Genomic DNA, 267,034 nt, shown 5'->3' on the forward strand with positions numbered 1-267,034 from the left:
ACACCACCATGTCCAGCTAATGTTTTTGTATTCGTAGAGAGCATTTTGTCATGTTTCCCATGCTGGACATTCCTAGTAAAAGAAAAAATGGGAAGAATATTTTAGAATGTAATTCTACTGTCTTTTAAAATAGGAAGGGCAGAGAAATTGATTAAAAGCCACCTTTTAGAGGAATAACATGAATGCTATGAAATACAAGTGTGCTGTGTGTGGGGTAGCTTTATTATGTATGGTGCTAATTATGGTGTCAATTCGTGTGGATTTGGGGAGGTTTTGTCTTGATTGCTTTAGTTAAGTGAGTTCATCTTATAGGAAGTGCAATATCTGAACTCTTCCTAGAATGGACAGATAATATTTCAGAAGCTAACCCTAGTCAGTGTTTGTTTTTCTCTTAAAATATTCCTGCAGTAAGCTGCACAAAGACTACCAGCTTTCACTTGAAAATAACTCACAAAGCCCCAGAATTACTGTGCTCCACAGATTTACTGCATACTTTGGTGCCGTCACAGACACAAGATAAATGCTGGGTTAGAAATTCTGTCTGGTAAAGCAGATAAAATGATAACTTCTCAACGCAGATTTATCTTCAGAGTGGGAATGGCATTACAGTACACAGCCAAACTCAGCTGTGAAACATTTTGCCACAAGATGGGGTTCTTGTCATCAAAATACATTCTAGGTGCTTTTATTGCTGGATAAATTAGGTTATAAAAGCCAACACTCTAATTAATTTGGGCATTAAGAAAAATTGGCAGTTGTAACATAGTAGAATAGTGTGTATGCTGGGGAAATTCAGAGTACAAATGCAGGGCTCAACATAAATAGTTTGTTGCCCCTGGATGTGTGGCAGTAGTAGATTCCTGAGTCTGTTTAGACTGACAAACTTTGGACTAAATTGAGGTTTTCTGAAATTGAGCTGCACCTAAGCCCATTCCCGCAGAATGTGAGCGAGCTAGAGGGCACGCTGCCATCCCGTGTATTAAAATCAGCATCTCCGCATGAAATTGATGTTAGGCATACAGCATATATATACATTTTTGGATTATTTATTTGATAACAAGCATGATTCACATTTTCCCCTTGTTTTGTCTTCAGTGTTTGTTTTCACCTCTGTTTAGGTATGGATTTATTTTATTATTTTATTTTATTTTATTTATTTTTTTGAGACAGAGTCTCACTGTTGTTGCCCAGGCTGGAGTGCAATGGTGCAATCTCCGCTCACTGCAACCTCTGTCTCCCAGGTTCAAGCGATTCTCCTGCCTCAGCCTCCTGAGTAGTTGGGATTACAGGCGCACACCACCACGCCTAGATATGGATTTATTTTTATTCCTCTTGTTCAGGTCTTATCTCTGTGTTCTTCATTAAGAAAATTTGGATGTTCTTATTTTGTTGAGTATTATCTCATCTCCACTGTCTGTTCTTTCCTTCTGGGGTTTCTTTTTTACCTATGTTGAACCTGTCCTGTTTCATATATTTTAGGTTTCTCCACACTATATTCTCTGTTAACTCCTTCGTATTTATCTCACTGATTCTGTTCTCAGCCCTGTCTTATCGGTTTATTCCAGCCATTGAACTTTTTAGGCTTCATTTTTTTGTTTCTGAAGTTGTCTTTGATTCTGTCTCAAATGTATCTTTTTCATAATTTTTTATTATAGTTTTTATTCTTTTTATGAATCATTTTAACCATATTTATTTTATAGTCTCAATTCTATTTTTTTGAGTTTTGGAGAATGCCAATTTTTCGTTAGCTGTGTCTGTTGACTCTCCTAATGGTAGTTGGCTTTCTCATGGAGTTTTTAGGATTGTGAACACATCTCCAGCAAGGGCTATTTTGTGAGTGATCCATTTCATGCGTGTCTGTGTGAAGAGACCACCAAACAGGATTTGTGTGAGCAACACGGCTGTTTATTTCACCTGGGTGCAGGCGGGCTGAGTCCGAAAAGAGAGTCAGCGAAGGGAGATAAGGGTGGGGCCGTTTTATAGGATTTGGGTAGGTAAAGGAAAATTACAGTCAAAGGGGGTTTGTTCTCTGGCGGGCAGGAGTGGGGGTCACAAGGTGCTCAGTGGGGGTGCTTTTTGAGCCAGGATGAGCTAGGAAAAGGACTTTGACAAGGTAATGTCATCAGTTAAGGCAAGGACCGGCCATTTACACTTCTTTTGTGGTGGAATGTCATCAGTTAAGGTGGGGCAGGGCATATTCACTTCTTTTGTGATTCTTCAGTTACTTCAGGCCATCTGGGCTTATACGTGCAAGTCACAGGGGATGCGATGGCTTGGCTTGGGCTCAGAGGCCTGACATTCCTGCCTTCTTATATTAATAAGAAAAATAAAAATAGTGTTGAAGTGTTGGGGCGGCGAAAATTTTTGGGGGTGGTATGGAGAGAGAATGGGCGATGTTCCTCAGGGCTGCTTCAAGCGGGATTAGGGGTGGCGTGGGAACCTAGAGTGGGAGAGATTAAGCTGAAGGGAGGTTTTGTGGTAAGGGGTAATATTGTGGGGATGTTAGAAGAAATATTTGTCGTATAGAATGATTGGTGATGGCCTGGATACGGTTTTGGGTGAATTGAGAAACCAAATGGAATAACAGAAGGAGAAAAACAGGTATAAAAGGTCTAAGAATTGGGATGACTCAGGATATCTGATTAGAGAGTGCCTAAGGAGATTCAGCATAGTCCTGCCAGCAAAGATTATTTATTTACTTCAAGAGTTAAGAGTGGCAGTTTGGGGATAGCACCAGGAGATATCAGCTGTGATGGCTTGGAAAAACAGTGTAAACCAGCAGTGTAAACAAGAGCAGGGCATGTATGAGTAGTTGAGAACGGTGAATAGGAGTATGACTAGACAAGAGAGTAGGGATGACAAGTTTTTTGGGGGCACAGTCTAAGTTGGTCTGGTGTCTGGAATGAGACTGGGGCCTAATAAAAAGGAGCGTCTATACAGGAGCTTAAATGGGCTGTACCTTGTAGCAGTCCGAGGACAGGCCCGAATTCTGAGAAGGGAAAGTGGTAAAAGTATTGTCCAGTCCTTTTTAAGTTGGTGGCTGAGCTTTGTGAGGTGTGTTTTTTTAAAAGACCTTTAGTCCTACTTTTCTTGAAGACGGAGGACCGTAAGGGATATAAAGGTTTCACTGAATACTAAGAGCCTGAAAAACTGCTTGGCTGATTTGACTAATAAAGGCTCGTCTGTTATCAGACTGTATTGAGGTGGGAGGCTAAACTGAGGAATTATGTCTGACAGAAGGGAAGAAATGCCTGCAGTGGCCTTCTCAGACCCTGTAGGAAAGGCCTCTACCTATCCAATGAAAGTATCTACCTAGACTAAGAGGTATTTTAGTTATCTGACTCAGGGCATGTTGAGTAAAGCTAATTTGCCACTCCTGGGTGGGGCAAATCCTCGAGCTTGATGTGTAGGGAAGGGAGGGGGCCTGAATAATCCCTGAGGAGTAGTAGAATAGCAGATGGAACACTGAGAAGTTATTTCCTTGAGGATAGATTTCCACAATGGAAAGGAAATGAGAGGTTCTAAGAGGCGGGCTAGTGGCTTATACTATAGCATATCCTGCCTTTGCTGGTGTGTGGCGATTAGGCCTGGTGGACCCACCATCAATAAATCAAGCGTGATCAGGGTGAGGAACAGGAAAGAAGGAAATTTGGGGAAATGGGGTGAATGTCAGGTAGATCAGAGAGATACAGTCATGGGGGTCAGGTGTGGTATCAGGAATAATGTGGGAGGCTGGATTGAAGTCTGGGCCAGGAACAACGGTAATTGTGGGAGACTCAACAAAGAGTGAGTATAGCTGAAGGAGCCGGGAAGCAGAAAGTATATGCATCAGATATGAGGAAGAAAATAGATTTTAGAGGTTATGAGAACTGTAGAGAGTGAGTTGAGCATAGTTTGTGATTTTGAGGGCCTCTAAAAGTATTAGGGCAGCAGCAGCGGCTGCACGGAGACATGATGGCCAGCCTAAAACAGTAAGGTCAAGTTGTTTGGACAAAAAGCCTACAGGATGCGATCCTGGTCCTTATGTAAGAATTCCGACTGCACAGCCCTGCACTTCGGCTGTGTGTAATGAAAAGGGTTGGGATGAGTCAGGGAGAGCTAGAGTGGGGGCAGTTTCTAAAGCTGTCTTCAAGGAATGGAAAGAGGAGTGGGGAAAGGATTTAGGATCTATGGGGTCAGCTAGGTTTCCTTTTGTGAGTTTATATAATGGTTTTGTTAGGATGGCAAAACCAGGTATCCAAAGGCAAAAGTATCCAACCATGCCCAGAAAGGAAAGGAGTTGTTTTGTAGAAGGGGTTGGGGTTTGAGAGATCAGTCGGACACGATTGGCAGGGAGAGCACGTGTGTTTTTATGATAATTATGCCGAGATAGGTAACAGATGAGGAAGAAATTTGGGCTTGATTGAAGTAATGGGGGCTGTCTGTGAAGCTTTGCTGCAGTACAGCCTAGGTAATTTGCTGAGCTTGATGGGTGTCAGGGTCAGTCCAAGTGAAAGCAAAGAGAGGCTGGGATTAAGGGTGCAAAGGAATAGTAAAGAAAGCAGGTTTGAGATCTAGAACAGAATAATGGGTTGTAGAGGCAGGTATTGAGGATAGGAGAGTATATGGGTTTGGCACCACGGGGTGGATAGGCCAAACAATTTGGTTGATAAGGCGCAGATCCTGAACTAACTTGTAAGGCTTGTCTGGTTTTAGGACAGGTAAAATGGGGGAATTGTAAGGAGAGTTTATAGGCTTTAAAAGGCCATGCTGTAGCAGGCAAGTGATAACAGGCTGTAATCTTTTTAAAGCATGCTGCGGGATGGGATATTGGTGTTGAGTGGGGTAAGGGTGATTAGGTTTTAATGAGATGGTAAGGGGTGCATGATCGGTCGCCAAGGAGGGAGTAGAGGTATCTTATACTTGTGGGTTAAGGTGGGGGGGATACAAGACGAGGATGCAAAGGAGGCTTTGGGTTGGGGAGAAGGGTGGCAATGAGATGCAGCTGTAGTCCAGGAATAGTCAGGGAAGCAGATAATTTAGTTAAAGTGTCTCAGCCTAATAAGGGAACTGGGCAGGTGGGGATAACTAAAAAGGAGTGCTTAAAAGAGTATTGTCTAAGTTGGCACCAGAGTTGGGGAGTTTTAAGAGGTTTAGAAGCCTGGCCGTCAATACCCACAACAGTTACGGAGGCAAGGGAAACAGCCCCTTGAAAAGAAGGTAATGTGGAGTGGGTAGCCTCCGTATTGATTAAGAAGGGGACGGGCTTACCTTCCACTGTGAGAGTTACCCGAAGCTCGGCATCCGTGATGGTCTAGGAGGCTTCCGAGGCAATCAGGCAGTGTGAGTCTTCAGCCGCTAAGCCGAGAAGATCTGGGAAGGAGTCGGTCAGAGAGCCTTGGGCCAGAGTTCCAGGGGCTCTGGGAGTGGCTGCCAGGTGAGTTGAACAGTCCGATTTTCAGTGGGGTCCCACACAGACGGGACGCGGCTTAGGAGGAATCCCAGGCTGCGGGCATTCCTTGGCCCAGTGGCCAGATTTCCAGCAAGTGTAGCAAGCTCCTGGGGGAGGAGGTTCTGGAGGAACGCCTGGCCGCTGCAGCTCAGGCATTTGGAAGTTCTTGTGTGCTGGAGATGTGGCTGGGGTTTGTCTCACAGTGGAGGCAAGGAATTGCAACTTTTTTCTATTATTGTACACCTTGAAGGCGAGGTTAATTAAATCCTGTTGTGGGGTTTGAGGGACGGAATTTAATTTTTGCAGTTTTATTTAATGTCGGGAGCAGATTGGGTAATAAAATGTATATTGAGAATAAGACGGCCTTTTGACCTTTTAGGGTCTAGGGCTGTAATGTGTCTCAGGGTTGCTGCCAAACAAGTCATGAACTGGGCTGGATTTTTATATTTGATGAAAAAGAACCTAAACGCTATCTGATTTGGGATAAAGAAAAAGGAGCATTAACCTTGACTATACCTTTAACTCCAGCCACCTTTTTAAGAGTAAATTGCTGGGCAGGAGCGGGAGGGCTAGTCACGGAACAAAACTGTAAGCCGGACCAGGTGTGAGGAGGGGAGGTGATAAAAAGATTATAGGGTGGAGGAGCAGAGGCTGAGGAAGAATTGGGACCTAGCTCGGCCTGGCGAGGAGTAAGCAGCCTGGGGAGGAAGGGAGAGGTCAGATGGGTCTGTAGAAAAGGAAGATTAGAAAGACTCAGTGACACTTGGGGTTGGTACTGAGGGGACAGGCAGGAGGGAAAGAAGGAAGATTTGGGACGAGTTGCACTGGGCACAGAGACTAGGAAGGGACTGATGTGTAAAAGAATGCCTGGACGTCAGGCACTTCAGACCGTTTGCCTATTTTACAACAAGAATTATTTAGATTTTGCAGGATGGAAAAATTCAAAGTGCCATTTTCTGGCTATTTGGAATTACTGTCGAGTTTGTATTGGGGTCAAGCGGCATTGCAGAAGAAAATAAGGCATTTAGGTTTTAGGTCAGGTGTCAGTTGAAGAGGTTTTAAGTTTTTGAGAACACAGGCCAAGGGAGTAGAAGGAGGAATGGAGGGTAGAAGGTTGCCCATAGTGAAGGAAGCAAGCCTAGAGAAAAGAGAGTAGAGAAACGGAGGGAAGGGGTTCGGGGGTTCTTACCTTCCAGAAAAGTGGGAAAAGGGGTTGGGGCGCAGAGATAAGAGGTCGGGGTGCGGAAATAAGGGATTGGGACGCAGAGATAAGAGGTCGGGGTGCGGAAATAAGGGATTGGGGCGCAGAGATAAGAGGTCGGGGTGCGGAAATAAGGGATTGGGGCGCAGAGATAAGAGGTCGGGGTGCGGAAATAAGGGATTGGGGCGCAGAGATAAGAGGTTGGGGCACGGAAATAAGGGATTGGGGCGCAGAGATAAGAGGTTGGGGTGTGGAAATAAGGGATTGAGGCACAGAGATAAGAGGTTGGGGCATGGAAATAAGGGATTGGGGCGCAGAGATAAGAGGTTGGGGTGTGGAAATAAGGGATTAGGGGTTCTTGCCCCGTAGAAAAGCGGGACTTGCCACTAAGGGTGAAGGAGAAGGGGTTGAGTGGTACTTGCCTCTCTCCCAGAAAAGCAGAGAAGGGGTAGAGACAAGGAGAGAAGGGGTTGGGGTACTTGCCCCTTCCCCAGAAAAGCGGGACTTGCCGCTAAGGGTGAAGGACCAAGGCAGGCGTCCCTGCGTGGTCTGACACCCTTGAAACGTGGGTGTATAATCAGAGAGGTGTCCCTGCAATGATTAAACACCAAGGGAAGACTGCCTTCCCAGTCCGTGACTGGCGCCGGAGTTCTGGGTCCACGGATAAAACGTGTCTCCTTTGTCTCTCCCAGAAAATGAAAGGAATTGAAATTAAGAGAAGGGAGAGATTGAAGAGTGGAAAGGAGAAAGTGGTTGAGGGACAGTGACAGAGGTTGGAGAAGAGAGTAAGAAGAGGCCGCTTACCTGATTTAAAATTGGTGAGATGTTCCTTGGGCTGGTTGGTCTGAAGACATGAGGTCATAGGTGGATCTTTCTCACGGAGCAAAGAACAGGAGGACAGGGGATTGATCTCCCAAGGGAGGTCCCCCGATCCGAGTCACGGCACCAAATTTCATGCGCGTCCGTGTGAAGAGACCACCAAACAGGATTTGTGTGAGCAACACGGCTGTTTATTTCACCTGGGTGCAGGCGGGCTGAGTCCAAAAAGAGAGTCAGCGAAGGGAGATAAGGGTGGGGCCGTTTTATAGGATTCGGGTAGGTAAAGGAAAATTAAAGTCAAAGGGGGTTTGTTCTCTGGCGGGCAGGAGTGGGGGTCACAAGGTGCTCAGTGGGGGTGCTTTTTGAGCCAGGATGAGCTAGGAAAAGGACTTTGACAAGGTAATGTCATCAGTTAAGGCAAGGACCGGCCATTTACACTTCTTTTGTGGTGGAATGTCATCAGTTAAGGTGGGGCAGGGCATATTCACTTCTTTTGTGATTCTTCAGTTACTTCAGGCCATCTGGGCTTATACGTGCAAGTCATAGGGGATGCGATGGCTTGGCTTGGGCTCAGAGGCCTGACAATCCGTGTCCCAGGGTTTTGATGGTATTGCTACAGAGGAATTTGGGAGTTTCCTGTGCCAGAGTCCCAGGACCGTTTTTGGGTCACTTTCTCACCTCGTGGTAATACAAATCTACTGTGACACTTTTACATGCATGGTTGTTCTGTTTTTCTCAAGTAGCTTCCTCATCCTGCCGAAAAGCACCGCCTCTCCCGCCGCCCCGCCCCGCCCTGCCGGTAGTTTGTTTTTGCTCTGGGCAGACAGGCAGTATTCTGGTAGTGTGAGGCTGCAGGGCGCAATGGAAGGTTCTGTGCTTTGTTCAACAATCTTCTAGGTTTCTAGGTTCACTCCCTTGCAAAGACCTAAAGCTGTTTCCTGTCCCCAACTACCAGCCCTTAAGGCTTATATCCAGATTTTGAATTCTTTGTGGCACCTGGACATTTCTTGTTCTTTATTTAAAGCTTGGCTCTTTTAAAACAAATTTCGTTCTATTTTCTCAATCTTGTAGTGGAAGGAGGGGTTGTCCATGTCATTTTAATCTGCTATCATACATGAGTGCGTCTGTGTATATTTTTAAGAGATATGATTTTAAGTCATGTTTCTCTTGGGTTTCAATATCTTACCCATCATCCTTTTCATCATATCTTAAATTACAAAGAAATTTATTTGGATGCCCCTTCTTTTCTTGCCAAAACACATGATAAAATGAGAAAAATTGAAAAGAATCTTTAAATAATCCATACCCTCTGGATCATTGGCTTCTAAACAAAATGCAGATTTTTTCTTTTTAATTCCATTGCTTGAAGTAACAACATGGAATTTTAGGAGGTGCCGCCAGAGGGGAATGTTTTTTAGGGTTCAAGCCTTTGAGTCCCTGAAGCAAGGCTCTAGTATCTGTGGTGTTTACACAGGAAAACCCAGAATTCTGAAGTTGGGACTGACTGTCCTTCCTTGTCTACCAAATTAGGGAGGAAAAATTCCATGAAAAAAAAGGTACTGAAGGAAGTAGTTTTTAGAATTTTGTGTTTCTTCTATTTGGCTGCCTTACTGAAGGGGACATTCAGAGCCAGATTGATGAAAATGAGGCAAATACGTGGCAAAATACATGCAAAACTCACAGAAGTCATATTTCAAGTTCTCAGGGAGAGGCGTCACATTAGCAGTATTGAGTGGGAAGAGGAATTAACAGGGAACAGTACTGTAAATGGATGCTGTTTTGCTGTCCTGGAGGGTCAGAGAGGACAGAGAACAATCTTAGAGGCAGATCAGTAACCAGTTTGCCCTGGAGCCATGCATGGGACCCAGAGTGTAAAATCCCTCACTGCCTACGTCCTCCTACCCCTCACTTCCACAATAATGCATTTTCTTTCACTTTTAACAGCATGGTAAATCCTGTCCTCCTGACATTTCTCCAGAGACAAAATACACCTCTCAATTTAGGGAGACAGCCTGCCTCAGTAGCTTAATTACTTTATAACAATAAAACACATATTCACCCAGATTTATGATGTGAGTGCTTCCTCCACCAATCTGAATTGGAATTCTCAGTTTAAATGCCAGCCAAGTTTGCTTTTAGAGAAATGCCGCTTCTGTTCCATTTTGGGTTTTTAAATACTTACTTTGGCTGTGTATTACTCCAAATGAGCTGCAGTCTGTGAAACCGGAAGATTTCTCTGCATTTATATGTCATTTTCTTAAATACTAGTGTTGGTTTTTTTTTGATGAAAAATAAATTCCTACTTGCCTTTTAAGACTTATCTTGTGACCCACTTGGCTTACAGCTGGTGGCCCTAATCCTCCCACTGTAGCATCTGCTGCTTTTCTGCATGGATCTGTCTTTGGGGGCAGACCTCACTGTGTAATTGTGATAGGGTGGAGGTCCCTTTGGTAGTGCGAGGTTTTCTTCAGTGTTTTCTGACTCAGTCTGGATAATGATTCTCAAACTGTCTGGTTTCGTCTGTTGAATACACGCGGATGTTTCCACAGCCCCTTCTAGTCCTGAGTCCCATGACTTAAGTTTAGCCACAAGTACTAGTTAAAAGTGTCCACTGTGACCAGAGGGACACAAATGTCTGACTGTGCTGAATGTGTTTCTCTGGCTTCCTAATGCAGTGGTTGAGAGTGATCTTCAGATGACCTGTTTTTTTATCTAGTTTCACAAACAGTCCCAGATCACTTGTTTTTCTCTTCTGATTTTCTCTGCATTGTCCACATTTAGGCCAAGGAGCCTCCCTCTCACACTGCCCTTTAGCGAGCAGCGTGACTGTGACCCTGGCAGTTAGTTCATTCTCTTCCTAGGACTGGGGTCATGACCCAGCCTTCCTCTTCACTGCCAGCTTTCACTCCCTTGTTACGCTGCCTCTTCCAACCAGCAGATGCCAGGAAGGGACTCAACCCAAGCTCTTTCTGGATCATAGGGTTTTCACAGAATTTTCCTATGAACTGTTTTCCCAGCTACTGAATCAGATCATTTCTCTTTAAAAAATTTTTGTCTTGCTAAGAGGAAAATTGTTATGAAATTTGAACTCGGAAAAAAAAAATCAAGATCTGCAAACATTCATATTATGTCATAAAAGAAATAGTGAGCCTGGGTTCTATCCCGAGACATGTTGCATTTCATTACCAGGAAAAGTAATGCGTATTATTACAATCCTTCTGGGAGGGGTCCTTCCCTGGAGAAAGAAGGGCGTGGGTGCTAGAGGTGAATGCTTTGGGTCACTCAGGCAGACCTTATACCAGAAATCCCAGAGGGGATCTGAAGCTGGGCCCTTACCGGACCTTACAGCTGGGGAACACTGGGGACCCCACTGGGAGAAACCGACAGGGGCAGGGTCTGGAAACGCAGTGCTGCTCTGACATGTGGGGAGTACACACCAGCACGTGTTGGTCTCTGACACACGGGACATTTTCACTCTCACATAGGAGGGCAGAAAAGCAGCATAAGACCCATCAAGAGGAAGCAGGGTGAAAGGAAAGGGGGCAAACATTTACTGAATGTTCACTCTGCTTGAGTTGTCACATCAAACATTACCTTACAGCTCACAATACTGCATTATTAGTATTGTCCTTGTTTTGTAGATGGGATAACAGGCCCACAGGTTGTCATTTATTCACTTGTTCATTCCTTCACCAACCATTCACTGGGAGATTTAGTTTTGCCAGGCGCTGCTGAGCAAGGCATCAAGAATACCAAGATGAGACGGCCAGTTCTTTTCTTGAGGAACTCAGTGTGATCACAGTTCTATTATCCTTGATGACTATGCCTATTCTGCTATCCCAGGCAGCTGTCAAAAAATAATTAACATAGCCAGTTTACTAATGAAAACGGTGCTATTAATTGTTGAAATGAATGGGAACAATTCCAACTGTCGGATAATCCCCAAATCCCTATTTAAAATCTCTGTTGTTTCTAATGTTCTTCAAATTAATGGCAAATGTAATAAATATTGTTTTCATGGTGAGGTTTAGAAAATGCTTTCTTGTATATTAGCTGATTTGCACCTCTCAGCGTATGAAGATGGACTTAGGAGCAGGCACAGCTCCAGCTCTTGCTCAATCTGCCTTCCTCCCACTATTGCATCGTAAGCTCTCAGATAAGGCAGAAAGCCACAGCCCTGGTAGAATGACCTTTCCTAAACTGGCTGTTTCAGGATGCACTTTCCCTGACATCAGGGAGGTAGTTAAGTGTTCTGATTTAAAACTCTCCTTTGGGGGGATAGTCACCATTAGGTAAGCTAACACACCAGCCAGCAAGTAGGTGAAAGCAGTTTGGACCCCAGTGATGCAATGTGTTACTGTATCTAGGAAGTGTTGAAAACGACCCAGAGGGTATGCAAGTACATCCAAGTTATCCTGATGGGGGTAGGGTGGGGATGCTGTGAATAACAGGAATTATTGGAACTGGTGATTCAGCTTTGATTGGAAAGGAAATAAATGATTTTTTAATGATAGAGAATTCAATTATAGTCATGGGTTATATCCCAAATTTATACTTTCCCACATAGATGGGTCTTCTCCATAGATAGACTTCACGTAGAAAGAATAAAGAGCACATTGTTTTTGCCTTTGAACTAGGTCTGTGAATGGAAAACCCTTGATAAGAGAAGTAGTTAATGACACTAAGTTGCTGTCACTTAGTGATGTAAGTCTAAAAAAGCTAACATTCCTGCATCTCAGTTTCCTTATCTGTAAATTGGAACTAAAGATCCTGTTACGAAGAGTTGATAGTGGAATAAATGAGGCCATGTAAGATGGTCATACCAATATAGTAGGTTGTAAAGAAATAGGAATTTAAAACTAATTAACTTAAAATTTTTTGATCACGGGAATTAAGATGGGAAGTAAGGTGAGGCTGTCCTGTTATAAAATGGCAGGGCTGTTAATTATTGCTGGCTTAAGTAAGTCTATCAGCAAAAATAGTGCCAGTCAGAATTAACATTTCTCCTGGGTTTAGTCAACTGAGTGGTTAAACAAGGGAGGCCATTGAGAACACTGGAAACACCACATTTTACTCATTTTATTAATAAATATTAATATTAATTAAACAAACTTTTTTTTTTTTTTGAGAGACAGAGTCTCACTGTTGCCCAGGCTAGAGTGCAATACAGCCTCTGCCTTCCACGTTCAAGCAATTCTCCTGTCTCAGCCTCCCAAGTAGCTGGGATTACAGGTGTGCGCCACCATTCCCAGCTAATTTTTGTATTTCTAGTAGAGATGGGGTTTCACCATATTGGCCAGGCTGGTCTCTAACTCCTGACTTCAAGTGATCTGCCCACCTTGGCCTCCCAAAGTGCTGGGACTACAGGCATGAGCCACTGTGCCTGGCCTACAACAAACATTGATTAATCACTTACTAAGTTGCATGCTGTGCACTGGCAATACAATGGTGAGCGAAAAGAAATCTCTGCCTGACCCTGGTTGGGGTGGGGGTGGGGGGCATCAATCAAATATTCACACCGATGTGTAGAACAACTGTGGTCAAGTGCTGTTATAAAAGGCAGGCACCACACGGCAGGCTTCAGGAGCACTGGTCTCTTATGGGAAATGGTCATTAGGAAAGAATTGTCTGGTAGGAGGCTGAGTTTCAAAGGTGAAGTTCTCGCCTCCGCAGTCATGACAACAGCTCCAAGGTTGGGGACGTTAAGGGGGAGGTTCAAATTCTTTGACTTATCGTTAAGACGATTTGAGCTTATTAAAAACTGGCCATGATCTCTCAGAGCATTAGCTAAGGGATACAGCTGGTGATCTTGATAGGGCATTTTGCTCTAACCTTGGAAGAATCCGTCTAGACTCCAGCCAGAACTTGATTGCAGACAGAACAGTGGAGAAAGAGGGGCCACAGTCCTGCAGCCTCAGTCTGTTTCCCTGGTGTCCCTGAGTGGTCCTGGGTACTCACAGGCACCCGAACTCAAGGGTCCAGGTCAGTCCAGAGTGCTTTCATGGAAACGGCAGGCTATGTGTGCCGAGAATGTCGCTCAGCCAATTGCGTGGAATTCAGAGTTCCCCTGAGGTTCCCTGAGACTTGGTTCTCCCTGCTCTGATGGGATTTGGGATAGAAAGTGGGAGTGCCTGGTTAATTTGGAGTTTGAGGGCCTAGTGCTTTCAAAGAGAGATCCCCACCTGAGAGAATCATAACTCACATCCTCTTCCACCCTATACCTACCTGGTTTGGACAAGTAAAAGCAACACTTAAGTTAAATAAGTGGCAAAATCTGCTTTTTTCCTGTTGCAAATTGAATATTATATGAGGGACAATGACTATTCCCAGCTTGATGCTTTGGAAAGTGCATTTGGATTTTTCCATTTTAGACAAATGTCAGCTTTCCCCCGAAGTGGCCTCCATCGTGCTTGTTTGTTCCAAATCATTTTTCAATGCTGTGATTTCCCTTCTCTTTGCTTTAAACACTCAGTCACGTGGCTTGTCTCCACTGTGTGGAGGTGCCGGGTGCCTGGTTGGGTCTCTCTGCATTTCTGGCAGGAAGGAGGCATTTGTGAATACTGTCAGTACTTGTGACAGGTCGGTCACATTGGAACCTTTGCCCCTGTTGTTTAAAACCGAAGAAGACTGTGACTGTGGAGGTGCCCCGTGTGCTCAGCGCTCAAATGGGAAATGGAGAAGATTCCCGGAACGTGTTTGGCAGTCACTTCTGAGTTTTCCATTGAGACCCGAACGTGAAGAAAATCTTCTGGCTCCTGCCAGTTGGCCAACCTCTGTCTGCCTTCCCCAGCTCACAGGGCTGCACGCTGCATTGGGGCTGTCCTCCGCTGCTGGAAAATCACGCCGGTGCTCTGCACAAACACTGAACACTGGCCCTCTGCTTGATCCATGGAACCAAGATGACAGGATCTCCTGCCTGTTCTTGATAATAGCTGTAGTTTTATTTCAGATTTTCATTTAAACAAATAGTTTAAGGCCTCAGCTGGGAAAGAGGATTGAAGTATCCCCAATGGACAAAGCCTCTGGCACGCCAGAAAGACATGTGACTGAGCCTGAGTGACTTTCCTTCCTTCCCCACCCAGGTTGCTGGGAGAAATAACTATGGGTTTTTGACAACTCTTTCCCAAAATGAATAGTGGAAGGCTGGGAAACACTGAATTATGAAATAAAGCAAGGCAGTTCATTTTGTCATCCTTGGCACCTGAATCCTAAACTACCGTAATGAGATCAGCCCCTTAACGGAGTACTCCAGGGCACCTTGCTCTTAGGCAATTTGTTTTTCTGTGTGTGCTCTTCAACAGACTCTGCAGGAAGTGGCTGACTTGATGCAAATGACTTTTTTGTTTTGTTTTGTTTGAGACAGAGTCTCACTCTTGCCCAGGCTGTAGTGCTGTGGCACGATCTCAGCTCACTGCAATCTTCACCTCCTAGGCTCAAGAGATTCTCCTGCCTCAGCCTCCTGTAATCCCGGGATTACAGGTGTGTGCCCCCACACCTGGCTAGTTTTTGTATTTTCAGTAGAGACGGGGTTTCACCATGTTGGCCAGGCTGGCCTTGAACTTCTGACCTGAAGTGATCCGCCTGCTTCCGCCTCCCAAAGTGCTGGGATGACAGGCGTGAGCCACCGCGCCCAGCCTGATTTTGGAGGGTTATAGTTGGGAAACTAGTTAGTGCGCAGATATTGTCTCTGGGGTAAACGAGGAAACTGACAGGATTCCAAAAGGCTGCTGTTTGAAGGGGCTCATTCAGTTCCAAAAAGAGATGGGAGAGGCAGGAAACGTGAACATATGTGCTGCCTGCCCTCCATTGATTTGTTTCGTAACAAATTCACCCTGTCTGGGCTTGTGACCCCCCTCTCATGTTCGGAAGCGCTACTGGGGGGTTGTAGAGACAAATGAGTCATTTTCTCAGCTCTAATCCTGACCCCAGAGGGGCATGTGGCCACTTCTCCCTGACTTTTCCCGGGGGTGACTTGCTTCCGACACCTGCCGCCTTACTGTTTTTCCTCCTCACTGTTTTTCCTCCTCAAGCAAGCTTGTTGCAGGCACTTCTTCCTTACTTGGTGCTGAACTTAGCCACAAGGAGCTGTCATCACGAGTGTGGGAGAGGGAAGAGAGGGGATCACAGGGGTTTCAGAGGGCTCGCTTTGAGACTTGCTGATACTGACAACAGAGTTGACCCGGCCCAGGATTCTTCTAATGCTGCGTGTGACTGTGTGTCTGTGCCATAGTTTTTCAGTGTGTATTCGTGCATTATGTATGTGTGTGGGGTGTTGGGGGTGGGGGGAGGGCAAGAGCGTTATTTTCTGGGTCAGAATAACCTTTTAAAATGGTAAGTTTTCCGCTAGGAGAGGAAACCCATTTTGCTCATCTGTCTAGATATTTTTCTTCACCTGGGCCATGGAGGGCTTTGTTTCACAAGCTTTTCTCCTGTTTCGTCGTTCAGGTGGCAGAGATCTTTGCTCCGCCCTGTGACACAGAGCCCACCCTGCAAGTCCCATGTTGGGATGGATTACAGAGGATGTGCCCTCCTAGTGGATCCCGCCAGCCACCAGAGTGAAGTTGATGCTTGGGTGCTATTGTGTCGGAAATTGGTGGGTTCTTAGTCTCACTGCCTTCAAGAATGAAGCCACGGACCCTCGCGGTGAGTGTTACAGTTCTTAAAGATGGTGTGTCTGGAGTTTGTTCCTTCTGATGTTCGGATGTGTTCGGAGTTTCTTCTTTCTGGTGGGTTCATGGTCTCGCTGGCTTCCAGACTGAAGCTGCAGACTTTCGCGGCAAATGGTTACAGCTCTTAAGGCTGCGCGTTTGGAGTTGTTCATTCCTGCCGGTGGGTTCGTGGTCTGGCTGGCCTCAGAAGTGAAGCTGCAGATCTTCGTGTTGGGTGTTACAGCTCATAAAGGCAGTACAGACCCAAAGAACGAGCAGCAGCGAGATTTATTACAAAGAGCAAAAGAAAAAGAACTTCCACGGCAGGAAAGAGGACCTCACCTGATTGCCACTACTGGTTCGGGCAGCCTGCTTTTATTCCCTTATATGGCCCCACCCACATCCTGCTGATTGGTCCATTTTACAGAGAGCTGTTTGGTCTGTTTTACAGAGAGCTGATTGGTCCGTTTTGACGGGGTGCTGATTGGTGCGCTTACAATCCCTGAGCCAGACACAAAAGTTCTCCAAGTCCCCACTAGATTGGCTAGACACAGAGCACTGATTGGTGCATTTACAAACGTTTAGTGAGACACAGAGTGCTGATTGGTGCATTTACAATCCTCTAGCTAGACATAAAAGATCTCCAAGTCCCCACCTGACTCAGGAGCCCAGCTGGCTTTGCCTAGTGGTTGCCGTGCCAGGGCCGCTGGGGGAGCTGCCCGCCAGTACCACACCATGTGCCTGCACTCCTCAGGCCTCGGGTGGTTGATGGGACCTGGCGCCTCCTACCAGGGGGCGGCACCCGTCCGGGAGGCTCAGGCTGAGCGGGAGCCCACTGCAGGGGGGCGGGGGGGGCTAAGGCATGGCTGGTTATAGGTCCCCAGCCCTGCCCGGCTGGGTGGCAGTGGAGGCCCGTCAAGAATTTGAGCGTGGCGCGGGCAGGCCGGCTGTGCTGGGGGACCTGGCGCCCCCTCTGCAGCTGCTGGCCCAGGTGCTAAGCCCCTCACTGCCCCCGGGCTGGGGGCGCAGGCCGGCTGCTCGGAGTGCGGGGGCCTGCCGAGCCCACGCCCACCCGGAACTCACGCTGGCCTGCAAGTGTGCGCCCAGCCCTGGTTCCCACCAGCGCCTCTCCCTCCACACCTCCCCACAAGCAGAGGGAGCCAGCTCCAGCCTCGGCCAGCCCAGAGAGGAGCTCCCACAGTGCAGCGGCAGGCTGAAGGGCTCCTCAAGCGCGGCCAGAGTGGGCGCGGAGGTCGAGGAGGCGCCAAGAGCGAGTGAGGGCTGCCAGTACGCTGTCACCTCTCACTATGAACAATTGGCAGGACAGTCATGGTCTGGACCTGATGAAGGTTTGCTCAGGGCTGACCTACCCACGAGCAGCTGCTCCTGGCAGTCTGAGCGCCTTTCATATTTCCTGTATTACCTTGTGGCACACAAACACAGCATCTAGAACAAGCTAATGAGAATCATCCCTCTCATCATGGAACCCGCATCCCCTGCCTGAAACCAAGCCATGTGCACATGCACACTTGATGATAGCAGAATCGAGGCATCAGAGGATATTGTTGACGTTTGTCTTCTTTTTGTTTCTAGAGTGTGGTGGGATGCCTCCATCACTGTAGCACTGTCAGATGGGCAACAGCCTTATCGGCCGCCTCCAATCTCAGCAGGATGTGGGTTTTCTTTTTTAACGGGATGCTCTGAAGCCCTTTTGTCCGTGACCAAAAGCATCATTCTTGGCACTGAGCCTGAGGCCTCTTCTCTGACCTCTGCTTCCCTTCCCCTATCTACAATTACTGCACAGTCAGCCCATTGCCTTACTGTACTACTCTGATCATGTTTGATTTCATATACTTAACATCTCTATGTAAAATGACCAACCTTGAGCCTACAGCCTATGAGCTACAGGCTCCGTTCTGCTCAGCTCCCTGTCCCTGCAGAGCAGTGAATTCTTTTAGAGAGAGCATATATCAGGCAGCAGTGCCCAAGTCTTTTTTTTTTAATACAAGTAATTTCACAAATGGAAAACTTAAACCTATATAAAACTGGAGAGTAGTATAATGAATGCCATATACGCATCACCTGAATTCAACAATTACCTACATATGGCCAATCTTATTTCATCCATACTTCCACCTTCTACTCTGTCATCTATTGGATTATTTTAAAGTGAATCCCAGATATAGCATTAATAGCATGACTTTTTTTTTTTTAGTTTGTAATACAATTTTACTCTTCAGAATATACTAAAGATAATATTTACATATGCGCTGTATGTCACATAATATTCTATTTTCTCCCGTTCACTTTATTGAGGTATAACTGACAAAAATTTTATTTATTTATGATGTAAAATGTGATGTTTTGACATATGTATACATTGTGAAATGATTACATCAAGCTATCTTTCTTGTGGTGAAAACATTTAAGATCTACTTTTTTTTAGCAACTTTCAAGTACACAGTACATATTTTATTTTATTTTTTATTTTTTTATTTTTTATTTTTGAGACAGAGTCTCACTCTTTCGCCCAGGCCGGACTGCAGTAGCGCTATCTCGGCTCACTGCAAGCTCCGCCTCCCGGGTTCACACCATTCTCCTGCCTCAGCCCCCGGAGTAGCTGGGACTACAGGCGCCCGCCACCACGCCTGGCTAATTTTTTGTATTTTTAGTAGAGACCGGGTTTCACTGTGTTAGCCAAGATGGTCTTGATCTCCTGACCTCGTGATCCGCCCACCTCGGCCTCGCAAAGTGCTGGGATTACAGGCGTGAGCCACCACGCCCAGCCTATTTTATTTTATTTTGTATTTTATTTTATGTTTGAGACAGAGTCTTGCTCTATTGCTGGTGTGCAGTGGTGAGATCTCCACTTTGAGACCAACCTGGGCAACATGGCAAAACCCAGTCTCTACACAAATACACACACAAAATTAGTCAGGCTTGGTGTTGCACACCCGTAGTCCTAGCTACTTGGGAGGCTGAGGTAGGCAGATCACCTGAGCCCAGGAGGTTGAGGCTGCAGTGAGCTGTGATCTCACCACTGCACTCCAGCCTGGGCAACAGAGCAAGACCCTGTCTTAAAAAAAAAAAACAACAAAAAAAAAAAACAAAAACCACCCCAAAACAAGAAAACTGAAGTCCCTTGACTTTTGCAGACCATGGCCGAGACTGATTCTTAGTTCTTCTCATCTGGGATGAAGCAGATTTACTAACAAATGTTATCCTCTTCCTCCTAAGAGCTCCCACAATGCAAAGATTCTGTGGAGCTGCAAAGGTTGACCCGGCCAGAGCTGCCCCACGACCCTGGCGTACTGTCCAGAATGGTGCATGCTTCTGGGGAATCTCTCCTCACATAGCAGACCTCCTAACTCAGGACTGCTAATTTTGCTGTAAGATGTTGCCCATGAGGACTGAGTCCTGGGCCCTCACACAGACTCTAGAATAGAGCCACCAATACCCAGATGATAGAGTCTTAGATGGCTTCCCTAGACTCTCCTTATCTCACCTCCATGTCTGGGCCAGCTCAGCCTGGTCTCTCTGGGCTCCTAGTGGCTGAGAGGCCCTTATAGAGGCAAGCCTTGAGTGAGCAGGGCACCTATCATGTGGTGTCTTATGGACATGGCTGAGCCGTGGGCACCCTCAGCTGCCAAACCAGAGGCATCTAACAAAGTTTCAGCCCTGCAGTTACGAGGCAGGGGGAGTGACAAGGAAGGTCAATGATGGAGAAAACCCAGTGACATTTTATACGTTAGCAAAGTTAATTGCCAAGTGCCCAAAAGCCTGTCTGAGTGTACTGTTTAAAGGCCAGGAAAACACGGTTCCAGTTCTTACGTTGTAAAAGTAATGCAGCTGACCCTTTGCTGGTGACATCCCCACCGCAGGCCTTCTTGCCGCCTGCCTGGCCTCCCTGGCATTGGCTGCACTGGGACCGGTGTTCTGCAGATCTGCCCTCATGGTGGCTTCCAGACATTCTCTCTCACATATCTCAAGACTGACTTAAAAAAAATTCCTAACGTCAGCAGTCTTTAAGCCCTGAGAGTAAAACACAGTTCATATGTCTACTGAGCATTACTTATTTGCAGCTGGGTGAAAGTTATGGCTGCCTCCTTTCTGGCACTGGGGAAGGGATGAGAGCCAGGAATGCTGTGTGGGTGTCATTTTTATGTAAGACAGACCCGTGCGGTGCAGGCTTTTTCCTAGCAAGCACTTCATTGCTTTTGGTAAACACAGAGTCCCCATGAACCAGGGAACCAGATGAGGCTACCTAGAATTTTAGAATAAAACAGGACTTAACAAATTTCAACATTATCATTTTTAAGAGCGCAATCCTTTTCTTTCCAGTGAAATCTAGCCCAGATCCCCACTCTATAAAGCAGGAGAAACTGGCTGAATGGGGCCAAGGCACCAGAGCCAAGGTTATTGGTCTCTTTCCCATGGCCTGTCCCCATGGCAACTGCAGGATTCCAAGAAGGACTTTTGGAGAAGTGCTGATGGCATATAGTATGGCAAACTTACCCTGACTTTTGGCCCCCTTCCCCAATCACCCGTGCAAGCGCCAAATAAGTGAGATAATGGTTGGTGAGTCTGAGAAAAAAACCAAACCAAACAAAACAGGGAACACGGGGGCTACAGAAGGTGCGGGGAGAGAACAGGACACTACACCTAGGGGACAGGTATGGGCGGAGAGTAGCATCCTTGTCTCCCTCCTGTGAAATGCTTCTCCGTGGAAGCATCACACCCCAGAAAACAACGAATAGCAATAGGTGGCTCCCGGGCAGCAGGGTAAGATTAGGGCTGCATTTTACGCACACTGGGGCAGGTGCATACAAAATATGTGCAGGCAGATCTGCCAACCGCATGGAATTTCCTCTTCCCCAGCCTTCTCCTCTTCAAAGGCGAGCTGACTGCAATTCAGGGAGATGGAACTTCCGCCAGGATGGAGGTATGTGGCGGTTCCCTGAGGGCACAGTCACATGCTAACTGTGGCAAATGGGGAGTGGCCGAGTCCAAACGGCAACACCAGAGGATCTCCCACCCTCAGTGTGTGCCCCGCCCTCCCTGCTGACCCACCAGGAATTCAGCTCTTCTCACCCTGAATACTCACCACTAGCCAAGGTAGTCAAGATCCCCAGGAGAATATGAGATCACAGGGAAAATATAATGAGACATGAAAAAAGGTGGTAGTGGGCTAGGCACGGTGGCTCATGCTTGTAATCCCAGCACTTTGGGAGGCCGAGGCGGGAGGATCACTTGAAGTCAGGAGTTCAAGACCAGCCTGGCTACCGTGGTGAAACCCTGTCTCTACTAAAAATACAAAAATTAGCAGGGTGTGGTGGTGGCTGCCTGTAATCCCAGCTACTCGGGAGGCTGAGGCAGGAGAATTGCTGGAACCCAGGAGGCGGAGGTTGTGGTGAGCTGATTGTACCATTGCACTCCAGCCTGGGAAACAGAGTGAGACTCCATCTCATAAAAAAGAAAGAAAGAAAGAAAAAAGGTGGTAGAATTAACACCAACATGATAGTAAAATAAAAGTAAGTAGATTAAACTCATCAATCCCAAGACAAATATTTGCCAATTAAATTTTAAAAATAATATTTAACAGTATGTTGTCTATAGATGTAAGAGGTTATAGAAATGTTTATTAATTTTTTTCCATGGCCAGGCATGGTGGCTGATGCCTGTAATCCCAGCACTTTGGGAGGCCGAGGCAGGTGGATCATGAGGTCAGGAGATCAAGACCATCCTGGCTAACATGGTGAAACCCCTTCTCTACTAAAAATACAAAAAATTAGCGGGGCGTGGTGGTGGGTGCCTGTAGTCCCAGCTACTGGGGAGGCTAAGGCAGAAGAATGGCGTGAACCTGGGAGGCGGAGCTTGCAGTGAGCCGAGATCGCGCCACTGTACTCCAGCCTGGGCGACAGAGCGAGAGTCCGTCTCAAAAAAAAAATTTTTTTTTCCTAGTATTCCTTTATCTTTTTTTATTTTTCCATAGGTTCTTAGGGTACAGGTGGTATTTAGTTACATGAGTAAGTTCTTTAGTGGTGATTTGTGCGATTTTGGTGCACCCATCACCCGAGCAGTGTCCACTGCCCCATATTTGTAGTCTTTTATTCCTCATCCCCCACACTTCCACCCAAATCCCCAAGTCTGTTGTATCATTCTTACACCTTTGAGTCTTCATAGCTTAGCTCTCACATATCAGTGAGAACATACGATGTTTGGTTTTCTATTCCTGAGTTAGAAAGGTTGTAGAAATATTTAGTATTAATATCAGACAAAAGAGAAGTTTAAAACATCAAAGTGGACAAGCAGAATATTGGGATATTATATTTTGGTAAGAGGAACAATATGTCAAGAAGATATAATAATAAACATATCAACATAGCTTCAAATACATAAAGTAGCTACTAACAGGACTGAAGGGAGAAATAAATAAATCAGCAGTTGTAATCAGAAAATGCTATATGCTCCTCTCAGAGTTTGATAAAGCATGAAAAAAGTGAAGATGTAAACTACCCAATAAACTGTAGTTTATTTATAGACACATATATATAGCATGTATAGAATATATGCATATATATGTAGCATATATACATATATATTTGCAACAATCCTGTATTAAGCCACAAAAATGCCATACTTTCAAAGAATACATCATAGAGATCATAGTTCTTTGATCATAATGTAATAATTAAAATAATTAAAGCACAAAAGAATAACATCCTCCCTTCTGTTCATTTGCTGGAAGCTAAAAAAAACTCACTACTAAAGCATTCTTGGGTTAAAGAAGGAAGCAAGAGAAACTTAAAAAACATACTTAGAACGAAAATTTAAACAATGAAAACTTTAAAAAATTGTGTGAGATAAAGTAGTAGTTAGAAGAAAATTTATAGCTTTAAATCACTCATCCAAAGGTTAAAAAAAAAAAGACTGAAACAAGAGTGAATTAAAAGAAGAAAGGAGGAAAAAATAAAGATAAAGCTAAAATCAATGAGATAGAGGACAAAAGAGGGTGAGAGAAAGAGAAGATTAAGAAAGTTCTAAATTTACTCTTCAAAAAGTTTAGTGAATACACCATTAATCCACTCCTCCTAGACAAAAAGTAAACGAGAGGACGGAAATAAAACATCAAATGAAGAAGAGGATAACTGCAGGCTGAATGAAGGTGAGGAACACCCATTGGGTGCACCAGAGTTGTACCGGGATGAGGAGGGTGTCCTCATAGTGGGTTGGGGGTAGCCTGGTCTGGGTGTCAGAGCTCGAGAGTGGTGAGGAGGCCTTCTGTGCTGGGGAGGGGATGGCTATGAAGCCGGGAGATGGCTTCCACGCAGAGGAATTGATTAAATAGGCAAGTAAATCAAAGACAATGAAAGTCAAGTTTTCTCACTGTTAGGAAAGGGGGATAGAAATATGGAAATAGAAACAAAATTCACCTCTGTGGTATTGAACTGCAATTGATGGTGTCACTGTGAACTCTTGGTTTTCCATATATGAATATAGATAGATGTAGAAAATTTTATTAAGTAAGATCTATCCAGGAATGAAAGGATGGTGCAACATTAATGTATCATACTACACTGGCAAATGAAAAGTAGAGAGTCACACAACTTTCTCAATGTTTTGTGAATTATACATAATTAATTATAATTATACAGTTTTATTAGCAGCTATCGATTATACATAATTATTATTGAATGTTCTTGAAAAGAATTTTTAAAACACAGAGTATTAGAATAGAAAGGAAATAGAATATAGGAAAAATGTAAAAAAAAATCACACTGGCAGAGAAACAGAACACACCCTTGAAGACTGGAAAACCAGCAAATATAACTGCTAACTAGACAGCAGTGGGAGAGTTGTGGAGCGCCTGGCCACTACATTAACACAGGAGAGAGCAGACCTAGCCAGGTATAAACAAACTGTCATGATCAACAAACTATGAGACTCCTACAGAGTTCAACAAAGATACAGCATAACTAGTGTACATCTACACTGGCACTAACCAACTAGAAAATGTAATGGAAGATAGATATTATTTATTTATTTATTTACAGACGGAGTCTCACTCTGTTGCCAGGCTGGGGTGCAGTGGTGCGATCTCGGCTCACTGCAACCTCCACCTTCCCGGTTCAAGCAATTCTTCTGCCTCAGCCTCCCGAGTAGCTGGGACTACAGGTGTGTGCCAAAACACCCGGCTGATTTTTGTATTTTTAGAGACGAGTTTTCATCATATTGGCCACGCTGGTCTGGAACTTCTGACCTCGTGGTCCGCCCGCCTCGGCCTCACAAAGTGCTGGGATTACAGGCGTGAGCCACGGCGCCCAGCCAATATCATTTATAATAGCAGTACCAACTATAAAATTTGGGAATAAAGTTAACAAAGAACATGGAAGAATTTTATTGGAAAAGATGAAAACGCCATTACAGGACACAGAAAGCAGCTGAATATGTCGTGATATGCTATGATCATTATATGGGGTTACTAAAAATTGTAAAGATGTCAATTTTAATGAAATGAATTATAAATTCACTACAATGCCAGTAAAAATTCCATTAAGAACTTTTCAACTACTTAACAATTCTAAAATTTATACACAAGAATAAAAAGCTTGATCACAAATAACTAAGCCAATTCTGAAAAGAAGAGTAAAGTTGTTAAGGGGTTGGGGAGGAGTTGGTCATTCCACTAGGTACTGAGGCATGCTGTAAAGCCACAGTAAAGACCAGGTGCGGTGGCTCATGCCTGTAATCCCAGCAGCTTGGGAGGCCGAGGCAGGTGGATCACCTGAGGTTGGGAGTTCGAGACCAGTCTGGCCAACATAGGGAAACCCCTCCTCTACTAAAAATACAAAAACTAGCTGGGTGTGGTGGCAGATGCTTGTAGTACCAGCTACTCGGGAGGCTGAGGCAGGAGAATCGCTTGAATGCGGGAGGTGGAGGCTGCAGTGAGCCAAGATCACACCACTGCACTCCAGCCTGGGCAAGACAGAGCGAGACTCTGTCTTAGGAAAAAAAAAAAAGCCACAGTAAGATAAATGGTGAGATAATGTGGGAACAGACAAAAAGACTGAAACCATAAATTCAGTGCTCAGAAACAGACCCATGTTTATATGGAACTGGATATATGATACAGGTGACACTATAAATGAATGAGCAAAGGGTAGATTGTTTAGTGGATGATGATGAAAAAACTGCCTGCTTTAGAAGATAACAATGGATCCCTATCTTATACCATATACAAAGGTGAGCTCCAGACAGATTAGAGGCCTAAGGGTGAAAGATAAGACTAAAGCTAATGAGAGAATAACTTTGTGCTTCAGGAATGAGAAAGAACTTCTTAAATTTAAATAAGACTACCCATAGTACAAACTACATAGCAAAACTCACAATTGACTATGTCAAAATTAAGGATTTCTGTTCAATGAAGAATACCATAAACAAAATTAAGAGAGGGGTAAACAAATGAGAGACGACTTTGTCTGACATCAAACTGACTAAGGAGACTAAAAAGGAAAAGATAGGGACCCCAACAGGAAAAAAACCAGAAATGTAAATTTGAACAAATAAGCAATATAACAATAAAACACAGATTTATACTATCAGATTGGCGACAATGAACAAATAAATAATAGCTTGTGTTGCAAAGAATATGGAGAAATGGGAAAACTCAAGTATTACTACAGGGAGGGGTGTCTAAAGTGAAATACTCCTGGAGAACAAGACCAAAATAATGAAGTTAAATATGTCTTCGTCCAATAACCCAGCACTCCCACTGATGGACACTGATGCACTGAAACTTTCTGACAGGCTCATATGTGGATGAACACGAGGATGTCCATCACAGCACTGTTGGCTGGGTCAGGGAGCTGGAGGTAACATTAAGGGAATGGAAAAGTAAAATGGAATCCCAAGCAGCCATTAGCAATGAGGTAGCACACGCAGCAACATGGAGGCATCTTAGAAACAGTGTTCAGTGAAAAAGGACAGTTGTAATATCGTTGATGTAAATTAAGACATACTTACAAAACAATATGTTTTGCAAAGAAGCATACGTATTCAATTTATAATATCAAACATATTAGAGAGTGGGTGCCTAATGGAGGAAGGAAGGAGATAGGAGTGGAGATTAGAAGTGAAAGGGAAAATATTTAAAACTAGTGGCTGAGTCCATGCTCTGATTGCATGGTTCTGAATCCCAGCTGTGCTTCTAACTAGCTCTGTTACCTTGGGCAATTAACAACCTCTTTAGTTAAGTGTCCCCATCCCTAAAATGGGCTGGGGACGATAGGCGAAGACGGGCTCCAAAAAATTCTGTCCTGCCCGGTCTGCGTGTAGCTCCTCCCACAAGAGGCGGGCCTGTGACTGCTTTGACCAATAGGATACAGAGTAAGCACTGCCCTGGGACTGCCTAGCCCCGTGTTTAAGCAGGAGCCTTGGGCCGCTGCCACTGCCATTTCAAGGGGTCCTACAAACAGCTGCCACGTGGAGAGGCGGGCCACGTGGAGCAGCACTGTGCCATCGGACTGTGTAAGACACCTGGCAGAGGCACTGCCCAGCTGTGGCCAGATCAACCCGTGGAATAATGAGATACAATAACGTAGTTGTTTTGGACCACTAAGTTCTGTTACGTGGCACTAGATAAGGTTATGAGGATTAAATAAGGTAATTTTATTTTTTTCTCTTTTGACACAGGGTGTCACTCTGTCGACCAGGCAGGAAGTGCAGTGGCGCCATCTCGGCTTACTACAGCCTCGACCTCCGGGGCTGAAGTGATCCTCCCACATCAGCCTGTTGAGTAGCTGGGTCCACAGGTGCATACCGACACACCTGTCTAATATTTTGTATTTTGTGGAGAGCTGGGGGGTCTCACCGTGTTGCCCAGGCTGGTCTCGAACTCCTGGGCTCAAGCCATCTGCCTGCCTCAGGCTTCCAAAGTGCTGGGATTGCAGGCGTGAGCCACCGCGCCTGGCCAGGAGGTAAGTTTTAAAGTGTTGGATAGGGCCGGGCTCATTGGCTCACGCCTGTAATCCCAGCACTTTGGGAGGCCAAGGCGGGCGGATCACGAGGTCAGAAGTTCGAGACCAGCCTGCCCAACATGGTGAAACCCCACCTCTACTAAAAAAAAAAATAATAATAAAATAAAATAAATTAGCTGGGTATGGTGGTCACGCGCCTGTAATCCCAGCTACTCGGGAGGCTAAGGAAGGAGACTTGGGCCTCCATAGCCGTTTCAAGAGGCCCTAGAAACAGATGCCACGGACTGAACCCCGGAGGTGGAGGTTGCAGCGAGCCGAAATTCCCCCACTGCACTCCAGCTCTGTACGACAGAGTAGGATTTTGTCTAAAAAAAAAAAAAAATCAAAGTGCTGGATAGTGCATGGCTCATGAGAAGGGCCTGGCACTATATACATATTTGTGGAATAAAAAACAAGGACCTAATGGCCACAGAAATAGTGTCATGACCAAAAATGTAAGATTAACTTAATTCTTTGCACATGATGTTCACAGATAAGCTAAAACCTCTGATAAAGACTCATATATTCATTTCCTTGATGGGAAAACTATGGCCCTGATTGATAGATGAAAAGTGTATTCCAAAAAAGAGAGTGTCTTATAACGAAGCAGGGCTCCCTGAGCCAACTCTCCTTCTGTTGTCTTTGTGCACAGAATTTAGAGCCTCAAGAAAGCACTGGATGTATGAGCTCAGTGACTCACGAATGTCTCATTTCTGGGAACACAGACAACTGATGTGCTATATTCGTTTTCCTCTGTAGCACTAGACCCAGAACTAGCAAATTTTTATCTGTAATGAATTCTCAATTAACCCTAGGTCTTGGTATCAGGAAATACAGGGAAAACAAAAATCTACCCATAATTCAAAGATCTCAATCAAATCAGTAATTTCAACCTCCAGAAAGTTATCTTAATAGTTCTTTTTATTCCCAAGCACAGTGCACAATAAATATCTGTTGATTATTTAAAATTAATCCCTCTTCCTTTTGAATAAGAGTTAAAACAATTTGTTTATGGTCTTTCAAATTGATTATTAAAATTGTTCTTTGAAACCCTGGCTAGGGCAAAATAACCTAGATGGTAGCAACAGTGAGTGAAAGGATAGAAAGGGAGTGGCACCGCTGTTCATCTGTGAAGCGGGAGCTAAGCCTTGTGAATCTTACAAGAACTATATGAGGTAGATACTATCTCCATTTTACAGAAGCAAAAACTGAGGCTTAGGTAGATGGGGTCACTTTTCTGCAATCTGCAGCTGGGGCATTATGGAGCCAGGATTCAAACTCACGTCTTGGCTGTGCATGGTGGCTCATGCCTGTAATCCCAGCACTTTGGGAAGCTGAGGAAGATGGATTGCTTGAGGTCAGGAGTTTGAGACCAGCTTGGCCAACATGGTGATACCCTGTCTCTACTAAAAATACAAAAATTAGCCAGGTGTGTTGGTGGGCACTTGTAATCCCAGCTACTTGGGAGGCGGAGGTGGGAGAATCTCTTGAACCTGGGAGGCGGAGGTTGCGGTGAGCCGAGATTGTGCCACTGCACTTCAGCCTGGGTGACAGAGGGAGACCCTGTCTCGAAAAAAGCCGCACAAAAAGCTTTCATGTAGCCTTACTCCCTAGCTGGTTCTCTTTTACTCTATCACGTTGGGAAGAGGAGACAGGATCACCCCAGAATGACTTAAATAGCAAGGGGAAGGCAAAATGTCCTAAAGCCAATTCCTAGACACTGAGACTTTTGTGAAGCCAAAAAAAAGGAGCGTATCATCTGAAGGCATCAATAAAAAAAGAAAAGAGGCCGGGTGCGGTGGCTCACGCCTGTAATCACAGCCCTTTGGGAGGCCAAGGCAGGTGGATCACAAGGTCAAGAGTTCAAGATCAGCCTGACCAACATGGTGAAACCCTGTCTCTACTAAAAAATACAAAAATTAGCTGGGCGTGGTGGTGCGCACCTGTAATTCCAGCTACTTGGGAGGCTGGGGCAGGAGAATCGCTTGAACCCAGGAGCCGGAGGTTGCAGTGAGCCGAGATCGTGCCATTGCACTCCAGCCTGGGCGACAGAGCAAGACTTCATCTCAAAAAAAAAAAAAAAAAAAAAAGAAAATTGGTGGATCATAGCCCATGTATTTCTGCAGAACTGACACATTTTGAGAGAGTTAGCAGTTGCCCAGATATCACAAGCCATAGTGCCAACTTCTCATGACTCCAGCCTCAGCAGCACCAGGCTTCATGTGGTCCGTCTGCCAGAAAGCAGGTCCTCATATGCTTGGCTGGGAAGAATGATGTCAAGCCAGGTCCATCATGGTCCCTAACTTCTTGTCCTAAAATAAGCCTGAACCTTGTCCCCATGCACTGGCTCAACTCCCATTCTACTTCAGGCATCAGAATCACAACTCTACATTTCTCATCTAGCACTAGGGACTACAAGTTGTGTGGCAGATCTTCAGGCAGCTTCTAGGAACACTCTGGATTGAAGTGGAAAGGAAGCATTTCCTGATTTCATTTTCTAGCTGTCTTTCCTACTCAGGTTCTTTGGGCCATGGGTCATTTCCTAGTGTGGACAGCTCCATAAGCTGTGTGGAGTGTCAGGCAAGGCTGAGCGGATTCCAATATGGGAGAAAGATGCACGGTGCAGGCGCAGACCCAGAGCCCAGCCAGGGTCAGTGTCCCAATGGGAACAATAAGGATCTAGGAGGAAGTGGAACCGGAAGCTGGCTGCTTGCCCAACTGTGGGGTCACTTGGGCTGCGATTTCACTTCCATTTTCTCCTTTGGCTCCTCCATGCCGCAGATGAATTATTTTCACTGAAAATGAAATGCCTATGGCTACAGCCCCACTGAAAGTGACAATCCACGGCAGGGCCCAGGCACTAGGGGCAGGGGAGACTAGGACAATGAAAGACAAATCAAAGTAACTTCCAAATCATGCCATTTATTTTTCCTTAATGGATTTTACAGCTCATCTGAGTCTCTGCTGTGTTCTCTGAGGAGCTGTAGAATTTGTGTCGATGCCCTGTGTCCTCCGTCCTTCCCCAAATGAGCACACATGCAGGGCAGGCAAGAGCATGCTGGATTTGTCTTAGTTGTTAATTCACCTTCTGGCTTCACTGTGACACACATTTATCTCTACATGACATTCTCAAGAAAAATGATTAGGACAGAATCACAGCAAGGAGTGTGGAAGAGGGAGTTTTTTAAAAACGTCAGTTAAAGAGAAGCAATGAACCACGAGGGTCCTTTAGGTAAAGGACCCCCACTCCTCATCTCTTCCTCTTCATTCTTGATCTTTCAAAAAGAAGCACAGGAAGAGGACTAGGCTAGCAAGGGTGCTGGTAGGCTGCATGGTGCCTCTGTACCCATTAATACCTGTTAACAAAAGGCACCCCTTCCTGCAGGAGGTGTAGCCCTTTCCATGGGGCAAGGCTTGGAGGGGATGAAATATCCTCCAAGAGTTCAGAATCCCCTATGGGCCCTGATGCCGATGGAGATCAGAGCCTCTCACAAGGAGGTCCCAAGCTGGTGACCTGGGAAGGGAGGCACTGATGCTCTGCCTGGCTGCCAGGGGTGTCCTTTCACCACCCCACACACAATCTACTCCTTGCATCTTGGACTCTGTTTTACTTCACAGGGCAGGGATGCAAACACGAAGGAAAGAGGTGTGGCACAGGCACAGTTTTAATGTGCAAACCCTTCCTAATGCAGGATCCCCATTGAACGGCCTGGGACCTGGCTGCCTTTGATGATGCCATATCTCATCTCATGAACCAAGATGGCAGGAATTCTCTGCAGCCAACCTTGACAGGAAATCATCCTGGAAATCCGCTGCTTCCTTAATTCATGGAAGAAACAGGGAGAAGGGGTATGGTCCTCTCATGAATGTTGTGCCATTCAGTTGAGACGTGTCACGGGTTCACCTGACAACTCAGGGACTAAGGCTGGGTGGACGTCATTTATTAAGTATATTACAGGGCTGCAATTCACCAGCTACCAAGTTGGACTCTTTGCTCTGGAAATTTAATGTGTGGCAGCTGCGTGCAGCCGGTGGTGTCCAGCATTTTAAAAAGGTCAATTAAGAAACGGTTGATGGTGGTGCAGCTAATGACAGCCTAGGGGGGTGAGCAGGGCGGAGTAAACAGAAGGGCTGAGACATATATTACTGGAATTGAAGTGTCCAAGTGAAGCGTGGTGGGGAGGAAATCTATTGTCACAAGCCATAAAGCACATCTGAGTTTTGCAGCGGAGAGCAGTACAGCTGTTTCCCTCCCCAGGCAGCGCTGGGGGCAGCCAGTGAATGGAGGGCTCGCCTACAAAGGGGACACCTGCATCAGCTCCATCAATTTGCAGACAAAAATCGCTACCCTCCTCGCTGCCTGTTCCTTTGCACTTCTCGTTCTCCCACTTGGAACACAAGGCAGATGCTGGAGTGATACTCAGAATGTGGGTCATGTTCTAGAATTCCATATTTTAAGCATTCCGGAAGCAGGGCTCCGCCCCTCCTCGCTGCGTGTGGGCGGGCGGACAGCCGGGAGCCTGAGAGTCAACCCCAGCCAGCGCTCTCCTCAGAAGACATCCGCTCCTGCCTCGGTGCGCGCACAATGCAGGCTGCGGATCAGACCCTTTACACTGCGACGGATAAAAGAGGGACACGAAACCCTTAGAAAAAGTCTATTTCGGACTGTGACAGAATTGGCTCATGGTTGGGGGAAGGCACTGTGTGGGGCTTCTTTTTAAAGAATCAGACAAAGGGGTCTTAGAATAAGTGCAGGGCTGCTAGGACAGGCTTTTTTTTTTTTTTTTTTTTTTTTTTTTGCCACATCTACCTGTCAAGCTAGAAATTCAATAGAGCAATGGGAATGCTAATTGATATGCAAAACAGGTCTAGGGTTCCTAGAAATGTCTAATGATCCTCCAATTCATTACGAATGCCGAATTAAGACATGCACTAAATGAGATGGGAGTGAGAACAGCAACCTTTTTGCTTTTCCTTTTTTTCCTTTTAAAACCTGCTTTGGGAAACTTCACAGGTTTTATCATTAAAAAAAGAGTATTGCAATCAGTGGGTTTTGTCTTTCACACACTGGATGTTTATTATTAGAAAATAGCTTCTATCAGCTGTCAGTACCAAACAAGTTGAAAGGAGCGAGCTTCTCACCATATTTTTTTTTCTCCTTAATGATATTTAAATAAACAGCTCACTGTGTGGAGAGTTGCCACGCCCTTTTTCCCTTTAAAAACTGAATAATGAAGTTTAGTACAAAACATTCTTCAAATATGACTTGTTCTGCATCTGTTATGCTGTCTCCTTGAGTAATGGACGCGAAAGAGATGAAAAAGACCACTCAGGCTACCAAAGTACCCCAAAGAATTCATACGAGAAACTGAGAAACAAACTAACTCAAATAAGACCCAACCAAACCAAGAAACCAGTTTTTACGTTGGCTTTTTGATTTTGATTATCATCTAAGTTTAATATATATATATGTGTGTGTGTGTTTGAAATAGTAATAAAAAAGGAAGAATTGAATTGCATCCGTAGCAGGACAACCTTCCTCATACGTTAAAGAGGTGTTCAGAAAATTCCATACAGTATCTGCTAAATAAACATGTTTGGCAGCTTAGCAAATATCATATGATTGCAGCATCCATCATTTGAAGTAAAACAGCATTTGCTTTCTTCTGGCGGAGGTCGTTGCTTGGAGTGATGTGCTGATATGCTCTGGATGTTCTTAGACCCACAGGCTTAAGGAAGGGCTTGGGGGTCGCTCAGTGCATGACCCCAGTGCAGACACTTCCAAACCCCAAACAATGAATCAACCAACCAACCATACAAACATCAAACAACTGTCTCCTTTGAGTTCCTCTTGACCGAATGGAGGCCCAGCAAGGACGGCTGGTTAGAAGGTACATTGACAGACTTTGGAATGAGGAGAATCACCCTCTGATTGGTCCGACGCCACTCGTTGTACAATCGACAGTGGTACCTAAATGACACCTGGGGATGGGAGAGGAAAAGTAAGAGAAAAGAATTCAGGTCAGCAGAAGTGGATAATCAATACAAGAAACAAATATGTCATTTGAAAGAGCTTCAAAGAGCTGGAAGCACTATGGCAGGGCAAGAACCCTGGGAAAATGGCTCTGGCACGCAGTGAGTGTTGAGAGATTGGGCACAGCCAAAGAGCACCCTATGTGTGGACACATGGGCAGGGCTTGCATGGTGGCTTCCTTTGTTCCTCCTCATACCGGGTAAATTCAGGATATAAATGGGAAAATGAGGTTATTTCTGAGTTTGGATTTATTTTCGGACTAGTGGTGGATACAATGCCAGCCCTCGCCCAGCTGTGTGACCTCAGCAATGTGCCTATCAGGTGCCTAGGTTCTTCTCTGTTAGATGAGTGGGATGCTAGGGCTTCATGAACCTTCCTGCAAGTTAGACCCTGCACAACTCAAAGGATCCCATTCATACTATGATACGAAGGACACCCTTTGTACTGTCCTGTGGACAACCTGCCCAACAGCCTGGTGGCCCCAGTGGGTGATTCCTAATTGCATCCAGCTCCAGCATTCTATAGCTTCCAGTAAGGAAATCACAGTGTGGCCACTAACTCCCCTGATAAATCTTCTCGAGCCTCAGGCTAGGTGGGGCACGACTCCCTTGGGTGCCCACTGTGCCTCAAGCTTACCCACATGGCACTGAGTGTCCTGAACAGCACTGTGCATGTTTTTCTCTCCCCCTGCACTAGAAGCATCTTGAGAGCAGGCGTTGTGTTGTGTTCATCTTTGCATGCCCAGCACCTGTTACAATGTCTTGCACTTAGGAAATTGCTCAAGAGAGTTTGCTGAGTAAATGAATGAGTGAATAAGCATCCTATATTTTCTGATTGCAACACTGCTTCAAACTTAAGCCTCTCTCTTTTTTTTTTGGATGGAGTCTTGCTCTGTCACCCAGCTCAAGTGCGGTGACATGATCTCAGCTCACTGTGACCTCTGCCTCACGGGTTCAAGCGATTCTTGTGCCTCAGCCTCCTGAGAAGCCGGGATTACAGGCATACGCCACCATGCCTGGCAAATTTTTGTGTTTTTAGTGGAGACAGGGTTTCACCATGTTGGCCAGGCTGGTCTCGAACTCCTGATCTCAAGTGTTCTGCCTGCCTCAGCCTCCCAAAGGGCTGGGATTACAGGCGTGAGCCACTGTGTCCTGCCAAACCTCTCATATAATACATGATGGTAGAAGCAGTGACATAATCGTGCCTGAGAGATCCTTGTCTTTTTTTTTTTTTTTTTTTTGAGACAGAGTTTTGCTCTTGTTGCCCAGGCTGAAGTGCAATGGCGCGATCTCGGCTCACCGCAACCTCTGTCTCCCAGGTTCAAGCGATTCACCTGCCTCAGCCTCCCGAGTAGCCACCATGCCTGGCTGATTTTGTATTTTTAGTAGAGACAGGGTTTCTCCATGTTGGTCAGGCTGGTCTCGAACTCCCGACCTTAGGTGATCCACCCACCTCTGCCTCCCAAAGTGCTGGGATTACAGGCGTGAACCATGGTGCCCGGCCAAGGTGCTTGCTTTTTATGTACATATATTGGAATGAGATGCTTAAACCTGTAGTCTGTTTTGGAGAAGGCTGGCATAAAACATTGATGGACTGTCCAAGAAATTCAGAGTCTGATGTGTAGGTAAGTGCTGGAAAGGAAGGAGCCCATGAGCTTGGAGTGACAAATCAGGTCTGGGCTGTTTAATTATCTGGGAGTAGGTGTGTTGTGTTGATCCCACTAAAGGTCTATGGTGGTCAGAAAGTAGGCTGGCCTGATGACTTGGTCTCGAGTTTCTGGAAGTAGATGAAAGGCAGGCCCTTGATCAGAATGGGCTTTTTAGTCTTCATGGCAGGATCATGAAATTCAAGGCCACTTATTCAAATTTCTGAGGCTAGAAAGCAGATGCCACGGGATGAGTGCCAGAGAGGGTTGAGTATGAAAATATACGCTTTTAAACTCACACAGATGTGCTTTTCTCCAAAAGTCCCTGAACGTGCTAAAGTGGATCAGTTTGGTTTTTTTTTCAAGCGTGATTCTCTTGTATCTATTCTGTCCTGCTGCTGCTTGGTGCCACTCACGAATGTAGGAGAGGCAGGCTGGGAAGCCAGCTGTTCAGGGCCAACAGCGGGAAAGAGGTGGAATGCAGACAAGTATTATACTAATAAGGAACTTTGGCAATATAAGAAGTCTGGAATCTGGGAACATTACGGGAAAGCTGGATTTCAAATCAAGAGTCCCCTTTTCCATGATGCTGAGAGTGGTGCACACTGGCATTAGTAATTGGAGAAGTAGTTATGAGTGCAGGCCGCAGGCTCCGGAGCCAGGCACACGGGCCTGCAATCTGCATCCTCTACTTAGTGGTTACGTGACTTGGGGAGGTTATTTGCTGTCAACAAGCTTCAGTTTCCTTGTTTGTAAGATGTGAATAATGATATTTGATGTAATGCATATAAAACACCTAGCACAGGGCACAGAGCATACATTTTAGTGTTCTTGGGCTGGTATTTTGTGTGTCTTAAATATAAGAAAGAATTTTGTGACACCCTTTAGATACAGGGTAACAGAAAAAGGAAAAAAAAAAAAAAAGAGAGACAGAGACAGATTGGGCTATTTCCTTTAAGGCTCTGCTCTCAGCGTGGTCCTGGACCAGCAGCAGGCTGCATCACCTGGGAGCTTGTTAGAATATCAGAATTTTGGGCCCCACCCAGACCTAAGGAATTAGAGAGTGCATTTTAACAAGATCCCCAGGTGATCCGCATGTGCATTCAAGCCTGAGACGCACTGCTTCAAGGAACACAGGGAGTCAATGACTTAGCAGGTCTCCTGGTTCCTTGGCCAGGAAATTAAAAAATTCAGCCCACTTGTGTAGACAAACAGATGAGATCTTATTATACATTAATCTATTTTAATTGTGGTTAATCACTACAGTCTGCAGGCAAATTCAATCAATAAGAAGAAAGCAACATAAGAAGATGCTTCTTTGTCAGGGAAAATAAAGGCAGTTGAGCACAACGCCAAGGAGACCACAGGTTTGCATTGCCCTGGGTTAATGCTACTTCTCTAGATGCTCCAAGACACTGCATCCCTGCAATGCAATATAATTGGAAAGAAAGGAGGTCTAATTTAGAAGAAGAATAAGGCAGCGAGGAAAAAGAAAACATAAAAAGATGCTCCAACAATAATGTTAGGAATTTCACTTAGATATTTCTTAAATTTTTGAGTTTAGGAGAGAGGAGGAAGAGAGTATAGGGCCACTATTATAAAAATACTACTCCTTATGGGATGGGCTTCCTGAAGTTTCTAGTTTATTCATCTAACTAACCTCCTATCATGGGCAAGTCTGCTGTACAAAGAGTTGTGATCGCATGAATATTATGAGAAGGGTTAGAAAATGTTAGCATGCACTCTTCCCATTAGGGAGGTGACTGCGGCTGGGGCAAAGGTGTGCTATAAAGTCACAGCAGGCGGCCTGGTGCAGTGGCTCATGCCTGTAATCCCAGCACTTTGGGAGGCCGAGGCAGGCAGATCACCTGAGGTTGGGAGTTTGAGACCGCCTGACCAACATGGAGAAACCCCGTCTCTACTAAAAATACAAAATTAGCTGGGCGTGGTGGCACATGCTTGTAATCCCAGCTACTTGGGAGGCTGAAGCAGGAGAATCGCTTGAACCTGGGAGGCGGAGGTTGCGGTGATCTCGGCTCACACCACTGCACTGTAGCCTGGGCAACGAGAGCGAAACTCCCTCTCAAAAAAAAAAAAAAAGTCACAGAAGGCTTTGGGATATCTGATTACATATTTTGATTTTGCCCTTTCTCTCTGGAAGTGGTGTGACTTAGGGATATCGATGGGACTAGGCCTTGGCAAACGGCCTCCTCAGCAATGTGCCCAGCTCACCTATCTATCTCTGACTGCACTGGGGAAAAGGAGTATAGGAGTGAATTGGTCATGGGGAAATACCACTGAATACCCTCAGGATGCTTGTAGGCCATGTGGGGGATGTGTCTAAAGCAGCCCCACAGTGAGCCTTGTTGGGACAGCATTCCATTGGCAGTTCCCCCTTTATAAGAAGAATTTAAACAATCAAACCATGGGACTGGGAGTCAGACTTTGAGGAACCGGGTCGCTCATTCATTCCGTGCTGGACACTGGTTGCATCAGTGATGCAGTGAGTGGAAAGACTTCCTATACATGGTGCCTCAATTCTCCTCCAAACTCCGGCTGATACCAAGTCCATTACCGACAATTTCTTCATGTTTAATGTGGACTCAGTTCTCAGCCAGCTCTCTTTGTGTCTGTCTACGGGTTTCAAATCACTTGTGACATGGACAGTGATGTTTCTAGGACACCTCTCCCTGAGCTCTTAGGGTGGAGCTGACCAAGGCCCTGGCCTCCTGGGGCCCAGGTGTGCTTCTGGAACACAGCAGGTTCCAGAAGGTGGGACTCCATGAGGGTGTGTCAAGGCTGGACCTGCATGGCCACGTGTGCCTGCGAGAAACTCCAAGGCACTCTGAGGCGTGCAGCGTGAGCGCTTGTCCTTCTTCACAGTACCAGGGAGGCCCTTCCAGGAACGGCTCCTCTGAGGAGCCAGGCTTGGACTGACACCGTGTTTGTTTATCTAAGACATTTTCACAGCATATTCTCCTTAAGCTTGACAGCTTGTTTACAATGGGTTTCTGCCGCAGGGCAGTTTCCAAGTGCTGTCAGCTTCTGAATTACGGCTCTTGCCAGGGCCGCTCAGCACAGCATTTATCTGGGACGGAGTTATTCTATATTCAGTAACCTATTGCTGAGCTGACTCCACAGCACGTTTTTCACACCAGTCAAAGGGGGAGAGATGCCTTCTTTCCCTCCTGCTACTTTGCATTCTATAAAGGGCAGGAGGAGGGTGGAAGCTGGGGGAGCAGGGAAGCCGCAGGAAGGAGCCTGGGGCCAACACTCTGCTAGGTGCTTGCATGTATGTTCTCAGACGTTATCTCACTTACTCTTTGCAATAACCGATTGACCTAGCGGTTATCAATTATTTCCTGTATTTTTTTGTACAAGAGGAAGGATGAACAGAGAGGTTAAGTATCCTATTTGAATTTACACTGTTATTAGGGTGATAAATCTTGGGTTTAAACACAGGGCCCTTGGATTCTAAACGCATGCATAGCACTGCCTGTGAGAAACATTTCTGGAATGAAGTATGTTACCATTTTCCTGAAAGAGCCTAGTTTAGGTACCTTTTCTACCCAAACCTTCCTTTCACCTGAGATGGGAGATGAAACGAGGTCACATCCATTTTTTCTTGAGATAACCTTTCTTTTCTTCCTTTCTTCCTTCTTTTCCAGCCACCTATCACCCTGTTTCTTTCTTGTTAGATAAGTGTATGCTTTACAAAGCAGGATTTCAGAAAGGCCTTACATTGGTTTTGAAAGCCCAGCATTTAAGCTCACTTCATCCATCCTTCATCATAGGCACTCTTCTAAAAAACATTATAGACTAGAAAACCTCTAAACATGGCAAGAACTTATATTATTCTCCAAAGTACTTTCCCATAAACACTTTGACTTAAATCTCATAACACCAGGGGAATTTGGCAGGATGGGCATTACCACTATTTCCACTTGACAGATGAGGACACTGAGCCTCACAGAAGCCAAATTACTTTCCCAGGGTGGTGCTGTTGACCAGGAGTTAGATAGTGCTGCTTAGACTCCTTCATTTCTTATTTCTAACCCTCCTCCCATCACAATGGAAGCTACTGGAACAGCTTCGTTGCCTGATTCAAAATGAACCAGGATGAACTTTGGAAGCGTAGACTTTTTTTTTTTTTGAGATGGAGTCTCACTCTGTCGCCAAGGCTGGAGTACAGTGGCACGATCTTGGCTCAGTGCAACCTCTGCCTTCTAGGTTCAAGCAATTCTCCTGCCTTGGCCTCCCAAATAGCTAGGATTACAGACATGCACCACGATGCCCAGCTAATTTTTGTATTTTTAGTAGAGACAGGGTTTCGCCATGTTGGCCAGGCTGGTCTCGAACTTCTGACCTCAAGTGATCCGCCCGCCTCAGCCTCCCAAAGTGCTGGGATTACAGGCATGAGCCACCGCGCCCAGCTGGAAGCGTAGACTTCTAAAGGAAGCAATAATAGTTTTGCTTGGGGCTTCACTAGCCTGGGAACAGAATGTCTAAATTAACCATAAGACTCAGATAAGTTCTTAGCATTAGAACACTCCCTCTTTACTGAAACTGAAATGTATCTCCTTACTGTTTGAACACTCTCACTGGAGGGGAGGCACAGAGCTGGAAGAGCCATATGATGAAGAAGAGGGAAATGAACAGGGTCGTGGGAGTGGCAGCTGGAGGAACAGGGTCTGGGAGACACAGAAAGGGAGGAAGTATGTGCTAGAAGCAGCTTCCACATGCTGACACTGTGCTATGGGATATGGGAATGGTATACTTTAGACAGGAAATACATATTGAATAACAGTGGAACGTGCTCAGATTAGAAACAAGCAGGCACAGGAGAGTAATGCCAGGAAGCAGGGGGCCCAGCTTCTGAAAATATTCTAGAAGACAGTGATGTCCTTCCCTGCAGCTCCCAGAGGAAAGCATGAGGAGAGAGATCAAATGGTTGCATTTTGTGGGTGCTGTCAACTGGTACTCAAGCGATCAACTTACTGCATGAAGTTAAAAGTTAAAAGAATGAAAAAAGTGATATGTAAAAATTCTTCCTCACACACAGCGAGAACACTTATTGGGAAATGGCCTTTCTTTGGTGGCAGCTTCTCAGCTAGATAAATTAGTGCTTTTATGGGCAGCAGAGTCAATATCCCAACACACAGAATAATCACCAGGCAAAGTGCGGCTCCACAGCCTACGTCCAACAAAGACTTTAGGCTGTGTCAGGACGTAAGAAGGAAATAACCAGCAGGGAGGATTCACGATCTGTGCAGGCAGTGACAGCAATAGCAGCCAAATGCATCATTCATAATATACTACAATCCTGGCAAAAATGAGAAACATAAACAAGGGAAAGAAAATGCCAAGACTCATAACAGATGGAGTCCTAGACTACTAGAGGAGAGAAACGTCCATGGTGTGTCTGTGTCTTTGACTGATGGACACCCAGAAGCCGAACTTTTTCTTTATGTGATCCGCCTTAGCAGCACAGACACACACACAGACAAACACACACACACACATAGTCATAAACCAAATCTCATGCTCCCGCCAGCAATCGAAGGTCTGTTTTCTACCGGGCAGGTGAGATGTGTTACAGACAAGAGGAAAGGCTTGTGCCAGCTGTGAGGCTGCCAGCTCCAAATGGCCTGAACCCCAGCCACGGCCCATACTTACTAGTGTCCAAAAGAGGTAAATAGTGAAGAGTGCGACAGTGAGTGCAATCAGTCCGACGGCTTCCAGCCGACTACTAAAGTGCAGGTGGTCCACGGCGCCCCGCAGGCACAGCCAGCCCGAGATGGTGGCCAGGGGAGTTATAAACAAGAAGCACACCATGTCGCCAAACAGAGTCCGCTTCTCATGCTGGGGGCCAGGGTTTCTCAGCCACTGCCAGGTAAAGGGAGACAGAGAAGAGCAAGGGAGAAGGTTAAATGCCAGTGTGGAGTGGAGACACGCTGTTCTGAAGTTATCTTTGCCTTCAGAACCTTGGGAAAAGGCATTTCTGACTTGTTATGAGATAACAAGGAAGTGTTCAGGGCTCATTCCCATGCTCCACCCCCTGAATAATAATGATATGATACAAATAACAATAATAATTTATAGTGTCCTTGCTGTAGATGACCTACTTTTTGTGAAAATAGTCGTTACTATTCAGAATCACAATGATCCCATGTGGAAGGAAGAGAGAATGTTACGCTTGGAAGGTGACAGCTGAGGTAGGAGAAGTTCAGTCATGTGTCCAAAGCCTTCCAGTGTCTTGACCCTGGGAATATGTGCTGGAAAGGGTTGGGTTGCTCAAGCCCCGCACATTCCCAAGACAGGCCTGTTTTTAGGACTGGCTCTTGACCAGCTTCTGAGAGATGAGCTCTGAGTCCTAGTAACATTTTACCTGATAAGAGTATTTTGCATGCCAGAGGCCTTGGGCCACAATACTAGTATGATGAGACACTTTATGCCAACAATGTGATTTATGGTGAACACCTATTTTTGCCCTGGGAGCCTGGAGTTTGAGTAGCTGAGGTCAGTCACGCAGATATTGCATGTCTGTGTGACTGATCCCAGTCAAAATCCTGAATACTAAAGCTCAGGTGAGCTTCCCAGATTGGCAAATACTTCGCCCATGTTGTCACAAATCATTGCTGGAAGAATTAAGCATATTTGTTTGACTCCACTAGGAAAGGACACATGGAAGCCTGTGTCTTGTTTCTCCTGGACTTCACCCCATGCACCTTCACCCTTTTCTGCTTTTAATCTGTATCCCTTTGCTGTAATAAACCATAACCATAAGTATAACAGTTTTTTCTGAGTCCCGTGAGTACTTTTAGTGAATAATTGAGCCTGAGGATGGTCTTGGGGATACCCAACACGGAATAATACTCACCTGACCCCATGAACTCATTAATGCCCACTCTTGGCTTTTGGATCCTGAACCTCCTCACTTAGGACCACCTCTGACATCTTGATTATGCTGCCATCTTGACTGAACTAATCCCCAAAAGGATGGGGAAAACCTCATGCTTGTTGAAAGACTAAATAGAATTTCTACAGTTAGGAAAATAGGATGGCTGTCCTCCCATTTGGGTACCTGCTTAATGCTTGCTATAATGCTTTCCAAAATCCATTCGACAATAGATTTAATTCAGTGCTTACATACTGGTGTCAATTCACATGAGTAATGAGGCCTGATAGCTCTTCTTCAGATTAGCATTGAAACACTCTACAGATAATTTGACATTCCCATCTCACTGTTCCATGTAGTAAACAGAGGCCAAGGAGTCCAGAGAAGGAGTGGGGTCAAACACAGACGATGGGGTTGGGGTGAGGAGAGACACTGGTACTCTTTGCCTTCCATCTTGTCCCTACCAACAAACAGGGACCTAGCATTGACTGTCTGCTGATGCGTGCCCAGCAGTGCCACACAGCTGGCTTGCCAAACAGGAGCACTGGCTACTTGCAGCCCAAGTGGCCAGGGCAGCAAATCCTACAAAACCACTGGGAGGAAGAGAAGGGCCATGATGGGTGAGACAAGAGTGGGTGGGGCTGACAGGAGAGGGAGGGGAAGGCCATGCTCAAGCATGGAACGACAAAATAGAAAAGCGGCAAAGAGGGAAAGAAGTTGAGGAAAGAGCAGTGTAAGGCCTGGCAAAACCCCAATGAGTGAGTAAAAGAAGCAGGAGGTAAAAGGCACCAAAGAAAGTTTTCTGGGAGGTGCCCTTCCTCAAATGTTTGCATGAATCCCCAACACTCCACCTTTCAGGGACAAGCCACCTTAAACACGGGCTGAAATGCTGAATACAGTCAGTTTCACCTCGAAAGTGGACACAAATAAATATTAAAACATAGATAATGGGGAGCTGACTTGTCTGTGAATTTAAATACTGCATTATATTTAATATAAATACCAAAATAAGTGCAAATGATATTAATCCTGCCATGTGTTGTCATGCCACCTCAGACATCTCAGCAGCTTCAAAGAAATTCAAAGAGCTCTTATTAATTAACATGTTCTTGCCTGAGTACTGGGAATATCACTATCAAGTGGAGAGTAGAAATAGGGCGTTATTGTATCTTAATTTTATAGAGGCTCAGTAAAGTTAAATGATGGTGCCAGGTGATTCAGAAGCTGAACTGAGAAGAGGATCGAGATCTCTACTCTTATTTAGATGTTAGTGAATGTTCAAAAATTAAAATCACAAGACGTTTAGACATCCAGATTATTAAACAATGGTGACCAAATTATAGCAAACCAACCCAATTCTCCTCATGGTTCGGGTTTTCCCTGGAAGCAGATAGACATCTGGTGTACTCTTCTCTGTACTTCCATTTTGGAACAGTAGGCCCTGAACACATATGCTACCGATGTCCACAGAAACACTGACCTCATTAGCTAAGACTTCCCTTCCTTTCTTTTGCTTGGGAATTCTGGATGCATTTTATTAAAACTAACTTAGTACTTTACTTATTTATGTGGCCCTTGACATTACCCTATGAAATGACTTAGATATGGAAGGAGGGGAGGAGGTAATTACGAATCAATGTTTATCTCTGCCAGATGCAAAATAAATGTGCAAAGACAAACTAGAGATTATGATCGCTTGTTTCCAGTTTCCTGTTTTCTAATTGTTCTTTGATCTTCCGTATTTATGTGCCCATGATCACCCAATAAGATGAATTCTGCATCTTGTTAACTCTAGTTTTGGGGGGTTCGGCTTACTCTGTGTTGTTTGCTGCTGGTTGTACTTAGGTATGGAGTACTTTACATGGTACTATTATGTTAAATTGTGTATCTTCTGCAGAGCTCCAAATGTTACTTATCAATTACACAAACGCAGGTTTGTGAGCAAGATCAGTAGCAATCATCCATCCTCATTGAGGAAAAGAAAAAAGTACCCTTGGCCATGGTAAGAGCTACTAAGTATCCAGATATATCCATATATCGACACAGAATATTAATACAAGCAAAGTTTATAACAGAGAAAATTTGATTACAGCTTATATTCCTAGCAATATGGAATTGTCTAAATAAATTATGGAATTTACTTAACATAGAATACCATACATAAATAGCAATTTCAAATGCTAATGTACATTTTATATTTACTGGCATGACATACTGCTGAGCAGAAAAAAATTCTAGTGGACAGAATGTATAGTATGATCCTATATATGTAAGACATATTTACACAGAGACAGGGGGCCACCTAGCAAAATAATAGCTATTCTTGGTGGTGGCATTGTGAGTGGTTTAAAACTTTTTTTGTACATTATTTTCTTTATAAAATGAACATGGATTCCTTGTATAAATATATGTATATATATCACTTGTGTACAAAACAGATAGAAAGGGAGAGAGACAGACACACAGAGTGAGAGAGAGGGACAGACAAGGCTGTCAGGGGAGGCAGATGTCTAGCTAGCACACAGCAAACTAAAACAGCAAAACAGCTATTACTGAGAGATGGCTGGGGCAGGCTCAGTGCTACAGCTTGGAGTTTATTATGCAATATCTCACTAAGTCCTCACAACAGTCCTATGTAGTAGGTGATAACAGTATCCCCATTCCATAGATATAAACACCAGGTAGCAGAAAGTTTAATAACTCACCTAAGGAGAGATAGCAAGTGGGTATCAGAGGTGAGATTTAAACCAGCCTCACATGTTCTTTTCCTTGTTTTCCTGCTAACATTTTCTTTTTGTACCAAATGGCATTTGTGTGTGTATGCTTGCGTGTGCAAGGTTTTTTAACTTTTCAGCTAGGTGGGACACATTTAAGTCCTGCCGTTTTATTGGGTACATCTGGTAACTGAATGTTTAGTTGGCTGGCCAGGATTTGATCACGCTAGTTTCAGAAAATTTTCTTAGGCTCTTGTTCTGGTCTGTGTCAGTTCTTTTGCCAAACCACGATGAGGTCTAATTTCTGGGTGTTTAATCTCAGCTACATTATCATGCATTGTGACCTAATTCATAATAGACAAGGGGTTGACCTCCTTGATTACTGTTCTATTACATTTTTGGCTCTTATGTCTTCTACCTTTCTTATCAGTTATGGGGTATATACATTGACTATTATACCTGTTCTGTAGTAGTATCCTCGTCTCCTAAGCATTAATAAAGAACAGGAAGAGGCAGAAGGCAGGCTTGTTTGTGTGTCTGTCTTCCCATTCAAACTTACTTTACATCACTGATGTCTAGCACGTGGCCTGCCTCATATCAGGCACCTCATGCTAAATGAATGAGAATAGCTTATGTCTCTTCAGCCCCTACTATATGCCAAGCACTATCTTATATGCTACATCTAATAATTCATTTACTCCTCAATAATCTTAGAATCATTATTATCACTGCCATTTTATAGATAGGGAAAATGAGACACAGAGAATTTAAATAACTTACACAAGATTGGTTGTGGCTTTAGTTCATGAAGTCTAGCTCCAAAGACTGTGCCCCTAACCATTCTACTATATCATAATTCTTAGTAAAGCATGGGGTCAGGAAGTAGCTGGATGGAAGGGGAGGAAAATGGTTACATCTTAATTGTACTTATCAGTACAAGAAGGAATATTTACTTATTGAAGTTCCTCTGGTGTGAGATACCAATTAATTTATCCTGCCCACTTGTGGACAGCTTTTGCAGCTCAAATGCCATTCTTGAAGGGTCTTAAGTTTGACCTTAGTCTTCAGCGTATACTTGGTGGTTAGCTATATTTTAAAAGCCAAGGTCAATGATTGAGACTAGTAAATTTTGTGGCATTTTTCTCCTGGTGGATCCACTCATATGGCTGCCAGGGATTCCGTGGGCAACCAAGGGCACCCTTCTGGCATCTTGTTCTCTGGTTCCATCAAAACATGCAGTACAGAGATCATGCTGTTGAAAGCCCCAGCAGTGAGCTGCCTATTTTTCTGTAGAAATCTCATTCTAATCACTTATTTCTGAACCATGACGTTGATCAATTCTTGGAAATAAGTACAATAAATAAACAAACTAGAAACCCCACCGTAATCAGCACTGAAGGGCCTGAGACAGAAGAGGGGATTAAAGCAGCACTCTACTACCTTGCCACAGCATCATTCACTGGCTGTGAATGTACATCTAAGGTAAGCCAGGTACCAGTGGCTACTTTCAAGGTGGGTTAAGTGTGGATTTGGATTTAATTACAGTGTCAATATGTTAAATCCCCTACTGGTTGGTGGGGAAGAGGGGGTGCCAGAGGTGCTGTGTTACAGAACTTTAAACTCTGCCTCCCAGGCTCTGAGTTAATCAGCTTAAATCCCCAAGGTAGACAGGACACTGTGCAGGTCAGTTTGTACTAAAACCAGATTACACTCTGGTGGCTAATAGCTCTGATCGATAACAACCTTCCCCATGAATCTCCTTAATGAGAAACCATCACAAGAATGAAAGAAACTGATAGAAAACCATAATAAATTTATGGAGCTAGAAGGAAAAAAAGAGAAGGCATAGTCTCACAGTGTTTACTCACTTGGGCTTATCTGCCTGAGTCTCCTGTTAGGCTGACACTTGGCAGAGTTATTAACCTTGCCTTTCTTGAGATGGGTCTTATTCTGTAAGCCCAACACATTCTACACTAAATTCTCGCTTATCTGGGGAGCTGGAATGTGAGGGGGGCAGTGTAATGATCAGAAGGTAAGTGATAGGTTTCTTGCATGATTTAAAATTGAAGATGAAAGTTGAAAATCATGCTTTTCAGTTAACTTGAAACAAAGCAGAGAACAAAAACAAACTCCTACTAGTGTTTTAAATCCCTGAACTCCACAGTCTGTCAATGAGTTTCCAGGACAGCTGAAGATGCACAGAAGGAAATTCTGACTCCAGGGGACCTTAGGAGATGCATGCTTCAGATATCCATCAAACCAGGCTTGTAACAAAGCATCTCAAAGGAGAACTTTACAGAGTATTTGCTCATGCTTTGGCCTCTCTCCAAACCTCTAGACGTGCACATTCAACGACCCAGTCAACATCTCTGCTTAGATGACTAACAGACAACTCAAACTTAATCTGTCCAAAACAGAACTCCTGATTAGCACGTACCTCATAACTCCTTTCCGCTGAGTGTCCTCCATATCAGTAAATGACCATCCACCCCTGTCACTTAGTCATCCTGTTCCATTCTGTGTCTTTCCTCCTGGGCGAAGGGACTTGCCCAGGACATGGTAAGTCCTATTGGCACTGCCTGCAACATACACCTGGAATCTGGCTGCTTCTCTCTGCCCCACTACTGACATCTCAGGCTAGGTCGCCATCATCTCCTACTTGGGAGGCAATAGCCTTCCTGCTTCCACTCTGGCCACCCTGCTGTCCAGTCCCAAAACAATAGTCAGGGTGAGCTTCTAGAAATATAAATCAAATTGGGTTACTTCTTTGCTCAAAACTCTCCAGTGGTCATAATAAAGTCCAAACTGTCTACCTGGTACTATAAGCCCTGACTTCATCCCTTCCTACGAGTTCCCATGTCTCCTGCTACCTCTCGCTTCATTTTCAGCCTTTGCGCATATTCTTTTTCAGCTTCTCATTATTTAGGTCTCAGCTCAAACGGCACCTTCTCATGGAAAACACTCCCAGCACCTGTGAATGTTACTCAGCTGTATTTTCAAGAGCACACAACACTCTCTGAAACGATGCTATTTCTTTAGTTGTCTGTTTAGTTGCCCATGTATTGCTACCCACTTCAACTTTGTTTATTTTTGTTTATTTCATATGCCTTGATCTAAGAACAGCACTGGAACATAGTAGATGTTTAACAAAAATGAATGAATAGGCTGGGTGTGGTGGTTTACGCCTGTAATCTCAGCACTTTGGGAGGCCGAGGCAGGTGGATCGTCTGAGGGCAGGAGTTTGAGACCAGCCTAACCAACATGGTAAAACCCCATCTCTACTAAAAATACAAAATGATCCAGGTGTGGTGGTGCATGCCTGTAATCCCAGCTACTTGGGAGGCTGAGGCAGGAGAATCGCTTGAACCCAGGAGGCGGAGGTTGCAGTGAGCTGAGATTGTGCCATTGCATTCCAGCCTGGGCAACAAGAGTGTTGATTAAAAAAAAATCTTGATTTAAAAAATATATCTTGATTAAAAAAAAAAAGGAAAATGAATGAATAAACATCTGAGATGCCACTAGGTCTGACCAGAAATGATCTTACAGTATTAGTTAGACTAGTTAAACTGATTGGAAAGGAGAAACTTTGTTGGCATATAAACATCAAATTGTCAAGTTAATTGCTTTTAGCCTTCTAGACTAGAGATAGCATTTCTTACATATTGCTCTTCTTAGGTTTCCAAGATAAATATCTACACATTGTTTTGTTGTTACAAGATGAAAAACCTGTAGTTTCGATTCAAACTTTTTTTCCTAAGATGTAAGTAACCATGGAACATCTATTTTTCCATAGGTTATGAAGTCGTATGAGAAACCTAGTAAATTATTCAAGATCCCTTGTGCTGTTTTAGTCACAATTACTATGTATATATATGTAATTTTTTTTTTCTAGAAGAAACCTACCTTGAAATAATTGAGAAGGGTACATACCACATATCCTCTTAAAAGTTATACAACTCCAATTCAACCAAAAATATGTACTGAGTGCCTACGATCTACCAGATATTTGTACTGAATTTGGAACACCAGGTGTTGTTATTATTCCCATTTTGGATTAGGATATGAAGACTCAGTGAGGTTAAGTTCCTTGTTTAAGGTTACATGGTGAGGAGCCAGTATTTGAAACCTCCAGCCTAATGCTCTTTCAATTCTTTCTTTTCACTTACTTTCACACTACATAAAATCTTGATCCCCATTTTTGTTCCCTCCTGCAACGGATAAAGTTGGAGAAGCAGCACCTTGCTGGGATAAGATATGGGCTCGGAGGCAGGGGACAGGACACCACTTCCAGTTGCCCCACATTGTGGTTCCCCCAAATGCTGTGTGACTTTATGAAGTTCTTTAGCTCTGTTGTGGAGTCAAAAATGGGAGTCTACCTCAACAGAATAAGGATGCTGTGGCTTTGATGGATTGGTGAAGCAGCCTCTCTTACTGTCAGAGCAATGCTATAGAACTCATAAGTTCTCATTTTAGTTCAAAACATCAGGCTTGACTAAAGGATTTCAGGACAACCCTTTTCTGGGCTTCAGGCTTGTGTGCCCAGCTGCTTACTTGATATGTCTCCATTTGTGCAGCAAACATGACAAGCTTTACAAGATCCACTGCAGAACACGAGATTCACCATCCACCATTCCAACTCCCCCACAAATAGATTCCTCTCTCAGGGTGGCCCATACCAGCATGTGGGAACACCAACACCTGGTGGCTCTCATAAACAACCTCAGTCTCATCCTTATTTCTCCCTTTCTTCATTCCCCTTCCCCCTATATCCAGTCTATCAGCAAATGCTGTCAGTTCTTCCAGAATACATCTTGAGTATGTTTGCACTGCTCTCCCTGGTCACCACTATTCCCTTCCAAACCCTCTTCATTTTTTACCTAAAAGATGGTACCATGTAATAGTCTCCTTACTTTCTCACCCTTCCACTCCTGTTATCCTAGAATCCAGTTTCTATAAAGCAGCAAATCATGACACTTGTCTAGTTTAAAATTTCCCAATGGCTCCCCATCACCCTTAGCCTAACACCTTACCATGGCCTACAAAGCCCTGCATAGTTTAGCCCAGGTGTTTGTACCCTGGAGTCCACAGATAGGATTCACAGGATCTATGATTTTGAATGGGAAAAAAAAATCACATCTTTATTTTCATAAACTCTAATTGAAATAGAACATTCCATTGAGCGATGCAGAAAATCTAGGTGGCATCAGCAGTACCTGCGACTTTGTCACCAGTACAAACAGAAATACAGATATTTCGTATCCCATTACAATTGTTGCAGATATCTTGAAATATCATTATTTTAATGTTAGTTATTAGATCTGCTACAAAACGTGCTAAAGAATCATTTACATTTTATATTACAAGTGTGTCTTTTAAATATTTTGATACCTGTATTTTAGTGTAAATGGCTTCCTTTGCATTCCTGTGTATTTTATGCAATTAAGAACATGATTCTGAGAAGGGATCCATGTGCTTCAACACATTGCCAAAGGGTCCAGAAAAGTTTAAGCACCTGGTACCCAGCTCCTTTGAGCTCTCATGCAATGCTCTCCTGCAGTGTTTCTTCCTGCCTCAGAAATACCAGACTAGCTCCTACCTCAGAGCCTTACAGTGGCCGTTCCTCTGCCTGGAACTCCTCTACCCATGGCAGGTCCCTTCTCATCAGCTGTACCTTTGCTTGAATGACACTTCTTCAGATGGGCCTTCACAAACCAGCACACACAAACCCTCACCCCAGTTCTTCTTTGCCACAAAGCCTCCATTATTCCTTCATAGCTTTTGCCACCATTACCAGAGACAATCTTGTTTATTTATTTACTTGTTCATTCTGTTCCTTTCTCCCCAGCAGGGAAGCTCTGTTAGTACATGAGATTCTTCTGGCCTGTCCACAGCTACGTTCCTGTTTCGTAAATATCTAATTTGTGCTTGATAAATATTAGCTGAAGAAATAAATCCTTCTAAGCCAGAGAGGATCACTTTGGGTAGACATCAAATGAATATAACTGAAATGCATATATAAGACCATTTGCTTGGACTCTTCCCATTAAATACAGTAATTTTTGCCACACACATGTGCACAGCAGTTACTCTGGCACTCACAGCTGTGATCTGGCTGAAGCATAAAGTCATATTCAAGGACACCCTGGAGATTTGTGATGCTCCCTGAAGGACTTAGGCCAATAAGCCAATTAATGGGCTATAATGCTCCATAAATACTATGCTTATGCCTGGGACATTGTAATTTGGCTCTGACATTATTTAAACAAATGCTACACACACTCACACCAATGGTTTATTTTTCCAAGGATTAGATCAGTGGCACAACAGGATTAGATGGCAAATCATTTTATATATTCACTTGTAACTTCAGACATACACAAAATAAAAATAATCTCTAATTATTTTAGATCATTACAGCATAGGAGTGATCACAGCCAAATGGAGATTGCTTATCTGAAATATGAGAAGATACTTCAGAATTATGTGGCATATCTGATCAATGTAAAGCAAGAAACATGAGATAACCAAGATAGAATGGAGAGCAAGGAAACAGAAGTTTTTAGAAGAAATTGATAAAATGCATAGTGCCAAAAGTAGATGTTATTTATTTTGGGAACAATAAATTCATACTGTGTGGTTTTTCTTTTTTTGAGATGGAGTCTCGCTCTGTCACCCAGGCTGGAGTGCAGTGGCGCAATCTTGGCTTACTGCAACCTCCACCTCCAAGGTTCCAGCTATTCTCGTGCCTCAGCCTCCTGAGTATCTGAGATTACACACATGCACCACCACGCCCGGGTAATTTTTGTACTTTTAGTAGAGATGGGGTTTTGCCATGTTGGCCAGGCTGTTCCTGAACTCCTGACTTCAAGTGATCCACCCGCCTTGGCCTCCCAAAGTGCTGGGATTACAGGTGTGAGCCACTGTGGCTGGCCCTGTATGGTCTTTTTAAACACAAATAGCAGCTCTCATTCCCCTGATCTTGCTTCATTTTAATTCTTACTGGCCCCCAGACTGGAAGGTTACTGGTGTCTAATGACCACTCCGTTGGACTGCTGTTGGAGTCTGGGTTTCTGAACATTTGAATAATTACTTCCAGCAGAAGTACATGATCATGGGATACACTGTACCAGGACAGTGTACCAAATAAGAGCCCCCACTGGAGCACCAGACAAAAGATGAGAATACGATAAATAACATGAATATGAACAATAAATTCCTATTTTGATAATAGGGATGTTTGAAGGAATAGAGAGGAAAAAATAACATTCAAAACCAGGTTTTCAAAATGGTACTACACTTACATATCTGTGTCCCTCAGGTGCAGTGAGAATGTGAGTAAGAAAACTATCCAAGCAGAGTATGGTGGAGGGATTTCAAGGAAATACAATGCACACGGAAAACAGACGACAGAGCAGACAATGTCACCACATGCTCCCAAAGTAAGCAAGAATGGGAACACTTTGAAAAAGGGGAAATTTCTTCTAAATAGAAGGACCATGAAAACAGAGGAACTCTTGGATTTGCAGTCCCTATAGTCCAATGTTTTGCTGCCTAAAAGGGCCCCACATATTTACGAGGGCCTGGCTGACTTGGCTGACATTAGATACATCCTAGCACCTAATGGATTAGGAATCACTCAAGGCTCCACTTGAGGCAGCGGCTTAAGTTCATGCACCACGATGGAGGTGGTATCTCCTTATTTTTGTTCTAAACTCTGTCTTTGAATTTCAAAGGGAGCCCACCACCATTTAAGTAATTTGGAATGTGTGAGGCACTCCCTGTTAACATTGTCTAAGCTGTTCATGATTTTCAAGATTTCAGACATGTCCCTCAGTAGCATCCTCACATCTAGATTAGTAGCATCCTCATATCTCTCACTTTCTGTGCAGCCATCTGTGTTAACCACTCCCGTGGACTTTTTGGATATCTTTCACTGGGTATGGGGCCCAGAATATCAGATTACCAGGTGAAGACAACTCGCTGTGTTATCTAAGCAGAGGGCAATGTTCTCTATTTTGCTGGCCCTACTTCCTTTGATTATGTTTAATGTTTGTAGATCACTTTGCTATAAAACTCACAGACTTGTCTTCAGAAAAGACATTCTTTTTTTTTTTTTTTGAGGTAATGGTATTTTTTTTTTGTTTTTGTTTTTGTTTTATTATACTTTAAGTTTTAGGGTACATGTGCACATTGTGCAGGTTAGTTACATATGTATACATGTGCCATGCTGGTGCACTGCACCCACTAACTCGTCATCTAGCATTAGGTATATCTCCCAATGCTATCCTTCCCCCCTCCCCCTACCCCACAACAGTCCCCAGAGTGTGATATTCCCCTTCCTGTGTCCATGTGATCTCATTGTTCAATCCCCACCTATGAGTGAGAATATGCGGTGTTTGGTTTTTTGTTCTTGCGATAGTTTACTGAGAATGATGTTTTCCAATTTCATCCATGTCCCTACAAAGGACATGAACTCATCATTTTTTATGGCTGCATAGTATTCCATGGTGTATATGTGCCACATTTTCTTAATCCAGTCTATCATTGTTGGACATTTGGCTTGGTTCCAAGTCTTTGCTATTGTGAATAATGCCGCAATAAACATACGTGGGCATGTGTCTTTATAGCAGCATGATTTATAGTCCTTTGGGTATATACCCAGTAATGGGATGGCTGGGTCAAATGGTATTTCTAGTTCTAGATCCCTGAGGAATCGCCACACTGACTTCCACAATGGTTGAACTAGTTTACAGTCCCACCAACAGTGTAAAAGTGTTCCTATTTCTACACATCCTCTCCAGCACCTGTTGTTTCCTGACTTTTTAATGATTGCCATTCTAACTGGTGTGAGATGGTATCTCATTGTGGTTTTGATTTGCATTTCTCTGATGGCCAGTGATGGTGAGCATTTTTTCATGTGTTTTTTGGCTGCATAAATGTCTTCTTTTGAGAAGTGTCTGTTCATGTCCTTTGCCCATTTTTTGATGGGGTTGTTTGTTTTTTTCTTGTAAATTTGTTTGAGTTCATTGTAGATTCTGGATATTAGCCCTTTGTCAGATGAGTAGGTTGCGAAAATCTTCTCCCATTCTGTAGGTTGCCTGTTCACTCTGATGGTAGTTTCTTTTGCTGTGCAGAAGCTCTTTAGTTTAATTAGATCCCATTTGTCAATTTTGGCTTTTGTTGCCATTGCTTTTGGTGTTTTAGACATAAAGTCCTTGCCCATGCCTATGTCCTGAATGGCAATGCCTAGGTTTTCTTCTAGGGTTTTTATGGTTTTAGATGTAACGTTTAAGTCTTTAATCCATCTTGAATTGATTTTTGTATAAGGTGTAAGGAAGGGATCCAGTTTTAGCTTTCTACATATGGCTAGCCAGTTTTCCCAGCACCATTTATTAAATAGGGAATCCTTTCCCCATTGCTTGTTTTTCTCAGGTTTGTCAAAGATCAGATAGTTGTTGATATGCGGCGTTATTTCTGAGGGCTCTGTTCTGTTCCATTGATCTACATCTCTGTTTTGGTACCAGTACCATGCTGTTTTGGTTACTGTAGCCTTGTAGTATAGTTTGAAGTCAGGTAGCGTGATGCCTCCAGCTTTGTTCTTTTGGCTTAGGATTGACTTGGCGATGCGGGCTCTTTTTTGGTTCCATATGAACTTTAAAGTAGTTTTTTCCAATTCTGTGAAGAAATTGGAAATTTCTTCACATCAAGCATTGGTAGCTTGATGGGGATGGCATTGACTCTGTAAATTACCTTGGGCAGTATGGCCATTTTCACGATATTGATTCTTCCTACCCATGAGCATGGAATGTTCTTCCATTTCTTTGTATCCTCTTTTATTTCCTTGAGCAGTGGTTTGTAGTTCTCCTTGAAGAGGTCCTTCACATCCCTTGTAAGTTGGATTCCTAGGTATTTTATTCTCTTTGAAGCAATTGTGAATGGGAGTTCACTCATGATTTGGCTCTCTGTTTGTCTGTTGTTAGTGTATAAGAATGCTTGTTATTTTTGTACATTGATTTTGTATCCTGAGACTTTGCTGAAGTTGCTTATCAGCTTAAGGAGATTTTGGGCGGAGACAGTGGGGTTTTCTAGAAATACAATCACGTCGTCTGCAAACAGGGACAATTTGACTTCCTCTTTTCCTAATTGAATACCCTTTATTTCCTTCTCCTGCCTAACTGCCCTGGCCAGAACTTTCAACACTATGTTGAATAGAAGTGGTGAGAGAGGGCATCCCTGTCTTGTGCCAGTTTTCAAAGGGAATGCTTCCAGTTTCTGCCCATTCAGTATGATATTGGCTGTGGGTTTGTCATAGATAGCTCTTATTATTTTGAGATACGTCCCATCAATACCTAATTTATTGAGAGTTTTTAGCATGAAGGGTTGTTGAATTTTGTCAAAGGCCTTTTCTGCATCTATTGAGATAATCATGTGGTTTTTGTCTTTGGTTCTGTTTATATGCTGGATTACATTTATTGATTTGCATATATTGAACCAGCCTTGCATCCCAGGGATGAAGCCCACTTGATCATGGTGGATAAGCTTTTTGATGTGCTTCTGGATTTGGTTTGCCAGTATTTTATTGAGGATTTTTGCATCAATGTTCATCAAAGATATTGGTCTAAAATTCTCTTTTTTGGTTGTGTCTCTGTCAGGCTTTGGTATCAGGATGATGCTGACCTCATAAAATGAGTTAGGGAGGATTCCCTCTTTGTCTATTGATTGGAATAGTTTCAGAAGGAATGGTACCAGTTCCTCCTTGTACCTCTGGTAGAATTCGGCTGTGAATCCACCTGGTCCTAGACTCTTTTTCATTGGTAAGCTATTGATTATTGCCACAATTTCAGCTCCTGTCATTGGTCTATGCAGAGATTCAACTTCTTCCTGGTTTAGTCTTGGGAGAGTGTATGTGTCGAGGAGTTTATCCATTTCTTCTAGATTTTCTAGTTTATTTGCGTAGAGGTGTTTGTAGTATTCTCTGATGGTAGTTTGTATTTCTGTGGGATTGGTGGTGATATCTCCTTTATCATTTTTTATTGCGTCTATTTGATTCTTCTCTCTTTTTTTCTTTATTAGTCTTGCTAGCAGTCTATCAATTTTGTTGATCCTTTCAAAACACCAGCTCCTGGATTCGTTAATTTTTTGAAGTGTTTTTTGTGTCTCTATTTCCTTCAGTTCTGCTCGGATTTTAGTTATTTCTAGCCTTCTGCTAGCTTTTGAATGTGTTTGCTCTTGCTTTTCTAGTTCTTTTAATTGTGATGTTAGGATGTCAATTTTGTATCTTTCCTGCTTTCTCTTGTGGGCATTTAGTGCTATAAATTTCCCTCTACACACTGCTTTGAATGTGTCCCAGAGATTCTGGTACGTTGTGTCTTTGTTGTCGTTGGTTTCAAAGAACATCTTTATTTCTGCCTTCATTTTGTTATGTACCCAGTAGTCATTCAGGAGCAGGTTGTTCAGTTTCCATGTAGTTGAGCAGTTTTGAGTGAGATTCTTAATCCTGAGTTCTAGTTTGATTGCACTGTGGTCTGAGAGATAGTTTGTTATAATTTCTGTTCTTTTACATTTGCTGAGGAGAGCTTTACTTCCAAGTATGTGGTCAATTTTGGAATAGGTGTGGGTGGTGCTGAAAAAAATGTATATTCTGTTGATTTGGGGTGGAGAGTTCTGTAGATGTCTATTAGGTCCGCTTGGTGCAGAGCTGAGTTCAATTCCTGGGTATCCTTGTTGACTTTCTGTCTTGTTGATCTGTCTAATGTTGACAGTGGGGTGTTAAAGTCTCCCACTATTAATGTGTGGGAAGTCTCTTTGTAGGTCACTCAGGACTTGCTTTATGAATCTGGGTGCTCCTGTATTGGGTGCATATATATTTAGGATAGTTAGCTCTTCTTGTTGAATTGATCCCTTTACCATTAAGTAATGGCCTTCTTTGTCTCTTTTGATCTTTGTTGGTTTAAAGTCTGTTTTATCAGAAACTAGGATTGCACCTCCTGCCTTTTTTTGTTTTCCATTTGCTTGGTAGATCTTCCTCCATCCTTTTATTTTGAGCCTATGTGTGTCTCTGCACGTGAGATGGGTTTCCTGAATACAGCACACTGATGGGTCTTGACTCTTTATCCAATTTGCCAGTCTGTGTCTTTTAATTGGAGCATTTAGTCCATTTACATTTTATTTTGAGCCTATGTGTGTCTCTGCACGTGAGATGGGTTTCCTGAATACAGCACACTGATGGGCCTTGACTCTTTATCCAATTTGCCAGTCTGTGTCTTTTAATTGGAGCATTTAGTCCATTTACATTTAAAGTTAATATTGTTATGTGTGAATTTGATCCTGTCATTATGATGTTAGCTGGTTATTTTGCTCGTTAGTTGATGCAGTTTCTTCCTAGTCTCGATGGTCTTTACATTTTGGCATGATTTTGCAGCGGCTGGTACCGGTTGTTCCTTTCCATGTTTAGTGCTTCCTTCAGGATCTCTTTTAGGGCAGGCCTGGTGGTGACAAAATCTCTCAGCATTTGCTTGTCTGTAAAGTATTTTATTTCTCCTTCACTTATGAAGCTTAGTTTGGCTGGATATGAAATTCTGGGTTGAAAATTCTTTTCTTTAAGAATGTTGAATATTGGCCCCCACCCTCTTCTGGCTTGTAGAGTTTCTGCCTACAGATCTGCTGTTAGTCTGATGGGCTTCCCTTTGAGGGTAACCCGACCTTTCTCTCTGGCTGCCCTTAACATTTTTTCCTTCATTGCAACTTTGGTGAATCTGGCAATTATGTGTCTTGGAGTTGCTCTTCTCGAGGAGTATCTTTGTGGCGTTCTCTGTATTTCCTGAATCTGAATGTTGGCCTGCCTTGCTAGATTGGGGAAGTTCTCCTGGATAATATCCTGCAGAGTGTTTTCCAACTTGGTTCCATTCTCCCTGTCACTTTCAGGTACACCAATCAGACATAGATTTGGTCTTTTCACATAGTCCCATATTTGTTGGAGGCTTTGCTCATTTCTTTTTATTCTTTTTTCTCTAAACTTCCCTTCTTGCTTCATTTCATTCATTTCATCTTCCATCGCTGGTACCCTTTCTTCCAGTTGATGGCATCAGCTCCTGAGGCTTCTGCATTTTTCATGTAGTTCTCGAGCCTTGGTTTTCAGCTCCATCAGCTCCTTTAAGCACTTGTCTATATTGGTTATTCTAGTTATACATTCTTCTAAAGTTTTTTCAAAGTTTTCAACTTCTTTGCCTTTGGTTTGAATGTCCTCCCGTAGCTCAGAGTAATTTGATTGTCTGAAGCCTTCTTCTCTCAGCTCCTCAAAGTCATTCTCCATCCAGCTTTGTTCCGTTGCTGGTGAGGAACTGCGTTCCTTTGGAGGAGGAGAGGCGCTCTGCTTTTTAGAGTTTCCGGTTTTTCTGCTCTGTTTCTTCCCCATGTTTGTGGTTTTATCTACTTTTGGTCTTTGATGATGGTGATGTACAGATGGGTTTTTGGTGTGGATGTCCTTTCTGTTTGTTAGTTTTCCTTCTGACAGACAGGACCCTCAGCTGCAGGTCTGTTGGAGTACCCTGCAGTGTGAGGTGTCAGTGTGCCCCTGCTGGGGGGTGCCTCCCAGTTAGGCTGCTTGGGGGTCAGCGGTCAGGGATCCACTTGAGGAGGCAGTCTGCCCGTTCTCACATCTCCAGCTGCGTGCTGGGAGAACCACTGCTCTTTTCAAAGCTGTCAGACAGGGACATTTAAGTCTGCAGAGGTTACTGCTGTCTTTTTGTTTGTCTGTGCCGTGCACGCAGAAGTGGAGCCTATAGAGGCAGGCAGGCCTCCTTGAGCTGTGGTGGGCTCCACCCAGTTCAAGCTTCCCGGCTGCTTTGTTTACCTAAGCAAGCCTGGGCAATGGTGGGCGCCCCTCCCCCAGCCTCGCTGCTGCCTTGTAGTTTGATCTCTGACTGCTGTGCTAGCAATCAGGGAGACTCCGTGGGTGTAGGACCCTCCGAGCCACGTGCGGGATATAATCTCCTGGTGCGCTGTTTTTTAAGCCCATCGGAAAAGTGCAGTATTTGGGTGGGAGTGACTCGATTTTCCAGGTGCCGTCTGTCACCACTTTCTTTGACTAGGAAAGGGAACTCCCTGACCCCTTGCGCTTCCCGAGGGAGGCAATGCCTCACCCTGCTTTGGCTCGCACACGGTGCGCGCACCCACTGACCTGGGCCCACCGTCTGGCACTCCCTAGTGAGATGAACCCAGTACCTCAGATGGAAATGCAGAAATCGCCCGTCTTCTGCATTGCTCACGCTGGGAGCTGTAGACCAGAGCTGTTCCTATTCTCTGGGCACACTTTGAAACCATTGTCCTCCAGTGACTTCATAAAAAAGGTTAATAAATAAAAAAGTTTGAAAAAAAATCCTTAATCCTCATCTCCCTAGCTTTATATCCTATTATTCTGGGTAACTGCTATGTGTGAAAACATGCTAGTTTCAATTTAGCTAAACCTCTGACTCACAGGGAACAGCTTTTAAATTGTTCATACAATTCTTATCAATCAGCTGGTTGTGTGTAGAGGAAATAGGAATACGGAAACTTAATCACTTCTACTGTGAAAAATCACTGTGGCTCCCTGATCAGAGGAAAATCAGATCCTAGAAGGCCTTTCCCCCAGATTCCCACTATTTCCTGGCTGTTTCATTTAAATCACAACATTGTTGAGCTGATCTATAACTTCACGAGTTTTCTGGGCAAGGGTGGATGTTATGAATACATGTCTTAGGAGAGTCTCAAAGCCTAGTGGCAAATATTCCATCACTAGAAACTGACGTTACAAGCATGCTATTTGCTTGTCGTAAGATGGGCTTCCTTGGCAAACTGGTCAACCAGAAATGCATTAATGGCAAAAGGCTGGAGCCAAGGCACAAATTTTAGGGGAACAAGTCATGGTATTTTTATGTGTGTTACATCTGCTCCTCCTTTTTGCTATCTTTTTGCTATCTACTATTGTGAGAAGTCAGGGACCCTGAATGGAGGGACCGGCTGAAGCCATGGCAGAAGAACTTGGATTGTGAAGATTTCATGGACATTTATTAGTTCCCCAAATTAACACTTTTATAATTTCTTACACCTGTCTTTACTGCAGTCTCTGAACATAAATTGTCAAGATTTCATGGAGACTTATCACTTCCCCAATCAATACCCTTGTGGTTTCCTATGCCTGTCTTTACTTTAATCTCTTAATCCCATCATCTTTGTAAGCTGAGGAGGATGTATGTTGCCTCAGGATCCTGTGATGATTGCATTAACTGCAAAATTGTTTGTAGAGCATGTGTTTTTGAACAATATGATATCTGGGCACCTTGAAAAAAGAACAGGATAACAGCAATGTTCAGGGAACAAGAGAGATAACCTTAAACTCTGACTGCTGGTGAGCTGGGCAGAACAGAGCCATATTTCTCTTCTTTCAAAAGCAAATGGGAGAAATATCGCTGAATTCTTTTTCTCAGCAAGGAACATCCCTGAGAAATAGAATGTGTCCCTGAGGGTAGGCCTCTAAAATGGCTGCTTCGGGGGCAGCCATCTTTTATGGTCGAAGCTGTAGGGATGAAATAAGCCCCAGTCTCCCGTAGCACTCCCAGGCTTATTAGGACGAGGAAATTCCTGCCTAATAAATTTTGGTCAGACCAGTTGTCTAATCTCAAACCCTGTCTCCTGATAAGATGTTATCAATGACAATGCATGCCTGAAACTTCATTAGCAATTTTAATTTTGCCCGGGTCCTGTGATCTCGCCCTGCCTCCATTTGCCTTGTGATATTCTATTACCTTGTGAAGCATGTGATCTCTGTGACCCACACCCTTTTCGTAGACTCCCTCCCCTTTTGAAAATCACTAATAAAAACTTGCTGGTTTTACGGCTCAGGGGGCATCACAGAACCTGCTGACATGTATGTCCCCCCAGACACCTAGCTTTAAAATTTCTATCTTTTGTACTCTGTCCCTTTATTTCTCAGACTGGCCAACACTTAGGGAAAATAGAAAAGAACCTACATGACTATCGGGGGCAGGTTCCCCCGATAATCTACATTTTGAATGCTTTTCTTTCAAGCTTTGTGTGATTGGACACAGACCTTATGAGATTTGCATTAGTTGGACTTCATCAGAAATTCATCCACATCTAACTAACATAGATGATTGCAATGTAGTGCTCTTGGGTTGAAACTAGCTCTTGTTATACTGGCTTACCTTGCACCAAGAAAATATGAATAATGATCCAGTAGAATGTAGTAAATAGATATCTACTAACCATAAAAGGATTCACCAATATTTAGGGTAAAAGAGACTAAAAGATTTAGACTGGCCATGTAGGTAGGTAGGCAAGGTAGGTAAAGTAGGTAGAGAGGTAAGTAGACACACATAATCAACTCACTGAGGTCTAATTGTATGCCATACAGTATATCCATTTTAAGTGTAGAATACACATTTTTTGAACAATAACTTTTAGCTTTATAGAGACCAAAAGATGTCATGGAGAGCTCTTTGCTCACCCTCTTCCACAGGGAAGCTTAGAGAAGTCGAACCAACCCACACAGATGGCCAGTGGCTAAGTGAGGAGGGCATGCCCAGTTTGGAGGTTCTAATGAAAATCAGCGCATTGATTTGCCATTATGAGTAGAAACTCACCCTTATGGGCAGAAAAAAAGACTTCACATAGCATCCAGTGTACATACAACAGCCCTGGGTTCCTGCCCAGTTAAAAATGAACATCCAACTGCGGGCTGCAGAGATAAGAAAAGGAAGTGAAGAAGTGTCTTAGGAATGGTGGCATGAAGGGGGATGAACAGTTATGCAGAACGAAGGACTGAGAAGGTTTATTGACAACTGGAAGTCTGAGGTGTTAAAAGTAATTCCAACCAATGTTAGCGTTTAGATGCTGACAAATAAAATTTATAAATGACTTTTTAAACTGCTTCCTCGAGCAACAAGAGCTGTTATTGTCACATCGATTTTGAAATTAAATGTTATGGAATTTCCTTGCTTTAAAGAGAAGGCAGATCCAACTGGTAAACAAAGTAATGATTAAGCAATTAAAAGAGTAAAACTGAGAAATAAAGTAACACTACTCCTAATCCTTAACCCAAATAGGCAGGTTTTGCTGATTTGCTTAAAAAAAAGATGCATGTTTATCTTGAGGTGAAAGTATTGAGAAGAGATGCTCACTAGGAATAAACTGCCCTCTGATAAGAGGGGAAAAGTCAATTAGTAATGTCATTTGTTTAAAACTCTGCCCGCACCTGGTTCTCATTTGTCCTCCAGCTGAGAAACCAAAGACAACTTCTTTTTATTGCTTGTGGTCAAACAGCAAGTTCATTTCGCCATGGGATGATCAAACGGCCAGCCTCCCCCAGCTTGGGAAGGTTTGCCTTTCACTTTCAACTTGTTCAATCATCATTAACTCTGAAAATTGTCACATTCCATTTGTGCAATGAAAATTTCATCACTGGTGACCGTTTGGGTGAAGTTTTTGTAGGCGAGGCCCTAAATCTTGTAGAGCACCTCACAGATTCTCAAGGTCATTTGCCTTGTTTCCTTGTTTAATGACACTTGCCTAAGATCCAGGAATGAGTCTGTGACCTGACCTCAGCAACTCTGAAGACCCCTGTGTGTGTGGGTACATGTTACCCTCTCTGAGACTGAGAGAGATCACTGGGTGATTTGCCACATGGATTTCATCTGAGAAAAATTAGGGTATGTACATGCATGTGTGCACACACAGATGCACACACACCCTCCTTTGTTATATATTACGTGCACATACACTGGGATTTTTACTGGGGAAACGCTAGTTAAAAAGATCGCTGGATAGAGTCTATTTCAAAGCAGGGCTTCCTCACTGTGGGAAGCCAGCTTCCCTGGAGAGGCTGCAATATCAAACTGGGGAGGTTCCACAAAGTTTCTGGAAAGGAGAAATAAGCTCCTTTTTACTTTGCCATTAGGCTTGAGAAATCTTCAACTCCTTTGTTTATTATTTAATTATATTTCCCCCTCTGCAGTTAAGTTCTAAAATGTTAAATCCCAATGAATCTGGCACAAGGCCAAATTCCCCACAGGCCCTTTCTGAATATGAATTTCTGAAAGTGGATGTCAAGTGGCAAGATGGCTAAATTAAGAGGTCATTAGATCTCGACTCTTAAGCAAAGCATGGAGTGTATTGGGGCAAGTCAAGTAAGTTTTGTGCCATTTGGCAAGTAAGTCATAACAGCTAAAACAGGCCCCGGTTATAGGTCTTGATTTAATTTTCAAGGTCAAACCCAAGAGAATGTATACACAGAGCTACAAAGCTCTCTAGCATCTTAAGCCTGGGTGCTAACACACTTATTAAATAGTCTACAAGAAGCGCTTCTTGATTTCCAGCACTAGTTTTCATTCCAGGGCTTCACTGAGTTAGCTGCTGAAATAAGGAGGTTAGGAGCAGGTCTGAATCATAGATACAATGTTTTGGCTCCCTTCAGCTAGTTCTGGCTCATAATATATTAAAATATTTACTGTTGCCAATATCCAACTTTTTTTTTTTTTTTTTTTTTTTTTTTGAGACGGAGTCTTGCTCTGTCACCCAGGCTGGAGTGCAGTGGTGCGATCTGGGCTCACTGCAAGCTCCGCCATCCAGGTTCTTGCCATTCTCCTGCCTCAGCCTCCTGAGTAGCTGGGACTACAGGCACCCGCCACCATGCCCGTCTAATTTTTTGTATTTTTAGTAGAGACGGGGTTTCACAGTGTTAGCCAGGATGGTCTTGATCTCCTGACCTTGTGATCCGCCTACCTCGGCCTCCCAAAGTGCTGGGATTACAGACATGAGCCACCGCGCCCAGCCAAGAGTTCAATAACATTAGGTTATTGGCTGAAAAAAGTTTGTGTGTAATTTCCCAAGTAAAATATTTTTATTCAAACCGTTGCATATGTGCCCTGTATTCTTTTAAGTGTTTTATAATATTAATTTCTTTAATCCTTATAGTAATTCCAAAAGGTAAAGTAACAAACCCGAGGTCACAGAACCCAGGACATCTGGGTCTATATCCATTAAACTATGGAGCTATACTTTTTCATGAAGACTTCTCAGGATATGCAACCCAAATGCCCATTTATCTCCTGCTTCAAGTTGGGCAGATGGTGCGCAAGGAGGAAGATGTTTGATCTGTTGGTTCCATTTCACAGGGATTGAAAAATGGAGATCAAGTCTCTAAACTGGCCCTTTCTCCTTATACTAATTTATTCTGCTTTCCTTCTACTGCTGGATCCCAAGTGAGCTAGCAAGCTCTCCCTTCTCCGTGTCTGTCTGTCTACATCTCTCTTTCTCAAACACACACACACACACTCACATAGCTATTACCGTGCTTCAGTAAAGCTGTACAGGGCTTGTGATCCAGGCATAAAAACAGACATCATTTGCTCATTAGAGCTAAGTTTTCAGGACGTGCCCCACTTACTGACCTCCACTAACGGCCTGGGTTTGCGCTCGACTGCAAACCTGAAGTGGCAGAGTTCACAGTAGCTGGTGTTTGAGGATGACAGCCAGTGCTCCAGGCAGCTCCGATGAATTGTCCCCAAGGTCCCTGTACATTCACATGGAGAGAGCAAGTCCTCTTGGCTGCTGCCCTCATGGCAGATCCTGCACATCGGCCGGTCATTGAAGGGGCTGCAAGAGAAGGAGGGGCACCTGCTGGTCACTGGGCTGGAAACCTCCACCAAGTGGATGGCCCTCTAGCTCTTGTCCTTTGGGCCCTCCCCAGAGGCAGCTGCTTTAAGACCTCTTAGATCTACACTTGACCTTGGCAATGGGGCAAATGATTCTGGGCACTCTAGAGCACTTGGGTCACCTACTTGTGACAACACAAAGAAATAGGGGATTGCCAATATCAAAGTAGCTGGGTGTGGCCCAGGATCAAAAGTGAGTGAAAACAAGCAGTGGATATTTTTGCCTTGAATATAGATGTAGTTCAGGTCAACTACTAATCCAAAAATCATAACCATCCTTCATCATTAAGAAGAGAAATTGTTTGAAATGACAAATTGAATCTTTTGGACCAAACCAGGACATGTTTGCATATCCAGAGGTTCTTTTCATTTCTCTTTTCAATAGGGTGGGAGAATGAGAGGAGGGAAGTTAGCCAGCAACCAACCCTGCAGCCACTACACAGAACTGCAGTCTGAGCCACAGCACAAAGCTGAGTGGTGGATTGTCCTTTGAGCTTTCACAGGATGCTCTATGGGATGCCAAAGATACCAAACTGAAAGCGAGTAATGAGTATGTCCCACTGAGGTAGCCTCAGTCTAGAGTTCTGCCTTTAATTTGGAAAAACCACTCCTACACATTTCATAAAGGCAGCTTAGTGTAGTTAGGGGTTCATAGTGCAGGCTCCAGAATCTGGCTGGCTGGGCTCAGACCTTAACTCTGCTGTCTATTACCTGTATAACTCTGGGCAAGTAACTTCATCTCCCCATGCTTTAGTCTCCTTATCTCTAAAATGGGCACAAAAATGGTGCCTTCTTCATATGATGACAGTGAGCATGTGAAAAGATAGCCCAGATTAGAAGCTTAGAATAGGGACCAGCATACAGCAAATGCCTAGTTAATGCTAGCTACTATCTCTCAAGGAAAATCTCAGGCCAGAGACAATCAAATAACTTGGCCCTCATCATGTAAGTCAGTGGCCAATGGAAAGATCAAACGAGGATGGCCTCACTGCTTGGGAGGTACCCTGCCCTGGGAGAGGACCATGCCTCTCTGATGGATGTCTTATGTTGCTTGTGCTATTCTTCACTGGGCAACAGATTTTAAAATGTGTCCTCATGATATGTGACAATCCTAGGACCAGCCTCTTTACCTGCCCTCCCTTGCCTCTCTGTATGCCTCCCAAAGATGACAGTGACCCAGGCACATGCCCATTCATCCTCCTGAACACTATCTTTGGTCCAAATGGAAATAGCCATGGAAGACTGCTGTTTCCCAAGGCCTTTCTGAGAATGATCCTGGGAATGAGTGAAGGCCAAAAGGAGATCAAAAAAGGAAAGGATCTCCCTCCCACTAGCCTGAAAGGCCTACTTGTGCCCACGAGTGGGAAAAGAAAGTTGACAGGTTTTTTTTTTAACTCATGATTCTGGGCCTCCTTCATTTACACTGAGCCTGTAAAACTCTGAAACCTGGTTTACAGTACCGCATGGTGGGAGAGCAGGTAAAAATACCTGACAGACAGACAGACAGACAGACACACACACACGGAGGCTCACAGGTCTCAACCACATCAACCATAGCCTGCTCTTCCTGGTCAAGTGAGCTGTTTGATGCTTGCAAGGGTGAGTGGGGCACATCAGTCACCCAGTCTCAGTTCGCAGAGGACCGAAGATAGTCACTGCCTCATCCTGTTCTGAGTCCTAACCAATTGTTAAAAGTTCTCCAAGAGTCAGAAATTACATATTAAAGGTTCTTCTATTTTTTCCTTTGCACTAGCAGCACAGATTTTAAATGGAGGGCATATGAGCAATGTTTACAACATGCATGGGAGTGTGATTCAGTGTCTGAGGGCCACCATGCCCAGGGTGGGATGCCACTGCACCAGAGGGGTTGACTGATCACTCAGACAGAGGTAAGAGAATAAGGTGTGAATGACTGGTCCTATGTTAGAGGTCAGAAGTGTCAGCACTGACACTAGGGGGCAAATCCAATGTTGATCCACCTTTTAAATGCATAGAAGTCCCACTTAACCATTCTGAGAAAAAGCTGGAGAAGCCAAGGAGTTCCTATTAGCCTGGCAGCCCATAGCTCCCTATCCAACAAGAGCACAAGAGGAGACAAAGTGCTGGTCAGGATAAGTGGTCTCCAAGCTGCTCAGAGCCTGCACTTGGGCTTTAGTTCACCACTTGGGAAGGCTCAGGAGGTTTTCACAATAGCACGTCATAGGGTAGAGTGTGCGTGAAGGGTCAGGGATGGGGGACCATTGAGGCTGAAGGAGAGGACAGCAGAAGAGACCTCCAAGTGATAAGAAGACACCCACCCAGAAAGTAGCCCCGGACAGCGCTTCCATCAGGCAATGCCAGTCCACATGCACACCAAGAATGTCACTTCAAAAGTTTTGCCCACAAATCCAATCACTTTGACTCGGTCGCCTGAAATCAGATACCTTCTTAATCCTGTTCCAATAGGACTACCTTTGTTACCTACTGGAGACAACAAGAGAGCATAACAATGTCAAAATAACAACCCCGTATCTTGTGGGTTCCTTCCCCTCCTGGCTCTTTGTAAGTATGATTTTGAGGGGAAATCTTGATAAGGTGAATTTTAGCTTTATATCCTATTGCTATAGAAACGGCAATAACAGAACTCGTGTAGTCTTTTTTTTTTTTCCAGCACCTCCTCTCACCTGACACAAAGACCTGAGCACTAATTACATTCCCATTAGCATTTTCCATCTGACAAAGAGTTCTCTGGATCAATTACAGATTCATTTATTTTAATTGTGGTACTACCTCTGGGTGGCAAGAGTCCGCACTACTGTTGACAGCAGCTGCCCGTCCTTGGCTGAAACTTGCATGACATACTGCGGCTGCCCATTCACTAGGCTGCCACAATCCTCCACCGTCTTCACCACGGGTGCAGCTGAGTTGGTGCAGTCTGGCAGGACTTCGGGCAGGTGACTGCAGCGGCTGGTTGTCATGGTAACAGACAGCAATTACTCTGCTAATGGCTTCCACATTCATACAGGATTTCCATCTAAGAGAGATCAGAAAACAGTTTACTTGGGCAGGGTGGCTAATAGAAAATGGAGAATTATGGGCCACCAACATCATCATCATCATGTCATTATTTAATACAAATAACAGGGGTAGCCTAGATGTGGCACATTATCTTGTTACTGTTTAATACAAGTGCGCACACACACACACACACACACACACACACACACACACACAGAGCCCACAAGAAACAGCAGATATGGTATGAACAAGACAGCAAGCATGTCCGTGTATATAAACATTTAGCAGCCCTGCTTTCCACGAGGGGACAGAATGATGACTCTGAGGCCCAGATCTGAAGAGAAGATAAGCAGTTCCCTGCTCTGTGCCAGAGAAACAATGTCTTTGTTGACACTCTCTAAAAGTTACTAAAATCATTATTAAAAACATTCAGAACTATTTTTTCTGGTAAGCAATTTATTCTCCATGCAGCTTCATTCTGAGATACTAAGATTAAAAGGAGAGAGAAAGAAGGAAGGAAAATAAAAATGAATTTGGCCAAGTATTAATAGTATGTTCTAGGACAATATTTGCCAAACATGAATCACTCAATGACTGTACCACCTTTCGACTTTTGCCATATCTGTTGCATAATAAAATTTTCTACTCAATACATCTTGAAATTAACTTCCTTTAAAAATGGAACCTATTTTAGTTTTGTCTTCAAGTTATTCATGACATGAGTTTAATGAGCTTTTATTTTCTAATGAACGTGACAATAAATACGTTAGCATGATGTCTTGTTTGTGTACTGCCTAAAATGCAGATGTATATGCATCACCATAGGGAAACACATAGGAGAACGTGAGAAAATAATGAATGAGATCTCTATCACCAATTAAACATAATCCATTACAATTAAGGGCCTTACCTCCTAGGCACATGGTTTATCATATAAACCGTGAGGAATTCTGCTGCCAATCTGTGTGGTGCAGGCTTGGGTCATGACCTCAAGTTCAAAGCACTCAGACCCACTGGAGTGAGGAACTCCACTGGATTCAATAATAGGTCAGCATGTGACACATAAGAAATAGAGGTTTTTACAGAAACTTGAAGGAAGAATTCTGTCCAAAGGTGAGATGACACAGTTTCATGGCTAGGAGCGCTAGCCTGCTCACCTCAAGCTCCCGAGCTCGAAATGGCCTGGGCTCAGTAGACAGCAGCAGGATTAGTTGACAGACTGAGCTCACATCAATAACCCATTTAGGTGGTCAAGGCTCAGACTTAAATAAATGAAATATCTTGTCATTTGCACAACCCAAAACCCCAAGAGGATTCCTGGAATTCCGCAAGGGGTTGTTTTCTCCCAGATATTTGTCTCTACTTCTTACATTTTCCTTGATCCCCATGGTTCTGGAAAACAGGATCTTCCCAACTTCCAGAACAATGTGCATCAACTGGATGTTCTCAGGGCAAGAATGCAGTGTTTCCTGATGAAACTGACAGTTTCCCTCCCGACACGCACATGTCAAGCAGGCTTGACTGTCCAAAACAATCGGACGTGATTGTCATCCCTTCCTTGCTGCTGAGGTGTCTGGCTGGCTTTGCACCAGCAGCCTCCCTTTCCCACCCTCATTGGCTGCCTGGAGTCCTCTCAGGGTCTGCGTCTGCCTTTGCCCAGCAGCCCTTCTGAACCCACGGTGGAGAGACGGCTGTGGACTCCAGTCCTTGTCTGAGACCTGATGTGGGGGCACAGGCAGAGGCTGCCCCACTCATGCCATTTTCAAGACCAGCAATACTGAACATTCAGCACAGTCAGTCAGTTGGTATAGGTCAACTAACTGACTAGGTTAAATAGGATTTTTTGCTTTTTTTTAAAAATTACAAAGCAATTAGTATACGGTATGTTATAAAAACTATGGAAGAGCACAAAGAACACAATAAAACTCACTCATAATCCCACCATTCGGATAACCCCAGTAAATTTTCTGGGTAGATATCTTCTTTTTATTTTTTTGAAAGGGTTGGCAGGGTGCAGTTGATTTGTGACTGGGGCCAGAGAGTTGTTTTGTTTTGTTTTTAAAAACTGAGTTATGGTAGCTTTCAGACCGAAAAACAAAGAGATGTTAAAAGACCGTCCTCTTCTAAAACTGTGCATAACTACTCTCCTCTGGCCTGCCCTTACAAAACTCCATTGACATGATTTTACATTCTCATAATGCTTCACAGTCACAAAGTGTAACTTCCTGGCACAGCTCTCTTGCTTCACAAGGCAGCCATAGATTAAGAGCCAGGGGTGTATTGGCAGGAAAAGCAGACACAGTGACCTTCTTGCCGCATGGAATCATTATGTCTAGATGCACTCTGAGAGTCTATTTTCGGGTTTTGCATAACTCCAGCTCAGAGGGCCAAACGCTCCCTCCCTCTACTTGATGGAACTGGAAGACGGTAAGGAGGGGGTGCGCAGAGTAAATAATGGGACCCAGGGCTGCCAGTAGTTAGGCTTACCCTCAGTGAATTGCCTGTCACCCAGGCATATAATAGCCCCAAGTTCACACACTTGTAACCTAGATTAAGTCCTCATCAAAGGAAGTAGTTCTAAATGTGTGACCTAAATCCGCAATAAAATGTCCTTAAAAATATTCTAGAAGCAGAGCTTCCCTTAAATTCATTTTATATATGTAATTTCACTTCTGCATGATTTCATTTCTTCTTTCACAGGTAAAAGGGATATTATTTGCCACCTGATCAGTTTATTCCATTCGTAGTGGGTGCTGGGCACTGAGTTTAGCATAAAAGAACAAAAGAAACCACACCTTGCCTTCTCCTACAAGCAAGCCCTGGCTCTTTCTCTTGGGCCATATCTGCAGAACCCTGTATCCAAGATCCTCTAAGCCTTAGCTCAATTTAGGACCTAACTAAAATGATAGTCCGGTCCAGCATTCCCTGAAAAACATACCAGCATGTCTTACGTATACCACACATCAGAATAACCTTAAGATTCTAAGACTGGCATGCCAGCAATGAGTCCCAACAGCCCTGAAAGACCGTGGACTTGAATTAATGGGCTAAGAGGGATTACACAAAGCATTAGCACTCTTGAACATGGTGGGGATGGGTGAGTTGGTTCTAATCTCAGAAGAGTGGATCTAACCACCTACTCAGGTGGCGGAGGAGGAAAGGAAGCACACTCTGCCCTGATCTCAGTGAAAGGGAAGCCCAGAGGCCTAGATGCAGGCATGGGGCAGGCAGGAGCGGACCTCACAAGCTGCATGCACCAATTGGCATGCATATGTTGCACCTGGGGCAGTGACAAATGGCCCACTGCATTTTCCTGTCTAGTTCAAAGCCACCTGGGAAAACAGCAGGCTGTTGCCGAGGATGCTAGAAAGAGCTGAGCTGTTGGTTTGCAGTCGAGCATGGGTCTTCTGTTGAGCTTTCTGCAAAATTTCGAGCACTATTTGACTGCTTTCTTATCAATGCCAGTGCAGTGCTCTTGTGGTAAAGTACTTCCCAGTCTACCCAAGAATTCTCTCAGGGAGGGAGCGGTGTATGTGCAAACTTAAAACATCAAACGGCACTGGTGGGATGGGTCCTTTGCTGGCCAGGCTTGACACCTTGCATAATTTCTTTCTCAGGCTGAGAATAAAACATGATTTGGCACTGGCCAAACTCAGCTGCACACAGTGGGAGGAGCGGGAGTAGGTGGATAAGAGGGAGACAGTGAAAACAGAGGGGGTGGGCAAATAAATGAAAGCCTGATTAGGGAATTGTTAAAATAAAAAGGCTTGTCTGTTAAACTGTGACCCCTGAAAAGGACAGGGTACAGGTTTCACAAAAGCAGGACACCTATCCAGGCAGCAGCAATTCATTGCTGCGTTTCTGAATAGGTTGCCACTGGTAAGTGATTTCCATGGGAACATGGCTGGCATCACAAGGATGTGGCCACAGGTCGTGGGGGAAGGGAAGGGAAGCAGGCTCTGCTCACCTCTGCAGCCCCTCTGCCTCAGCAGCCCCCAAACCTCCAGGAGAATCATGAGTTAGGGAAAAAGCTCTGTTGTTGGAGGCACAACACCAAAGCCTACACTCTGGCTTTCTACTCACCAAGGTAAATCACTCAGCCTCTCAGACTTTTCCTGAGATTTCCTGAATGTTTGAAATTAGGATACTAACACATCCTGAGCCACCTCACCTGGTTGTTTGTGAGGTCTAAAACAAGATAATACATATGAATTCACTTTGTAAGCAGGAACATGCCATGTACAGAGAAGTTTGAACTTTATTATTATGTTAACCTTCATTTCTGCTCTTTTTCTAGCCTGGGCTACATCTCATTTCTGTCTTTTATTTATTTATTTATTTATTTATTATTTATTTTTGAGTTGGAGTCTCACTCTGTCGCCCAGGCTGGAGTGCAGTGGTGTGATCTCCGCTCACTGCAAGCTCTGCCTCCTGGGTTCATGCCATTCTCCTGCCTTAGCCTCCCGAATAGCTGGGACTACAGGCGCATGCCACCATGCCTAGCTAATTTTTTATATTTTTAGTAGAGACGGGGTTTCGCCATGTTAGCCAGGATGGTCTCGATCTCCTGATCTCATGATCCGCCCACCTCGGCCTCCCAAAGTGCTGGGATTACAAGCGTGAGCCACTGCGCCCAGCCTCATTTCTGTCTTTTAAAACTGTCTTTCCTCATGTCTGGTCAACCTCTACCACGATGTACCTTTTGCATCACACTTGAACTCTGACATTGCCCATGCCATCTCTCTTGGCTAGGGAGAACAGAGGGAGCCTCATCCTTGCATGTCCACTTCTCATTTTCCCTGACCCCACGGCCTTCAGATCTGGAAGATAGGTGTCATTCTTCCATGAAAATGCTTAATAAAGATATATGTGCAGCAAACCACCATGGCACACATTTACCTATGTAACAAACATGTACATCCTGCACATGTACCCCCGAACTTCAAATAAAAGTTGAAAAAAGAAAAACAAAGATATATGAGGAAAAGCTGCTATGATGTTGGAGATACGTGGGTCTATTTGTCAGAGCAGCAGTTATTATCTTAACTAATCCAGCATGTGATAAATACACTAGAAAATAAAACACAGGCCAATCCCAAGGCCCTTTTCAGGCCTACGTGTATCAGAACGACATTTTCAGTGCCAAGTCAACATTAGTCTCTTAGATGGAGGTCAAGAAGTGGGAGAAATTTGTTATACTGGCACCTCTATTTGGGTAGAAAAATGACTCAAAAGGTTTAAAGGTGAAAATGAGAGCAGGAGAATGTGAGTGCTGGCTGGCACTGACATGGTCATGTGAGCTGCCTGGACAGCGGTCTAAGCAGGCCCTAACTTGGAGGCAGTCTGGAGCAAGTCTGGACCTCCATATTCAACCTTCATACCCAATTCCAGAGATTTCAAGAAGTGATAACAAACTATAGAAATGATCCCCCAAAGTAATGAGTTTAGTAACAGGAATAAAGTTTCAGTCCAGCAAGATGAATAATCTCTAGAGATCTGCTATACCTATAGTCAGAAATGACGTACTGGACACTTACTTAAAATTTTGTTAAGAGGGTACATCTCATGTTAAGTGTTCTTACTACAATAAAATACAATTTTTAAAAAGAAGAAGAAGAGGTAGGCTCCTCAGGTCTCAATATGTCCTAGAAGGATCCTGTGTTACCTCTACAACCAGAGTTGGTTGACAAAGCAAATCAAAGAAGCAAATTCATTTATTCATCCTTCCATCCATTCACTATTTTTTTTTTTTGAGTACTTATTAGGTATTCCTAGGAAGTTTCTGGTGGTGCAGGGTCCAGCCATCTCAAATCCTACTTTACATTTCCCAAGGAAATGTGGAGGCCACCAAATAGTCTGGAGAATTCCCCAGACCCTCACTGGGGTGGCAGAGCCATGAGGACCTAGCACTTTTCCACAATCAATCATGCGCTTGCTCATTCAGGGGAAACCACCCGAGGCCCTAAGTTTGGGGACCCACACTGAAGAACTGAGAATGGCTAGATGTCTTTCTGCTCCCACAGAGTTCTGCGTCATTAATGCTGGTCCAGGATCCATAAGTCTGACCTTAGTTTTACATGAGTGAATCTGCTTCAGAAAGGATTTTTAAATGTCCTCTGTGAGAGGCTTAATACGTGGGGAGCACAGCCTTCTCTAATGAGACCAATGAATGGACAATACAAGGCGGTCAGTAACTGAAATGGGAAAAAAAATGGCAATAATGGTCTGTCCAGGAACTTTCCTCTCCGAGTTAGATCTTTACACTTTGAATTCTAAGAACAGTCTCTGAGAATAGGGATGCCGCTCTTTGATAGAACATTCCTCTGGCTTTTCAGGCATGTTATAACCAGACAGTGCACTGCATGGCTGATGAACTGACTTAAGAGTATCCTGAATGTTCAGAGAAAATGAGGGAAGGTAGGAAATCACACAGTGACCTTCCTTTCCAATGAAAATAGAGCAAATGACTAATTTCAAAACCATTAACATGGAAAAACGGCATATTTCTTCTGAGAACAGGACACAAAGGCTCTCCAAGGAGATTGCTGTGACATGATTACCAGCAACATTTAAGTTTTCAAAAACACGCCAAGGAGGCTATTCACTAAGAATGTGTAGCGGCAAAGTAGTTGCTTCATTAAACTTAAATAGCCGTGGCAGGGCTGTGCTTACAGACTGCACTACCAAATTATACATTTCTTTTCTGGATGCTTCACTGACCTCATTATGTGGAGCGCAGAATTTGTCATTCCAAATAAAGTGACCATCCAAGTCTTTACAAACATGTCCATCAGGCACTTGATGAGTCTGCAGAATGAAACACTGGCCAGCCCAATGAATTTTAAAAAATACTTCTCTTTTTGTTGTCTCATTATTTTCTGCTAGGTGCTCATTGTCACGCTTACAGGGCACAGTTAAGCAGTAAGCAGGTGAAATGCCTGTTTCTGAGCATGAGGGAGGTTTTGATTTGGGGGTAATGGCATATTCTTGAGAAATGTATAAGCCCCAGTGATGAGTTAGAGGGAGAAAAAAAACCTGACCAGCATAAAGCAAGTTGGATCCGGGGAGAGTTACCATAATATGTTCCTAGTGTACTACCTTAAAGTTATATTCAGAGTTACTTATCATTTCTCATCCACATGATTAATTCTGATTCTCAGCCACAAGAAGTATCCAAAATATCAGACAGATCTTTTTTTTTTATTTAAAATTACTGTATTTTCTCTTCAGCCAGGTAAAATCCTCTAGTTCTGCTGAAGGCAAATCAAGTAACAATTATCATATTTAGACATATTTTTCCCTCAAGAAGTACTTATGAAATTAATTCAGATTTTGGAGGCTATCCATTTTTCATTTAATTTTAATTATATAGATGAAAATGGCAATTAAAAATCCCACAACAATGCTATGTGTTCAAAGACACATCGACAGCTGAATTGCACTTGTAAATAACAACTGGCTCCTACACACGGAGCCCCACTGAGCTGAGGGAGGGGGGTTGCACAGATGAGTTCTGGGCACTTGGGAACAATGAGGGCACATCAGAAAAGTTTAAACATCAAGTTCAAAAATTGAGAGGAGCAGGCAAAACATAATGAGACATTCATGGGACATTACTCAGGGATGAAAAATTAAAATGTACTCTTCAAATGATATTCAGTGTGACCAGCAGCAAATAGCTACCTGTCCAGCATGCATAAGGAAAGGCATGAAGGGTACAGCATGCTGGTCAGGATGTCTGATAATACAAGAGAAAAACATCTCAGTCACAATGAAAGCTAAATGTGTTCTAAGGACTGAAGACTCCCAATTTGTTTTTGGGCTCACACACATTTTTTTAAAAATCAGCATCCAAGTGAAAGCCTATCATGAAGGAAGTGATTTGGGATTCATTTCCAAGTTGTACCTCACTTTCCTCTGCATAAGCAACCCAGTATTAGCTAGACAGATATGCTAATTCTTTTTTTTTTTTTTTTTTTTTTTTTTTTTTTTTTTTTGAGACGGAGTCTCGCTCTGTCGCCCAGGCTGGAGTGCAGTGGCGCGATCTCGGCTCACTGCAAGCTCCGCCTCCCGGGTTCACGCCATTCTCCTGCCTCAGCCTCCCGAGTAGCTGGGACTACAGGCGCCCGCTACCACGCCCGGCTAATTTTTTGTATTTTTAGTAGAGACGGGGTTTCACCGTGTTAGCCAGGATGGTCTCGATCTCCTGACCTCGTGATCCGCCCGCCTCGGCCTCCCAAAGTGCTGGGATTACAGGCGTGAGCCACCGCGCCCGGCCTAGATATGCTAATTCTTAACCGAAGCCTCCAGAAGCCTAGAATAAAGCCAGTTGTGAGCTTATTTTAAATCAGGGTTCCCTGGAACTTTCCTCTTCCTCGTTTCACCCAGACTACAGGGAGGCTGCAGTCTTGTCCATTGGCAGGTCAGTCTAAACTCTGCATTCCATCAGGCTCAGGTAGGCTGGGCCTCCCTGTGTGTTCCCTGGAGCACTTTCAGGCCCACAAGGACCCACAACACATTTGGCTGCATTACTTTGCATTTACACACAAGATAAGCAAGGTCACTCAGCTTGCCAAGGAATATGAAGGCTAAACCTCCTTGGACTTTGCATTTCAACCCCCTCCTAGGCATGACAGATGAACTCTCTATCATATGCTACATAATACCAAACGTCCTCAAAACACCAATTGTTCTTTCATGTATGCTCTACAGAAACAAACCTGTCTTGAGTGTTCCTTCATGGCCTTTTCACACATTTAGCTTTTGAGTAAGGAGCTGTCTGGGAACCTTGGGGTTGAGGAGACTGAGCTCTGGTTTTGGGTCAGGGAGTCCTGGCTTTGAACCACCACCCAGCTGCTTATCAACGGCAGAGTTACTTGACACTGAACCTCAGTTTCCCCCCGAGACTGAGGAGGTGAGGTAGGTGTGGGCTTGGCGGGTAGAGGACTCTTGATAATGGGAAGTACTTAAGTCTGTAGAGCAACAGGATGAGCTCAGAACAATGGGGCCAGGGTAGGGGTACAAGGGGCACCTTCCAGATCCCACCTCTAGGCTCCTCACTCAGCCCACCCTCCTCTACAGTTCTCATTACCCCTGCCCCCATCTTCCCAAGCCAATAGCTCATGAAGACACAACTACTGACATCTGCTTTGACAGTCTTGTATAAACAGGTAAAAAAAATAACAGAAACTCCCCCTGGAATTACTTTCCTTGGCCTTAGACATGGCTTCCCTCCTCTAAACCCCAACACACATACTCACATATACACACAAAAAATACAGATTCTTTTTGATTGGCTCCCTAAAATGGGTCCAGTCTTTTAAACAGTCAAGATACCGAACAAGCACAAGAACAAAGTAACACATAGCTAAGGACCGAGTTACCCGAGATCACTTTATCACTTGCTGTCTGCATAGCCTGTATCCTGGATTCTTGTGGACCATGAAATGGATGGAGAATAGGGTCTCTCTCGGTGATGATACTTATTTTCTATGTACCTCAATGCAAAGCACTTATGAGCCTCTTTAGGGAACCTCTGAGGTGCTATTTTTTTCTAACTGGAACACATGCCCCCTCCCTGCACTTGCTCCCTGGCTGGGACCTTCCTGCCTGTATGGGCACAGCATGCATCATGGCCTGGGTGGCTGCATCAGTCCCCTGCATCTTGGTACAGAGTGGCCTCTTTTCCACACCCACACCTGTTGGAGTGCTGGCTCCATCTGGACTTTTTCAGTGGGAGGACCGGCATGCTGTCTCCACAATCCTCCTGGGAAGCCAAGTGTGTAAGTCCTGTTAGAAATGCCCACAGTGTGTCAGCTTACACAGAACATCCCCTTAAGTCACTTAGCCACTCAGAAGGAAGGTCCTGAATCAAATATCTGTGTTGTTCTGTTTGTTTGTTTTTTTTTTGTAGGCCCAGCCCTGCCAAAAATAATGGGTGAGGTTTCTTACCCGGATTCAGCCTGTTTGATAGAAACAAAAACAACTTTATATTGAGACTGAATTAAATTATCCAAGGCAAAATAACTAAATAATATACAGAGGTCTACCCTTACACGTTTTCATCTGATGGTACTTTTCCTTCAGGACAGACAAAAAAATTACACTATTGATAGCAACAGTGTGAGTGTATTTTTCTATTTTCATAGCACTATTCATTTTCCATGTTCTAAGTACTTAATAAATACAGTAGGCCTTTACGGCCTTCTAGGGTGAAAATAACACTTATGCCCCCACGGAGCTCATTCATTTGTTTTATGGGCTAAAAAAATCTCTAGCGTGTCACAAATTAACACAATGTTCCTGAGGACGGTGTTTTATTTTTGAATCTCCAATTTCACTAATAAATGTGAAAAATACATGTAGCCAGATAAGTCCCAGGAGACCAGCCACTGCAGATGCTGAAGAAAGCAAGTTATTCCAGCTAAGATCAGCATTAACTTCAACACCAGAGACTGTTTGTTTCCCAAATTCTCCTCCAATTGCCTGTTATAAGGCAAGGAACCTGGTTTCTAGTGACCAACCAAAAATCCAAAAGAAATAGGTTTTTTTTAATTTAAGTAAAGGAGATTGTCCAAAAAATTTTTTTTAAAATGTTCAATTCTCAGATAATGACCTTTTTCTAGTCAGAGGTCCTATCTTGCTTCTAGGCCATGGACCCCCCAACTATTATCCCTGAGAGAGATTTGTTATTTTTTTCTTAATGTTTTTATTATGAAAACTGTCAAACAAATAGAACATGACAGTAAATCCACATATATCTTATCCCAATCTAAAATTTTTTATGCCAATATTTTTATTTTACTTTTTGCATTTCCTTCCCTTTGTTCATAAAAATTATTTACACTATTACAGGAGAATGTATATATGCCAGTCTAAAAATTAATCAAGATTTTATCACATTTGTTTCACCTATCCTTTCTTCCTTCCTTTTTATGATTTTAAAGTAAATCCCAGAAATTAGTCATTTCACCCCTATATACTTCAGTATGAATTTCTAAAAATATGAACATTTCTCATATAACCACACAGCCATTATTTTACCTAACAAACTTAATATTTCCTTGATATCATCTACTACCCAGACTATATTTAAATTTCCCCAATTGTCTCAAAAAATCTTTTGGTTGGTTTGTTTAAATGGCCCAAACAAGTTGTACACATCATATTTGGATGTTACTCATCGTATGTCCCTCTCAGTCACACACGGCCTCTCCCTTTCTTCCCAAGCCATTGTCTGTTGAAGAAATTCACGTAGAGGTCCTCTAGAGCCCTGTCCTAATCTCCATTTTAAAAATTTTTCTGTCTTCTTGTATTACCATTTCACTTGTTCCTCTCTCCTGTATTTTCTGGAACCCCAGGATTGGCTTGATTCATTTCAGGTTCAACTCTCAGGCAATACTAGCTCATAGATAGTACTGTCTACTCTTGGTGCATCACATCAGATGGCAAGTAATGTATGGCGGTCCCACTTTTAGTGGGCTCAGGGAAGTCCCCAGGTAGACATTTCTAAGGGTCTAATGATTGCATCCACTGATGACAGTTGCCTGAATCGATTATTTCATTTGGGAGCTATCCAATTATGCTTTTCCAATTCTAACTTCCCTTCTATATTTAGTAGCTGGAATTCTTTTGGAACAAAGAATCAGTGCAATCTGGTTAAATATGATTTACACAAAAAAGTCATGAGCACTGCTTAATTCTTTCCTATGATAGCCAGTCTTCAGAGTATGGAATTGGTACCTTAGTTATGTTCTATAATAACTGAGTTGTATTTGTTGTTGTTTATACTATTTGATATGGTTTGGCTGTGTCCTCACCCAAATCTCATCTTGAATTGTAGTTCCCATAATTCCCACGTATTGTGGGAGGGACCTGGTGGGAGATAATTGAATCATGTGGGCAGGTCTTTCCCATGCTGTTCTTGTGATAGTGAATAAGTCTCACAAGATCTGATGGTTTTATAAAGGAGAGTTCCCCTGCACATGCTCTTTTTTGTTTGCTGCCTTGCAAGACGTGACTGTGCTCCTCCTTTGCCTTCTGCCATGATTGTGAAGCCTCCCCAGCCATGTGGAACTATGAGTCCATTAAAGCTCTTTCCTTTATAAATTACCCAGCCTCAGGTATGTCTTTATTAGCAGCATGAGAACAGACTAATACACTATTCTTAAAGATCCACCTGTTGTTATTGAAATTAAAAAAAAAAGTCAGATCACTACTACATAAGAAACACTTCTTAAGTATACAGAAGATCTGGATTTGTGATTTAAAGGGACACAAAGCAAGTCAAGGGCATCATCCCTGCCATTTTGCAGTGCTCTTGGAAGGAAGGCCAGATACTGTTTTCCTTGCCTGTGTTGGTACCTAAGACTTTTGTCCTTATGGTAGATATAATCTTTCCTTAGATCCAACACTCCTCAACAACTTTCTATATTTACCCGTCCCTCAGGAAAAATGAGAACAATTCTAAACCATTATCTTCTTTTGCTTATTGCTGCACAGATCACTTGGTGCCACTTGCCCCTGCAGACCTCCACTGTATCTTATTTATGGAATACATCTGAAGGTGGCCCAAGGCTGTGGAAGGGGGTCAGGAGAACTAATGCCTCTGTAGACTGACTACTCAAGGTCATCATGCCTGTATAGCTCGGGCTTTGTGATCCAACAGGAAGCCATTCCCACCCAGAAAAGCCTGCAGGTGCCATGTGGCAGAACCACACCCTGCTCCAGCACCATGCTGGTGACACATTAACACTCGGGGCAAGCTTCCACTGTGGGAAGGATCTGTGTATGCACGAGAAACATTTCCCCTTCCTTCTTCTCACTAATAAGGGTGAAAACATTTAAGCAGTTCATAGGTATTCCCCACAGAGGCATTTATAAGCCTTCTTTAACAGTGGCTGACAAGTGTCTCTGAGACTGACAGCAATCCAGGGTCTTTCTTTTTTGTTCTCTAAGAGCAGGGGCATTTTCTGCCCATGATTGCCTTGTTTTAGTGACATGCATCTGTCAGTTAGATATTAAAACAGAGTAATAATGGGAAGATAATATGCTGGCTCTGTCCACATACTTTGAGAGGGAAGCATTCATGAAAAATGTGTATTTTGGGAAATCGAGATGCTCATGTGCCCATCTGCATTTCTATTTAGTTTGAAATTGAGTGTAGAATAGCAAAGCAGTGAAAGAACAAATAATGTAGGGGTGTACTCTGAGGAGATTCCGAAATGGTTCTGCAGACACCAGTGTGGGGCTTGTTGCTCTAAGAAGGAGGGGAATGGGTTAGGAAATGCATGCCAAGGAGGCTGGCCAGGATGAAAGTGGTTTTTGTTGTAGTTGTTGTTGTTGTTTGGTTTTTGGTTTCCCTAGAACGCATTGAGAGCTGCTGAACCAATGAACCGGCAGGAAACAGCTTCCATGACTCTGTAAGTGGAGGACTTTCACACATTTTGAAAAAGAGCAAATACTTTCTTATAAAGCCAAGGTGAAAGGGAAGTGCACACTATAAATAAACGAATACAAGCAATTTGGTTCCCAAAGATCTTTCTAGTAAATGGTTCTGTGCTAGGAAGTAATATTATTACTCAGATACTTAGATCTCTAGTCATATATTTAGGTCCTGACTTCTTGGCTAGTGTAAATAAAAGCATATCCTCCAATACATACATGAATACACACACACACACACACAGACACACAGGCTCTATAGAAGGTCATCTTTATGCTAGCAATTCGTTGTAAAATCTTATCATCCTAGACTTGACCACAGAGCCCAGTGACTACTAAAGTATAATCTCTACCGCAAAGTTGTAACATGAGAATAACAGAAGGAAAATAGCTGCCATTATATTCGGTGGGAATAGTCAACTGGACTAGAGTAGAAGCCAGAAATCACTAGCCTCACCAGTAAAAACTGTTAACAATTTTCTTTTTAAAAAGCAAAGCGGGGGAAGGCTATTTGGTGATAATAATAATAATAATAATTCAGCATGTGAGCATTGGAGTTAGATACCTTGGGTTTGAATCCCTTCGATTTTCCATCTACCAGTTATGCCTCCTTAAGCCAGGGATAAAATAGTGCCCATCTCCGAACATTTGAGGATTAAATGAAATAACGTATATAAAGTGCCTAGCACAAAGCTTAGCACACAGCAAACACTACTGGCTGCAAGGATTGTGTTAGGGCCACAGCAGCCTCAAATGTTTCCAGGGTGCCCTGTTGCTTTTGCTATTTCTGTTCAAGCCAACAAACATTTATCACTATACTGACATTAACATGAGAGGCAGAGTGGAGAAGCAGAAACAAAGCTCAGGAATCAGACACATGGCTGTGAGTACTGGCTTTTGCCACCAGTTACTAAAGATACAACCTTGGATAAGTTATTTAACTTTTCTGTATGTCAATTTGCCCACCTGTGAAAAGGGAGGTGACTTCCTCGCAGTCATTATAAGACTTTAAATTGTGGTTTTAAAGCCCACAGAGTCTTTAAAGTGTCTTACCCAGTGGGTGCTCGCTGAGTGGTAGCTCTCATCATTATTAGAGTATTATAGAAGGCTCAGGAAAGGGACAGAGGTGGGCCTCTTGAATCTTGCCACTGGATGGCATGATCCTGGGCTGGGGAGGATGGGCCAGAGCTTGTCATTGGAACACTGGGGTAAGTAAGACTGAGGACACACACCAAGGCACAGTGGGAACCTAAGGAAAGTAGGTGTTACTGGAAGGTGAAGTATGCAGAGAATATTATCTTAAAATACAGCATCAGTACAATATGGAGTACAAAATTGTCTCCCTTTGTTTTTGGCTTCAAGGGGTAAAATACGGGGCTCTGGGGAGCAAGGTGGGCCACTATAGCTCTAGGAGCTTTCCATTTATCCTCCCTGGGTTTTCCCAAGAGCCAGGTACCATTTTGGCTCTAGAATGAGGTAGCTACTCTGAAGCATTTTGTACAGATACAGAGGAATGAATGGTCCTATTTTTTTCTGGGGAGGAGATATCTTTTCTCCCCTTTCCTAACAACAAAGGGAAGAATCAAACTAAATTTGTACTTCCATTTTCATCTGCTGATCCCAACACTTCTAGAAACCAGGGACTCTCTTCATCTTGTTTACGCAGAGCTCAGCACAGGACCCACTTAGATGTTTACTGGGCACATAGTGGGAAATGTATGGTTTCTAAAAAAATAAAATAAAACAAAACAGGGACATACTAAAGTGGAAATTTACTACTTTTGGGTATCTGGGTCATAAGGATCTGGACATTTGAAAGAGGCCAGAATACACTGTATCATGATTTTTATTAAGTTCTACTTTCAAGGTGACATAAAATATGCATCCTGTTCAGTAGCGGAGAAAATACAACCAAAGCTAATCCATGATGATAGTGCATATATACACAAACAAAGCATGCTGATGTCTCTAGCCTGGTCTGTTCATAAAATGGACTCATTTCTTAGATTTATAACGATAACCACTATGGCAAATTCAATAACAGAATTTTCCGCTGTATGCCTGTCATTCTCTTTGGTTATCTTTTTTTTTTTTTGAGACAGAGTCTCGCTGTGTCACCCAGGCTGGAATGCAGTGGTGCCATCTCGGCTCACTGCAAGCTCCGCCTCCCGGGTTCAAGCCATTCTCCTGCATAAGCCTCCCGAGTAGCTGGGACTACAGGCGCCCACCACCACGCTCGGCTAATTTTTTGTATTTTTAGTAGAGATGGGGTTTCACCGTGTTAGCCAGGATGGTCTTGATCTCCTGACCTCGTGATTCGCCTGCCTTGGCCTCCCAAAGTGCTGGGAGTACAGGCATGAGCCACTGCGCCCAGCCTCTCTTCGGTATCTTTTTAAAGCCCTTAAATGCTTTTGATTTACATAAAACTAAAAGCTGGGAGAATTAAAAATTACACAGATAATGAAGATGAGTTCCTAGGTGAATTACCCGTTACTGTGGAGGTTTTTGGATATTTTCATTAAAAAGAGTAAAAAGGCCATCTAAAGATACTTGTGTATCTATAAATGATTGTAAAGTCATTCTCTTTATTTCTTTCCAACTCCCATAAGCCTCTTTTATTAGCTTCAAGGAATGAAGCTCCAATCTGCTTCAGTAAACTGCATTATTTTTTAAACTACAAAAACATATGCGATTTCTTTACATGAGCAATCTTCTTTAATGGCAATGCAGTCATTGGGAAGACTGCATTCACAGGAATAGCTTATAGAACTTCCCTCCACCTGATAGAACCTCTCTACTTTCTTCTTATTTATTTATTTATTTATTTTACAATATTATTAGGACCCATTGCTTTTTCACAAGTGCTTGGCATATAATGGGCACTTAAGCATATTTGCTGACTCACTAAATGAATAAATACACTAGCTGGATATCAAAATTTATATCCAGGTTAGGTGACACAATCACAGGGCTAACACAGACCTCCTATTTAGAAATACAATATTTTCTATCTGACTTAACTTCTAAGCAGTCCAGTATTAACTCTGCTATTTGATGGTAGCCTCTATTTTTTTTTTTTTTGCATGAAATTTGGATAATCCTTATGTTCATTACCAAACTTGAAATCAGGCACTCTGATCTAGGGGTTATTTAGGAAAATTAAGAGGCAGGCCATGAATCTGAACTCTTAACTTAGTAATGGCTTGCAAGCATCTCTAAAACAAAGCATCCCTAATTCCCTTCCCTACTTGCACATAAATCTCTTTAAGTTGGTATGGAGAATATTGTTGAAAAAGAAGATTGAAAGGAAGAAAGAATGAAGGAAGAAAGGAAGGAAGATGGGGAAGAAAAAGAAAAAATAAATGATGAAACGTGTGGATACAGAGCCAAAATAATCCCATTTTTCTATCAATTCAGGACACGTTGAAAGTGTAGAAAAGGAGGATCTCAGGCTTAAAAATCTTCTCATCCTGTCTACCAGGCCCAGGTCCCGATTTGCTGTGTGAGGCAGAGTGTGAGCATGGTGGGAGCTGTGTTTCTGCCCCCACCGATTTGAAACTCATGTATACATTTTCCCACTGGGAATAAAATGGCTGGTTATAGTTGGAATGGTATCATTACTTCCATATTCAGAAATATTATTAGGTGATTGAGCTTTTATGAGCTGGTTCAAATAGTCACGTGTAGCTGTTGGTTGGGATAGATAGGCAGGCAAAAGTGGCACAGTGGTATAGGTGTGATGGCTAATTTTATGTGTCATCTTGACTGGGCCATAAGATGTCCAGATATTTGGTCAAATATTATTCTGGGAGTTTCTGTGAGGGTGTTTCTGGATGAGTTTAGCATTTAACATTCAAATCGATAGGCTGAGCAAACAGTTTGCCCTCCCTCATGTGGGTAGGCCTCCTTCAATCATGTGAAGGTCCAAATAGAACAAAAATGCTGACCCTCCCCCAAATAAGAAGGAATTCCTCCTGCCTGACTGCCTTTCAGCTGGGACATCAGTTTTTCCTACCTTTGAACTCAAACTGAAACATGGGCTCTTCTTGGGTCTTGAGCCTGCCAGTATTTGAACTAGAACCACATCAGTGGCTCTCTTGGGTCTCTAGCTTGCTAGAGAAATAGATGTATATGTTCCTATTGGTTCTGTTTCTGTGGAGAACACTAACAGAGCAGAAAACACCAAAGAGCCAATCTAAAAAGTACGAATGTATATATGGCTTTTTTTTTTTTTTTTTTTTTTGACTTGGAGTTTTGCTCTTGTTGCCCAGGCTGGAGTGCAATGGCGTGATCTCGGCTCACTGTAATCTCCTTCTCCTGGGTTCAAGCGATTCTCCTGCCTCAGCCTCCCAAGTTGCTGGGATTACAGGCGCCTGCCACCATGCCTGGCTAATTTTTGTATTTTTAGTAGAGACAGGGTTTCACCATGTTGGGCAGGCTGGTCTCGAATTCCTGACCTCAGGTGATCCACCCACCTCGGCCTCCCAAAGTGCTGGGATTACAGGCATGAGCCACCACACCTGGCCTATATGGCTTTAATATATGTATATACAGGTGTGTATATATATTTACACATGCACATATGTCTTTAAGAGTCATAAAGTAAAATTTAAGCAGATTCTCAGTTACCTTCTTGGTGATGCTCAGGCTACACAGAAAGTAATCTATAATCCCTGCTACACACCAAAAGAGTGTTTGCTGGGGTGTGCTGGGCAGAGATGACATGGGCTTTTTTGAGCGTGGGTGATGAGCCTTCACACCTCCGGAAGAACAGTTTGGCAGTATGTATCAATAACCTTAAGATGGTTGTGCTTTTCCTTTTAGAAACTGATTTTTAGGACATAATGTTTGAGCCTTTTTTAAAAAGGAATTTATCTTAGGGACATAATCAGAAATGCAAACAAGGACTTATGCACGATCTGCAGTACTTTTTAATACTCTTCTACACTCCTTTCTAGTAGCACAACGTGAGATAATCATCCAACAGCCAGGGAAAGGTTAAATAAATACATAGTGTATCCATATCCTAGACTACTAGTGAGGGCACTAACATGAGTTTATAACAAATGTTTAATAGCACTGGAAAACACAATATAAGGCTTGGTGAAAAAAATTGGATAAATATTTATGTTTGTAATTTCAAGTATAATTCAAAGAGAGAAAGATGGTATATCAATATGTTAATAGTGGTTCTGGGTAACAAGTGATTCTTAATTTACTTTCATTGTTTCTGCTTTTTGTATTTTTGAAATTTTCTAAAATAAATTTTTATTATATTTAGAAAAAACAGTTGAACAAATAGCATTTTATAACCCTCAGGAGGGAATGCATATTAAACTGCCTCCTGAGAAAACAAACAATAAACCCAAGCCAAACTAGAGCAAGCAACCAAAACTCAAAAAAGGACACGCCCTCGCTATAAATAATCCAAAGGCAACCACAGAATTTCCTTTATTCCGTAGGTGCAGAAAGGACATTACAGATCTCCAGGGAAAGAAATTCAACAATGTTTCTCCCCAGCAGCCTGCTCCTAGAAACAGCTGGTTTAGTAGGAAGACTCCTGGGTCAGGCCCCAGAGGCCCCAGGCTCTTTGCCATGCTGCAGACTGGCATTGAGGCCACTAGTGTGTCATTTGCTTTCCCTCAGCTTTGGGTCTCTCAACAGTAATATATAAGAACTAAATTAGCTTCTGTGAGCTACACCAGGCTTTGTCAGAATAAAATGAAGTGACAAATTCACAAATGTACCCAGCTACAGAGCACTGCAGCAATGTAACCGTCATCAGTGGTCACCACCACCAAGTTCATGCCTGAACCCTTCAGTGGTCCTTTGCCCCACTTGGGGGCAGTCACAGATGTCAACAGTAGACAGACAATGACCCAGACAGGATATACTCTTTTTTCCTCATACATCTACAATGTGTCTAAATTAACATCTGGTTACCTTTTTTTTTCTTTTTAACAAGAAAGATGCCAATTTAAATTAAAAATCCATATACTTTACAGAAGTCATATTCTTGCTAGAGAAGACAAATTATAAACAGGAGCCAGCAGCAATAATCTGCCAAATTTTATAAAGCATCATTTATCATTCCTCTTTGGAATTTATATATCCAAATTGTCCAGACAGCAATTGTATATTTAGACCATGGGGCCTTATGAGAATTGGTGAGTGTAGTCACCTGTTTTATAAATGAGGAAACTAAAACAAAGGGATTTTATGATTTTCTTAGCACCATAAGTTAGTGGAAGAACCTGATTAACTCGATTTCTGACCCAAATTTCTATGAATTGCTACCACTATTATTATTTAATACTGACTAAATGGATATACTATGCAAGGTGACCTTGGTTGTTGTTTTTGGGGTGAGAGTGGGGTGAGAAGAAAGAGTAGGGAAATTCTTTTTAATTCTTTTACAGAATCGAAAAGCTTTCTTCCCCTAAGATTAGAGTTAACAAAGAAGGTGATTTCTGCAGTTATGACAAGCATATTCCACAAAAAAACTCCTGAGTTTCCTAATAACACTGAGTAGGAGTGAAGGCATAAGGGAAAGTATCTGCTCTTTTGATAAGACTCAAATTTTGAAACAAGGAGAATCCTGGTATTTAATGCTTGGGCAAGACCATGTGTAGTAGCTGCAGAATTTCATGACTAAATTTTACAATACATAGTTGCAGCAGCTATCACTGACATTGATGAGCACCTTGGATTTTTGCAATCCACATTTTATTAACTTGGGGGAGAATTGAACATAATTCTCAGCTCTGTTGATCTGATTCTTTTTTTTTTTTTTTTTTTTTTTTGAGACAGAGTCTTGCTCTGCCGCCCAGGCTGGGGTACAGAGGCTCAATCTTGGCTCATTGCAATCTCTGCCTCCCAGGTTCAAGTGATTCTGATGCCTCAGCCTCCCGAGTAGCTGGGATTACAGATGTGTGCCACCACACCTGGCTAATTTTTGTAATTTCAGTAGAGACGGAGTTTCACCATGTTGGCCAAGCTGGTCTCAAATTCCTGGCCTCATGTGATCTGCCCACCTTGGCCTCCCCAAGTGCTGGGATTACAAGTGTGAGCCACTGTGCCTGGCCTGTTGATCTGATTCTAGAGAACTTTGTTGTTGTTGTTTTTAAAAGCTAGGAGTTAACATGTAGGGCAAAAAAAGCAAAAAAAAAAAAAAAAAAAATTACAGAAAAACCCTTAGAGCCAAATCCTTAGTATTTCCCAAGTCTCACACTGTGGATACAATTTCTCTTCATATTTGTGAGTCATCATGCATTTTTCTAGGCATCACAACTCATTCACTTCCTACCTTGTGCAATGATTTAATTTTTCCCCCATAGCATTTGTAGGCAGGAAACTTCTGGGAGCTGTGCTGCTGAATTACAGAAAATTAGAATCTGGTTTGAGGAAAATCACTTCACATGTGCATTACAATGAAGAAAATGTAATGTTTCCTCAGTTTCGCAGAAGCCAAAATAAATAATTTTCCTTATTTCTTATATACATAACAAGAAAAACCATATAGTGATTTCCTTTTGCTATTAAAATCAGGTATTTGGGGAGTGGAGGAAGAGGTCTAAGCTTGTCCCATCACTAAATGAAAATGAATTCTGTGGATACATTGGTCACTAAAGTTGCAAATGGCTCTTTTCCTTAGAAAATCTTAGAAAGATTGCCAGAGGTTTCTCCCTTCTTGGATATTGTGTAATAACAGCACATGTACAGATTCCTGTTAGCATTGATTCTGCAACAAACATAACCTTATGCTAGGGTTGATTATAACAGGTGAACTCAACTTAAATGCTAGTATTATTTATTCATTGACAACCCCACCCCCTTGAGTATACCTTCCCTAGATATGAAAAGGTTAGGCTCAACATCTCACCTACATAATCCCCCTCTTCATGCCCTTTCATTTGAAAGGAAAGGTTCCCTAAAGTGTTATAAGTTGTTTGGCGAGGGTTGACAAAAGGTCCAGGAGCGGCTGGGCTGGGAGAACACTTACTAACACCGTGGCTACTACCCGTTCTTCATTTCTTTCTTATCCCTTACACCTTCTTATGTGGGCTGTTCTGGGTGATCATCCTTCACTATGATTCCTTTTGGAACACAGTATTAGTACATAAAACACAGAACCATAGTATCTGAGAAGGACTGAAAGAAATTATTACCAGAACTTTGTAAATGTTTAGTTGTAATCTTAACACCAGAGATTCATCAGGAATAAAGGTACTTAAACCCTGAATCTAAGACTTGAATAGAAAGGAAATTTAAACAGAGTCAATTCTTGTTATTTACAGTAGTTATGTTCTATACATTGCTGATTACTGAATTAGTGAATACTGAACCATTGCTCTTAGAGAAAATGCAGGATTAGGTTCCTGCGGACTACTGGCCACATTTTCATCTACCAATCAATACATAACCTTGTTTATGCGGGTCTCTGCTTGAAGACACCTTATTTAATATATATTGTTGATTCATTAACATCGAACTCATGACCAACAGCACTGTAACTCGTGCATGAACGAAGCTTACCTAACACACGTATTTTCTCTACAAGGTATCACAAGTTTCTTGTGCTTAGGAACACTAGCCAGCACTTCAGCACTGCCCTTAGGGTCTAAACAGTGAGATCACCAACAAAATGCAAAAAAATGTGGAAAATGTGGCGCTAAGTGGACTACAGAAAGGGCACTTTTTAATGTGTGAGAGTTAAAACAAGAAAGCAGATCATCGCCTTGTTTGACCTCAGCTGCATGTAGGGTGACTCGAATTTTTCACCACAGGGCTGTGTGTCCGTGAATGACTGTGAAACTGCTTCAAGTATTGATTTTGGGGTTACAAATAAACTTTAGTGAGTAGGTGAACTCACAAATATGGAATCCATGAATAATGAGGATTGATTATAAATTCTACCTCTTATCCAAGAGCAGATCATGCTTATTTATCTCCTTTACTCCTAATAGCCTCAATTAATCTTTCATGCTAAACAATGAGAAATATTTTTATGCTAGATGGCCATTACAGTTGCGGTGCAACTGTATATATGTTTTTAATTTTTTTTCTGTTTGTTTTTTGAGACAGAGTTTTGCTCTGGTGCCCGGGCTGGGGTGTAGTGGTGTGATCCCAGCTCACTGCCACCTCCGTCTCACAGATTCAAGCAATTCTCCTGCCTCAGCCTCCCAAGTTGCTGGGATTATAGGCACCCGCCACCACACCCAGCTAATTTTTGTATTTTAGTAGAGATGGGGTTTCGCCATGTTGGCCAGATTGGTCTCAAACTCCTGACCTCAAGCGATCCACCCACCTCGGCCTCCCAAAGTGCTGGGATTACAGGTGTGAGCCACTGTGCCCGGCCTAACTTTTTTTTTTAATTTTAAATTTTTGTTAAAATTACTGTACTCCACAAATATATACAGCTATATACAGCTGTATATAAATATACAGCTATGTATATATTTGTGGAGTATATGAAATGTTTTGAAACAAGCATGCAATGTGAAATAACCACATCATGGACAATGGGGTATCCATCCCCTCAAGCATTTATCTTTTGTGTTATAAACAACCCACTTATACTTTTGCAACTGTATATTATTTAATGCTTTTTGTTTTTTAAGTAAATGGAAGTCAGAAACTTTAATTTTCAAAAATTAATGAATGTGACATGGATGGTAGAAAATATAAAACCACAAGTTTACAAAATTTTCTCCATTTACCTGTTTTAGAAAGAAATAGGGCAAGTGTTGAGCCTGAGTTATCATTTGAACAGGTACAAGAGTTATTTTTTATAATGCATTACAATTTATTCTGGTTCAAAGAAGGTATGTTTAGAATTTGGTAGAAGAATGACAATTATACATATTCTAGAAAAGGAGAGCTGCTGAACTGAACACATAAAAAGCGAGGCCTCTGTCCTCTTAAACACTTTTGTGCTGAGCTGCATTTTAGGGGCTTTCTAACCCTGCAGGTAGGATTAGAAGTTCAAGCTTATTTTTTAAAAGTTATTGTATTCTCTAAAACTGTGGAGGAAAATCTTGACACCATCCATCCAACAATGAGGTGTGATAAATAGAAAAAAAAAACAGGTGGAAAAATTTACACTTGTTAAAAACAGTTTTCAGAATTATGCTTGGGTTTTCAAAACTGAAGTCAAAGTATGTGTTATACGCGTTAATAGTGCCTTGTGGAGTAGAATCTGAATAAAGCAGAACTGACTTGCATCTAGGTCTAGGACTGCATTAAAGTAAGATTCTAGCAGAGGAAGCAGTTACATTTGGGTCTGACCCCAGGAAAGCATATTCATTCATTTCTTGGTTCACTGGTGAGAGCACCATGAAAGCATCTGGAGGCCTTCTGCTGGTGGAGCTGCCAGCAGGTACCCTGACCCCATTGCCACTGTTGTTTCCATCCAAACACTTGGCATGTGGAAGAGGCCTTGGAAGGAAACAAGAGTCAGGTCCTGTAAGGTGTAAGCATACAATGAGGGTATCTCATATCTAAGAGGAACGAATGGTTCCTCTCAGTTAATCTAAGCAGCGCTGGGCAGTATGCTCATTCCTGGTTTACAGAATCATGGTGCTGAGACTCAAGGTTGCAATCTTCCTGCTCAGTGCATCTTACCTAAAATTAACTTCACAACCCCATCACAGCTATCTTAAGAGACTGAAAAGAAGCCTTCTTGAGCACTTTGAGCTATTTAATCACATTGTAACTTTTTAAAAAAATGGCATCACAACACTGTTTCTCATGTGGCTTAAGAAGCAATAAAAACATTGAAAGCTCCACTATGGCCATCATAGCACTTACTGATTAAATCTTAACTTTTTAGAGAATCTATTAGTTATTCTAGGTCAGGAGTCAGCAAACCTTTTCTGTAAAGGGCCAGATAGTAAATATTTTAGGCTTGGCAGACCAAACAGTCTGTCACAACTACTCAACTCTGCCATGGTAGCATGAAAATAGCTGCAAACATTAAACAAGTATGGCTATATTTTAATAAAACTTAAATTTTGGATATTAAAATTCAAATTTCATGTAATTCTTTGTTTTAGTTTTGTAAAAAAAAATTAAGAATGCAAAAACCACTCTTCTAGTTTGAAAAAGCAGATATAATCCCTGCCCTACAGGAGTTGACCATCTAAAACAATAAATATTGACACAGACATATAAATAAAATACAGAGAAATAACTATACACCAGACACAATAAGATAACAGTTTAGGATAAGCCATTCATATTAGATGTTCGACATCTCTATAAGTTTTACTGATGACTATCTTAGGTCATTTAAAGCCACTAGTTAATTTACATGAAGAAGGGAAATCATCAGAGCTTTCCAGCAGAAAAATCCAAGTGGTTATTGGCTTTTATTCTAACTCTGTGACTATCTTGGGACAGTTCTCTGACATGTGTTTTGAAACTTTCTCCGAAATGCCACTTACTAAAACATTCCCCAACTCAAATGCTAGATAGCCCTGTATCACTACTGTATTAACAGCACTACACTGTTGGCAAGGTTTTCTTTTTCTATGATTTACACCAATAAAGGATGCTAAAATTCCTCAGTGTCAAACACTGAAAAAAAGAGAAAGTAATAAAGGATATAAAAATAATATTAAGGCCAGGTGCAGTGGCTCATGCCTGTAATCCTGGCACTCTGGGAGGCCAAGGCGGATGGATCAGTTGAGGTCAGGAGTTCGAGACCATTCTGGCCAACACAGTGAAACCCTGTCTCACTGTGTTGAGTAAAAATACAAAAATTAGCCTGGCCTGGTGGCAGGCGCCTGTAATCCCAGCTATTCGGAAGGCTGAGTCAGGAGAATCACTTGAACCCAGGAGGTAGAGGTTGCAGTGAGCCGAGATTGTGCTACTGCACTCCAGCCTGGGCAACAGAGCTCAGTAATAATATTGAGCTGTGCATGATGGCTCACACTTGTAATCCCAGCACCTTGGGAGGCCAAGGTGGGAGGATTGTTTGAGCCCAGGAGATTGAGACCAGCTTGGGAAACATACGGAGATCCCGTCTATACAAAATAATTAAAACAAATATTAGCTGAGTGTGGTGGCACAGGCCTGTGGTCCCAGCTACTTGGGAGGCTGAGGTGGGAGGATCACTTGAGCCCAGGAGGTCCAGGCTGCAGTGTGCTGTGATTGCGCCACTGCACTCCATCCTGGGTGACAGAAAACGATCTCATCTCCAAAAAAAAAAAAAAAAAAAACCCTCAAAATATTAAATATTCACTATATGACAAGCACTTCTCTAAGCACTTAGCCTGTATTATCTTATTGAATCCTTATAATGATCCTCTCAAGTAAGGACTATTTTTAAAAATTGTTATTAGTAGAAAACTATGTCACTTGGGCAAGTAGAGCTACTAGTAAAAGGAGCAAAGCAAAATGGCAGAACCAGAATTATTTGAACCCTGGCATCAGATTCATGAACCCTTACTCTTTTTTTTTGGATACGGAGTCTCGCTCTGTCGCTCAGGCTGGAGTGCCAGTGGTGCGATCTTGGCTCACTGCAACCTCTGCTTCCTGGGTTCAAGCAATTCTCTGCCTCAGCCTCCCAAGTAGCTGGGATTATAGGCGGCCGCCATCACGCCCAGCTAATTTTTTTGTATTTTTAATAGAGACAGGGTTTCACCATCTTGGCCAGGCTGTCTTGAACTCCTGACCTCGTGATCCACCCACCTTGGCCTCCCAAAGTGCTGGGATTACAAGCGTGAGCCACCGCGCCCGGCCATGAACCCCTAATCTTAGCCACTCAGAATCCCACCTCTCAACACTAAGGGATCTCACTAATGTAACAGTTCTGTCACTCACTAGGCATTCCTTTCCCAAGATACTGTCAGGGGTGCATATAACATCATATCTGTACAGTATTCACACTTCTCTGAACAGTGGTTCAGAGAACTGCACTCCCTCCTCTAATCTCTGCATGTGTCTCAATGCCGGCTTTCATCTGGGCACGGTGGCTCACGCCTGTAATTCCAGTACTTTGGGAGGGTGAAGTGGGTGGATGGCTTGAGCTCAGGAGTTCAAGATCAGCCTGAGCAATATGGCAAAAACCCATCTCTACAAAAAAATACAAAAATTATCCAGGCATGGTTGTACATGCCCAGGGGGCTGAGGCAGGGGAACTGCTTGAGCCCAGGAAGTTAAGGCTGCAGTAAGCCCTGATATGCCATTGCACTCCAGCCTGGGCAAAAGAGCGAGACCCTGTCTCAAATAATAGTAATAATAATAATAATCACGATCATCATCATCACCCGCTTTCACACCCTGAAGAGGTATGTTGACATGGGAAGCCACCTTGAAGAGCAAAGGAATGTGGGACTAGAACTCAGAAGACCTTGGTTCTAGGTCAGGTATAAATTGTATGACTCTGTAAATCACTTCACCTCTAGGACATCCAGTTTCTTAATCTACAAAATAACACCTGTCCTTGTAATCTTTCTGCTGACATGATCAAATGACACAATGTATGAGGAGGTATTTTATATCTTGTGAGGAATAAGTAATTGTTGGTATTATTTTTCTTACATATAGCCCTTATCCTTGCCTCTCCCATTCCTTCCTTAGTCATTCTTAAGAAGCAATACATTTACAATCTTAGTATTTTGCAGAATACCAGTCACTTTTTTTGCCTGCCCCTTCCTCCCTCATCCATCCCTTCTTTTTATTTGCTGAGGAGATACACAATGGTCAATAAGACAAAGATGATCCCCTCTAACCCCTGTCATCAGAGATGACGAGAGAGGCATACAGTGGTGTGCCACAGCCAGCTTGTACTGTCTCACTGATCTCTTCTCAGCTTCACATTCAATGAAGCCATATTGATGGCTTGAAATTGGCAATAGTGGGAGTATTTACACCATGGGATTGGCAAATGCTACAAATCACCCTCCTCCTTTCCCCCAGAGAGCTGGCTGTTGAACATTTACCAGAACTCCTCTGGATAGAGAAGCAAAATACAATTTGTCACAGGTGCTAGGAATGATAGCACAGAGGAACCTGGGTGCATACAGGGAGGCACTTGCCACAGTTATGGAGGGTGGGCAGAGGCATTCAGAGGTGTCCTGGAGGAAATGAGGTTAAGCTGAGACTAAATAATGGAAGGAGCCAGCCAGGCAAACGGGAGAGAGAAGAGAGTTCCAAGTAGAGGGAAAAACATTTGCAAACTCCCCAGTGTTACAGCAACTGAAGGCAATTCCTTAATTCTGTGGGCCAGGTGGAAGGGAGAAGAGGAGAATGAAGCTAGAGAGGTAAGAGATTCAACTTGACTCTGAGCACAATGGGTGCTACCAGGGGGCTTTGTGCAGGCATGGTAAAAGTTGTAAGTATGGGGTCTGAGTTCAGAGTCAGAGAGATGGTGTTTGAATTCTGGCTCTTTCAGCTGGGTGACAGCAGGTGCACTTCTTACCTCAGCTGAACCTCATCTGTAAAATGGGAACAATTATGGTATTCACATCTCCTGGGATGGCTGTGAAGCTATAACTGAAGTGCTTAGCACAATGTTCGGCTCATCAGAGTTGCTTCAGAGATGTCCAAGCACAGACCAGCTAACCACCGAGCAGATGTACACATTCTGTAGTGGAGGGGTGGTGTTTGCAGCCCTTTCCTGCCTTAAACATTAGTCTTCTGGTAGTCTAGGTCACTCTGGGTAGTGACCCATTCATGAGTGGTGAAATCAATTTAGTGAGTCTTGAGTGGCACTTAAAAAAATAGAACAGGGGCCGAGCGTGGTGGCTCACACCTGCAATCCCAGCACTTTGGGAGGCTGAGGTGGGTGGATCACTTGAGGCCAGGAGTTTGAGACCAGCCTGATCAACATGGTGAAACCCCCATCTCTACTGAAAATACAAAAATTAGCCAGGTGTGGTGGCAAATGCTTGTCACCCCAGCTACTCAGGAGGCTGAGGCAGGAGAATTGCTTGAACCCGGGAGGCAGAGACTGCAGTGAGCCGTGATCGTGTCACTGTACTCCAGCCTGGGCCATAGAACGAGATTCTGTCAAAAAAAAAAAAAAAAAAAAAAAAAGGAATAGAATTAAATTTAAAAAAAAATGCCAGAGTCCATCACATGTTGCAAAGTTAAGTTTTGTGTTTGTATGAACACAACGGGGTTTTATGAAGTCACCATGTAAAACATTTAAGAAGCATGAAAGCCCTTCTTTAACATGACATTGTGGGCGAGTCCTGGGGGCTGGGAGAAGTTCCCACCAGGAACTGGGAATGTCTCAGGCAGTTAGTCCTTTGGGTTTCCAGTAAAAATGGATGCTCCTTGGGCCAGGTAGGACTATAGGCTTATCTGCCCTCCCAAAACCAGGAAAGAGAACAACCCACAGAAGTGGTCCCAGAGGTCAGAGAGGGAGAGGACTCGTGTAAGTAGGGGTGTGTGTGTGTCTGTATGTGTGTGTGTCTGTGTGTGTATGGTGGAGGGGAGGGGGCACTGAGGACCTCCAACACCGCTGTTTTTATTAACTCAGTAATTGGAACCATCTAAGGCAAGTTGCTGCCCAACCAATTGGCACATGAAGGAACTGAGTATGTGAAACTGACTTTTAGTTTGGTGTATCCCAGAAAGATAATTCTGTATGTGAATAGATTTTAGAATAATTTCTTTTCAACATATGTCAAAACATATCCAATTTGCCCTTTGGAGTTGCAAACACCATTTGGCATTTCTTTTTCCTTTTCAATTTAAAAAATGGAAACTAATGACAGAGTCCTGGTCAGTGTTTGGCAGAAAAAACAAGCACCCCATGATGATTTAGTTTCCTAGAGTTTCCAAAGGGCTCATTCCCCTGCATATGCAACTGGCACTAGATTAGCTGCCGACATTTATTGACAAAGGAATTAATCTTCACCAATGATGTTTTTTAAAGCCCATTCTTTACAGCAAGCTGTGACGGACATCAGGGCTCCTTCACTTTCCCCCCTTCCTCCTGATAAAAGTGGCTAAAAATAACCTCTTAAACCCTTGATTCCACTGAGGAAGGTGCAAGAGCAAAAGAACAAAAGAACATCTTGAAGGGAGGAGGATGAACAAGAGGAGCACAGAGGGTTTTTAGGGCAGTGAAAATGCTCTGGATGATACTATGTAGTGGATATGTGTCATTATACATTTGTCCAAAACCTTAGATTATAGAATACCAAGAGTGAACCCTTATGTGAACTTAGAGGTTCATGAATTGCAACAGATGTACCCTCTGGTGGGGGATGGTGATAATGGCAAAGGCCGTACGTGTGCACAGGGGCATGGGGAAGAGGGGAAGTCTCTTTACCTTCCTCTCAATTTTGCTGTGAACCTAAAACTGCTCTAAAAAACAAGTCTTTAAAAAAATGAACTCAAACAAATTGAATATATATTCATAGAAAAATATCTCCTCCCCTTCCTACCTCACCCTGGCCAATCTTTTTCTTGGTGCAGGATGCCATATGATCAGTCCAGGCAGTCACTGAAACTGCAACTATTATGAGACTGCCTCCCACGTGGGTTTGGGAGGGGTGGGGGTGCAGCAGTGTGAGAACTGTTGTCCTAACCATGACAACTGTACTTGGTCAAAGAGGACGTTCTCATTAATGATCTGCAGGTACTCAACTCCTGTGCCTTTTCTTACCATGCCTCTCAACTCATCAAAATCATCTTTTGTTGGAAGGAAAAGGCAATATACACTTCCTACATTAATCAAGCAGGAGCCAGGAAATGCCTACTTCCATTTCCCAGACATTACTGGGAGCCTCTCCCATGACAAACCTGGGTGGGCCAGTGCCAGCCTCTGTTGAGTATCTTCAATGTGCCTGCCCAGTTTTCTTAATCAGTCTGCTAAGAATGTCATCCATCAGTACCCACGGAGATTGGTTCCAGAAACCCCGAGTGTACCAAAATCTGCATACTCAAGTCCTGCAGTTGGTCCTCCTTGTATAGGTTTCGCATCCCGCCAATACTTTATCTTCAATTCGCAGTTGGTTGAAAAAATCTGCAAATACGTAGCCCTCCCAGTTCAAACTCGTGTTATTCAAGGGTCAACTGTAATTTCTACTGAACATCTACTGTGTGCCCCACACTAGGATTTGTTCAGAAACACACAAAGGTACAGGGAAAACTTTAGTGCTGATAACTTCCATACTCCACGGAGAAGCAATATGCTGAATAAAAGAATGAACGGGAGAACCAAAAGCTGAAAGCAGCGTGAAGTCAGAGCACTGGGGTCTGTGACATGAAGTTCTGTATAGTGATCCTTGGGCTATGTCTTAGGGGCCTATTTCTTAAGTGCTTGGGGATTTCATCACATCTGTGTCACCTGTGACACAGATCAGAGGCAGGGAACTTGGTGACAGTTACAGAAAGATTCTGGTGTACAAAGAGGATACAAGAAAAACAGGGAACTAGTAACTGTGGATGAAACCCCCATATGATGGTGCTACCGTGATGCTGGAAAGGATGACTTCAATATCCACATCTGGCAGGCGCGAGCTGAGGAAGGTGAAAGCAGGCTCCTTGGATAGGTAGCATTTGTCCCCTGTGTCTTTGTGAGTGTGCCTTTGTCAGCCTGCAGTGGTGGAGGTGGGAGGGTGAACAATTTGGGCATGTGGAGAGGAGGGAGGATATTTACCATCATGAAAAAAAACTTCCTTAGTAATCAACAAAGCTTATGATATATGCATAAACATTCTTTTGAGTAGAATTTTAACTTCATTAAAAGGAAATCCCAATGGAGGAAATACCTTAAAAGACATTGTTTAGGAGGCAAACACAGTTATAAATGCATTCAAGTCTAAATGCCAACTCCTACATGAACATATGCTAAAGAAAACAAGGTACTAGCAGGCTAATAAATGATATGAAATCTCAAATTAATCCTCCTTAATGGATTTAATTATCCTGTTAAACTGATATCCCATTAAAGATCATAACACACAGATTATTTAAACCAAGAAAAATATGAGGACACCAAATGGCTCGTATATCTACAAATAACATTTCTAGCGGTTCTGATGAAACAGAAAATGTGGAATATCTTCTAGGGCAAAGTGACAGATCACATTCCATACAGCAAGAGGCCTCAAAATGTCGAGCTATTAATACATCCTGAAAAACCTAAACCTTTTATCTTTGCATTCCTGGACCAGGGAGCTAGAACCCTCACTGTAAAAGGAAAATACTCCATCTCTCTCCCTTCCAGCAACCCTTCATCTGAGACCCAGCCCTTGACAAAGTGGAATACATCTTAGGAGGCCCTGGAGAGACAGACATGTGGCCAGTGAACTGGTTTCCCCTTACTTCCTTCCTGGTTGTCAAAGGAATTGCAGAATTCCCAGCATAATTCAAAAGCAGATGTTGCTAGGGAGTTGGGATCAGAGAGGCAAATGTTCTCACAAAGGTAGGCTGGGATTAGGTGATCTGAGAAGGAAGGAATTGAACCGTGCAGGAATTCCTGGGCACTCAGGGAAAAACATCAATGACCAAAAAATGAGTGGCAGAAGTAAAAGAGATAGCTTCTGTGATCCTATCAGCTTATCTTCCAAAGGGGTCCTAGCTGTTAGACAAAATCTGTATAACCGTATAATGGTATACTACATCATGTGTCCCACTTTCTGTCTACTACTTACCTTTCCAGCTCACTCCCTCCAGTACCCCAACTCCAATAATCTTTTGGCTCCCCCAGGACCTCCAATATTGATCCTACCCATTTTTTGCTTTTCCTCAGCCCCTTGATGTCCTCCTGACCCAGTTTAAACAAGTGGCCCATCATTATAATCAACCTCTTGTGTGCACCCACAGCTTCTTGTCTAGTTTCCTGGCAAAACCAGGATCCAACTCTGTCAACTCGATGCCTGCACTCCTGCTGCTGATCATGGCTGAAGAAACACATACGACTGTACTGAATGGCCTTACTTTCAATTCATGACCACAGACTCAGTGAGCCCTTAATGCTGCCCAGCAATCATTCTTCACTTCATTCATATTTCACTCTTCTCGACAACAATTTCATGTTGACATTTCTCCCCTCAAATCTCCAACACTTTCTTCCCTATCCTCACACTCTCAGATGATAAGCTTGCTTTCCACTTCATGGAGAAAAGTGGAAGAATCCACAGAGAACCTCCACAGACTCTCGCCATCCCACCTCCTCATCTACTGGTGTCTGTCTCTATTGACTCTGCCTCTCCAGCTGCTGTCACAAAGGAACCACTGGGTTCTTCTTTTCCCATTTGTGCACTAGATCCCATCCCTCTACACACTTATCCACTCTAAGGATTAACTCTGGTAACTCTGCCTCTCTTCAACATCATCAATTTCTCCTTATTAGACCATTCTCAACAGCATACAAATATCTGGTTATTTCTTCCACCTCAAAAAAGCCCCTCTTTTACTCCGGATTTTCTATAACTATCACCTCATTTTTCTTCTCCCCTTACAGCAAATCTCCCTGAAATAGAAGGCTTTTCCATTTTTGTCTCCTATTACCTTTTTCAGCTTTATTGAGGTATAACTAAAATATCCTAAATTGCACAAATATAAAGTGTAAAATTTGATCAGTTTTGACATATGTAAACACCATCAGACCACTACCACAATCAAGACAATGAACTTATCCATCTCCCTCCAGTTTCCTTCTATACCTTTCCCTTCTTTCTTACTCCCATTCCAATAAGGCTTCTGCCACCACCACTTCAACAAAACTGTTTTTGTTAAGTTCGCTAGTTATTCCATGTTGCTAAATCCAACGGTCCTCATCTTACTTGACCTCACCACAGCATATGACCTCATTGTTTTCTTTTTCTATTGCGATACACTTTCTTCACTTGGCTTCCAGAACATCACACTTGATTAATTTTCCTTCTACCTCACTGATGCTCTTTACTAGTTCCTCCCATTCTCACTATCATCTTATGCTACAGGGCCCCAGGGTTCAGTCCATAGTCTTCTTTTCCTCTCAATCTAGACTCACTCCCTTCATGATCCATAATTAGTGACATGGCTAGTCCCAAATCTATATCTCCATCCCAGACTTCTCTGCTCCATACTTGTATGTCCAACTGTCTATTTAACATCTCCATGTAGCCGAGTGGAGACTTCTCAAATTTAACATGTTAAAAGCTGAACACCTGAATCCACCACCCCCAACAAAACTGTTCTATCTGCAGTCATCTTCATCTCAGTCGGTGCCATCTCCATCCTTCCAAAAGCTCAGGCTGCCAAAGACCTGAAATTATTCTTGATTCTTTTCTTTCTCTCACCACTGCCACCAAATTCAAAAGAAATCTAGTTAGCTCTTCTTTCAAAACATACCCAGAATCTAACCACTTTTACTACCTCTATTGCTTCCACCCTGGAGTGCAAGGATAGGGAAGAAGGTGTTGGAAATTTGAGGGGAGAAATGTCAATGTGAAATTGTTTTAGAGAAGAGTGAAAATGTATAAATGAATGAAGTGAGGAATAGTTGCTGGGCAGCACTAAGGGCTCATTGTCCTCTCTTGCTTGGATCACAATGGTCTTCTTTCCCACCTTTCTTCTATAGTCTGTTCTCCACATGGCAGCAATATTGATTCTTTTGCACATGAAGTCAGGTCACATCATCCCTCTGCTCAAAACCATCCAATGGTTCCCCGTTGGCATAAAAGCCGAGGTCCTTACAATGGCCTAAAGGGCCCTAAATATTCTAGCCCTTCCCCAATTATCTCTCTGAACCCATCTCTGACTCACTTGCTCGACTCCACCCACACTGGCCACCGTGCTTCGTCTTTGATATGCCATTGCTCTGGCTGTTCCTCCTGAGTCAAATGCTTTCTCCCTGGTGTAGCCACTTTGGAAAACAATCTGACATTTCCTTAACAAGCTGATTATGGAGTTACCACATGATCTAGTAATTCTACTTCTAGGTATATACCCAAGATAAGTGGAAAATATATATAAAACTTGTATATGAATGTTCATAGCAACATTGTTCATAATAGCCACAAAGTGGAAACAACCCAAAGACCCATCAACTGATGAGTGGATAAATAAAATGTAGTGTATCCACACAATGGACTATTATTTAGCCATAAACGAGTGAAGTACTGACACATGCTACAGCATAGATGAGCTTTGAAGAAATTAAGTGAAAGAAAGTAGACAAAAAAGGCCATAGGTTGTATGATTCCATTTCCATGAAATGTCTAGAACAGGCAAAGCTATAGAAACAGAAAGTTGATTGATGGTCTCCAGGTACTGGAGGGAAAGGGGGAATAGGGTGTGATTGGTAATGGGTACAGGGGTTTGTTTTTTGGGGAGGGGGATAATGTTTTGGAATTAGATAGTATGTAAATATACTAAAAACCACTAAATTGTACACTATAAGAGAATGAATTTTGTGATATGTGAATTATATCTCAATTTTATAAGAGTTTCTTCCTAGATATCTGCTTGGATTACTCCTTTACGTCTCTCAAGGCTTTGCTCAAATGTCATTTTCTCAATAAAAACTGCAATCACCTTACCATCCCCTCTAACTCTCCTGATTCTTCTTATCTTGCTGCATTTTTAAATCCATGTCATATATATCAGTTTCCAACATAATATATACCTTGCTTATTATTTTTATTGTTATTTCTCCCCACTGAAATAGAAGCTCTATCAATTCAAGGATTTTTTGTCTACTTGGTCACTTATACAGGTATCTAGAATAATGCCTTATGCATTAATAAATATTAGTTGAATGAATTAATACCAAACAGATATTAAAATTGATATTGCAGAAGAATATTGAATCACATGAAATAATATTCATTTATTCTTAAATTTTAAAAGTGGATTACCAAACAACATATAGTAACATAGTATAATCCCTAAATTGGTAATAAATAGAAAATGTATTACACATAGGAAATACATTGGGAGTATGAGATATATCAAAATACATAAAAATCTCTGGATGTTCAGATTGCAGTTAGTTATTAATTTATTTCTTAAATATGTGTTCATGTATTCTAAACTCATGGGCTGGAATTAGGCAAATTTGAGATATAATCTATGCTCCATTTCTTATGGCTATGCAAGTATGAGCAAGTTATTCAACCCCTGGTGACTCAGTTTCTTCATCTTTAAATTGGCATAACATTAATAATAATATTAACTTCATTGGACTCTTTTAGAGATTAAATGAAACAATACACACAAAACACTCAACACAATATTTGGCATATAGTAGGCACTCAATAAAGTGTTAATTATTATTATTATTCCTTTACAATAATTATGGAGTTCAAGATGGTGGAATATATATTGTACTACTTGCAGAATTTTTTTCATGAAATATTTTGAGTCATATGTTGACTATGGTAAGTTCCTGGAGTGAGCAATGAACTTGAGTGTACAGTCTCATCTTTGTTATTATACCTCTGTACCCACCCTCAAATCATTTTGAGCCCATTTATTTCTCTGCTGGCTAAGTTCATGGGACCCATCTTTTCCCTGTTGCTTTTGGGTGATGTTTCATGCATCCAGCCAAGAGTAGATTAGATGTACACAACAGCTCTGTAAGGCATTGACCTTTAATTCTTTGGACTTTTTTCTCCATTGTTCAGTGCTTCCTCTGTAGGTATTTTTTTTTTTTTTTTGAGACGGAGTTTCACGTTTGCTGCCCAGGCTGGAGTGCAATGGCGCTATCTCGGCTCACTGCAACCTCTGCCTCCCGGGTTCAAGCGATTATCCTGCCTCAGCCTCCCAAGTACTTGGGATTACAGGCGCCCGCCACCACGCCCAGCTAATTTTTGTACTTTTAGTAGAGACAGGGTTTCACCATGTTGATCAGGCTGGTCTCGAACTCCTGACCTCAGGTGATCTGACCACCTTGGCCTCCCAAAGTGCTGGGACTACAGACGTGAGCCATCGTGCCCAGCCTTCAGTAGGTTTTTGAGTTTTGGTACAACTGTAATCTAGGCCCACTACCCCGTAAGAAGGATACACAAGTTACAAAACAACCAGCTTCGACAGCAAACTTGCATTTTTTCTAGCTAGACTCTTTTTATTAGGGGGAGGGGAGGGAGAATGAGCAAGACAGAGGAAACCTCACATTTTAAAAATCTCTCTTTCAAAATTTATAAAGGTAGTATATTCTCATAATAATGCAAATTCACTCATTAAAGGATGGTATAAATGGAGGCTTAACATTTCCATTTCATACACTATACCTAGTCCCGGTAACCTCTTGTAACAATTCTTGATTTTAGTTCTTCTGGTGGTGCTTTTATCTCCTCTTGATTTATCAATTTTAAGTAGTATCTATTAACTTCCTGTCCCTTATGAAATTTAAAATTAATAGAAACTTAGCTTTTTACCATTGTTCCCTCCTTTCCCCACGTTTTGTTATTTTTATTTTTATTTTTTTACTTTTAAGGCCTTTGCTATCTTTATAACTTTAAATAATATGCCTAAACATTTATTTCTTAATCCATCAACTTGGGACAGTATCTTAACCACCCCCAATTACTTCAGTTGGGGAAACTGGCCCTATTTCACTTCCCTCCATTGTTCCTCCTTCTTCCATTACCCAAATCCTCTTAGCCATATAATTAATTTTGCATTCTTAAGGTTTATAACGTGAATTGCCTATAATCTTAATTGTCTTCCACAGATTCTCTAGAAATAAATTCCAGAAAATGAAAACAAAGAACATTTCAACATTATGATTCTATAGATATTATTTGCTTCAGAACCAAGTAGTGTAATTGCACCCTGAGAGAAGGAGATGCTAAGTCTCTTAATGGTGTTGCTTGAGGGAAAATGTTCCAAACCTCAAGGTCAAGTCTGTTTTTATTTTAGTATATTCCACAAGCTGCTCAAAATCAAAACATTTTCATTTGTTTTATAGTTGCACTACAGATTTCTTATGAAGGTTTTTGTTTCTTCCAGGCAGTTCTAATTGCCTTTTTTTCTTGTTGACAAAAACAGCATATTATTTCACTTTAATTTCATTGAACTGTTTAATCAAATCATGACAGAAAATCCATGTTCTTCTTGAAGACATGCTTCCTATTGCTTTCAAACTTCATGTTGTAATTCACACATACTGTTTTCTAAACCTGCCACTACCCTAGGATTTTTAAAAATTGTATTCTGTGAGATTAGGATGAATATTTGCTTGAATAACATTCTCTCTTTTGGGTTCCCTGTTTTCTTTGTTAGAGAACATTCTCCAAAAAAAAAATCACAATCTTTGATTCCAAAGGATTTCCAAAAATCTTTATTCTGCTTTTATATTGATGAATGGCTCAATGGTATGTAAGTTCTAGGTTCAAAAAATTTCCCTCAGAAATTTGAAGTAATTCTTTTAATGTCATATTGCTATACAATATGGAAGTAAAATGCCACTCTGATTCTTACTTCCTTGTAAGTAACTTTTTCTCCCTCTGAATACTATTAGCATCACATCTTTATCTTTTGTGTTCAAAATTTCATAAGGAGTTGCCTTTTAATCTGAAGGCTCTTGCCTTTCCTCCACTCTGGGAAATGTTCTATTATCTCTTTAATTGCTTGTTCCTCCCGCTTTGTCTGCTCTTTCGGACGCTCTCATTAATCAGATGTTGGACTTCTAGGATTGGGTGTCTACGCCCATTAAATCTTCTCTTGTATATTCTACCTTTTTATCTTTTCGTTCAATGGTCTAGGAGATTTACTTGACTTTATTTTAAACCTAGTAAATGAATTTTTAATATAATCCATCATATTTTTAATTTCCACTCTTTTATTACTTACTCCCATTTATGTAGTAACCTCTTCTAATTTTTATTTTTATTTTTATTTTTTTGAGACGGAGTCTCACCCTGTCGCCCAGGCGCAAACTCCGCTCACTGCAAGCTCCGCCTCCCGGCTTCACGCCATTCTCCTGCCTCAGCCTCCCGAGTAGCTGGGACTACAGGCGCCTGCCAACACGCCCGGCTTTTTTTTTTTTTTTCGTATTTTTAGTAGAGACGAGGTTTCACCGTGTTAGCCAGGATGGTCTTGATCTCCTGACCTCGTGATCCGCCCGCCTCGGCCTCCCAAAGTGCTGAGATTACAGGCGTGAGCCACCGTGCCCGGCCTAACCTCTTCTAATTTTATGGATACAATTTTTTTTTTTTTTTTGAGACAGGGTCTCGTTCTGTCTTTGAGACTGGAGTGCAGCGGCATGGCCATGGGTCACTGCAGCCTCCAACTCCTGCATTCAAGCAATCCCTCTGCCTCAGCTTCCTGGATAGGTAGGACTGCAGGTATGTGCCACCATGCCCAGCTAATTTTTAAATTTTTTTGTAGAGAGGGGTCTCCCGATGTTGCCCAGGCTGGTCTCAAACTTCTGCACTCAAGTGATTCTCCCACTTCAGCCTCCTGAATTGCTGGGATTACAGGCGTGACCCACCATGCCTGGCCCCAGTTTCTTTTTTTTTTTTTTTTAAGTTTAATAAATAGAGCGCACTCATGCATTTACAACTCAGAATTTTAAAAAAAGTTTACATTTTGTCATTTGTACTTCAGATGAATTTTCTTATTAAAAGAAATAAGGCCACAGAGGTAAACTTAAGTCTCCTGTTTCCCAATGCCTACCCTCCTTCTTCTCCTTCCCTCTTTCTCTTTCCTAGAGAAATCCTTCCTTCCTTTCCCTTCCCAGAGGCAACTGGCGTTATAATTTTTGTATTTTTCAGTACATTTTAATATTTTTACTACACATAGGCATCTATAAACAGCATATAGTATCATTTTATGCATATTAAAATTGTACCATAACATCCATACTCTAAAGTCACTTTGTTCGCCCAACGCTGTTTCTGAAATCTATCCATGTTGATACATATGGATCTAATTTATTCATTTTCAACTGCTATGTGGGTTCCACCATATTCATTCATTCATTCAACAAATATTTATGTGCATCAGCAATGTTCCAAGAAATGTTCCAGTGGCTGGGAGCACAGCAATGAAGGAAACAAAATATGAACATACTCTAATTTATTTTCATCTCTCCATTAAGAGACATTAGGTCTCATCATGACAAAAAAAATGCTTCGGTGAACATCCTTGTACAGGGCTTCTGTTGCAAGTGCTTCTTTGGGAAATATTTGTTGCGGTAAAACTGCTTGGTTATGGACCACATTTCAAATTTTACCAGGTATTGCCAACTTGCTTTCCAAAGTGGTGTACCACACTACATGCCCAGTTTCGTTCATCCGGCCCAATATTTGGACAGTCATGTTTCTTTATTTTTGCCATTATGAAGGGCGAGAAAGGGTGGTTTTTGTTTCAGCCAGCATTTCTCCTAATTGTTAGTAAGGTCAGCATCTCTTATGTTTATTGGTTCTTTAAATCCGCTCCTCTGTGTATTGCCTGAGGGTATCCTTTGCAACCCATTTCTGTAGTAAGTTGTCCGTCTTTTTTATACTGATTTGTAAGGATTCTCCGACTATATAGTCTGAAACGTTTTTTTCTGCTTTATGTGTTGAAAAAATATTTTTCCAGTTCAGAGTTTGTCTTTTAGCTTTACTCATAGAGGCTTTTGCATAAAATAGTTTTACTTCTTAGCGTAATCTTTCCTTTATGAATTGTCCTTTTTTGTGTACTGACTGAGAAATAATCTCTTCCCCACAGTCATAAAGATATTTGCCTGCATTTCTTTCTAATAATTTTAAAGTTTTATTTTTCACTCAGGCCCTTAATACATTTAAAATTATCCATTTGTATGGGATGAGACATTAATCTACCTTTCTTTTTCATGAAGAGAACTAAATCACTTATTAAATAATCCTTTCTTTTCCCACTTATTTTTAATGCCTTGTCTACTCTATGCCAAATTCCCACATATATTTTGGAGATTGTTTTCGGAGTTTCTACACTGTTACAATGAATAGGTCTCAGATTTTTGTCAGAACCTGTTTTTAAACAGTTTTCTTCTAGTCCTCAAATTGTCCATCTGTACCGCAACCTAACGATTTCTTTTGTCTTCAATTACCCTGAAGATATTTTTAAACCAAGCCTCTTTGTTTATACATGAAGAAACAAAGATGCAGAGATCTTATATTTCCCATTCGGGTTTACACAGCAAGACAATTAGAAAGCTTGAACTAGGTCCAGGCATGGTGGCTCACGCCTGTAATCTCAGCACTTTGGCAGGCCAAGGAATGCAAATAGCTTGAGCCCAGGAGTTCGAGACCAGCCTGAAAATACAGTGAAACTCTGTCTCTACTAAAAATACAAAAAAACAAAATTAGCCAGGTGTGGTGGTGGGCACCTGTAATCCCAGCTACTTGGGAGGCTGAGGCAGGGGAATCACTTGAACCTGGGAGGTGGAAGTTGCAGTGAGCCAAGATTGCGCCACTGTACTCCAGCCTGGGCAACAGAGTGAGGCTCTGTCTCCAAAAACAAACAAAACAAAACAAAACAAAAACCCAAATAAAAATAACAACAAAAACAAAAAAACAAACAATAACAGAAACAACCCCAGAAAGCTTGAACTCAGATCTTAACCTGCATCCCAATCCACTTTCCACTAATGCCTTCCTCACTAAAAGTTTCCATTTTCTGTGAACATTTTACTTTCATCAGTAGTTGAACGAAATTGCCCATTTCACCAAATCTTTGTCATGACTAGGTTTTATCATTTAAAACATCTCTTTGAATTGGCAGGTTAAGAACGGTGTTTTTTCTTTTTAAAATATGGGGTCTCACTATGTTGCCCAGGTTGGCCTGGACCTGCTGGGTTCAGGTGATCCTCCCACCTCAGCCTCCTGAGTAGCTGGGACTATGGGCACATGCCATGGTGCCACTGTGCCCGGCTAAGAATGGTATTCTCTTATTAGAGTTTTTTTTGACATAAACATTTTAGTAAATATACATTAAGTAATAAATATTCCTTTAAAACTTTATCACGTTTCTTGGCCATAGTATTTAGTCTTTTTTATTTGTCTATTCATGTCTTTTCCTTACTTTCCTATTGGGTTATATTTTTTGCCTTTTTATTAGTGGTGCTTAAGAATTCCATGTATATATTAAAGATAGTAACCTTTTGTCACATACGTTTAACTTTAAAAACATTCAGTTATTTGTCTTCTAATTTTGCTTACAGGCTATTTGACACACAAGTTTTAGAAGTTAAACCTATCAATCATTTTTTTTGCAGTCTCTTCCATCATTCCTGTACTTCCAAGTGCAGATAAATACTCATCCTAGATTTTTCTATAGCTTTATGATTTCATAAACCCTTCAATCCATTTGTAATTTATTTTGGTGTATTGCATGATGTTAAAAGGTAACTTTCATTTTCTCCCAATGGTTTCTCAATTGGATCAATCTTATTTTTGATAACTTCTTTATTTATATGTCATCTTTATCTGTAGTAAATTCTTATACATACTTGAATCTGTTCCTAGATTCTGCTTCATTAATCTATTTTTGTAAAACATCACATTTAAAAATTATTATAGACTTATAATTCATTTTTAATAACTGGTAGAGGAAGATTCCCAACATTACTGTGCTCAGATTTTACTGATCATTTCTGTTGTTTATCCTTCCTGATATTTTTAAAATCATCATCTAAAATTGTTACCTTGTTAAAAATGTATTTAAGCTGAACAATAATATAGAAAGAATTGTGTCTTGCAAATATTTAGTTTTCTCATCTAGGAACATAGTATTTATTCAAATTTTCTTTTATTTTGCTCAGTATTTTAGTTTTCCAAATATAGATTTATTACTGAATATTTTATACTCTTGTAAATGGGACATTTCCCATTACATGTTATAACTACTTATTGCCCATACACGGGAAAGCTATTGATTTTAGTTTTATTTTGTATACAGATTTTTATTATCAAATTTTTATTTATTACTTTGTGTTGATTCTTTTAAGTTTCTAGGTAAACAGAAATATAACATACAAATCATGGCTATCTTTCTCCTCCTTTTCTCTGCTTTCTGTTTCTTAGATGGGCAGTAGCTTCCAGAATAATACTGAATGATCATGATGACAGGGAATATCTTTGTCTTGTTTTACATTTTAATAAGGTTACTTGATTTTAATAAGGTGGTTCCAGTTTACCATTAACCGTCCTCTATGTTGTTTCTCTGGCCAAGACAAGTGATTATATTAAGATGTATATTAGTTTAATAAATGGTCTAGCTTGCTTACTTTTTCTTGAATTAAAGCTTTTTCTTTACAGAGTTCAATTTTCTTAAATTTCTAAAAGCCCACTGCTTTTGTATTCTGTATTTTTTCTTTTTCATGATCTAATTCTTCATATTCCATTCTAGGTCCCTAGTTACTTCTGATCTAATCTGCTCATCACTGCCTTTAAATTAATTAATCTTTGAATCCAAAAAGGGTGTCAGGACTGGGAAGTATATAGAAGACAGATCAAGGGTACTGAATATTCTTCTAGTTAATAATCAAATATGACTCTTTTTTTTTTAAAAAAGATGCCACTTGTTTACTTGAATAGAAATTGATTGATTCCTGGCACACAGAGGAGACAAGTTGACAACGGCCATTTGACTGATTTTTAAGTGTAATGTACAATTAAAACAAACCTAACTCCACAATCATGGGGCTATTTTAAAGCAACATAGGATCCAAGTGATTGAGCTACCGCTAATGACCAACAGTGGAACAATCTAAGTAACGAAATAAGTGAAGTATTATATTATTGCCAAAGTATAAAATGAATATCCATTAGTCCACACTGCTTTAAATAAATGACTGAATAAATAAAGGGGAAGGGGGAGAAAAGACAAATCTCTTGTGCAGATGACATCCAAATAATTTATGTGGACACTGACCAACACTGACCATAAGGAAGTGGAGCGTAACTCCCTATTCCTTGAGTATAGGCCATCTCTTCCAAAGGCTATAGTATGGAAAGGGGGAAGGAATAATTTTACTATGAAGAAACCTGACAAACACTACCTCAGCCAGGTGATCAAGGTCAATATCAACAGTGATAGGGCATGTTGGTAGTATGTTTCCTTGATATGATGTGATGAAAAATAGCCCTTTACTTCTATGGGCTTCCTCCCCTAAATCCATAATCCCAGTCTATTTATGTGAAAAACAGCAAACAAATCCCAAACAGTCCCAAAAAAGGGACTTTTTACAAAATAGCTGACCAGCATTTCTCAAAACTATCTAGGTCATCAAAAACAAAGAAAGTCTGAGAAACTATCCCAGCCAAGAGGAGTCCAAGGAGGCAATGAAAACTAAATGTATCATAGCATAGGCTCCTGGATGGGATCCTGAAACACAAAAAGAATGTTAGGTAAAATCTAAGTAAATATGAATGTGTATGGACTTTAGCTAAAATCATAATAATGCATCAATCTTGGTCCTTTGTTCTGACAAATATACCACACTAATGTAAGACATTAATAATAGGGGAAAGAAGGTGCAAGGAATAGGGAAAATCCCTGTAATATCTTAGCAATTTTTTCCTGTCACTACAAAACTGTTCTAAAAAAGAGTTTATTTAGAAAATAATCACACCTTAAAGGATCATGGCCAATAATTTTTGAATGTTCTTAAAGCCGTAATTACTATACCTCCATGGAAAACAACTCAGTAACTAATAGACAGTAAGCATTGCTTGGTATTCCGACCAGCAGCACTTCCTCTACTAATTACCAATGTACCTTTGTCTCCTAGGTTATTAGTTAGTTATAGTTCCACCGAAGGCACTCAGTTATGCTCTAAGAGCTCCTCTGAGAAAACCACAAGAAGAAATGGGCATAAATTGCAGCAGGAGGGGTTTGAGTTAGAGTTTTAGAATGCTATGAAGTCAAGCTGTGTGATATTCCCTGCTAATTATCTTTCCAAGGGTCCATACAATGGTTTGATCCAGCCTGGTTTCAACCCATCTTGGAGTAAATCCAGCAAGAACATGAATTTCTACTGTTTCCAGGAGGTCCTAAAAGTTTTTATAACTTACATAGAAAATTTCCATAAACTAAAAGTTGGCATAAGTGGTGCCATTCACCTAGAAATTGTTGATCAAATTGTTTACGGTTTCTGCTATTCTCTCAGTTGACACATGATTTATTAATTTCGTTCCGGAGATCTGAGTTCAGGCTGTATAAATCATGAAGAAAGATTAGTTTAATAGTCATAATGCCCCTTGGGACAATGTTTCAAGTGAAGAAAACTCAAAATTGTCGCAATTTGAAAATAATGACAGTTGTATCAATATTTGCAAATTGAAATGATATTCAATACCCTTACAGAAGCAGAGTATAAATCTTATTCCTGTTTAATGCAAACCCTAAAACTTTTCTTTTTAATTTTTTATTAACACTTATTAATATTTTCCCATGTGAACATTTTTTGTAAAATGAATCTAAGATCTTCCTGATCTGCCTGCCTCCAGCTGTAAAGTAACATTAGACAATGACCTCCTGCTACTGTTTTGATGACTTAAATACTTAGAAAAGCAGTATATAGCCAGATACCAGACTCTCAAGACATTCACAGCAATGATATTTTGCCATTTTTATGCATTAAAAAAGAGAGAACTGTCTGGCAGTGTGGCAAATACCATACTTTTAATATTCAAAATTATATATCATCTTGTTTCCACTGGCTTATTTCACCTGACTCCTTAACCCTTATGAAACTCTGATTGTTCATACACACAAATATGTAATTGTGATTTAGAAAAATGATCAGACAATAAATATTCTGATTAGAAGCTAAGTACTCACTAGAATGAATTAAAAGTAGTTAGAATTAAGGAGAAATTGCTCATTATTCAGGTAACTCCATGTTCCTATTATTTATATTATACAAATGCAGCTGATGGTGTACTTAGTACAGATAATAAGATGAGGTGTTAGAGGCAATTCCAGCTATGACTTCATGTATTCAATGGCATCTTTTATTGTAAACATTTATTTCATATGTCCGAATCCCAGAAGTACTGAAGAAAAGGGAGAAATATAGCAAGCACAAACACAGGTCCTTCCTACAATTCCCTCCGCTCTTCACAAAAGATATTTTGTTGAAAAGGTTTCAACACATTCTCTTTGTCAAAAATGAGGAACATTGATCTACATGAAGGATTTGCATAGAGGTTATCAAAATAAAATTTTAGAGAATCGTGAGAGGGCAGAATTTGGGGTGTTCAATCCCCAATCAGAGATGTCCAAACTCAGACATCTGTCTTTCAGAAGCAACCACCATAAGGCTGATGAAAAGGGCAGGAATAAATGCCAACAGTTACGCTTATGCTTATAAAAAATATTAATGATAAGCAATACAATTTGTTCCTTTTTTGTCCTATGCTGTCCCCTATTCATTTGTGTAACTACAGTACTGAATTTATTTCATTAGTCAGAATTTGGAAAAGAACAAAATGATTAAAATTCAAATTATAATTCCATCGCAATGTAGTCTGCCCTGGTATTCTTTGGATCTAATAAGAAATTATGCCTCATCAAACATATATAATTTGGCTTGAAGTAGTAATAGTATGAAGTCAAATTTATAGTCATAATAAACTTGTCTACGCTGGATATTTTCATTTCTGAGTGCAATATGCATGGGGCAACCGGCCCCCAGGCAGTCACTGAGTCATTTGAGCTCACTCTAGGTGGAGCTTGTTTACATCCTATAATCACACCATTAACAGTCACTACTAAATATAAACACAAAGAAGAATATTACTGGTTGTTTCACAACCCCAGTGATACCACTATACAATTATATGGACAAGCTTCAGAGTGACAATGCTGAAGCAACCATGGTTACCCATTCACAGTGTAAACAAACAGGCACCTGCAAAACTTAACATAAATATGCAGTGTATTTCTTTGTCCTACAGAGTTAGGGAGGAAGCATCATGTGAAGAAACAAGTATATGGGTCTATGACATTAACATGATAGTTTTACAATGTGAGAACTTAGGAAAGAAATTTTTTGGTAAACATTCATGGAACTCAGGAGGCACACACACACCCTATATATCTATATCTATATCTATATCTATATCTATATCTATCTCTCTCTCTATATATATATCTCTCTCTCAGATTGATTTTGAAATTCAATTAACTGGCTGTGTCCCTGTGGGCTAGTCATTTCACTTCTGTGGCCCTTAATTTCTTCATTTGGAAAATGAGGGGATTAATGTGCGGTCATTCCCTTCCAGTCTAACGTTCTATTAACAATAATCATATATGTGTGTGTGTGTATGTGTGTGTGTTTACATATATTTATTTATATACGGGTTGAGCATCCCTAATCTGAAAATACAAAATACAAAATGTTCCAAAATAGGAAACTTTTTCATTGCTGACATGATGCCACAAGTGGAAAATTTCATACCTGACACTCTGCATTCTGATAGTTCAATATATACAACTTTGTTTCATGTGCAAAATTATTTAAAATATTATATGAAGTTAATGTCAGGCTATATGTATAAAGTGTATATGAAACATGAATGAATTTCATGTTTAGACTTAGGTCTCATCCCCAAGATATCTCATTATGTATATGCAAATATCCCAGAAACTGAAAAAAATCTGAAATCCAAAACACTTCTGGTCCCAGCATTTTGAATATGGAATACTCAACCTGTGTGTGTGTGTGTGTGTGTGTGTGTGTGTGTGTATATGTTTTCAATAGTAGCAACAATAATAAAACAAATATGCACTTGTGATGCTGTAACCTGTTATTGACTCCATTTTATAATGATTTTTTCATGAGAAAGTGTTTTCTTTCTGCCTATGTAACTGTGGGCAACTTGACGTTCTCTAAGCTTTATTTTCCTTATATACAAAATTAAGATGATAACAACACCTATCACTAATTATAGCGTGTTGTAAGCCTTACCAGATAATGTATGTAATGTTTAGCCTAGTATGCAGCACTGAGTAGCCACTCAATAGAGTTTTTCTATTATTTTCTAACCCTCTTTATTTAGCTTATGAAACAAGTGAGCAAAGAATGACCAGTCTTATAGTTTGTCTCCTTGGAAGAGAAGCCATTTTTATGAATTGTTACAAAAATATTTTTGATGAATTATAAGAACGGACCCTAAAATAATACGATTCTTCTTTAAAAGATAAACTAGAGTAATTATACATCATGTTTGTTATTTTTGTAGGAAAAATTCAGACAATATTAATGGTAATACCCATATAAACCAAAATAGAAGATTTGACCAATCTTAAACAGTCAACATTTTCAAGGAGAAAAAAATCATTAAAACTTTAGTGTTATTAAAAAAATGCTACATTTAAGAAGAAAATTTAAAAAACAAAAAACCAAGCACTCACATCTTCTGCATGACGTAAGAGATATTTGCTACAGAGATTTATTTATACTTTGAGCTAAGACAAGATTAATTGGATCTAAGATACTAAGCATTTTTTAGAAATAGAAGCTGACAAAAATTTAAATTTAGCTTTATAATTGGTAAATTAAGAAAAAATCTGGTGAGTTTTTAAGCAGCTGAAAAAGAGCAAGTACAGGATTTTGACTCTTCTTTAATTGGTATACACTCTTCTGTCAGGAAAACAAACAAAAAGATTAGGATGTCACAATATCAAGAGTACTGATGTTAAACTCTTAAAGTCTATTCACATAATTCACTGAAATCTCTGTCATTCTTTCTTAGTCTCCATGTAACAGAGAACCCACCTAAGGGGAAGCATCAGGGGCTGAGAGAGTCATAAGCGCTCCTACCATGGGCCGTATTTGTCTCATACATTCACTAGTTCTGGCTAAGGGGACTGAGTGAGCTAGCCGCTTGCTTGGATTATGTGGTCAGAGGTGACAGCCTATCTTCAGTTGATACTTTGTAGGGTATTTGACAAAGTCAGAAAGATCTTGAGCTAAGGTTAGCTTTACTTCACCCCAACACTGCCAGACCATAACCTCTGCATTCTTTTTCTCTTCCCCCTCCTGGCTATGCCTCATCTATCCTTGGCCTGAAGGTGGAACTAAATCCACAGATCAAAAAACACAGCACACACAAAGGTGAGGATAACAAAATTTGCCTCAATAGGATGTTCAAATGAGTAGTCTGATGTCACAAGGCTGGTTCATCCTGAGTTTCCCTAGTTGCTCTATTTGCTGGATATACATAAACACATTACATTTCTTAATTAGCTTATTTATTGGTATGATTCTTTCACCTCCTGACAGACTTCAATTTCTCCAGATTCAGTACTTGGGAAGATATAATACTAGCAACTCCATAAAGGCCCTAAGAGCAAGTGCAAATTTACAAAACGGTCTTTAAATGGAAGGCCTAAGCCTCGGCAATTTCCCTTTCTTATGGTACATGCCTTTGGAAAATTAAAAATGATATTCTGAAATTTTAAGATATGAGTCCAGTGAGTTTTTTTCTTGTTGTCCTACTATGGTTGTTTTTCAAGAGAAAAGAGGTCAGGGAAATTTCACAGCCTAGGCTGGGGTCCACACTGCAGATACATCTTAATCTCTCAACCCAGAGGTCTGGTAAGTCTTCTGAGCATATGGGAGGTCAACGCCAAGTTCTGGAAAGAAGTAGGATGTTTCAGTGTGAGACCAGCTGAACCAGCTGAAGCAGACAACAACAAGGTGAGCCAGTTTTGGTAACAGGCATCTGGGCAAGTGAGCAAGACTAGACCCTGGTGAGAGAAGAATCACATTCCTCCCTCCTAATAGCCAGCCCTGTAGGTAGGGAGGAGGGAATAACTTTGAGAAAGATAGGGCTTATTAGAAGCTAATGAAATGGGAGCCTTCTTGACTTCTGAAAGGAGAGAAGAAACATGTTCTTAGTAAAAACAACAACAAAAAAAGAGGGAATTTACATCCTAGAACACTTGTGTTCTAGAATGTGTTTCTAATGATGACTCCTCTCTTAAGGCTGCCATTTCTTGAGCAATAAATATGGACCAGGAACATTGCCAAAGGCTTTATATAAATGAGATCATCGTCTTCATAACAATCATATGAGACATGGATAATAATGACCCCTACTCCCCAGATTACAGATGAAGAAACCAATGCTCTATTAAAGTAAAGAATGGGCCCATGGAAAGAAGCCAAGGTTCTCACACTGGTCTGACCACTTCTTTAAGCTAGAGGTCTTCATCACTGAACTGTATTGTTCTTCTTTCATGAACAGTGGCACTGACTTCCACAGAAAGTTGACATTCAAAAGAGTAAACCACAAAAACTGCCAAGATGTTGAATGGTCAAGGACTCAATCACATTCATTGCCTACTCATTAGAAACATAAATAAATGCTGCTTTAGAGACAGTTTTTAGCTATTAGTATTTGGGGAAAAATTTTTTAGGCTTAAAACTTTAGTTGCTCTATTAATAGCATATTAATATTAATGCTGATTGAACCTTAAAATGAGTTTGGAAACATATGGGAGAAGGTTTACATAAGTACAAGGTGAAGTGCCTAAAGCAGCACACAAAATAGTGAGTCAGTGGGAGATAGAAACCACTGAGAGAGAGAAAGAGAGGATTTTCTCTCTACCAATTTGTAAGTCAAGGTCATGGATTTTAAGTGGTACTGTTGTGCATTGCTAATGGAAGTATAAAATGGTGCAACTGTCTGGGAAAGGAGTTTGGCAGTCTCTTAAAAAGTTAAACATATATTTAACATATGACCCAATACTGGTATTTGCTGAAGGGAAATAAAAACTTATGTGCATAAGAAAGACTTTTGCATTTTTATTCATGCAAACAGAAACAACAGGTGAATGGATAAATAATTTGTGGTATATTGATGTAATGAATTACTACTCAGTAATAAAATGGAATGAACTACTAACAACATGCACCAACATGGATGCATCTCATAGATATCATGCTGACATAAAGAAGCTGGACACAAGAATGTTTACAGCATGAGTCTGCTTATATGAAAGTCTAGAGGCAAAATTAATCAATAGTGACAGAAATCACATCAGTGGTTTCCTGGAGGCAAAGTAGGTGTTGGGTGGGGGACTGACTGCAAAGGGGCACAGAATTCTGGGGAGGTGGAAATGTTTTATATATTTATTGGGATGATGGTTACGCAGGTGTATACATTTGTCAAAAGCATTCAACTTATAGCCTTAAAATTTTTATTATATGTAAATTATATCTCAATAAAGTTGATTTTTAAAAAAATATAAGATTAGAAGGCAGTATACATTAAGAAACAAAAACAATATCATCCATCTCAGTTCCCACCATCCCCCAAGAGTTTTCTGTATCCAATGCTTGTTTCAGAAAGGATGTTTATATCCTGTTATTTTTCCTTAGTTGCAAGGTAGAATTTTGTTTATAAATGTCAAGTGGAAAAATTAGAAGACTTTAAAATAAAGCTATTAAGGATTTTTAAACCATCTTTTGGGTGAATCAGATTTCCTAGATATTTGAGGTTTTAAGAAATGAGCATTCTTAAAATGCTATTTTCTAAAATAAATATTTACTTCCATATACCTTAAATACCATTTACTGAACATATTTAATCCTCTCTGAATGCCTCCAGGTCATCATTAGGAATATCAAAAGTTGTGCTATTCTGTAATACAGTGAGGATTTCAAAGTTTATTACAGCACAGAGGCTGTTTGCTTTTATGCTAACAGTGGCCTTACAATACTGAGCTCTTTAAATTCTTGTATTTGCTTCTTTTCTGTTTCTCTCTTGTTGGGCTGTGAGAGCCTTTTTTTTTTTTTTTTTTGCTATTACCTATTTTTCTTTTTTTAAAGAATTTTTTATTTTCATATGTTTTTGGGGAACAGGTGATTTGGTTACATGACTAAGTTCTTCAGTGGTGATTTGTGAGATTTTGGCGCACCCATCACCCTAGGAGTATACACTCCTATTTGTTTTTCTATTGGAGTTGTTTTCCTCTCTTTTAATCTGCTAAGATAATCAAGTTAACAGAACTATATATAGAACAGTGATCCCCAGCTATTGATTTTCAATCCAGCAATTGATTGGTTTCAAAAGAATCAACTGGAAAATTGTTAAAACTTACAGATGCCCAGACCCCATCCTTGGTGATTCTATTACCTAATTTGGCATACACGATATGCGATTCTTGTAAAAATATGTGCGTGTCTGAACAAATGTAAAAGTAGAGAAAATAGTGTAATGAACCACTACATATTCATCACCCTGCTTCAAAAATACTGAACATTTAGGCCTGGTGCGGTGGCTCACGCCTGTAATCCCAGCACTTTGGGAGGCCAAGGCAGGCGGATCACCTGAGGTCAAGAGTTTGAGACAAGCCTGGCCAACATGGTGAAACCCCATCTCTACTAAAAACACAAAAACTAGCCAGGCGTGGTGGCCGGCACCTGTAATCCCAGCTACTTGGGAGGCTGAGGCAGGAGAATTGCTTGAACCCAGGAGGCGGAGGTTGCAGCGAGCCGAGATCCTGCCATTGCACTCCAGCCTGGGTGACAAGAGCAAGACTCTGTCTCAAACATTTTGTCAGCCTTTTTCATCTATCTGCCCCCTCCTCTTTTTTTGCACTAGAGCTGGGATTGGCAAACTGTAACCCCACAGACCACATCCAACCTGCTGCCTGTGTTTTAAAAATTGAGATATAATTAATATAACACATCATAAAACTCACTCTCTTAAAATATACAATTCAGTGGTTTTTAGCATTTTACAACATTGTGCAACCATCACCATTATCTAATTCCAGGGCATTATCATCGCCCCAGAAGAAACCCCACACCCATTAGCAGTCACTCATTCTCCCCTTCCACCAGCCCCTGGCAACCACTAATCAACTTTGTCTCTCTGGCTTTATCTACTCTGGATATTTCATGTAAATGGAATTATACAATATGTGGCTTTTGGTGTCTGGCTTCTTTCACTTAGCTTAATGTTTTCAAGGTTCATCTATGTTGTAGAATGCACCAGTACTTTGTTCCTTTTCATGGTTGACGATTTCACATTTTGTTTGTCCATTCATCAGTTGGACAGTTGGGTTGTTTCCACATACATTTTCAATTCTAATGGGTATGCACCTAGGAGTGGAATTGCTAGGTCATATGGTGACTATTGTTTAGCTTTTTGAGGAACTGCCAAACTATTTCCCAAAGTGGCCACACCACTTTACATTTCCACCAGCAATGTATAAGGGTTCCGGTTTCTCCAAATTCTTGTCAATATTTGTTATTGTTTATCTTTTTGATTCTATCCATCTTAGTGGATGTGAAATGGCATCTCATTGTGTTTATTTGCATTTCCCTAATGACTAAAGATGTTGAGCATCTTTTCATGTGCTTATTGGCCATATGTATACCTTCTTTGGAGAAATGCCTATTCAAATCTTTTGTCCAGTTTTCAATTGGGTTATTATTATTTTTGAGGCAGAGTCTCGCTCTGTTGCCCATGCTGGAGTGCAGTGGTGGGTTCTTGGCTCACTGCAACCTCCACCTCCTGGGTTCAAGTGATTCTCATGTGTAGCCTCCAGAGTAGCTGGGATTACAGGTGTACCCCAGCAAGCCCAGCTAATTTTTGTATTTTAAGTAGATACAGGGTTTCGCCATGTTGGCCTGGCTGGTCTTGAACTCCACCCAGGGCCTCCCAAAGTGCTGGGATTACCGGTGTGAGCTACCGTGCCTAGCCTATTTTTTTCAACTGTTAAGTTGTAAGAATTCTTTATATGTTCTGGATACTAGACTCTTTTCAGATAAGTGATATGCAAATATTTCCTTCCATCCTATGGGCTGTGTTTTCACTTTCTATCTTGAAATAGTCCTTTAAAGCACAAAGTTTCAAATTTTAATTATTTTTTCTTTCATTGCTTGTGCTTTAGGTGGCATATCTAAGAAACCATTGCCTAATCCAAGATCATGAAGATTTACATGTGTTTTCTTATGAGTTTTATATTTTAGCTTTTACAATTAGTTCTTATGCATCTGAATTTTTAAAAAACTTATGTACCTCTAAGGTACAACTAATTTTAGAAAGTAAGAGTGAGTAGATTTTGATGGCCTCCAAGAGTTTAGAAAAAGGTATGAGCTTTGATGCACAATTTTACCCAACATATATATGTTGGATGATTGGAACTTTTTTTGGTCTACTTTAGAGTTTTTTGCTCTTTTGCAGCAGACATCTGGGTTGTCCAGAGAGCTGATTCTAGAAAGGTGTATATTACCATTTAGGTAAATGGTCAGCTTCTAGTATCAGCAAAATAAAATACTCCAAACATGTTTAGGAGGAGCCCCTTACAGTCCCAAGTTTAAAAACACAGACTGTTATTTTAAGACATTTTCTATGTATAGAGCCCCACAGTTCTAACACAGGTATTTAGAAATGTAGAGAAAAGGAAGCAAAAATCAGCAGCTGGGACTTAGTTTCCAACCAAGGGAGGATGGCATGGATGGCTGCACTTCTTTCATTTGCAGACATAACCACAAACCATCAGCTGCTGGTTGACAGTTTGTTCTGGAGATGTGAGGCCAGTGGTTCTTAAACTTGAGCGAGCATTAGAATCACCTGGAGAGTTTATAAAAACCCAGATTCCTGACCCCCATGTGCAGAGATTCTGCTACAGGAGGCTGGGGTGGGGCCATTAATTTGCATTTCTAATAGGCTTCCAGATGCTGCTGGCCCTAAGACCACACTCTGAGTAGCACTACTTTAGATACATGGGCCAACCATCTTGCCCTGGTGCTTACCAAACATTGACCAAGCAAACATTAAGCTAGGTGACTCTCCTTGGGGATGAATATGAAAACAATCTACTGAGAAATTCAAGAGGCTGTAAGTATCCCAATTTCATTAAAATTTCTAACCATTGGTGATGTCATTTCAGGTTCCAGGCTTATGCTCTTTTTCTTCTTCTTTTTTCTTTTTTTTTTTATTTTTTATTTTTGAGACAGTTTTGCTCTGTCACCTAGGCTGGAGTGCAGTGGGGCAATATCAGCTCACTGCTTCCTCTGCCTCCCGGGTTCAAATGATTATCCTGCCTCAGCCTCCCAGATAGCTGGGATTACAGGCACATGCCACCACACCTGGCTAACTTTTGTATTTTTAGTAGAGACAGAGTTTCGCCACGTTAGCCAGGCTGGTCTCGAACTCCTGACCTCAGATGATACACCCACCTCGGCCTCCCAACGTGCTGGGATTACAGGTGTGAGCCACTGCGCCCAGCTGGCTTATGCTCTTTTTCTAAAAATTTGTCCACTTAGGAAAGTGTCTTGATTTCAATAAAATTAGCATGGATTAAATTACTTTTTTTCTTTTTTTTTTTTTTTTTTTTTTTTGGTATTTGATCTTGCTCGATGAATGTGGACATCAGCTATGGGTTAGGAATGCTATTCAGGAACATCTAATGTGTTTGTGATAATGTATTTGACTTGTGGCCAAATGGTACTCTTGAGAGATGTGGTTGTGACTTTGACAGATTGAGCCAAAGTTAAATTCTGATGAAGTGCAAAGGAATTTTATCAGTCCCAGGATGGTTGCCAACTGCGTTGGGCAAAAGAGTGATTTTCCAAAAAGGTCCAGAGCAATCCGCATGTATTCTGTCACCTCTACTTCCAGTTTCTTCAAAGGCCAGCCAAAAGCTTCATTTTCCTACTTCCTGTCATTTCCAAAACCACAGCTTAAACCTGAAAAACAAATGGGAAGCTGTGTTCCTGCCTCTTATGATTGCTGCCTCTTACAAACCAGCAAGAACAGAGCACAGCAAGCAGAGGAGAGTTCAGTCTTGCTGATGTCACATGAAGCAGAATGAGGACTCTGCTTGTTTGGCTCCTGAGTTTAAAAGATAAGTAGACAATTTATTGTTGGTAGGTTGAGAAAATTCAAGAACAGAGAGAAATCTGACAGTCTGGCCATAAGAAGAAATTTTTGCATTTATGTTCTTATAGCCATACCTGAAGTCAACTAATTACGTTTGGAGAGAAGTAGAATGCTTGCTTTAAGAAGAAAAAACAGGCTAGGGCGCGGTGGCACACACCTGTAATCCCAGCACTTTGGGAGGCCGAGGCGGGCAGATCATGAGGTCAGGAGATCGAGACCATCCTGGCTAGCACGGTGAAACCCTGTCTCTACTAAAGATACAAAAACTTAGCCGGGCGTGGTGGTGGGCACCTGTGGTCCCAGCTGCTCGGGAGGCTGAGGCAGGAAAATGGCGTGAACCCGGGAGGCAGAGGTTGCAGTGAGCCGAGGTCGCGCCACTGCACTCCAGCCTGGGTGACAGAGCGAGACTCTGTCTCAAAAAAAAAAAAAGAAAAGAAAAGAAAAAACAAATGTTCTATGTTGACCGTATCCCCAACATCCTTGCAGCAGGTCTATTGTACCTTAAGCTGTGCTCTAACTTCATTGGCAGGCTCTAGGCCTCTCTCCCCGAGATCACCCATGGGAGGGATCCAGCTTCCTTCACTCAGCAGCTCTTACACTGCTCTCAGGAGGAAGGAAGCATTTTGTTTTAAAGAGACTGCAACACAACCCAAAGGAAAGACAGTTATCTTAGTGTCCATATGTCCACAAGAGGAAAATGTGGGTGTAGCATTTTAATCCCAGTAAGTGATAATTAGTCACTAGGCTTCTAAGAAGTTTGACACTGTTATTCCTCTCCCCCTTTTCTAAATTGCAAGGGTAATACTGCATTTGCACAGAAACCATGCTAACTGGCTAGCTACTTCATTAAATTACCATATGATTCTTATTTTATGGGTACAAAATAGTTGATCTCAGTGAACCGGCAACTTAGAAACTTAGGAGGCAAATTAGAGCAATTACTAATAAATTATACATGTGGTAACTAACAATTTGTCTATCACCTAGAAATATGAGAAAAAACTGCCAGACTCCCTGGCTCTGCAATTCTGAACAAGTCTTTTCATTTTTTTCTTTTCCAAGACCAAAAGCTGTCATTATCCACACCAGTTATACCATTACTCTTGCTGCTTTCACAGAGTCCAACATTTATAATACAAAGTTAGGAGTACAACGAGTGGGATTTGCATTCTGTTTGGAACACAGTGTTTGACTGCTTAAAATTAAAGAACTAAAAAAAAAAAAAAAAAATTCCCAGAACCTCAAATCACCCCCTAAAAACCAGGAAGTGAGATTCATGTTAGCTTTCCTTAAGTAAGTTTATGGAAGAGATAATGGCAAGAGGTAGGGGCAACTTATCTGTTCATTCATAATCACTACTGCGCTTCGTTTCTGGGCAAGGCAGTCTGATGAAATTAAAGGAAGTTCTGTGTTACAAGTCATGTGCTCTTATGGGGGAGGAGGTGAGATGAGGTCAATTAACAAGATATGATCTTTCTTTTCTCTCCCTGCTTGTCTCACCCAGGCCTCGGGTGTGCCATTCAACATGAAAGGTGTTGATGCCATTCATTAATTGAGGGTCAGATTCCTCTATCAGCATATTCCTCCCATCTGAGACTGCCTTACCTCCATCCACTTCCACCCCCAACAGGTTTCATTTTCTGCAGCTGCTGTCAAGAGCTACGTGGAGGAAGAGAGTGGTTTTAACAACTGCATGCTCAAATTTATTCTCACTGGCCTCTTGTTTGAAGGAAGTCCAATGTCTAGACCCTGGATGTTGAAACAGGATGTAAAAAAAACACCAAAAAAACCCTGTATATTTGAGAGAGTTTTGAAACCCATCCCAAATACACTCCAGCAATGGAGAAAAATTTGATTTTGGCATAATTTATATACCACATTTCTCCCCATACCCAACAAAAGTGTATGCTAATGTCTCTATATCACATGATATATCAGTTTAAAATATTCTTTCTCTTTGCCTTTGTTCATAGTCTCATTTCCACTTTTACTTAAAATTTTAATATCTTCTCCCCAGGTTCTTTAGTTATTTTTGCTATATGCCTGAATATAAGACCTAATTCCATGTCACCAATATCTCCCTTGAGAAGCACTGATGTTAAGTAGAATAAAATGTAATCAACACTCATTGTTTCCTACCAGGGCAACAGTAGGGTTTAAAACAAAACCAACCTCGTTATGAATTCCAAACGCCCTTCTAAATAACTCTGGGTGCCATTTCACAACCTGACCTGCATAGTTCCTTTAGGCTGCTATGGGAGTTGTGACTATCCTGTGTCCACGTTTGCATGCTAGGTTGCACTAACCCAGTAAACACATTGTGTATCAGCCTGCGGTTTGTGGAGGTCCGAGCACAACACATGGAATTCCACCTCTCTGGGTTCCTGCCAGGTGGAGCAATCCAGAAGTATAGCTTCCACCTGTAGGGGAGGCGCCTGCAAACCTGGCAGCTCTGAGGTCACACTGCTCTTAATTCAGACCACATCTGAGCTCACCTAGCTAGATGCTAAAGCAGACAATTGCAGAAGTGCAGAGGGTGGCAGAGAGAATTTGGGGGCAATGATCCTCAACTCTCACATTCCTTTTGACTAAAATGCATTGTAATGACTCTACCTAGTTCAGTAGTGCTAGGAAAGAGATGTGGATTACTGCTTCTGTGCAATGATAAAGCAGTAAGTTATCCGTATTAGTAAGAACATATATACGTTTTTGTAGTTCATCACCATCCAAATTGCCTAAGGTGATGGCCATAAAGAACATTATTTTCAGGCATAAATATAAGTTGGAGACTGAAGGATCTGTAAGAGGAATACTTTCTATCCAGAATATTAAGCAAAATCTATTTTTTAAAGTGAGGTGCCCAGAATGAAGAAAAGATGGATGGGGACCCTTCCCTCCCTCAAGCAGGTCAGATTGCTGGGAATGATGGTCCAGGCTCCTGGCCCCTATCCTTTCCTGTCAAGGCTACACCTAAGTGAGGGTAAAAAATCCTGGAGAAAACCACTGCAGGAGGCAGAAGCCTCCCCAGTGTGTCCTACTTCTGAATTCTGTTATTGGACCAAAAGAGCCCTCTGTTCTTCTCCTCCATATTTTTCACTGTTGCTCTCTGGGTAATCAGAGGCAGAGGGAAAAAAAAGGAACCTTTCCTGATACTCTTGCCCTTGTATTTTGTTCAAAACTCTCTGTTACCAAAGGAATGATTAGGAACCTCAGTTGGAGGTTCTGAAATCAAAATCATTGCGTTGATCAAAGGTAGGGCCTTTCTAGCACTGTTTGTCAGATGAACTCATTTAAAAGCGGATTTCAGGGAATCTTGACCAAGATTTCAGATCACCACACACAAGTTACGGAGACTGTGGTTACTCAGACAATAAGAAAGTATATCTCTTTCTGTAACCTAAACTCTGCTTCTTATTAAGTTTTTACATGTTCAGTCATGCTTTGAGCATTACTTTATTCCAATAAATTAATTTTATCTGGGACTTAAAAGTCTTAATGAGAAGCTATGTAAGTTACATGTGACAGCTGAAGTAATCTGGCTACCATTCATTCTGAAATCTATATTTAAAGTGGGATATAACATTCTTTTTTTCAAAATTTATTTATTTATTGAGATGGAGTCTCGCTCTGTCACCACGCTGGAGTGCAGTGGTGCAATCTCAGCTCACTGCAACCTCCGCCTCCCAGGTTCAAGTGATTCTCCTGCCTCAGCCTCCCGAGTAGCTGGGACTATAGGCGCATGCCACCACGCCCAGCTAATTTTTGTATTTTTAGTAGAGACAGGGTTTCACCATGTTGGCCAGGATGGTCTCAATCTCTTGACCTTGTGATCTGCCTGCCTTGGCCTCCCAAAGTGCTGGGATTACAGGTGTGAGCCACTGGGCCTGGCTGAAGTGGGATATAATATTGTAACAATGAAATTTTACTATTACATTTTCATGTGTTCACATATATAGTTGAAAAAAAATTTTTTATTAAGTTTTCTTCTGTTTTTAATTGACACAAAATTATACATATTTCTGGTGTACAATGAGATGTTTTGATACATGTATACATTGTACAAGGATCAAATCAGGGTAATTAACAAATCCACCACCTCAAACATTAATCATTTCTTTGTAGTAAAAACATTCAAAATCCTCTCTTCTAGCTATCAAATTATTTTGTAATTTGTGTAATATTTTGGTAAAACGGCCTAAACTGGGGTCATATTTCCTCATCAGCCACATTCTGCTAATGCCAGATGCCCTGGGAAGCTCTTCACTGCCATCCTGGAAGGATGCAGAATGTGGTGATGAGGAAGCCATTCTCCCAGGTACAGCAAAGGCAGAGTCTGTTGGCAACCCACATGAAGGGCAGTAGACTTCTAAATAGCGAGTTGAGGTCCATGTGGGTGAAGCTAAAACCCAGAACACTTTTACTGGCTAAAAATCATGATGATTCAAAACTCAAACCTTCACATGGATGCACCCAAAGTGAATCAACAAAATTTAAAGTCCTTTGAATAGATCAATCTTCTCTAACTAGAAAACAGACCTCATTTTCTCCCTTTGCCATATCATATTCCCAGTAGGCCTGTGCCAATGCCTCTTTGGGTTTCTTTCACTCCCTTTGCAGCTGTTCTTTTGTTCCTGTCTCTCTTTTGTGGCTCCCCAGGGTGATGTGCAAAAAAGCTCCTTCAACCAGGTTTCCACTGTCTTTTTTTCCTACTTAGGATAATGTTCTCCTGCTATCACCCAGGGAATGACATCGAGGGATCTTTCTCCTTCTATATTCATGCAGCTGAGGCACATCTTCATTCTTTTTGTTAATCTTTTTTTCCCAGTTAAGATACATTTTTGTTATGTCCTCTACGGGACACACCTGGGTGTCCATACTACAGTGTGGAGGACCTTGAGGGTAAAATTATCCACAGCCCAGTGGAGTTTGGACACAAAATCTTACATGACTCGATCAATTTCACTTTGCATTTTGCCAGCCCTGAACCTGGGAATCATTCTATCTTCTTGTTAGCTTACTCTGGTTTCAAATCTAGGTACAAGTCAAATTCTCTTTCAGCTCCTCTGCTACTTGGTCTCCAGGTTCATTGCCTCTGCTTTGGGCTACCCTGGCTTCCTTGCAGAACTATCTGACCCTCTACTGGGGCACTCAGCCCCTGTGTGGTTTCCACAAAGCTGAGCCTCTGTATTTCCTTTCTATCTATCTAGACCTCTTCACATCCTTGACCTTGGGGCCACCTCAGACCTGGGGTGGCTGATTAGTTGTCTCCCCACCCAGCTGAGGTCACCATGGCTTTCTCCTATCTCCTGTCTCTGAGGTCAGGAGCTGAAATGACCCAATCTCCTTCAGGAGCCCACTCTGGCATCTGCAGTTGCACACATGGCACCTGGCTCTCTCTCCCTCTGGGAATCCCCGCCCCGATCCTGGCAGCAGGGAGAGCCCCATTGGGCCCTCCACCTGCTCACCTGGCAGGCAGCCCACACATCCTGCCTGGAAATGCCCCCACAGTGGTGCTTTCCTGATCTGGTTTACATCCACTGATCCTGGGTTTGCTTCTTGGTCCCATCCTCCAAGACAATTCCTAGGAGCTTTGAAGAGAAAGGAAGGTCTATGTATATGAAAGGTGATGCCTGCTGTTAATGCCCTGCTATCAGGCCACATTTGGAGGCACAGGTTTTATCAGTTTTGGCCAGACTGCTGTCCACCCAACATAATCAGCACGTACATGACTGAAGGCAGAGCTCTGCTCTAGGGCAACATGTTTTGGGTCCGAGGTAAATAGCAGATACAGAGGTGCTGAGGGGATCACATGAAGTCATGCTGCTGAAGTTACTGTTGCCCTGTACAAAGTCCTTTTTTCCTTTTTATAAGGACCCCAAGGCACAGCTTTGTTTTAGTAGTGGCTTATATAATTGACTCCCCTCTTTGCCTTGGCTGCTGGAAAGCTTAGCACCAAACCTGAAGGTCACCTAGGGCATAGAATAAACCTGAATGAATTTTTATAATAATCTTAATCACTGGTCCATTTTATATTCTTACCTTTCATTTTTCACTTCTACCCCCAACCCATCTACCTCTAATTTCCTTGCCAGCCACCTTAAGCCCTTCCTAAATCAAGGAATCGGCAAACATAAAATAAGGTAAACAAACATAAAAATGGGGTTTTATGGAAAACTGAAACAGGATCTTTCACACCGTTGCTTGGAAGATAAATTTCTAGAGAGCAATAACTACTAAATATTACAATGCATATATTCATGACACAGAAATATCAATTCCAGAAATTTATCCTACAGTCATACTCATATAAGTGTGCAATATATGTTTGATTGCAGCTTATTTATAATAGAAAAAAGAAAAAGAAATAAGGTAAGTGTACAGGAATGGCTAAACACAGCATGTTGCATGTATACAAGGCAACACTATTCGGCCATTCCGAAATGCGAGATTAATATACATGTCCTAACATCAAGGATGCCTTCAATGTAATAAGTAAAACACAAAGACATTTGTGATTAGGGGTACCAACAAAAATTGTCATCCTTAGCATAGAGGCTTTCTCATAATTCAAGGCAGTATTAAGTAACTAACAGATATGAGAAAGCAAAATTGGAGAAGCTGAGGGAGCTATATTCTCTGAATTAGCACAAGTACAGAGCAAGAGTGTGGGGAAGGCAGGTAGAGCCGAGGAAAGATGAGGGGCTGGCCCCCAAGAGAAAGGCTTTGGCAGTTGAGTATTGTATATTGGGAATCTTGTGATGTTTTGTCTTCACGTGGCGAGTTTTCTTTTCACTCTACCCCCAAAACCCTCAGTAAAACCTACCTTATTTTCCAATACTTTTGCAGCTGGATTTGTTTTGGAGGGAACTGATAAAGTACTACATGTGACCTAAAGGCTAGAAAGGGCCAAGGACAGAGAGACTGCCCAGAGTGACCAGCTCCATTCGGGTCACCAACCGATAATTAGGTCCCATGCAGAATTAGTTCTGGACATATTGGGAATGGAATATTTAAGAGTAGGGGAAGAGTGGGGGAAAAAGAACAAAAAGCCAGATCAACCCTGTGTGAAAGAATGTTTTGGCTTAGTAGATATTAAGGTTTCTTTTCATACCTAGATAACAGAGATTTATGAAAAAGGTGAAAGGATCACAGGAGAGAAGATGTCAGAGTGTCCACAATTAAACATGTGACAGATATATGAAGTACTCGTTCTGACTACATTAGTTGTTACAGGCATATCAGCATTACCTAAGAAAAGAAAAAAGACGTTTTCTTCATTCAACATTCCCCTCACTGCCCACTGGACCTCTATGCAACTCAGCTTTTTGCTCTCACACAGAACTGCCCTGACTGTTTCTATGAGCGGCTCTCTCTCTTCTGTAACTGAGCACCTGTTTTGGAGCCACTGCTTTTATGTACTGTGTGACCAGCCCAGTGAGGAACTACATGGAGCAGCCCTCATGGATGGGCTTCTGGGGCTCTCAGATCCCTGGAATGTTATGCAAACTATTGTGTACATACATTTTCTGGAGCAAGGGCTCTGGCTGAACTATCAATGGGAAGACTCCACTCCAGATGTCAAGAACCTTGGATTTAGAAGTCTGATGTGGAACTCCCCTAAGAAAAATCCTATTATTGAAAACTTTTGTTACCTCTGTCATATTTAGATATGTATATACATGTTTATTTCTCAAGGTAGGTGTTGCACACGGACTTTCCTTAATTTAATATGATGTTGTAACAACCTGGGGCTTTATCAGCCCTATTTATGTTTCAACAGTACAGTCATTCTGAGGGGCTTTTGTTTAGGTTACTTACTCTACTTGTTAGCCCAGAATTTACTTCCTCAACCAGACTGCGGCTCTTTAGGACATGGACCACATGTTTCTGTGTTTTTGTATTTCTAAGGCCTAGCATAAAGCTTGGCAAACATCTGGTACTTAACAAATAATAAGAGCTCACAATAACTGGGTATTCAGAGTATGTCACACACTGAGGTGTTTGTGATTTCATTCCTTATTTGATAGGTAAGGAAAATGAAGTCTTAAATGCAGATCCATTTTGGGAAGACTGTAAACCCTCGATGTCAACCACTCTATAAATCTTGTTAAGGGAATGAATGCTGAATGATGGTTAACACTTTCCATTATGTAGGTAAAGACACTAGGTATCAGCATGGGGGCAGGGCAGCTGCATCAGGAACTCAGGTTACCTGTCCTCCATTTAAGTGTGTTTTTCCTTAGAGTTTTCTAATTTTGAAATGGTCTTTATTCCTTATTAGAAATCAAAGTGAGGCCAGGCGCAGTGGCTCACACCTGTAATCCCAGCACTCTGAGAGGCTGAGGCGGGCAGATCACCTGAGATCAGGAGTTTGAGACCAGCCTGACCAACATGGAGAAACCCTGTCTCTACTAAAAATACAAAATTAGTCAGGTTTGGTGGTGCATACCTGTAATCCCAGCTACTCGGGAGGCTGAGGCAGGAGAACCACTTGAACCCGGGAGGTGGAGGTTGAGGTGAGCCGAGATTGCACCATTGCATTCCAGCCTGGGCAACAAGAGCCAAACTCCATCTCAAAAAAAAAAAAAAAAAAAAAAAAAGAAATGAAAGCGAAATCCTGTATACTAATTGAGCCTATTTCACCTGTCTCTGATTCCAGAACTCTTGTGTATAATAATCTTGCTCATTAGTGGATCAAATTTCTTACTGACACAGAGATGTCACCACGAACATCTATAAGGAAAGCAAAATCTTTCCTCTTCTGCGCACCTTCTCTGTTGGGGATGCCAAACTCAAATGCCTGCAGAGACTAGTAGATACTGGAAGTGACAAGTGGGCTGGGTGTGAACTGGGGCAGCCATGTGGGAGCCCTAATCCATTACGAAGGGAATAGCCACTCCTTGGCCCAGGGTGACTAGATCTTTAGAATTTTAAGAGAAGCCAGAAACACAGATTTTATGTAGAATCTCTTGAGTTTTAGATGTTGATGATTCATTCCTTTTTTTTTTTTTTGAGACGGAGTCTCACTCTGTTGCCAGGCTGGAGTGCAGTGGTGCAATCTTGGCTCACTGTAATCTCTGCCTCCCGGGTTCAAGTGATTCCCCTGCCTCAGCCTCCTGAATAGCTGGGACTACAGGTGCGCACCACCAGGCTCGGCTAATTTTTTGTATTTTAGTAGAGACAGGGTTTCACCATATTGGCCAGGATCGTCTCAATCTCCTGACCTCATGATCTGCCCGCCTCAGCCTCCCAAAGTGCTGGGATTACAGGTGTGAGCCACCACACCTGGCCTCAAATATTTTTTAAAACCCCAGCGCAGGCCAAATAAAACACATCTATGGTTAGGTGGGCCTGTGGGCCACCAGTTTGCAAACTTAGTTTCATCTGGGGAACATCCAGAACCATCTTCTGCCCAGTGTGGCATATTATAGGCATGAAGGAGAGGTAAGATTAGTATTTTAAGTTTTTGTTTGTTAGCATCTCTACAACAAGGTTTAGTGAGGGAAGTGGTGGACAGAGATGTTAAAATTGTTTTTAGACTATCTGTGGATTTCAAATATTCCATCCATGGCCCCAGACTGAAAGTCAAGAGCAGTTGTATGTGGCTACCTTACTTAAGCCACCATTCAATCTTTGTGCTGCACAAAGAATCAGCCTGGTGAGCACTGACACACGACTTCAGCTTTCTTCAAACTGATTGTTAGTGTGCAGCACTCTGTTGAACTTGCAGAAAAATATACAGCCTGCCTTTTCCCTCTTACATTACATATACTTCTGATGGGCAGCAAATTGGCCTCCAGCAATAAACAATGAATGACTGCTTCCTAGGCATCTCTGGATAGTCACTGTCCAGTGAGGAAGAAAAGCTTCTCAGAATAATGGAACCTCTCCTAGTAGGGGGACTCTACCTCCCCTTTTACTCAAGCAAGGCTGTGCAAAACATCGAGTAAACTTGCATCCATTCAGGGATCAACTAATCCAATCCATGAGCATCTTGGGCTCTTGGCCTGCTTTTTGGACCACACAACCTCAGAGGCTTTGATGGAGGAAGCCATGAAAAGCCTAACTTAGTAAGATGAGACTTCTGAGACCTTTAAGAATTTGTTCCTACTCCAGATGTAAGTGTGTTTGGAGATAACTTCCTTGAGTCTTACTTTCTTTAAATACATTAGAGAAATGGTTGTAGGATATTAATGTACTTTGCAAGGCTTTGGGAAATACTAAACACAGTGTTCTCTTCAAAGTGAAGGTGTTACATACATGTTTAGTTTGAAGAGAGATTTATGCTTGTGCATGCACAAAATTTCCCTCTCACTATACCAGCAAATTGAGAATTGTCCAACCTTTTTTCTTAAACAACAAAGGAAAATATTACATCAAATACCTAAGCCAACAGTAACAGAGTACCGAAGTAGGATAACATCAAATATTATGTTCAGGGTGAAATTTAGTTCTTCATATGCTGCCAGGCATGCTCTTTTTAATTTTACCAGAAGAACACATTACTTGACTACTGTGGTATTTAGAATTCCTATACTGGAATATTCCCAAGGCTTTTTTGGAAAATATCTAGGGCTGTTTCTAAAACAGCACTTTCTAATTTTGTTAACACCTTCCTTTCCTTTAAGTTAACTTGATAGATTGTGCCTTTCTAAGCTTCAGATTACCTCAGACTTTTCAATACCTAGTTCCAACATGTTATGAGGACAACTCAAAGATCATGAAACCTGGTTCCGCTGTCCAAACATTTACATCTGTGCTTCATTCAAACTGAATTCATTCACTGCTGTGCTAGAATAACTCTCTATCTCCTGCCTCCCCAGCTTCTCTCACCTGCCTGCCTGCTTCCTGTTGCATCCTCAGTGACACCCCCGGCCTTGTCACACAGCACAGCAGTTCATGTCTTTCCCTGCTCCCATCTTCCCTATACCATGTCTGAGCCCTTGAGCCATAACACGGATGGACAGCAGCAAATGGCTCTGTCTTGACAGCAGGGATGGGGAAGGAACAGCAAGGGAGCTGGTGATTCTGCTTAGACCCACAGTGGGCCCCAGGATGACTGACAGTGAGGGAGGCTGTCCCAACACTACTGGAGAGGAAGCTGACCTGCTTTGCAGCTCTTCCCAAGGCAGTCTGGGCCCCATCTGCAGAGAGTCTGACTTAATTATTTTCAGAGTCCCAGATGACCTAATGCACAGTCCTAGGATCTACTAGATGGCCACAGTAGCAAGGGGTAGTAGGACAAGCAAGGGCTTTCACATCAGAAGACCTGGGTTTGAACCTTGGTCTACTAATGGCTAGCTGTAACATCTGGGGCACATCAACTCTCTACTCTAGATTTTCACATTTGTAAAATGGGATAAATGCAACTTCACAGAAATACTCTGAGCACTAATTAGATCAAATGTGAAGTACAAAGTAGAGTAAAAAGCTCAGAGATGGGAGTTGAATTGGGGTATATATGCCTTGTTCTGAATTGTTTTTGTTATACCGCTAATATGGTTGTCTCCCACAAGGTCCAGGTTAGGGTGACTCCTTTGATAAAAGGCAAAATAGCTGAGCTGACTGAGCATACTGGGGACCTTACAGCTAATCCTGACATAGGTGCACAGCTGGGCCCCAGCATTTTATGTTGTTTTCATTTCTTAAAAGATAGGAGAAGCAGTGGTGCATGGAGGGAGCAGGGAGTATGGGGTCAGCTGTCCACTCCTCTGTTGTGCTTCTATCTTCCCTCTGCAAGAGAAGAGCTGGCTTAACCATGCAGAGGAATCACATCGCTGGATGCCACCGGACACTGCTCCAGCAGCCCCCACAGGTCCCAGAAGGGAGTTGGCTTTGGCTTCACAAGAATGCTGCCTGTTTTTCAGTTAATGAAGGGACAGATGATCCTTCTTAAAAATTGGCTCCAGGAGGGCAGGGAAGGGGTGGGCAGGCGATCTGGTGGGCCTTGGTGCCTCTGTCCCTATCAGGGGACAGGAACTAGCCCTCTGCCCATGACCAGGCTTTCCTGAGTCTGTGAGGCCACAGACTGGTCACTTCCTCAGCACAAGATCATGTATCAGAAACAGGGACAGAGCAGCTCAGAACTTTGACTTAGGGCAGGGATCTAAATATGGCAGGACTCGAATTCTCTCTTTTGGATATCAGCAAAGGCTCTCGGAACTGTCAGCAGGCTCAGAATGCAGACCTCATGAAGAGCTAACTTTGGACTAGAACAGCAATTTACTCGGGGCCTCAAATCCAACCTTGCTACCAATTTATGATTTATGATGCTGAGGTCAGTCCATTGGGGCTCAGACGGCTGAGGAGCCAGGTCCCTCGCTTTCCAACTTGTCCCTTCCCGCATCCCTGACACTTAACAGGAGGCAAATCAGAAGGAGCACAGGATGCAAAGGGTTCTCTCAGAAGAGGCCTATACCAAAGCAAAGATGCAACCAAAGGAGAGCATGGGAAGTCTGTGTTCCTCTATCTTTTTCTTATCTCCAGCTTCCTTCATCTTTTTCATGTTTAGTGTTGGCTATTTTTTCCCAACTCCAACGTTGAGAAATTAACTGGAAAATACAGAAGCCACTATCATACAACTAAGAGAGAGAAGTTATTAAGCCAGGTTGTAGCAAAAGATTAAAACCTGCTTGTGATCTACAGCTAACTGGATAGGACTGGGGTGGGGGGATATTATGCAATGCTAATGTGGGATCTCGCAATTTTAGGGGGTTGTGGGAAAAGACAATGCCTGGATTTCCAAGGGCATGGGGGTGCTACTGTCTTTTGAGCCATGCCATTCCCTGAGAAGGCAACGTGCCATCCTTTAAGAGGACAGTGGTTCTAGGACAGGCCACGTGGACTGATGAGGAGGAAGGGGGTTGAGGAAAACTTCTGGAGATACTCTATATTCAGAGAAACTCTAGAATAAACCAAACCAGCATAAAGGTACTTAGGAAATAAGCAGGACAGGCACCCCTTCTACAGCAGGACAGGGGGATGTGGAAGGGAGTAAGGAAAGCCAAGCAGGTTAGGTCCAGCCAAGGGGGTAGTATACTGGAGAAAAAGTACAGGAGGTCACGTCCCACAGGTTGAGGTCCATAGGGGAACCAGTAGGAAACAGGATCAGCACAGAATCCAACCTAGGCCTCAAGTTAAAACAGAAGGAGGTGGCGAGAGCTGGGCTTCCAGGGCGGGCCCCTGAGAGCCAGCCACTCTCTTTAAACATTCTTGGGTCATGGGTCTCTTCTAGGATACAAGAAAAACTATAGAGTCACCCCGCCAAGAAAATGCACTGATGCTCACATAATTCTGCTTTTCACTTCTGGGGATTCACAGGTCCCTGAAAGCCAAGCCACAGACTGGAGATTATGAACCCCAGGTCCAGAGGATACTCCTATGCACTGAAGAAAGAGGAGTGATAACAGGAAATATTTGGAGGATTATTTAATCCTTTAAACCTCTGGAAAACTAAGTGGAATAATATGAGGTCTGGCCTGAAACTGGTCTGAATAATACATAATTTGCAGCAAAGATTAGTTAGGCACTTAAGCTGTCAGTGAGTGCATGACTCTAGTGGAAAGGTGGGAGCTGGGAGGCTGGGTGGGAGGCCTCAGAGGCAGCCCTGGAAAAAAGAGGAATAACGAAAAATCGAGAAGTCAAAGGTGGGTGTGAGTGGTGAGGAAACTCTCCCTACTCTCCCCCAGGTCGTGGTGGGAGAAAGTTAATTCAGAACAATGGTGAATGGACCTGGAGGATGGGGATTTCCTTTGGGGGGACTACTCTTGGCTTTTGTAACATGCGTTTCATACTAAATTAAGGCATACGGTATGCCTACAAAAAAAGGAAAAAATATTTATTTGTGACAGTGAGCCAGGATTTACATTGAAATGCTGCTCTTTTTCTTTTTCTAAAACAGAGGCATTATTACTTTTCATCTGGTCATTTAATTAAACCACGATCTGACTTTTGAAAAGATGCATTTTGGGAAGAATGGGAGGGACAGGGTTACAGTTCTGTGTGCTCTTAGTGAATCATATGATGGGTTTAATTTGATGTGTTTGTGTAAATACTAGATAAAAAATACTTTTTTTAATCTGGATGAACTTTTTTTTTTTTTTTTTTTTTTTTTTTGAGACAGAGTCTCACTCTGTCGCCCAGGCTGGATGCAGTGGCACGATCTTGGCTCACTGCAACCTCCCCCTCTTGGGTTCAAGCAATTCCCCTGCCTCGCCTCCCGAATAGCTGGGACTACAGGCGCCCGCCAACACGCCTGGCTAATTTTTTTTTTTTTTTTTGGTATTTTTTAGTAGAGACGGGGTTTCACCATGTTGGCCAGGATGGTCTCGATCTCCTGACCTCGTGATCCACCTGCCTCGGCCTCCCAAAGTGCTGGGATTACAGGCGTGAGCCACTGCGCCCGGCCTACCTGGATGAATTTTTAGAGGTGGTGGGGATACTTGGGTTCTGAAAACACACAGTTGTTTTTGATTCTTAAATACACATTTGCAGGGAGAGAACCTGACCTTGAGAGTATTTTTCATGCATGACTCTATTTGGTCCCTGGATATAGAACATACAAGGAACACAGTGGGGTGGTTGATCATCCAAGGAAACTCACCTTCTTACAAAACAGTTTAAATCATTAGCAGAACATGCTCTGCATGTGAATCCATTGCAAGCACATCTAACAGTACTGGGATTTATGGAAATATGTTCATTGTCAAATATTCCCCAAGGATATGTACAGCATAGTGTAACATATGCAAAATAAAGAGCGCAGAAGTAGGAGTCAAAAGACCTGGAGTTTGTAGCAGTCTTGAAACTGTAAGGAAAATGACCTCAGGCAAATTATTAAACATTTCAGACAGGGCCCAAGTGTGCTACCCAAGAAACTAAAAATGCCTGCCACCTCCCTACAAGTAGCATCAAAAGTGGGCAGTGAGTTAAATACCCACAATTAAAGCATTCAAAATCTCTAAGTATCATATTAACTTATGCCTTTATTATACAAAGCTAAATAATTTTTTGAAAATGTAAGCAATTTTTTGAGCATCTAATTTAGACAAAGTATTGCTCAAGGTAATGTGAATAAACCCTTTAAAAATTATAGTTTATTATTTTAAAATTAAACTCACAGTATGAAGATTTTAAAAAATATTTCACATTGGATGAACTTACTTCCAAATAAATAGGAAAACAAACAGTTTCATTTAAATAGGTCAGAGTAAATAACATGAATATATAAAAAATTCTAAATAAGTACAATGAGATAGATACCCAAAAATGAACACTGATGAAACTGTCTAGAGTAATATGTAAGGCAAATAAATTTGAGCTAAATCATATGATGCCTTTTTTCTTTTTTAACCTCAAGAAGACTGCTGACCTTGGTTGACATGCCAATGTTTGGGAGAGGCACCTGTATGAAAAACTGGGTTCTCTTTAACAAATAAACTTTGGTTCTCTGGACTCTAAGAGAATAATACTAAAAGGAAAAAGACATGAGAGTGATGCAATTGGGAGATGAACATCATGAAAAGAAAATTTCAACAAATTTCTGGAGGCCAGGAAGAAGATGGCAAATAGAATAGAATGTATGACAGTTTTATGTGTCAACTTGGCTAGGCTATGGTGGCCAGTTGTTTGGTCAAACACTAGTCTATATGTTGCCGTGAGGGTATTTGTGGATGTGATGAACAGTTACAATCATCTGAATTTAAGTCAATCAGATTACCCTCCATCATATGGGTAGGCCTCATCTAATCAGTTGAAGGCCATAAGGGCAAAAACTGAGCTTTCTTGGAGAAGAAGGAATTCTGCCTCAAGATTGTAACACAGAAAATGAGGAGTTATTCATTAGCGGATATAAAGTTTCAGTCAAACAAGATGAATATGCCCTAGAAATCCACTGTCATTCTTGTCTTGACATTATCAAGAATAACATAGGGTGTACTTAAACATTTGATACGAGGGTAAATCTCATGTTTTGTTCTTACCACAAAAAAAAGAAAGGAAATAAAAAAGACTGTAACATAGAATTCCTGCCTGAGTTTCCAGTCTGCTGGCCTGTGCTATGAATTTGGGACTCAAGACTGCAACATCAACTCTTAACTGAATTTCTGGCATGTCTGCCTGCCCCATGGGTTTTGGACTTCCCAGCCCCCATGACTGGGTGAGCCAATTCCTTAAAACAAATATTTCTCTGTCTTTCTTTCACCCCTCCGCCACTTCCCCATCCCCCAACCCCCACAATGGAGAACCCTACCTGATACAAAGCAAGTATGGAAGAGTCTAGAATATACAGGAGAAAACTTCAGGAAAGTCAGAGGGTGGGAGTGAGCTGTCCAGCAACATGCCAACAAAACCCAGGCCCACCGGGAAGCTGCAACAGAGACTGGGATTTCAAGTCCGGGTGGAGAAGAGAGAAGTGAACTGAAGTCTGCCTAAGGGACACTGTGGGTACCCCTCACTCTCCTCCCCTACTCCCTGCCTTAGGTCCATGCACTGCACTAGAAACCCATGATTTTACTTGGGGGCCAAATATCAGAGGACTCTTGATCTATAAAGAAATTGAGAAACTGCCTGGAACGTATATAGTAGATAACATTAACATTACGGGAAGCCACATGAGGGACATACAGAAACTCTGTATTATTTTAGTAACTTGTCTCTAAGTCTAAAATTAGTTCAAAATAAAAAGTTAAAAAAAACTGTCTAGAAAGAACTAGGAGGGCCAGATTATATGCAAACACTCTAGAGTAAAGCACACCCCGCCCCCGTCAAATCCCCAGGTATTTAAATCCTTTGAATCCCCTTACCACACACACATAAACTCCTGACTAAAATCCAGCCCATTCTCAGTCTTGATCTGAAAGTGAAACTTCCAGGAGACAAGCCCCCCACCCAACATCAAGGTTCCATGCAGATTTCCTATTCATAGGCAGCAATAACAGGAAACCGGATCTACATATATAAGAGCAGGGGAAACCCACACCATCTGTGAAGAAAAATAAAACTCAGCCCCTTGCTCTTAAATACAGATGGATAACCAAAGTTCACCACTCATATCTAAAAACAAAACAGAAACACCAAAGAGAAAAGCCAAGTAATTAAACATGGCCCCTGACTCCTGAAGACACAGACAATTCAGACCACATAAGAGAAGTTTAAAAGAGAACTCATGCTCTGTTTTCACAGGGATTATTAACATCTTGATCTAACAGACAGGAGAGTCAAGATTTAACTACATAAATTGGGACAAGAAATTGAGGTTTAAAACTATTATTTTAAGGTACAAAGATTATCACTAGAAAAGTTAAAATAATAACCATCAATTGAGGAAGGGAGAAGGATTATGAACAAATAGCAAAAAGGCAAGAGTATAAGCTTATTATTACTATTACTACTATTACATCAGGCAAGTAAACTACTATTACATCAGTGAGCATCTATTACCACAGAGACATGTTGTCCTTGGAAGGGAACCATGGCTTTTCATTATAAGCATTTCTGTGCTATTTTATTTCTTAACCTATATATATACTATTTTCACAAAAACTTTAAAAGGGAATAAAAAAAAGATGTTTCTTCAAAAATATCCTCTCATGGATGAAAGAGGAGATTTTTTAATGTAGTTAACTCCCACTGGCATCAACAACACACTTCATTGAAGAAAAAATGTCTACAATAGGACTAGGCTGAGGTGGGAGGATCACTTGAAGCCAGGAGTTTGAGACCAGCCTGAGCAACATAGTGAGACCCCATCTCTACAAAAATTAAAAAATTAGCAGAGTATCGTGGTGCACACCTGTACTTCCAGCTACTCAGGAAGCTGAGGTGGGAGGATTGCTTGAGCCTAGGTGTTTAAGCCTGCAGTCGGCTATGATCGCACCACTGCACTTCAGCCTGGGTGACAGAGAGAGACCCTGTCTCTAGAATACTACTACTACTACTACTACTAATAATAATAATAATAATATTAGGACTAAAGAGAACCATTTCAAATGTAGGTTTAGAGGCTAAAGCAGTAAGACAATTTGGAAATTTCTACACTAACCACTTTGTTAGAAAGCAAAGGAAGTTTTTTTAAAGAAGAAAATTAAGCAACAATTTAGTTTCCCCTCCCCCTCCCCAGATGCCATGAATCTTGTTCGTGTCTAAGTGCTGGTGCAATGTAAATCTAAGTGGAAAAATGGATAATAGCTCCACAGGCAGGGACACAGAATCATCTTAACACCTTCCCTCAGCTGGGGAGTGAGATTTGTAGAGTGTTCAGCACTACTGTGATCTGATGAACCATAAATTGTAACACATGTAGAAGAAAGGAGTAGTATCAACATGTATACATTAATCACAATACTTACAGCACATCAATTATAATTATGAACAGTTTCCTATTATATTACACTCTGATCCTCAGTGTCTCTTGCAGCAATATCAAGTTGCTTTTATTGAAAATGAAATCTGGCTGGGTGCAGTGGCTCACGCCTGTAATCCCAGCACTTTGGGAGGCCAAGGTGGGCAGATCACCTGAAGTCAGGAGTTTGAGACCAGCCTGGCCAATATGGCAAAACCTCATCTCTACTAAAAATACAAAAATTAATTTATAAATTCAATGCCATCCCCATCAAGCTACCAAAGACTTTCTTCACAGAATTAGAAAAAACTACTTTAAAGTTCATATGGAACCAAAAAAGAGCCCGCATGGCCAAGACAATCCTAAGCAAAAAGAACAAAGCTGGAGGCATCACGCTACCTGACTTCAAACTGTACTACAAGGCTACAGTAACCAAAACAGCATGGTACTGGTACCAAAACAGATATATAGACCAATGGAACAGAACAGAGGCCTCAGAAATAACACCACACATCTACAACCATTTGATCTTTGACAAACCTGACAAAAACAAGAAATGGGGAAAGGATTCCCTATGTAATAAATGGTGCTGGGAAAACTGGCTAGCCATATGTAGAAAGCTGAAACTGGATCCCTTCCTTATGCCTTGTACAAAAAATAATTCAAGATGGATTAAAGACTAAAATGTTAGACCTAAAACCATAAAAGCCCTAGAAGAAAACCTAGGCAATACCATTCAGGATATGGGCATGGGCAAGGACTTCATGACTAAAACACCAAAAGCAATGGCAACAAAAGCCAAAATAGGCAAACTGGATCTAATTAAACTAAAGACTTTCTGCATGGCAAAAGAAACTACCATCAGAGTGAACAGGCAACCTACAGAATGGGAGAAAATTTCTGCAATCTATCCATCTGACAAAGGGCTAATATCCAGAATCTACAAAGAACTTAGACAAATTTACAAGAAAAAAACAAACAACCCCATCAAAAAGTGGGCAAAGGATATGAACAGACACTTTTCAAAAGAAGACATCTATGCAGCCAACAGACACATGAAAAAATGCTCATCATCACTGGTCATCAGAGAACTGCAAATCAAAACCACAATGAGATACCATCTCACACCAATTAGAATGGTGATGATTAAAAAGGCAGAAAGCAACAGATGCTGGAGAGGATGTGGAGAAATAGGAACACTTTTACACTGTTAGTGGGAGTGTAAATTAGTTCAACCACTGTGGAAGACAGTGTGGCGATTTCTCAAGGATCTAGAACTAGAAATACCATTCGACCCAGCCATCCCATTACCAGGTATATACCCAAAGGATTATAAATCATGCTACTATGAAGACACATGTACGTGTATGTTTATTGTGGCACTATTCACAATAGCAAAGACTTGGAACCAACCCAAATGTCCATCAATGATAGACTGGATTAAGAAAATGTGGCACATATACACCATGGAATACTATGCAGCCATAACAAAAGATGAGTTCATGTCCTTTGCAGGGACATGGATGAAGCTGGAAACCATCATTCTCAGCAAACTATCACAAGGACAGAAAACCAAATACCGCATGTTCTCACTCACAGGTGGAAACTGAACAATGAGAACACTTGGACACAGGGAGGGGAACATCACACACCGGGGCCTGTTAGGGGGTGGGGGTCTAGGGGAGGGATAGCATTAGGAGAAATACCTAATGTAAATGATGAGTTGATGGGTACAGCAAACCAACATGGCACATGTATACCTATGTAACAAACCTGCACGTTGTGCACATGTACCCTAGAACTTAAAGTATAATAATAAAATAAAATAATACAAAAATTAGCTGGGCATGGTGGTACATGCCTGTAGTCCCAGCTACTCAGAGAGGCTGAGGCAGGAGAATCGCTTGAACCCAGGAGGCAGAGGTTGCAGTGAGCTGAGAACGCACCACTGCACTCCAGCCTGGACGACAGAGCAAGATTCCATCTCAAAAAAAAAAAAAAAAGAAACCTAGTGGCATGACAGCTTCTTCCATTACTGCATTTTCTTCCCCCCACTTCCATTCTCACTGTATTCTTTTCCTTGGAAAATGTAAGCCTCGACCTGATAAAACATCTCGTTTTGTCAACTCTCCATATGCCTAGCAGGTTAGAGTCTCAAAGATATTTCCATTGACTTTCTGCCTTTCCTAATTGATCAACAGGGTTTGTCAACTGGGTCTTCTTCAGGCCATGTGAAATATACAAAGCTGAACAATTCACTTGGACCACAAACACTAGCAGCTCTGGGAAAACAATTTACCTGATGATAAAAGAGAACGGCATCCTGTGGGCTTAGTTAATACTGAGTGAACAGTCGCCCCAGGATATTCAGTACAATCAAAACCTGTGATTGTTTCCCACCCCCAGCTTCTCTTTGCGCTCACATTCTGTTAGCTTAGCTCTAAAAAGTTACCTGCAGACAAATCTGTAGCTCGAAACAAAACAAACTTCTTCTCCATACCACAGGATACCATATTTATTAGTCTTTATCACTCTGTCCAAACTGACATTCATAAGAATAATGTCAAATCAGCCTGAAACACAAGCACCTCCCTAATGATGCTGCAAGCTCCTTCCATGGCACCTCAGAGGAGACAGGCTCAGGGCAAGAGAATTTGTAGCTCTGTGACTTATAGGCAGGCATCTGAACGGACATTACCCTGAAGCAAAATCAGACAGAAAATAATCATTTTCCGTTTGCTTTCTCATCTCCTTTCTATTTTGTTAAAGTGAGTAAAATACAAAAACTCCGTTGAGTTTTGTGCCCGTGGCTGAATATCTCCCTTAGCCAGGATCTTCTAGTTAATTTCTACTATGTAGAAATTACGTAGTACGTAGAGGTTACGTACTACACATTACGGGTTCCTGGAGGTTATTGGCTTGAGTTTTAGGTCAGGGTGCTGATACGGTTACCATAGAACTCTGACGATTACAAAGGGACATCAGAAGTCTACAAGTCACTCATTTTTTTTCTTCCTCTTTTTGACATCCACGTGATTTTTTTTTTTTTTTTTTTTTTTTTGAGACGGAGTCTGGCTCTATTGCCCAGGCTGGAGTGCAGTGGCACGATCTCGGTTCACTGCAACCTCTGCCTCCCGGGTTCACGCCATTCTCCTGCCTCACCCTCCCGAGTAGCTGGGACTACAGGCGCCAGCCACCATGCCTGGCTAATTTTTTTGTATTTTTAGTAGAGACGGGGTTTCCCCGTGTTAGCCAGGATGGTCTCGATCTCCTGACCTCGTGATCCGTCTGCCTCGGCCTCCCAAATTGCTGGGATTACAGGCGTGAGCCACTGCGCCTGGCCGACATCCCCGTTATTTTAAAGCAGACCATCATGATCCACAATAGGCTACAGAAAGACGAGGCCTCCAACTCAAATAGTCCTTGCACTGATTTTTCCGTTGAGTATAAAAGGTGCTGACTACAGCAACAGGCAGACAGCACACAGATACATCCGTCCTGAGTTAGGGCTAAAGTTCCAAGGCGAGGTGTAGAGGCCAACTCCATCGTCTCCTATTTCAACCATATGAAATGTAGATGATAACAAGCCTTACAAGCAAAGTATCTCCAGAGGTCAGAATCTGAAAACATTCAGATGAGGAGCTAAAAGTAATCAGTTATTAGGCAATTGAGAATATATATACATGTTGATACTACTCCTTTCTTCTACATGTGTTACAATTTATGGAAATATCATCCTCTAAAAGATGTACCCATCTTCAGGTTCCAGATAGGCAACATTATCAGATGCCATCAATACCCCAACACTGGTGACTTCCTGGAGGACCTCGGAAATCACTATGTGGCTCAGTAGATTTTCTGAGCTTATCTACAAAGCTGCTCTAATCTCCCCTGAATATCAGGGCAGACTCTTGCCAAGCAGCCAAACATTCACTTTAATCATTTTCAGGCAGGGAAAAAAAAAGTGTTCTGTATATAAATAAAAAATTTAACCCTTTGAGATGGTGTCTACATCTCCATTCCACTTCTCTCCTTTCTTCTCAATACACCTGCAGCTGAGCCAGAACAACCCAATCAATACCTTTAAGTGACTTTCAATCTACTTGAAACAAGTAATCCTATTGAAATAATACACAATGGTATAGATTTAACCTTAGTCTTAGACCTTTAAGTTCTTGTGAATACTATAGGAATGCAAAACAGTTCAACTACTTTGGAAAATGGTTCAGCAGCATCTTAGAGAGTTGAACATACACCTGTCATTCTACCTAGTAATCTCACACCTAGATATTTAGGTAAGAGAAATGAAAACATATATACATACAAAAAATGGTATATGCATGCTTATAGTGACTTTATTTATAATGACCAATATCTGGAAACAACCCAAATGTCCTTCAGCTGGCGAATGGGTAAACTGCACAGCCACATAGTAGAAGACTACTCAGCAGTAAAAAGGAACTAACTACTGATACAACAATGTGGACAGACCTCAAATTCATTATGCTGTGTCATAGGAGCTAGACTCAAAAGGCTACATATGATTCCATTTATATGACATCCTGGAAAAGGCAAAACTATAGAGTGAGAAAACAGGTAAGTAGTGGCCAGAGGCTGGAAGTGGTGAAAGGGTTGACCTTAAAAGGGGATGAGAGCACCTAGGGGGTAGGGGGATGATGGTACTGTTCTATATCTTGATTGTGGTAGTAGTTAACATAACTGTATGCATTTGTCAAAATGTATAGTAGTGTATGCTAAAAAAGAATGAATTTTACGGCATGTCAGTTCTACCTCAATAAATGCAATGAAAAACATAATCTCAGTGTAAAATGTTCAATGTAAGAAAGGCAGACTTCAAAACAACTGATTAACCTTCCACTTACATCAACAAGATCTGCAGGCTTTCTCCCAAGCTTGGTGTATTTAATCAGGGTTCTCTAGAGGTACAGAACTAACAGGATATATGTATATATGAAAGGGAGTTTATTAAGGAGAATTGACTCACACGACCACAAGGTGAAGTCCCATGATAGGCTGTCTGCAAGGTGAGGAGCAAGGAAGCCAGTGGTGGCCCAGTCTGAGTCCCAAAACCTCAAAAGTAGGGAAGCCAACAGTGCAGCCTTCAGCCTGTGGCCGAAGGCCCAAGAGCTGCTGGTTTGACTCCAAGAGTCCAAAAGCTGAAGAACTTGGAGTCTGATGTTTGAGGGCAGAAAGCATCCAGCACGGGAGAAAGATGAAGACCAGAAGACTCAGCAAGTCAAGTCCTTCCACCTTCTTCTGCCTGCTTTATTCTGGCTGCACTGGCAGCTGATTAGATGGTGCCCACCCAGATTGAAGGTGGGTCGGCCTCTCCCAGTCCACTGACTCAAATGTGAATCTCCTTTGGTAACACCCTCACAGACACACCCAGGAACAATACTTTGCATCCTTCAATCTAATCAAGTTGACACTCAATATTAACCACTACTCTTGGTCTGGTAGCACTCTTGAGACAGCACCCTGTTATTCTTGGACACACAGTTTAAAAAAGCACTAATATGTAAATCAATTGAGCCAATGTACCAGCGTGCAACTGGATGTTTTCAAGCCTGTTCATGAGAGCTTCTGGCATTCTGACATTAAGGTGCTGTTTACTTTGCAGGTTGTTGCACATGTTCCTATCTTGCTTTTCCTAGAGTTCTAACTGCCTGGGTGCCACTGCTTTCATAATCCTTGGAGTCAAGAAATTATTTCAGACTGATTATTAAAGCCTGCCATGTGTGTTTTCTATGATGAAGCAAAGTAATCTATTATTCTGACTGAACATAATACAGAAAAAAGAGACTTCCCTAATTCTGTGATATTCTCATAGATTCCTTTTACAGACTTATTTTTGGCTGAACAATAGTCACATCCTGGGTATTCAAAGATTTTTGTTTAACTTTCCATTTGATGTCATGACCATTATATACTGTCTCCACTTTGAATGTCTGTGACTTGCAACTAAGTTTTATTTTTCCCTGTTTTTCTCCCAATAAACAAATCAGCCAAACATTTATTAAGAATTCACTAAATGGAAATGAATGCTAAGGGCAGGAAGAATGAGAAACTCAAACCCAGCCTTTTGGCATTCTACTAGACCTACTCAGATAACTCGAATGGAAGGCAATGTGTGATGTGTTATAAACGCAGGCATAAATACACTGCTAAGGCAGTAAGAGGGAGAGGAAATTGGAACAATCTGGGAAGGTGGAATTTAAGCTGGGTCCTTGAAAGATGAATAAGAAGTGAGACTCCAGACATTCCAGGCTTAGGGACAATTTTGCACACTTTTGAGTGCAGATTTGTTAAAATCAGTGAACATCAGCTGGCATCCTGGAGCCTGAAAGCCACGAGTATTTGAAAATATTTTTGAATTTCAATGTCTTCAGGCCTCAGGTCTCTCCTTTTCTCCATGAGTCCCACTGTACCTCTAAAGTTATAGAGGAAAGAGCAGGAGAGGAAAGAGCAGGAAAGTTATAGAGGAAAGAGCAGGAGAGAAAGTGCTCCAAATGTTGCAGCACAGTCAGGATGCATGGAGAAAAAAACCAGTTATCTGATTTGGCAATTAAGGAATCATTAAGCAGCTTTGATAGGAAAAATGTTAGTAGATAGTGGGCAAGAGATCCAGATGCAAATAGGTTGGTGAGTCACTTGCACTTGCTATAGCTTCACATATTTAGTCTCCCACTTTGTGTTGTCCATTAAAGCATTTCAGCTGGGTCCCTGGTTTAAATGTATTGCTTGTGGGCAATCATAGGGTTAGCAAGAGTTGACTGCAAGGAAGGAAAAAAAAAAAAAGAAAGGGAGAAGAGGGCACACTGGTGGCAGGCTTTAAGAGGGGTTGCAGCTCTTCTTCAGTGGGGATATGGATCTAGGATCTTTAATCCCTTTGAGGAGTGGTATTAGCAAAAAGTACTAATAAGGAATGCAGGAGAACTGTCAGTGTAATATTATGGTTACCGAGAAAACTGGAAATCACCTAAATGTTCATCAACAGGGAACTGATTAAATCAATAATTGATTATTTATACAATGGGGTACAACAACGCAAGTAAGAAAAAAGATAAGCGTGAAGAGATAGAAAGATCTCTAGGATAAATTATTTAAAAATCAGAGTGCAGAAGAGTATATGTAATAGGCTCCCATTTATGTTCGCATATATATACAAACTTCTAGGAGGGTGCATACAAACTGTTAACATTTGTTATATCTGGGGAGTGAAAAATGAGGATAAGAGAAAGCAAAAATTTTACTGTTGAATGTATACCCTTAACAAATAGTTAAAAGCAACTCATATGATGATGACAATGAGTAAGTATTAAAGAATACTTACAGTACTTCCCAGGGCTGACCTGAAATTTAGTATGAGGACAAGCAACTACTGTTGTAAAAGGACCAATAGATACCAGATGTTAAATTTAACAACTATTAAATCATTTAATTTAGTAAGTGGTTACTGAGTAGGTTACTGTCCAATCCTTAAGCAGCTGAGAAGACTTCTTGGTGGAGGTAGGGATTAGGGTTTGGATGGGTGAAGCAGAAGAAACACAGAAAGAGCAACAGAATGAAAAGACAAGAAAAAACATGGTGGGCTTTTCAACAGACATGGAAGGGAAGTCAATTTGGTGAGGACTTGTCTCAAAAGGGATGGCAGAATGCTAACTGAGGGAGGCTGGACCCCCTTACCAGGTAGAACTTCCTCTCTAATCCATAGGCTTTTGATCTCTCCCTATCACTGATACCCCAAGGTCGAAAGGACTGGGTCCTCAGGCCAGTCTGTCCTGTAGATTCACATCTTGTTTCTAATAGAAACAGTAGAATCATCTATTCAGTTATTTTTCTAAATTCCAGTTTATTCAAAATGACTGCATACTTAATTTTTTTGATAAGGCTATGCTTTTCTGCAAATCTCTTCCCCCCTTAAAATTACATTAGATAAACAATAATTCTCATTGCCCATTTGGTACACCTGGTCAACCTAGGCTTGCCTGCTACCACTATTGGGGAATTAACCATTTGTGCTATAGTATTAATATAGCAAAGAAACATAGCCGGTTGTTTTGGAGAATGACTATATTAAGCCTATTGATTGTTTATCACTAGAAAGAAAATATTGAAGCACTTTTATTACAGAAGTCCATTGGAGGCTATAGGCAGTCTAAGAACAACTGAGGAAATATTAAGAGAAAAAAGAGAATATTACCCTATCACTAAAAACTCTCCTGGCTGGAATCATAAAACAATCTGTTCAATGGCAGGAAATAATGTATCTCACAACATGGGAAATCTTGGGTCTTGGAGAACTTTTATCTTTTATTTTGTCACAAGTAAATTAGAAAACTCCATGTACAAGGGGAAGAGAGGATTATGAAAATACAAAGGCAGTGTCCAAGTGGCCCACGTGGCAGTGGGTGAGCTGTACAACCAGGAATCAGCCAGGCCCATCTGCTGATCAGTAAACAGAAAGTGCTGACTTATGGTGGACCAGAATTCTGCTCTAGTAGCTAAGAATAAAACACCAAGTTCCTGGTCCCTTTTCAAAGCACTCATTGGCTTTCTTCAAGTTGGAGAATATGCTCCAGCTTGGATCAAGAGTGAAACTGGAGAAGCTACACAAGATGGGCATTTGGCCTTTCACCAACATGCTTGTTCCTTGACTTGGCTCTCAGCAAACCCCATGCAAACATTCAGCATTTCACGGCTGAGGCCACACACAGAAGCCATCAGGTGGAGACAGCTGCAAATGTACTTTCTCACACTCATGCTGGGGAGAACAGGCAGGGAGGTGGGGTAAGGGAAGGTCAGGAGCAGGGTAAGAAGGAGGCCACCTCATGAATGTTTTAAAATCCTTCCCAGGTAGCCCACAGATGTTTCTGTGGCTACCAACCTGAGAAAAGCCATCTTTTAAACAACAGAGATCTCACTCGTTCCCCTGTCCCACTCTCTCCCTGTCAATCCCCAGGACATGCCACAATAAGTTGAGAAGCTGTAAAGATCTATGGTAAAAAGAAAAAGCTCCAATATGTCTGTGGATGTTACCTAAAGAAGCCCCAAAGTCATGGACCAAAGTAAAAAACTGTGACTAAGAGTTGGAAAAAATATTACTACATGCCACAAGACATTAGGAGGAAAGTATGTGTGCCAAAAATCCAGAGAGGCTCCCAGAAAGTTCCCTTTCAGCAACCCCTCTCAAGGAGAACCAACTTATTGTACTTTACACATAATTGCTTTTCAGGTCTGCCTCACAAATAATTCCTTGGTGAATACCTAAGTCAGCAAAACAACAGGAATTTTTATACTGATCCTATAATATTGGCAGGGTGGTGAGCTGTAGGGCTCAGTCGGGGCAAACACATAAAAAATTGCCAACTTGCATAAGAAGTTTTTATCTAATGTAGATGATGCAGAAAATGTGTCCATTTTCTTCCTTTTTCCAGATGGCAGACTTTTTTTTCTTACACAATACCCATTTGTATGGCAATTATGCCCAGACCAGCTTTCAATGAGTCCATTAGAGCTGGCCAGACCAACACAACTTCCTGCACAGCCTGTCCCTTGGGGACATGGATTCTGTTCACAGGGCAAAGACCTGGATGGCTTGACCCAGCTCCCGTTCCTTCAAGCTCTAGACTTCATCATTGTTCTCTCAGGCTACTCTCTCCCTGACCTTCAGATTTGACCCTCATTGTTCTATTTCTAGGCATAAATTTACCTTCCCTCCATTACAGCTTCACCAGCCAATCCAGTTGCATTGCAGTAATGTCTCTCAGCTGACTTGGTCGCTGGTATTCTGGCACCTGGCCACTTTAGGGGGGCAGAGAGATATATTTTCAAAATATGCTATTTGTTACCAGATGGTCAACTCCTCTACCAATCAAATACACATCATTTATTTGTTCAACAAACAATGAACACCAATTATTATAAGACTGTTAGTGCTGAAGGTACATCAAATAAGATACTGTCATCCTCAGAGCACTCAGCCATTACTAATGTACCACACTGGATAGAAAATCAGCTACCCCATTGAATCCATATTATGAAACCAAAGCAAAATCATACTAATACTTCAGAGTCATTCTAAACTTTATAGCTTTCCAGTAGCTTTTCTACTAGTGAGACTCTGACTTAAGGTTATTAATATTAGAATATATATTATGTAGAATATATATTATTCTATAAAGTACATTAGAATATATAAGATCATTAATATTAGAATATATATTATATAGAATATATATTATTCTATAAAGTATATTATATTAATGATCTTAAGTCAGAGTCTCAAGAGCAGATTGAAAGAGATCCTTCATATCATTTAACCAACCTTTGTTTGCTATCTCTAGCCCCCTCCCTTTTAGCATGGCTCCCTCCTAATCAACCTCCCTCTCCCTGTAGCCTCAATAAAAATCTTTTGGAAACATGTTTCTCAGATCTTTTTGAAAAAAAAAATGCCTGTTCTCACATTCTGCCTCTTGATGCTAGAAGAAATAGAAGTTTAGGGCACAAAGTGATGTGACAGATCAGATCTATGTTGGACAGTTCAGTGGGCCTAGCGTGGCTAAGTTATTCGGTCACTGAGTTAGATGGCAGCAGAGCCAAGGGGGTTCGAGGTCCCTCTATGATCCCTTACACCCCCAGATAAACCCAACAGTACCAAGTCACCCCAAAGGAAGGAGTAACAAGTGGGACCAGGGAGAACCAGATGCTGCTGAAACAATCTTCACTCCACAGACTCACTAAAGCTAGCAAAGAACACCTGATAACCCATCCAGCTTTACATTACCAACAGGGCAGAATGAAAGGAATTGCAACCGCCTTTGAGCAAAGGTGGTGATCATTCATGACTCTTGAGTTTGCCCTTTTATTTTTATTTTTATTTATTTATTTATTTTTTGAGACAGAGTCTTGCACTGTTGCCCAGGCTGGAGTGCAGTGGCGCTATCTCGGCTCACTGCAAGCTCCACCTCCCAAGTAGCTGGGACTACAGGCGCCCGCCACCACGCCCAGCTAATTTTTTGTAGTTTTAGTAGAGACGGGGTTTCACCGTGTTAGCCAGGATGGTCTCGATCTCCTGACCTCGTGATCCATCTGCCTCGGCCTCCCAAAGTGGAGTTTGGCCTTTTAAAAAATTCTAGGGCCAGGTGTGGTGGCTCACGCCTGTAACTCCAGCACTTTGGGAGGCCAAGGTGGGCAGATCATGAGGTCAGAAGTTTGAGACCAGCCTGATCAACATGGTGAAACTCCATCTCTATTAAAAATACAAAAATTAGCCGGGCATGCTGACGCACGCCTGTAGTCCCAGCTACTCGGGAGGCTGAGGCAGGAGGATTGCTTGAACCTGGGAGATGGAGGTTGCAGTGAGCTGAGATTGTGCCACTGCACTCCAGCCTGGGTGACAGAGCGAGACTTTGTCTAAAAAAACAAAAAAAAGGTTCTACTGGTAGAACTACACAGGATTTCCAATGCCATTTGACAAAGAAGGTAGGAATTTTGTAATTCAGTCTTACTCTTGCCATCTTACAATAATGGGTCAGAAAGGTTCTTATTTTGTTCAAATATCTTAATCTAAAGCTTCTGATCTAAATTCTATATGGAACTGAACTTTACTGTCATCTGTAAAACAACAGAACATAACATGGTCAATACATAATTCTTGATTCAAACTACAAAACCTGCCTCTCCCCCATGGTACCAGTGTGCACTTAGTTGCTCAGGCCAAAAACTCAGGAGTCATATTTGCTTCCCTCCCATTCCTCACCCCACACATGCAATTTATTATAAAGTCCTGTTTTACTGCCACCTTGAAATCATATACTTCTTTCCCTCTCCACTGTCACCCTACCCAAGCCATCATCAGATCTTCCCTGAATTACTGTGGTAACCTCCTTGCTTCCACTTTTGTCCCTGTACAATCTATTCTCCACATAGCAGACAGTCATCAGGGTGCCCACATGATGCAAGTAAGTCACAGTGAATTTGGTCCCGCCAGTAAGTCCTTGAGTGCTGGGCACTGATATAACATGAAGGAGGATGAGGAATAATTTGGATTTGTAATGTCAGTGATCTCATGGCATCACTACACTCTGAAAAGTCAAGCATGAATTACTTTATAGGAGACTCAAGGAAGACAGCTGTAATCATTTGGATGCATGCCACTAGAACACCACAGAATGGACAGTACACATAGTGACACATTCTGGAGGATATGGAATGAGAAACAGAGTAAGACCAAGGATGAACTGAGTAGACTTAGTGAAGAATGACATGGCGCAAAAGGATTTAAAGAATGAAGCTGGGAAACCAACAATATCCAGCCACCAGGAAGACGTTAACCCTATCACGAGTGATGAAACCAGTTAAGAATTCCAGCCAAACGGCAAGGCCTTGAAGGGAAAAGATCTCATATTATCTCAGCACTGATACCATTTGTCTGGTGATTATCAGAACACTAAGCAGTAGAGATGAGGGTTTTTTACAAAATATTTGTTAGTTTTCAAGTGCCTTTCCTACCACTTAAGTCTGGCTTATATATAACCAGCATAGTTTTGTGACTGTTAAAGATGTACCAGCCTGTCACTATTCTTGGTGACTCTTTCATTGAAAAAAACTGATGTCTGTTGTATTTGGATGGGCAGAGAAACTTACACATATAAAAGATCTACAGGGAAGGGATGGGCACAGAGATGGAAAGCAATTTCACCAGCCCCAAACTGGAGTAAACAGTTACCATGGTTACTTAGGGTTGGTTTGTTTTCTGCATTGATTTAAAAATGCTTAGTTACGTTAGCATTCCAGTGCTGTATTGGCACTAAGATCACCACATCAGAGGAAAAACTGTCAACAAGCCATTTTCCAGAGCCTGGACAACTTTGTCCTCTGGTGAAACAATATCACTGCAGAACGTTCAGAAAGTGGATGGCCATTAGCATCCCTTTGACATGTTTAACGTACCCAGACTCCAACCCCTTCTTGGAACATTTTTCAGGGCGGGTGAGCCCCCTTTCTACAAACACAGCTCCTTTCATAAATCAGACAATATTGAGGAGTTAAGACGAAATGAATTTCTACCGGGCCAAAACTTAGCTGTTACTACAATAGTGTACGCTGGCAGGAAACTGCCTGGAGGGAGCAATCGATAACCAGAGTGGAGAGGACAGGAAAGCAACAATCACAAGTCCCAGTGGACTAAGCAACTGGGGGACAGAGATTCTGTCTTATTTATCTCATTAGCCCCAGATCCTAGCAGGTGCCCAGCATTCACAAAACACTTGTTGAACTGACAGTTGAAAGAAAGAAAAAAGAAAAAAAAAAAAGCTCAGAGGTGGAAGCTTGGTAAGTGCGGTGTGAAACTAGAAAAATAAGACTTTTGGCCGGGCGCGGTGGCTCACGCTTGTAATCCCAGCACTTTGGGAGGCCGAGGCGGGCGGAACACGAGGTCAGGAGATCAAGACCACAGTGAAAACCCGTCTCTACTAAAAATACAAAAAATTAGCCGGGCGTGGTGGTGGGCGCCTGTAGTCCCAGCTACTCGGAGAGGCTGAGGCAGGAGAAAGGCGTGAACCCGGGAGGCGGAGCTTGCAGTGAGCCGAGATCGCGCCACTGCACTCCAGCCTGGGCGACAGAGCGAGACTCCGTCTCAAAGGCCGGCGCGGTGGCTCACGCCTGTAATCCCAGCACTTTGGGAGGCCGAAGCGGGCGGATCACGAGATCAGGAGATGGAGACCATCCTGTCTAACACGGTGAAACCCCGTTTCTACTAAAAATACAAAAATCAGCCGGGCACGGTTGCAGGCGCCTGTAATCCCAGCTACTCGGGAGGCTGAGGCAAGAGAATGGCGTGAACCCGGGAGGCGGAGCTTGCAGTGAGCCGAGATCGTGCCACCGCACTCCAGCCTGGGCGACAGAGCGACACACCGTCTCACCAAAAAAAAAAAGAAAAGAGAGAAAAGAAAAATAAGACTTTTAGGGTATTAGAGGAGTATACAACCTTGGTAGCTGAGGAGTGAAGAGAAAAACTTATAAAAAGTGGATAGTGAATTATGTGTCATGAGAGGATCCCACAAAAACATTACATTTGTCGTACACAGTTGTGCACAAATGTAATGTGGACACATTTGCACACACATGTGCACACAAACATGGTATGTACTAATGGGGAACTAGAACTTGACAGAAGAATGAAGGGTGCAGGGTTCTGGGAGGGGCCCTGTTGGTTTTGGCCCCTGCTTGCAGTATGGGGAGTGGCTGAGGGAGGCTGGGGGCAGCCAGTGAGGGCAGACACCAGCTGCAGGTGGCACACAAGGTGTGGACATGTCCTGGGCAAGGCAGCTCCAGACACCCATCTGTATGGCTCTTTCTTTGTTCCACAAGAACAAATGAGCCCTTTCACAAATTCCAAAGGAGAGCACGTCTAGTCCTATTTCCTAATAGAAACCAAAATTTACCTGACAATCCACCTTGTTTTTATTATCTATATATAGCAATGAATGATCTGCTCCCTATAAATAGGCTGCAAAACGGGGCTGTGCCTTTAGCAAACATTAAAGTGGAAATGGCCCTGACACAGATCAATAATGCTTGCCCATTTCCGTGTGCTGCTCTGTTTATTTTTAGCCCTTACACAGAGCCTGATACTTGTAGAAAAAACTCTGTATCACCTTCAGGAATATTACCAATTAATGACGAAGGCAGAAATAGAATTTAAATTTACTTTATTCCTATCATTTCTTTTTTATAGGAATAAATTCAGACTTGGCATGAATTTGTTCTACTACCTCATTACATAGGTTCAGGCCTTTGGGGAAGGAGATCATGAAGCTTATGAAATTCCATACCTCCTTTATTATTCCCTGTTTTCTTCTATTTGCCAATTTAGCTAAGAGTTCAGGTCTTTATCCCATGGGCAAAGAAGTACATGTAAATGCACATAAACTCAAAGAGAGAACTTTGCTCAGACATAGGAAGGAGTATGACCCCTCTCTCAAATTCCTTTACATGCACATCATCACTTAGTACATGAAAGAAACAGAGCTGCAAAACCCCAGTGAAGAGTGCCTTCATTGGTGCTCTTTGGCAATATAAAAGGCATATTAGAAAAAGCAGAGGGCACGAAAGCAAGTAACTGAGACCCAATTCACTACACGAGTTGCCTTACCATCTCTGTTTTTCCCATGGAGTCCAGCACAATGCCCTCACACAGCTGGTGTCAGCTGATACTGGAGTTAAAAAAAAAAAAGTTTTTCCTAAACACAAATCATATTGTGATTATTTGTTGAATACTAAAGTTCCCAGTGGACTTGTAAACTCCTTGAAAGTCCAGAAAAGAGTTCCGTCCTCATGTTTGCATCCTCAGTAACTAGACCAAAGCCTGGAATGACATACATGCTCAGAAAGTCTTTTTTTTTTTTTTTTTTTTTTTTTTTGAGATGGAGTCTTGCTCTGTCACTCAGGCTGGAATACAGTGGCGCGATCTCAGCTCACTGCAACCTCCACCACCCGGGTTCAAGCAATTCTCCTGCCTCAGCCTCCGAGTAGCTGGGATTACAGGCACCCACCACCATGCCTGGCTAATTTTTATATTTTTAGTAGAGATGGGGTTTCACCATGTTGGCCAGGCTGGTCTTGAACTCCTGGTGTCAAGTGATCCACCCGCCTTGACCTCCAAAAGTGCTGGGATTACAGGTGTGAGCCAACACACCCAGCCAGGAAGTTTTGATTGAAAGATCAGATTATGTTACCACGTGATCCTGGGTAAGTCCCACAACTCCTTAGGCCATTCACATCCTCATCCAGGGGGTTTTATCAGAGTCCATAACAACAGCCATCAATAGGCATGTGACTGCCCTCAAATTCTGGGCAAAACTTTATTTAGCAGAATGTGTGCATCATTTTTTCTGAGAAGTGAGTATATATCTTTTATTGTCTCAAAGGGGTCTGTGACTGTTTCCTGCCCCAAAAAGTTTAAAAATCTTTAGCCTAGAGTAGAAATCTTCAAAATTATTAGATCATGAATCCCAACACTAAAAAGCTTTTAAGTATGCATGTCATGTTCATGCATACTTAACATACATATATGTACATACATGTAGATATGTACATATGTACTATATTAGGTACATTATAAAACAAACATCAACATTACAAAAGCATGAAATAAATATAAAATAAACCATACTTTAAAAGATTTTTGGCCAGGCGTGGTGGCTCATGCCTGTAATCCCACCACTTTGGGAGGCCGAGGCGGGCGGATCACTTGAGGTCAGGAGTTCAAGACCAGCCTGGCCAACATGGTGAAACCCCATCTCTACTAAGAAATACAAAAATTAGCAGGGCATGGTGGCATGCACTTGTAATCCCAGCTACTCGGGATGTTGAGGTATGAGGATCACTTGAACCTGCAAGGCGGAGGTTGCAGTGAGCCGAGATCGCACCACTGGACTCCAGCCTGGTAGACACAGTGAGGCTCTGTCAAAAAAAAAAAAAAAAAGAAAAAAAATTTCTTTAAATACATCTAATAGTACAAATCCTTTTTGTCTTACCAAATAATCACTATTTTTATCCAGAACAGTGTGACCGAATGTGCTTCATTATGTTTAAAAATCTCGCTTTAATTATTTGTGATATGTTAATTTTGAAGTCTAGTTCTAAGTTCAATTTATTTTACATAGCTGAGTTTTAAGGGCTGTCATTGTTTTAGGCCATAAATTCACACAGACTGTAAACATTTACAAACATTTTTTCACAATGTTCTCTTTAAAATAGTTGTTATTTTCTTTCTTATTCTTAAGATGACACCTTTATCTTGAAAGAACAAATTCATTACGTTTAGTATTTTAAAAAATGACTGCTAGGTAGCATACTACTGAAGTTGCTTATTATCACAGAAATAGTTAATGAAATATGAAACACTTTCCTTTTCATAAAGAGAAAGATGAATATAACTATCTGTAAGCTTGACAATTCTTCATTAAGTATTTTTCAACAAGATACCAAACAAACTTCTGTGAGGTACAAAAGATTTTCATGGTCCTTTCACAATTTACTACATAGTATTATATGGCTTCTACTGTACAAGATATTAAGGGTTTGTTTTTATAAAATTAACATTAGTAACGTCCCGCAGCCTTTTGTGTACCTCTGGTTTTAACATCCTGGTTGCACTAGCTTGCTTATGAATGATGCAGTGAATGAATTTATGTCTTGTAACATTACCCTGGAATCCGTCTCAAGGAAACAGCTGCTTCTTAAGAGAAAACTACTTCTTTTTTTTTTAATTTTTCATAAAACATTTTCGTAAAGTCTGTGAAGAGATCTCTGGTGGTGGCTCGCCAAAAAGTTCTTAGTATATTCCATCAGCGAAAGAAAGTAACAAGCAAGATAGATCTAACATCTTCCAAATATAAAACAAGCCTTTTGTCTCCATGATTTGATCTAATACAATACTTGTTTCTTCAACAAGATTTTGGCAACAGTTTCTATAATTCCTTCCACAGCATTTTTCTGACAAAGAAATTCATTTTACATAGATGTTATTTTCAACATATTATCTTGTCTTGCTTTAGGAGGAAGAACAAATGTTTCCTAAAGATACATGGATTTTTTTTAACTTGCATACAAGTAAAAAAAAAAAACCTTAAAAGAGGTTTCAAAACACATATTTAATTTAGTAAAGTTTTATAAAGATTCTTACGTAAATTTAAACATTGATGAAAAATTATAGAAGTTATTCTTCATGTTTTTCTAATCGTGGTATCTTCATATTATCATTAGGAAATTTCTCAAGGCCAAGTATACACTTCATTCCAATATATTCATTCTTATGGATAGTAGGTATAAATCTATATTTCAATTAGTTATCTCTACAATTTTGAGATTTGGGGGCTAACTTATAAGATCTGATTGGATTGTTATTGTTTTTAATTCCTAATTTGGCTAACAAAGAGCTTATTTTATGATAAAGTAGCAACTCCATTTTCATATTGTTCATTTGTGCTAGCTTGCACAAATAGTGATGACATCTTCAATCACATTTTGTTTTTGTTTTTATTCTACTTTTGTCAGAATTCTTTTTAAGCTACTTGACCTTTTTGTTGCTGAGGGCTAGTATATTTAAAACTAATTAATATTCTGCAAATCAACGTTAATACATATAAATATATGGGCAATATATTATACAAATACATATATGGACACACATAAATACATGCAACATGCTACAGACATGAGGGAACCACAGTTGAGCTCGGCATGCTGAGGAAAACCTAGTCCTCCTTCAGAACACATCATGTATCTTACTTAACACATGGCCTTCTAGTCTAAAGAACAGAGGAGGTGCAAATGTCAATCCATGTATTTAATATTAGTAAAAATTTTTCTTATTCTTTGGGTATAAAAAAAATGCATTGAAGTTGTAGTATTTTCTTCCCATACCCCAGTGGTTTATCTTGCAAACTCCACTCTGGAAACCTTGGTCTAGATAATCTCTAGTGACGTTTCCAACTGAAAATGAAAAATTAATGAATGTTATGCTGGAAGGACACTGGCCCTCATTGTTTTGATTGCTCGAAGAACTCCTGGATAATCCCCAAATTCTTGTTTCTTTCCTAGTGGCTCCAGAGAAACCCTCCAACCAAAAGTTCACTGAGAGACGAATCAAGTGAGGTTATTGGGGTGAGTTTTCTTCTGCAGTCACTTAGAAGAGAGTCTGGGTGAATCCACTCAGAATTGGGAGAACTGGGTAACGTCAATAAGTCTGTCTCACAGCAAAATTATTCAGCACACACAAATTGCATTTGGAAGCCTTAACAGCTGCAAGTGGGAGGGATACGATGGGGTCATGTGTTTTCATAGTTGTTGTTCTGGACAGCTCTGTTTTGTGTGGGAAGAAGAAATAAACTGTGTTCTATTATGTGGAAGGTAGAAGTTTTCTAAATTTAGAGTCTTTATCACCTGTTATTTGCTTTGAACATGGTTTTCCGTATTTCTACCCTGAGGGGCAGGAGCTCAGGAAGTCCAGTGTATACCACTGCAATCAGTGGTAACCAAGTCATATGGCAGGCAACGGACCAGACAACCTGGTCCAGTGACCGAACCCTATTTTAAGAGTCTGAAAGGACAGTCATAAACATTCAGGAGACGTTATCTCTTTAAAAAATTTATTTATTTATTTATTTTATTTATTTATTTATTTATTTATTTATTTATTTATTTTTAACCTTGCAGCTTCAGCTCAAAGGATGAGAGAGGAGGCGTTATTTTTATAGCAGCAGGATCTGGTTACCTATAAGCAAAATCTTTTTAAGGTACTAAGTTACAATAACATAGGTAGGTTTTCAAATAAAGGAAGACAGGACCAAAAGATGATCTCCAGAATCTGTCCAAATTTCCTCCACAAAAACTGCTTCTCTCCTGTTCTTATAAGGAATTCCCTGAGATTCCAAAGCCCAATTCCTTTCAGGGGTTAAGCATTCTCGTAACCAGAATCCTTCCCAAAACCAAGGATAATTAGCTCTTGGGAAATTAAATTGATTGCTTATGTCTATGTTTGAGAAAATGTAGGTGTACAGAATATTGATGTCATTCAGTATTTATTTCTTCAGAAAAAAGTTTTGTTAACAAAAACAAGAAAAAATATCCAATCTAGGTTGTTTTTCTGTATGTTAGAGATTCCACCCATATTCTCTATTATCAGAGAGAACTTAAGATAATAAAGGATTATTTGTGTCTCATTTATAGTACCCTTTCCACTTGGCCTTTTCAAAAATGAGAAACGGCTCTTATAAATGACATTTTTATTTGTGCTACTTCTTTACATACAGGTTTATAAGCACCTGTATTGTATTTCTTATATAAAGGGACAGAGTTAACTGTGTGAATCCCAACTGGATTCCTGTTACATGTTTGCATATGGGATTTCCCCTCTTTATTTTACCATGAAACTAGATTCTCCACATTCTACCAACCCCAACCAGCCAACACTCTGCCCCCACAAAATCTTGTTTCTTCTTGTATTAAAGTATGAAACCTATTGGTGACTTTTGCTTAGAGTGTGTGATCAGACACATTTAGTTGGGCTCTTCCATGCAACACAGCTAAAGGAGACAGCCAAAATTGCAACTTAGGCAGCCAACTAGTAGCCTGGTGAGTATTATCCTTACAATGAAAAGTTACCAACTGGATGCCAACTTTACATTTCCCTGCCTACAAGAAGGAATAATAAACAGACTGGAAAGATGAATAGAATTATATTGTGTTAACATTGGAACAAGTCCGTACAAATGATCCAGTTTTCTGTTCCTTTCTCAGAAGAGGAAACTGGTGACTCCTGGTGACTTTCTACATCCATCTCCAGTCAGAGACAGTGCCTAGACCACTCAGGGTTCTGAGTGGGGTTGAAGCAGAATGGAAGACTTGGCCACTCGGTCATTTACACTGACTTCATAGAGAAATCTTTGAAGGTCAAAGAACTTTTCAGTAACTACAATTAGGTAACCAATTTCATAAGGTGGTAAGGGGTTACACAAGGCACATAAAGGTTTAGATATTTATTAGTTATTCAAACATTTAGGAAATTAGAAAGGACAACCAAAATCAACATGTTTCATTTCAAAGCAAAAAAGTATTTTATACACTCCTGGATATTTTCCAGCAAGTTTCCACCAACCTCTGTCAACTCACATTCCCTGACAGAAGCCTAGAAAATGAGCTAACCCTACATGGCCCACAACCAGCTCACTTTTGTGAGGGTCGAGAACCAGGCCACAGTGGCACATCCAGGCCCAACTGTCACATCTCTTGCATTTTCTCCAATTGGAAGCCAACAGGCCTCTTACTGCCAGAATGTTCATTCTGAAGGAATGTCTGTGAGAGCCGAGCTTCCAATCCCTTTCCCAACACACTATCCCTGGATCAAGCATGAAAATCTATGCTCTGTATTTAAGCTGGAGATGAAATAAAGACTAAAAATACTGTCAAAATACTTTTTCCACTGAGGAATATTATTCAGCCTTAAAAAGGGAGGAAATTCTGACATATACTAAAACATGAGTAAACCTTCAGGACATTATACCAACTGTAATGTCGGCTACAAAAGACAAATACTGTATGATTCCACCAAAATGAGGTAGAGTAGTCAAAATCACAGAGACAACAAGGAGAATGGCGGTTGCTAGGAGCTTGGGAGTTCTGTAAGATGAAAAGAGTTCTGTAGATGGATGGTGGTGATGGTTGCACAATATTATGAATGTATTTACTACCACTGAACTGTACATTTAAAAATGATTTAAGATGTTAAATTTTATGTTATGCACATTTTACTACACAAAAATAATATAAATAATAAAAAATGCTTTTTCCATGGAGCCTTCATACTACTAACTTCCTCTCTTAAAAGTGATACCCTGCATGAAATAATCCTAGTTCAAAATAGAATGTTTTAATCTGCATTAAAGACTTTTGAAAATGTGAGCCTAGGAAGATCTCTGAGATTTAAGCAATAAAACTATCCACTCGGTACACTGAATCCATCAGCCAGGGTACTTCTGTGAAGGACTATATGCTGGAAGTGAATGAATAAGGCTCCGATGACTGATCCAAATGCAGTCATCGCGGCATGCCTCTACCTACTCATCCAAATAACCTCAAGCTCTTTGGGCATGTGTTCAACTGCTCAATCTAGCATGAGGGGATGGCTATGCTCACAATCCAAGGCTCTATCTTGGTCTGAGCCCAAAAAATGAGGTATTGTCTCTCATTTGGGTATGCAGCAGAGCACTGCTTTTTTTCCTAGTCTTTTGCTTAAAGATTAGACTATGCAAGTATGTTTGCAAAAATTAGGTATCTTCTGTGGTAAAAATTCCTACATATAAATAACAAATCTTCCTCATGTTGCCTGGAAAGAAAAGGAAAAGGAAACTGATTCCCTAAAAGTGTAGTTTTCCCCCACATCCCTATATTATCACACCTTCAAATATGAAGATAAATAAGATTTTAAGAGAATTCATTTTTAACTGGTTGGTTATTCCTTGTTAACAATTTCAAACACCAGGTGAATCTACAGCTATGACTGTATATAGTTGATTATTGCTTCCCATGGATACTTTTAGAATGTAAAAGCTGCCATTTTAATTGGCATTCAGAGGTCTGCCAATGTGCAAACCCAAGCAGCTCAATTATTTTGCCTAACTGGGAGAGTGAGTTATCTAGAAACAAATGGAATGGCCTATTAAAAGGTTGTCTTGGCTAATATTTTCCAGTTGGTCTACAGTTAGTTCAGCCCTGTTGAGTCCTTCCACTTCTTTGGACGACCAATGCAGCAAGCGTGGTGAGACATAGTGCTTGGGCCTCTAATCTTAGCTGTGACATTTCCTGTCTCATGTTCTACCATCAATAGTGACCTACTTGCTATACCATGTGATTTTCCAACTGGGGCTTTTGATGCTCACACATGGGAAACACAATTATTTTTATATTTAGCACAAAATGTAGCCATGAAATGTTTCAAATGATTTCCAGTTCAGGATATCCACACTAATCTTATTTTGTGGTAATTCTTTTGTTGCTCTGTCATTTAGAAACATTATAATAGTTATGAACCATTAAAACAAAGCTTTCACCTTTTTAAAAAAGCAACCTGTGAAAATGCCACATTATGTCAGTACCTAGTAAATTGAAAACTAACTAGCAAAAAGTGAAAGACTCATGTCCTAGTTACTTATTTTGTTTGAAGAACTGGCTACAAATGACCTTTGTTGAAAGTGATAGGAAACAATACTTCCAGTATCACTGAGGTTTGAAATCATTAGAGAAGTGAAAATAACTTATTAATAATGATAAAAAGAGTAGACAAAAACTAATACTCAGAGATGGAACAGAAGTGCACAAAAAGACAGAGACACAGGATATGTTAGGTAAAACTATGGGCAAAAACTAAAAGCTCACTGAAAAACAGTACACAATAAGATTGCAAATACCTAGCAAGAAAGCCTTACAATACAACAAAATATGCCTGAGGGTACCTCAGTAAAGTTGGTTTACTAGGCAAAGTAAAATTGTCATTCATAGTTTTTGAAATTAAGAAGAATGCAATCAGTGCAAATTTATGTGTGTGTGTAACACAGCAAATGACTGTTCAAAATTTTAAGTCTTTTCTTGTTAGACTTAATCCACAACCTTAAAGAAATGAATAGAGTTCAACACTCTCATAAGAATAACTCATTCCATGTCACTTGTGAACAAGAAAATTCCCAACACTCAACTGAATCTCCAAAACAGATGTCAGGAGTCTGCAATACACCTATTTAAGTGAATTTTCAAAACTCTGTGGCTACACCAGCTAGAAAGCAGTTGCTTTCTAGTGGAAGTGAATCATAATGGACCTTTCAAATCACAGTGTTCACACATGGAAAAGCACATGTTCCACTTTTCCTCTGCCAAAGAAGCCTCACAGCCACTCCCCAAAATACTTGAGAAATATTCCAGCAATGTGTGTGTATCCATCATGGACTCTTTCTCATTGCTACTGCTTTTGCTATACATTTTGTTATAACTTCATGCTGTTTTTCACCCACATAGCTTAGAAAGCAACAACAACAACAACAATAAAATTAAAAGGAAAGGAAAAGAAAAGCTTCTGTTAAGACAGGGCTAAATCTACTGTATATGAAAACTGCTGTCAAAGGCAGTTGACAAGAGCTTACATAGATCATGTACCCATTTAACTTAAATAATAATGATACATTGACCCAGCCCTTTAATTACTGGTCTCATTTTCACCTGGATCCTGATGAGTTCTCACAATTATACACCCAAATCTACCCAAGTTATTAAGTGAGGAGGAAAGGGATCCCTGCCAGGATCCGTAAGAGGGAAGTACGATGCAGACAACATCATAACATCCTCTTCCTTTCTTTTTCTGACTTGTCTCTGATGCATAACATAAACACAATCTGGATGAATTAGATTAAAAATTACTCTCACATAGAGACCAATGTAACAAAACAGAAAACCCAGAAATTAATGAATCCATCTATATAAGGCCAACTGATTTTTGACAAAGGTGCCAAGAACATCCATTGGGGAAAAAACAGTTTCTTCAATAAATGGTGCTAAAAGCAATAGATATCCATATGCAGAAGAATGAAACTAGATCCTACCTCTCCCCCTATATAAAAATCTACTCAAAATGGATTAAAGGCCTAATTGTAAGACCTGAAGCTATAAAACAACTGGAAGAAAACATAGAGGAAATGCTTCAGGACATTGGTCTGAGAAAAGATTTTATGATTAAGAACTCAAAAATACAGGCAACTAATGCAAAAATAAGTAAATGGGATTACATAAAACTAAAATTCTTCTGCACAGCAAAGAAAAAAATTAACCAAGTGAACCAATAACCTGAAGAATAGAATATTTGCAAAGCATTCATCTGATAAGGGATTAACATCCAGAATATACAGAGAACTCAAACAACTCAATAGCAAAAAATCAAATAATCCAATTTAAAAATGAGCCAACAGGTATATGGAAAAATGCTCAGCATCGCTGATAGAGAAATGCAAATAAAAACCACAATGAGATAACTCACCCCAGATACGATGGCTACTATCAAAAAGACAATCTTATACACTGCTGGTGGTAATGTAAACTAGTACAGCCATTATCGAGAGCAGTATAGAGATTCCTCAAAAAACTAAAAACAGAACTACCGTACGATCCAGCAATCCCACAATTGGGAATTTATCCAAAGGAAAGGAAGTTAATATACTGAAGAGATATCTGCAGCCCCATGTTTATTACAGCACTATTCACAATAGCCAAAACATGGAATCAACCTAAGTGTCCATCAATGGATGAATGGATTAAAAAATGTGGTATATATACACAATGGAATACTATCCAGCCTTAAAAAAGAATGAAATTCTGTAATTTTACAGCAACATGGATGGAAATGGAGGACATTATGTTAAGTAAAATAAGCCAGGAACAGAAAGCTAAACACCATATGTTCTCACTCATAACAGAAGCTAAAACATTTGATCTCACAGAAGTAAAAAGCAGAACAGCGATTGCTAGAGGTTAGAAAGGGTAGGAGGAAGTTGGGGATAGGGAGAAATTGGTTAAAGGATATAAAATTCCAGCTATGTAGGTGGAACAAGTTCTAGTTTTATAGCACTGTAGTGTTTTATAGCACTGCAGAATGACTATAGTTAACAATGATATATTATATAGTTTCAGATAGCTACAAAAGATATATTAAATGTTCCCAACACAAAGAAATGATAAATGTTTGAGATGATAGATATGACAATTACCCTGATCTGATCACTACACATTGTATGTACTGAAACATCACTACGTACCCCATAAATATGTACAATTATTATATGTCAGTTAAAAATAAATAAATTTGAGAAATTACTTTCAAATACAGATGTATTTTACTCACCATAAAATTCAGATATGCTTTTGAAAATATGACATGGGAAGTTTAGCTCAGAAGTATATTTCATAGTAAGTTACTCTAACAAGTTTTTCTGTAGAGGGAACACCAGAGGACTAGAAAACAATGTCAAGTAGGTTTAGGCTGACACCATGTGAAGAGACAACAGAGCTTTTGAGATCACCTGGGGAAAGGTCGAGGGAAGATGAGCAGGGAGGAGAGGAAAGTGAAGTTCTTGCCAACGTTAAATGATTATTTATTCAGTTGAATGGGAAAGTCACACTGCAAGCCCCAGAAAATAATGCCTCACAATTTAGTTGGCAAATGACACCACCCACAGAATGACAGGGAAAGAAAAAAACACAAAAGCACACACTTTAGTGGAGAAGGTCCCAAGCTGAAAGCCATAGAAAAGGACTTTGGAGGAAAGCATTCTGCTTCATTTCTGTCAACCCCTTCCAAACTAAAATCTGAGGTAAAGCTATTTTTCAACTTGTACCTTCATGATTACCTAGAATCACTAAGAACATAGTTCTAAGAATAAATCATTTTAGTGGATACAGCAGTACATCCCCCCGCTTATTTGTGGGTTCACTTTCTGCAGTTACAGTTACCCTTGGTCAACCATGGCCCGAAAATATAAAATGGAAAATTCCAGAAACAAAGAATTCATAAGTTTTAAACTGTGCACCGTTCTGATGATGAAATCTCATGCTGTCCCACTCCATCCTACTTGGACATGCATCCTCTGCTTGTGCAGCACGTCTATGCTGTCTACATTCCCTGCCTGTCAGTCACCTAGTAGCCCTCTGCATTATCAGATCAACTGTTGCCAGAATCGAAGGAACCCTTACTTTACTTAATAATGGCCCTAAGAGTAGTGACGCTGGCATATTGTTATAATTGTTCTACTTTTATTATTAGTTATTGTTGTTAATCTCTACTGTGCCTAATTTATAAATTAAACTTTACCATAAGTATATACATGTAGGAAAAAAACATAGTACATATAGGTTTTATTACTAACCATAGCTTCAGGTATCCACTGTGGGACTTAGAACACATTCCCTGCAGACAAGGGTGAACTACTGTTATGAGTTCAAATGAAAAATTATGTGTATTGTACACAAAAAAATTTTATTTTTTAAATGAATTTGTACTGCACAATCTACAGAATGGGAGAAAATTTTTGCAATCTACCCATCTGACAAAGGACTAATATCCAGAATCTACAAAGAACTTAAACAAATTTACAAGAAAAAAACAACCTCATCAAAAAGTGGGCAAAGGATATGAACAGATACTTCTCAAAAGAAGACGTTTATGTAGCCAACAGACACATGAAAAAATGTTCATCATCACTGGTCATCAGAGAAATGCAATCAAAACCACAATGAGATACCATCTCATGCCAGTTAGAATGGAGATCATTAAAAAGGCAGGAAACAACAGATGCTGGAGAGGATGTGGAGAAATAGGAATGCTTTTACACTGTTGGTGGGAGTGTAAATTAATTCAACCACTGTGGAAGACAGTGTGGCGATTTCTCAAGGATCTAGAACTAGAAATACCATTTGACCCAGTGATCCCATTATTGGGTATATACCCAAAGGATTATAAATCATGCTACTAAGACACATGAACACCTATGTGTATTGCGGCACTATTCACAATAGCAAATAGAAAGGCACTATTCATCAACCCAAATGTCCATCAATGATAGACTGGATTAAGAAAATGTGGCACATATACACCATGGAATACTATGCAGCCATAAAAAAGGATGAGTTCATGTCCTTTGCAGGGACATGGGTGAAGCTGGAAACCACCATTCTCAGCAAACTATCACAAGGACAGAAAACCAAACACCGCATGTTCTCACTCTTAGGTGTGAATTGAACAATGAGAACACTTGGACGCAGGGAGGGGAACATCACGCACTGGGGCCTGTCAGGTGGTGGGGTGCTGGGGAGGGATAGCATTAGGAGAAATACCTAATGTAAATGATGAGTTGATGGGTGCAGTAAACCAACATGGCACTTGTACATCTATGTAACAAACCTGCACGTTGTGCACATGTACCCTAGAACTTAAAGTATGATAAAAAAAAAGAATTATCCCAGTTTGCAATTTAGTCTTATAAGTATCTTCATTTTTAGAAGATATGTCAAATTAAAAATGGTGTCCTTAAAACTGCAATCAATTAAAAAAACTAAAGTTGAGTATTACTCAAATTTCCCTCTTGTACAGATGCTTCTCAACTTACAAGGGGTTTATATGTCTTTATGAACCGAACATAAGTTGAAAATATTGTATACCAAAATGCTTTAATACACCTAGAACATCATAGTTTAGCTTAGCCTATCTCAAACATGCTCAGAACACTTATATTAGCTTACCATGGGGCAATCTCATCTAATACAAAGCCTATTTTATAATAAAGTGTTGAATATCTCATGTAACTTATTGCATACTATGCTGAAAGTGAAAATCAGAATGGTTGTATGGGTACCATCATAAAGTTGAAAAAAGTCAAACCATCATTAAGTCGAGGACTATCTACACTAAGCTCTCTTGAAACTTGACATAATAAGCTTATATCAAAGAACTTTGATATCTGTATCTTTTTTCATCCTCAAACAAAATGAATAACTTTTTTTTAGTTTTTAAATTTTATAGGAAAAAAATCTGAGAGGGATATATTCAGCTCAAATGACAACCAGCATCCTACTTTATTCCTAGTGTAGAATATAAAGACTGGATTATTCGAGGCCAAAACTTCTAAATATTCATTCCTTCATTAACTTATTCACTCGTTTGTTCATTTGCTTTACAAAACAGGGTCTCTACCTTCATGAAGTTTATATTCTAGTAGGGGAGGCAGATAAAAACAAGTAGACAAATGAGCAAATTACATAAGATTGTGAAGCCATGTGCGGCAGCTCATGCCTGCAATCCCAGCACTTTGGGAGACCAAGGCGGGCAGATCACCTGAGGTCAGGAGTATAAGACCAGCCTGGCCAACATGGTGAAACCCCATCTCTACTAAAAATACAAAAATTAGCCAGGTATGGTGGTGGGTGCCTGTAATCCTAGCTGCTAGAGAGGCTGAGGCAGGAGAATCGCTTGAACCCAGGAAGTGGAGGTTGCAGTGAGCCAAGATCGTGACAGTGCACTCCAGCCTGGGTGACAGAGCGAGACTTCATCTCAAAAAATAAATAAATAAATAAATAAATAAATAAAATAAAAATAAAAAAAAGATTATGGCAAGTACCACGAAGGAAACAAAAATGGGGCAGAAACAGAAAATTGGTGGTAGTGCAGGGGATCCTAACAGATGAGATGGGGTAGTCCTGGGAGGCACCTATGAAGAGGAGACATTCAAAGGCCTGAATGGAAAGGATGTCACCATACAAACTGAAGATGTGTGATCCAAGTGGAGGGAACAGCAAATGCAAAGGACCAGAGGTGGGAACGGGACTGGCTCATTAGACTAACAACATGGAAGCCAGTATGGCTGGAAAATTGAGTGAGGGCCAAAGGGTAAGTAATGAGGTCACAAAGATAAGCAGGCCCAATCACCCAATGCCCTGTAAGCCATGGTAGTCTTGGGATTGTCTTCCAAGCAAAGGGAAACCATGGAGAGCAAGATGAACCTGAGTCTAATCCTAGCTTAGCCACTTTGTAGCTATGTGACCTAAGCAAATTACTAGCTCCTCTTGGATGCTAAAATCCTAATTTACAAAAGGGTACTCAATAAATAATGGCCATTTACATTCATCAGTAATTATCAGTATTGTTAATGCTATGAAATATAAAGTTAATAAAAAATTTTATATTCAAATAGCCTATACTGCAAAATAATATGCCAGAAATATAGAATTATTAAGAAATAAGCAAATTATTTTAATCTTTTTCATTCAGAAAAGATCATACACTTATTTAGTACAAATAGATATAAATTAGTACATTCAAGTTCATTAGGGTTTATTGTGGTTCTACTCAGAATAATTATTGATTTTGGCACATTCCTCTGTCCTTAATTAGTCTGCATTGTGCCTTTTCTCTTGCCTAGGCCTTGCCATTTTGTATCCAGATAGTCACGAGGAGAATTTCATAGTTATTTTCCAAGTCACGACAAGTAGTAGACACACTGCCTGCCAACATCTACCCCCCTACCCCATCCCCCAACATACCTATACATACTTCTTTGTTGCTAACAGAATCCTAACTTTGTTCAAGTACATCTCCTCCCTCCCTTAGGCAATGATGGTGGTCCTTTGTTAGTGACACTGACAGACGGACATGCAAAGCAGTTCTGATCAGTGAGTTGAGAAGTCCTCTGGGATTCTTCTTAGCAATAATTTCATATTTTTCAAAAGGAGATCTTGGAACGGGGGCAGCTATGTGCTGTAGATATTGTCTTGTCTCCAAGTAACATCTAAACTGCTGAAGCCATCTTGCAAATAAGAAAATAACCAGTCTTAGACTGGAATGGTCCCTGAGGACAACAGAGGCAGAGAGATGAAAGGACCCTGTTTCCTTGATGACATCACTGTGCCACTGAATCAACCAATCCTGCCACCTGCCTTACTTTTCACATGAGATAATACACTTCCTTACTGTTTATGTCAATTTGAGTTGGAGTCTTTTGTTTTGTATGCAGGAGATATACTATCAAGTGTACCACATTACTTCCATGTGGACATTTCCATTTGGAAGTATCACTAATTTCTTTGTCTCTTAGACAGGAACTAGGACTCTGATTCTAGCCCAGTGATCTCAAGAATCCTGGGATAGGAGATGAGACAGCTTTTTAATTTACAACACTGGCACGGTCACCCAGAAAAGCCCAAGGGGAAACACCCTAGAAATCACAATAGAAAGATGGTACTTTAGCATGAGTAGCCAGTACCAAATAATCTCTGTCTGTGGCTTTCCCTACGTGCTTAATAACTTTGACTTTCACCTCCCACCTGTCTGAGACATCTGTTCTTCTCCCTAAACAAAGCATACTTTTCATTGGTCTTCTGTTGCTATAAAGCAGCCAACTCAGCTCTTATCCAATTACAGGAGTTTCAGTAGAGATCACATAGGAGTATCACAGATCCCAGGCACAGGCCAGATGTTAAGGAAGCAAAAACAGCTTCACACTGTTTAGGGACAAGAGGATTAAAGTGGAGAAGCACTCCAGAGAAGAGGTGCAATGTTGTAAGGAGGTAGACTTACCTGAACAGAAAAGAGGAAAAAAATCTTGACCATCCGTTATGGTCTAAATATTTATATCTCCCCAAAAAGACATTGAATCCTAATCCCCAATGTGATAGTATTAGAAGGTGGGACCTTTGAGAATTGATTATGAGCCCTCCTGAATGGGATTAGTGCCCTTATAAAAAGAGACCCTATGCTGGTTGTGGTGGCTCATGCCTGTAATCCCAGCACTTTGGGAGGCCAAGTTGGGCAGATCCCTTGAGCTCAGGAGTTCATGATCAGACTGAGCAACATGGTGAAACCATGTCTCTACAAAAAATGGAGAAATTAGCTGGGCATGGTAGCGCGCATTTGTGATCACAGCTACTCGGGAAGCTATGGTGGGAGAACTGCTTGAGCTCGGGAGGTTAAGACTGCAGAGCCGAGACTGTGCCACTCTACTCCAGCCTGGGCAACACAGCGAGAACTTGTCTCAAAAAAATAAATAAATAAATAAAAATAATAAAATAAAATAAAAATAAAAAGAGACCCTGGAGAGCTAGCTAGCTCTTTCTGCCACGTGAAGTTATGGTGAAAAGGCACCATCTGTGGGGAAGAAGGCCCTCCCCAGACACCAAATCTGCTGGCACCTTGATCTTGAACTTCCCAGCATCCAAAACTGTGAGTAACAAATTTCTGCTATTTATAAGTTACTTGATCTATTCGTTACAGCAACCCAAACAGACTAAGATATCATCAACTGACACTGGCTTTTTTTTTCAGCCATGTAGAGTTTTAAAAAGTGAAAATATTAGGGACCAGAAAAAATATCTATTTAATACCCACCCCCCACCAACACACACACTATGGAGGGAAGGGATGGAGTAGGATTATTGCTTGGGGAACTGATGGTGGGGGTTAGAAATGAAGTCAAATAAAAGATTACATCAATGTCTAGTGGTTCACAACATGCAAAAAGCTGGATGGCATGAAACCAAATTAACCATTCCAGTCTAATAAGAATTTTTCCTACAAGAAAATTATAGAATTATAAATTTTGCATGTAACAGAGAGCAGAAAATATAATACACACAGATTTTATAATTTCATACAGTATTTGAGAAGCATTACTTGGAAAATGGGGTGAACATTATAACTGGTGAAAATTTGCTAAGAGACCATAATTAAAACAGAATAGTAAATGGTGCCTTAGCTCTTGAAACGGTCACTATCGGGATTCCATTTAATGTCTTCATTGCTAATTTACAGTGAAAGTGGAAATTCATTCAATGTAAGGATGGTATCTAACTGTGAGATGTTGCCAGGGGCAGGAAAGTGGTAGAAAAATAAATGAAGAGGTTAGAAACAGCACAACTTAATTAGGTAGATCACCCAAAACACAAAAAATAGAGTAAAATAAATGAAGAAAAACCCGAAACTCACTGGCAATAATTCTGAAGGGAATGAAAAAAGTGACAAATGTTGACATTAGCTATAAAAGTAATAACTTAGCCTCAAAAGACAAACAGACCATAGCTAGTGAAAACAACAAATTAAGAATCTATCAACAAAAGACACATCAGTCCACATGTCCTGTTTTTAAAGAAATCAGGGTAGGCCTGCCCTTCTCCATATTCTGTGTATACTTGTTTTTGTTTTATAGAAAACCTCATCTTGTTGTAATAAATATGTGTGTTGCTATTTGAGCCACACGATCTTGTTTCTCAATGATAGATAAGTGAGCGGGAAGGTGGTAAGAGTAATTAGACAAATAAGGGGGAGGTATCACTGGCAAGGATGGGCAATGTTGGTGAGAACTGAGGTTTTGTGAGGCTAATCACTTTTTTACTGTGTAGGCTGTCAGAGCATGTAATATCCCATCGGAAAATCACATTGGAATGCTCTAAGCAAGTCCTTTGAGAATGGTCAAAAATGCATTACTATCGAAGGGAAAAGATTAATGGTGACACTGATGGTAACAGAGCTTTTATAAAGTGGAGTTCTTACCTGAAAAGATGGGGAAAGAGAATATCAAAGGAAGGAAAACAGTATTGGAAGTTGGAGGCTGAATTAAGGAGTAAGTTGAAATTAGGGAAACAAAAGGTAAGAACTTTCTGACTGAGAACCTCAGTATGTGCAAAGTGTAAGAGGAATAAGATTTAATAGTTAGGACACTGAAAAGAAGATATGGGAAAATGCCAAAGCAAATTTCCACAGGGAGAACATCTACTAGTTGCAAGAAAGGGTCTGCACGTAATTGGTTCTACACTCTCATCTGGAACGTCCCTTGAGTCCTCCCAACCCCCGGATCCAAAGGCAAAAGCAGAAGCCCCAGGATATGCAGAAACAGGTACTCCTGATTTGCAAGACCCAAGAGAAACCAGCATTTGAGTTCATGACCTAATCTGGGGTTGCTCATCTTCTATGTGGCCTTAAACATTTAAGTACCTCCTAGGCTTAACCATTCAATTCTCTATTTTCTTCTTGGCAGGCAGATATGAGAAGAAAGCACCTGCATTAAGTGAGGCTCAATCTCCCAGATGAGACAGAAAATAGGGGACCTTGATCTCTTGCAATCATTTAAAGCCCCATAAGATCCAATAGAAAAAGGCTATCCTAATGGCCTCTTCAGGTAGTTAGGCTTAATTCAGCTGATCCTTGGTCTGTACACATGGACACATGGTCTGTACACGACCTCAGTAACCCATTGTCCAGGACTAGTGTTTACCTAAGCCATCAGACCATGTGTTAAACATGACTATGTAGAGGGTGCTTTCTAAAGAAAAGGAGATTTATAAATGAAAACTATAGTCTTCCCTCAGTATACACGAGGGACTGGTTCCGGGACATCCACATATAATGAAATCCACCAATATAAGTCCCCTATTTGGTCCTGAGGAATCCATGTACATATAAAAACTCTGTCCTCCCTATATGTGGCTTTCAAACCCTGCCAATACTGTATTTTTGATCTGCTTATATAAGTGGACCTGTACAGTTCAAACCTGTACAGTTGTTCAAGGGTCAACTGTATTATTAAAATTAGTTTATAAAATAAAAAATTGCTGGAATTTTTTTTTTAAAAGTTTCCCTCAGGCTGGGCGTGGTGGCTCACACCTGTAACCCCAACACTTTGGGAAGCTGAGGTGGGCAGATCACTTGAGGTCAGGAGTTCAAGACTAGCCTGGCCAACATGGCGAAACCCGATTTCTACTAAAAAATACAAAAATTAGCCAGGTGTGGTGGTGCGTGCGTGTAATCCCAGCTACTCGGAAGGCCGAGGCAGGAGAATCACTTGAACCAGGAGGCGGAGGTTGCAGTGAGCTGAGATTGCGCCACTGCGCTCTAGCCTGGGTGACATAGCGAGATTCTATCTCAAAAAATAAATAAATAAATAAATAAAAATAAAAAATAAAAAAAGGTTCCCTCAACAAATGTCAAGCTTCCCCTTCGTGCTGAACTTCAGACATTAGCAGCCTCCAGGTCAAGCACCATTTTGCTCTTCAAAGGCCCCTAAACCTCCCACAGCCAAAGCTTAGTCACCTGCATTGGATGACAAAAGGAACCAAGCCATTTTCAACTTCAAATGACATTACAGTGAAGCTGTCCCAAGTTTCAAAGTAGAACTCATGAATCAGCTGCCTTTTCAAGATATGACAAGGGGTATGGGAACAAAAGAGAAATCAGGGGAGATGACCTAGCCTAGGGTGGGAGTTGAAGACATCCTTAAAGAAGACACATAGGAAGGTAGTGAGAGGAGGAGGCAAGGTAGAAATGAAACGGAGGGACTTTGGAGATGGATGGAGCAGGAATGGATGATATAATAATTCTGTGAAGTGCTGAGATCACTGCTAAAGTTGACAGTTGAACACTAGGATTCACTTATTGCTACCATTCAAACTTTTGGTGAACTATCTTTATGCATATCCTTTTAAGGCCTTGTAAATGTTCACTTGTAATTCTTTGTAGCCTCTAGCACACCCAGCAACTCTCTCTTGAGTAACCTTGCTTGAGAAGCTACAAGATGAAAAGTGTGGTCCCTTGCCTCAAGGGGCTCCAAGAGGGAGAATACAGCAGATGAGGGTTCTGCCTGAAGAAGACATCAGGTCAAACGGGGACAGGGAAAAGCTTCCCAAAGGCATTAATATTTGAACTGAATCCTGAATTGGCTAAGTAGAGAAGTACTACCCATGATAGGTACTCAATTAGTATTTGTTAATTAATTTCAGCTCACTTTCATTCGTAAAGATTACCTGAAATATCACTGAAGGACTGGGAGCTAGTTCTTATCACCACTGTTTTCATTATTGTCAATTAAAAAGATAAGTCTATCTATTTTAGTGTTCAAGGGTATAATCTGAAAAAGTACCACATCTTACCTTTGGCAGGGGTGGGGGAGTGTATTCATAATTTTCCCAGTTATGAGTTCTCTTGTTATTCTATGATTTCACAGCAAAAAGTTTTAAAAGCCTTCAAAAACAACACATTTTGCTCACTTGAAATATGTTTATATTTTAGCATAAAATATACTCGGCAGCTCCTAACATAATTGGATGGCTACGCATTGCAAAAACTTGATTTCTTTTTAATCAAATTTTTAGAACCACACTAGGTTTCTTGCCAGTACTGCAATAGTGAGCAATAAATACATCATTAGATCAATGGTGGTCCGATGACGGATTACTCAAAAGATAGTTCCAGCCAAAAGGAATAAGCCAAGAAGTAACATTGTGCAGAGATTAATAAAATATTGTTTAAAACACAGATACTGAGTTAATATAACAGGGAAGAAAACATTGCAAAATAGAACAAAACAGCCATAGGTTTATAATATAGTGATATTGATCACAGATTTTCCTAAGTACTCCAGGGCAGCCACACTATTATATATGCCTCTGATTAGACCCAGAGATGAGAAGGAAAAAGTTATTAAAAAAAAAAAAAAAAAGAAACTAACCAGGGGAAGGCCTGCTGCTATAATAAATTATTTAAAGCAAGCAGGGTGAGCAGGTTGTGAGGACAATATAAAACAGAATCAATGCCCCCAAGAAACCCCAAACCGTCTGCACCTCTATAAATTTCTTACCACCCTGTCTGGCATTTTACTGGAGGTATTTCTTTTCCACCATCCTACCCACCCCACCCCTGACCCTTCACTTTTTGCCCAGTTCTTTTCTCAGAGCTTAACATTTGTTTTCCTTCTGTAACCCAGGATGCTGTCTTCAGTTATATTTTTCAGCTTGTATCAGGAGAGTGTCTGTGAGGCCACAGATGAGTGCATCTGTCACTTCATTCATCTGAATCTTAAATTTCCCCACTGACACTGTAAGCTGGGAATATCTAATATGACACACATATCAACATGACTTCAGTATTATCCTTCATCTTTTTCTTTTTTCTTACTACTGCTATCATTAAATCCACAAGCTTAAGCTGTTGTGAAACTTCTGTAGCTCAATGACTATCGTATATTAGAGGATATTACTAGACCCAAAAAGCTAAAGTGAAGGTTGGGAACTTAAGGGGGCATTTCGGAGGAGAAATGGTAAAATGGCTAAAATGGAAGAACTGGGAGATGTTAAGAGGGCAGACTGATTTAAAAAGTGAATTTTTTACAAGGAGATTTTGCTATGGGGATAAGGGTAAGAAAAGAAGCATAAAAAACTTGAAAAGAATTTGTCAAAGGAAAGTTAGATGCCAGAAGAATGCCACAGCTAAAAAAAAAAAAAAAAGTTATAATAGAATTGTTGCTTAGAAGCTTGCAATGACCTATGGCCCAGTTTCAAGAAAAGCAGCATTCTACTATAGTTTTTGTAACTGAGCAGAAATCAGTCCCATTGTATGATCAGGGGCTGTGGATAGCATATTTTAGGCTTTTCCATTTTTCTAAGTCTATCCAATCACACAGAAGCTACGCAAATAAAACAAAAGCAACCCTATTTTGCCAGAGTAAAAACATTAGCAGCTTAACATGACAATAGACAAAACAGCACAGGGCTAAAACACGTCTAAAGGATTCCACACGTAGGCTTTGCCGCTTTTGTAATCTGGGACTTTTAGCAAATTATTTGCCTCTCTGGGTCAAGACTGTCTGGTTAAGGTCAGGGTCATTGAACTAATTATTATATATGGTAGTTAACTTTATAAAGAAAACTACTACAAGGTCACATTCAATATAAGAAACAATTTGAAGAAAAAGGTTAAAAAATTGTAGATGATATGAACGACTAAGCATAACCCTATCATATCACCACAATCCTAAATCAAAACAATTTAAGTTGCAAGGCCAACTTCTCAGTTATTGGTGTCATCTTTGAATGTGAAAGACAAGATCTAAATATTATCCTTTTGTAGCTGCAGTTTGCTCATCTGTAACAAAGTGGAAAAAAATCATTGTCCTCAAAGGATTGTTAAGATAAGTGACCTATCAACATGCCTGCCAAGTGCTTCTTTAAACAGAAATTACTCTGTAAAAGTCCCAGTGACGATCCAGTGGTCTGGAACAATCCAAGTTTAATACCCTGGCCTATACACATCCTTTTGTTATCAGGATACTTCTCACCTCTGAAAGAAGTCGTTTGTTTTTTAGCTACGTGGATGGTAGAAAGAGGGAAGGGTAACTTCTGATAGATCCTTTCTCTTTCAAACCTTATTTAGTAGTCTTAAATGGAGAATTATGCCAGTCTGAAATGGGAGAACAGAATCCAAATGTCAGTATCAAATGATAAATAAAAAACTAATTGGCAATAACTAATAAAAATTCACAGTGCTCTCAGTGAAAGGGAAGGTAGCAAACAATTCTCAACCCACATCTCCGTGACAATGAGAAAATCTATTTACCCAATTAATTGGGCAGCTCAAAATACTCCTAAGGTGACTTTCAGAAAGTAAGAATCTCTGGGCCTCTGGGTGGGTGGCCTGGGACACTCTTCCTGGCCACAAGCAAAATAGTCACAGCTTCCCAAGGCGATCATTGACCTCATATAGTCTGTAGTAGCCCAGCTGAGGTGCTGGGCTTTGTTCTAGAACAGCTTTTAAAGAGAAAAAGGGTGCCTCATGAAGATAAGGATTCTACCTTGCAGGAGGAAATGCTCAACCATGTGAATTAGGACTGGCAAAGTCACCCCAGAGCATCCCAGGACCCCACCGAACTCAGAGTGGGGGGTGAAGGAACTAAGACTGGGGTTTGGGGGGTGGGTCTTAAATTCATCAGGTCTTGTTTCATCAGGCAGACTTCCTTAGAATCAGGGCCAACCTGGAATAGGGATAGCTGAGGATTCCAAAACACTTTCAGATGTAAGACAAAAGGGGTCCATTGCTGAAGACAGAGAGTTAATGCATTACCTATAAATTTCACATGGCCAGTAAATGCCACCTGGACATTTCTCAACAATTATTTGTTAAATCAACTCACAGACTATAACTGTTCTTTTATGTCATTAACACCATTCCAGTGTTTCTCAAAGTACAGTGAAGGGATCCCTGGCATCAGAATCACTTGCGGGTGCCTGTGAAAATGCAGATTACTAAGCTCCATCCCAGACTCCTAAATTGAAACCCTGGGACTGAAGTCCTGCCCAAGAACTGAATTTCTAAGAAACAGCCTAGTTAATTTGGATGATTCATATCAAGGTGGGAAAATTATTATGTCTATATTGTCCATTAGAAATTTAAAGACACTCACAGATTAGTGTTTTGCATGTTTTCCCCAAAATGTTTATATACCATAAAATTGAAAACAATACTTCTTGTGATGAGCCCTTAAAAACCATTCAGTTTATTCCGCCCATATATAATGAACACCATTATTGAAATGTAATTATGAGCATAAAATTATTGGGAAAAATATGAACTATGCTTCTCAAAAATACTGCCTTTATTTTGTCACTAAAGTAATTGTGCTATTAAAGGAATTTATTGTTTTTTAAAGTATCAGTCACTTGGCTGCAAGAACTTATTAAGCTATTATACTCCTCCCATACCCTTTAGTCATCAGAATTTTTGTGATAAAGCCTTTTTATTATTTTAAAACTATAAATTGTGAATCATTGCAACTAGTGATTAGACTGACTATGAATATATGTCCAGGTTATAAATTCCTAAAAGTATGTTTCATTAGAAATACCAAGGCAGTCTTAACTATAGCCTCTGCAATAAAGCTCTGTTTACTTCTATTAAGGTAGGTTTTTTTTTTTTTTTGGTGCAAAATGATTCAGTTTTAATGCATTATTTTAACAAGCAAAAGCAAACAGTTTCTGATATACATGCCATACTGCAAAGCTGTAAACCCGTGTTGCATGGTGATGTGACAAGCACCACATTTCTGGAGGGATTTTTTTTTCTCTCCTACAAGCTCCCCCTCCCCAAGCCGTGGCTATAATTATTTCACAAAATGCAGTTTGCCATTTCTAGAGACAAACACTTCCTTCTCCCTCACCAAAACTGCAAGTTCAGGCCAAATATTGAATGAAAATAGAACTTGAGAGGCAGGCTTTGTTTGTAGCATGTTGTTTCTGCTAAGAGTTGCCCCCTACCCAGGCTCCACCCCAGTGGTCGGACTGAAGCGTACATGTTATGTTTTAACAGATGGGCCGGCTGGCGGCTGCTGGGCTGTAAAACAGGAACGCGGAATCTGCACTGAGTGGTATTGAACTGAACGCTCGTAAAGTTCATGGACATACTCTGACCCAGACAGACCAGGCAGATGCAGACATGCTTACGCATACACACTCACTAACACCCCACAGCTCAGAGGATCCATCTCTGTGACCCAAGGGAAGTTCAAGGCTGAATTTCCCCTTCATATATTTACCTCATTCACCTTTTAATTTTATATATACACACACTCACACATACACACGTATATATGTGTGTATATGCGCATCTACATCTTCATATACACATACAGAACTATATATCTCAACATTTTCATGTATTTTCAAAGGTCTAAACATCCCCAAATTCTGGACCTGTTTCTGTCTAGTATTTTCAAAAGCTCTTATTCATGTCAAATAAGAATTATAAGAAAATATCGTATTGAATTCTATTTAGTCCGCACATAATATAAACTACATGCATGTAGTTGGTCTCAGAAAAACAAGCTGCTTTTACCCCCTTACCATTAAGGGGGAAAAACAATCTAACCCAGACCGAGTCACAAACGGAGTGTCAGGTTTAACCTTGAGTTCTCTGCTGTCAATTCCTGACTCAACTTCATCACTTAAACACGCAGGTGCTCAAACAAACACCAACCGACCAGGCTGGCAATCCCTTTCGCAGCCTCTAGGATTCTCCAAGGCTCTGGGCACCAGAACCGACAGCAGCTCCCGCCTGGTCCTAACGAAGTCCTTCGGACACCCCTTGCGGGTGGATGTGGAGGTCCGAGCACCTCAGGAGGGTCATGGATTCAAGTGCTAATAGAAAGCAATTACTTTAGAAAGTTCAAAGCCCAGCAGTGCTCTCAATTCCTCTCAGTAGCTGCAGAGCACTGAAGCCCCCGCTACAGAACCCGGCTGGTACTCCAGTTCTCTGGCGCTGAGACCCACCTTGAGCCCGATGAGCGCTCGCTCAGCCTGGAGATCCAGACGCGGACGCCGGGTCTTACCGTACCGCACAGCGCGGGTAATTTTTCAGGAACCGTGGTCCGCACGCCGCGGGCGCGGAGGCCGCCCCAGCGCTCCATGTCGTTGCCGCAGAGGGGCAGGGGACGCGTCCCGGCCCCACCTACCCATGTCAATTACGCCAAGTTGGTGCGGACTGGAACCGCGTCCCGGGCGGAGTTGGGTTGCTTTGACAACAAGAAGTTCGGGAGTGGGGATATTGGCACGGAGTAAACCCCGCCCAGCCTTGACCTCCCCACAGCGGTCACGCTCGGACGAACGGACCGCCGAGCGCCAGGACGCGTCCCGTCCCCTCTCGCCGCCGCCGAACCGCGCCGAGAGGAGCCGCTAGCCCGGCGCGCGGCCACTCACCGTCCTCGCCGAGTCCCGATAGCAAACCGACGTCCCTGCTGCGGTTCTAAGTGCCAAGTTGCCCCCAGTCGGTGGCTGCTCACGGCCCAGTGGACCAGGGCACATTGGTTCCGGCGGGCACCTCAGGGGGAGTGCGGCAAGCCTGGCGGCCGCCGCGGCTGCACAATCGCCCACAGCGCGCTGACAATTCACGGACCTGCTCAACGAGTGAGGCGGAAAGCAGGGCTAAGCAAACCAGGCTCTGGAGAGGAGGCGGGGCCGCCGCTAGGGGCGGAGCCAGCCCCGGGGCGTCATCAGCCCATGACTGGCGGAGCCGACAGCCAGTCGTGGTGGCGCTGGGACCGCCCCGTAACCGCCGTCCAGTCGCCTGCGGCCGAGGGCAGGCTGGCGAGACGCGCCGGCGGCGGGGAAGTTGGTTATTGCGAAGTGCCGTGGCTGCCGGCGGGCGCTGCGGGACTCTCTGCAATGGGACCCGAGCAGCTCTGGAGGGAGGCGGCGGCCCCAGAAGGCCGTTGGCTGAGAGAGACCAGGAGCCCTCGGAGCCGCCGCGCGCATAGCGCTGTGGAGCAAGAAGCCAACCGCAGCGCGGGTCGACACGCCAGTATCTGGCACCGGCAGGAGGCGCGGAACTTAGCTGCCCCATCGGAACCCCGCCCGGAGGAAGCTGAGGGCCCAGAAAGGATGAATTCCGGACCGGGTCGCCCAGCCACAAGTGGAAACCTGGGCTCTCTGGAAAACGTTCTGATCTCGATCTGGCTATCTCTGAAACAAAACTCCAGCCCCGCAAACCTCCCAAAGTTCAGTACACGTCCCCGTCCTCACCCCTGCCCTCCGGGCCACCGGCAGCGGGGGACTTACCGGCGCCTCGGGTCTCCTCCTCCCGACCCAGCGCGTCGCGGACACAGCTGGCGGCCAACAGGAGGCTTGGGCGCTCGACGGCGCCAGAACCTGTGAGACCGTCGCTCTGGGCGGGCTGCCGTGCAGGGTGGCATCCTCTGCGGTGACTTCTGCTGTCTTTTGGGTCCGCCAGGATTCCAAAATCCCAGGCGGGTCGCTAGAATTATCCATCTTCGTGGACAGGAAGTCCCAGAACGAACCACATCTGTCCCACTCTGCTTCCGCCCTCCTTCCCCTTCGCAAGCTCCTGGCTGGGATGGAGACATCGGACGAGCTCGGAGATCCCGACCTCTCAGGGGTCACTCGTGGCCGAACAACCTGGAATATGGCCTTGTGGGCCCTTCCCGCCCAACCCCCTAGGACCCCACTGCTCATCTTGTCAACCAGTTTCTGAGCCCCTACCCTGGCTGCAGCACGTGCTCGCACAGGCGCGCTGAGCTACTAACATAGAATCAAAAGCAGGGAGTTGGGTGTTCTTGCTTTCCCGCTGAAACCTAGAATGTAAACAAGCCCTAGAACGTCAGCTGTGGGTGGGTAGGGGCCTCTCCCTGCCTAGAACTGCTCTTGCCATGGGTAGGCACCTAACCCGTATTAGTAAGAATGAAGGAATGCATGCTCATAACAAGAAAGGGGTCAACCTGCTGCCCTGATACTCACCTTCACCACTTACGTCTTGCTTCCAGCGCAAGCCCACTTCAGACCATTGCCTCATTCAGGTCCCAGAAGTCCTATGGGTTTTAGTCTCTCAGTATGGGCAATTATTCACATGTAAGGGAGCTGCAGGTGTTATTTCAATGCCATCTGGCCTCTATAAGGTCTTGCATCATAGCTGACCTCTCATGAGAAGGTTCTGATGAGGTCACCAGGGAGAAGGAATGTAAAGGGCTGGTGGCTGAAAAGGAGTGAAATGGCCCCTCTTAGGTGAGCTCTGGCCTGGTTTGAGTTTCAATTCTGTCTCCTCAGCTCCATTTCTCAATGGGAAAAGGTCCATAGGAAGGTTGTCAGAAGGGCAGGAGACTAGGGCAGGGATAGCCCTTTGCAGACCCTGAAAAATTGCTCAGTAATGTAAACATTGTCCATATTTAAGTTCTTTCTTTTCTTTTCTTTCTTTTTTTTTTTTGAGGCAGAGTCTCACTCTGTCGCCCAGGCTGGAGTGCAATGGCTTGGCTCACTGCAAGCTCCACCTCCTGGGTTCACGCCATTCTCCTGCCTCAGCCTCCCAAGTAGCTGGGACTACAGGCGCCCGCCACTACGCCCGGCTAATTTTTCGTATTTTTAGTAGAGACGGGGTTTCATCGTGTTAATCAGGATGGTCTCGATCTCCTGACCTTGTGATCCGCCCGCCTCGGCCTCCCAAAGTGCTGGGATTACAGGCGTGAGCCACCGCGCCCAGCCTTAAGTTCTTTATTTTCTATCTTGTGGACCAAAGGACTGCTACAGGCAAGGAAGACCATCTGACTCAATTCCAGAGGTTCCTTAGCATGCTGCTGACTGGCCTAGGAGAATGGCCTTTGCCCATAAAGTATTAGATGTAGACCACATGAATGGAATATTCACCAGGTTTCTGCCCAGGTCTGGATTGGGTAAGGACATGGCTGGAGGTGCCTTACAGGAGAGAAGGCCAAAGAGAGAGAAGACTTGACTCCCAACCTGATTCCAGCAGAACTCCACTTTGATGTGTTTTTAAAATTGTGCTCTTCTGTTTGCTTTCACGGAGGCTGCCATGAAACATCATCTTTGACTAGAATTATCAGGAAATGATCATGGAAGAAATATACTTCCTTGGATTTTTTTTCCTACCACACTTCAGGATATAACTAGAGAAAACATTTGCCAACAGTGCTTATCATATTAGTACCCTGTGAAGGTTTTCATAGATGCTGATTATTTTTAAAATCATTTCGGGAATAGGAGCCAAACACTAGGTCATGACTGTACTTACTTTAGTATTTACATTACGTGATGAAAAATGGAAATAAAGGAAATGTCCTGTCATGAAACAAGTTAAAATTAGGTGACTTTCATGTCCTGATTTCCAAGGTTTTCTGTTTGTTTCAGACAGACAAGATCATCCATGGGTTCTTGGACAAGTAATAGGTCTCATTTTCCCTTGTAGACCAGAAGACATGGAAAAGACAGCATATTCGGACTATATTCGTATTTCCATACCATCTTTTGTTGTAATTGATTTTCAACAAGAGCCCCTAACAATCTCTTGAGTTTGGGCCATCCCCATATTCTACAAGGGAAAATGAGATCTCTTACTACTCCAATAACCCATGCTTACACTATCTGTATGGAACAAACAGAGAACCATGAAAATCTGAACGCAGAAGTCACTTATTTAGTCCCAATCTATTTTGTGAAAGGAAATTTCTTTTACTCAAAGAGATGAAGAAATTTACGGAATGGCTTGGGAATGAGAAGATTCAGGTGGGACCATGGAAGCAAAGCTTGTTCTTTTGTGGATGGTAAGATTGTCTTCAGGCACTGTCACTCCTTTATGACACTAAAACAGTATTTTAGAATCCCCTAAATTTCAATAGGATGTGATTGGTAGGAGCCATGGGTTCTAATCTTAACAGCTGCTGTGGTGGGTGCTCCTGGCAGTCACTCATCCTTTGTTATCTCTTGCTTCTTTGGCCATAAAACAGTAGTGGCAGAATTGGCCCACTATGTGTAGCTGCATAAAGGGGACATCATGACAATGGTTATGAAGCACTGCAAATGCATTGCATTTACAGTAGTACTGCCTGCTAAAAAGGAGATGAAAATGATGTTGAGATGGGAAAATAGTGTGGTATGAACAATTCCTATTTACATGTGCAATTTACATTTTTCTTTCCATTTACATGTGCAATTTCCTCCTTCCTTCCCTTTCTTTCCTCCCTCCCTTCCTGTCTCTCTCTCTCTCTTTCCTTCTTTCTCTCTTTCATTCTCAGACTCACACTCTGTCACCCAGGCTGGAGTGCAGTGGTGCAATCTTGGCTCACTACAACCTCCACCTCCCAAGTTCAGGTGATTCCTTTGCCTCAGCCACCCGAGTAACTGGGAGTACAGGCGTGGGCCACCACGCCTGGCTCATTTTTGTATTTATAGTAGAGACAGGGTTTTGCCATGTTGGTCAGGCTGGTTTCCAACTCCTGGCCTCAAGTCATCTGCCCACCTCAACCTCCCAAAGTGCTGGGATTATAGGTGTGAGCCATCACGCCCAGCCCATTTATTTTAATGTCATTAGATTATTGTCCTTTCAGTATTTAAGTGGAAATGAGAGGAAACCATCTTTATTCTTTAAGGAGGAATACAGCTTCTAAAATTTTGGTTACCTAAAGTTTTTGAAGGTGTAATAGGAATGAGTTACCAGAACAGGAAGAATTGTAGAAGCAGACCTAGAGTTGAGGAAAATTTTACTTACATGGATAGTATTTTTTTCCTCTCCCTGGCTCCTACCACCTCTCTCAACATATATTTACTGAGAAAGTTGTTCACAATTTAAAGAGGTTGAGCTAAAGATCTTAGCAAAGAAATGCAATCAATGCAATCAAAGCTGGAGATTCTTTTTTTTTTTTTTTTTTTTTTTGAGACAGAGTCTTGCTCTGTCACTAAGGCTGGAGTGCAGTGGTGCGATCTTAGCTCACTACAACCTCTGTCTCCCTGGTTCAAGCGATTCTCCTGTCTCAGCCTCCTAAGTAGCTGGGACAACAGGCACGTGCCGCCAGGCCCAGCTAATTTTTGTATTTTCAGTAGAGACAGGGTTTCGCCATGTTGGCCAGGCTGGTCTTGAGCTCCTGACCTCAAGTGATCCACCTACCTTGGCCTCCCAAAATGCTGGGATTACAGGTGTGAGCCACCGTGCCTGGCCCAGAAGCTGCAGATTCTAATACTAGCTTTGCAATGTATTCATTCTGATACCTTGGGCACGTCATCAACCTTCCATATCTTAGTTTCCTATCTGGGAAACTGCAGTGGTACTTATGACCAATTTCACAGAGATGACAGCAATAACTAATGATAGGCACTTAGATTTTAGACTTAATGGGAGTTAGTTCCCTTGACACAGCAGTATGGGAACAATAACTGGCCAGCCAATGAGTGAAAAAGCTGGATTATCCCTTAGAAATGAATTGTATCATTACTGATTATGAATACCCCAAATTATGACAGATTCACATGTAAGAATGCCAGGGAAAAGTAGCCATGAGCTATAATATACAAAATTGTTTATTACCCAAGAGAATCTAGGTGCTAATACGGATGGTACTACACCTGTGAAATTCTGAAACCCTTGAAGGATTTGAAGATATAAAGCCAAATAAAACATAATACAGAGGGAAATGATTTTGATTATGTAACATTTATATATAGCATTTGATTTTACATTTTCAAATTGCTTTTCAGTCATTGGTTTATTCTTCACAGCACACCTGGGAAGTACATCTGTGCATTTATCCTCTGTTCACAGCTGAGGCAACTGAGACTGAAACAGGCAAAGTGGTTTGTCCAAGAGCAAAGCCAGGGGCAGGGTGAGAAATTGTTCATTCATTCAATCATGCATCTATTCTTGGCAAGGCACCAAAGTCTGTGTGGTGGTGGTGCACAGAGATGGATATTGTCTATGTGGCCTCTACCTTGCAAGCGCCTGCAGTCTCTGAGACAATAAGCGGTTCATGAATTATGCCTCCTAGAGTGCTCAGACAGCAAGGACCAGGGTTCAGAGGAGGAGAGGGTGAGAGTTCCCTAGGATTCCTGGAGAGAGTTGGATTCAGGGCCCATGAGGGATGGGTAGAATTTTGGCAAATGGAAGTGTGGCTAGTGGGAATGACAGACATGAAGGTGGGCAAATTTAAGATGTTTTGGAGAATATCTGACTACAGCAGGGCCGTTGTGGGGAAAGGGCAGGAGAGTAGAAAGGAGTGGGTTTCCCAGGATGCTGAATGCCCAGCCAAAATACATGGATGAATCCATGAATACATGGATTTCAGCCCAAGGGCAATGGGGGTTGGACTTATCTCTGACTTCTCCTATTCACTCATTATTCTAACATGTGCTGTACCTAGTGCTAATATGTGCTTAGTCTACAGGTATTTTTCCACACATCAGCTTTTCTAACCTTCGCGTCACTCTAATGAGATACATATTATTCCTCCTTTAATGGATTAAAAAATTGATGCACTTAGAGGTTGAGACTTGCCTACGATCATGTAGCTAATAACTGACATATGTGAGATTTGAAAGTAGGATCCCTGACTTCTACATGGCGACAAATGGAAAGAACGTGTAGATTCTGGAGAGTGTACTCAGGATGCCCATCAATAACATGCCCCTCACCTTAGCTCAGTGTTGTTCCAGAAAAAATAACTACATAGGAGTGAAATCTTTTTTTTTTTTCTTTTGAGACAGGGTCTCGCTCTGTTGCCCAGGCTGGAGTGCAGTGGCATGATCTTGGCTCGCTGGTTCAAGCAATTCTCCTGCCTCAGCCGCCCAAGTAGCTAGGATTACAGGCGTATGCCACCACACCTAATTTTTGTATTTTTATTTATATTTATTTATTTATTTGAGATGGAGTTTTGCTCTTGTTGCCCAGGCTGGAGTGCAGTGGTGCGATCTCGGCTCACTGCAACCTCTGCTTCCCTGGTTCAAGAAATTCTCTTGTCTCAGCCTCCCAAGTAGTTGGGATTACAGGCGCCCACCACCACGCATGGCTAGTTTTTTTGTATTTTTTGTAGAGACAGGGTTTCACCATGTTGGCCAGGCTGGTCTCAAACTCCTGACCTCAAGTGATCCACCTGCCTCAGCCTCCCAAAGTGCTGGGATTGCAGGCGTGAGCCACCGTGCCTGGCCAAAATGGAACATTTTAAAATCCCAAATCTACTACACAACAGACTGTCCTTTACGACTGAAGTCATGGAGATTTGTGAATAAAAGGTTGAATGTTTCTCCATGTTTGTTTATTTGCTTGTTTTTTTCTTTTGTTTTTTAGGAAGTTTGAAAGAAAGAAAAATATGCCAAGATGATTAAGTTTCACCTAAGATTTTAAAGCTCCCACCTAAAAGATGTGGAAAACAAGCACTATACCAGGATATTGTACCTTATTTCTGCCCTGTCTTAAAAACACCATGATATTTTCCTTCATTTCAAGAATACAGAAAATGAACATGGTCCTTTAAATTATGTGACTCTTTCGAAGCAAAATGACAACAAGGAAAAACCACATTTGTTTTCTGCCTCCCTTTATCAAGAAGCTAAAAATATAGTGTAAATGAACTCTTGGTCGTGGGTCAACATCCTTACAACACCTGCCCCTCGTTCTCAGGTTAGAGATTTCTCCTCTGCCTTTTCATTCTCACCCACACCCAACTTGAAATAGGTCTCCAGGTCCCATTTTGATCACATATTCTTTCAGTCACATGCGGAACATGAGAAGGGGTTAAATGTAGCTCTGCAAGACCAGCAAAACTCATCACTAAACTGGAAAACAACTTCAGGCTTACTATCAACAGGGGGTAGTTAGCATCAGTTTAAAGACTGTGAATGTGCACAAATGTTTTCTAAGAATATTTTTCAGAAGAGTGTAATTATAGGTATAATCTCTAATTGCATTATAAATGATAAATAAGAGACAGTTAGCAAACTATATTTCAGGGCTGTTTGCTGTACTTATCTGCTGCCATCACTGGCCCTGTCTTCCTTTGTGACTGCAGACTGTGTTGTTTATTAGTCTTGGTGGTAAGGGGGAATTGCTGTACAGTACTTTTGTGTTAGGACAGGATCTTACAGATGATAATAAAGGTTGCAGGAAGGACTGTTGAAACGTTTTATTTTGGTATTTGTTTCATTTTTAAAGGCTGTGACTAGGACTTCATACCTGTCTAATAAGCATGCATGTAACATTTTTATATTTGCTGAGTGCTTCATAGTCCTCCATTAGTCCCCACAATACCCCTTGAGGGTAGGTCAGTATTACAGTTTACAATATGAGGAAATTTAAGATACAAAGGGATTATGTGATTTGTACAAGGTCACCCAGCATGCAAGCCTAGCTAATAAAATATGACTACAAAGCTCTTTCCAAATAAAAAGTACCTTATAAATGTTAGGTAGTATTAATGGGTATGATCCCAGAGTGAGTAAAATACTCTTCAGGAGTAAAGTGCTCATACATGGTATATAATATTAATTCTCTTTTTTTTTTTTTTTTTTAACCTGTGGGTGACTTTTGAAATAGTTATTCTTGAACCTGGCTATGCATCAGAAATGTCTCTAGAGTTTTTAGAACATGTGAGCACATAGACCCCTACTCAGCCGACAGAATCATAATCTGGGCAGTGGGATTTAGATAATTATGCCTTGAAAAATCTCCACGGGGGATTTGGATGCTCAGTCAGAGCTGAGAACCACTACTCTAGGCTAGAAGAGTAACATCGGTCAGGCCAAGAGCAACAACAAAACACTGTGGAGTTAATTCAGAAGAGAAAGTCTGGTGTCTTCCAGGCCTCTGTCCAGCCAGTTCACAACTATTATTAGCAGAGGAACTGCCTCCCTGAAATAATCAACTGTAATAACCATGTGTGAAATTCCCGGAAATAGTGCAGAGATTAAAGTTTATTTAAGAACCGTCAGTTTTTGAAAGTTATAATTTACTGGGTAAATTTACTGGCACACCCTTGGTTTATTACTGTGCTTAATGTTTTTATTCTGAATACTTTGTACTTCTTCATAATCAACATGGTAAGAACCTATAATATCTGCCCATTCATCCATCTGCCAAACACTTATTGAATACTTGCTGTATGGAAATTTCAGAGTGAAAATAATGATCTTTTTCCAGAAGTTTATAATCAAGTGATAAAAACAGACACAGGCAAAACCAACCAACCAAACAAAACCCTGAAGCCACACATATGATAATAAAAAGTATAATCAAAGTGTTAGATGAGGCATTATTCATAATTGCTAAAAAGTGGAAACAGCTCAAATATCCATCAACTGATAAATGGATAAATGTGGTATACCCACACAATGAAGTATTATTATTATTCAAACAATGAAGTGGAATGTATACTGATAATGCTACAATATGGATGGATCTTAAAAACACTATGCTAAGTGAGAGAAGCCAGTCACAAACGTGGTATTCCCATACAATGAACTATTATTATTATTGTTATTGTTATTATTATTAAACAATGAAGTGGAATGTAGTACTGATACATGCTACAACATGGATGGATCTTAAAAACGCTATGTTAAGTGAGAGACAGCAGTCACAAAGGACCACATATTGTATGATTCCATTTATATGAAATGTCTTGAATAGGCAAATCTGTAGAGACAGAAAATAGATGGTTGCCTAGGGCTGGGGATGGGGAAGGATGGAGGAAATGGGTGACTGCTAGTGGGTACAGGGTTTCTTTTTGGAGTGACGAAATGTCCTAAAATTGATTGTGGTGACAGCTGCACAACTTTGTTGACTATACTAAAAACCATTCAATTGTATGCTTTAAATGGGTGAATTGTATGATATGCAAATTGTATCTCTAATAAAGACAATGGATGATAGATAGATAGATAGAGCTGTATGAACTTGGAGGAAAGAGAGATTAATTAATTTGGATTGGAAGAAAGTCGTGGGAAATTTCCTGGAGGAAATGATATTTGAGCTGACTCAAAAAGGATGATTTTTGTAAGATGGTGTGGATGAAAGGAGGGAAGGTATGCTCAAAGAGACACTCAAAGTGAGGGTGCTTTCATGCAAGGGCAAGTTATCTGGAATAGACAAGAGTTTAAGATGCATGAAGGATACAGTAGATGGAGGCTAGATGCAGGGCTTTTACTGTCATGCTAAGTTCTGTGGTTTGGTTTTCATTTTTGTAGGCAATGGAAAGCCACGATAGGTCTGTGAGTGGATGATCAGACCTGTGATTTGGAAGGATAATTAGAAGTGGTGATGAGGTAGATAGAAGATGGCATAGGAGAGCAGTGAGTAAGGGAGGCCATTTAGGAGGCAAAGGCATTGCAATGTGTAGGTGAGAGATGAAGAAGCCTTCGACTACTGCAACAGCCGTGAGGACTGAAACAAGGAGACAGATTTTTTTTTTTTTTAATAGAGTCAGGGCACTATGTTGCCCAGGGTGGTCTTGAACTCCTGGGCTCAAGCAATCCTCCCACCTCAATCCTCCCACCTCAAAGCAATCCTCCCGCCTCCCAAAGTGTTAGGATTACAGGTGTGAGCCACTGCGCCCGACCAAGGAGACAGATTTAAGAAATGGTTAAGAAGTAGAATCATTAAACTCACGTACTCCCTGATGGCCCTGGGGGAGTAGGTGGAAAAGCATAGAAATTGGACAGCACACTATCAGAAACCACGTAAGGGCATGGGTCCTTTTTTGACAAATTATTTTGAATGAAAAAACTTTTGTTGAAATAATGTCCAGCAAGCAAATTGTAGCTCTTTACATCTGTTAACAAGGGTTTGATTACAGACATTCTTAAATTTTTTAACAAAGGAATGTATATTGTGAATCAAAGGTGGATTGAAGACAGAAATGCAATCCAATCATTCTGTGAGCACTTTCCAATCAGACCTCCCCTTGTTGAAGATGAAGCAGTCGTCATTTATGGACTATTCCGAATGACTAAGTATTTACCTCTTGCTCAGATAGCTTCCCTAGAAACACTTCCTTTGGTGTGAGCAACTTGGATTTACTGCCAGGGCAACACCTCCCATCCAACGCCCACACTGCCTCTTGGCTGGGTCCTCACCAGCAGGTGTTCATAAGCAGTATTTTGTTTTGCTTCTATTAAGAGTGTAGGCTTTGAAAAGCATCGTCTGAACATATCACCCATTATACTTTCACTTACAAGTGTTCTTATGGGGAGATCTGAAACCTTGGCGTCTCAAGGATCAGGAAGACAAAGACTGCCTTTTCTCATGCAAGGCCACACCTATGTTTTCCATTAGAAGGAGGGGCAGGCAAATCCTGGGCAAGGTCAAAATAGAAACAGTCTCTCCCAGTGCATGGCGGTGCACTCCCTGGGGATCTGTTAAAACCTCTTTTGTGTGTTTTGGAAGGTGTTACAGTGAAACTGCCTGCTGCTAGCTGAGTTTGAGAACAGTGACCCTGACAAGTGCCTTACAGGAGTTTATCAAGTGGAGAACACCATTTAGAACACCACTCACCGAGATGCAGCTCTTATCTGTGCCTGTCAGTGAACAATGTTCAATCGCAGATCACAGTTGTTAGCAGAGCTAATTACAGCAGTCTCAGGTGAGAAGAATCCCAGCAGCTGCCTCTAAGGGACTTCCATCACAGGGGCTTCGCAGGTAAGCAACGAAAATAGCCCCTTGGGGGATCTATAAACAACAGTTCTCTGCAACTCTGAACATGGACTCATCCACAGTTGGTGAGAGATCATGTTCAAAGGAGAACCACCAAAGGGAGAAGGAGGAAAGGGATGCTTAAAGCCAGGAAGGGAAATGTTCTGGATTAAATAAGAGCAGAACTGGGTATTTATTATTCCTTGGGCTGTCTGACTCACTGCATAACCTTATAAAGTCATTTCCTCTTTCTGGGCCTCACTGTTCTCATCTCAAAAATAAGGATAGTAATACCTGCCCTATTTATATCATGGGATTGCTGAAAGAATAAAATAAAATAAAATATGTATTTTTAAAAATAAAAGCTGGGGAAAACTAGAAAATACAGCTTTAGGTAGTGTAACTGATTCCCTTTGTCTTATTTCACATTTTACTTATAAATGATGGAAGGGAACAACAACAAATATTGGTGCTATTACAGAATCCTAGATTTCAGTTTCTCATGCCTCCAGTTTTTTGTGGTTTGCACATCTTCAGATTTGCCTCTCCCTCCCCAATTTGTTCTCAGCATCAGTTCTGGGGTAAACTCAGGCTCCAGTTTGAGGAGGAGAGGAAGATCCCAAGAATCTGAAGAGGCCAAGCCCCTGTATTTTTTTAGTCTCTTGTCTTTGTGTCTCCTGCTGCAGCCCACGTCTTGAGGGCCTCCTCCCAAGTCCTGAAGGTGAATCCTGCCTGTGGGATACCTGGTTTGCTGGGGACGTTGGCCCTGAATGAGAATTTCTAATGTCAAATTGGGACTTAAGAAGACATCTCTAGAACAGAACCAAAAAGAATCTGTAACAACGTGCCCTAAACATGTCTTAGGCTGGGTCTATAACTACATTCTTGTTCCTGCTGAAAATCGCAGCATCCTTCTAACCAAGCAAGGCACGTCCACTTATCTGATGGTGCTGTCAGTGACAGAAAGGGATCATATTATGGATTTGGCAGGGAGGAAAAATATTTATTTCCAAATTTTGAAGATTTATCTTTTCCAGATATGCAAAACCAGTCAGAATATTAAAAAAAATCTATGAAAAGTGATCATGTTTTGTGAGCAGAAGGAATCATTCTTGAATTCAAAATAATAATGAAGACTTATAAGGATCTCAAATCCATGATAAAACAAATGATTTGACAATAGCAAGTGAGTAGGACTACCAAACCCTTAACTGCCCCCTTATGGTGAAGCGATGTCTCCATTTAATGAATGTGTTCCGTTAAATGTTTAAATTTCCCCCTTTTTCTTTTCTCCTCTCCGCTGTTTAGTTTTTTTTCAATGTTCAGCATAACTAAAAAGTCTTAAGTAGGGAATTGCACATAATTATAGGCTCCACACCAATGACAAAGTCATGCCTCTTAAGTATTCATAATCATTTTTGTACTCTTCTTTCCTCCTCTGGACAATTTAGTTAGAATGACAGCAGTGTCCTTTATTTCTCTTGAAGGCATCTGCTGGTCTCACTTTGTGTACAGGTCATAAAACATCAAGAAACACAGTAATGTATTTTTCATGTAGTCACATACACATAAATTTTTTAAAAACACTGCTTTAAATGAATAGAACAAAAGTGGGAGGGAGTAACTAAATTTTATCTATTAAAGTTATTTGGTGAGGTAAGGATGTTTAAAAGACTATCTTTCCAACTCAAAGGCTGTGACCACCCTGAACGTGCTGGCTTGTCCTGCCAGCTGACAGGTTGTTTTGTGCTGTTAGGTGTCAACTCAGTGACATCCTTTGCTCTCTCAACCTTTCCTTTATTACTGGTTTAGTGAAATCTGACATTGATAAGAACCCTAACTTGAGAATGCTTCACAGAGCAGGATCATTGCCAAACTCAGGAGTCTTGCTAGTTTGCAAGATGAGAGAATCCATGCAGAACAAAAGGCTGATACTAGAAGTCAGCAATCACAATGGGAATCAATCCCACAATCTGATTTCTAAATATCTTAATCTCCTCTGACCTTAAAAGAGTGAAATTGGCCTAATTTTGAGAATATCTTTACAAGAAAACACAGGGTAAGGTGGAGTGAAATCCTAAAACATAGCTCTTCTGGCAGTTCTTTCCCAACTTCTGACATCTCTTTTTTACCCAGATTATGCATCAATGCCCATTTTCTCTTTGTAGCATTAAATTCATAACAAAGAACATACAGCAAATGCCTCATTTACCTGGCCCAGGATTAAGTCTTTCTGAATACAGGACTTTCTCAGGTGACAGTTAACCTAGTCTCATGATGCAAATGTACATTTTAACTCATTTTTAAGGGAAGCGTTTTCTAAAATTTATTTCCCTCTCTGTTGCCTTAGTGGCCAGGCCACGGGTTGACCTTGTTGTGAGGACTCAGGATCACCACTGAGGTCTTCTGTGCAATGCAATGCTGCAACAAAGCCATCAGGGTTTCTGAGGAGAGCTGGGTCACAGTGTATTCTAAGTAGCACAATGAGGCCATGGGCTCAATTTGCCTTTAACTTGTATCATCTAAACTTTTTGGTGTTCTCAAATCATTAACAAAAGTTCCAATTAATATTTGGCCTACAGTATTTCTAAGGATAGAAAGTTTTCCATCAGGAATTCAGTTCAAATATACCATTTTAGCATAAAGAAGGGATGCCCATGACTCTCAATATAGGCCTATGGTTGGATTCTTCTTATTACTACTAGTCTATTAGCTGGCACTCCTATGTGCTGCTTCTCCTCTTTTGTATGACATTAATATTAATATTAATATTTCCCCTTTCCCTGAAGCTTTATGTCCTTGTAGACTTTAGAATTCAGAGGTTTAGCTTTGGTAGTCATCTTTGAACCTGAGAGAGGAGGTAAAATGCAAAATGTCAGTGCCTAAGCTGAAGACCGATCGAATGAGGCCATTCTCTCTTGATTATGTCTCCATGCTCAACATGAATTTCTGTGTCAATAGAGAGGTACCAGGTCTGTTCCAGGTGCAGGATTTTGGGTCACAGCATCAAAGTATCCTGTCTCTATGGTGAACAAGAGTCATGGGTCTGGTGCGCATATCTGTGGACTATAATGGGTTACTATGGTTTACTCTCCAGTGTCAGGGTCACTTTTGAGGCCTCTGAACTCTCCTCCCCACAGTTCAGCCAAAAGACAGGTAGAATGTTATGGCTACCTCATTCTATGCTTTTTTTTTTTTTTTCCTTTTTCTGGAGAACGGGGTCTTGCTATATTGCCCAGGCAGGTCTCGAATTCCTGGGCTGAAGCTATACTCCCGTCTCTTGCCTCCCTGAGAGCTGGAATTACAGGCATGAGCCACTGTGCCCGGCCGGCTACCTCATTCTAGTACTGCCCCAACACTGCCTGCCATTTCTGGGTGCTGAGCTAATCAATTACCTCTGGTCTTTAGCTCCTTTCTGGATGTCGTTTCTTAGTGGGTCAAATGAGATATATAAAAACTTCCTAAAAAATGGATACTTTGCTGTCTTTTCTGTATCTTTCAGTCATCATCCCACCGCAATTTTCTTTTAGTTTACCTCTTCCCTCTCCACAAAAGTTGTTCTCGATAAGGTCAAGGAAACATTTGTATTCATTTTCTATTGCTGCTGTACCAAATTATCACAAACTTGGCTTAAAACAACACAAATTTATTCTCTCATAGTTCTATAGGCCAGAAGTCAGAAATCAGTTTCACAGAACTAAAGTAAACGTGTCAGCAGGGCTTGCTCCTTCGGGAGGCTATAGGGGATAATCTGTTTTCTTTTTCTTTTCTTAGCTTCTGGAGGCCATTCACATTCCTTGGCTCATGGCCGCTTTCTTCTATCACTCCAACCTTTTGCTTCCATTGTCGAATCTCCTACTCTCTTTTCCCTAGTCAAATCTCCTTCTGACTCCCTCTTATAGAGACACCTGTGATTACATTAGGACCTGCTTAGATAATGCAATATAATTTTCCCATCTCAAGATCCTTAACTTAAATCTGCAAAGTCCTTTATGCATATAAGTAACAGGTTCCAGGAATTAGGACCTGGATATCTTTGGGGACTATTCTTCCTATAGCAGCACTGATTTTCTAATTTTCAAATCTGATGTCTTCTGTTCAGTCCTCATCCTAACTCTCTTGCTATTTGATACTGTCAGTTACTCTGGGAAAAGCTCCTCCCTGACTTTCATGATTATTTTCCTCTGATACGATATCTTTATTGTCTGTCTCTCCCTTAAAATGCAAGACTCTGAGAGTAGGAATCCTGGCTATCTTGTTTGTTGTTTTATCCCCAGTGCTTGGAATAATACCTGCCACTATCAAATCACAAAAGGCATCATGTAATGTAAATTGGATGAGCTTCTCCCATTCCTAGTTCCACCACCACTCTCTCATTTTCCTTCACTAGCAACTTCCTCTATTCTCATGGGTTAAGATTAGTATTCTCCATGGTTTGGGAATAGCTTGCTTTTCTCCTTATATGCCAGGTGGCCACATTTCCAACCATACTCAGTGGGCTCTCAAATGTATACCTTAACCCCAGACCTTTGTTTTGCACTTCTAACTTTTATCTTTACCTTGATATCCCACAAGCATGGAGAATTCACCATGTCTTATCTTTCCCATCCACCAAGCACAGCCCAAAACTAACTTTTCCTTCCTCTTATATTCTCTGCCTCAGGGAATAAAAAGTATCAGAATTCACCCAGTAGTGTAAGCAAGAAAACGGAGTTATCCCAGAATCCATGCTTTCTCTCTACTCCCCTCTCCACATCACTACCGACCCATCCAGTCAGTCATGAAGTTTTGTCAACCTCACTCCTAAATATCTCCTGATATCTCTTTCTGTCTGACTCCCATTGCTTTGGTTCATGTCCTTATTACTCCTATGGAGTAGGATATAAGTGAACTTACCAATGTGTCCCTCCTGACTTCTCTTGAGTATGGTAGAATGTCACATTCTTAAGCTTTTTGGAGGCGTGCCAGAGTTGCTGGTCATTGCCTGTCCTGCTTCTGGCCTCTGCCAGTGGGCAGTGACTGTGATTTGCATACCGCTTCCATAGCCAGTTGGCCCAGGGATAGGCTTCTGTACTAAAGGTGGCTCCTTCTATAGATTTGGTCAGCCAACTTAGGTCATGGGTGCCTGGTTGTAAAATATAAGCTGAGTAAAATTCCTCTTTTAGGATTTCAGAATAGAGAAGCCTGAGAGGCTCAGGGTGCTGTATTGCTGAACAGAAAGGTTAGCAGTAATGATGAGCATGAGCAGGCTGCAGCTATGAGGAAGCAGATAGTGTGTGTAAGCAGGGGAGCTGTGAGCCAGGAGAGAACAAGGAAGAAAATAAGCCAAGGCACTGTGAGAAGGGTGATGTTTCAGTTTTGGGTGGTTCTTTAATTGTACTTCTGAAGCCTGGCTGTATTGTGATTCCTACTGTCAGATGTCCATGAGATTGCTGCATTATTTAAAAAACCCCAGTCTGAGTATACCCTTGTTTCGTGCAATAAACTGGCCAAAGAGCTATGTGTTCCAGTAAGCTCATAATGTTATGAAGAGACATGTGGAAGAAAGAGGCACTATTCTAGAGCAGCAATATGAAGTCCCAAACTATTCCACTCCTTCATAAGGCATTAGCTTGAAGGGGGAAAAAAAGGAAGGTTGTATCACCTTTTCCTTTGGAGGTGAATGATGAGCTTCTTAAATCAAAGTTAATCTTTATATAAAAACAAATTGATCTTTGCAAACATAATTTCAGAAAAGAAAAGTAATTGCTGCTACAAACATCACATGAAAATCACAGTAATAGGTGACATAACACTGATACTTGACAGTGGGATAATCAAACCACCTTTTAGATGCCATGTTTGTAGGTATCTACCTTTCATTTTGCCAGCTGTTGGGACCCATGGGTTTGCTGAAGATCTGCAGGATTCCTAGTCACATGACCATATTCCTCTCTGAAATAAGAATTGATGAGTAAGTTTATTGAAGAGCTATAGGTTAAAACCAACATTAGGTATATGTAACCAATACTCTAAATATGGGATACCTTCAGAAAGCATCTTTCTGTCTCCCTCTATCCCTATATATTTGGTGGATGAATTTTTCGCTGTTTAGGATAAAAACAACAGGTCATGTCAGGACTCTTGAACATTCTCAGGCAATAGAATGCCCCATAGTCACTTGAAATTGTTTTTGGTGCATCTAATCCCATGTCATAATCAAAACTTAAGACTTGGTTTAAAGTTAAGTTGTATCTTTTCCCCGACTGAGAAGCCATGTGGGGGTGGGAAGGTGAGGAAGGGGAGCGTCTTCTCCTTGTTCCTGGCAGTTTCTGATCCTTGTAGGGTTGCTATGGGAGAAAGAAAAAGTGGAGAGGGGTGAGAATGTTCTTATTTCAGTGGTGGAGTTGTATACTGGCCTACTTTCTGGACCCAATAAACAGTTAAAGCAGACCACACTTGGTACAGGCTGTGCAGGTTATTGGGAGACTGTACCGATTACTGGCGATGTCTTGCCTGCAGTTCCCTGATTTGGGCAAATGGGCTCTCCATTCGAGCAGACCCCTCAGCCCCTCGGAACCCAGTGTTTCCCTCTGGGTATCCCCTTCTGAGGCCTGCCTGCAACGAAGGCGCCCTCATACCAGTCCCCTCTCACATTTGGTTCATATTTGGTCCATGAGGACACACACACACACACACACACACACACAACTTACTTTACTTCCCTGGGACAAACTCAGAGAAACAGCATCAGCTGCCTTCACTGTACAGCCAAAGCTGCTTGCTAAACTATCTCTTGCCTGATTTCCCAGGAGAGTTAGACCGCTATGTTCTCCTTACCCAAGGACATACATTCGCTTTCCAGTGAGTCCAACTTATGCCCCTCCCTCTTGATATGAAGTGACTCCCAACCTTTCTACTTTGGTAGAAAATCAGTGAGAGGACATCTTATTTTTAAAAAACTCCTCCAAAGATCCTCTCTCCCAGGTCTATAATAATCCGCCACGTGATCTAGTATTTCCTTGAAATGTAGCATCTATTGTTTCTTAGTGCCTTAGCCAGTACTTTAGTTTGAGCATCCTATATCATGGGATTCTTGTTTGAAATTCTAGTGTCAGAAATTTGTTGCTGAAATACTGTTTCACCTTTAGTCTCTGCACTTCCTGCACACTATAACCACATGGTTATACTCAGGTAAGAAGTGCTCCAGCAGAACAAACGTCTCTAGGCTTTCTGGCCAGCCATGCTTTTTGAAGGGAACCAATGGATTTTCTCCATCTTAGTTGAGCAGACACTGAAGGAAACTCTTGGAACCTTTCCAACTGGTGGTCTAGGAGAAGGATCAGCAACCTGGGTCCTAGGGGCTACACAATTCTCACCCTGCCTGGAGAAGGCAGGAATGAACACAGGACACCCAGACACACAAGTGGAGGACTTTGTCTGTGGCATCCCTGGTTGTATTGAGAGTGGGATTGTCCTTCAGGACTACTAGAAGGGACTGTTGAGCTCAGCATGCTTAAGGACAGGAAGAAGGACTGCAACAGGCTGGGGTAGGGAGGCCAGACACCCCTGAGTAGTCAGGAGTCAGAAGGACTGACTATGGATAAAGGCAGGAAGCATGGGAGGCTACTGATGCTGGGCCAAAAGCACATTAGCTAAGGCCTTCACAATATGGATCCCAATCTACCTTGCCAGTCTCATCTCCTTCACTCTCCTCCCCTTTACTCCAGCCACACAAAGCCACCTAGCATTTCCTGAATATGCTGTGTCCTTCCACACCCTCATATTTTACGTATACTGTTCCCTTGTAGAATACCCTCCTTACTCCCAATCCCCATCCATTGCTTCTATTCAGCCATCAAGACCTAGCTTAAGTCTAATTTTCTGTGAATCATTCCTGCTACTTTTCCCACCTGGTACCATTTGACATGTGTCAGTTCCAGCCCTCATTGCACTATGCTGTGCTTTACTCACTTGTCTCTCCTTGCTCCTTAATGGATAGTGAGTATCTCAAAGACAAGGACTATGATTTATTCATTTCTGTACTCCCATCACCTACTACGGTGCTTCAATGCTGTAAGGACTTGTATTCATTCTCTACTGCTATGTAACAAATTATCATACATTTAGCAGTTTAAAACAAGACATATTTATTGTCTTTCAGTTTCTGTAAACCAGAAGTCTAGGCTTGGTGTGGCTGGATTCTTGGATTAGAGTCTCACTGAGCTGAAATCAAGATGTTGGTCAAGGCTGCAGTTCTCATCTGTCGTTGGGGATCCTCTTCTAAGCTTACTGATTATTGGCAGAATTCATTTCCTTGAAGCTATAGGACTGATGTCCCCATCTTCCTGCTAGTTTTTGGCTGAGAATTACTCAGTTCCCAGAGGCTACCCAGTTTCTTGCCATGTGGTTCCACTAGGCAATTCACATGATGCTTGCTTTCTTCCAGGCTTGCTAGAGAACGTCTCTCTACTTTCCTCTTTATAACTAACCAGAGAGAATTCTCTGCTTTTAAAGGGCTCACCCAGTTATGTCAGGCCCAGCCAGGATAATTTCCCTTTTGCCATATAATGTAACATAATCACAGCAGTGATATTTCCACCCACACTCAAAGGGACAGGGAATTATCCAAGAGTGGGGATCACTGGGGTTATCCTAGAATTCTGCCCACCCCAGGGTTCAATATTTATGTCAAATAAATATTCCAGAAATTTGTAAATGATAAACACTGCTATTCAATTGCTAAGATTTTGTTCTTTTCTTTTTCTTTCTTTCTTTTTTTTTTTTTTAAGAGACACAGTCTCACTGTGTTGCTCAGGCTGGACTCAAACTTCTGGGCTCTTCTGCCTCAGCCTCTCAAGTAGCTGGGACTATAGGCATGTACCACTGTACTCAGCTTAAAAGGCTTTTTAAGTTGCTTCCAGATTTGTGTTGGATCCAAAATGGTTGGGGATGCTGTATGTGAGATAACAGGAGCCCCCTGCAATGAGTCCAGAGAGTACTGGAAATCTGGGGCTGTGGGGCAGGACCTGGCCTGCCAACTGACTGGCTGTGTGACCTTGGGTTACGTCCCTGATACTCTCTGAATTTCAGATTTCTCCTCGTATATAAAATGGGAGTGGGACTAGACAATGTCTAAGGTCAGCTAGCTCTAGTATTCTACACTAAGACTGAATCATCCTGATCAAATTAAAATCTAGTGACTCACAATATCCAAATTCATTCAAATAGTTTAAAAAATAATTTCATTATACATGGAATTGCAGTGGTAAGATTTTAAGAGGAAAGACAAAGTTTTGTTTTCAAGTGAATCCATTTCTACACTGGCTTAATCTGACTAAATATAAATAAGGGTATGCAAATACATTTCTAACACTTTACATAGAATGGCAAAGAGTATTTTATCTTTAGATGACATATTTAGGAGTGACTTTTTCCAAGATATTAAAATCTGACTTAAAAAAACCTACTGTCTTAAAATAAGTTGAATTAACTCAATTGATGGTAACTGAATAACTATGAAAGGCAGTCCTCAAATACTACAAATCAATTCAATGACTGTGTAGAGAATGTTGAGATTTTTATATACATTTTAGGAGTTTAAGTTTTTCTTTTGTTTTTCTCAAATGATGCCTCTTTGGCTAGGATAATAATTCTCTTCTACTCAACAAAAATGAACTCTAATTTTAAACAGGTATTATTAAATCCCACTGAATAGGCTTCATGCAGATGTATTCCTTAAAACATCGCTTTATTGACCGTGCACAGTTATTAACAATTCACATTTCACTTTATCTACTGAGTGGAAGAGCATTTATTCTTTCATTAAAAAGTTAAGCCCTCCGGGGCAGCAGCAGGAATGCAGAACCTTCTTCCTATAAATGGCATTGCCCAGTGACTGTGAAGTGCTTCTCTATTAATACAAAAAGGATAAATAAGACAAATGGACTTCTCCCTCCCTCCATCATCTCCCTCCCTGCTAATATGCTCTTCTTATTTTATAAAATGCCATTAAGCAAACAGTTCCCACACTGATACTTCCATCAACCAAAAGGGGAATGTCAACATTTATTTGGCACCACTGAATTCAGAACATCCTTAGGGCTCTGTACAAGTGACAAAATGAGTATCAGGCCATGGTCATTTCCTTAGGAAGATGCTTTATGGGAAGAGAGGGTGGAAAATCATGAGGGCATCAGTCAGCCTCCAGTACTTTGCTGCTCAAGTTTCAGGAGCTGTTTTTCAAGTTTTGAGGTGTTTACTCGATGCATCATCAGAAACTGGCCATTCAAGTGAAAGACAGGAATATCAAATTTATACCTTTCATACCAGACAGAGTTTTCTGGAAGTGTGATGTTCACCTCCTGTAAAATGAACTGAAACAGAGACAGACTAAAGCTCTGTATTTTAGACCATGGGGTGATGTAACAACTGCAGTGATAAACTGATCCCCAGACCATTTCTAATGCCATTTTTCTTATAGTTGTTTGTTTGTTTTAGGTCCACAGTGATCTAATGTCCCTGATTTCCAAAACTTGACTGGTTTCATTATATTCTCTACTTCCTGATCTTGCTGCTTTTCTGTTACCCTTGTTACATTCAGCATCAGGACAGTACTCAGTTCCAATGAAATAAAACATGTCCCAGTTGGGAAGCTGACTGAGAATCAGGACAGAAACGTTTTGGTTACAGGAACTGGAAAGGTGTGATGGTGTGTTACATGAAAACACATCGGTGCAAACTGCAAAACAAGATAAAAGGAATGGGGCAAAAGTTTAAAGAAAACATGAATGCTGCACCTGCTAGTTAACTTTGACTCAGTAAGAGCCAGAGTAAGAAAACCAGTACTGCTCAGAGGAAAACACTTAGGTGTAATGAGTTTTATGGTAATAAGCACTAAACTCTCTCTCTGAAGAACAGAAAGAAAATTTAAAAGAAAAATCGTTTAATCTCTTTTCCTAAAGGAAGGATCCAGGCAGATACTTTATACCACATCTAATATGCGATCCATATACATAAAAGCCACACTGTATTATATTACCCTGTTTTCATAAGGCTTGAGTACTTCCTTGGCTTCATCACAAAGGGGGCATGGGTCCTACAGGAAGAAAAAAAAAACCAAGCGATTAAACCCAAAGAATGGCATTTGCCCTTACAAAAACAAAACAAAACAAAAAACCCATAAGAGGAAGATTATACTTATTTTAAAGAATAGTTTTCTACCACGTTAGTTACACTGTTTTTCCAAAGTAAAACACTACCATAGAACCTTATAAATAACTAATATTTCATAGGCTCTGTGCATTTTTTTGGTTGTTTTGTTCTGATTTTTCTCCATAAATCAAGCCATCTATCTATGTGTATATAATACATACACATAGACGTTTCTCTTTTTCACTGATCTAAGGGCTTTGTCCTTCCTAGGTCAGGTGCACCCTTGTGGCCTCATACAGTTGGCCTGGCTGACACCACGAGGATGGCTTAAAGTCTGCTCTGACTGAAAAGCACTGAGGCTTGCCAGCCTGTTTTTCCTAATCAGTCCACAGGAAGAAACCCATTAGGATGGAGTTAGATAGTAATTGCCTCATCTTTAAAAAGTAAAACAAATCTCTATTCACTTCAGATGATTATTGCACCGCCTGTTTTCTCATTACAAGTGTCAACAAGAGGTTTCCTGGACAAATTCTCCACCTGAAGAGCAAACAACTTTTAGTGTCCATTGTTTGCACTCATAAACCATCTAGCGGAGAAGTCTGTTGAGAATACTATGGATTTTATTTATTTTATTTTATTTTTTTCCCACTTTCTCCTATATTTTTTTATTATACTTATATTATATATGTTATATATATTATACTTTTTTATTATACTTTAAGTTCTAGGGTACATGTGCACAACGTGCCGTTTTGTTACATATGTATACATGTGCCATGTTGGTTTGCTGCACCCATCAACTAGTCATTTACATTAGGTATTTCTCCTAATGCTATCCCTCCCTGCTCCCCGCACCCCACGACAGGCCCCGGTGTGTGATGTTCCACACCCTGTGTCCAAGTGTTCTCATTGTTCAATTCCCACCTATGAGTGAGAACACGCTGTGTTTGGTTTTCTGTCCATGCGACAGTTTGCTCCAAATCTTGGTTTCCAGCTTCATCCATGTCCCTACAAAGGACATGAACTCATCCTTTTTTATGGCTGCATAGTATTCCATGGTGTAAATGTGCCATATTTTCTTAATCCAGTCTATCATTGATGGACATTGGGGTTGGTTCCAAGTCTTTGCTATTGTGAACAGTGTCGCAATAAACATACCTGTGCATGTGTCTTTAGAGTAGCATGATTTATAATCCTTTGATTTATAATTGGCTTATCATGTTATTATTAGCATTAGCAATACACAGATTATGGGTAGTTTGTAATGTTTTAAGATAATCATCCTAAAATTTTCAGAGAAGGTTTCAAAAAGTCAACACAGGATCTTAAAAGCAAAAAAACCCAAGAACATGCTAAATTACAGAAGTACCAAATGTGCTAAAATTTTGCTTTTATATTAAGAATTTTAGAAGAATCTAGATTGGGTTTTTTGTTTTGTTTTGTTTTTTAGATCTGGGGTCCACAGAAGTCTATGCAAATTATACCTGAAAATATGTGTATATATTTTTATATATACACAGTAATAGGATCACTGGGTCAAATGGTATTTCTAGTTCTAGATCCTTGAGGAATCGCCACACTGTTTTCCACAATGGTTGAACTAGTTTGCAGTCCCACCAACAGCATAAAAGCGTTCCTGTTTCTTCACATCCTCTCCAGCACCTGTTGTTTCCTGCCTTTTTAATGATCGCCATTCTAACTGGTGTGAGATGGTATCTCATTGTGGTTTTGATTTGCATTTCTCTGATGGCCAGTGATGATGAGCATTTTTTCATGTGTCTGTTGGCTGCATAAATGTCTTTTGAAAAGTGTCTGTTCATATCCTTTGCCCACTTTTTGATGGGATTGTTTGATTTTTTCTTGTAAATTTGTTTAAGTTCTTTGTAGATTCTGGATATTAGCCCTTTGTCAGATGGGTAGATTGTAAAAATTTTCTCCAATTCAGTAGGTTGTCTGTTCACTCTGATGGTAGTTTCTTTTGCTGTGCAGAAGCTCTTTAGTTTAATTAGATCCAGTTTGCCTATTTTGGCTTTTGTTGCCATTGCTTTTGGTGTTTTAGTCATGAAGTCCTTGCCCATGCCTATGTCCTGAATGGTATTGCTTAGGTTTTCTTCTAGGGTTTTTATGGTTTTAAGTCTAACATTTAAGTCTTTAATGCATCTTGAATTAATTTTTGTATAAGGTGTAAGGAAGGGATCCAGTTTCAGCTTTCTACATATGGCTAGCCAGTTTTCCCAGCACCATTTATTAAATAGGAAATCCTTTCCCCATTGCTTGTTTTTGTCAGGTTTGTCAAAGATCAGATGGTTGTAGATGTGTAGTATTATTTCTGAGGGCTCTGTTCTGTTCCATTTGTCTATATCTCTGTTTTGGTACCAGTACCATGCTGTTTTGGTTACTGTAGGCTTGGAGGAAGAATCAATATCATGAAAATGGCCATACTGCCCAAGGTAATTTATAGATTCAGTGCCATCCCCATCAAGCTACCAATGACTTTCTTCACAGAATTGGAAAAAACTACGTTAAAGTTCATATGGAACCAAAAAAGAGCCTGCATTGCCAAGACAATCCTAAGCAAAAAGAACAAAGCTGGAGACATCACACTACCTGACTTCAAACTATATTACAAGGCTACATCGGCAGATTTTAAAGGTCTGACTGAACAGGGACCTGCTATAGGTTCTCTTGGATGAGCTCAAAACAGACCCCAAATTACTTATGCTTATATAAAACCTTCTTTTTAACATGACAGGAAGAGATAAGCTATTATGTAAAAGAGAGGGCTTTCCTCCAGCTTAACTCACAGCTTGTTTTGAAATAAGAATCACACCATTAAAGGGTCTTTCTGGCCCTAATTTCCTAGAACAGAGAATTGGCTTATCATGTTATTATTAGCATTAGCAATACCTAGATTATGGATAGTTTGTAATGTTTTAAGATAATCATCCTAAAATTTTCAGAGAAAGTTTCAAAAAGTCAACACAGGATCTTAAAAGCAAAAAAAACCAAGAACATGCTAAATTACAGAAGTACCAATTGTGCTAAAATTTTGCTTTTATATTAAGAACTTTAGAAGAATCTAGATTGGGTTTTTTGTTTTGTTTTGTTTTTTAGACCTGGGGTCCACAGAAGTCTATGCAAATTATACCTGAAAATATGTGTATATATTTTTATGAGGAAAGGCTCATCAAATTTTAAAACGATAAAGAACCAAAAAAAGATACCAGTGGAATGGACCATTCAAATATCCTTCTCTAGGATTTTCCATGGCACTTGTTATTTACTCTGCCCCTAACCATAGTGGGCATTTGTTGGGTTGGCTGTCCACCACCCACTTCCCTTTCTTGTAGCAAGCGTGTTATAATATTGCTTCACAGGAACTACTCTCAGCATGTGGCTGACTCCATCCCAGAACAACAAAGGTGAGAAACCTGACTTAGGCTCAGGCAATCAGTGCATCCTATCCCTCAAGAATGGGCCAATCAGAGCCAGTGGGTAGCTATAAGGCTTTTGCTGGAGTTTCTGTAGATGACTGAGATGTGAGATCTGAGGCTTGGGATGGCTGCAGTCATCCATGATGAATTAGTCCGTTTTCATGCTGCTGATAAATATATACCCAAGACTGGGCAATTTATGAAAGAAAGAGGTTTATTGGACTTACAGTTCCACATGGCTGGGGAGGCCTCATAATGATGGTGGAAGGCAAGGAGGAGCAAGTCACATCTTACATGGATGGCAGCAGGCAAAGAGAGACCTTGTGCTGAGAAACTCCTGTTTTCAAAACCATCAGATCTTGTGAGACCCATTCACTATCACAAGAACAGCACAGGAAAGACTCACCCCCATAATTCAATCATCTCCCACCAGGTGTCTCCCACAACATGTGGGAATTATGGGAGCTATAAGATGAGATTTGGGTGGGGACACAGAGCCAAACCATATCACATGAGAAGAACTAGAGGGGGATTTAACCCTGAGGATGCAAAGCTGAAGAGATTGTTAACATGTTTAGTTCCTAAATCAAGCTGTTCCTGAAACCAGAGCAACTCAAAAATCTTTTTGTTTAACTCACTCTGGGAAGTACTTTCTATTTTTCATAACTGATAGCAATCTGATACTGTACTTTTAAGCATTTACTTCACTGGATTATAAGCTGCCAAAGGTGGGAGTACCATCTTCTTGTGTGCCTAATGGTACAGAATAAGCATTAAGTATAAATATTAAGCTGAATGGAAAATTGGTGTGGTTTTTTCGTTTTGTTTTTAACAAATGTTTCTGGCTATATAAACTGCTGCCCAAACCGAAGAACAGTGCAGAACTGTTAGGCTGAGTGAGCAACACCAGCCTTAAGGGATTATTTAACTTCTGTGGTTTGCACATGGGTTTCCCATCATAGACTCTCAGATGATGAAATATTTTTGGTTCCATAATTTCCAACAGTGCAATATATACTTACAGATATAAAAAGTAGTTTAGATTAAATATTTTCATCAATAAATTCATTTTTAAAACTCATTAAACTTTGTTATTAAATAACTGTCATATATATCCAAATTGCTAAAATGCCTGAAATCTCAAAAACCTATTGAAAAGAGATCTTTTTTGTTTGAATTGCAGTATTATTCACCAAAGTTACTTCTATTAACCTGCACTTTATTTCTTTTTTGTTAAATCACACAAAGTGATGTTAATTAGCAAAAAAAGAAATCAGTAATATCTGTATTATAATTTCAGGGAGATAAAGCTGTTAAATATTTTAAACTAGCTTTATGGCTTAAAACTAGTGTTAGGGATAAGAAAACAACTATAATCAGTCCTCATTATTTATGGATTCCATATTTATGAATTTGCCTAATTGCTAAAACTTCTTTGCAACCCCCAAATCAATACTTGAAGCGCTTTTGCAGGTATTCACAGACATGCACATGCATAGAGAGTGGTGAGAGATTTCAGTTACCCAAAGCACTCATTCTAAGCTGAGGTCAAACAAGGTGATGCTCTGCCTTCTTGTTTTAGCTCTCATACTGTAAATGTAAGCTAGTGTCCTTTTCATGGTCTGCATAGTGCCAGGATTTTTGCATTTTTGTGCTTTTTATTGGTGATTTCACTGTTTAAATAAGCCCCCAGACACAGTGCTGAAGTGCTGGCTAGTGTTCCTAAGCACAAGAAGACTGTGATGTGCCTTATGGAGAAAATACATGTGTTCGATAAGCTTCATTTAGGCATGAGTTATACACAAGTGCTATTGGCTGTGAGTTTAGTGTTAATGAATCAACAATATATACTAAATAAGGTATCTTTATTTAAAAAATTTTTTTTTCAACTTTTATTTTAGGTTCGGGGGTACATGTGCAGCTTTGTCACATGGGTAAATTGCATGCCACTGGGGTTTGGTGTACAAATGATTTCATCACCCAGGTAGTAAGCATACACCTGATAGGTAGTTTTTCGATTCTCACCCTCCACCCTCAATTAGGCCCTGGTGTCTATCATTCCCCTCTTTGTGTGCATGTGTACTCAATGTTTAGCTCCCACTTATAAGTGAGAACATGCAGTATTTGATTTTCTGTTCCTGTGTTAATTTGCTCAGGATAATGGCCTCTAACTGCATCCATGTTGCTGCAGAGATATTATTTCATCTATTTTATGGCTGCATAGTATTCCATGGTGCAAATATAAAAATAAAGTATCTTTAAATAGAATCACACATAAAATAAGGTTCTGTATTTGGTAGGCTGATGAAAATATTATGACCAGAGACTCATAGGAACCTAACTGTGTATTTCCCCTAGGAGCAATATTCATTAATTCAGCGTTCAAGGTGACTTTATAGAACATAATTACCACAAATAAAAATAATTGATTGTATTTCTAAATGATACATTTTTTAAACACCATATTATAACCTATACTTCATTTTTTTCAATGTAGGGGCCAGACGACCATTAAATACATCAATTTACTCTTTGCTAATTGGGAGATAATAAGGTATCTGGGTAGAAAACTGAGTTGCTGCTGTTGTGCTGATAGAAAAATTGAAGAGCAGGTCTGAAGAAAGTTTATTCCATTGCCTTTCCTTTCAACTTTGTCCCTTTTTCTTAAATGTACAACTTTCTTCACCCAACAATTTTACTTTTTCACTTTGTACCTTTGTGAATAAGGTCAACACAGGCAGAGTTGTCTTAGAGGCAGAGCAATTTCTCAAGAAGAGTCCAAAGGAGGATCTGGCAAGTTGCATGCTATTTCCTTGAAACCAGAGCATCTTAATTCTGCCAAAAGAAAAATAAAGCAGTAAACTTATGTGCCCTAGACTTTGTTCCTTACAATATGGACAGTGATTTCCAAGCTTATGATGGAATTTGCGGGCTTCAGAATTGTTTCTTCAAGTCCAGGAGTGTTGGAAAGACCTAGAAATTTGGCAAGTCTCTCTGATGCCTCAACATTCATTGTATTCCGAACAAAACAGAATTTAGAATAGAAAAAAATCCCTTGTTATGAATTAGCTGTATGCCTAATCACTTGGTTTCTGAAAGTAAACTGCATGGGTTTGTTAATTTGAATATAAAATTTCATCTGCAGATTTTGCCGGCATCTTGATGATCCCCTAAAATATGGAGGTTTCCTGAGATGGCTTTTATTCTCATGGATAGCTTATTATACTGACAAGCATTCAACAACACCTAGCCACTGCCATGGTAAAGAAAACAATGAGGGCCAGGTGCCATGGCTCACACCTGTAATCCTGGCACTTTGGGAGGCCAAAATGGGCAGATTACTTGAGCCCAGGAGTTCAAGACCAGCCTGGGCAACATGGCAAAACCCCATCTCTACTAAAAATACAAAAAATTAGCTGGGTGTGGTGGTGTACACCTGTAGTCCCAGCTACTCAGGAGGCTGAGGTTGGACAATCACCTGAGCCTGGGAAGTTGGGGCTGCAGTGAGCCATGATTGCACCACTGCACTCCAGTCTGGGGGATGGACATGAGATCTTATCTCAAAAAAAAAAAAAAAGAAAAAGAAACAATGGGTAAGCAGCTAAGCAGCATAAGTCCCCAGGTAAAGGTTCAGACTATCCCTTATGAGACCTATGCTTCTCCACTGTGAGACATAAGAAAACACAAAGCTGGCCAGGCGTGGTGGCTCACGCCTGTAATCCCAGCACTTTGGGAGGCCAAGGCATCACCTGAGGTCGGGAGTTTGAGACCAGCCTGACCAACATGGAGAAACCCTGTCTCTACTAAAAATACAAATTAGCTGGGCATGGTGGCAGGAGCCTGTAATCCCAGCTACTCGGGAGGCTGAGGCAGGAGAATTGCTTGAATCTGGGAGGTGAAGGTTGCAGTGAGCCGAGATCGCACCACTGTACTCCAACCTGGGCAACAAGAGCAAAACTACATCTCAAAAAAAACAAAAACAAGAACAAAAACCACAAAGCTTACTTACAGGAACTATAAGAGAGAATCAGGCTGAATTACCTTGTCAGAAAAAAAAATCTACTCAACTCCTTAAGAAGTGTTTCAAAAGGAGATTATCATAACTTTTGGAAACCTCATACACAAATGTACTTGTGTTTATACTGGACATATTCCAGTAAGAACAGCTTGGTGATCGCAGCATCTCAAACACTAGGCTTTGAAGCTTCCTCATCCTGCTACTTTGCTCAGCATAAGACATAAGTCCTCTGTGATGCTACAGTCATTCTGTTTATTCCTAGTTATTCTACTGAGTCTCCAGTTTTGTCCTGAAAACTGTAAATATTATAATTTCACTTTAAAAACACATGTGCACTATTGGCTTTGTCATTTATCAGTATTTCTAGGATGAACTAATTCCTGAGATCATCATTTTTAAACTTTGCTTTACTGTATCTCTGCAACTTCATCTATCACTTTCCCCTCCCTTGCCTTGGCAAGTTGCAACTGCAAAGTTTCTCTTTCTGTTCCTTGTATACCCAATATCATTTCTTCCTCGTTTTGCACTTGCTTTACTTCTGCATGAAAAGCTCTGAAGTAGCTTCTCCTCACTTGGCCTGGGCCTCATGTAATCTCCTTGGAGGTCTTAGTGACTAACTTACCAATGTTAGTCAGCCCAACACTCCCCACCCTCACATCTTGCTGTAGTTTTCTTTTGCCCTTTACTATCTAAAATTTTTTATGTCCCCTCCACTACAATGCAAGTTCTATAAGAAGGTACTTGTTCAACCCTGTATCTCCAAGTACCCACAATTAACCTGGCACATAATAGGCACTCAAATATTTATTTGGATGTTAAAAGTATTGAAGTGAGCTTTTCTCACCTTCTTTAATCTCACCTCTACCCCTGATTAGATACTCAGTATGTACAGCAGTCACTATTTGGGCCTATTCTATATAATAACTAAAGATCAGTGCTCCTCAGGGTACCCACAAAATTTTGGGTTGGGGTACTGCAACTGGTTCTAACTCCTTCACCACCACCTCAAATCTTGCCCTCCTCTGCTTCACAGAGCATTACTATATTAATTAAATGCTAATCTTCACTAGAGACCAGGCTCCTCAGTGTGAGATTAGCCTTAAACTCATTTCAAACAGAATGATACGACTTTAGAGAAAACCACCAACCCATATCATGCTAGAATAAAGACCACAGAACAAAAAGACTGGATACTGATCCATGAAAACAATGATTATTCCCTTATTCTTCAGCCCTTAGTCTTCCACTTCTACTTGGATCTCTCTGCCACCTAATGATCCTGATAAATGCATAAAAAAGGAATATGATGAGAATTTTGCAAGGATCTGCTATCCAGTTGTTCCAAGGTAAAAAGTAGATCTAAACAATTTCATAACATTCTGTGCTACTCTCAACGAAGTGTTAATCACTGGTACATACATATTTTTATAGATTCAGCAGAATGAACAATTTTCCAATAGGTAAATGTAGTTAGAGACATACCTTCTAAACAGCTTTGTCTACACAGGCTATAAAAATGGGGAGGAGGTACAGAATTGTTAGCCATGTTTACTCTAGGTAGAAACTTATACATCATGGGATGTGGAAAGTCTCTATGCTAATGGTGACACACCCTTCTAAGAGAAAGAAAATTAAAAATTAGCTTTATTAAAGGCAGAAGAATTAACTTCATTAAAGAAAAATTAGTTTTATTAAAGGTCCCTGGAAATGAGAAGGATTAGGCCATCTGTGGTGGTGATTTGACTACGACCAGGGCAGTGAACTGCAGCTACATGCTTCTGGTGAAGGGATTTAAGATTTATTGACATCTGGTTGATAAGAAAAGGAAAACATTGCTTTTACCTGGCTGAGTTGAGACTGAAGTATTAAGGCTTTTTTTAAAAACTTCAAATTCACAACAGAAATCTGCTTCAGTTTTTCCAACATGACAAAACACAGCATGTGGTCTTGGTTGCACCCAAGACAAATAAAACCTGTCATAGTAAGCAGAATTGCTATTCATTCCAGATTTGCTGGAGGATTTGTTCAACCAATCTACAGAGCTAAGTAAAGTCTTCAGTGATGCTACAACCATTCTGTTTGTAACTAGTTCTCTTTTCCACTGTTATTCTCCATTTCTAGTTTTTTACACATTTTAAATTGCTTAAACATGGCACATCTATTTACTGAGAAATGCATCCATATTATGCAATTTTACTACCTGCATATTCTTCAAATACTCTAAGGTATATGCATTTTGTTAAATTAACTTATTTCTTTGGAAGCACTGTATTATAAAATTATATTAGAGCCTGATAGAAAAAGCTCCCTATACCTCTTCTAGGCAGATAGTATGCTAAAATTCCTTAATTTCTAACATTTACTTAATCCTAGAAAGAAAAAAATAAAATGAAAAATGATACACTTCAATGGGAACTCTATAATATTCTTCTTAGAACATTTTACTAACTCTGTAAACCCTAACACCATTGCTGTCAATGTCACATTCACCGAATCATGCCTTCTTGAAGTAAAATTTTAATATGGGCTACTCTGTCAATGTGACATTTTCATTAGTTCTATTATTTTTGAACAGTATCTCAGCACTATAAAAAATATCCTGAAACATGGTCTCTGCCTGTTAGCTCATGACTGTGAGAGGACAACACTTTTTTGATTATGTCACTGAATTTAGTCATGAAATATGTGTCCTTACTACACACACAGACACGATTTTATCCTTCATATTTTGTTATATGCCTCTATGATATGAGCAAAAAGAGCTGTGTTCACAATATCAAAGAAGAACAATTGGGTCACCTTTGTCACAGACTAAAATAAAAAAGCAAAAAACATAAGACTGGATTTAGAATGTGCTTAAAACAAATTCCACAGCCTAACAATAAAGATGGTGACTCCTGCTGTTTCAAGTCCAGTGCCCCTCGGAGGCATGGATCACCCTGAAAGAGAAAGGGAATGCTGGCCTTTCAATAAAACTGAGGCTGATTTCAGTGGTCTTTATGGCAGAGTCAAATACAACATGGGAGGAGGACTGACTGGACCAATTCAGCCCTCCTTGAAGCAACATAAGAAAAATAACTTTATGGTATTTTCCCTGCAAGGGACTAAAGGGCACACCATTAAGGCAACTGATTATAGTACAGAAAGAAGCCAGGGTCGTTTGAGCCTTTATTAAAGATTATTCATTTCTTGCATGAGGAGCTGCCCAGGCTATGGCTGCATATCACTTGTATGGAGCTCCTGGATTCTTCAAACACTGTGTGTGTCTGATTAGAAGGGAAACAACATTATTCTCGCTTGAGTAGAGAAACTGACCTTCACCGACCAGAATTTTTATTCATACAAAGAATCCTTTGGCACACCAAATTTTCAAGCTCATGTGATCCCTCATCAGCAAGCTGCAGTGTTAGTTCATGTGCAAAATCAAAAAGTCTACATCAGCCCAGGTACTGCCTTGGTTATTTAACAGATAATGTTGGAGCTTGTTCACAAGAATATAATGTAAATTTAATGCTGAGCTGACATTAACTAAATACTATTACTGTAGCTCTCACTGAACCTATATTCCCTAAAGAAGACTCAGGGCTTCTGTTCAGTCATTTGTGCCATGTAAGAAGTTAAGTGCTCTATTTCACATTTATTACTATCTAAGTGTAACATTCCTATTTTTACCCAAATGACTGGAAACATGTACACACAAACACACACACACACCTCTTCTGGGAACAAAACCATTATTTTAGATTACTGGAAGTTTATGTAATGAGGTGAGGTTGCTCTTAGGGGACACATCTGGGTCACTGGGCTCTACCAATCCAGCGAAACAGGGACAATTGATGCCTCCCCAGTGTGCCTCTGTGCTTTTGGTCAGTCATTGGTGTCCAAACCTCCCACTCTCCCAAACAAGTGGGAACCTAGCCTGGGATCTTGGGTTCAAGGGCAAGAGAGAAAATGACTCTCGTGGAGCCAAAAGTGACAAGAAGAGGTGCCATATAGGGACAAAACCAAAACTGCAAATTGAGTAAATACTTTGATATGTCAATTCCAAGGGGCTACACAGAGGGAAAATGAGGCTTTGGAACAGAAACAGGGAGTGGGGAGTAGAAGGCCCAACCTGGAGTGCAGCTCTAACTCACTGGCATAGGTGAGATCAGAGGTGCTTTTCTAGTGTCTCAGCCTTAGCATCCAGGGGGAAGTGTTAAGGAGGTAGAGCCAACTCAAACAAAATGTTGCAACAAAGATCCTGAGCTAACCACCCACCTATGGGCCCGGCTATACATGGTGTCATGCTCAGCTTCATTCTGACTACACAGTTTGGACTGCAGATTTGCTTCCACACAACACATTAAACTATGAATCGGCCTATATTATGGCCCAGCCCTGGGGACTGAGACGCAGCTCCTCATACCACTCCCTCTATGCAGCTTCTACTTCCAGATTTCAGTGTCAACAGGTTTACCACACAGGGGATGAGAGAAGCCAGCAAAGAATCAGTCTCCAGAAAGGATTGGTCACATGAGTGCCTGGGACAAAAACCCTTTATTTCCCTTCAAATTATTACCATGACAATTTCTAAGTAGCTGGATGTCTCTATTCCACTGTTTGGACTCAATGGGTGCTACATTAATTTGTATTCAACACACTGCTCAGTTGAAAACATTCTTTAGCTATTTGAAGTGTGGGCCTTGCCTAAGATGACAATTTCACTGAAGGTATACAGCATTTACATATCCTTCACTTAGTAGATGCACATCCCCTTACCCTTCTAGTTCTCAGTAACATTAAGCCATTAATTTTTTTTTTGTATCCTGCCTGCTGTTTAGCTCATTTTTTCACCTCTAAATAAAGCTCTCAGATGGACTAATCAACTCCACATGTTTGATACAAGTAACAAGAATAACAAGATGTATTTCAGTTATACAGATTCAGGAGAAAGGTGTTGAATTCTTAACTAAAACAATAAAGTTTTATGTCAGGCTTCACAGTGATTAGTGAACCAATGATATCATTCACTCATTAGTTCCACAGTGGGGATGGAAAGATGGGTTAAAAATGAATAAGGGTTGATCCCAACCCATGAAAAATCTGGTCAGAAGTTAAGACATGTATATGAGCAGGTAAATTAGAAATACAGGAAATACTGTAACAGGGCCATATAATTCAAATGTTATAAGAGAATGGGAAAGAAGAGTACTATAGGCTAAAATTGGAGGTGGCTTCACAAGAGAAATATCTTAAATCATTTCATTGAGAATTTGGATATGTAGAAAAAAGGGAAAGCTTTCCAAATTCAGGGTTAGACACAAAGGTAATGGAGGTAGGAATGCCATGGCTATCTGATGGGGGAAACCTTGAACGGGGTAAAGAGACTTCTGCTGAATAATTGTGGAAAATAAGCTTTGGAAGGTGGACTAGGATAAGCCTGTGGAGGATTTTAATGGTGGTTAAGCAATGTGTGATGTGTTGTATATGTCTTGGGAACCACTGAAGGGTTCTGAATGAGTGATGTGATAAAATCAGTGTTTTGAAAGATTAATCTGGCAGCAGCAGGCAGAAAAGACTGTTGAGAAAAGGAGAATGGAGGTGGGAAAGAGAAGTCAGTTATGAAAATCTAGGTGTGGGATGCATTATTTATTCAACAATTATCTAATATTTTGCATGTATCAGATACTATTATAGGTGCTGGGGTATGGTGATGAACAAGAAAGTAAGGTACGTTGCCTTCATGGGGTCCATGTGCTAGTAAAGAGACTCTTTAATGTCAGGCCACTTGAGATGGTGATACATACAGGGGAGAGATAATAGCAGAGTGATGTGATGCTGACTGAGGCAGGTTCTTTAATTAAGGTATTCTCTGAGCAGGTGTTGTTTGCACTGGAGAGGAAACAGTAAATGCAAAAGCCTGTAAGTGAGGACAAATGATTTATTGAAAGAAACAGAAAAGATTGTATGGCTTAAGCAGAGTACACCAAGGAAAAGGGGATACAATCAGGAGACAAGATTAACCCACAGTAAGCAGGGATCAGATCACGTAGGCCTTGTGGGTTATGTTAAAGAATTGAGATTTTATTCTAAGTACAATTAGATTTAGAAGAGGGAAATGACATGATCTCATATACATTTTTAAAAGGAAACTTCAGCTGCTGTGCGAAGAACAGATTGTTGGGGGGCAAGAGTGGAGCAGGGACGCAGGTAGAAGGCTACTGCATTAGTTTGGATGAGACGGGATGGTATGGACTAGAACAGAAACAGAGCCAACAGGACTTGCCAATGAATTGGACATGAGGAATTAAAGAAAAGAAAAGAGGGCAGTAAGGTCAATCTCAGTTTTGGTCCTGAGCCTCTAGGTGGGTGGCAGTGCCTGTTACTAAAATAAGGAAAACTGAGGCAAGAACAGATTGAAGAATATGTCGGACCAAGAGCTCGGTTAGGGACATGTCAGAACTCACACAGAGAGTGACATACACAGGTTTGATACTCAGGAAAAAAATCCGGGTCTAAAGATAAAGACTTGAGTCTCCATCGGTTTAAGGATTATATTTACAGCTATGAAACTAGGTGAAATCATCTAAAATTGTACAGAAAAAAAAAAGAGGGCCCAGGATAGATCTCTGAAGCAATCCAACATTTAGAGGTTGGATCAAGAGGAACCAGCAAATGAGGCAGACAGAACAGCTGGTGAGGTAGGAGGAAAACCTGAAAAGTGTGTCATCACAGAAGTCAATGAGAAAGTGTTTCCAGAATGACAGAATTGTCCATTGTCAAGGAGACTGATGAGGGCTTGACTAGAACAGGGACAGTGAGACAATCTACCACAAATCAGAAGAGATGCATCTAATGTTGCTTCAAAGGAATGAAATCTTTCAACCAATGCCTACTCCTAAAATGAACTACCTTAAGTGGTTCTTACCCAATTTAACATCTTAACGAAAAGGAGATCTTTCTGGTGGGTGGGAAGAGTGAAGGCAAAAGTTGACTGGGTATCTTAAAAAGAGATGATGAAGGTAAAAATCTCTGTGTAAGTTATAAAGCAGAATAGAAAAGTAAAGCTTAAGTACTGATTACTAAAAATACTAAAAGTAAGAGATCACTATTAATAATAATGATTCTATTGACTGAAATGTGCTTTTACTGGCATCAAATGAAACATTTAAATCTCTATTAACAGCAGTCTCAGAAATGGGGAATTGCAAAACTGAAAAAAATTTCAAATAGAAATAACTGAAAGTTTTCTCACAAATATTATTTAAACAGGAATTTCTAAGATATGACTGTTTAAATATTCAACATATTTATCTGCACCTAAGGATGTCACTAAGCCTAGGTAAGACTGACTAGCAAATACCTTGGCACCAGGTATTGGCTTAAACTTACTCAGCCTTCACAAAATTATGAAGGTACTGAAATTTAGATTTTGAGAAATCAAGGTTTCCCCTTGATGGGTTTTAAGCAAAGGCCAGTTCCCTTCCAATTGGTTTTTCCCAATATTTGTTTTTATTTCTCAAACAGGGAAAAATTCAGTACCATTACTATTTTACCAAGGATATCCTCAATTCATGCACGTCAAAAAAGAAGCCGCCTAGGTAATTGTAAAGGTGGATTTTATTGATAATCTTTAAAGACAAAACTTGTTCCAAGTGGTTCTGAGTAAATTGTCTAGAGAGGTCAAAATAAATTTAAACCAACACAGCTCCTACTAACTAATCAGTCAGAGGAATTAAGCATAAATGGTATAGTTCTTCATTTTGAGCTTTGAAGTTATTCTTCACATAGAGTTTCCGTTCAAATTCAGCATGTTTGACTTCCCTGAGTGCATTTTTAGGTGAGGATTTCATAAACATAAAACCCAAAGAGAGAGGCAAATCCTCATCTCCTAAAGCCTCAGTTTCATCCACAATTAAATGGAAATGCTACCACTTGTCCCATTCTCTCATTTTAGAAACCCAAAGGAACTGTGCCTGGGGCTTTGGGCCTCAAGCATTCTCCTGATCAGAGAAGGGGAAATCACATGCTAAACAAATGCCATTGGAATAGTCTATGACTAAATAAGGCTTTGAATAAAAAATCCAAAGTAGTTTTTATCTGTAGGAGCCTAAAATAGCCCCTTAAAGAGGACTCGAATTCACTTATAGATCCAGGCAGAAGTGTAAAGGTACTTGTTCACTGCATACTCTCTTTTCTCACTCTCAATCATAACTGGGAAGTGTTGGTGTCAAAAGGAACCAAGCTGGAAAATGGGGAAGGTGACACTAAGGCACTCATCTTGCAACTGTCTAAGCATCCAAGATGGAACTCTCCCTACAAAGAAAAAATAATGAATTTCTCTTTCTTACTATTAAACACATTTTAAAGATGATTTTAAATGAAAGATCCTCTTCATCCTGGCATTCTCTTTCCCATCCAGAAGCACTGCTGTCTTTGCCTCAGCTGTGGCAAGCTGACAAATGTAAAGTGGAAGGGGAGAGGAGTCTTCAGTATAAGCAAGATTTTGTTTTAGAATATGTAGATCTTAGCAGTCACACTTTCCGGATCATTGCTTTGGAGGAGTCTACTCAGTAATGGGGTTGGTGCACATGACAATGTCAGGGAAGAGTTTCCAAACACTCAGCTAAGAAAATAAAATAATGATGCCAATCAAGAACAGTAATGTACGCTCACCATATACCCCCTCTAGTTCCCAAGAGTCCAAAGGGAATTCTGGACTAATTCCTGTTAACACAGTGGGGTTTGCACACACTACACCCCTCCCCTCCATCCTCAACTCCAAAGATACTGACTCAGCAACTGGCCTGGAGCCAGAGCAGCATATTCCAAATTCAGAGTGTACAACAATGCTTGGTTCAATTATGACATAATGGCTGCAAAGCTGTTCCTGAAAGCCAAGAAAACCTGAATAATGTGGTTGGGTTATATCATACATGAGGCCTTAATAGAGTTTAAAAACCAATTTGAAAATTCCTTCATTCCATAAAGATAGCATTAAGATGAGGGCAAAATCATTCTAGTTCAAGGGATGGGAACAAAGTATATAAGGAATTAGGCAGGCTCCTTTCCACATTATCCTTCTTAACCAACATGACCCATTCCCTTTGACGATATCTCTTATACTTAATACTGACCTAGAAAGAAGGCAATTTCATTAAACATCTTAGTCTTATTGTACCCAGCTAGTAATGCAAGTTTCCCTGCTATTTAAAAAGCACATAATCCCATTTCCAAAAACAACTGTTTGCAATTCAAAAACCATCCACCCAGGCAATGTCTTCTCTTTGTCCCTAAAATTCCACCCACTTTCAATTTATCTTGTCAAAGAGATAAAGTTATCTTTGTGCCCCCACAAAACCTAAAAGATGTTTCATTCATTGCTTGCCATTTTGTAGCAAGTGACTTTGGACATTGAGTTGCTAAATCCAGCATTTCCCTGGACTTGTGATAACAGTAAGACCCAGGCCTGTAGAAATACAGTCTTCAATCTGAATGTTGGGAGCCATCCACTCTTGCTTGACATTAGGCTGTGGCATCCCTCAGTTATGTGGGATTCTACAATCTTTTGAGTCCTATTCTGTTTTTTAATAGCTATCATTGATAGAATTTTTTTAATGTTTTGGAACTGGAAGTGACTTTGGAGATTCCCCTTGCTTTATGTATAAGGAAACTAATGCTTAAAGTCTTTCATACTATATTTTTTAGTTCATTTCTCTGTATTTTCTCCTGGAACAATGGCATATTTTTATATATAATGAGATCAACACAGAATTTCAGAACTAGAAGGCATCTCCAAGTTCAATCCTCTTTCTTCCCAAAAAGTTGCAAAACACTTTTCATATTAATCCTCAGAGTATACCAATTAACAGACACTTCATTTTGTATAAGGCTTAATTTAAGGATGGAGAGAATGAGGAAAGTCTCAGTTTCAGACAGTAGAATTCTTTTACCATAAGAATTAGGCTCTGTTCTCTAAATCTAAGATTCACATTCATTTCATTTTTGAACCTGGAGAAATGGCTGAATTTACTGAGTTTTCTATTAAATAATAGAATCATTTTTCTTCACTGGATGGAAGGACTATGTGTTTTAAGAAACAAAGAGTTTTAAAAAAATCAAATAATTCAACGTCATGTCCTTCCCTCCTGACTAAAAATCATTTCCCCATTATTTCATGATTAACATGAAAAAGCACTGGAACAATGAGAGGAAATTCATTTGTTTCCAGTTGTAACAATGCGATTTCTGCTGCAATCCCATTGGCAACAGAAGGCAGCAGCATATACCACCACTGTCCTATTACAACACAAAAAGCTGTCAACTTTGAACTCCTTTGAAATGTTGTTAGTAAAGTAGAAAAGACAAGTGTGGATTTCCTTCAATATTATTTGGGCAACCTAGACTTAAAATAGTGACCAGACTTAAGATAGTGACTCTACAGAGGTCCTCTATCCTTAAGGCAAGACCAAACCAAGATACTGGTGCCCTACATAAGCTAATAATTTGGCACACTTTCAAACAGATACTCTTCAAATATTTGCTAAACAGGTGTTTGGGTGAGGCGTTGCATGGCAGGCCTGGAGAAAGTGTGGAGACAGGACTGGTGGAAGCTTTTAGCTTGCATATTCTAAACAACAAAGGACCCACAACTGACCAGGCCAGATCTCCTTGGAAGGCAGTTTGAGGAGCATCTAATGGATTCCCAAATACACTCTTCCCTGCTCCAAGCTGTTTATTAAAGCATTACTTCTGTCTCTAGTAACAACCTGAAAGGAGGTGACTGCTTTATATTCTTTTCAGTATCTTGTTACATTCTCAATGTTTTATACTTTTTATAGATCCAACCTCCCTTCAGGGACACTATCTTTTCATTTCTATAGCTTGTACTGAGCATTTGCAATGTGCCAGGTGCTGTGCCATGTATTAGAAATATAAAAGTGATTAAGATATTGTCACTGCCCTTAAGAAACTCACACCTTGAGCAGGAGAACGACTCACAAACAAATAACACAATACCACAGTGATGAAGGCTACAACAGTAAAAAGGCTGTTACTAGATATTACTGGTGAAATGGTCTGAAATCCTTGGAGATGGATACTTTCTAAAAATAGTAGGTAGGTACTTTCAGTTTGCCTCCATATCTAGGAACTTTAACTTTGGTAAGGATTGGAATAAAAAGAGAGTAACATTTTCATGTTTCCTGTTCTCCGTGGCTGTACTGGGATGGGAAGTTAGGGATGTGGAATCATGTCTATGATAAACTTAGCCAAAACTTTTCATTTGCATATTCTTCCCCAAATGATTTTGTCCCTAGAATTTGTTATGCAATACTAGGGGAAGGATAGAGGAAGCTCACCTAGTCCCTGCTGTGTAGCTACACATACCTGATCCAGATGATTTCTCCCCTTCGAAATAATTGCAAACAAGATTAAAACTGTATTCAGGAAGTATTCCAGCTGGCTTTTGGCTTCCTCTGATGTATAGTCCTTGAATAAAGCAGTAGCAAAAATTAGATTTAAATAAGGAACATAAAAACACCTCGCTACTTGTACCAGATCACCTCAAGGTCCTGCTATGTTTGAAACCCCAAGCCCTAGCATTAGAGTAACTGAATACATCAGCCAGCTAGAGTATATACAAGTTATGAAATAAAAAAACTTTAATAATAAAAAATAACCTATTTTAAAGGGATTTCTCATAGTGCCTCTGAGTACTTTAGAGCCAGGCATCTGGAACAAAATAGAAACACAGTCCAATCAATTCCCAAGTTGGAAAAATCCTCATTTCTATTACTTACCTGCCAACAGTCCATCTAAATAAAACCACACAGCCACATATTCCTCTGATGAAGGAGACAAAAAAATATTGATCCTTCCTTGGCATGTGGCTACTGCTGCCAGAGCAGCAGGGAAGAAAGACAATCTGAGGATCCTGCCTGTTTAAAGCACCAGCCCCACCAATCTTAATTTTCACAACAGGGTCTTTCTGGTTCCAGGCAATTCCTCAGCAGAGCAGGACGCAGGTTATTGGGCTACGATATTTTACACAGAACCATGATTAGTTCTGCTTTGCCCCAGTATTATCATAATTATCCAATATTTCCAGGGTGTATCTTTTTTCCCCGTGTTTTAAATCTTTCTAATTACCTATAATGCACCCGAATGTATACAGCTCCAAATATTGGTAGAGAGCTTCACATGCATTTTTATAAGCTAGTCCTCAGAATATGACCAAATGAGAAGACTGCGACCTCTAATAGGCACCTCAACTTGTTCAGCATTGTGCACCAACGCATAGCTCTAGTGGCTGCTTAAACAAGGCAATGTATACTAATTCTGGGAAATGCGCTAGAAAGTATTGGGATATAACAGATCTTAGACACCATCTCTGTCCTTGAGGAATTGAGAATCTTGGGGTCAAGCTAAGGCCATACTATGGATTTTTTTTTTAAGGGCACTAAAATATAAAGTACCACATATACACTATTTATTAATAAACAAGAATAAAGATCACCCAAGCAAAACATTCCCTGTGAAAGACAGCCTTAGAAACAGTCACAAGCCTAACTCACAATGACATTTTAGTGGGGACTTTTCTACCCTTGGACTTATTAAAAAACTGTATGAGCTGCTATTTGTCAGAAGTGAATATCTGCTGAGAATGTACAGTCTCTGATTTATTCTCTCATTGTTCAGTACCCAGAGGGCTGCTTTTGCCCAATAAGGCTGAGAGGAGATCCAGACAGCTGATCCAGAGAGCCCCGGCACTCACAATGTTCCCTGCTGCACCTTTCAACCTTTTCACCCCAATTAAAGGTCAACATGGCTGCTCAAAAATATTTATTTAAAAAGGCAGTCAGCTCAGCGGGCTCCCAAGTGTGATTACACTACCACTTCATAGAATTCAATTAAACCCGGGACGGGGCATCGGTGAATCACTGGAGGAGTATGAAGTTGAGATGTTTTCTGCTTTCTCTTAAAAAAAAAAAAAAAGGCTTCCTTTTCCCGCCCGTCATTTATTTACTTCCCAGAGCGCTATCACAGACACACACACACGCGTTTATAATCTCCCCCCAGTGCTTCATGGATTTATGGCTCCCGGTTTAATTAAATTCCGTATAACGACTATCCAAATTGGCAGCACGCGGCACAGCGAACCCCCGCCAGCCTGCGCGTCAGCTCAGAGCCGGAGAGCCGCAAGCGCTCACCCTCGGCGCGGGACTAAGGGCACCCACCTGAGCCTCACGCCGCCAACGCCTCTGCTTCCGCCCTGCGCCGGGCACTTCCGCCCGCACCCACCAGGCGCCGGCCCCGCGCCCCGCACTTCCGCCCCACGCCGGCAGCACTGCTGCTGGGCGTTCTATCTCAGGTGGTGTCCCGTCTACGCTCTCAAGGGTGGCCGCGCCTGAACCTTTACTCGTGAAGAGTGACACACAAACCAAGGCCAAACTAAAAAACAAAACACGGAAAAGTGACCCCGCATGTTTGGGAACCATTTAATAAGGAGCCTCAGGTGCAGGAGCCAACTTTTTGAGGCTGCGGAGTCCGAGCCATTTTAACCGCTCTGCATGCGTCCATTCTTTCGTTAATTTAATATTTACTGCCTCCTCCACTAGGTCTTGGCTGAACTAGGTTATGGGGAATGCGATGAGCAAAACTGGCAGCCGTACCCTCCCGCAAACTGAAAATCGTGTGAGAAAGCAGATATTAGGAAATTATCCCTTATTAAATAGGCCATGCGTTTATTCAGCTAAGTGCTTTGCAGGGAAGGAATATGAGAAAAGACCTGAGTGGGATCTCGTTGAAGAGGTAGCTTTGGGGCTGGGATCTGAAGGGCGTGGGTTGGGGACAGAGCTCTGCAGGCTGGGGGAAGGGTCTGGTGGAGGATGTGCAGTATGGGTTGTACGCGGAAGACTGACGAGTATGGCTGAGACTTAGAGGGAATGGGGAAGAGAGGTGGAAACAGGCTAGGGAGGGTAAGCGAGAGTCTGGCCATGCAGGGCCTTTCAGGTTTGTGCTAAAGGTAGCTGGGGGGCATTTCTGTTTTATGTGGGAAGGGGATTGAACTGATTGCTTTTCCCTTCTGAAAGGACCCCTTAGCTTTGGGAAGTAGATGAGAAGGGTTTAGGATAGGCAAGAGTAGAACAAGCAGGGAGGTGAGGAAGCTACTGAGCATTCCAGGTTCTAGGTGTGGTGGCTTGAATGGTGGTACAGTAAATAATGAGAAAATGATGGATAATAATTATAGTAATACTCAAAGCTAACATTTATTGATTGCTCACAAAAAGCTTTATACTCATTAGTCTGTTTAATCCTGAGAACAATGCAATTAAGTATTACTAGTACCATTTTACAGATGAAGTAATGGAGGTTTAATGACTTGCTCAAGTTCTCACAGCTACAAAATGGTAGATTTGGAATTCCATCTCATGCTGTCTGACGCCTTAAGCTTACCACTATAAATTCAATGTGTACTCAGTGGTTTTAAAAAAGATACAAAGCAAACCAAGGTCAGGAATGAATTCTTTAAACAAACCACACTGATTATGTGATGTTGCTAGAGGCCACATTAAGATAGTAGAATTTACAAGTTCTTTGTCACTTCAGCATTTTCTGATAGGCTAAAGAGGGAATTTTGTGACTGTCAACAGACTACCTATAGTTATTTTTGAGTTGATGCACTCTGATAAGACTTAGTTTTTCTGGAAAAAAAAAAGTCAATTTTCTAAAGCACAGTCCACCTAACAGTTGCTGATAGGATACCTTTAAAGAAGGAATCTGGGATCTAGTTATAAACACCTTGGTGGGTTATAAACACCTTGGTGGGGCATGAGTATCTTAGATATTGTGGAGTGACAGAAAAGCTTACTAGAAATGTAACTCCAGATCAGCTTCCAAATCTTATTTATTGTTGGAAAACAAAGGTTTATAAAATCACTTGGACTTATGAAACCTGATTTCACCCACTGAAGGAAAAGAATGGATTCAACCAAGGCCAACGATGAAGGCTTTTAGCACTGGTTATGAGTAAATTTCTCTAAGGAGCCAAAAGTTCATAAATTTTCAGAATTTGAGTTTAATCAGTAAGAATTTCTTGGGTTTGTAAGTGATAGCAGAAGACCTGGAGCCTCCACATTATTGTTTTGGTTAGAGGGAGTCCTGTCGAATGTCTGGGAATCCCTGAGAACTCACTATGGTTGATACCCTCTTTGGGAGTGCCTGGCTGACTGCCATGAGCTCACAGGACCAGTTTAGCCTCTAGGTCCAGGGCCTACAGTGCTGGGGAAAGGAGCTCTGCTTGGGAAAATATCTGGAGTCTGGCCAGGAAAAATGTCTACAAAACCAAAAAAGAAAAAAAAGGACACTCATAGCAAAATTAATGAACATTTATTAAATGATCACAAAATTGAACACTGTGTCAGCTTCATTAATGGATGGGTTTAGCATTCATAACAACTTCATTACATTGGAAAACAATTTTTAGATGAGATGCTCTCACCAAGTGAGAGTTCCTAAGTATATGTGATGAGTGTAGAGAAATTATATTTTAACTTTTAGCCACATAATTTCACAAGCAAAATTTAAAAAATCCTTTTATAGAAAAATTATTAAGTGTGAAATGTATATACCTTTTAATATGTTTCAAATGATGTGAAAGAGTGTTTTAAGAATATGAAGGCCTTAAGACAGTTCTGGATCTTGTACAATTTTGTTCATTCAAAACATGCTTGTCGCCGGGCATGATGGCTCACACCTGTAATCCCACCATTTGGGAGGCCGAGGTGGGTGGATTACCTGAGGTCAGGAGTTCGAGACCATCCTGGCCAATGTGGTGAAACCCTTTCTCTACTAAAAATACAAAAATTAGCTGGGCATGGTAGTGGGCACCTGCAGTCCCAGCTATTCAGGAGGTTGAGGCTGGAGAATTGCTTGAACCCGGGAAGCGGAGGTTGCAGTGAGCTGAGACTCCATCCTGGGCAACAAGAGCGAAACTATGGCTCCAAAACAAAACAAAACAAAACAAAAAAATGAACAAACAAACAAAAAAACATGCTTGTCATTAGGCATTTGACTTGCATGTCCTCCTCTAGGTCTGGACTGCAATTCTAGGCTATGCGCTACCAATCTGGATAGGACTGGTGCAGGGATATCTGTGTGCTAGAATGTTCAGAACTCACCTGGGTTGAGTTTTTCAATGGTCATCTCTGAGGCAGAAGCCTGGTGTAGAGAAAGCCTGCTGTTACAGTCTGATCTGTAACTCCTGACATAACTCCAAAGGTACTTTAGAGGACACATGACCTATTCTTCCAGAGATGACCTGGAGCCAGGCTTCCCTCTTAAGGCCTCTGAAAGGTGGCCTGTGTGGGTGTGGAGGGAGGCATCTTCACTCCTGTCCTCTTAGCTTTGCCTCTGGCAGGAATAAAGAAGTGGGCTTTGATGTCAATATGTTCCCTTCAGAATGCCTTAGAAAAATAATGTATGTCTTGGCAAGTAGTGACTGTCATGCCAGCTCTGTTTTACGGTAATTTGGCTGTGTGTTGCCACTCAAAGAACGTGCAATTTGAACTTTGACTAGGAGGGACAGTCTCAGTAATTGCCACAATTAGGTGATGCGATTGTTTTGGTGGAGGTATTCAGAAACTTGGTAGGTTTTCTTTCCTGGTGTATTTCTGGACTTTATATTGAGCATATTTATCTCATGAGTCTCCCATCCTCAGGTCTGCAAACTCTGCAGGAAATGAACTCTAAGGGCCAGATATTGTGTTATGTTTAAGGTCATGGAGAAAAACAGTGGCAACCTCCCAAAGAAAAGACAGGCTTCTGAGTCTGGGATGTGCTGGGTCAGTGGGGTCACTGTTGACTCCCCCAAGGCCAACCATTACAGGAAACAGAATTATAAGCCTGACTCACCAGGGGAGAATGAATCTCAAAAGCCTGATTCCTATGTCCCCATTGACATTTTAAAAACTCTGCTCTTCTGCCAGACATTCAGAGGAGAGTGAAGTAAATTTTAAAAGGAGAAAAATGTTTATTTGTTTTAAAGCTTGCTCAGTAATCCACTTAGGTCATTTACATAAACAACCTTTCCATGTAAACACCATTAATTATGTAGTATAACAGCCACATAAAAATGCTAAAAAATAAAAGTAATTGTAGAATAAATTAGAATGGCTTGAGTGCACAAATATAGAGAAACTGTAGACTTTTACATTTTATCGAAGGAAGTAGATGTGTGTTTTTTCTTTTGTTTGAGCTACTAGGATGGAACCAACAAATGACATTTTACAGATGGATACCAAAGCTGTTAAAGTTTAAACCCATACTGGTGATGAAATTACAGTTTTTGCAGGGACCTTGACTCATGCCTCTTTCTTCATCTGTCTTGAAAAGATTGTGGGGCAAGATAGGAGTTGAAGTGTCCTGTGGATTTCCCCAGAAGGTTTGTTGGAGCAAGACCATTGTTGTCTACTCCAAAATCAGTAGCTTCCAACCTCCTTTCACCTGTAATAACAGAAGATTACTTGTGTCTGTGCTAAAGGAAATGAATTGAGTGCAGCCTGCCAGGCACAAAGAAGAAGGGCAGAAACTGACACTGTTGAGGAAAGATGGCATAGGGGACCTTGTAGTAACAATACCAGGGCACATTTATGTCACCCTTTGTAGTACTGCAAGCATCTTTATAGATATCATTTAATATGATTCCTCACAATAATTCTGTAAGATAGACAGGGCATGCATTTTTATCAGTCCCATTTTACAGAAAAGGCAATTGAAGCTTCATGAAGGAAATCACAATGAAGCTGGAATTGGAAAGCATTTCCTAACTCCCATCTATATTTTTTTCATTACCCCATTCATAATTCTTTTTAAATGTAAATGAAAAGAAACATGGTTCAGTTCCTAGCAATATTTTGTGCTATGTAGGATCTTTTAAGAATGTTGAGTGCATTTACATCATTTCCTCAGGGAAAGTTTTGTTTTACCTGGACAGGCAGGAAATGGAGTTGAAATGGGAAAAGTTTTTCATTTTTATGGATTAAACCCATCTGTTATGTTCACTAAGGCTAGATCATGGAGGAGGATAGATTTCTCATGGCATAAAGAGAGGAGAGTAAAATGCACCTCCTTTATTCCCTGGTTCAGATTCACCCCCATCCAGAGAGTCCTGTTCAGACAAAACAGGGCAGCCAGCCTATCAGTCAGAAAGAAAAGATACTGTGGCCCTCAAACATGCCCCAGCATACTGAGCAGTCTTCCACAAAGTTGAAGTTAATACTTATTGCTCGGAAGAATTCTGAGGGATAATCTTTTTGCACATATTTGAACCTCCTTCAGAGACATATGTTTAAATATTTTACTATATTATCTGCTGTGTCTGCACAGGACAAAATAAAGGAAAATTTCCAATTTATTCAAAATAATGCTGACTGAGTACTTACTATGTGCCATAGTCAAGCGCTGGAATGCTAGTGTTTGTTTTTTGTTTTTTTTTTTCCTGAAACGGAGTTTCACTCTTATTGCCCAGGCTAGAGTGCAATGGCGCAGTCTCAGCTCACTGCAACCTCCACCTTCCGGGTTCAAGCAATTCTCCTGCCTCAGCCTGCTGAGTAGCTGGGATTACAGGCATGCACAACTATGCCTGGCTAATTTTGTATTTTTAGTAGAGACAGGGTTTTACCATGTTGGTCAGGCTGGTCTCGAACTCTTGACCTCATGTGATTTGCCTGCCTCGGCCTCCCAAAGTTCTGGGATTACAGGTGTGAGCCACTGTGCCCTTCCTGGAATGTTAATGTTTTTTGTTTTTGTTTTTGTTTTTTTTGAGACAGAGTCTTGCTCTTTCACCCAGGCTGGAGGGCAGTGGTGGGATCTTGGCTCACTGCAACCTCCACCTCCCGGGTTCAAGTGATTCTCCTGCCTCAGCCGCCTGAGTAGCTGGGATTATAGGCACACGCCACCACGTCTGGCTAATTTTTGTATTTTTAGTAGAGATGGGTTTTCACCATGTTGGACAGGCTGCTCTTGAACTCCTGACCTCAAGTGATCCACCTGCCTGGGCCTCCCAAAGTGTTGGGATTACTGGCATGAGCCACCGCACCCAGCTTGGAATGTTAGTGTTGAACCACACACATGTACGCCTTGTAATAGAGCTCACAGTCAAATATTAATGAAATGATCATGTCAATATTTACTGTAGAAAACCCATTTTCCAATGGGAGTAAGACCAGTAACTAGTTAATTGGAAAATGCAGTTAAAGTGGGAAGTATGTATATGATTTGATATATATATATTTAATCATATAGGTATGGTTATATATATATAAATATTTTATTTTTTTACTTAAAATACATAAACGAACATTCATTTGCTAAATTTGTTAGAGTCAAGATGGTTTCTTTTAGGATCTGTCCAGTCATTGAAAGTTTACGTTATCTTTCTTGCATAAAGCTCACTCAAAATGATGGGATATACATTATCATCTACAATTTCCAGTTTCAGATACTCTAAAGTGGAGGGAAAACTTAAAGACACTTGTGAAGTGTCTTCACTAAGTGAATTCACTTAGATTTTTATTTTTTCCCCCAATCTTTTACACTTGTCTTGCCTACAACTAATTTAAGAGCAGTTATTTTCCCCCAGCTTTTCAGGTCTTTCCAAGGCATTTAACTGAGCTTTCATAGAAACAGTAACTCTCTTTTTATGCTCATATTTGATCAGTTTATGTGATATTTAATCAAACTACATAATTATAGTAATCAAGTACAACTGCCATAGACAGGTTTGGGAACAAAAACAACCCACTCTTAGTAAGCATAAGCTCAGCTGGTGGGAGTAGAGGCCTTGAGGTTACCAGGTGGCAGAAGCCGCAAGTGTTGATCGTGATCCCGGCAATCCATCAATACGTTTTACAAAGGGATTTGAAAGCATCACTTAATTCCCTGCGGTGCTGAATTAAGAGAGCTTGTGTTGTAATTAACAACGAATAAATATTACTAAAGAAAAGCGGTGGGTGCCATAAAAGTCTGTGATTGGGGGATGTGATATATACATCACAGTCCTGGGGCGTTAGGAAAGACTTGACTGTTGACCTAAGATCAGACGAAGATTAGAGTTACCTCAGAGACAGGCTGGGGCAGGAATCTGGAGAAAGCGTTCCAGGCAGCAGGAGTAGCAGGGTCAATGGTGTGAGGGTGGAGGGAGGATGTGTTGAAAATGAGGAACTCAAAGAAGGCAGTGTGGGTGGAGCAGAGAGTGGCAGCTGGGGAGCAGTCCTGGATGAGGCAGAGGGAGGTAGAGGCCACTTCATGCAAGCTTTCCGGGCTCTCATGAGCAGGGCATCTTCATCTCTATTGACAGCGGGAAGCTGCCAATGCATGTGAAGTGAGAGTGTGCTTATTTGATCAAGAGCAACAGCCAATTTGTAGAGTTTAGACCCCCAAATCTAATTTGCATACTTGGATTGTATATTTTCCTAATCTAAATACACTATAGGTAATGGAGAAAAAAATTTTTTTTTCTTGACCTCTGGCATCAGAATTTCTCTTAGGAAGGGAACTGTCCTTATTCAGGAAAATGCATTCATTGGCAGCTTGTGGGTCAGAGATGAAGATCTGAGGACAGGTGTTGAGATAATAAAGAGATGCTAAATATCTCTGCTGAGAAAATAAAAGCGAGTGAGAGAGAAGGAAGGGGAGTTTTGTATTAGTTTTCTAGGCCTGCCTTAACTAAGTACCACAAACTGAGTGGCTTAAAATAACAGACATTTATTCTCTCCACTTTGGAGGTTAGAAGTCTGAAATCAAGGTGTCAGCAGGGCCATGTTCCCTCTATAAAGCTCTGGACAGAATTTTTCCTTGCCTCTTCCTGGTTACTCCCAGTGCCTGTGCAATCCCTGGTGTTCCTTGGTTTGCGACTCTATCTCTCCAGCTCTGACTCTGTTGTCACATGGCATTCTCCTTGTGTGTCTCTGTCTGTGCATCTTCTCCTTTTCTTATAAAGATGCGAGTCATATTGGATTAGGGTCCACCGAAATTACTTCATCTTAACTTGCTTGCATCTGCAAAGACCCTGTTTTCTAAATAATGTCCCATTCACATGCACTGGAGGTTAGGACTTGAATATATCTTTTTGGGGGACACAATTCCACCTATAACTGGTGTAAACAGGGAGAGAGGTGAGAAGGATCAGAAAAATCATGAGATGTTAAGGGGTTAGGGTGGCTACAGCCATTAAGAAATTGCTGGTGGTGGAATGGCTGAGCAGACTAATAATGCATTTTAAAGCGCTTTTTGAAGACATAGAAGTAGCCAACAAACATGAAAAAAATGCTCAACATCAGTAATCATCAAAGATATGAAAATCAAAATCACAATGAGCTATCATTTCACACCAGTCAAAATGGCTATTAAAAGTCAAAAAATAATAAGGGCAGCAAGGCTGCGGAGAAAAGGGAATGCTTATGCACTGCTGGTGGGAATGTAAATTAGTTCAGCCACTGTGGAAAGCAGTCTAGAGATTTCTCAGAGGACTTAGAACTACTATTAGATCCAGTAATCCCATTAATGAGTATATACTCAATGGAAAATAAATCATTATATCAAAAAGACACATCCACTCCTATGTTCATCAAAGCACTATTCACAATAGCAAATACATGGAATCAACCTAGGTGTTCATCAATGGTGGATTGGATAAAGAAAATGTGGTACATATACACCATGGAATACTACGCAGCCATAAAGGAGAATGAAATTATTTCCTTTGCAGCAACATGGATGCAGCCAGAGGCCATTATCCCAAGTGAACTGATGCAGGAACAGAAAACCAAGTACTGCATGTTCTCATTTATAAATGGGAGCTAAACATTGGGTACACATGAACATAAAGATGGGAATCACAGACTCTGGGGACTATTAGAGCGGGGCAAGAGGGAGTGGATAAAGGTTGAAAAACTACCTATTGGGTACTATGCTTACTACCTGTGTGATGGGCTCATTTGTACTCCAAACCTCAGTGTCACACAATATACTCATGTAAAAAAACCTGCACATGTACCCCCTGAATCTAAAATGAAAGTCAAAATTATAAAAATAAAGATCTGATCCAAAAATAAATAAGTAAAGTATCTTTCTTCCCATGTAAGACATGACAGCCTACAAAATGTCTCCCCACTGTGCCCAGGGTGATGACTCCCACCTTTTCAGTGACACTTCTATTACACATGTGTTTGTTGATGCTTTGGTGGAGAAGATGAGGGGGCAAAAGACAAGTGGGGTCACCGAGAAGGACTTGGGTCCCATGTTAGGGTTGCTGACATAAAGGATGCAATCATAGGAAACCTCCAGAGAACAATTCAATAGATGTTGGAGAATTCTCAAAGGACTTAGAACTACCATTAGATCCAGTAATCCCATTAATTACTGGCGGTGGGGGTGGGGGTTGGGGAGGGTGGTGGGAAAAAGTAATTCTGTGATTGTAAACCACTGTTCGTGTGTCCTGGTCTCCCAGATATTCAGAGAAATATTGAATTTCCACAATCTCTAGCATGCGGGTTTGGAAACTTTATCTCCATCTTGTTGGGCAAGGACCAGGGTTTCAAATATAGTTATTAAAAATCTTCCTCTTCATTTGGTGCTGTCAACCCTTTGAGGGTACAGTGCAGGGTTTTAGCTATATTTAGAGTGCTTATGAGTTACTTAAGAAAAACACACCCCAAATCCTGTATTCTACATCTCTTGCCCTACCATTTTCCAAATATCAAAATTCTGAATAGACGATCACTTTGATGGTGGGAGAATGTTCCCTGAAGTTCAGTTTTTAGGTCTTGTCAGTTTCCCTTCTTACTTCAGTAAGGCTTAATGTTTTATTTCTGGATCGCTGGCTGAGGCACTGAAGCTCTTCCACGCCATTCACTCAGGTTGGTGGTTCGACTCTCAAAACAAAGGAAATGATTTCCTGCAGTGAGTCCAGATGTTTGTGTTCGGCATTACTGCTATTAGCCATCAAGTCTGAGAACTGTACAAAATTAAATCCATCCTTGAGGCCTAGAAGGGAAGACAATCTTAATAATAGTGTAATGTCCTCAGAGTGAAATATCCTGAAGTGGGGGAAGAACTACCATCTCCATGAACTACAGTCCTGCACTGCAGCCTTTTTGTTCATTTCTGTGCTTCATTTACATTGGTATTTAACACAAATGTGGTTTTAAAGCATATCAAAGCCTCCTTAACACCTAAGTAACTGGCAAATGGTTAGAATAATTAATAAAGTAGGTTTTTGTTTATTCTGTAAGCAGTTCAAGGAAATTGAGAACATTTGCAGTTGGTAAAGGTATTATTGGTGGCTAACACATCGCACCTCAGGAGAAACTTTCATCATCTCAGTTGTGTCATGAGCACTGAGGCCGCCCAGGCAAAATAAAGTGAAAAGCAGGCAATTACACAGAGACTGTGAATGCAATATGAGGCTGTGTTTGGATATTTAGGCAAGAAACCTTTAGGGTCTTCTCTCACTTTGTGAACCCTGCATGGATTTTTGGTTAGAAGGGCTGGATGGGGCTCTACTTTACCCCTGAAGGAATTGGCTAACCCATCCATTCTCCTGAATTATGTCAGGGAATTTGTGTTCTCTAGCTGCTGAGAAAAGATGGGTCCTCTTGGTGACTCTCACAGTCATCCTCTTAAGCCTCTGAGAACCAGCTGGTTTTTTGTTTGAACCAAGTCATGTGCACATGACTCCTGCATGCTGAGGGAAGGTGTCCTCAACAGAGGCCCTCATGTCTCAGCAGTCCTGAGATGACCCAGAGAATGCTAGAGGAATGGGCTCTGAAGTTCCCTCTGACCCAAGGCCTATGCCATGTGCCAGTTCTGTATACGGTTGGTTCTTTTCCATAATTCCTGCTCTGCCCTTGTTAGTCCTCACAATAACCCTTTAAAGAAAATTATTCTGCCAATATAAAAGGTGCCAGTCTTCTATGGCACCCTGGCTTTTACCATACCCCAAGCCCAAGACCGTCTTTCCGAAGCTCTGTGTAAACTCTAAATGGTTACCACATGTAAGAAAGATTAAAACAGAGGGGGAAAAAAATCTCAGCTTGAACTAGCCACATTGGTGCTGATTACCTTGCAGATATAAAGCATTCTTACATTTTAAACATTTCCATTTTTTAATAAAGAGCAAGTCAAAGTTGGCCAGGATTCAGAAGAAGTCTCTTGAAATGGTAATATATTTAAGAAGATTCTTTATAAAATCAAGAGTGGTAGCTACTTTCTTAGTAGCTTCCAAGAGTGGAAAAAGCAGGAAGACTGAAGGATATCAATACTTTGACAGGTCTGAATGTTAGAAAGTGGGGATCAGTTATTCTCATTAGTCAAAGAGAGAAGACAGGAGTAAGGCATAAGTTTGGTGGAATAAGAGAAAGTTAATCTAAGAAACACATAAGTACAATGAAACTGGCTTTGTCCTCTTGTACTGCTGGTGGCAATTCAATTATCATACAGTCATATTTCTTATTTTGTAATTGTTAATTGGTTAAGGCATAGAGCATTTCTGTGAAATTCTTCTCTCTTTCCTCCCAAGCATGTGTATGTGTGTCTGTGTGTGTGTGTCTGTGTGTGTGTGTCTGTGTAGGTGTGTGTATGTTTGTATACAAAAATGAGGAAATGGAGAAACAGCAGAGACATGTGTTACTAGCTGCCTCTATCTGGATCTGGGGAAGGCCCAAATCCCAGACTTACTGTTCCCTTCTGCTATCGTGAGGTAGATGGTCACTTTGAAGACACTCACAGTTTCTTTGCCACCAGGTCTTACTGTAGGGTTATTTGTGGTTTTTTGGTTTTGCACTATTTTTTCTGGTCATCATCGATTCTCACATAAGTGCAGATGATGAGGGAGAAAATCTAACTAAATGGAATCCTTACTACATGTGTCATATTTTCTCTGCCCAGTGCCTGTCTTAAAAGCTTATCTGATTGTATATTATCTCTCATAGCTTGCTTGGACTCCTCTTTCCTCTTGGTCTCGGGAAAAGAGACAGAGGGAGAGGTGTTTAAAGGTAGTTCGCCATGGCATGCCACCTGTACTCTTGCAGGTAATTTACACGCCACGTGGTCTCCACCATTGCTGTGTGCTGTAACTCAGTAACCCAATGGTAGCTTGACCTTCAACAGCTGCTGAGCCTCTCTGTTTCTAAAAAGGGGCAGAAGAGGCCATTAGAGCAAGGAAATAACATGTGGCTTTCCAAACTGCATGAAATACGTCTATTGTGACTAGATGAATTACATATTCATGAAAACTGTGAAATGGAAGACAACTCTGCTTGCCAAGCCCTCACACTGGCTGAGCACAAGGCCCAGCAAACAATGCAAAGCTCTGGCTCTCTCACTTATTTACCTTGCCAGTCAACATGTACTGTGCAATTACAGGTTTCTACAAGTCATGAGAGGAAAGCTGGGAAGACTTCTGCATTTCCAAAGAAAACTGAATTCCAGAATTATTACATTTTAATCTCATGCCAATGAGCATTTATTGAGTGGCCACTGTTCTAATATTATCCCAATAAAACTGCAATAATGTATTATCAGGAAAGGAATTTACTAGTCAAAAGTGAGCCTGCACACATTGTAACTATCCCCCTTTCCTCCATTAAACAGGATGTCTAACTAGTATGTGTATAACCACTCACACCAAGATAAGAGTTTTGATGTTTCTATTTCTTATTACTTCCCGTTAGAAGAGAATCACGGAAACTCTTTCTACCTTACAGATAGGAAAAATGAAGCCAGCCATGTTAAGTGACCTCCCAAGGGATGTTGTCACTGGCAGAGCCGGGAAGAATATTGCATTGCTGTCTCTTGACTCTGAGTTCGTATTTACTGTACCAGAGCACGCATATGGATTTGATGTTAGTATTACAATATTAGTAACAAGGATGACCAAAGAGATTTTGACATTTCAAGTGCTCTCCGTGGTTCTGTTCGTAGCTCATCAAGGGCATAGGTCCAATACTGGTTAGTATCATGCACATGCTGTTCCTATTAGCTTCAGTCCTTTCCCCTTCTCCACCCTAATATTGTTTCATCTTTACATTTTCTGCTGATCTGGGTGAGCTAAACAGGCTCACTGGTAGCTGTTCAAACCCTCTTCTTGGGGTTTCTGTACTGCAGAGGTTCCAAATATGATTTAGGGCTCTGTTAGTCAGATGCATTCACAGAAGACTTAAAATCAGAATTGAGTTAAATGGCAAGAGCTGTGTGGTCTGTTAGCCTTTATTATTCCCCCCAGCAAGGATCTAACAGGAACCAACAATTGTACCCTTGAAAATTGCAAATGAGGTGTATTCCTGGAGCCAATGGTTGCACTGTCAGTCTTTTGATTTCCAAGCTTCCTGAATACGGCAGAGAAGGCAGCTCCACCTGGGAGTCCGGTTCTGCAGTATTGTTCTAGGATATATTTCTCCAGGTTTCACAGAGACTGTTTTTCCTGACCTTTCAAAGATTTTGTTAGCACCTGATTTCCTGTATTAAATCCTGTTCTACTTAAACTTGCTAGAATGGTTTCTCTGATCTACAGCTGAGTCCTGACTGATCTGCTGCTCAAAGATCACCTGTAAGGCCCTCTGCACCCTGAGTCATCTGTCTGTGTTCAATCACATCATAGTGCATTTAAATCTCTCTCTCTCTCGCTGTATGTGTGTGTGTCTCCTATGCCCAGACTACAAGGTTATTCATCTTTTAGTCCTGCTATACCTGGGACAAAGCTGAGCACATAATATTCACTTAAGAGATGTTTGTTTGAATAAATGGATGGATGACTAAATGCATAGGAACAAATATCCTGTGACGCTTAGTTCATGGGAGAATGAAAAACTTGTTGAAAATGCAATTTTATTTCATATATACGCCATTAGTGTATTTTATATAATAAAATGTAGAAAGGCACATACTTTTAGCTTGATATTAATCATTACCTCTTACTTAAACAGTCAAATGGGATTTGCTGCCCGGCAGTTAAATATTTTGCTATCCTCGGAAGACTAGCAATGTGCATTGATGAATGTGAGCCTTACCTCTTAGCTTCTGCCTCTTCCCCGTTACATTTCTTCCTGGGTAAATTCTGAACAGGTGCTACTAGATGCCTCATTAACTGCATGGAGCTTTAGAAATCATGGGTGAGATGATCCCTTGCCAGAAAGTAAGCCCTGAATTCTTTAAACACTGTCCTGGACTTAAAGTACTGTGATTCTTTCTGTGTTGCCATCGGCGACAGACAATGGCTTAAGGTGCCAAGAGCTTGAATTGATGTTATGTCTTATCTTAAACTCTGATCTTCCTTCTTGTCATTATTTAGCCCTTTCTCTATCATTTATCTGTTTCATTTCTCCATTAATATTTATTAAGTGCCTACAGCTTACATAGTAATAATAACGGTAGTAATATATACATTCTATTTTTAAAAGCTACTGTAAAAAATTTTCACAATTTGTAACTAATTTAATTCTTGCTAAAATTTTCTGAGGTCAGGAGGGTAGGCACTGATATTCTCATATTATCTGTTGAGGGCTGAGAGACACAAAAAGAGTAAGTGTCCTGCTGAAAGTCACACAGTAGAGGTGGGCCTACATGGTACCAACTGACATGATCCTAGGTTCAGTGTTTGTCCTGATGCCATTTTTTTTTTTGAGATGGAGTCTTGCTCTGTTGCCCAGGCTGGAGTGCAGTGGCATGGTCTCAGCTCACTGCAACCTCCGCCTCCCTAGTTCAAGCGATTCTCCTGCCTCAGCCTCCCTAGTAGCTGGGATTACAGATGCCAGCCACCACACCTGCCTAATTCTTGTATTTTTAGTAGAGATGGGATTTTACCATGTTGGCCAGGCTGGTCTTGAACTCCTGATCAGCCTCCCAAAGTGCTGGGATTACAGGCGTGAGCCACTGCACCAGCCTGATGCCATATTTTTAATGGTAAGAAACAAGATGAAGATAGAAACACAAACTTTAGAATATCATATCTTTAGGACTTTGCACCATGAACCAGTATATTATGTACGTGTAGACACAGAGGAAATATCTTGAAGAGAGTTTCAAAATCCCTCAACTCAATTATGCAAGATATTTCTACCATTCATGAATGTAGTGCTGCATATATACATAGCACCCAATTGGAGACAGCAGGCAAATCTCAGCTGGTGATGATGAATCTCTTTGGCATTAACAGTCCCATTGCAGCAGCAATCAGAGGAGGCCACACACCCACAGTGCTCTGCCCTGGCCTGATGACACACAAGATATTGAGCAATATTTCCAAGTAGTAGACCAGCCAGGGGAGGGGAATCTGGGTGGGAGAAACATTCTAGAAACCAAGTCAGTTGGGAATTGATTTAAGGGTCTAGGGAGGAGAGAGGGAGAACAGGGGAGGAGATGGTGAATCATTTTCTGTGTGACACCAGAGAGCAATATACTTATACCAGTGGGAAGAGCTACAGGGAGGGCAGAACATGTTTTCTGACAATTATAGGAGTCCAAAAATGAGCTGGATCACACTGGAAGGTAATAAGCTCTTCATCATCAAAAATGTTCAAGAAGATGAACACCTGTCAAGGCTGCTGTAAAGGAGCTGCCCACGTGGGGAGGTTAGTGTCATCAAGTTGTCAGACGCCAGCAGGCTGGGAGCTGGTGGAGAAGCAGACCTCACCCAAGGAGTCTGATTTAGTAGCTCTGGTAGTATGTAGAGAATCTTTGTTAGAAACTGCTAGACCAGAGCAGTGGACTCCACAGTGGAGGGCACAAGATACATGAAATCCCCTTGATATTTACATTCTATATAAGAGTAAAAAAAAGAAAGTAGGCCTACTAACATTTGACGTCTAGTGAATCAGACAGTCTTGTGCCACAGGTGAGAGGTCACACAGGACACTGCAGCAAGAGCAGGAGTCCTCCAACACGGAAGGCTGCAGCAGGATCTTCCTTTGTTTGTTTACATTCACATGTTTCCATACACCTGTAGTTTAACTGTGCCCTGTGAAAGAAATGCATCTTAAATTGCAGAATTGCAAATAGTATTAGCTTTAGCTTAAATGAAATGGGAAATAAACATGACAATTGTTGTGTCACAAAGAGGTTTGTGGGTTATCTTGGGATGAAATAAAGCATAGTCTAACTTAAAGTTGTGCATTTTTTTTTTTTACAAGAAGAAGCATGCAATCATGCAAGTATGCTGACCTCCTGTGACAAGTGGCAGATGGTAGTAGACTTCTTAGACAGTTTTGAACAAATAAACACACTTACTGGTCCCATTTAAATACATGGACCAGGCATGTTCTGCTTTCAGTGGGTTAAGTCATTGACTCATGACACAGCCTTAAAAAGTAGGGACAATTAACTCCATTTTACAGATGAGGAAACCAAGGCTCAGAAAGGCAAAAAGTGACTTCCCCAAGATCACTCAGTAATCAGTGAAAGAGTGGGGTTTAAAGGAAGAGTCTTTCTCAGTCAAACAAACTAATTTACTTCTCTAAGGTGAGAAATCAGTTGCTTTTTGAACAAAGAAAACCAAAAACCTCTGCAATGATAAAAGCATTTTGAAAATAATGGCTGAAAATGTTTCCATCGTTAATGTTATTTTTGTTGCCAAAGCTGTGTAAATGTATAACCTTTAACAATCAGAACACTGGAAACTTAGAAAACCTAGTAATAAAATTTTAAAATCGATTTTAAAGTGAAGAGTTTCAGGATATTTTGAAAAACGCATTTATTAAACACATAAAAATACATTAAGTTCTAATTTGCTGGCAAGAACAAATGATAGAGCAGGAAAAAATGAAATTCACTAGCAAACTTAAAAAAAGAACTTTCTCATAACTGGTGGATGCAAGTTAAAATAAGTTTCATGATTTAGTAAGCCCAGCCAACAATGAATCTTTCCCACATTTGGATCAACATATTTTGGAGAAGCATCTTTCTCAGCAATGACAGCCATTAAGGCTGCACCAAACTTTCAGATTCCTCTATCACAAGGAACTAAACCAAGATTTTTCTTTTTTGTAATGAAGCATATTCAAGTGGATTATTCTCAGTAAAGAAATGTTATCAGTGGTGGCAGCTTTTTAGTGAGAGTAAAAATTCTTTGTATAAAATACAATAAAACAAAAATTGTTTTAAAACATTTTATCTTCACGTGATCTTTTAAATTATTGTGCATGTGTTATAATGTTCATAATGTGTCAGTACCATAGTGTGTGTACATAACTTATAAGTGGATATATAAAAATAACAGGGTGCCTACTCAGATATTTTACTAAGATGGGACATGGTCAGCTGAGTTTGGAGACTACTGGATGTGACATCTTTCAGTGTCCATTCCTTAGCTTCGAGTCTTCTAGTCTCTGGTAAATGATCTGCTCTTACCTGAGCTGTGGGTGATAAAGCCTAAGTACCAGGAAGACGCTTTCCTCCAAGGTAGGCAGCACCTCATTATCCAGCTCAGTGCCCAAGAACCCATCCAAGAAAGCAAAAACTGAAAGAGAAAAACACCTGAAGACCCACATTTCCAAGTGAACCAACTTGATTTAAGATTTGAAGCTATCTGTGTTTTGTACAACATCTAATGCACTGTTGATGTTCGATAAATAACAAATCATGTTATTAATAATTAAGAATTGATGTTTGTGCTCCTGTGAAATGTTTCTCAGAAGAATTATTCCCCATTCACTCATAAAGAAAAATGAGAGGAAGAGACAGAGGAATAGCTTTTAAGGAAATTTAGTTCCAGCTACTTTGTGTGCATGTGTTTTTTCCCCTCCCTCTTTGGTAAATCTGATGAATAACTGAAGAAGACAAGACCCAGAACCAGCCTAAGCTGCTTCCCCAGCCCCTTTGTCTTCCTATCTTTAGGTGGGAATGTCTAGAATGTTGAATTATATGATTTTAAAGTGCTTGACAAACATTAATTAACTGGGGGTCGTTCTTTGTTTGAAGAGAGTTATATCTAATTGTGAATATGTCTCCAATTATCTGTTCCTCTTTTTGACTGTATTATTATCTAAAATGTGCAGTATCTGATTTGCTTGTACATTTAATTTGGTAGGCTTTTGAAATAGGTGGCAACCATGAAAAAAGGGACATACAGTCACCTTAATGAGAAAAATCGTAATTGTGTGAGATTATACTTATGCTCATGTATGTATATTACATGAATCCACACACACATGCACGTGCAACCCTCCCCGCCACCACATACATCCTTCCTTCTGTTTGTAACCACGCTCTCTTTTAAGCCATGAATTTTAACAATTTTGATCACACACACTGAACTGGACTCCATTCCTTCTGAGCTAGAGGAATTGTTGAGATTGGCTTTTTAATAGCAGAAATCAGAAAAGCTCTCTAGAAAAGTGAATTAATCCTCTTGCAAAAGCAAGTGTAATTAATCACAAGAGAAAACTGGCCATGCATGTCAACCGAGTTCAGGGAATTGGCTGAGCGTTATTGATTCATTACCCACCACGACCCCTCCTCCCACCTCATGCAGAAGGAGAGGTGATGGTGTGGACGGCAGCCATACCTGAATCTGGCGCGTGGACCTGGAGAACCAGATGGATTACAAACTGTGAGAGATGCTGGGCTCATGCTTTGGATAGGCTGTGCACACTGTTAATTAGGATCATAGATTTGAACAATGTCTAAAATAATTAGCCAGGGCGGGTATGTGCCTGTGCAGGGCTGGCTTACAGGTTTTTCTGTTGCTTAGAGAAATTTTCTATAGTAACAAAGGAATAAAATGTAAATTAATTCACAACTGCAGGACTTACACTTAGTATGCATTTCAAAGCTGACTTCCAAGTAAACCACATACCAAAACCTAGACATGTCAGTAGCTTATAAATACTGATATGTATGTCACTCTTAGCCTCATTTCTTTGTACTGCTCATCAGCTTTTAGAGGCAGTGTCACTTGGTGGAGACAATAGACCTGAATTCAAATCCCGCCTTCATCATTTACTCACATTGACACACCACAGATCTTAAAATCCTTATCAGTAAAAAGAGAATCATAGTACCTGCTAGGGGTGAATTGCGTCCCTCCAAAATTCATATATTGAAGCCTTAATCCCAGTACCTCAGAATGACTGTAGTTGGAGACAGGGCCTTTTACAGAGGTATATTAAGTTGCAGTGAGGCCTTTAGGTTTGGCCCTAATCCAATCTGACTGCTGTCCTTATAAGAAGAGGAAATTTGGACACAAGCGACATCAGGGATGCATGTTCACAGTGGGATCACCAAGTGAAGAGGCAGAAAAAGGGCAGCCATCTACAAGCCAAGGAGAGAGGAGAGAGAAAACCAATCCTGCCGGCACCCTGGTCTTGGACTTCCTGTCTCCAGAACTGTGAGAAAACACACATCTGTTGTTTAAGACACCCAGTCTGTGGTATTTTGTTATGGCAGCCTTAGCAAACTTAAGTAGTACCTTTTACATGCTTATTATGCAGATAAAGGGGATGATTTTTGCATAGAGCCTGGCATATGTTCTCAATTAATAACAGTTGTTATTGTCATGTAGATAATCAGTAAATATGATCTCTTTCCTTTCTCCCTGAAGAGGCTGTCATTTCTAGGACTTCTTAGCCCTATTCCACGATATCTATTTGAAACCTGACTCCAGGCAGTATGACTCTTTCCTCTGTGTCCTATAGGATGCTGCCAACCCAGTCTCCGTATGAGCGGTCAGCCAGCCCTCCCTTAACGCCTCTTGTTCCTGTCTGGATTCTTCCCTCTGGTTATTTTCAGGCCTGACTTAAGGAGACAGTGGTTTCTCTGTGATTGGCTGCCCTACCTTCTTCTTTCCCTTCAAAATCTACAAGGAAAGCGATGTCCACCAGCTGTGCAGGTGGCTGTAAAAAGAGTTGGAGAATATCTCACTGTGGTACTGCTGATGTCCTGTATTTCTGTGCTTTTTTCATTGACATGGAGAGGTGTCTGGATATCTAATGGCTCCAAGTTTTGCATAAAGTCAATGCAGGTGTCATCCCAGACACAAACACCAATACCTGTGATGTGCCCACTTTTTTTTTTTTTTTTTTTGAGATGAAGTCTCACTGTGTCACCCAGGCAGGAGTGCAGTGGCACAATCTTGGCTCATTGCAACCTCAGCCTCCCGGGTTCAAGCGATTCTCCTGCCTCAGCCCCCTAAGCAGCTGGGACTACAGGTGTGCACCACCAAGCCTGCCTAATTTTTATATTTTTAGTAGAGACAGCATTTCGCCATGTTGGCCAGGTTGGTCTCAAACTCCTGACCTCAGGTGATCTGCCTGCATTAGCCTCCCAGAGTGCTGCGATTACAGGTGTTAGCCACTGTGCCCGGCTTCCCACTTCTGATGTTTAGCTTTGGAGCTAGGTAAATTAGCACAAACCCACATCAGAACACTTTCCATCCTGATCCCAAATGAAGCAGTTGGTGATGTACAGCCCTGCTGATGATGATGGCCTCGAGTCTAGCCCCTGCCTGTGAGGGCTGTGTGTGCTGGCAATTGTTCAGGGACCTTGCTCATCTCCGGCTGAGGAGAGAGGAACTGCCATGATGACAGTGTGTCACATGGAACCACAGCAGAGGCCCAGGGCCTATTTTTAAGATGTTTAGGATGAAAGAGATTCTTCAGAAAGAAAATTCAGAGGTGTTCTCTTTCCTTTATGGGTTAGCAAGCTTGCTGGCTGCAACCATTACTGTGTTCATTAATTTAACAAGTATTTACTGCATGCCCACCAAGTACAAACCACTGAAATCCTCCGTGAGGAGCATAATAATGATAAAAATGTCTGATGATGTCATAGGCATTGTATTAATTCCTTTACATATTATTACTGACTTTATTGATAACATTTGTCAAATATCTGCTATGCAGTTGGATGTCTGTTAAACAGTTTACATGCACTTTATTTTTATAGTAACCTCATGAGGAGGTACTCATCTCCATTTCACAGATGAGAACACTGAGGTTCAGATAATGCTCAAGGTCACAAAGCTAGTAAATGCTGAAGCCAGGAGTAAAACTCAGGTTGTTCTGATCCCAAAGTCTATTCTTTCTTTATTCACTTGCCCAAGAGATAGTTGAGAAAGAAATATTCTTTGTTAATTGAGGCCCTTTGTGTTCTACACTTGGAAATTGCTCTGAAGAGGAACATTCTTCTCACAAACAATGCTAGCTTTATTTCACCCAAAAGATGTCTCTGGTGTGATTTCTAGAGTATTGCCCTGGGTGCTCAAATCTGCCCACTACACTCAGCAGCCAGTTTTCCACTGATATTTGAGAGCTATTCCTTTGGGTTAAAGCTGTGCCCTGTAGCGGGGAATGTTTATTCCATTATGTCATTTGGCCTTCATGAGAATGTGCTTATCATGTTATATTCTCTTGGGATGCTGCAGAGTTCAGCGCAGATTGTGTAGGAAAAGCTGGAGAGACAGGGCTATAGAATGTGTGAGACGTGTGAGGTGTGGGCCCCTCCAGGGTGGAGCAGACAGTGAGGCCCAAGCCTTCAGAGGGAGTAGCGGGGTTGTGTCATTGTGAGCTGGAGTTCTTGAAGCTCAAGGCTGCTCTCTTTTCAAATCCATCTAATCCTCAGCTGGATGATGGCTTGGATAGAGATGTTAGAGAATGGGCATGTGAATAATAAAACACTCCATTTTCCTCAAATTGATATCTAACCATGTTCATTTATATTTAACTACCTGCAGCCCATTTGAATGGAAATACAGTTCTCTCTGTTTAATCCAACTACAACCTAATCCTCCTACTAACTGATATTTATATCATGCTGACCATTTACAAAGAACTTTCATAGACATCACCTCATCTGGTTATTCTAGCAAACTCTAAGGAAGATAATTTTCTTCCTTTTCCTGCTAAGGGACTTGAGGCTTACATGAATTAAATGATTTGCTCAGGATCACAGAGCCAGGCAGTGGGGGATGTGTGGGGAAGCACACCTCACGTTTGGATTAAAAAGCCACAGCTCCTTTGGCGGCATCAAGCTGCTTCTTTGACTACATACTCATTCTCCTTCTAGAAACCTGAAAATGCTGGGCTCCCCAATCACAGACTGGCTTCAATAAACAAAAAGGCTGACCTAAGTCTTTCTATTCTTCCTGGGTATACACAGTCAGTCTGAAGCCCAAATTATGGAAGCACTCCCTCTAATTCTGCTCTCATGGGACGGCTTTCAAGGATTGCAGCTGGTTGTGAGCCAGCTCTGCTGTTGAATGGGTGCAGTGGATATGTTGTTGTTTTGGTCAGGCTCCTCAGTTCCCTTTTGACTGTGTGTGCCAGTGGGTTTGGTGAAACATGCTTTCAGTGGCCAGTGCCTGGGGCTTTGTTTCCTAGAGAGCCTCTGGTTGGGCAGCTCTGAGGTGTTGCTTATGCCCTATCCCAGAGCTCCCCTGTGGGATCAGGTGAAGTCACTGAGTGGGTCTTTACCTGAGGTCACAACTTCGCTTGATTCCCTGCCCTCCCCCGTTCTGCCTCCCTCACTCCCTCGTCAGTGATGTCTGGGAAGACTTTCTTACTAAATTGCTTGCTCATGAATCCTCATCTCAAATTCTGCTTCTAGGGAATTTGCCCATGGGAGTGGGTGCATGAGAGCTCTGAAGCAAAGCTCTGTGAGCCATCCTCCCTTGCCAGGGTGAGTAGTAGGGACCGGGAGCCAGGGGTGAGGAGCTCACCTTAAGATAAAGGGCATCAGAAGTGTGTCCCAGAGTCTTTGGGTTGTCCTAGTTTTGTATTTATTTTCAGATCTTCAATTAAGTAGTTATAATGTTAATTAGTTGCCTGACCTTAAATTATTTAAGTCTCTGAGCCTCTTTTCATATCCCTAAGATGGGGATAAATAACATTTACCTCTTAGGGCAATGATAGGGATTTAATGAGATAAGACAGGTAAAGCACTTAACATATTCCTTATAAGTGGTGTTCAGATATTATTACCTAGTCTTCTTCCAATAGTTTGTGTGGAAATTTATCTAGTAGCATTCTGGAAACATTGCCAATAGAATGGGTTAAAGTCACAGAATAATTCTACAGCAGTGCAGCCTTGTATTTCTGTGAATTTCATAGACTTAAAGACAAAAGCTGTTTATACTCATGTAATCCAAGTGTCTCCGGATTTAGCAGCTGCTGATTGCAAATGCAGTCATATATGAAACCCCAAAAGTCAATAGCAGTGAGCAAACCCCCATTTGACTGGCTTCTTGTTGAGTCAAGGAAGCCCAATTTTTATAGAGCTCCCTCCAAGGGGTGCTCGCATAGGTCCACAATTATTCCTCATCAGTTTGCTGAGCCCAGATGTGTAGCTCTACATCGTTTTGCATGCAGCTTGCCATACTGCTCCTATGAGCGCAGCTGTTGGTGCTGCCGCTGCTGCTAGGGAAGATGGAGGTTCCCACACATGATGTCATTTTAAAAATGGAGTCAAACCACTGCACCTCAAGCCTTACGATCCCCATTGTTGCTTTTGTGAAGATGGAGGATTTTTCTTTTCTATTTTTTTATTTTTTGCACTCAGTTGGGAAAGTGACAGCAAAGTTGTCTGAGCCCACAGTGGTTGCTGACAGAGCTCTTTCAGTTACAGATGGCAGGCCCAGAGCTCTACAGTAGCCAGGTCCAGTAATTCCAAGAGACAACGAAGTGCTAGAACGCTCTCTCCTTGTCTTTGTTACGTATGCACAGGTGCTGGTAAAGCACTCCTGAGGAATCAGGAATATCTCTGTTGTGCCTCAGGGTCAGGGAACCTGATGGCTACCACATCTGATGCTGCCAAATGAAGAGAAAGTTTCTTCTGTCTCTCTCTCTGAGAGAGAGAGTTCTTGTGTGTGTGTGTGTGTGTGTGTGTGTGTGTGTGTGTGTGTGTGTGTGTGTTACAGGTGGAAGGGCGGGATGCAGGAAAAGCCAAAGGACCCATAATGAGTTTACCAGAGCCCAAAGAGTTCCAGCATTTTAATATGTTTTCAGGTAACACACAGAACCTCCTTTTCCTCAGGACAAACACATGCTGTCAATCTCCTTGGGTGACAGTGAATTCTGGAACCTGCCACATCCTATAACCATAATTACCTCCCGCCTACAACTTCAAGCCCTGTTGCAGGGTCTTACGGCAGAGATAAAGCAATTACTATTTAAAACCATGAGTGACTGCGGCAGCTTCAGCCTGTAAGGAAGTAGCATAATTTCTCTCTGGAGTAAGTAGCCTTCTATTTAGCAAAGATGAGGCCCCCAGGGCATGATTTGGAAAGAGGCATTGAAACAAAGAGATAGCTAAACCAATCAGCATAAAAAGTAAACAAGGATTTTACAGGGGAGAAAAGCAGAGAAGAGCAGACAAGGGTGCGGGAGGAATGAGGGGTTAAGCCACATAGTGGAAGACTGTCAGTCATTGGGGAACACCACAAGTTGGACATCACCAGTGGCCAGGGAATGTTCAAAGACAAGGATGTTTGCATTGCCATTTCAGGCTGCTTGCTCTGTGTTGAAAGTTAATCGCCTGCAGTGAGGCCATGTGTGAGTGGTGAGTGGTGTTTCTGGAAAATCAAAGGAAAGAGTCTTCGTTCCAAATCTGAGTAGCTAGAATACAGAGCAAATGGAGCAGCCATGGGATGGATAGGGGCCTTTGGGGGGATTCAGAGAAATATTTAGGAGGAGACTGGGTTTTTATTAGCCATAGAATGGGGTGGCTGTCAGCCAATTTCATGTAATTCTCAGAAGACAAGAAGACTTCAACTGATGTCTGGATGACAATCTACCCCCTTGCAATCTGACTTTCACCCACCTGCTGTATATGTCCCATGTGGCTGCATATGTCTGAGTCTCAGTAAATTTCTAGGTTTTCTTTTTCCCAGTCTAAGGAGGCTCCTCAGATCCACGCAAATCACTGGAGGCAAATGGATAAATAGGAAGACAAGTGTGTGTAATTGACATGGGGAAAAAGCCGGGCTCATGGGGTGTAATCATGAAGCAATTTTATTTTGCCTTCCCAACCCCTGGGTAAAAATTTTAGGTTGCCAAGCACAATCTTTATTCAGCAAGTCCAACCATAAAATATCAATACTCCAAACTTGATTTAAAATAAAATCTCCCCTTCTCCAGTTAAGTCCTGCCACAGGAAGGGGGGCCCTAGAGGTAGAGGAGGGGAGGTGGAGTCACTCTCTGCCTCTCTCCTTCCTCCCTTACTAGCCTCCACCCACCAGGGTTGGAATAGGAGAGGGGAAGGAGGAGAGTTAAAAGGGGAGCAGAAAAGTTCTCACGTGACTGAAATTCTTTAGATGGGTTTGTGGTTGGTAGGCCTGGCAGGTGTTTAGGTTTGATCATCTCATCAGAGCTTTGGTCCTTTGGAGATCACTGAGGGCAATTCCTCTCTTGATTCAGGTGAAGCCTCTACTATGGCTGATTGCTTACTCCTTCTGCAGCCCCCAGATATCTGGCAATACCTTTAGTGTCTTTCCATGAGGGCCTGTTTACCCCTCCGGGAAGCCTCTTTGGACAGGACTGACGGAGACCCACATTAATCTTTGTTATGTGGCTCACATCTGCCCATAGGAAACCCTCACCCATTTTTCTCCCTGACAAACTCTGAGAGTATAGGCTGCCCAATACAGCTACTCATTCGTTGACATATTCATTAGCTCATTTTAATTTTCAAGCGAGAGTGAGACACTACCCTATATGCTCCCTAAACTGCAGTCTGTTGAAATCCTGATCACTGCTAGGCATGAGACGAGGGGCAGGTACTGCCCACCTGCCATACTGCAGGGAGGAGGGAACAGAGAGGAAGCCTGGGATGCATAGCATGGTTCTCTCCAACCAAAACCCCTTTTTCTAAGTCCTCAGCTTTCAGGTGATTTTGTACCCTCCATATACATGAAAAGTTTAAGAGATGTCTCACCAATTCTTGTCACCAACTCTGAAGTTCCTGCGTGGAAATCTAAAAGAACTTGGATTGTGACATCTATCAACTTATGCTTTAGCTGAAATGTTCTCTCAGAAGCTGGGTTGCTCCTTTTTGTGGTCTGACTTCCATTACGGCCACCCCAGCCATCAGACCTGGTGGTCCGTGTCTGAATTCCAATAGTATAATGTTTCAAGTTTTTCTTTTCCTTTGAGACATTCTTCAATTCCAATGACAATAAGTGGGTCTGAATGGTGAAGGAGAGATAGGCTCTTTCCTCCATCTACTTCCCAGAAGCACTTAAGGCTCAGTGTCTGCCTTGCCAAGACCCCTTGTTACAATTCAGATGTGTCTTACGGGTTCTTCTTTCCCTTTTTTTTTTTTTTTTTTGAGACAGAGTCTCGCTCTGTCACCCAGGCTGGAGTACAGTGGCACGATCTTGGCTCACTGCAAGCTCCGCCTCCCAGGTTCACACCATCCTCCTGCCTCAGCCTCCCGAGTAGCTGGGACTACAGGTGCCTGCCACCACACCCGGCTAATTTTTTTTTGTATTTTTAGTAGAGACAGGGTTTCACTGTGTTAGCCAGGGTGGTCTCAATCTCCTGACCTCGTGATCCGCCCGCCTCGGCCTCCCAAAGTGCTGGGATTACAGGCTTGAGCCACCGCGCCTGGCTACGGGTTCTTCTTTTCAATCCTTTTCAATCCTAAGAAGGACAGAACATGCTGAAGTGAAGGTATATTAGAATGGTTTTCTCTGATTTTTTTTTTTTTAATTTGATCCTAAGTATGGTATCATGAACGTCACATGTTAGGATCTAGCAGAGTTTGAAGAATTATTGTAAACCCCTGTAAACACAGAGCAAGGTAGAAAGTGATTTTCATCGTTCTCTTGCTCCTCTTACCATCCTACTGGGAAATACACTTCCATTCTTATTTGGACTGATTTTTTTCCTATGTAGTGCTGTGGCCTTCATTTTAAAGCCTACAATTCAACATGATGTTTTTGGGTTTAGAAGTTATGTTCTTGATGGTGTGAAAGCTACATCAAATTTCAGATTTGTCTTGTGTAATGTGATACATGGACATGCGGTCACTGGTATTGGTTGCTTGTAGCCAAAGAACCATAAAAAGTACACCTAGGAATAGGGCCTATGGTTTTGACAGTAAGTATCGTTAGAGATATAGCTTTCCTTCTAAGTTGGCCTACTAGGTTGAGATTAATGAGGAAGGTGTGTGTGTGTATACACATACCATTCACTCAATCAATTCCAGTGAAATAACACAGAGAAGACAAAAGAAGTGGCCATTAGGGAAAATAAGTGGACCATGGTCACAGAAAACCTCCTGTTCCATTCAGCTGTGCTAATTAGTAATGAGCATAACATTCTTTTTTTTTTTTTTTAAGGCCAGACGGTGTCATTTAGTAAAATAAATAAATACTCCTCCCTGCCATTTACTAATAGTCTGAAGCCTTGGTTGCTAGTTCTGCCTCTATCTGTTACTAGTCATATGATCCTAGGAAATTGGAAACTTCTCTGAGCCTCAGGTTTCTGCATCTATAAAGTGGAGATAGACCTAACTATTGTGTTATCCTCACCTTTAAAGAATATAGTGTTCATGAAATTGCTCTGTAAACTGGACAGTGGGGCCTTGGTGTAAGGCATTATGTTCAGGTGTGAGTTGAGATTCCCCGAGGTATAGAGATCTTGCATTGGCACTTGAGGGTCTTGAAGAAGGTTTTCAATTTCAATTTATGCATGTACCCACCGGCTGTATTGACACAGCACAAAGCCAAGGGCAGATTTGACAATGATTTCTTTAATTTTATTGATGTGAACTGCAAAACTGGGCCATTCAGTCTGCAAAGTATCTAGGCTGTAATGATCTGACATTGGCTGTCTACATTCATCAAATTAAGTGGATAATTAGCAAAACCATTTGACTTTGTGATGTAAAGACAGTAATTGTGGCTCTTTCTCAATTAAAAATCTCATCCAAAGTCATGATTTTGGTTGTCACATCTGTGCAGATGATTTCCACATTTGTTTATACCTCCAGCTTTGAATTCTTTCTGAAAAGACTACATTATTTTCCCAACAGTCACCAGGCATTTTCCCTCATGCATTTTCCCTCCCCATTATTCCTTCCTGGGATCTTCGTTTTCTTATCCCAATCAGCCAGTCTCAAACTCTCAGGGTTAACTCTGACTCCTCTCTTCCCCACACCTTCCCTAGTCAATCAGCTGCCAAGTTCTATCAATTCTATCTATGAAACACCCTTGAAATCTTCCTTCTCCTCTCTAATTCTACTGCCCTGCTATCCTACTACTTCATCAAGGCCCAGCCTATCATTACAAAAACCCTGTAACTGGCCTTCCTTTTCCAGTATTGCCTCATTCCAACCCCGCCTATATATTAATGCTCTCATCCTGCTTTTTCTCTGCTCAAAAATCCCCTGGGGTGGGATTCTCACTGTCTAAGAAACAAAGCCTGAATTCTTCCTCCTGGTGTTCTCAGCATTGCAAGGCCTGGCTCTAACCTGTCTTTCCCACTTTATCTTCTCCCACTCCCATTCACGTACACTACTGAGTAATTCTTGGTTTCCTGCACGGATTCATTTCCCTTTTGGATGCTGTCCTATGTTCACACATCTCCCTCCTCTGGAAATTCCCTCCTCCTCATTATAGCCTTCAAACCCCACTCTAAGCCCCACTTATTCTTCAAGAGCCATTCAAATGCCACCTCCCCACTGCGCTCCTTTAGGCTTCTGGTTGGAAAGACTCTCTCCCTAATCTGTACTCCACTGCACTTTAACAAGATCTGCCCTACTTTCTCCCCTTTAGACTATAAATTCCTTTAAGGCAGGATTTGTGCCAGAGTCATCTCTGTATTCCCCAGGGTCCACATATCCTGCATATAGTAGCTGCTCTTTAAATACCTGTTGAAAAAATGAATGCTTGTAAAGAAAGCATGCTTCTAATCATATTTTTTTCTTATCTTCTAATGTGGGATGCAACTTCTTATTTGACTATGTAAACTCATGTGGTGAAATATTTTCCTTCAAGGACTCATAATATGCTCCTATGGCCTCCTTCTCTCTGATAAGGTTGGTCTTTTACCAGTGGTTTGTAGCACTAATTATAGGAGGGAGGCAAGAAAATTCTGGAAAGTAGATTACAGAAGAGAAAAACAAACATGAGAATTCTAAGTATAAATGGAAAATAGCATGTTTACAAAGAAGGACATCTTGAAAGGCAGCATTCCTCTAGGGCAGTGCTAATTTTAAGAGGAATAGAAGAAAAAGCAATGTATTTTTCTAAAAGGAGAAACTGAACTTGTAAGAACTGTAGAATAATCAAATTATTGTGAAATTGGGCCAGACTTTCCCCAGAATTCTGTAGCCCATTGGATTTGACAAGATTAGACAAGAGAGGTAAAAATAATGGTTGGACTAAAGCAAAGGACTAATGGAGACAAATTATAGGTATCGTCATGGTTTCACCCCAAAGATAGATGAATGGTGTTTAAAAGACCATCATATCCTACAGATGGGAGCTTTTCTTGCCCCTCCCCATCTACCCAGCACATTGAAAGAGAAAAAGAGCAAATCGAAGCAATGCATTCTGATGCAAAAGATAGAGACAGGGATGGTTAAAACTCAAGAATAGAGGCAGGATTTCATATGGATACATTTCATAGTAATACAATAAATTAAATATTTAAAAGTTTATTTTTAGGTTCACCAAAAGAGCCCAAAGTCATCAAAATGTCCCATACTAAGATCCTTCCAAGAGAATTGATTAGAGCTTTCTGACAGTATAATATGATGGGTTAGTGAGTTTTCCTCAATATGTTGATGAAAAAACAGTGCTCAATGTATTATTTTAACATAGTAGCTATTAGGTTAAATGCTGTTACGACCAGTATTAATTGTTAAATATTAACAAAAGTTCAGATATAATCTTGCCTAAGGGCAAGAGGATGTCTCACATTTTCCAGAATATCTATGACTCTAAGTAAGTTTACTATTTTCTTTTTTTTTTAATTTTATTATTATTATACTTTAAGTTTTAGGGTACATGTGCACAACTTGCAGGTTAGTTACATATGTATACATGTGCCATGCTGGTGTGTTGCACCCATTAACTCGTCATTTAGCATTAGGTATATCTCCTAATGCTATCCCTCCCCCCTCCCCCACCCCACAACAGTCCCCAGAGTGTGATGTTCCCCTTCCTATGTCCATGTGTTCTCACTGTTCAATTCCCACCTATGAGTGAGAACATGTGGTGTTTGGTTTTTTGTCCTTGCGATAGTTTACGGAGAATGATGATTTCCAATTTCATCCATGTCCCTACAAAGGACATGAACTCATCATTTCTTATGGCTGCATAGTATTCCATGGTGTATATGTGCCACATTTGCTTAATCCAGTCTATCATTGTTGGACATTTGGGTTGGTTCCAAGTCTTTGCTATTGTGAATAGTGCCGCTATAAACATACGTGTGCATGTGTCTTTATAGCAGCATGATTTATAGTCCTTTGGGTATATACCCAGTAATGGGATGGCTGGGTCAAATGCTATTTCTAGCTCTAGATCCCTGAGGAATCACCACACTGAATTCCACCATGGTTGAACTAGTTTACAGTCCCACCAACAGTGTAAAAGTGTTCCTATTTCTACACATCCTCTCCAGCACCTGTTGTTTCCTGACTTTTTAATGATTGCCATTCTAACTGGTGTGAGATGGTATCTCATTGTGGTTTTGATTTGCATTTCTCTGATGGCCAGTGATGGTGAGCATTTTTTCATGTGTTTTTTGGCTGCATAAATGTCTTCTTTTGAGAAGTGTGTGTTCATGTCCTTTGCCCACTTTTTGATGGGGTTGTTTGTTTTTTTCTTGTAAATTTGTTTGAGTTCATTGTAGATTCTGGACATTAGCCCTTTGTCAGATGAGTAGGTTGTGAAAATTTTCTCCCATTCTGTAGGTTGCCTGTTCACTCTGATGGTAGTTTCTTTTGCTGTGCAGAAGCTCTTTAGTTTAATTAGATCCCATTTGTCAATTTTGGCTTTTGTTGCCATTGCTTTTGGTGTTTTAGTCATGAAGTACTTGCCCATGCCTATGTCCTGAATGGTAATGCCTAGGTTTTCTTCTAGGGTTTTTATGGTTTTAGGTCTAACGTTTAAGTCTTTAATCCATCTTGAATTAATTTTTGTATAAGGTGTAAGGAAGGGATCCAGTTTCAGCTTTCTACATATGGCTAGCCAGTTTTCCCAGCACCATTTATTAAATAGGGAATCCTTTCCCCATTTCTTGTTTTTGTCAGGGTTGTCAAAGATCAGATAGTTGTAGATATGCAGCGTTATTTCTGAGGGCTCTGTTCTGTTCCATTGATCTATATCTCTGTTTTGGTGCCAGTACCACGCTGTTTTGGTTACTGTAGCCTTGTAGTATAGTTTGAAGTCAGGTAGCATGATGCCTCCAGCTTTGTTCCTTTGGCTTAGGATTGACTTGGCGATGCGGGCTCTTTTTTGGTACCATATGAACTTTAAGGTAGTTTTTTCTAATTCTGTGAAGAAAGTCATTGGTAGCTTGATGGGGATGGCATTGAATCTATAAATTACCTTGGGCAGTATGGCCATTTTCACAATATTGATTCTTCCTACCCATGAGCATGGAATGTTCTTCCATTTCTTTGTATCCTCTTTTATTTCATTGAGCAGTGGTTTGTAGTTCTCCTTGAAGAGGTCCTTCACGTCCCTTGTAAGTTGGATTCCTAGGTATTTTATTCTCTTTGAAGCAGTTGTGAATGGGAGTTCACTCATGATTTGGCTCTCTGTTTGCCTGTTATTGGTGTATAAGAATGCTTGTGATTTTTGTGCATTGATTTTGTATCCTGAGACTTTGCTGAAGTTGCTTATCAGCTTAAGGAGATTTTGGGCTGAGACGATGGGGTTTTCTAGATATACAATCATGTCATCTGCAAACGGGGACAATTTGACTTCCTCTTTTCCTAATTGAATACCCTTTATTTCCTTCTCCTGCCTAATTGCCCTGGCCAGAACTTCCAACACTATGTTGAATTGGAGTGGTGAGAGAGGGCATCGCTGTCTTGTGCCAGTTTTCAAAGGGAATGCTTCCAGTTTTTGCCCATTCAGTATGATATTGGCTGTGGGTTTGTCATAGATAGCTCTTATTATTTTGAGATACAGCCCATCAATACCTAATTTATTGAGAGTTTTTAGCATGAAGCGTTGTTGAATTTTGTCAAAGGCCCTTTCTGCATCTATTGAGATAATCATGTGGTTTTTGTCTTTGGTTCTGTTTATATGCTGGATTACATTTATTGATTTGTGTATATTGAACCAGCCTTGCATCCCAGGGATGAAGCCCACTTGATCATGGTGGATAAGCTTTTTGATATGCTGCTGGATTCGGTTTGCCAGTATTTTATTGAGGATTTTTGCATCAATGTTCATCAGGGATATTGGTCTAAAATTCTCTTTTTTGGTTGTGTCTCTGCCTGGCTTTGGTATCGGGATGATGCTGGCCTCATAAAATGAGTTAGGGAGGATTCCCTCTTTTTCTATTGATTGGAATAGTTTCAGAAGGAATGGTACCAGTTCCTCCTTGTACCTTTGGTAGAATTTGGCTGTGAATCCATCTGGTCCTGGACTCTTTTTTGTTGGTAAGCTATTGATTATTGCCACAATTTCAGAGCCTGTTATTGGTCTATTCAGAGATTCAACTTCTTTCTGGTTTAGTCTTGGGAGGGTGTATGTGTCGAGGAATTTATCCATTTCTTCTAGATTTTCTAGTTTATTTGCATAGAGGTGTTTGTAGTATTCTCTGATGGTAGTTTGTATTTCTGTGGGATCGGTGGTGATGTCCTCTTTATCATTTTTTATTGTGTCTATTTGATTCTTCTCTCTTTTCTTCTTTATTAGTCTTGCTAGCAGTCTATCAATTTTGTTGATCCTTTCAAAAAACCAGCTCCTGGATTCGTTAATTTTTTGAAGGGTTTTTTGTGTCTCTATTTCCTTCATTTCTGCTCTGATTTTAGTTATCTCTTGCCTTCTGCTAGCTTTTGAATGTGTTTGCTCTTGCTTTTCTAGTTCTTTTAATTGTGATGTTAGGGTGTCAATTTTGGATCTTTCCTGCTTTCTCTTGTGGGCATTTAGTGCTATAAATTTCACTCTACACACTACTTTGAATGTGTCCCAGAGATTCTGGTATGTTGTGTCTTTGTTGTCGTTGGTTTCAAAGAACATCTTTATTTCTGCCTTCATTTTGTTATGTACCCAGTAGTCATTCAGGAGCAGGTTGTTCAGTTTCCATGTAGTTGAGCGGTTTTGAGTGAGTTTCTTAATCCTGAGTTCTAGTTTGATTGCACTGTGGTCTGAGAGACACTCTGTTATAATTTCTGTTCTTTTACATTTGCTGAGGAGAGCTTTACTTCCAAGTATGTGGTCAATTTTGGAATAGGTGTGGTGTGGTGCTGAAAAAATGTATATTCTGTTGATTTGGGGTGGAGAGTTCTGTAGATGTCTATTAGGTCCGCTTGGTGCAGAGCTGAGTTCAATTCCTAGGTATCCTTGTTGACTTTCTGTCTCGTTGATCTGTCTAATGTTGACAGTGGGGTGTTAAAGTCTCCCATTATTATTGTGTGGGAGTCTAAGTCTCTTTGTAGGTCACTCAGGACTTGCTTTATGAATCTGGGTGCTCCTGTATTGGGTGCATATATATTTAGGATAGTTAGCTCTTCTTGTTGAATTGATCCCGTTACCATTATGTAATGGCCTTCTTTGTCTCTTTTGATCTTTGCTGGTTTAAAGTCTGTTTTATCAGAGACTAGGATTGCAACCCTTGCCTTTTTTTGTTTTCCATTTGCTTGGTAGATCTTCCTCCATCCTTTTATTTTGAGCCTATTTGTGTCTCTGCACGTGAGATGGGTTTGCTGAATACAGCACACTGATGGGTCTTGACTCTTTATCCAATTTGCCAGTCTGTGTCTTTTAATTGGAGCATTTAGTCCATTTACATTTAAAGTTAATATTGTTATGTGTGAATTTGATCCTGTCATTATGATATTAGCTGGTTGTTTTGCTCATTAGTTGATGCAGTTTCTGCCTAGCCTCGATGGTCTTTACAATTTGGCATGATTTTGCAGTGGCTGGTACCGGTTGTTCCTTTCCATGTTTAGTGCTTCCTTCAGGAGCTCTTTTAGGGCAGGCCTGGTGGTGACAAAATCTCTCAGCATTTGCTTGTCTGTAAAGTATTTTATTTCTCCTTCACTTATGAAGCTTAGTTTGGCCGGGTATGAAATTCTGGGTTGAAAATTCTTTTCTTTAAGAATGTTGAATATTGGCCCCCACTCTCTTCTGGCTTGTAGAGTTTCTGCTGAGAGATCCGCTGTTAGTCTGATGGGCTTCCCTTTGTGGGTAACCTGCCCTTTCTCTCTGGCTGCCCTTAACATTTTTTCCTTCATTTCAACTTTGGTGAATCTGACAATTATGTGTCTTGGAGTTGCTCTTCTTGAGGAGTATCCTTGTGGCGTTCTCTGTATTTCCTGAATCTGAATGTTGGCCTCCCTTGCTAGATTGCGGAAGTTCTCATGGATAATATCCTGCAGAGTGTTTTCCAACTTGGTTCCATTCTCCCCGTCACTTTCAGGTACACCAATCAGATGTAGATTTGGTCTTTTCACATAGTCCCATATTTCTTGGAGGCTTTGTTTGTTTCTTTTTATTATTTTTTCTCTAAACTTCCCTTCCTGCTTCATTTTATTCATTTCATCTTCCATCACCGATACCCTTTCTTCCAGTTGATCGCGTCGGCTCCTGAGGCTTCTGCATTCTTCACATAGTTCTCGAGCCTTGGCTTTCAGCTCCATCAGCTCCTTTAAGTACTTCTCTGTATTGGTTATTCTAGTTATACATTCGTCTAAATCTTTTTCAAAGTTTTTAACTTCTTTGCCTTTGGTTTGAATTTCCTCCCGTAGCTCAGAGTAGTTTGATCGTCTGAAGACTTCGTCTCTCGACTCGTCAAAGTCATTCTCCGTCCAGCTTTGTTCCGTTGCTTGTGAGGAACTGCGTTCCTTTGGAGGAGGAGAGGCGCTCTGCTTTTTAGAGTTCCCAGTTTTTCTGCTGTGTTTTTTCCCCATCTTTGTGGTTATATCTACTTTTGGTCTTTGATGATGGTGACGTACAGATGGGTTTTTGGTGTGGATGTCCTTTCTGTTTGTTAGTTTTCCTTCTAACAGACAGGACCCTCAGCTGCAGGTCTGTTGGAGTTTGCTAGAAGTCCACTCCAGGCCCTGTTTGCCTGGGTATCAGCAGCAGTGGCTGCAGAACAGTGGATTTTCGTGAACCTCGAATGCTGCTGTCTGATCGTTCCTCTGGAAGTTTTGTCTCAGAGGAGTACCTGGCCGTGTGAGGTGTCAGTCTGCCCCTACTGGGGGGTGCCTCCCAGTTAGGCTGCTCGGGGGTCAGGGGTCAGGGACCCACTTGAGGAGGCAGTCTGCCCGTTCTCAGATCTCCAGCTGCGTGCTGGGAGAATCACTGCTCTCTTCAAAGCTGTCAGACAGGGACATTTAAGTTGGCAGAGGTTACTGCTGTCTTTTTGTTTTTCTGTGCCCTGCCCCAAAAGGTGGAGCCTACAGAGGCAGGCAGGCCTCCTTGAGCTGTGGTGGGCTCCACCCAGTTTGAGCTTGCCAGCTGCTTTGTTTACCTAAGCAAGCCTGGGCAATGGCGGGTGCCCCTCCCCCAGCCTCGCTGCTGCCTTGCAGTTTTATCTCAGACTGTGTGCTAGCAATCAGCGAGACTCTGTGGGTGTAGGACCCTCCGAGCCAGGTGCAGGATATAGTCTCCTAGTGCGCCATTTTTTAAGCCTGTCGGAAAAGCACAGTATTAGGGTGGGAGTGACCCGATTTTCCAGGTGCCATCTGTCACCCCTTTCTTTGACTAGGAAAGGGAACTCCCTGACCCCTTGCGCTTCCCGAGTGAGGCAATGCCTCGCCCTGCTTCAGCTCACGCACGGTGTGCTGCACCCACTGTCCTGCGCCCACTGTCTGGCACTCTCTAGTGAGATGAACCCAGTACCTCAGATGGAAATTCAGAAATCACCTGTCTTCTGCATCACTCACTCTGGGAGCTGTAGACCGGAGCTGTTCCTATTCGGCCATCTTGGCTGCCCCTCTACTATTTTCAATACACATGTAAATGTAAAACTAAAGTTCTGTGGCCAAGTTCACTACTCAGAAAAAATTTTCATGAGACCTTTGCATCAGAAAATATAGATTGTGGTCTATTGAGGTCTATGCTCTTTGGGGAATTGATTATATCAAAACAGATTTTATTATCTTACAGAGATACTTTGTAAACTATGGGCTAATTTAATTTCTGGTTATCCTCTTCAATTTTGTGTCCTCCCTGCTTATTAAATTCTTGGGCTCAGGTTAAAAAGGAAATCAAAAGATCAGGGGAAGATAATATAAAACATCAACATGCTTATCGAGGGACCCCCAACATCTCCTCTTCATCCCCACTGTCAGCTGATGCCAGATCCGCTGAAATTGTTCTTGTCAAGGTTACCATGATCACCAGGTTGCTAGATCCATTTGAATTTTCTATTCGTTCCATATCTGATATGACTTCTCAGTTCTTGAACTGTTTCCCATGTGTCTTTCAGGGCACTTGTTTTTTTCTACTGCCTAACTTGGCTGATCTTCCACTTGTTTTTTTCTACTACCTAACTTGGCTGATCTTTCTCAATATCCTTTGCTGGATCATACTCTTCTTCATGGCCTTGAAACATAATGGGTCCTGGAGCTCAGCCTTAGACCTTTTCTCCCGTTATGCTTACTTCCATTTCTATGACTCAAACACATCTACAGACTGATGATTCCAAAATATGTCTCCAGCTCCGTCATCTCTCCAAACTACTGACTTGTATAGGCAACTGACCACCTGACATCTCCATTTGGATCCTAATATACTATCAAATATTATGTCCAAAGCAGAACTCTTTTCTCTCTTTCTTTTTTTTTTTTTTTTCAGACAGAGTCTGTTGCTCAGGCTGGAGTACAGTGGCATGATCTCAGCTTACTGAAAAGTCTGCCTCCTAGGTTCAAGCCATTCTCGTGCCTCAGCTTCCCAAGTAGCTGGGATTACAGGCATGTTCCACCATGACCAGCTAATTTTTGTACTTTTAGTAGAGACGGGGGTTTTGCCATGTTGCCCAGGCTGGTCTCGAACTCCTGGACTCAAGCGATCTATCCATCTTGGCCTCTCAAAGTGCTGGGATTACAGGCATGAGCCACCGCACCCAGCCCAAAGCACAACTCTTAATCCTCCTCCCTGAAACTGCTCCTTCTGTAGAATTTTCCAGGTCAGTAAATGGCAACTTCAATCTTCTAATTGGGCAGGCTAAAATTGCAAATGACATAATTGGCTCCTTTTTATTTTTTTGTTCACATCTTATATCCAGTTGGTTTCACCTTCAAAATCTATGTGGAACTGACCATGTTTTACTCTTCCTCCCCATCACCATGCTTCTGCCCTATTCTTCTGTTGTTCTCTTCACACAGTAGAGACAGTTAACCTTTTAAAAGTGAGTTGAATCTTGTCACTCCTCCACTTCAAATCCTCTGCTGGTCCCCATCTCTCTCATTGTAAAAGCCGAAATTTTTACAAGGGTTTCTGGGGCCCAGCACATCCTGGATTCCCATTTCTCCTTTGGTTGCATCTCTCCCTAACCTCCTCCAATGTTCTGCTCCTGCCACATGGACCCCCTCATTGTTCCCCCAATACCCCAGGTACTCTCCCTTCTAAAGGCCTTTTTTTCCAGCTGCCTGGAATACTCTTATCTGATATATTTGTATAGCTCATTCCTTTGACCATGCCTTTGGCTACTATCAACTTTTTAGGGAGGCTTGCCCCACCAACCTAGTTAAAAGTCTAATCCTTCTAGCCCTCAGCACTCTCTGTCTTCTATCTCTGCTTTCTTTTTCTCTGCAACGTTTGTTGCCCTCTGACATAGTATACCTTTAATTTATTTACTTGTTTATTGCCTATCTGCCCTACCAAAATAAAAGCCCCATGAGGGAGGGGTCTTTGTCAGCTTTGTTCACTCAGGTTGTGTCCTCAGTGCCTGTCACAGTGCCTGGCACAGATGAGGCACTCAATCAATATTTTTAAAAAATGAATGAATGGGAAGTATAGTAATAGCCAGAACAATCAGGCAAGCTAAAGAAATAAAAGGCATCCAAATAGGAAAAGAAGAAGTGAAACTATCTTTCTTCTCTCACAACGTAATTCTACATCTAGAAAACCTTAAAGACTCCACCAAAAAGCTACTAGAACAGTAAGCTATTTTAGTAATGTTTCAGGATACAAAATAAATATATAAAAAGTAGTAACATTTCTGTATACCAATAATGTCCAGGCTAATAATCAAATCAAGAACATAAACTCATTTACAGTAGCCACAAAGAAAATGAAATACTTAGGAATACAGCTAACCAAGGAGATGAAAAATCTGTACAAAACACTGCTGAAAGAAATCAGAGATGACACAAATACATGAAAAAACTTTCCATGCTCATGGATTGGAAGAATCAATATTATTAAAATGGCCATACTGCCCAAAATGTACTGCCCAGAACAGATTCTACACTACTATTGTTAAATTACCAACATCGTTCTTCACAGAATTAGAAAAAACTATTCTAAAATTCATGTGGAACCAAAAAAGAGCCCAAACAGCTAAAGTAATCCTAAGCAAAAAAACAAAGCTGGAGGTATCACACTACCTGACTTCAAACTATGCAATAAGGCTATAGCAACCAAAACAGCATGGTACTGGTACAAAAGTAGACACACAGACCAATGGAACAGAATAGAGAACCCAGAAATAAAGCCACATACTTACAACCATCTAATCTTCAACAAGGCTGTCAAAAACAAGCAATGGGGAAAGGACTCCCCATTCAATAAATGGTGCTGGGATAACTAGCTAGCCATATGCAGAAGGATGAAACTACACCCTTACTTTTCATTATATACAAAAATTAACTCAAAATGCATAGTAATTTAAGTGTAAGACCTCAAACTATAAAAATTCTAGAAGAAACCTGGGGAAATATCCTTCTTGACATCAACCTTCACAAAGAATTTATGACTAAGTCCCCAAAAGCAATTGCAACAGAAACCCAAAATTGACAAGTGGGACCTAATTAAACTGAAGAGCTTCTGCACAGAAAACAAACAAACAAAAAACTATTAACAGAGTAAACAGACAACCTACAGAATGTGAGAAAATATTTTCAAACTATACATCCAACAAAGGTCTAATATCCAGGAATCTATAAGGAGCTTAAACAAAACACAAATAACCCCATTAAAAATGGGCAAAGGACATGAACAGACATGTCTCAAAAGAAGACCTGTAAGTGGGCCAACAAACACATGAAAAAAAATGCTCCACATTGCTAATCATCAAAGGATTGCATCTCAAAGCCACAGTGAGATGCCATCTAATACCAGTCAGAATGACTATTATTAAAAAGTCAAAAACAACAGAGACTGAGGAGAAAAGGAACCGCTTATACACCATTGGTGGGAATGTAAATAGTTCAGCCACTGTGAAAAGCAATTTGGAGGTTTCTCAAATAACTTAAAACAGAACTACCATTTGACACAGCAATCCCATGACTGAAATACATCCAAAAGAAAATAAATAATTCTACCAAAAAGACATAATGTACTCGTATACTCATTGCTGCGCTAGTCACAATAGCAAAGACATGGCATCAACCTAGGTGCCCCATAATGGTGGACTGATTAAAGAAAATGTGGTATATATATATACAGTGGAAAACTATGAAGCCACAGGAAGAATGAAATCATGTCCTTTGCTGCAACATGGAGGCAGCTGGAGGCCATAATCCTAAGTGAACTAGTGTAGGAACAGAAAACCAAATACTGCATGTTCTTACTTATTTGTAGGAGCTAAACATTGAGCACACATGGACTTAAACATTGGAACAATACACACTGCAGACTACTAGAGGCAGGAGGGAGAAAGGATGAGGCATGGGTTAAAAAACTACCAACTGGGTACTATGTTCACTACCTGGGTGCAATATACCCATGTAACAAACCTGCACTTTTAACTCCCATATCTAAAATAAAAGTTTTTTTTTTTTTTTTTTTTTTAAAGAATGAATGAATCAGTATTTGGAAGAAGATAGGGCCAGCTCTCCCTGAGGCATTCTGCTTTGACTCCAGAACACTTTGATCCTACCTTGCATAGACCTGAGTCATATTGAATGCTCCTTTGTATTTTTTCTCTAAGAAGTAAATATATCTCTTGGGTTCTTTTTTTTTTTCATTTTCATTTTTTTTTTGAGATAGGGTCTTGCTCTGTCATCCAGGCTGGAGAGCAGTGGCACAGTCATGGCTCAATGCAGCTTCAACCTCCCTTCTCAAGCAATTCTCCTGCCTCAGCCTCCTGAGTAGCTGAGACTACAGATGTGCACCACCACGTATGGCTAATTTTTTGTTTTTTGTAGAGATAGGGTCTCACTATGTTGCCTAGGCTGGTCTCGAACTCCTGGGCTCAAGCAATCCTCCTGCCTTGGCTTCCCAAAGTGCTGGGATTACAGGCATGAACTACCACACCTGGCCTCTTCGTTCTTTCTCTAGATCATTATATATATTACTGATAGAGATGATCAACAAAGATTAAACCCGACAATATTGGTGGAATGACTGAAAAAGAGAAAATATATTATAATGCCTACTATAAATGTTCAATATGTTAGATAGTGTGTTTACTACAGGTATCGGAAAAAAGTATGAGATTTCTTTTTGAATATCTGACAATATGCTATTCAGGAAAAGAACATATGGGAGAGTATTCATTCATGTGCCTATTGTATATCCTCAGAGTACATTGTCCGTATCTCTATAAAAACCTTAGTTATGGCTTTACACATTTGTCTTACCATTTAGTTTGTGAGTCCTCAAGAACAAGGTCCCTCTTAATTTTTTTACATTCAAGTCTGAACATAGTCTCTGGGACATATAAGATGGTAGTAAAAGGTAGTATTGCTATTATAAATCATTATTAGAACAAATAAATGTGTGTTGAATGAAAGTTATGGATATTAAATTCTCAAGGACTTTGGAAAAAGTAGAGATCAATATGGGCTAGGTAAAAGCAACACAATTAAGGTAGATTATCTGGTTTATTAGACACAATAAAAGTCTCCTAATCCAGATATTTTTGCTTAAAAAAGAGTAACACCCAAACTCATTGAAGCTTGAATTAGCCATAGTGTCTGCCTACATTGATCAGATAATATGGATAACTCATCTCATTTCAGGTTATTGCTATGAAGATACAATCTTCACATCACATCTGTAATTACCTTCTTCCAGGACCATATTATAACTGCTTTCAGATTCTTTCAGGTGCAGAAAAAAGGTATTAAATGAGAAAGAAAAAGATCTATTAGAAATTTAGAAGACAGGATAAAGCATTGTGTGTGCATATCTTTAGTAAACTGCTATTTTATGGCCCTCTCACAATATGTACCTTGGAATAAATATAATATACCTCTAACATAGGCATGGTAAACAATGTTTGAAGACATGAGAAAAAAATGTATAGATCTGAGATTCTTCTATATTTGATGGAAGCATTTCTTGCAGATTTATTGCCAATTAATCTTGAATTCCTTCATCAGAAAAGGCAACTATCACTATTGCCATCCTTACTGACTCTTAATAATAGCTATAACTTGGTGCAACATATGCCATTCTGAGAAGTCATAATTTTTATTAATATTTGCATATTTTGTTTATCTAGCCCTGCTTGAACACAGTGTGAATTATTCCAAGGTAGTGATTAGTTCTTACGTCCATTAATATGCATTAATGCATAATAGGCATTAATAGGACTCATTCATAGCTAAGTCTCCCGTGCAAATACGCCATTGTATGTGTGTTTTGTTGCATGTGTGTGGTGCCATGGAGAAGCACTGCTCATATCTCCCTTTGAGAGAACTTGCTGCGGGAGCAGAATTGGCTTGCAGCTTCTAGAAGCTGTGGCTATACCTTCAAATCTGCCAAGGTGTTCGTGTTGAGGCCATGCTTTCCCTGGCAATGACTGAGCATGGCAGAGTTATCGGTGACAGCAGGTGCCTGACTTCCCTCACAGGCAGCCCCTGCTTGGGGTCTCCATGTTGGCCTGGCTATTCTCAGAGCTGCACTGCAATCTGAAGTTCTTCCTACCCAATTTTTCTTCACTGTTGTCAGACATGCATTGCTGTCTGAAGGTTCTCTCTGCCTATTTATTCCTGCTCCTTCGCAGGCATGTCTCTAATAAATCTCTTGCATATCTCATCCTGTCTTGGTGTCTGTTTCTTGGAGCACCTGAATTGACACAGGTAGTACCAGAATTGGTCCAAGAAAATAGTTGCAGAAGTGGTCTAAGAAAATGTGGACTAAGTGGGGACTGGCTCACTTTCTGCCTGGTTGGTAAGAAGGATCTCACCCTGAATGGAACATGGGGCATAGATAATCCCTGGCACAAGGTAGTGGTCCAATTGCTGAAGATTTCCCCTGTGATGATTTGGGGAAAATGTCCCAGTGGAGAGAAACACTTTTATCAGTGTGATGATTCAGGTATTTGAAAGATATGAGGGAATGATGTCTACAAGAACAGTGAGGTTAGCTGGTGGTAATGATGCCTTTGGGAGTGAGGGACAATTGAAGAGAAACTGAGATAGTTAACAAACAACTAAAGGCTAAATCTGAATGCCAGAGGACTTGGTAATTTACAAAGAGGCCCTTTTCCCCTGCAGTGGGAGATTGGACACAGCTAGGAGGCAGACTCAGAATGCAATGACATTTCAAAGTTTGGGATGCGTTTAAATGCTCAGCAAAGGCATGTCTGTTATGTTAATTTCAGGTCTTTGACTAGGAAAATCTGGGACCCTGAAATATGGGATAGAGACATCTGCATGGA

The 267,034-nt window shown here is 41.3% G+C and overlaps 2 protein-coding genes and 1 long non-coding RNA gene across 10 annotated transcripts; 1 reads left to right on the forward strand and 2 right to left on the reverse strand.

The window, feature by feature from the left end:
- Nucleotides 1-32,165: 32,165 nt before the first annotated feature.
- MARCHF3 (membrane associated ring-CH-type finger 3) lies at nucleotides 32,166-181,008 on the reverse strand. 2 transcript variants are annotated; one of them, XM_034960430.3, is made up of 5 exons: nucleotides 180,869-181,008; nucleotides 66,887-67,130; nucleotides 63,854-64,058; nucleotides 40,470-40,679; nucleotides 32,166-33,096 (listed from the first exon to the last, which is right to left on the reverse strand). In XM_034960430.3, the coding sequence occupies exons 2-5, from the start codon at nucleotides 67,072-67,074 to the stop codon at nucleotides 32,938-32,940; spliced, it is 762 nt and encodes a 253-aa protein (XP_034816321.1). In that variant the 5' UTR covers nucleotides 67,075-67,130; nucleotides 180,869-181,008; the 3' UTR covers nucleotides 32,166-32,937. The 2 variants fall into 2 exon arrangements, with proteins under 2 accessions (XP_034816321.1, XP_034816322.1); XM_034960431.3 differs by lacking the exon at nucleotides 63,854-64,058 and having other exon boundaries at nucleotides 180,869-181,005.
- A 405-nt stretch (nucleotides 181,009-181,413) lies between these two features.
- LOC129397812 (uncharacterized) lies at nucleotides 181,414-198,439 on the forward strand. The gene is made up of 3 exons (XR_008625428.2): nucleotides 181,414-184,662; nucleotides 186,611-186,714; nucleotides 188,172-198,439. It is a non-coding gene; the product is annotated as an uncharacterized LOC129397812 (long non-coding RNA).
- Nucleotides 198,440-198,449: 10 nt separating this feature from the next.
- On the reverse strand, nucleotides 198,450-227,976 carry C4H5orf63 (chromosome 4 C5orf63 homolog). Of its 7 annotated transcripts, none has more exons than XM_055112612.2 (5): nucleotides 224,315-227,934; nucleotides 222,465-222,566; nucleotides 209,791-209,911; nucleotides 203,530-203,586; nucleotides 198,450-198,838 (listed from the first exon to the last, which is right to left on the reverse strand). In XM_055112612.2, exons 3-5 carry the CDS (start codon nucleotides 209,902-209,904, stop codon nucleotides 198,569-198,571), a joined length of 441 nt encoding a protein of 146 aa, XP_054968587.1. In that variant the 5' UTR covers nucleotides 209,905-209,911; nucleotides 222,465-222,566; nucleotides 224,315-227,934; the 3' UTR covers nucleotides 198,450-198,568. The 7 variants fall into 7 exon arrangements, with proteins under 7 accessions (XP_054968587.1, XP_054968588.1, XP_054968586.1 ...); XM_055112613.1 differs by lacking the exon at nucleotides 224,315-227,934 and adding an exon at nucleotides 207,304-207,413 and having other exon boundaries at nucleotides 222,465-222,481; XM_003826674.5 differs by lacking the exon at nucleotides 198,450-198,838 and adding an exon at nucleotides 202,221-202,864 and having other exon boundaries at nucleotides 224,315-226,575.
- Nucleotides 227,977-267,034: the final 39,058 nt, after the last annotated feature.

The sequence above is a fragment of the Pan paniscus genome, chromosome 4 (genome assembly GCF_029289425.2).
Source record: "Pan paniscus chromosome 4, NHGRI_mPanPan1-v2.0_pri, whole genome shotgun sequence".
Taxonomy (NCBI): domain Eukaryota; kingdom Metazoa; phylum Chordata; class Mammalia; order Primates; family Hominidae; genus Pan; species Pan paniscus.

Excerpts from the sequence above, each read along its gene's own strand:
- MARCHF3 (XM_034960430.3), bottom strand. The coding sequence starts at position 67,074 with ATGACAACCAGCCGCTGCAGTCACCTGCCCGAAGTCCTGCCAGACTGC. Across the intron at positions 40,680-63,853 it reads AACCCAGGCCGTTAGTGGAG|TGGCTGAGAAACCCTGGCCC; the intron begins GTCAGTAAGTGG and ends TTTACCTGGCAG. Across the intron at positions 33,097-40,469 it reads TTTACCTCTTTTGGACACTA|GTGTCATTTAGGTACCACTG; the intron begins GTAAGTATGGGC and ends TCCCATCCCCAG.
- C4H5orf63 (XM_055112611.1), bottom strand. The coding sequence starts at position 224,575 with ATGGTTCCCAAACATGCGGGGTCACTTTTCCGTGTTTTGTTTTTTAGT. Across the intron at positions 222,567-224,314 it reads GTTGGCGGCGTGAGGCTCAG|GACTATACATCAGAGGAAGC; the intron begins GTGGGTGCCCTT and ends GCTTTATTCAAG. Across the intron at positions 203,587-222,464 it reads GGAGAAATCATCTGGATCAG|GACCCATGCCCCCTTTGTGA; the intron begins GTATGTGTAGCT and ends TTCTTCCTGTAG.